The 288358-nt window shown below is 34.9% G+C and overlaps 1 protein-coding gene and 1 pseudogene across 2 annotated transcripts; one reads left to right on the top strand and one right to left on the bottom strand.

Moving 5' to 3' along the window:
- Positions 1-102395: 102395 nt before the first annotated feature.
- On the bottom strand, positions 102396-103370 carry LOC149572809 (3-ketoacyl-CoA synthase 11 pseudogene; annotated as a pseudogene).
- Positions 103371-104818: 1448 nt separating this feature from the next.
- On the top strand, positions 104819-270775 carry ATSYTF (C2 domain-containing protein). Of its 2 annotated transcripts, XM_089813889.1 has the most exons (14): positions 104819-105944; positions 107918-107992; positions 108153-108260; positions 143783-143815; positions 143922-144011; positions 168045-168170; positions 197026-197166; positions 197296-197727; positions 197969-198103; positions 233978-234202; positions 234362-234640; positions 236175-236312; positions 269794-270099; positions 270297-270775. In XM_089813889.1, exons 1-14 carry the CDS (start codon positions 105690-105692, stop codon positions 270483-270485), a joined length of 2532 nt encoding a protein of 843 aa, XP_089670015.1. In that variant the 5' UTR covers positions 104819-105689; the 3' UTR covers positions 270486-270775. The 2 variants fall into 2 exon arrangements, with proteins under 2 accessions (XP_089670015.1, XP_089670016.1); XM_089813890.1 differs by lacking the exon at positions 168045-168170 and having other exon boundaries at positions 105324-105944.
- Positions 270776-288358: the final 17583 nt, after the last annotated feature.

Raw genomic sequence — 288358 nt, 5'->3', positions numbered from 1 at the left:
GGATGGGGAGAGAGTAGGAGATGGGAGAGGGTGGGATAGGGAGAGAGGGAGGGAGAAATGGAGAGAGAGAGAGAGAGAGAGAGAGAGAGAGAGAGAGAGAGAGAGAGAGAGAGAGAGAGAGAGAGAGAGAATGGGATGGGAGAGGGTGGGAAAGGAGGAGAGAGAGAGATATGTGTGTGAGAAATATATAGTAAAAGAGAGGAGTGGGAGAGATTTAGCTAGAGAAATATGGAGATGAAGATCAAGATAGATACATGAATGAATATATATATATGTATGTATGTATGTATGTATGTATGTATATGTATATGTATATGTATATATATATATATATATATATATATATATATATATATATATATATATATATAGAGAGAGAGAGAGAGAGACGAGAGAGAGAGAGAGAGAGAGAGAGAGAGATGGGAGGAGAGAGATATTTTTTACATAGCATGTATGTATTATATAAAAACACCAAAAAATGGTTACAAGGAAAGCTTGGGTCCCTACTGACCCATATTCTCTTTTTTGTTCGTTGTCTATTCTATTGTTCTGACAGAAAATATGAGTTTCATGGTATTGGAAGCTAGAAAATACCACATTCAATCATTGGATACACTATTTGAAGGGTTTTTGAACATTCTTTCTATAGAAAAGGTTAGTGCAATTATTTTTAAATATTCTTTGTTACTATAGAGACAAATTTCATTATAACTTGACAAGTTGTTTAATATATAGTGAATTCATTGAAATTTGTATGTTTGAATGATTTGTTATTTGGAAATGGTTAGAAGTTTTAATGTATGAATAATTCATTATAATTTTACAAGTTGTTTAATGGATATTGTGTATTCATTGAAATAATTTTAATTTGTATATGTATTTGAATGATTTTTCATTTACAAATTATAAGTAATTCAAATGTTTAAATAATTTGACATATAGAAATCATCATTATGCCAAGGAAGAAACCAAAAACTAAAAAAATGAAAGAGAGGGAGAGAGATTTGGAAATTAAAAGAGATAAAATGAAACTACCATGTGAACAAATAAAATTGTAATGCAATAATGAAGAATTGTCTTTCAAAGAAGAACATGAACCACCAATACAAATAAACAAAGAGGAAGCATTGGAAAGACAAAGAGAATAAATGAGACTCTTACGCTCAAGAAGACAATTGAATTGTGAAGCTACACCATCTTCTAATGTTGTAGTCATATCATCATCTCATGTTGAAGAGACACTAATTTCTACATCCGACTATGTACACACTCCACCATGCATCAACATATCAAGTAGGTGATATTCCATCTTTTGCATCTTATTGCCAAGGCACATCATCTTCAATTTAAGATACACAAATCACTCAACCTTATGTTTATGTTCAAAATATTGAAGGAATGAAAGAGATTATAAAACCTTCTATAATTTTTTTTAGAAGACCAAAATATTTGATTGATATTGATACTAACATTTTGAAATCAATGCCTAACAAGATTAGCAAGCATACTTGTCAAAGAAAAGTTAATCATATATGGAAATTATTCTTTGAAGAATTATATATGATAGGTCAATGTCAATTATTTGTTGAAATGATGGGAAATTAAAAATTTAGGCCCATCATGAATATTCTTGGGCTAAGAATGATGGATGATTCAAATGAAAAAAAAACATTGTAAAGAATCTAACGAGTGCATATGACAAAGGGAGTTCTAAATAATGCACCAAAGATAGCAATATCACAAGATGGGTACTTGCATCGACAATACTAAGTACCCAAATAAAGAAAGCTTGACTCATGAGAAAGACAAGCAAAATATTGAAAATCAGTAGAGGTACTCCAAGGAGAGCCATGGTAAGGCGTGAGAGAGTGGAAGATCCAACAACAAATGAGTTATGGAAATTTAGTGGTAGACTATCATGAAAGGATAAAGAAATTAGTGAAGCTTTGAAATCGTTGATTGAATATTTTTGGACAAATAACATGCGTGTTTCCCCTAATCAAAGAGATGTTGTAAGAAGGAGGATTGGTAACCAAAATCACAATCCAAATGCAAAACATTTTTTGGACTCAACACAAATACAATTTTTTGCGAAATTTATTAGTATGTCTCCTCAAATTTGAATAAGTCAAAGATTTTTTGAGATGAGTAAACTTTTTATTTGAAAATAAATCTCACACACATAACTTGTTGTTGTAGGATACATATTGAATATTCTAACCGTTTTGACGTTTTTAGGTAGATATGTGTGTTTTTGCATTCTAAGTTTGTTTTACAAGATTGTGACATGAATGAGCCACCTAGATCTTCAAGGAAATTCATATCCAACATTTTACGTGAAATAGGGGACAATAATTTTTTTTATAGGATGTCATGCTTGGATAGTACATGCTTATTTTGTGGTTCTTTGCAACTTTGTTCAACTTGTGAACATATGGATAGTACACATGCAATTAGAAATGAAATAGTAGATTATGGAAAATATAAGATAGTGACATATGCTCTAAAAGATGGGAAATAGGGTAAAAGATGTAATTTTAGTCATTGAAAAGATTCTAGTGTATAAGTTTATGAAGATTTTTTGTGAAAAAATTATTTATGAGTATGCAAGCCTTGTACATAGAGCTCGATGACTGGAGTTGCAATTCAAGTTGTGCAAGGATATATTTCCACTAGATACCATTATTTTGGTTGTAGTCTTCACGGAGAACTACACACTACAACCACAAAATGAGGAGCAAACAAAGTATTATACTTCTCAATAGGTTTCCATATTTGTTCACATAACATTCATGCATTCACCTACAAGTATAGAGGATGATAGGAAGATATTGAGGGAGTACCATTTTTACATCAATGACGATCGATCACATACTATAGAGTTTGTACATGGTTGTTTTCAACTATTTTATGGAGATTTTGATAACAAAGGCATACCATATCACCAACGAATTATTTGGTCAAACAATTGTGCATCTTAATTCAAGAATGCATAGATGTTCTATTAGTTGAGCAAGATGCACATGTTGTCTAGAATTCAATATATGTGGAATTTTACAGAGGCTGGTCATGAAAAGGGAGAGCACGATGGTGTAGGCACATGCATCAAAAGAGCCTTAGCTCGTGAAGAATTAAAGTACAAAGATGGAGCAATATTAATCGATGTAAAATCCATTATTTAGTGGTGTAACACTACAATGTGTCTAGGTAATGAAGGTGAGTCTATGGTTCATAGTTTTTTTGGTTGATAGATAATACTGACATTGCACCATATGAGGATTGTTACACACTGACATGATCAAGTAAGTTGCACTCTTTTAGAAGCTCTAATGTAGGTTGATGGAGTATCCACACATAAAAAATGGCATTCTTTTGTCTATCATGTGTAGAGGAAATTTGGGATGAGTGTGAGTTGATTGAATGGGTGGACAAATGGGTATATGGGTTTTGGACCCAATTGACACCTATCGTCCCCTACAAGCACTAGAAATGGTAGAGATAGAATCATCCATTAACTCTAACTGCTTGACTGATCTAGTGCAACTTGGTAATATATACATATTTGTAAATTCAATATGTATCTTTATAACTTTTACCTAAGTATTTGCTGAATTAATGACCTTATTATGTATATTTATCACTCCAAGCCATGTTTTTGCTATTATTGCACTCAAAGACAATGAAGAAGAGACAAGTTATTATTTGTGTCATTGTGTCCTGGCCAATTTTTTTTGGATCGCTCAGTTATAGATGGTGAAGGTTTAGATTGCCATATAGGTGTGCTCATTGTTACCAGTACATGGCTTAGACGATATTCTATGAAGAACCCTAACTTGTGGTTATTTGAGGATTGGCAAATAGAGAGGAAGATTCTTCATTATTCAAAACTTGTTGTCATGTCAAATGTCCACTTGATAAAATATGGAGGAAAACCACATAATAAGACTCTTTGGAAGGTTCACGAGTCAGACCACAAAGCAATAGTTAAGACATTAAAATGTAGAGTAGATCTAGTTGGTTCATTAGATTAAATATAATTACAAAAACATTTGATGTAACATTTATATAGTTGATACCTTGAGAGTCACTAAATGCTATAGGGAAGTGAACTTTGATGGGGCATATATTGGAACTTGTGTGAGGTATAGATGCAATGTCAAGTGCTATAGGGTCATATTGTCAACACCTACAATAACCTCTCTCTCTTTTTGTGATGCAAAGTGCACAACTAGGTAGCTTCAAATGGACTTTTCCACTCTTTCACCCAACCAAAAAACTACCAAATCTCCAACCTTCTCACAAGGTTTTAGCAAGTCTCAATCTTCCAATTGATCAGAGAAACAAGGCATCCAACTTCATCAATAATCCAAGGACAAAGAACCAAGTTCACCCAATTTATGGTTTTAGGACCTATTTCCCACAACTAGGTCAATAATAGAAAAGCACCATAAAGGTTTTTACCAAGGGTTCTATGGTATGGAATGGACTTAGGGAACTTAGATAACACAAAATACACCAATGGTTTGATTCCCACACTTGCACAATGTCTCAAACCTCAATTTCACCTAGTAACCCTATGAGCCCCTATTAGCCCTCGTTAAGAGGTTTTTAGGATATAACTTCTCAAAGTCCCAAACAAGACCCAAAAAAATTAGGGTTTTGGATACCCTTTTCAAAGTTGTAACAAATCCTAAATCACCAAGTTCTAGTTCCACTCCAGCACTCCCTTTCCTTCACTAGGCAACACAAACCTAATTGATCAAGTTAGGCTTGGTTTACAAAGCAAAATAGAGGAAATGGGTTCATGGAAACACACACAAAACTTAGGAATGACTAAAAACCTTATTTTAACTTTTTCCAAATGCTTAACCCTCCAACAGGTCTCTAACTCCTGTCATACTCCAAACAACATGTCCAAAAGTTCAAATCCACTTAGGTACTTGACTTAGGGCTAGTTAGGAAAAATAGAAAAACTTCTTCTCTAGTATTGAAACCATGGAATCAATGAAAGGACCAAACTAAATACCATTCCACAGAAGTCCATGAAAATCCAACTATAGAGATTGTAGTTAGGGGCCCATTTATGGAATATGCACAAAATTGTTGTCCTACAAACCCTGGTACACTAAATCTTGAATAACTTGAGAAAAACAACACTTAGAAGGATTAAACCAAAAGAAAAAGAAATGTAATTAAAATATCATCCTTATAAAATTATTAGATCAGACCTTCCAGTCCATACAGTATGAACAACATATAGAAAATAGTAAAAATGGCTTCAAAACTCAAAATCCTTTGTCGCAACTTCTTCCAATCCATACAATATGCCCCTTTAGACCTCAAAAATGAGGTGTTTATCCATCCTAGGCCTATTCCAATGGCTATAACTATTATTTGAATAGTTATAACTCCTTTCCACCCAAGTTACATTTTTGAGCAACTTTTACAACTTTTCAAATTTTCAATTTTGCACAAAAAGTACAACTTTTGCAATTTTCACAAGATTTCACTTCTTGGAATTGAAAAAGGTTCCATATTATTCAAAAGAAACTAAAAATACCGAAACCTAGGCTATCTTGACTAAAAAATTCAAAAGACCCAATTTTTCCTAATTAGCAACTTTTGCTCATATCTTGCACAAAGTGGCTTAGGCATACATATCTTGCTCATATCTCTCTCACCGTTCGTCGTGAGACCAAACTATCTACTCTATTAGCTCTAAGTGGCCAAGTAAACCCTAGTTCCAATCTCTTCCCATCTTGTTGACCACTCAAACATTCTTAGGCATGCTGAACAAAACTGACCTTAAGAGTCATTAAATGCCATAGGGAGACAATCTTTGACGGGGCATATCTCGGAGCTCATGCAAGTTATGGATTTAATTCTAGGTGCTACACATTTTTATTGTCAACACCTATAATAACCTCTCTCTCCTTTTGAAAATTGGATTCTATTTTGATTTTGTAGTCCCATCTCGGGTGATGCTGAAACTTGTAGTGTTGGCCAATATAAAGTCGCCAACTAGTGAATCTCTCTAGCCATTCTTCATGGGATCAAACTATCTAAACTATTAGCTCTAAGTGGCCACGTAAACCCTAGTCCCAATATCATCCCATCCCATTGACCACTTGAACATTCTCAGGCATTCTGAATGAAATTGACCCTGAGTGTCACTAAATGCCATAGGGAAGCGATCTTTGACGAGGCATATCTTAGAGCTTGTGCGAGGTATAGATGTAATTTTGCATGCTACAAGATTGTATTTTCAACACCTACAATAACCTCTCTCTCTTTTTGGAGATTATATTTCATTTTGATTTTGCATCCCCATCTCGTGTGATGCTGAAACTTGTAGTGTTGGCCAGTACAAAGTCACCAATTGGTAAATCTCTCTAGTCATTCCTCTTGGTATTAAAATGTCTACTTTGTTAGCTCTGAGTGTCTAGGTAAACCCTAGTCCCAAGCTCATCCCATCCCATTGATAGCTCCAACATTCTCGGGCATGCCAAACATAATTGACCTTGAGAGTCACTAAATGCCATAGGGCAGTTATCTTTGACGAGGCATACCTTGGAGCTCGTGCAAAGTATGGATGCAATTCTACATGCCACAGGATCATTTTTTTGACACCTACAATAACCTCTCTCTTTTTTTGGATATTGGATTCTATTTTGATATTGTGGCCCCATCTTGGGTGATGTTGAAACTTGTAGTGTTGGTTAGTACAAAGTTTCCAACTATTGAATCTCTCTCACCATTCATTGTGGGATCAATCTGTCTACTCTGTTAGCTCCAAGTGGATGGGTAAACCCTAGTCCCAAGCTTATCCCATCCCATTGACAACTCGAACATTCTTGAGCATGTTGAATAGAATTGACCCTAAGAGTCACTAAATGCCATAGGGCAATGATCTTTGATAGGGTATATCTCGAAGCTCGTGTAAGGTATGGATGCAATTATGGGTGCTATAGGATCCTATTTTTGACACCTACAATAATCTCTCTCTCTCTCTCTTTTGGGGATTGGATTCTATTTTGATTTTTTGGTCCCATCTCGAGTGATGCTGAAACTTGTAGTGTTGGCTAGTACAAAGTCACCAACTGGTGAATCTCTCTAACCATTCATTGTAGGATCAAATTGTCTACTCTATTAGCTTTGAGTGGCTAGTTAAACCCTAGTCCCAAGATTTTCCCATCTTGTTGACCGCTCAAACATTCTTGGGCATGTCAAACAAAATTGACCATGAGAGTCACTAAATGCCTTAGGGAAATGATCTTTGATGAGGCATTTCTCAGAGCTTGTGTGAGGTATTAATGCAATTCTAAGTGTTATAGGATTGTGTTGTTGTCACCTACAATAACCTCTCTCTCTTTTTGGAGATTGGATTCTATTTTGATTTTGCAGCCCCATTTCAGGTGATACTAAAACTTATAGCATTAGCTAGTACAAAGTTGCCAACTGGTGAATCTCTCTAGCCATTCATTGTGGGATCAATTTTTCTATTCTATTAGCTCTGAGTGGTTGTGTAAACCCTAGTCTCAAGCTCGTCCCATCCTATTAACCTATCAAACATTCTCGGGCACATCGAACAAAATTGACCCTAAGAGTCACTAAATGCCACAGGGAAATGATCTTTGACAAGGCATATATTAGAACTCGTGTGAGGTATGGATGAAATTATAGGTGCTATAGGATTGTGTTATTGACACCTAAAATAATCTCTCTCACTCTTTGGAGATTTGATTCCATTTTAATTTTGTGGCCCCATCTTGGGTGATGCTGAAACTTGTAGTATTGGCTAGTACAAAGTTGTCAACTGGTGAATCTCTCTAAACATTTGTCATGGGACCAAACTATCTACTCCATTAGCTCTAAGTTCCTAGGTAAACCCTAGTCCCAAGATTATCTCATCCTATTTACTAATCAAACATTCTCAGGCACGCTGAACAAAATTGACCCTAAGAGTCACTAAATATTGTGTGTTGATACTTGGGAGAATGAAAAAGATACAATAAGTTGAAGATGACATCCTAGAGGCATAAAAAATGTTTTTTGGGAGACCTTCTTTGGAAAAAGGAAGAATTTCTCATCCCTCTACCTTATCCAAATTTGATTTGAACTATCATCTACATTCAAACCCCAAACTCCTCAAATCAACACTGTAATTCACTAGCCAAGTATCCAAACTTGCCTAGGGCATCATTGGAAAATTAGCTAACTCCATTTTTTGGGCCCAATATTTATGATACATTATGTAAAATATTCCCTCTCCCATTTCCCTTAGTTCCATTATGATTCCATGGTGGGAACTCATGGGAGAGTTATTTTTGTGCATGTTGCCTAGGTAAGAACAACACATTTGGTGTTTTCCAAACAATTTATAAAACCTTAATAGATGAACATTTAAAGGAAAGTTTAATGAAGAAAAAAGTATTGTATAAAAATGAACTAACTTAATCCAAGGTAAAAATTCAATGTTCAATCCATTATCTCAAACTTGCTTTGCAAAATCCAAAAACTATTAAAGGAAATGTAACAAAACATTTGTATTCAAATTCAAGAATGAACTCTTCCAACATCCAACCAGTAGATTTGTCTTCTTCTAGGTCTTATAGGACCTCCCAAGGTGTGAATTTAGTTAAATTAACCATATTTTCTTGCTTCCACACCATAACTAAAAATTTGCACAAAATCTTGTGGAGCAACTTTCAAAAGTTGCTGACCACAGTGCAATTTTTGCATTTTTTACTTCTATACCCTTTAAACCTTTTTGAATGGAACTAAAAAGGTACAATAAAGGTTTTTAGACATAATTTGGCCCCATGGTAACCAATATGCCTCTTTTTCCGCCCTAGACCCATTTGAGAAACTTCTTGATAACTTAGCAACTTTTGGCATTTGGGATCCTAATCAACCAACATTACATTTTATGAGTTCTAAACACTTGAAAAAGATGCAAAATCACTACTTATGACCTAGTTGGGTCATTTCCCACTTACCAATGACTTGTATAGACTTTGACTACCTAATGTCCCCCCTAGTGTTTATTAGCTTGCACATACCTAAACAAGGCTTAGTCAAACCAACTTGATCTAACCACACCAACACACCACCCTAACTTGGCTAGAGTCACAACAAGCCTCAAAGCAACAATATAAAACAAGGGTTGTTAGGTTCCCTACACTAGGATAATGATAGATAAAAGATATCCAAGAAAAAATGCAACAACTATAGCTGTAAGAATCATAAGAAGAGCATATATAATGTGTTTCCATGAATGAATCTCTTAAAGAGATGGATAAGCAAGCAATATTGATATCAAATTCCATGAATAAATTAAAAAAATTATTTCAAGTCTTCTTGTGTTTTGAAGTTAAAGCATATATAAACTCTTGACATGTTTATGATGACACTAAGATTCAAACTTAGACATTTACATAATGCAGCCAACTCAAGAGTCAAACTTCAATGTTAATTGTATAACAATAATAAGAATTGAAGTTTTATTGTTTTCATCCCAAAAAAAACTCCAAATAAGTTACTCATAATCAAAAGTACTCATAACTTGTACAATCTAAATACAAATTAATATCATAGCCTTGTTCACATCTAAAAAGATACTATCAAAGCTTATTATAATGATTCCTACCCTTATTTTGGATAAAAATTACATTAAAATAAAATACATGAAATACTTAAAATGTAAACAGGAAAAAAAAGATATACATTATGATAACCAATAATGTCATACATGATCAAAGTTGTAAGTCTAATAATTTCATGCATCAAATATATGTCATACATCAAATATAAAATGTCATATATACATCAAATGTATGTCGAATATGTCCACTAACATAAAATCCAAGATATATGTCCACTAATGCCTATACATGTGTCCATCCCTATATCTTCTCCTTCCCACGAGGGGAAAGAAATAAATCCCTAGAGGTCTTCATTCATTGCATGTAGGGAGATGATGGGGTCTTCCTCACATGCTTTCTCATCCTCTTGTTTAGGCTCCTCTCTAACTGGAGCTGATACCAAAAAAGTATATATGAATCAATAATTAACATACATTGAAATAAAATATATGTACACACAAAATTAATTATTTTCTTACTGTCATCAAATAGTCACTCTGTACATCCACCTCAAAGGCTCACAGATGATCGGGAGTAACAAGGCCCTACAATAATATAATCACTCGATCATACTTATAAATACCATTTAAAATTTCAATACTAACTATTATAAATAACAATTAAAAATATGAAAACTATTCCATACCTCGGTCAATGGCTTTGAACTAGCCATCATGACAAAAACTCCATGAATGATGGGCTGACAAAGATGAGGAGCCTTTGACGTCAAAAACAATAAATCATATAATACAACTTACATGTTTTTTATATAATATAATGACTTAAATTAACATGAAACAAATGTACCTCTATGAATCTCCTATCATGCCTAGGCTCAGAGTCCCTTGTGAATGTCGATGGTCTAGTAGAGAACTAATGCACATGGATAACTTTTTTATCAATCCTTCATACGATTAATTAATAAATATATGTATTATTTAAATGATTAAATTGATACGTACCTATCGACTTGTCAATAGGATGTAAAATGGGGTTGGGGAACCTGTACTAGGGCCATCAACACTCTTACCTTGAATTTTGAGCAACGTCAAGACATGCTAATTTCTTAGTCATTCATTGCAAATACAAAATTTGATCAAATTAGTTTATTATAATTATAATTTACATGTGTGTCAATGCTAAATGTCCCACTCAAGAAGTCGTCAGTAACTAGCTTATCATCCATAGTGTCTCCAATGTGATAGCCAAATGTGCATAAGGATCCACATGATGTGCACATGTGACTACAGCAAAAAGAAGGATCCTCCTTAACTAATGGACTGGCACAATGAATGAGGGTTTGTGTCAAAACATTGATAGTCCCTAGAGTACTAGTCTCTACATTTTCCTTCACAACTGAAGGAATAATGACATGCTCACCATGTGGCTTGACAATAGGTGTCCTAATTGCATTAGGGTCACAATGTGCCCCCGACATCTCAAATGACAACCCCCCACCTCTACCCTAAGAATCTAACATGTTAAAATAATTGGGGATCTCCCCGAGGACAAATTCACAATATAGTTTCTTTAAGAAATATATTGGAACCTCATGATTATTAGAGGGACGGGCATCAAAGATCATCCACCATATATCCCAAAAGTTATTTCTAATATCATCATGGATGCACCAGTGGATGGGGAACCTTTTAGTTGTAGTTTTATCAGTGTCTTGTTCTCTAGGATTTTTAAACAATGCACATATGTTACATTCTATTAATATGTCCTTTTTTTAACATCTTTATAGGATAATTTGTTTGCATAATATCTTCTTTGTTCTTCTCACTTAACATGCCAAATATCCAACTAACCACTAACAAAAGCTACATGACCCATAATTGACTCAAGGGAGGATGCCAATTGTGCTCTTATAGGATTAGTTTTTTTGCAATCTTTTAACCTACCAATGATTGCTTCTAACAAAATTTTCTCTCTTTCTATTTTATTCATTATATTATCTTGGGTGCCAGGAGGAGGTCATTCAATCGGTGGAGGTACTTTTTCTTCCTCACAAGGGTTTTCATTTTGATCTTGTGGAAGATTTTCATTTTAATTTTGTCGATCAGCTTGGAGATTTGGTGGTTGATTATTCACATTTCCCGATAAGAAACCAATTGCATTTTAAATAAATAAATAAACTTGAAGAAAAGAAAAAGAAAAAAAAATAATGATAAAATATACAAAACAAGTAAAAACAAGATTAGAAAACATACTTGACGATCCCGATCTTGATCTCTAGCAATGAAGAGGCATTTTGAGGAGGAGAGTGAGCAAAGATTTCATCTTCTGCAAAATGGATGCGCATTGTTGGGCACAGAGAAGGCAACCAGAAAAAGAAAACCAAAAAATGAGATATACCACGGGTTGCAGCCCATAAATAAGTGTTTTAAAAAGTGCACACAAGCTATGTCTTGGGCTCCACAAGCCATAATGCCTACATGATATTGAAAATTTGAAAAAAAAAGAAGTGTTTCATCTTTTTGGCACCACAACTTGTTGCATTCACTCCCCTATGCTACAAAAGATCTATGATCCAAAAACCTTTACAAATGATCTTGAGTAGAAGAAAGGAACAACTCAATGAGAGATTCAACATGTTGTTGGGACTTTTGATCCACTCACCAGTTCAAAATCACCATATACAATAAAGGCTCACAAAACCATTCACCTAATTAATAGAATAAGGGTTGAACATGACAGAAGAGCTCTTAAGATAGTAGAACTTTAGAAGGTATCATTTAAGAGGATATGAAGGATTCATAAATGTTGTTTTCTAAGTAACCAATCAACAAACTAGATGGGATTGAAGAACACATGGAAAACATTCACAATGATATAATTTCTATCACCGATCTAAAGGAGTCATGGAAGGGACAATTTGAGAGTTCTTGTACTCTTTATAAAGATGTGTTTGGTAGGCTATAAAATAATATTATACCCTTTGTCATTGTTGACAAAAAGTGGGAGAAGAAAAAAATAACTAAGTAAGGCGAAAAGGGAAGAAGAAGAAGCAAAAGTGAAAGGTAAGGTAAGCAAAATGATGAAAGGGAAAGATTAAAAAAGACATGAACAAAAAATTAAGCCAATCCCAATAGGGGAAGAATGTAGAAGGACAAAGAAAGGAAGCAAGGAAGAGGATAATACACTTAGGGGGAGTCTCATCATTTTTTGACAAGTCCACACCAACAACAAGACTTCCACCATTATAGTCAAAGAGAAGAAGGAAAAAGAGCTTAGAAAAGTGTTATTGTCAATGAACATTGAAGATGGTTGAAGGTTTTTCCATCAATGCCAAAGGGGGATATTATTTGAATATTCAAACAAATTGGAATGGTAGCTAGAGAAAGGTAATGCCTAACACTTTGCATCACACACTAAGTGTTAGAATTGATTGGAAATTAGTAGAAAAGAGGGACAAAAGATTTAAAGTCGGTAAGACCACCAGAAGAGTCTTACATTAGTCTAGACAAGTGAGTAGCTATGATAAGTCAAGTAGGAACATAGTTGTAATGAACATTCACAGGTGGAAAGCAAGCATGCCAAGTCATTGTTGATATAACATGTCATTATGACAAATAAGTGTGATGTGGTAGGCTCCCATGATAGTGTTCATTGATAAAAAATGTTGAAAGCTACATAATAGGACTCGAGGTAGACTGGCAGGCCTACCAATCTAGGTGCATATAACTAAATAGTCATGGGTATCTTGTGACTTACCTATACAAGCTATTCAAGATTTGAATACAACCTATGAGTGAGATTTTTGAATATGGTTTTAGTGCTTAGAATATGTACATTGTAAATAGGATGTGTACACTTGTGATACAATGTTGTTAATGTTAGATAACATGGAGCAAGAATTGAAGATAGTTATAGAGAAATTAAGCTAAATAGTAGATAGGTTAATTCATACAGTGAGTAATGAAATAATAGAATCTAGGTTGATACACAACATGTAGCAAAACCTAAATTAGAAATGGGCAAAAATCCTTAAGGAAAAGTACTTAGACAGTCAAAAGAGGCACAAACTACTAACCATTTAGAACCCTCCAAGGGGATCTTCTACTTGGAATTTAATGTTTTCATGTAGACCATTGGTTATTAATCATATATCCTTTCTCATTGTACATGGTAGTAAAACATACTTTTCGCGTGATTCATGGGATAGAGATTATATCATAAGTAAAGATGCTAGATTCAAAGAGGTACAAAAAATTTTAGGTTTAATATTGGGATCTAAGGTAAAATATATTATTGAAGGAGATCAATGAATGGAATGTAGGCTTGGGAGTATAAATTATCTTTCAATTTACCTTTGTCAAAAGTAGATCAAGACTTGTTGGCACCATTCTCTAAAGAAAGGCCAATTATGTTCTCAAGACAACAAGATTAAATAATATGGTGTAAATCTCATAAAGGAGCTACTTAGTGAAAAGTGGTTATAATATTTTAGAAAATGATACTATAAAGGAAAATTATCCCACTAATCTCATTGATAAACACTATTCTCGTAAGGCAAGTTCCTTTTCATGGATGGCTTTAAAGAGTGGGATATTATTAGGAGAAAGGATTATGTGTTTAGGCTTTAAAGGTTCATTTAGGTGTGCATTATGTGATAACCAAGAGGAGACACTAGATCACATGTTTCTCAATCATAATTTTTCTTCTCTATGTTGGAATTTTGGTCAAGAAAAACTAGACTGGATTTTCCAACTACATCAAACTATTAAAGCTTTATTTCCATGTTGGTAAAATGCCACAATGTCCTCCACTCTCAAGCATATGGTAGGCATGTCATGTTAGAAAGTGACTATATATAAGGGCATGAATGTTATAATTAATGGAAAAATATTTGTGTAGTAAGTTCACTTAGAGCAATTTTCCCGATCATGAAAAATGACAAAGTATATAGCAAGAAAACTCTTAGTAGTTAGATTGTTTTGACCAACAAGCTTAGCAGAGTAATTTTTATTGGAGACAATTTTAGATATAGTTAGAATTAATTCTAAACATTACGTCAATGTGATTTCTCGAGTTAATATGGCATTTGGAACATATTTTGGTTAAAAAATTATGAAGATAGGTTTATATCGTAGTATATAGGACAAGTGACAAAGACCATATATTTTGGCCAAAGAATTGAATTACCTTGTCAATTATATTACTTGGAAAGGTAGGGATGATATTGTAGATGTTAATCCCTAGTTAGCAAGTCTTAATATTAAATTTGGAAATGTGCTACACATATTATTATTGAGGCCAACTGAATAAAGTATTTGAAAAGGTATATAAAGGATCAATTTTCACATACGATGTATGGAATGATATGCTAATGATATGCTAATGATATGTGAGATTTATGGTTGATTCTATGATGTTGTTTTGATGATCAAATGCAACTTTTTGATGCATGGTCAGAAGCATATGCAAGATACTCAAAGGAATAATCATATTGTGATATCAATACATTCACTTTTGGCATTGTATAGATTATATATCATTGTAGAGTAGCGAGCTCCCATTGTCATACAACTCCTGAAAAAGTTGAGAACTCTAACAAGGGATATTCCTCTTGTAGTAATTAATGTACTAAATGTATGAAATGACTTGCATTAGGGTAAAAACTATTAATGGATATCTTTCAACTTAGTACATAGTTGTGGGTACCATCCCCACTGGGTTTTTCACTTAGTCAGGGATTCCTCAAAGTGTTATGAGTTTCTTATTATTATGTGTTTTATTGTTTAGTACTATTATTTGTGGATGCATATGGTTAAGTTTTTAAATATATAGTTGGTGTAAAAAAGTTTCAATATAGATTCACCCCCCTTCCCCTCCTCAATATTGCCTATTTCTAACATGTCCTTCTACTATTATTTGGGAACATTGAAAGGAACATAATCAGAGAACATTTCAAACAAGAGAGAGTCTTTGCAGAGGATCTTTAGAAGTATATAAATTTCTATGTCAAAAGTAGTAAATGTGGTTACTAAAAAAAAAGAGAGCAAAAATTCTCTCTCAAGGTTATAGAAGAATTCAAGCTCAAAGGTCATTACTTAAATTCAAGCATGCTAATGACCCTCATGGGTTAGTCATATTGTGATAGTGAACATGGAGGTGAAGTGAGATCCTGTGAAGGATGGATGGACCAAAATCAATTTTATGGAACATCAAAGGAGAATCCATGTCCCTTTGGTTTAGAATTTGTGGAAGGATATTCCAGATGTAATACCATTACAATCATAGATAAAAAGTTACAAGATAGGACAAATAATATAACAAAATAACAAGCTTTCTTTGAGAGAGTTTTAATTGGAAAAAACCTGTCATTGACAAGATCCATTTGTAAGGTGATTTAATTGTAATTATAAATGACCTAAAATAGGAAGAGCATTGGTGTGAAATATTATCAAATTTATTTTATTCACATGTAAAATACTAAGGTCCTTTCAAGATTTTAGAATTACATGTGTATCATTTTGCAAATGATGTGGCAGATAAATTATCCAAGTCAATAGTAGTTATCAATGATAATAATATAACATATTCTAGGTGCACTTTCACGATTAAGTATTGGATCCAATTTTTTTAAAATACAATACTAATTAAAGATTCTCATCATTTTTTGGTAAGGTGGAGTGTGATCACTATGATGTGACATTTGGGGAAGATCTTATTTATTTCAGTATTTACAGTCTTGAGCTTTTGTGCTTTCAAGAAGATGTAGTGGACATTATTCCCTCTAGAGAATTCTACAAAGAAGAATTGTAAGAGACATAAGGGTTCAAAGAAGAATGAAAGATAATTTAAATTGTTCTTACAACAAAGAAAACAATTTTTTTCTTAGGGGAGATTCAAAAAAGAGGTTGAAATTTATCTTTAAAATAGACGATTTGATGTTGTTAGCGATATTGGACTTCATGTTGGTAGCAAAATTCTTGAAAACTCTAATGTCCCCAATTTTTAAGTGATAATTAATTAAGTTATCTTTTACAAGTTGTCAAAAATATATTAAATGATGTCTTGATATTAATTTATTTGATTAACTAATATGATAATATTAGAAGTCACTTTTCTTTAAATTAAGAAGACAAAAAAACACAATGCCACGAGACAAGATGATGAAAGGCCAATAGTTTCTTAGATAATGTCATGAGCCGAGGATGGAATTATTCAAACTATGTTCATATAATTATTGATATTAATGAAAATTGTCTTATTTTTTGCATTGGCTAAATCTCTAAGGATGCAAACCTTAAGGATATTTATCAAGGATTGTACAAACCCTAGCTATTTCTAGAAGTGGATTCACAATGGAGTTCACATTGATCCAAATTTATGAAGTTTCCTATAGACACAAATTTTTATATGAATTTTATCATTGGATTTAATATTGTGTTTGTTTGAGATTGGAAAAGAATAAAGAAATATGTATTTGAAGTAGTTTATATTTGTGTATATTTTTGGCACAAGATTAATTAAGTTAAATATTATTATTGTTTGTAGAATATCTTGAAGAGTCTAAGTAACCTAAACTAGGTATATTGAATATATATTACTCAATTCATTCCACCTAATTCTAAAGGCCATCACACACATTATACTACAAAACTCATTCTTGTAGTAGATCTTGGAAATTTGTCCCAAGGAAACTATAGGGGTTTCTTTATAGTCATTAGAGGATATATTTAAGAGATTATATTAAGTGAAATATGTAGCATGACAACTTAATTTTGGGCCTGTAAATATGTTTGGAATATTAAAATATATGTTTAACATGGTGATTAATATTTTTTGTAAATGAAAGATCATTATCGTGAACCAAGAAAATCAAAGCAAAGCTTGTATTCTCTTGTGATCATTCAAACATTAATGTTTTTAGCCTACATTATTTCAAATATAGGCTCTATATTGATTGTACTATGTAAGGAATAGCCATGGATTTTCTATGTGTTTAGGGTGAGGGGGGGGAATGGAAGCACTCGACAAGAAGTGTATCAAGTAAGGCTTCTACTTTCTAAACATTAAATACAAGAGAAAGAAGGGATTCCAAATACAACTCTCAATATAACCAAAGCTAGATTAGAAAAACCATGCAAATAGATGAAGGGATGTCAATACTAAACCCAAATTATATCAAGTAAGTATGCAAGAAAGTCTTCTTTAATGCAATGTAAATGTAAAATTGAACTAATTTATTTAATGACAAGTGTAACATAGATCTAGGTGTTAAATATATGTAATTATCAAAATTAAGACATGGAAATTGGTTTAGACTAAAAGATGAAATGAATTATAAAATTCTTACCTCAAAATGTTCAAGGGAGTATGCCTTTTCTCTTTGAAAATTGTAGATCTAAACCAGTGATTAAAATTCTGACTGTAAATCTACAACCACTAAAAAGATCCTAGAAAATGTTATTTTTCTCAAATCTCTAGGAACATATCAACTTGGTGGTAAAGTGTTGTGATGTCCCCTTCTAGCTAGAGACATCACTTTAGCTGGTGATTAGCCTATCAGAGACCCTCGTAGGCTAATAAGATTGGATAGAGGGTCACCTTGGTGTGGAGATCCTCCAAGGACCAGAGCAGAGTACTCTTCTGGGTTGCCAAAGTTTGTTTATGATGAGTTTTCCTTTGAGTTTGGCTTGGTCAGGCTATTTTTAGCAATTTTGGAGTTATAAAGATAGACCCCTGCTATTTTTAGAAAAGGGGTATGGTCATATGCAGTTCTATCATGTTAGCTCCCAGTCCAAACGACATTCAAAAATGTTGAGTAATAATGGAGATATTAATGTTTATTTAGTTAAAATAAACATTATTGGTTTTGAGCCTATATTGTTAAGTTATAATAAATAACTTAAGTGAGGGTCATGATATCATAAAAGGGGCCATCGTTTTAATTAATTGTGGGTCCAAGCTTATGGAAAAATTAAAAAGGGTTTTCTAAGTTTTAATGTAATAACATTTTTTATGTTATTATTATATCTTTTATCCCACATTGAGCGTGGAGACTCATTCTGGAATTGAGGAGTCCTTATAAACAAACCTTGTCTTCCTTCAAGAGCAGGTTATGAGAATTGCTTAAAAACTTTGCCTTGTGAAATTTCTTGAAGTTGTGGCAACAAGGGTTTCTACAAGTTTAAGAAGAATTCAGACTGTGGAGAACGTAATATCTTCAGAGTTGATGCAATTTGAGGGTGTGAAATATCACTTGAATTTTGCCTGTGAGTTGACTTCATTCTGGAGTCAATATTGTGTTTAGTAGGAAAGAATTGGATGAATCTGTTACAGGTTGGAAGGGGTTATAACAGCAGCTACAGTGCTGTGAACAGTACATCGCTACCGTGAATTAAAAATTAGAGATTTAATATTGCGATTTTTGATAGGCACTGTCCAAGGAGGAAGCAACCAGCAGCGTGGTTGCGTATCGGAGACAAAAATCAGGTTTTTTTCAACTATTAATGATGATGTTTTTAATGTATGCTTCCAGCAATAAGTATTGTACAAACATTAGGAGCCATCTAAATAAATTAATTTGATTAGAATTATAATAAGATTTGAGTTATAATTTGAGGTAGATTAGTTTTCAATATTTGTATTTTCTTTTCATCAACTCAAAAACCCAAAAACAACTTAAAACATTAAAAAACAAACCAAAAATAATTATTACACCCAGGGAAACAAACAATGATCAGCATAGAGCCTATTTGGGGTTCTTACATTGGTATCAGAGCCTAGTTCCTGCCATCCTGAGGGTTTGGGGAGTCATATGCAGCCACTGGAAATTGGACCACACAGGTACCATACTCGTAGGAGAGCTCTGATTGAAAGAGAACAGTTACAGGAAACATGAAATATGGAAGAGAGGCATGATGGTAGTCCACCTAGAAATAGGAGGAATAATGATGATCAGGATACCAGAGAATTCTACCGTGCTATGGTTATAGGGCAGCAGCAGATGGCACACACATTACAGGCACTCACTACTATGGTAGAAAGGATGAACCCACCTGTTAGACAAAATGGGGAGCCAGGAGAACAGGGAGATAACAGGAGTGCTACAGGTAATCAGAGACCACAACGAACCCATTCCAGAATAGCTGATAGGCCTACACGCCCTACATTTGTTCCAGAGGAGCCAGAAGAAGCTCCGGTAGAGGAGGCGACAGGAGACCCCATATTCGCAGATGCACTCATGGCTGCAAATGATGAATGGAAATTATTAGCTCCGCAGGTTCGGGAGAGGATGACCTTTGAATGCTTTGTAAATCAGAGGAGAGAGCATTACAGGTCACTCAGACAAGATAGGAGGCCTAGAGGTCAAAATAGTGAGCTGAAGAGGGCTACAGGCAAGCTTACTATGCCTACATTTGATGGGAGTGGTAAGATGACAGCTCAAGCTTGGATTCATAAGCTTGACACATTTTTGGCACTGAGGCCAATGACAGAGATTGAAGCTATCAAATATGCCACCTTGCATTTGGAGGGAATAGCACATGATTGGTGGTACCATGGTATGGTAACACTTCAGCATAACCAAGTGACAGAATACCAAGACTTCGTGGATAGGTTGGTTGAAAGATTTGACAAGAAAGATCCAGAGATTTACTTCCGGGACTTAGCACAGCTGAAACAAACAGGCAACTTGGAGTATTTCATTGGTGAATTTCAACGGTTGGCAGTCATGGTGCCAAACATTTCAGAGCATAGATTGATAGTTCTTTTCATTGAGGGCCTATCCGAACCACTGAGAGGTTGGATAAAGGCATTTGATCCTATTTCTTTACAGGAAGCGATGAGAAAGGCAAGAAGTATGGAACATGCAGTCCCAACAAACAAATTTCAGTCCAAAGGAGCATCTTCTAGTAAGGATAACAAACCATTTTATAAAAAACCAGAGAGGACTGATTTTAAAAATGATTCTAAAGATAAAACTCCAGCACCTTTTGATAGGGAAACATTAAACGATTTGAGGAAGAAAAAATTATGTTTCTACTGTAAGGGACCCTATGATGCAAACCATGATTGTCCTCTTAGGCCAAAGGGAAAAGCTAACAGAGTTATGTGGGCATACTATGAGGAATCAGAATCAGATAATTCAGATCAGCAGTCTGATATAGAGGAAATAGATGGTGAAAAAGAGGAAGAGAAGGCTGAAAACTTGTCTAAAATGGAGTCGAGGGATGGGGAAGGAGATGGGCAACTTAGGGAAGCTCGTCTCAATAGTATTAAGCAAGAAGGGTCATTTCGGAAGAGAGGAGTACTTGCTGGACAGCGAGTCATAACCTTGGTTGATACAGGTGCCACTCATAATTTCATTGATGCTAGGATGGTGGAGAAGCGTGGCATACAAATAGAGGAGTTTGGGGAAATTAGAGTGAGGGTAGCGGATGGCTATGTCCTCAAATGTGATCGTAGGATCACTGGACTCCCATTGAAAGTCAATAATTATGATTTTAAGACAGATTTTTATGTTGTACCTATGGGAGATACAGATATAGTTCTTGGGATGAGTTGGTTGCATGATATTGGTGAGTTCACTCTTAACCTCAAGGAGATGGAGATGAGGTTTAAAGTGAATGGGAAGACACATATTCTTAAGGCAATCAGGGACAGTGATCTCAGGATGGTCTCTTTTCATAGAATGGCTAGATTGATTCGACATGATCAGGTAGAGTGGGCAGCAGAGTGCATGTTGATGCCATCACAGGAGGGACAACATAAGATTGAATATCCTCCTGATATTCAGGAGCTTAGAGTTAAACACTCTAAGGTGTTCAGTGACATTCCACCAGGTAGACCACCAGACAGAGGTATTGAGCACATCATTGAGTTAGAGGGGGCTAAGCCCATCATGATTACACCTTACAGGCATCCGAAGAGGTTGAAGGATGAAATTGAGAAAACCATAAAGGAGTTACTTGCTATGGGCCACATTAGACCAAGTAAGTCTCCTTTTGCTTCTTCAGTGGTGTTAGTAAAGAAGAAGGATGGGACATTAAGGATGTGCATTGATTACAGAGTGCTTAATAGGAAGACGATTAAAAACAGATACCCCATTCCCAGGATTGATGAGTTGATAGATGAGCTTCATGGAGCTTGCTTCTTCTCAAAGATAGATTTGAGATCAGGTTATCACCAGATCAGAGTTAGAGAGCAGGATATCGAGAAGACAACCTTTAGATGTCATTGTGGCCATTTTGAGTTTGTAGTTATGCCATTTGGGCTAACTAACGCACCTGCTACTTTTCAGGCAACAATGAATAGGGTTTTCCATCCTCAGTTGAGGAGATTTGTACTTGTCTTCTTCGATGATATCTTGGTATATAGTAGATCTTGGGAGGAGCACTTGGTTCACCTGGACACAGTGTTGGGTATATTGGACAGAGAATCCTTGTATGCAAAGGAGTCGAAGTGTGATTTGGGCATGACAGAGTTGTTGTACTTGGGTCACATCATTAGTGCAGAGGGCGTGTGCATGGATCCTGAAAAGATTCGTGCCATTGTGGAGTGGCCTTCACCGGTGAACCTTACACAGTTGAGGGGCTTTCTAGGACTATGTGGTTTCTACAGAAGGTTTGTGGATGGATATTCCAGGCATGCGGCACCCTTGACAGATTTGATGAGAAAGGGAGCTTTCTTGTGGACTCTTGAAGCACAAGAGTGTTTTGAGAAATTTAAGGAGTTGATGACTTCTTGTCCAGTGTTAGCATTACCAGATTTCAGCAAACCTTTTGAGCTACATTGTGATGCTTTCGGAGAGGGCATTGGAGTGGTGCTTATGCAGGAGAAGCACCCTATTGCTTATGAGAGCAGGAAATTGAGAGGGGCAGAGCGGAGCTTCAGCATATATTAGTCTTTAGAAATTTTTTTGTGAGATATGAGAGAAAACTCTTCCTCTTTGACATCTCATGTCAAAGACAATAGTCAAAGAATATCAATGTACCTTATGTATCAATTCATATGCAATGTGCCTTCTTCAATACTGCATCAATTGACTAATATTCAACATGCTCTGGTTGATGCATCACTAAACTTCATTTAGTGAGCTTCAAATAGGGGAATGATCCCTAACTTACCTCTTAGATACAAAAATGCATCCTTAGGTAATGGCTTAACGAATATGTCTGCAATTTGTTTTTTAGTATTCACATATTCCAATCTTACCTCTTTATCTTGTACCAATTCTCTCAAAAAATGATATTTTATAGCAATATTCTTGGTTTTGGTATGCATCATAGGATTTTTTGATATATTAATTGCACTAGTGTTATCACAAAAGATAACCATTGGATCCTTGATCTGTACCTTCATACCTACCAATAGTTACTTGAACCAAACAACATTGGAACAATTAACTATGGCGCGACATATTTTGCCTCTACTATGGATTGAGAAATAAAATTCTACTTCTTGCTTGTCCAAGACACTAGTCTTTTACCAAGAAAGAATGCTTCACCACTAGTGCTCTTCTTGTCATCAAGACTTCTTGCCCAATCAACATTTGTGAATGCTTTCAAATCAAAATTGCCTCCTTTCTTATACCATAATCCATAGTCTTTAGTACCCTTCACATACCTCATGATTCTCTTGATTACCATCATGTGATTTTCTTTGGGATTCGCTAAGAATCTTGCCACCATACCAACTGCTAATACAATATCAGGCCTTCTGTGCACTATGTATTGCAATTTTTCAATCATTGATCTGTATGTGGTTTGATCTACAACTTTTCAATCATTATTGGAAAGCTTATATCCAAAAGACATAGGTGTTCCAATTGGTCTTGAATCTTCCATTCCAAACTTCTTTAGTATCTCCTTGATATATTTGGATTGAGTAATATAAATACTATCTTCCTTCTGCTAGATCTGCAATCCAACAAAGAATTTTATCTCTCCAAACATTGACATCTCAAATTATTTACTCATTTTTTATAAAAATTCCTTGCACAAGTCATCATTTCCTATAAATAAATTTCCATCCACAAAGATTTTAGCCAACACAATCTTCTTGTCTGGTCCTTTAATGTACAGATTATTGTTGTCATTTGTTCTTTGAAAACCAATCTTTATCAAGTAGTTATAAAGTCTTTCATACCAAGATCTGGGAGCTTGCTTGAGACCATAAAATGCTTTGTACAATTTACAAAAAATATTCTTTTTGCTAGGATCTACAAAACCTTCAAGTTGTTCTATGTAAACTTCTTCTTCAAGAATGCAGATTTCACATCCATTTGATAAACTTTAAATCCTTTATGTGCAACATAAACAAGTAAAGTTCTAACACCTTCCAATCTAGCAATAGGAGCAAAAGTTTCACCATAATCAATACCTTCTTTTTGAGAATAACCTTTACAAACTAACCTTGCTTTGTTTATGGAAACTTCTCCATCTTCATTCAACTTATTTCTAAAAACCCATTTTTTGCCAATTTAATTTTTTATCCTTGGGTCTAAGAACAAGAGTCCAAGTCTTATTCCTCTTTATATTTTCTATTTCTTCATTCATAGCTTCAATCCAGCTTTCATTATCCAAAGCATCTTTCACTGATCTAGGTTCAAATTCAGCAAGAAAACATGTACCTTTCAATTTGCTACTTATCATTGTTCCATCTGACTTTTCTCCAATGATCTGATCAAGTGCATCATGCCTTTTGAAATATCTTGCTAACACAGGTGCTTTGGATTTAGAATTTGTTCTACTAACCTCACCATTATCTTCTGTATTAAGCTTGGATCCCACTATCTATGACTCGAGTCCATCAAACTGGTTTTCTTTGGCAAAAATTTAATAGCTTTTGACTATGACTCGGGTCCTTCAGACTATGACTCAGGTTGCACTGGTTGCAACCTAGGTGCTTTTGGAGATTTTGGGGACTCGGGAGGTGAGGCCTCCTAACTTCTAATTAGATTTGGCAATGTATCAGGTTCATAGTAAACAAACCTTTTGTAATCCTAAGGTTCTTTGATGCTCTCTTCTTCACTCTTTTTTGCAATCTCATCAATTCTCACATTTGCACTTTCTATGATCTTATGAGTGGATAAATTCAAACATTTATATGCTTTACTTCTACAGGAGTATCCTAGGAATATGCCTTCATCACTTTTGACATCAAATTTTGTTAGAAATAGATAATACTAGGGGGGGGGTGTGAATTAGTATTTTCAATCAGTATAAACAACCATGCACAAAGAGAGCTCATGACACCATTTTTTTAAACTAGGGAAACCTTGGCCAAGGGAAAACCCTGGGGGGGATGATACCCATAAAATGATTCACTATATATAAGAATCTGGTTAAGGATATTGACCTTGTTAGGAGTCTATGAAGAATGTATAGTGTCTCGAGTCCTTGTTAGGAAACTAGGCCTTGTTAGAAGCCTCAACCCTATTAGGAGTTGGTAGATCATTTACAAATGTGTGCAAGAAGAGCCCACTTCCCTAAGATGCAACTATACAATTGAATTCTCCAAGAGAATAGATATAAATACAATACTAGATCACTTGTTGTACTTTGCAAATCCTTTGATTGTTAGTTCTTCATAAAAGGGGTAATTGTGCATATATCAATTTGCATCATATCTCACATCACATAACATTACTTTGCATCACATAGTATCTCATCGCATTCACATCTAACTTCACAATTGAATTTCTCTACTTATATCAAACATATTAATAAATTGTTTCTTAGTTAGCTCCCATATCATCCTTAGAATCAACTCATCAAGATTTAATATTCAAAACAATTCTTCAAGCCATTCAACATAGTTTACTGACATGCTCTATTCTGTACTATGAAATAACTGCATCAATATTTCCTCCATAACTTGAACTAGGTTGCTCATACAGACATGCACACTGGTATGCATCATCAAGATGACATCATGCATCTAGGGTTAACTGCACAAGAAAATATTCCAAGGGACTATTCCTCTATCAACAAATCATGTCATGATATTGTAACATTGTCCAATACTTAGACAATTTTTCTTCACAAACTAAATTACAAAACATATACTACCATAAATGACAACTACATATCTCACCTTATTTTATTGATTGATCATATTGCCAACAATCTTCCCCTTTGGAATTGATGATGACATTTTGGGAAAAATTGGCTAAATCCCAAATATGCTATCATACCAATCAAATAAATAATCATAACACAGTAAAAACATTGTATTCATGTTTTGAAAAAGCTTACATCCCTTATAGCTCTGATTATAAGGTTTTCTTGAAGCAAAGCTTACTACTATACTTCAAGATTCAACTATACAACTTACAATTACAATTGCAATTACAATTTTCCTTATTTCTCCCCCTTTGACATCAATGACAAAGGTGTCAACAAAAAGAAAATCCTGTCAAAATCTAAAAGCTACATCAAATCTTGGAGAAACAATCACTAAAGTTGGTTTTCAACTGTGCAAGGTGTTTCTTCCAACTATCTTTTAGTATATCAGATAGAGCATGTGTGGCTAACTCTGTTGCATTCAAATCTGCAGCCACAAACTTGTCATATGAGGTCTTGGCTACCAAGCATTCCTCCAACTAATTTTTTAATAATGTAATCTATGGGGATAAATGGTCCCTCAAAAGAGTAAATATTTTTAGAGCTTTCTCCTTTTCTACTTGTATATCCTGGATGCTATCATGAGTTGCTTGCATTGTATGCTCAAAGGTTTCTAACTTCTTATTCTATTTTAGAAAGTTATTAGTGAGCATTTGAAGCTCAGTTATCTTTTCTTTGATTTGTTCATCAAAACTATGAAGGTGAAGGTATGCCATGTTGCACTTAGCATATATCTGCTTCACTTCCTCCATACTCTTCCTTAATGCCTTAATGCATACATTTAATGTTTCTATATCATTTCTTATATATGTACACATGTTGTTAAGAAGTTTACCATCATGATTAGTGTGTTCTTGAATTGTAGCCACATTGGTAAGCGTTGTAAACTCATTATCAAAGGTTTTGCACAAAATTACTACTCTTTGTTGAATGTCTATAAGTGTATCAATAGAACTTATTTTTTTCTCCAATCTATCCAAAATTGAGGTTAAAGTCTTCTCAATAGACTTGACTGATTTCTTCTTTTCAAGGAGTTTACTTAAAGAATATATAAGGTTTTGTGCCTCATCTTCTTCATCTGAATGTACTGATGTTGTAGTGACCACTACTACTTGTGTAGGTGGTGTAGATGGTTTTACTACTTCTATAGTTGTAGGCACACTTGTAGTAGCTACTTCAGTGCTAGATTCAAATTTCTTTGCAGAAGATGCATCTTCTTCCTTTTGCTCCTATTATTTTTCCTCATCAAATGAGCTGTTGTAATCAACAATATTGCCAACAATACTGGGGCTAAAATCTTTAAATGGTTTTTTAGTTCTATCCACTATCACATTGGTGTTATCTACTTGCATAGATTCACTACCAATGGTAATCTGTGGTGAATCACTTGGGATTGAGGTTTTAGTTGGTTGCTCAGAATTGTGAGGTGGACTAACTGTTACCATAGTAGGGCTTTTCTCCTCTATCTGCACTCTTCTCAGTCCCCTTGGGCATAGTAGACATGTATGTAACTATAGACTTTTGAGTTTCCATATTCACTTCTTTGTAATTTCCTTCTGTAAGAAGGATGGATCTCTTTTTATTCCTCAACAATGGTGTTATTCCTTTCAAAATTTCCATTATCTCTTCCTCATTATTTACTATGCATAACTTTTTCACCATATTCGTCCTTATTTTCTTATCTTCCTCAATTACTCTACTTTTCTTGTTTCTTAGTCTATTGTACAAATCTTCAAGTATTTGACCTCTTATGCTATCATACCTTTTATCTTTTAGGATCATATTTCTAACTATAGCATTCTCTAGCTATCTTCTATCCATATTATATACAAGTCATAATACTTATTCAATTGCAAAAAATTATTGTCATTAATAATTTACATGTTATTATTTTCTACCTTTGGTTTCCATTCTTTTTTTCCTGCCAAAGTCTTCACTTCCTGATTTGCCGATTCTACTAGTCTATCACTAGTCTCTTCTTCAAATTTAGAGGAACTGATTTGCAAGGTTCTTCTCCTCTTACTTGGTCTACTTGTAGTTTTCTTGACTCTCTTCTTAGGAGGGGGTTAGTTTTTCCTAAGCCTTGTGGATTTCCTTGGTGCTAACACTTCCTCAGTTTTCTTTGGATGCCTCAGAGGTTGCTACTACACAACTTCTGCATATGGCACTATAGGTGCTTGTACACTTGTTTGTGCAAATATGACCTCTTTAGTAGGTCTGGCCACTGTAATAGGTGTAGGGGTCAATAGTTTAGATTGACTGTTGGCCTTCTTTTCCAAGGCTATCCCTTTTACCTCTTCAAATTCCTTTCTTGACATCCTCAATTCCTTTAAGATAGAATCAATTACTTTTTCTACCTTCTTCTTGGAGTCCATGACTATTTGATTTGTTTTGACTTCTCACATCTTCTCAGTATATGTCCCCCATCTAGGGCATTCAAAATCAACTTTAGAGTACAAAATTATCTATGCATATCCTTCAATCAGTTCATCACTTATTTAATAACCCATAGGTTCAATGAACTTTACTTGAGGAACTAATACCTCCATGCATGTGAAATCTATTTCTACCATAAAACATAGTTCATCCTTATATTTTTCTACTAGCACAGGAGGTATCATATGCCTTTGCTTCATTTCAATTTGGAATGATTTCATCATTTTGTCAATATCATTATCTCTAACTATTTCTAGTTTAGTTATGTATGCACAAGTTATAGTCTGCATTTGGCACTCACTTCCATCACAATTTGAAATACTAGGAAACTTCTTTGCTATGTAGAAGAATATATGAGTGAGTAGGGATTCAAACCTAAAGACTACACTCCTATATTTCTTGATTTTTGATATGTTATCCAACAAATAAGTTTGAATAATATCACATAGATAACCTTTTCACCCTTTATTGCCATCACATAAGCTGCATGAAGAAATCCGACAGGGACTGAATCTATCCTAGATCCACGGTTGAACTTGTATCCCAAAATATTACTGACAAGTCTCACTCCATCATCTTGAATATAGTTGATCTTCATATTTCTGCCATCAAAAGTTGTGTTCAGATTTGTTTCAACTAACTTGTGCACATTCTTTATGTTCATGGGATTACATCCTTCATTGCTCAAACTTGTGACCTTGTGAATTAGGTCATTATTGATGCATATAATAGAATCTCCTAGCCATAGAAAGTCATCATGAACTCTGCTTAGAATGATTCTTGTCCATTCATGGTTATCAAAGTCCATGTAGAACATGTGCTTAACTAGGTTAAGTTGTTCTAGGTATGCATATTTTGGTTTCAATGACAAATCATTGTTGCACATCTTCTACAATTCCTTGTGAATCTTAGTATCTCCTATGCTTTCTATTTTACAATAAATATAAACTCTTATGTCCTTGACATGAAGAGCATTTTTTGGTACTTACGAAAATGCTCCAATGGGGTCATCAAGCAGATAATCAAATGGGTGTTTCTTGAAGTTATATCTAGCTCTATTATTGATATTAAACACTTTTTGTCTTGCCATTTCTGAAAATATGCTCAAAAAATTGAAAAAAATACCTTAATTTCATGTTTTAGGGTTTTCAATGATCTCACATATCTCCAAACTTCTTCAACACTTCAAATATCTCTTCAATCTTGCACTTAAGATTTTGCATAAGCAAATGATGTTCATAAATCAATTTGCATCCTTTTGATGTAGGAGCATCCTAGGTTGCCTTGTTATCCTATTCATTTTTGTTCATACTACACGTTGATGCCGAGTTACTATAGCTCTACTTGGTGTCGAGTTATTGTAGCTCTAGTTGGTGCTGAGTTACTATAGCTCTAGTTGGTGTTGAGTTACTGTAGCACTTAGTTGATGTTGAGTTACTATAGCACTTAGTTGGTGTCGAGTTACTATAGCACTTAGTTGGTACCAAGTTACTATAGAAATCTAGTGTTGGCTGATTTTTCCTTCATGTGCCGAGTTACCTATTGTATACCAAGTGACTTTTCATGTGCCGAGTTACCCAATGTATGTTGAGTGACCCTTCATGTGCTGAGTTTTCCTATTTATGCTGAGTGTTAGCATTTGGATGTGATTTTTGCGAGCCGACTTGCAAGATTTATTTCAATTGCAATATTTATGTTAAGATCTTTTCTTGGAATGTGTCCAGACCATTATTGGGTCAGCCTTCCTCTTATGTAATGTTCTAGAATGATCTATAAGCCATTTTGGCAAGTATATATAGAGTGTTTAGGCTTAGAGTTAGGCAATTTTTTGGAAGAAAATTGTAGAGTAGAATTGGAAAGTGTGAATTTGTTGTTGGATCTTTGAAGGTGAATGTATTTGTATTTGGTCATAACTCAGAAGGCCTTATAGCCTAGTTGTTGTTCTTTGTGTTTTCTTCTATTGTGTTGATTCTTGTAGGGTGGTTTGGGTAGCTGGGTGAGCCTTTGGCCCTAGTTATTCATCCCCTTCCCTACGTCAGGTTGTATCAGAGCTTGAGGTTCATCCTTCTGGAGATTGGATTGTGTAGAACCCTGATATGATTTTGGTTGTAGGGTGGTAGATCTACAAATTTGACCTATAACTTGCAGAGGGTTATAATCTTATAGGAAACTGATTTGTAAAGATGGTTCATGATAGAGGAAATAATGTTGATAATGTTGTATTGGATCAATTGAGACAAATTGTGGCTAGATTAGATGTTGTGGAGATAGCCCAGAGGAGAGGAGCACATCTTGATGATGTAAGTGATGATGAACCAGCAACACCAAACTTGAATCCAGAACTTGAAGAAGATCAAGATGAGGAAAGATTGTTGAGAGTATTCTCTAGGGAAAATTCAAAACCTGTTGTAGAATTTGTTCCTTATGATGGAAAATTGGATACCAATGTTCTGCTAGACTAGATCTTAGATATGGAGTTCTTTGAGTATAAAAACACTCCTAATAATAGGAAAGTGAAGATTGTAGTTACTAGGCTAAAATGTCATGCTTCGCTATGGTGGGAGCATTTGCAAACTGATAGACAAAGGCAAGGAAAGGAGAAGATCATAACTTGGCCAAAGATGGTGAACAAGGAAAAGAAAAAATTCCTTCCTATTGATTACCAAGTTAGCTTGTTAAGAAAATGTAAAATTTGAGATAAAAGGAAATGAATGTGAAGGAATATACTGAGGAATTCTATAGGTTGGACATCAGATCTGGACATGTGGATGATGATATTGAGAAAATTGCAAGGTACATAAATGGATTGAGATTTGAAATTCAAGATGAAATAATTTTTTATTAAGTTGGAAAGTGTGGAAGTAGCATACCACTATGCCTTGAAAGCTGAAGAGATCTTAGCAAAGAAGCATGAACAAAGACAAAGAGGTAGAGGTGGTAGATTCTAGAGAGGCAAAGGTAGATCTTATGGTGAACATGGTAGATCTAAAAATTTTGTGTAGAAAAAAGGTAAATCTGAATGGAAGAATGATGAAAAAGGTAAGACCGAATGGAAAAGTGGTAATTCTTACTAAGGAGGTACTGGTTCTTACTGGGGAAGAGGTAATTCTTATTCTAGAGGTGGATTTCATGGCAATTGTTTCATATGTGGTAAAGAGGGACATAGATCTTTTGAATGTAGATCCTTTGAAAGTGGGCAAGGTAACATAAACACTATGATTCAAGGAGATGATGAGGGTTCACCAAGTGGACTTAAGGCTGGAGAAAATTTGATGGTTAGAAGAACCTTATGTAATAAGGGAAGTGATGAGGAACCTATTTTAAGGAGAAGTTTTTTCAAGACAAGATGTAAGATGGCTGAAAAATGTTGCAAAGTGATCATTGACAATGGATGTTCTACAAATTTGGCATCAGAAGAGCTGGTTACAAAGTTATAATTATAGAGGCTGAAACATCCTAAACCCTATCATGTTTCATGGTTCAAAGATGAGCATAAGATATTGGCAAGTGAGCAATGCCTTGTGAAGTTCAAAATTGGACATTACTTTGATGAAGTTTTTGTGATATTATGCCTATGGACTATTGTCATATAACCTATTGGGTAGACCTTGGCAATATGATAGATATGCTATGCATGATGGAAGATTGAATCAATATACTCTTTGGGTGAATGGGAAGAAGCAAATATTGTTGCCTTTGATTGAAATTCTAGATGAGGTTAGTTGTACTACAATAAAAGTTTGCATGGTTAATGGGAAACAATTTGAAAAGGAAGTGAAGAAGAATCAAGTTAGTTTTTCCATATTTCCTAAAGGACCGAGTATTCGTAGTAATGACCTAGCAGCAGGAGTTGGTAATGACTGAGTGACAACAGATAGTGATAGCTAAGTACCAGAAGAAATTGTTAAATTTCTAAATAAGTATAAAGAGATTGTTGTAGAGGATATACCTAATGGTTTACCTCCAATAAGAAGTATAAGTCATTGTATGGATCTAATTCCTGGAGCTAGTTTGCCAAACAAAGCACCATATAGATTAACACCTACAGAGAATGAAGAACTTAATTGACAAGTGCATGAGCTGTTGCAAAAGGTTTGATTAGAGAAAGCTTGAGTCCATGTGTTGTACCTATTGTATTAGCACCTAAAAAGAATGGAGAGTGGAGAATGTGTACTGATTCCAGAGCTATTAAAAAAATCATAGTGAAATATAGGTTTCATATGCCGAGGATGGATGACATAATGGATTTTTTGAAAGGAGCAAAGTATTTTAAACAAGATTGATTTGAAGAGTGGCTATCATCAGATAAGAATCAAAGAAGGTGATAAATGGAAGAGTGCTTTCAAGACAAAAGATGGTTTGTATGAATGGTTGGTTATGCCTTTTGGTTTGACTAATGCACCTAGTACTTTCATGAGGTTGATAAATGAAGTTTTGAAAAGCTTTTTGAGTAAGTTTGTGCTTTTTTATTTGGATGATATTCTAATATTCAATAAGACTAAGGAAGAACATCTTGAGCATATTAGACAAGTATTACAAAGGTTGAAAGAGGAAAAGTTGTTGATTAATCTGAAAAAGTGTTCTTTTATGCAAGAGGAGATTGTGTATTTGGGATTTGTCATTTCAGCTGATGGATTGAAGATGGATCCTGAGAAGGTTAAAGCAATTTTGGAGTGGCCTACACCTGAGAATATGGGTGAGGTAACATCATTTCATGGTTTGGCTAGTTTTTATAGAAAGTTTATAAAGAATTTCAGTGTTGTTTGTAATGCTATGGTTAAGACAATGAGAGGAGATAAAAAGGAATTCAAGAGGACACATGGAGCTAACAAGAGTTTTGAGACTTTGAAACAAAAGGTTGTTGAATTACCTGTATTGGCTTTGCCTAATTTCAACAAAGTATTTCAAGTTAAATGTGATGCAAGTGGTAATGCAATAGGAGCTATATTAAGTCAAGAAGGTAAAATCGTTGCTTTCTTTAGTGAAAAATTGAATGATGCCAAAAGGAAGTATTTTATGTATGATCAACAATTTTATGCTATTGTCCAAGCTTTGAAGAAGTGGAGACATTATTTGATCCCTAAGGATTTTGTGTTGTATACTAGTCATAAAGCTTTGCAATACTTGGGAAGTGAACATAAATTGAATCAGAGACATATGAAGTGGGTTGAGTACTTGCAGAATTTTACATTTGTCTCTAAGCACAAGAGTGGCGTTACTAACAAAGTTGCTAATGCATTGAGTAGAAGACATTCTTTATTGACTGAAATGAAGGTTGAAGTTCTTGGTTTTTGATGAAATAAAAGAGTTGTATGATGCTGACCTTGATTATTCTGAGGCATGGAGAGAGTGCAGAGCACAAAATCTGACAAATCACCAAGGTAAACTTTAAGAAACCCACCTCTAGGAAAAGATATAAAATATTGGCGAATATTTCATTATTTTGAAAAACCAAATTATTTTTATTGGCGAATCTCTCAATTTTTTTCTTTTAAATATTATTTACATTGGCGATTATTTTGGAATTATAATTTTTGAGTAGAAAATATTGGTGAATCTCAATAATAATAAGAAGTTTGCTAATCGTCATGGAATATTACAAATCAAAATTGAACATGGTTTATCTCATGCAAATTATGAGGATAATTACATTATATTTTAAATAAATAGTGAGAACTAAATATTGGTAATATATCCCTAAAGTAACTAATAATTATGATAATTATTAGTGAATTAATTTTAGTTTCTTCAATAATATATAATATTTAGGTGAATTAGATCTAATCATGTATCGAATATTGTGGCGAATCTTTGAGTTTAAATATTTTAATAAAATAAATTATTAACCAATTTTATTGATTTTAGAAGTAAATTTAATAAAAATGTGGTGATTTAGGTTGCATTAAATCTTAAATTATTAGCCAAATTACTAGCAAAAAAATCTAAAATTAGCCAATTTACGAATATTAGCCACTAAAAAATACCTTGCAAATCACATAAGTAAGAATAATGAGTATTTCATTCAAGAAGGTATGATGTTCAAAGACATTCAGTTGTGTATTCCTAGAAGTTCTATGAGATTGAATTTGATTAAGGAAAAGCATAGTAGTGGATTGGCTAGACATTTTGGAATTGATAAGACATGGATTTTGTTGAAGGAGAAGTATTATTGGCCACAAATGTATAAGGATGTTCAGAAACTTGTAAAGAGTTATGGAGTTTGTCAAATTGAAAAAGGAGTAAGTCAAAATACTAGTATGTATACACCTATTACTGTTCCTAAGATACCTTGAAGTGACATCAGTATGGATTTTGTTCTTGGATTACCTAAGACAGTGAAGGGGTATGATTCCATATTTGTTGTAGTGGATAGATTTTCTAAGATGGCTCATTTCATACCATGTAAGAAGACATTAGATGTAAAGCATGTTGTTGAACTTTTCTTTAAAGAGATTGTGAGATTGCATGGATTACCAAGAAGCATTATTTCTGATAGAGACAGTAAGCTTGTTGGTTATTTTTGGAAGACTTTGTGGAAAAAGATGGGTACTAAATTGAAGTTTAGTTCTACATTCCATTTGTAGAAAGATGGGAAAACAGAGATTGTGAATTGAAGCTCAATAATTTGCTGAGATGTTTAGTTGGAGATAAGCCAAGTAATTGGTAAGTAGAGTTGGCACAAGCTGAGTTTGCATATCACAATTTTGTGAATAGGAGTACATGAAAGACACCTTTTGATATTGTTACTGGAATGCATCCTAGAGGTATATCAAATTTGAGAGATGTTACTAGTGAAGAAAAGAGAAGCAATGCAGGAGAAGAATTTGCTGATTTTATGGAGTCTTTACATAAGGAAGTAAAGTTGAGGTTGGAACAAAGTAATCAAAAGTATAAGGAGAATGCTGATAAGTCTAGAAGACATCATGATTTTGAAGTTGGTGATGAGGTGATGGTTCATTTAAAGAAAGGAAGATTTCCTGTTGGAACATACAGTAAGATGAAGATGAAGAAATTTGGACCTTGTAAGATCTTGAAGAAGTTTGACAGTGGTAATGCTTATGAAGTTGAGTTACTTGATGACATGGATATATCTCCTATATTCAATATTGTTCATTTGTATAAGTATCATGAGTAAGATGATGAAGTTGTTATATCAAAAGATTATCCTAAGAAGCATATTGAAGAAGTTGAACAGATATTGGATTAGAGGGTTAGCAAGAGCACACGAGGAAAAGATTAATATGAATATTTGGTGAAGTGGAAGAACATACCTATTGAAGACGCTTCATGGATTTCTCAATCTAAGTTGGATTCAACTCAAATTGTGACATCTCAATGATTCAGGAGAATTATTTCTTTCAACCCTAGTTGTCTGATGCAGGAGCATCCTAGGTTGCCTTGCTATCTTGCTCATTTTTGTTCATTCTGCATGTTGATGCCGAGTTATTATAGCTCTAGTTGGTGTTGATTTATTGTAGCACTTAGTTGGTGTTGAGTTACTATAGCAATCTAGTGTTGATTGAGTGTTCCTTCATGTGTCAAGTTACCTAGTGTATGCCAAGTGACTCTTCATGTGTCAAGTTACCCAGTGTATGCTGAGTGACCCTTCATGTGCTGAGTTTTCTTGTTTATGCCAAGTGTCACCATTTGGACATGATTTTTGTGAGCTGACTTGCAGGATTTATTTCAATCAAGATATTTATGTTAAGGTTTTTTCTTGGGATGTGTCCAGACCATTTTTGGGTTGGCCTTCCTCTTATGTAATATTCTAGAATGATCTATAAGCCATTTTGGAAAGTATATATAAAGTGTTTAGGCTTAGAGTTAGGTAGTTTTTTGGAAGAAGATTGCAGAGCAAAAGTAGAAAGTGTGAATTTGTTGTACGATCTTTGAATGTTAATGTATTTGTATTTAGTTGTAACTAAGAAGGCCTTATAGCTGAGCATGTATGAAGATATTTTGATGAATTAATAAAATTATTTCACTCTTCTTCCTTATTTCATTGTTGTTCTTTGTGTTTGCTTCCATTGTGTTAACTCTTGCAGGGTGGTTTGGATAGTTGGGTGAGCCTTTGGCCCTAGTTATTCATCCCCTTCCCTGCGTCACCTTTAAATCTTTCACAATTTGTACTTCACATTAAATGTGTATTTGCCACCAATTTAATATATTGTCTCTTTATAACAGAGAGGTTATTCTTCTTACATATCCTCTTAGTGACCATATTAAGCAATGTGCACTTTACTGTAGACTCCTCTCAATGTCTAGTATATATTGTTAACTACGGAACTTGTGATATTCTCTCTAACATCAGTTATTATTAATTGATGCACTATTTTATTGAGAATGCTTAATTCAGGTAAGATGGGTCATAGACAATAACTATCTTATCAAGTACATTAGGATGTCCTTCTTCCTAAACTATATGAGAACTTCTAGTTTCTTTTGCCTTCACAAATGTTTCCTTAAATTCTTCTATCAGTTCCTTCATTTCTTCCTTCAGACTATCATCATTTCTTCTATTGTTCCTTCTATAATTCTAATTCCTATTAAAGTTTCTTCTATCCATTCTAAAAAACTTTGTTGTGTGTCCAAAGTTATTACATAACTGCCATACAGGTACATTCCTTCTTTGTTCATTATTCTGGTTGTCAAGTGCTCTGCAATTCCTTGCGATGTGTCAAAGATTGTTGAATCTATAACAAACATTTTTTCTTCTTTCTCTACTTTTATTACTGTGAGATCTTCTTATGTTTCCTACATGGTTAGTGTTCCTAAACATTCTACTATTTACATTATCATCATCAAATTTAGGTTTCTTTCAATCTACTACATGATGTCCATATCCATGACAATTATGACAATAAAAAATTGAAATAGGTTTAAAATACTTACCTTTGCAATTGTCTCTAGTATGTTCAAGTTTATTACACCTAGCATGAGATTATTTTCTTCTATTATCCTCATCTTGATCAAATTCTTTAGATTTATCAGAGTGAGTAGCATTCTCCTTGTCTTTAGATGTATCATCTATTTTGCTTATGTTTAGATCATTTTTGACTTTAGGAGTATCAGGTTCTTTTATTTCAATAGATTTCTTGGTGGATTGTCCAAGGAATAATCCAAGTCCAGTCTTATCATAACTAGGTCTTTGTACAAATATTTTTTTTTCAATCTTTTCACTTTTGGTATATAATTTATCAAGTTGTTGTTTGGTTTGCACCAATTCACCATTCACAATAGTGTTGTATTTCTCTAATTTTGCATGCTCCAACTTGATATATTCTAATTCAAATGTTACTTTGCTTAACTGGGATCTTAGATTTGCATTTTTAGCTTTTATTTCAGAGTCATTCTTTCCTCTATTTTTCTTAAGAGTTAGCTTGAGTTCAGCTATTTTTAACTCATGTTTTAGGATCTCATTTTCTTTCTTTAGATCTTCAATATCATCATCACTAGTTCACTCACTAGGTCCTTTTTGCTTCAGGTTATCTATCTTGTCCTTTAGTTCACCAATATAAGCTTTTGCATCTTTATATCTATCTTTTAGGCCATTTGTTTCATCAGTAAGGAGATCAATTTGTTCAAGAGCTTCTTCAAGATTCTTCTTCAACTGTTCCATATCCATAGGGATTTTATTCAACATATTAAGCCTCTTTTAAATAAGTAGGCTCTAACACCAATTGTTAGAAATAGATAATACTGGGAGGGGGGGTGGGTGTGAATTAGTATTTTCAATCTTTTTGCCCACAATTGGATGTTATAAACTACTTTAATAAATGCATAAGGAAGTTAGGAAATACATAAATAACCATGCACAAAGAGAGCTCATAACACCATTTTTTGTTAACTAGGGAAACCCTAGCCAATGGAAAACCCCACTGGGGATGAAACCCACAAGATGATTCACTATACATAAGAATTTGGTTAAGGATATTGACCCTGTTAGGAGTCTATGAAGAATGTATAGTGTCTCAAGTCCATATTAGGAGACTAGGCCTTGTTAGAAGCCTCAACCCTATTAAGAGTTGCTTCAACCATGTTAGGAGTTGGTAGATCATATCTACAAATGTGTGCAAGAAGATCCCACTGCCCTAACATGCAACTATACAATTGAGTTCCTCAAAAGAATAGATATACATACAATATTGGATCACTTGCCATACTTTACAATTCCTTTGATTGTTAGTTCTTCATGCATGGGGTGATTGCACATATATCAATTTGCATCATATCTCACATCACATAGCATTACTTTGCATCACATAGTATCTCATCGCATTCACATCTAACTTTGCAATTGAAATTCTTTACTTATATCAAACATATTAATAATTCTTCTTTAGTCGGCTCCCAGATCATCCTTAGAGTCGTCTCATCAAGATTTAATAATTAAAACAATTCTTCAAGTCATTCAACACAATTTACTAACATGCTATGTTCTGCACTGTGAAATAACTACATTAGTATTTCCACCATAACTTGAACTAGGTTGCTCGTGCGAACATGCACAAAGGTATGCATCATCAAGATGATGTCATGCATTTGGGGTTAACCCAAGGGAATATTCCTCTATCAACAAATCTTGTCATGCTGCTGTAACATTGTCCAATACTTAGACAATTTTTAAAAGATGAACATGTTCATTTTCATTTACAAGGAGTGGTACATCGTGTAGATCCTGACTTGTAGGTGACTAAAACTCCCTCCCTCAACCATCAGGTATGTCAAACATAAATATAAAATAATCATGCACACCATACACATGAAAGTATGGGGTAAGTACCATAAATAAATCATGAGTATAAATAGCATCAAATTTTAATATAAATAACTCATCATCATAAATATATAGTAACCCTCATTTGAAGACATCATATAACATCATCATGAAATTAATTATATTTACTAACTAGGAGCAATTAAAGCATCATTTTTACAAGTTTGTAATCATTACTTACTAATATAATCCATTACTCTACATGTCAAAGTATCAGATTTTAAAGATCACTAAAAGTTAACATATACACCAAAGTACTTGATAGAGTCTAATAGGTAAATATACAATGATAACAAAAGGGATGGGTATTACATTATGCTTTTCCTATTTTGATGGTTGTTTCTACTAGTCGTAACTACTTGTTATGCATTATTTTATTTCTTTTGTTATGTTTTCTTTGGGTCGGTCCTATTTTGGTTTGACGAGACTAAGAGTTTATTGAATATATAATTGTAAAGCTCCTATAAAGGGATTCCAAGGTCCCTTCAAAACCTAATTTTGAATTAATCAAAAATATATTTTCTAAAAGTGACATAAATTCTCAAGTCTCAAAAAATTGATTCTATAGGATTTTGGATGACATACTTGAGTGTGACTTTAGGTCCTTCAAATTAGTTATTTTTGTCATCCAATGGGACTAGCTACGATTGAATGCAAATCATCATAATAGCTTTAATATTGAACATGCTAATGGATTTAGAATGGTTAATACAAGGTTGTTTAAGCAATATGGAAATGTGTCATATGATCTTCCAAACCAATATGATCAAATATTTTACTAAGATGTTCTACATAAATTGGGTTGGTTATTTGTTGTCAGACACAATCCAAGAGGAAGGCCAATAAATCATAATATAACAAAATAAGAAATATTGAAGAAGTAAAAGATGATTTTGATGATGATGATAGTTGCCAATTAGTTAATAATGTTGATGAAGAAGTATAAGAAGAAGATGATGGTGATGATAATGATGGTTATGATGATGATTTGGATGAAGAATAAGGTCAGGGACATGAATGAAATGTATGAAGTATGTGATTACTATACTGTCTATTTCTTGATATAATTTTATTTCAATTATATAGTAACTGCATTAATTCATTATGTTTTAAATTCTAATGTCATTAGATTAATTAATTTGTGATGTACCTTCTAATGTTTTACATTCATGATGTACCTATTAATGTTTTTAATTCATGTTCCACCCTCTAGCGGGGCCTAATTGTACCACCATGCCACCACTAGGACATGGACATAGAGAGAGTGTCGACTAACCCTAATTTTGTATGACATTTTTTGTACTTTGTGTTTATGTATAGAATATGGATTATTTATTAGTTATGTGATATGTGGTGAGTTATGATACATATATGCTAGATTACAGCATGTTTATGATGATACATATGTGATTAATGATACATATAGTTCTATTATTACTCATATGTTTAATGCATTACTTATCAAATTACAAATATAAAGATTATGATGCTCAATTATTGGTGATGATTACATGTATATATTTTGTGTATTTTTTTCACCCTTGGTGAAAATGGGTAATTGAGTATAGATATCCTTAATCTTTTTGTTGAGGACCCTACACAGTTTACATAAAGGAAAGGTAACGAATAAAAAATATTCTATGATTATGATGACTGCATATTGTAAGAAGAAATAAATTTGTTCTATTGTCTACTATATAATCTTTAGCATATGTATCATGTGACTTATGTAGATATGACTATGATTGACCTTCACATCAAATGTAAGCTACCACAAGATAAATAAATTATGTATGTAGGAATGTGAACCTCTTTGACAAGGATCCTACACAATATCATGGATTGATAGGTATAAGTCAATAATCCATGTAGAAAACATATATTACTTTCTTTCTTGCTCTTTACACCCATCTTGGAGTGGTTTAATAAATATCCAAATTTTAGTAACTATATTTTGTGAATTTTTTTTCTCATCAAAACAACCTTGACATCCACATGTTATAGCTCATTCCACTTTCTCAACCCTCCTATATTCTCTAAGTGACAAGGAAGACTATTTTTTCAAACTTTAATTTTTTTTCTCATTAAGACCACCTTGACATCCACATGTTATAGCTTATTCCATTTTCTTGGTCCTCCTATACGTTATAGCTCATTCCACTTTCTCATTTGAAAATTACAAGGAAAATAAAATTGTTCATTTTTTCAAACCTCAACATTAGCAACAAATATAATAAAATTATCAACACTTAAGGCCCCAATTGGTCTTATTTAAATTTTAATATCAATCAACTTTAGAGATGACTTCTTCATCAATATTCATAAAATATCAACAACATATGGTGAACCATCTATTAGAAGATAAATGTGGGAAGGGAAGACGAAAGTGAGATATGTAGGTCTAAAAGAGGGAGATCAACTAGATGTCAAAAGATTAGAAGAAAATTAAATAAACACATGGATTTTTTCTTGCTCAGGGGAGGTCATGTTCTTATGATGATGCAAGAATAGACAACATTGAGGTGCTCATAAAGTAAAAACATTTTCATAAAAAGTGGGTATCCAATAAACTTCCTCAAATAAATATGGATTTTTGTGCTAATGAAAGGATATATCACACTAAATCATCATCATTACATCGTTTGGGCCTAATGTAGGAGCATCCTGAGTGTAAGGGAAATCTTGCATCTCCCCAAAAATATTTCTATTTCCAATTTTCCAATTTTTGTGTTTTTAATAAGAGTTATTCATGTACATAGTTATTATTTGTGGGAACTTGCTAGTTTTAGTAAGTTGGTATTATATGCTTAGATTGTTTTAATTTCATTTATGGAGGTTCATTTTTCACATATCAACCTGCTGGATAAATTTTATTCACATATCATATGTATTGGTGTAGTTATTACAGATTTTTGGTATGAATTTTGGCTATCCAAACTTCAAGTCTAGCAATGAAGGCCTAACTGGCTTTGAAAGGAGGAAAAATGTTGTTTGATGGATGCTTGCATGATTAGTCATTGTAGATCACTAGCTCAAGATTTAAGAATGTAGCTATAATAGCCATCGGGTCAATGGTTTTCTAGTTATGGTCTCCAAAAGTGAACCCATCGGAAAATATAATTGGTAAATTATCATGAGTCAATCTTATGTAATCAAGTGTAATGAAAAGATATAATATGAGGTTGGTTAGCCTCAAGGGTTAGGGCTTAGTGTCTAAAACCTTCTCATGTGGTAAAAAGTGCCTATATAAGGAAGGCACGTAGGTTGTCCATCACAATTTTGAGTGATAGTAGTAGCTTTTTCTTGCAAACTATTGTAAGGAAGGTGCCCATGTGGGTTTGTGTATTATAATTTTGTAATTTTCCATTCATGGCAATAATAAGAAACCCATTTTTTTTCTCTCAATTTGTGTTGTTCTCTTTTTTTCTTATTTTTCATGGTATTAAGGGGAGCACCCTTTATTAAGTGGTATTAGAGGAGGAGTTCTAGGGTGTGTAAAAAAATCACCCATTTGAAGGCAATTTGCACCAAGATTGTGGGTTGGGTTGAGCGGGTGGATAGATCACCAATTGTGAGGTAGTTTGCACTAGGGCTTTAATGGAAGCACAAAAATGCCTCCACAAAGAAAGAATGGTGAAAGAGTTGTAGGTGTTACACTTGAGGGTATTAGAGCCCTCCAAAGACAAATGCAAGCATTGGAAGAGCAAATGCGCAGAGGAATAAATCTTGTCGCAAGAGATAAAAGTGAGGATGAAGAAGAAGAAGAAGAAGAATAAGAAGAAGAAGAAAATGTTGAAGAAGAGGTAGTTCTAAACCTAGAAGAAGAGAGGCTTTTAGGGCCATTTCCAACATTGGAAAAAGACCTAAGTTTGAGGTTCCCATATTTTTGGGAAATCTTAATCTAGAGGAATTGATTGATTGGATTAATAAATCAGAAGAATACTTTGAGTATGAAGGTAATGAAGATCCACATAGGGTCAAATTTTCAAAAGCCAAACTGAAGGATCACATGAAGATCTAGTGGCAGGAGATTCAGTTGGAGTGAAATAGAAGAAGGAAGGACAAAACCACAAGATGGGACCAAATGATAGCTAAATTGAAGCCACAATTCATTCTCATAGAGTATGAGCTTCATCTATTGAAGAAGATGCAAGGATTGAAGCAAGCAGGAAGATCTGTTTAGGAGTATATTGAAGATTTCTATCGATTTATCAATAGAACTTACCATACAAAGGCTAATAAGGAGAAAGTTATCTATTATTTTAATGGGTTGAGGCAAATCATTTTGGAGGAGATAAGTCTAGTTCAAATGAACATTATTGAGGAGGCATACCATTTTTCCCTAAGATTTGAGGAAAAGTTAAATAAGAAGTTTGATAACAAGAATAGTGGAAGAGGTTACGGTGGATGATCTAGAAGATTATATTATGGAGGCTGAAATGATGATCAAAAGAATAAGGATGAGGCTAGTGGTAGAAATAAAAACTAGAGGAGAAATAATTCCAATCATTTCCATGATCAGAAAAATAGAGATAAGAGAGGAAGAGGAAGAGGAAAAGGATCTGGACGAGAGAGTTTCCATGGAAAATGTTTTCACTACGGAGAAGAAGGGCATAGAGCATTTGAGTGTTCCCAACACCAAGGAAGTACTGATAGAAGAATTGAAGGTTAGACCAAAGTAGCGCATGTTGATGAAGATACCAAATCATCACATTCTAAAGATGTTTAAAGAGAAGTTCTAGTTAATAGAAGAGTCTTGTTGAGTGGTGAGAATGAACCTAGTTGAAGGAGGAGTTTGTTTCACACAGGGTGCAAATGTGAAGATAAGCGTTACGATGTGATTATTGATGATGGAAGTACTAACAATCTAGTGTCTAGAAAAGATGGTCATGAAGTTAAAGTTGAAGAGGCATAGATACCCACATCCATATTGTATTTCTTGGGTGTTGGATGACCACAAGGTCATGGTCAATGAGAAGTGCCTAGAAAAGTTCAAGATTGAAAGCTACCAGGATGAGGTGCTTTGTGATATTGTACCTATGGACATATGTCATATGTTTTTGGGTAGGCTATGGTAGTTTGATAGGCATACTATACATAATGGGCATGAAAATACCTACACTATGACTAAGGATGGAATGAAATATAAGTTGAAGTCAATGAAGGAGAAAGAAAAAAAAGTATGTAGTGCTACTAGAATATGTTTTGTTGATGGAAAGTAGTTTCTCAAGGATATGAGGCATGAGCATAAGTATTTTTTTATAATTCCAAAAGATGGTAAAGAAGAAGTAAAGGAGGTACATGTAGAAGTTACAGGTTTGTTAGAAGATTTTCCAAATATTGTGTCACATAATGTACCTAATTGATTATCCCTAGTGATGAAGATTAGTCACTAGATGGACTAGTTTCGAGGAGCCAATTTTCCAAGTTAGGTAGCACATAGAATGACACCAACAGAAAGTGAGGAGTTAAACAAACAAATGCATGAGTAGTTGTAGAAGGGGTTGGTTCGAGAGAGTTAGATTCCATGTGTTGTACCAACAATATTAGCAACTAAGAAGAACAAATAATGGAGGATGTGTAGAGATTCTTGAGCTATCAACAAGATCATAATCAAATACAAATTTCTATTACCACAAATGGATGATATTATGGACTATTTGAGTGGAGCTATGTATTTCACAAAGATATATTTGAAGAGTAGGTAACACTGTATTCACATCAGAGAAAGAAATGAGTGAAATACTACCTTCAAGACAAGGGAAGGATTGTACAAGTGGTTAGCCACGTCTTTTGGGATAACCAATGCACAGAGTACTTTCATGAGGCTCATGAATGAGGTACCAAAGGAGTCTCTAGGTAAGTTTGTCATTGTTTACCTAGATGATATTTTGATCTTTACTAAGACATTGGAGGAGCATTTGATGTACATTCGTAGGGTGTTTGATAAGTTGAGGGAGGAAAATTTGTTGATAAATTTGAAGAAGTGTAGTTTTGTGAAGGAGTTGGTGTAATTGGGATTTGTGGTATTAGAAAAAGGTCTAAAAATATCACTTGAAAAAGTGAAGGCTATCCTCCAATGGCCTACTCCAAGGAGTGCAACAAAGGTAAGATCTTTTCATAGACTGGCTAGTTTTTACAGAAAGTTTATTAAAGATTTTAACAGTATTTGTAAACCTTTGACTGCAACAATGAGAGGAGATAGGAAAGAATTTAAGTGGACTGTAGAGGCAGATAAGATTTTTAACCTGTTGAAACATAAAGTTACACAATAACCTATTTTAGCACTTACTGATTTTAATAAGGTGTTTCAAGTAGATTGTGATGCTAGTGGTACCACAATAGGATTTGTTTTGATCCAAGAAGGTAGACATGTTTCTTATTTCACTAAGAAATTAAATGATGCCAAATGAAAGTATTGTGTTTATGATCAAGAATTTTATGCTATAGTTCAAGCATTGAAGAAGTGGAGACACTATCTTCTTCCTACGGATTTTTTTTTGTATACTAATCATCAAGATTTGCAATATTTGAATAGTCAAGGAAAATTGAATTAAAGACATTTGAAGTGGGTTGAATTTTTGCAGAGTTATACATTTGTTTTGAAACACAAGAGTGGGAATCTTAACAAAGTTGCAAATTCTCTTAGTTGAAGACAACTTTTATTGACACAAATGTAGATTGAGGTGGTTGAGTTCAAGGAACTCAAGAATTTGTATCCAAAAGATCCTAATTTTGGTGCAACTTGTATAGAAACTATTACACTTGACAAGATAAAGTGGTTGGATTTTACTATCCAAGATGGTATGTTGTTCAAGGGAAGTCAGTTGTGCATTCCCAAAAGTTCTATCAAAGAGAATCTCATTAAGGAAAAGCATAGTGGAGGATTGGTTGGACACTTTGGTAGAGATAAAACCATTACTTTGGTTGTTCATGAGAATTATTACTATGTTGTGTAAGAAACAAGGGGAACTTTATTTCTTTGTTCATATTCGTAGTCTAAAGAAAGTCGTGAATAATTTTCTCAATTTTATGGATCGCTGATGTTAGAGCTTTGAGGGCTCTCAAATAATAATTGGGGGTGGTTGCAAGCATTGAATTAACTAGAATTAGCCTACCATAGAATGGGAGTCATGGCACTTTCCAAGCTTGTATTTTTCTTTTTATTCTTTCAATGTTGTACCAATAAGAGATTTTGTAACAGCCCTTGAAAAATAGAATTTTGAGGTACTTTCCTGGAAGTTCCTCTAGCTGGAAGTTTCAGTTACAAAGAATCTTATTTTTTACCCCCTTTTTGGTATTGAAGCCATAGATTTTTCACTTGTGCTAATTGATTTTTTTCCTAGATATGGTCATGTATAGCTTTAAAACTTATTTTATTCCATAGGTTGTAGAGATGTTTGATTTGGAAAAGAGATGGGTATCGACTACAAATAAATGTGCGAGTAACTATAATGGGAGTGTTTGGGATCTAAATGCCTTGCCACTACCAATTTGACTTTGATTTCTAATAGTTCTTCTAAGTGCTTCATCCATGATGATAAAGAGGGATGGAGATAAGGGGTCTCCCTACCATAACCCCTGAGTAGATTGGAAACAAACTAGAAGGAACACCATTCACAATAATTGAAAAAGAACTAGTTGACAAGCATGCACTAATCCATTTACATCACTTGTATGAAAAACCAAATTGTTTAAGAAATTTCCAACTTACCTTTTCATGAGCCTTCATCATATCTAATTTAACGATGAAAGAATGCAACTTATGTTGAAAAATGGAGTGAAACTTACCTCATGCACAAAAATGTCTCCTTCTACAGTCTCTTGACCCAAAAGAAAAATCTCCCTTGCTCCAAGGATATTAACTTGGGTCTAATGTGCAGAAGATGGAAGTAAATAATCTTTGTAATAATTTTGTATATGTTAATGCAAAGTGAGATAGGTCTAAAATCTACAAATGTATTTGGATTCTTCACTTCATGAATGGTAACAATGTTAATAGCATTAAAGGCCTTTAGAATGGTGCCACTTCTCCTATATTCGTTAACCACTTGTAATAAGTACCAATAAGAAAATCCCAACATTTTTTAATAAAATTTCATTGTAAATTCTTCAGGCCCAGGGGATTTATCCGGGGGCATGAAAAAAATGACTTTTTTGTTCTCCTCCAAAGTGAATGGTTTTAAGAGAAAAGAATTATCCTCATTTGAAATCAATGAAAGGATATCATTCAATAAATTTGGTCCATGCTACAAATTGTATTGAGGATTACTTGTTGTCGGGGCCAAGAGATTATAGAAAAATTGCTCATGCTCTTGTTTGATGTTTGCTTCTTTGGTTAATGCCACATTTGTCTTAGCATGTTTAATGGAAAAGGTAGTGTTTGAAACACATTTAATTTTGACTGAGGCACGATAATCTTTGTTGTTTCTATCTCCTTCCCAAAGCCAAAATTCTCTAGATTTATCTCTCCAATAAATTTCTTCCCTCTTGTAAAGTTTTTCCCATCTTTCTTGTAAATATTTTTGTTGCTGATAAGTATTTGAGTCCAATCCAAAATTAATTTCTAATTCATGAATTTGTGGAGGTTGGGAAGCAATTGTATCTTTTTCTAACAAAATGTTTTTGAAAAAATCTTTATTCCATATTTTAATATTGTGCTTCATATATTTTAACTTCTTGTGAGATTCATAATTTTTTTACTTGTGTACTCAGGTGCATTAAAAAACCCCAATATTAAAGTGAAGGGATCAAAGATGGTTGCAGAAACTATGTGGACTAAAATTCAAATGAAGATTTTCTCTTTGAGGTTCTAGGAGTATTCTAAAGTTTTAACAAAACAAAAAAATGACTAGACACAATAAAGGAACAAATTTGTGACTCTAATTGGAATCCCTCAATTCTCTAGTCAACTAAGATTAGGAACCTATCCAAACATTCTGTAATTTTTCCAAAATCCTTCCTCTTGTTGGTCCAAGTGAATAACCCATTGTTCAGATGGATGTCTTGAAATACATTCATCTATGATTTTTTGTAGTTGAAAATACAACCTTTCTTCTCAGTAATATCTACAATAGCATTGATATTGCCTCCCACAATAATATTCCCACAATCAAAATGTGTCAAGAAAGATGTAATTTCATCCAAAACTTTCTTTTTATCTATAGTGGCAGAATGACCATATACATTTAGGAGAATAAATTTAAGGTTGAAGCTCTGCACTTTAAATGCTTGTTAGTTTGTTTCAGATTTTAGTAGTTCAATAGTTGCTACTTTTGGGTTCCATTAGACAGTTAGACCACTAGAGGCACCATTTGTAGCTGAATGAAAAGATTCCTAATTCTTCCATTTGTGTAATGAGGATTCATAAGTTGATGGTGACAATTGTTTTTTCTTGTAACATGAAGATATTGTCTCGTATTAAAGATATAAATAGAATCTCACAAAATCTCCTTGACTAAACTACAACTTCGCAATTAATTTCGTAAACTTGAAGGCTATGATTAACTTTGGTTTATTGAAGTGTATAGTTGTAATTTGATCTCTTGAGGGGTAGTTTAACTTTTATAGAAGATCACTTTTCCCATCAAGACAAACCTACAATTTATTCATATTTTATCTTTTGTTCAATTGATCAATCTTCATTTGCTTTGCTTCTTTGGCTAATTTGAAGATTAGTGCATTAAAAAAACACCTTCAAAGATGATGATGTTATAATGTATGTGTATATGAATGAATGCAATAAAAAATCTTTAAATATTATTACATTTAATAAAAACTCATAAAATGTGTACTTATTGTGTTCAAACATGTCAACAAACAAACATCTAAATTGATATTTAGAAAGACAAAGAGTATATCGACAATTGCACGACCAAATCTATGACCATAAAAATAACCCCTGATGGAAAAATGGTCATATCTTTATATATAACAAATATATTGAGGTAGCTTATAGATGAGTGGTACTTGTGTAAAAGGATGGATGTATTCAAGTGTGTATATAAGAATAAAGTGGAGGCTAAATATTTTTTCATTAAATAGACATGAAACCATTGAAAAGTATCATGGATATACAAAATTCACCATTACAAATGTAAAATTGAATACTTTGTCAAACCTTCTCTTACATTCCTAGTCACTAAGCAGATTCCAAAATTCTTCAAGCGCTTTGCTCCTTTTCTTCGCATTTTCCAATCTTATGCCAACTTGAATTTTTGATTACATAGATGTACAAACTTCCTGAAATGAAGTTCAAACTTATGTCTCCCCCATGGTAATTTAAATTATGAATTTAACATATAGCTTATAATTACATCTATGAGTGATGCATAGTGTATTGTATGACTTCATCAAGTCAAGATAATGGTGTATTGCTTGAAAGATAGAAGCAACACTTGAGACAAAAATAAATAAATAAATCACACCCGATATAACCTTTTTCAATACTAGTCTCATTTCATGCATATTGTGCCATGGTGTAACAATAAAAATGCAACTTGCTTCACTCTACATGTACCAATAGTCTCAACGAGAACATTCTCCATATTTAAAATGATGGGTTCGGTTTGCATCTCTCATAATAATTTCTCTTACAACTATCTTGGAGATAGACTTGGTTGCATTGTGGAAATCACTACATATTCAAAGGTTCTTGACCACTCTAATGGTCATTTTGGAGGATGCTTTTAACAACCCAAATGCAATTTCCAACTAATTACTATGGTGGCAAAGGAATAATTCCTTCTCCTCATCCTCCACATCATTGATTAAAGGCCTTGTATGTGGAATATACCCATTTGTCTTCATCTCACAAGATAATTTCTCCAACATTGAATATATCTCCTGTGCTTGTGGGTGTGATCTATCTCTTACACAAAATACATGTACAGTTTTAAGGATTTGAATCCAACTACACCCTAGTTTTTTCTTAATTCCTTTAGTTGTCATCAACCCTCACATTTTGAAAATCACCCCATTTCCCCATGTTTGTATAAATGTTTGATAGTAGAATGTAAGGTGCAATATTTCTAGGATCAAATTAAAAAAGTACCATTGTCAAAAATTCTTCTAGCATTATATTCTTAGGTGATCTACAAGCAGTAATCAAACATAGCCACATAAACACATCAAGAGTTATTGGCATTTTGAGGATAAAATTAAAGGATTCCTCGAGATAGTTAGTACAACCAAGAAGGTCAATGATGCAAACATAATTCTCCATTGTAGGCATAATGTAGAAGTCACTCATGAGATTGAAGTATTTACAACCCTCATCCACTAGACTTGCATGGCTGCATGCAAATTTAAAAAAAATGAAACTTACATGATTGGGGTTGGCTCAGGAGTGCTTCATTAGTTCAAAAAAAGTTAATCATATCATCATATTTGATGAGTCTTTCTCTGTCTTCTATCTTGCAATTGTAAGGGTTTAATCATATCATCATATGTAATTTATCCAAAAGAGTAACTTTCAAATCATGAGTACATATCACACATATCAGAGTTTGAATAACAACTTCTATGAGAGAAATCACATATCATGGCACTAAAAAGAAAAGGGACATGAGCATATACTAGCATCACATGAGTAAGTGAAATACTAAATGTAAAAGATACATCCATCATATCAATGACACGAGAATCAAAGTAATACTCAAGGATGATCAAATAATTCAATCTAGTATCTCATATATATCATGATAAAACAACATATGTATAATATGAGATCCAAAATTTTGATAAGTGTCTAAAAATCTTGAATGTCAAAATATGGGGAACCATAATACAATCTAAACTAGCTCCTCCCTCTTGTGTGGGTGCTAGAGGTGGAGGATCCTAGGTCCTATTAGGTGGATGCACTACACCCTCTGATATGCTTTCTCTCTGAGAGTAGTGAGGAACCAGCTGCTCTAGGGAAATCACTACTATGTACACTACATAATAATAGGTTTATCTAGCCCCATACCTCTCTGCATCTGTGTGAGCTCTATCTCACTCCTCTCTTAGTTCATGCTCTTGAGTCTAGGCCTTATCTTGTGTGTCTATAAGATTCGAACATCTCATAGATACAATATTCCTTGTCTATTGTATCTCTTCCTACGTTTCCCTCAACTCTATCTCCAACCATACTATCATGTCATCATCATGTGATGCTCTCTTCTTTGGTTGTGATGGATGTCTATCCCCTAATCTATGTCTTGATCTAGAGCCCATATCCACCAATGGCATCCTTGCAAACCTCTCTTCTAGCTCATGCTCTTCCATAGCTACTAAAAATACCCCTAGCCCTAGACTGAGTGGATGGTCTTCTACTAGGAGGGGCACTACCCTTGGTCCTTCTAGTATTAGTGCCTCCTCTTTTTTCCTTCACCCTCATCCTCATCTCCATAATCACTATGATTTTCCTTGTCTCCTTCTCTTAGGGCATCCTTCTAGGTTAGATATGTAAATATTAGGAATCGATTCTCTTGAATCCATCTATGGTACTCTCGAGATATCCCTACATCTATCATGTCTAGTAACAAATCTCAGGTAACCCATTGTAACTATCTAGTCTCACAAAGATGCACATCAAATCTCAACATAGGGGACCATCCTGCACCCTCCTCTATGGGGTATCTTTCATAGTCTATGACCTTTGTACTAACCCCCTACTAGTGCTTGAATTGCTACTACACTCTGCTAATCACAAAGTTCTATGTATATCTCCCCACTAATGGCCAACTGTAGAACATATACACTACTTAATCCCTTGCCTCAACCCACTTCTCATGCTCCACATATGGTGTCTACTCCATTGATGATAAGTCATCTAGCCTCTTTTGTAAATATGTAGTCTCTTTTATGTGTGTCTTCTGCACAAATCCTCAATATCTATAGATGTAGGGTCAACCCCTTGGTCTTAGTTGTTCCCTAGGGTAGATCACTATGATATGCTCTCATGCCTAGATCTACACTAACATTTCTCTTCCCCTCCCTATAGAATATATTGTAGATCCCACAATATATGTTTTCCAAGAGAGATGGTCCTAATGCCATACATCAAGGGTGTCCCAAAAGTTCCATCACAAGGCAACCCCATCTATATTAGAAGCCCTTCTAGTTCCCATCTGTGCCAAGTACATGGAAAATCAATGAACAAAGGATACATGCAACTGGATAGTCATCAACATAATATTCCATCAAACATTCCCATACAATCACATGATCAAGAATAACATCATCTCCAAACATTGTCTGCATGGCTACTATGCCCTCATGAGGAGATTGATCCAAGTATACCTATATTAAAAACCTTTCAAGTATCAGTATTAGATCATATAGTTAAATATATCAAGGAAGGAATCAAGACTATCAAGATACTCACTGGATCACCATGGAAAGGAATATGAAGAATCTAATACACGTCCTCTAGGGTAATAGTGATCTCTCTTATGAGTAAATAGATTATGTCATGCTTAGAATGGAATCTCTCGATCAATATCATTAGTAAACCATGATTTTCCAGTACATGGGGCATATATAAGAGCTCTCTGAAGCCCATAGAGGTTAAAGTTCATCTCTCCTCAACATCTAGACATGGTACAAAGTTCAGTCCAAGGGGATAATGTGCCCTAACTGCCAAATTTGGAAATTATCTTTGCATCACAAACACGAGGGAAACATATTAGAACCCATCAATGATATATCAAAAAGTGAATAAGTACATTAAGGAATCATAAAAAATAATTACATGTATGATTGAGGAAATCCTAAAAGCATTTAGAAATACAATTTGACTTGGACAAAATTTCACTTTTTAACATAGGCTTATATGATACATCACTGTGACCTGGACGACACTTTACTTTTGGACGATACTTCACCTCTTATTGTATGACTTATGGATTGCTTATGTATGACAGACCTTCTTAACCTTAGATGATAATTTAAGGATGACATATGTAATATACGACTTCTCACATAACTAAGAGACTACATTCTAAAATATTGTATGAAATTTGGGGAAAAAAAGTGATCAATACATGAAAAAATGGCAAAGAAAAGGTCAAATCAAGTAAAAAAATTAGTTACTGGTGCAGGATAATGACAATGTCTTTTGTGTACTTGGATAAGCTTGAATTGGTGTTGGTCAATGGGAAATTATCTCTCTAAAATAAAAAATCTCTCTACTAACTTTGAATTCACAAAAGACAAATGCACAAATGAATTGAAAATGACATTTTGGACCCCGTATATGGCATTTTGACTTAATTTTTTAATATCTTGTATTGTTGTGAAAATTGCACCCTAACCTAATTTTGACATCCTAGATCCATTTTTGAGATTGAAATCAAAATCTGAATTCATCTTTCTTGTCAAACCCATGATTTAAATTTATCTCTCTTCCACATAGTTCACAGACCCTTTTCGAGGCTAATCTTTCAAATCTTTTGAGGCAACCTTCTTTTCATCATTTCAACTCTCTTCCTATAATTTTCATCTCATTCTCTTGCTTTGATCTTATTCTCATGCTTTATCTTTCAGGTCACATGTAGTCAAATTGAGGCACATTCTCAATGCTTGATGGTCAAACTTTGGTTCTTCACTCCTTGGATCTCTTATATATCATCATGGACCTTATCTTATCTTAATTTGATCATATTTATCTCATTTTTGTATCTCCTCTACCTCATTTTGATTTCAATCCAGAGGGGGCACGAATAATCTATCTGCAAATTGATTTTGTTATCTATCTGCTTTCTACTTCATCTGAGGCACACTCTTGATCTTATCTATATATTTTGATGTATCAGATCTCATCTTATCATTATTGGTTCTAATTTATCTTGATCTATCTATCTATCTATCTTGAACATATTATTTCTTATCTTATTGTTATGGTTGTTGATCTTGTCTAGACATATCAGTGCTCATCTTATCATTATGGATTTTGATATTGTGTTATCTATTTCTATCATAATTTTTAGTTCCAATACTTATCAACTGTACATTAAGGATCATCTATCTCTTTGCACTTCATTTGATTGGGTTTGAAGTTAGATCTCTATCTAGCTTGACATCATCACTCTTTGACTTAATTTGTTCCCAGATCACTTAGAAATTAGTCAAAGAAGGGCAAATGTAATCACTCAAAAATGTTCTAGTAAAGTATAAGCCCCCTTTTTAGTATTTTTAATCTCTACACTAGACTATATCCAATTCTTAATAACTTTTGCATAATTTATTTAATCTATTATGTTTTATCATTTATTTGATTATAAACTATGGTTTGAACATCTTATCCTAAGTATTTATTTATTAGAAGAGCATGCCCCCTTTTAATTAAATAAATTCCCTTTATCCTATGTGTGCACATGCTACAGGAATTTCCTAATTTAAAAATAAAAGAAAAGGAATTTTTGTCTACACTTTGAATGCATGCTTTCCAAGGCAATGGAATCTCTTTTTCCTTTTATTCTCCTCCGCACATCTTTTGCCTCTTAAACACAACCATTGATTTTGCCTTTTGGAATCTTGGGCACCAAAAGTCAACTTAAGGATAATTCTCCACCAGAGATTTTGCCTCTTAATATCTACTATTCTTTTCTCTTTAAAAGGAGAATCTCTCCTCACTCTTTCATATATCTCATGTTCATGCTAGTGTTATGCTCTCATTTTGTTTTCTTGTATTCTTGAGCGCTTGAGCACTTACTTGCACTTTGTTTACTTGCATACTAGCTTACTTTATTTACACACTAGATTACTTTTTACTTTATTGCAATTAGCTGGGAAAATCTAGATTCTTTTTCTTGTTAGATTAGTTTCATTTTCTTGCATCTTATATTAGCTTGCACTCTCATCTAGTTTCATTCACATTTTTATACTCATTTGATTCTTGGATACTAGAATTCATGCTCTTTTCTTGAAACCTTCCATTCTATGGTGCATCTTGCAAGGGTCTCCTATTGAGGTTCATTTGAGAGCCACACTCATTACTATTATATTACTTATTTTCCCTTGTACATCATAGATAGGAAGCTCTAAGTCATCATTTAGGGTTCCTAAAAAATTGGATCCCTTGGATAGAATATCATAGAGAAATGTGTCACATTTGTGGCATGCAATAGTAAGTATATTTTTAACTATGTGATTCAAATTATAATTTATTAATAGCTCTTCTCCCACACTTATTGATTTTATCACACATATGAATACTAGATTTCCCTCATGCACCTCAAATATGAAATTGAGTTGCTTGTTAGTTGACTTAGGTAGTGTACTATTTATAAAAACTACAATATTCCCTACTAATTTTGGCCTTCCATCAATGTACTTAGTCAATCTTTCACTTTGATCATTGTCTTTCTATTGTATATAATTAGTTGAGAGTGCATGCATGTGCATTTTTTCTTATATCAAACAAGTTGTATCCAATATTTGTAATTGTAACAAGGTCTGACATACTTGATCAATTCAGACACTTTGTTGTAATAGAACTTTATTTCATCTTTGGAAAATATGCCTTGATGAAGGGTGCTCCCCTTAATATTACGACAAAAAATAGAAACATAGAAAAACACAAATTGAGAGAACAAAATATGGGATTTATATTATAACCACAAATGCAGAATTGTAGAATTACGATACACAAACCCGTATGAGCATCTTCCTTACAACAGTTTACAAGATAGAGTTGTGACTATCACCTAGAATTGCACTAGACAACCTATAGGCCTTCCTTTTATAGGCACTTTTTACCTCCTAAAAAGGTTATAAACACTAAGCCCTAACCCTTGAGTTCAAACAACCCCATATTATATTATTTCATTACACTTTATTACATAAGATCAACTCACAAAAATTTACTAATTACATTTTAGGATGGGTCCACTTCTGGAGATCATAACTAGCAAATTGCTTACACGATGGGCTATTATAACCCCTTTTCAAAATTCTTGGCTAGCGATTTACAATGACTGATCATGCTAGTGTTCATCAAGTAAGGTTTGACCTCATTTTGGATTGATAAAATTCATACCAAAAATCTGTAATAACTGCACTAATACATATGATATGACAATAAAACTCATCCCACGGGCTAATATGTCAAAGATGAACCTCCATATATGAGATTAGAACAATCCAAGCACATAATACCAACTTACTAAAATTAAAAAGTTCGCACAAATAAAAACTTTGTACATGAATAGCCCTTATTAAAAGTACAAAAACTAGAAAACTAGAAATAGAAATATTTTTGGGTTATGCAAGATTTCCCTTAAACTTAGGATGCTCTTACATTAGACACCTAGGGTAATTTAAGAAGTGGCCCTGTCATGTCTGAGGTAGTCAAACGAAAACCAAGACGATCAACCTCCTCCCATTCTAGCCATGATGAATCCTCCACTGACCTCCCTTTCCATTTGACTAGATACTCTTCATATGTTATGTTCCTTGCTTCTTCCCTCATGACTATCCAATATCTCCTCAATCTCCTGTACAGCTAAACTAGATGTTGAAATACTCCACTGTACTTCTGAAACTTGATCTCCATCACCTCCCTCATAACATTCTGTCAAATATGAAATGTTAAACACTGGTGAAATATTCAATTCAATGGGCAACTCTACTTTATAGTCATTTCTAGAATCATGCTTTTTCACTATCTTGCACGGTCCAAACTTTTTTCATTTTTAGCTTATTATATATACCCACTGGAAATATCTCCTTCCTCAAATAAATCATGACTTCCTCACCAATCTAAAATTCCTTATGCCTCTTTTTCACATCTTACTTAGCCTTATACTATGCATTCATCTTTTTAATGTGCTTCCTCACCTCCTCATGGATGTTCTTCAAATGTTCAATAGAATCTTCTACTTCAACACTAATTATTTCTCCTTTATCCATCTACCTCAATTTAGAAGCATTTCTGGGATAGCTCCCATAAACAATCTGGAATGGTGATTTACCAGCACTTCTATTGATAGAATTATTGTATACAAATTCTACCTATGGTAAAATCAGATCTGAACCTTTTAGTTTATCTCCAATCAAGCATCTCAGCAAATTTACCAAACTTCGGTTCACAACTTCTATTTTTCCATCAGTCTATGGATGATGGGATGAACTAAAATTCAAGTTTCTCTTTAATATCTTCCATAATGTATGCTAGAAATACTCACACAAACTTGGTATCTCGATCAGAAACTATGCTCTTTGGAAGACCATGTAGGCTTACCACTTCTTGGAAAAATAACTCTGCCACATTAACAAAATCACTAGTCTTCTTTCAAGAAATGAAATGTGCCATTTATGAAAAAATTTCAACTACCACAAATATTGAATCATGCCCTCATTGTGTCCTTGGTAAACCAGAAACAAAATCCATGCAGACATATTCCCATGGCTTCTCAAATACATGTAATGGCTAATATAACCACATATTTTACTTCACTCCTTTCACCATTCAACATACTCTGCAACTTTGTACAAATTTCTTTACATCTTGTTGCAACTGATAGAGAGAAGATTACATGGAGGTTTTAGGCTTCATCAATTATCTAATCAAAATTCTCCTTTTAGAGGGAAGTTGGTGTGGACAATGTTTCAAGGCCACACACTTTTTGGTGTCAAATAATGCAAGCTAAGTACCTTGATAATCCTGATCCATCATGCATTCTCACCATTGCAGATCCTCCTCTAGGTTTTGCCATATGGAATTTTGTTGTTTCATCAAGGAAAGTCATAACCGATTGCATTTCTTAGCGAGTAAATGATGGTCAATGTGTGCTTTTATAGGAAGACTCTTAGAATGGTCACCCCCTCTAAATTCTATTAAAATACTTAGGCCTCTTATTCTATTACTCTCTCTCACACATGCAAAACCAAACTTGTAGATTATGTTGTAGCTATTGACCACCATTCAGGCCTGATTTCTTGGAAAAATATATCTCACTTACAAGTTCTAATTATTCACAAAGAAGTTTTTTTGAGCATTATTAAGGATAGACAAGTTTTTCTTCTCAAGTAAACAAGACTGGATATTTTGGGTTGCTTCAAAATCATGGTCATATAATGTTAAATAGGGATATCAAGCTCTAAGGTATAGTCAAAATCAATTGTCAACTAGCAAAGCTTTTTGTTTTTGTTGGAACAACCCTAATCTCCCCAAGGTAGAGAGATAGTTGTGGTTGGTTCTTCGCAAAATGATATTAACCTGTGACTATTTCTACAAGTTAAATATTTCTACCCTATTTTAGTGTGTCTTGTGTAACCAAGATTTGGAGTCAACTAGTCATCTTTTCATCCAGTGTCCTTTTGCTTCACAATGTTGGCATTATCTTTTGAGAGAACTTCAAATTTCTATTTTTTTATCTAATCATATTTTTTACTGGATTCAAGCATGGCCTACAATGTTTTCATCCTCATTTTTTGCTTGCATTTGGGAAATTGTTCCAACAATCATTGCATCGAGTTTGTGGTGGGAGCGCAACAAGCGCATTTTTAGAAAGGAGACATCTATGCTTCATCAAGTTCAACATATTAAAAACATGTGAAAATAAAAAGGATCATCTCATCTACATTATGGGTGGAAGAACATTTAGTCTTGATGGTATTAAAGAACAACATGTTTTTTGACACTAAAAGCTAGAAAGTGTCATTACTAGATCAAGATCCGAAAAGTAGAAATATAACATCCTATTATTGAAGTCGAGGACTATTGTTATATTTTTTGGGCACTCTCAAAGCACGTTAAAAAATTCAATATTTTTCATTATTTTAAAGGACTTTAGAATTATATTAGTTTTAAGACAAGAATACCAATAAGTACAAATGACATGGATAGATATATAAAGTAAGATTCCTCAAAGAATATGAAAATTGGTTAAAGATATTGATGAAGGCCCTCAAAAGAGTCATCTCCTATTAATATACATTTACCACAAAAATAATAATAATAATAACCATATGTTATTTATACCTATTATAATATTTCATGATAGTAAAAGATATTATTTGTATGTCTCTATAGACGTACCTATACCCATGACATATCTTTTAGTATAAATGCTAGTAATAGTAAATTTATGAAATTAAATAGAAAACACACTGGAACTCAAATAAATGTAATAACATACTCTAAAATCCTAGAAAAATATGTTAACCTCATCGAGGGTTAAAATCTTTTGTTTCTCGTATTTTGTTTGTAACATATGCTGCCACTGCAGCTGGTTTACACGATGTCACTATGAGTATGGGATTTTTCTAAATAAAATGGTCAGCCAAGATTGATAGCTAAGGAGGACTTTTTTGAAGCCATGAAATCATTCACAACATGAAAAATGGGATGAATTAAGATTTAGTGTGTTGGAAAGAAGCAACCCAATCATTTATGTGGTCATATCACCATGATTGAGAAGTGTACCTCTGTATCATTCAATTTCTTCCATTACCAATCTCAAGCTCATATCACTATACATAGGGGTTTTCTTGAAAGAGAGCACATACACCATGTTTACAATACACACTTGTGTATATCTTCAACTTATGCAATCCTACAATGTGCACTTAGAGGGTAAGTTAATGCGGCCTCATACCAACAAAAAATTGTAATGCCCCACTAGGGAACCCAAAAGAAATTAACCTAAAGTTTCACTAAGTTTGTCAAACATTTTTTTTTAAAAGATAATAACAACAAAAAACAATATAGTGGAAGCAATAACCCACATACATACAACCATCGTAAACATATTACATCTCTTAAGGGTCCCATGATGTTAAAGATTAATAAAAATAGAAATTTTAAATTATTTGGAAGTGGCATCTTTTAATTTTAATTTTTTTGTTTTGTTTTATTTGCCTCATTAGTATGCCTTGTCTGTACGAAAGGATACTAATGCCACATAGATTCACTAGGGGGCTGGAGTCGAGAGAGGCTACTAAGGTAACCTTAGAGTTGAGTCATGCGATGACACTTTCCCACTTACATAGTGTCCTTATTGCCTCTTGATTTAGATGTCATTTGTGTCTTGGTACCTTTGAGATATATTGCTATTAGGTTTTCCTTGACCTAGATGTTGGTTTGACTTTTGGGATTGATATCTATAGGGAACTTGAGATTATCTCCTCAGCACGGTGGGAGTGGGCCATTTAGGTTCCACGAGGTCAGGTGGTAGTGTTTCTTATACCATTGAGATCTAATAGTTGGATGATATTGTTGGATGTCCTTGTGCAGTTATTCCTTTCATTCTGATCTTGTGTTTTCTTATGTATGGTTATATTTTGTTGTATTGTATCTAATTTTTAGAGAACTTATGAGATGATGTATATTCTTTGAGCTTTTCATACCCTATGACTTGTACAGTGGATGATTATGCATTCTAATTGTGCCAAGTGGCATCTTATGTAATTGTATATTATTTAACTGGACTGTACTTGAAATAATTCTTTGATGTGGATTTGTTGTGTATCAGATTTAGTATTAATAAAACTTATGTGTGTGTGTGTGTGTGTGTGATTCAATGTCATGGGACCCTCAAGAGATGTAATATTTTTATGACAGTTGTATGTATGTAGGTTATTGCTTCCACTATATTATCTCTCATTGTTATTATCTTTAAAAAAAATGTTTGACAAACTTAGTGAAACTTTAGGTTAATTTCTTTTGGGTTCCTTGGTGGGGCATTATAAAAATACTCTGTTACAAAATACACTCATCAACATGTATGACAAGTGCAAAAGGGTAGAGGATGCTCGCAAAGTGTTTGACCAAATGACTAAACCAAATGTCTTTTCATGGAATAGGATCATTTTTACATAACAAAGGAGTGGGCATCTGAAAGAGGCACAAACGATGTTTCAACAAATGCAACAAAAAAATGTACAACCCAATCATTTCACTTATTCCACCTTCCTCCTCACATGTGCCCAATTTGGAGACTTCCAACAGGGCATGGAAGTCCATCAAAGGATAATTGAAAATGGATTTTTATCGGATGTTTTAGTTGGGAATGCTCTCATAGACATGTATATAAAATGTGGATGCATACATTAGGCATACCAATTGTTTAACAGAATGACTGATACTAATGTGATCTCATGGACTGCAATGATATCTAGTTATGCATAGAATAATGTTCTTGACGAGGCTTTAAGGATTTTCAAAGAAACCCCTCAACAAAATGTGGTGACCTAGAATGCTATGATTGTAGGATTTTCAAAAAATGGTGCTCTTCTTGAGGCTTTAAGTCATTTCAAAGAAATGCCTGACCTGAATGTGGTCTCATGGACTGCAATCATTGTGGGATATGCACATAATGGGTTTTTCAAAATATTATTTGGATTTTTTAAGAAAATGTAATTGACCGGTGTAAAACCAAGATCAAAAACTTTTTATGGAATCCTCCCCATGATTACCAAAATCAAGTTTTTGGAACAAGGTATGGGAATTCGTGAAATGGTCATAGAAGGTGGGGTGTTAGTGTTAAGTTTGTCATTATAGTCAGATTGATATGATCATGAATTTCATTATTGATCATTATATATAATATAGTGTATATATATATATAATAATTTATATATTATACATATGGTTATTTATATTATTAATATACTAACTAATGATGATTCACTATAGAGACACATCTCTTCATGAGACATGTCTCATCCTCTCATATTTATGAGTCCTCAAATCTGCATTTGGAAAATATCTATAACAATGACAATATAATTACATTTGCAGAAACGATCCATGTTACTTAACATGGTATCAGAGCCAAACTGCAGATGTCAAGCAGTTTGAGAGACTATTCTTCAAAAACCATTCTCAATAGTTTATCCAAATAAGAATGAGTTAAAGTGGAGACAAATATTTATGGAAAATGTGAATCACAGAAGGTTCCACATGATCCACATACACCATTCACCAATCAACATCAGTAGTAAGAAAATAATCCGATTAGTAAAAGGCAAGAACAAAGAAAATCATTTGTAGAAATGATCCATGTTATTTAACAGTTATATGTGATGATTGTGAGTGCACTAATAAATGTGTATTCAAAATGTGGAAGTGTATGGAAGGTGAACAAATTGTTTGACAAAAAACCTCAAAAAAATGTTATCTCATGGAAATTTTAGGATACACACAAAATGGTCTTCTTGATGAGGCCTTAAAGATTTTCATAGAAATTATTTGAGTAATAAGATGTTTCCTTATTAATTAAATCATTTTGATTTAAATATCAATTCACTTGTTATCTCTAGTTTACTTAAGCTAAACTTTAGGAATATAATAATTAATTCTTTTATTAATTATTATCATGCAACCTAGGTTTTACCTTGTTATGGTTTTGATCTTCTTTTATAAGGATTGATCTCTTTGTAATTTATTCATTCACTTTTGATTATAGCAATTTCTCTTTTTGTTCATCAAGAATGTCTCATCTGTGGATCTAAGAATTCTAGCCTCCATAGCTTTTGCTTCTCTTTTTTTGTGACAGGTGTTTGCATGTACATGATTCTTGGGAGTTATGGGGTTGATCTTTCATCAACTTCAACATGGTATCAGAGCTTTAGATCTTCATGCTCCTATTCTATTTATGAGAAGTTTGTCTTGGCTTTCAGATTTGTGCTTTTTGTTAACAGAGTTTCATTTTTCAGATTTTTTTTGTATTGAATTTGGGGATCACCATTTTTCAGTGTGCTTTGAGCCCAAATAGACATCACCGTTGAGCTCAAAGCACCCAAAAACCCCTATTTTCATATAAAATTTGTCCAATTTGGACAGAGTTGGAATTTGAGGCTAAAATATATTGCTCCCATATTAGACACGTTTCCTGAGGCAATTTTTTGATCACTTGCACATTTCCCAAGGCAATGTTTTTTCACACACAAGTCAAGATTTTTTTGTTTGAAAATAAAGATTTTTGGCACGCTTCCTGAGGTAGTGATTTTAAAAAATTTGTCACACAAATCACAATTTTTTAAAAATCAAGATTTTTTTGCATGTTTCTTGAGGTGATAATTTTGTGGTTTTTGGCATAAAATTGAGATTTTTGGGCATGCAAATCAAGATAGTTTTGTACAAACTTGACATGCTTCCCAAAGTAATTTCAGATACTGTTTGACACATTTTTTGAGACATTTTGGCATAGATCTCAAGAAGATAATTTTTTTTGCCTTTTCTAATGCTTTTTTAACCTATATGTGGTTTTTTGGCCATAACTTGCTCATCCATACTCCGTTTTTTGATTCGAAAGAAGCATCAGAAAGTTGATCCTAAGCTCATCATGATGGTGTAGTTTATTTGGATTTTTTCTGTTGTTTGGTATCCTATTTTGGCTATTAAAGTTAGAAGTTCTATTTTGCACTCCGAGAGACATATTTTGAGATATTTTATTTTCCAGATTCTACTCTAGGCACATCTCATTTAGTTTTTTGCTTTTTTACATTCTGATGGATATCTTGGTTATTTTAGGTCTATGGATCAATTTTTTTTATTTTAGATGATTTTTCATGGGTTATACTATCTATTGTATCAGCCTTATGTCTCTTTTATCTTTGTTGACATCCTTTTGTAGTATTTTTGCAAACGCATTGAGATAAAGTACCACTCTATTGCATTTTGGGATCTTGCACATCTTTGTGTTTTGTTATACTATAAAGTGCCTTGGGGGGTTCATGTTGTCCATATTCACCATCTTCCTTTGTCAAGTGAGTGTTCCTTACATGACATTAACCTCATGATGTGTTGATGACACATGCCATTATAGGTGTTTGTACTTCTTTTGCGCTCTCAATGTTCCTAGTTCTTCTTTCTGTAGGAGATATTGCATTTAGTTTCAGTATTCATGTCTTACCTCTCACCATTATATGGGGGTATGTTGGTTCTATTTCCTTCTTGGTTCAATGGAGTGAGTTATGTATTCAGTATTTGATCTTATGTACTAGGTGATTGCAGTGGCTGGATATCTATGCATTTCGATGAGATGGATCATTTACCATATAGACATTCTTTCATTCCTATATTTGGAGGCCATGAATATACCTTTCATCTTTGATTGATCAACTCTTTAGACTTGGTCTTCTCTACCTAGTCATGTTCTATATAGTGGAGGTTCTTTAGACCAACAGTTTGGCAATGTTTGTAGTTTCATGCTTTAGTGGTGTTCTTCATGATCATCTTTTGTTCCTATCTTCTGGAACATTATTTTCATATCTTTTTGGAGTAGGGTTTTTCCCATGTGGTTTTCTCTATTTCTCCTCTTTATAGAGGTTTGGTTGTGTTTGGGTATCTCATCAAGCCTTGTTGTCGAGACCTAAATTTGCTTTTAGTAGTAGTTTCTAGGTTTTTAGCTATTCCCTAAGTTTATCTGAAGGGGGTGTGTTAGAGTAATAAGATATTTCCTTATTAATTAAATCATTTTGATTTAATTATTAAGTCACTTATTATCTCTAGTTTACTTAAGCTAAACTTTAGACATATAATAATTAATTCTTTTATTAATTATTATCATGCAACCTAGGTGTTACCCTGTTAAGGTTTTGATCTCCTTTTATAAGGATTGATCTCTTTGTAATTTATTCGTTCACTTTTGATTATAACAATTTCTCTTTTTTCTCATCAAGAATGTCTTATCTATGGATCTGGGAATTCCAACCTCCATACCTTTTGCTTCTCTCTTTTTGTGACAAGTGTTTATATGCAGGTGATTCTTAGGAGTTGTGGGGTTGATCTTTCATCAAATTCAACATACATGCCTCACCTAAATGTAGTCTCATGGAATGTGATATGATTGTAGGATATATACAAAATGGTTTCCTAGAAGAGACTATAAAGCTTTTCATGAAAATGAATGGATAAAATTTGGTCTCATGGACTACAACAATTTATGGATATGTTGTAAAAGCTTTGGAAGTCTTTAACCAAATGCCAATAAAAGGCATAAAGGAAAATTCATCAACCTTTGCCAACATCCTCCCAGCTTGTGCCAAACTTGGAGCTTTGGAAAAGGGTGTAGAGATCCATGAAAATTAATTGAAAATGGATTTTTATGGGATCTTGTAGTTGCGACTACTTTATTAGGCATGTATGCAAAATGTGGGATAATACATAAGGCGTGTGCATTTTTTGAAAAAATGGCACAACGCAATGCAGTCTCATGAAATATAATAATTGTTGGGTATACAAAAAATGGATTCATTGAAAAATATTTGGAGATATTTAAGCAAATGCAATTTATAAGTGTGAAGCCAACATCAATGACCTTTCTTATTAGATTCATATGTAAAGACAGTAGTCTCTCCCTCGGGACACTTGAGATCATTCTTTGGGCTCCCAACCTCATCCAACATCTGATTGAGGGTAACACCCTACTTGTCATTCATCTCCACATCGACCACATACAAGATAGGGAAATCTCCAAGACCCCAAAACTTTGATCTAAAATGCAACAAATTACGAGGGGAGAAAGGGAGAGGGAGCGGGGATATCAACCATAATAGAGAAGCCATTGAGGTTATCCTCCTTGAGAATAATTTTATCTCCAACTTCTTCACACTCACCTTCCCAATCATCTTTTATCAACTCGGAACAATCAACACTTTGGGAATATGCAAGATTAGATCCATATTAGATGGATCAGGCTTGGAGCCCAAGATATATATCTGAAAGGACTTCCATTTATGGGGGGGAGGGGATAGATTTTAGAATCTCTATTTTTTTCTTAATTCTCTTGAGAGAAATTTGCTAGGCATTTAAATTCCCATGCTTTGGTTCAAAAACTGACTTACCAAGCCCAAAGTCAAGATCTTGGGCCTTTGGAAGTTTGTGCCACTCAGTGAGAGTCAAGGTGCTAGTGGGGGGGGGGATAAGAGTGGCATCAAATTGGACCATTAAATTTTCCAAACCATTAATTTTTTTAGAGAGGCACAAACCTCCTCTCATTGGGCATGAAAGGAGGCTTCATGCAAATTAGGGCCTTGTTTATGGGGGAATTTGATATGCTTTGAAGTCAGATCACCTCTAGAATGAATATTGGGGTTCTTGGGATGTCTTTAACATAGGGTAGTCTTGTCTCATGTGACCCTCCCTTCTACACATATTAAAAACATATATAACAAACATTAATCCCACCCAAGAAAATAATGGGGCAACAAATAGGAGAGATGTCCAATTCAAAGAAAATCTTGTATAGGATCTCATTACTAGGATTTAGTGAAACCAAAACTCTCATGCCTATGTTAGGGATGAGGGTATTAGACTAGTCAATCCTGATAACTTTACCAATAGGTTCAAGTGCTTGAGGGATTATATTCCATAGATAGGTCAAGAGATTAACAATGATTAACCATCTTGGTTGGGATAGTGGGATAACTTCACAATTTTTTGCCTTAATAGACCACGGTATGACCCTAAATCTATGAGATCCAACCCTCCAAAACTGCCTATCAACCACAACCTTTTGGGAGATAGAGTTGCATAAGGAAATATTGAAAAGACCCTTTTGGAGCATACATCAAAATTAAAAATATGACCTGATTTCTAGTTCCAAGTCTTTTGAAGCTAATCATTAAGACAATTCTAGGATGGAAGAACAAAAATGTTGAGGGAAACAAAATAATTGCACCACTTTCAAGCTTAGTTTTCTCCTGCTCTATTGCTATAGTCATTTGGGAATTAGGATAAATGACGAGTGTAGGAGAGGCTAGAGCCTTACCTCTCTCCTAGTGTGGTCAACTTCCTTGCGCTTGGAGTAGCTTTCTAGATGAGCTTGGCTCCTTCTGGAAGAGTATGGGCTCCTTGCAACCCCTACTTGAATGAGATTGGTTTAGACACTTCACTCTTCCTCCCTTCATTATTAAATTTTTTTGCATAAACATGCTTCACCACCGCCAAGGAGTTCGATCCAATGACTAGATTAATCACCTTAGAAACTAAACTAAGGTTCAAAGAATTGCCACAACTAAAATAAGCCAAGCAATGACAATGCCATAAAATCCTTATTAGAACAACCTAGAAAAGGGTAGGTTCCATATATAGAGTGTAGAACCTACACCTTAGTTGCAGTGTGCCTTCAACTTCCTTCCTAGTTGATAGGACTATCAAACTATAGTGATACATTAAAAAGAAAAAGAAAAAAGAAAAAAGTTTTTATTGCAAAAATGCATACAAAATTCTTGAGATGACTCAATTGCAATCACATATTTAAAAGCTTGTAACAAATATATGGGGATAAGTTCATATCTATATCCATCTTGTCATGACTAAACAATTATCTCCTAGACATACCCCAAAAAAGCTTTTCCAATTATGATTATAAACAAGGACGCAAAGCATCAAAGTTTCTGCCTAAGTATAGTTTTTGCATATGACAACTACAATTTAGATAGTGTTTTATTAATTGTAAATACAATAGGATAAAGCATGTGATGCAATTTCCCATTGTATTTCAATAATAGTTTACATTAGCAAAGCATCTACTCAATCATGTTATACAACTTGATAGAGCAAGAGTATGTCTCATAGCATATCAATGCATATACATTATTTCATTATACATATATGACACAGAGAGTGTACTTGGATATGAGACTCGTGCATATACATTATTTGATTATATGTCTTATTTATACTGATTGGTATTTTTTGCAACTAACATTAATTATAGCTTGATATGTTATTATAGCTATCCATGATACCTGAAAATTCCATCTTGTGCATGTTACTATATTGTAATTATGTCTCATAATAACTTGATTTTCATATTTTGAATAACTACTAATTTTTGACTAGTCATATTTACCTTTTGTTGTGAGCAATTGTTCAATCTCCATTTATCACGACATGATTGATAGCATTGTTGTGGTTTGGTGTGAATCAACCTTTCACAATGAAATCTTGGAGGATAAAGATGAACTTTGATTTGTCTTGTGTGTCTTTTAGGCTTGGTAGTAGTTGTTCAACAATGGACTTGTCTATTGAACACTGGATGATTTGTTTGTTTTCAGTTGTGATGATAGTCTTAGGTATAGTGAATATTCATGCAAGGATGAATTCAAATGTTGTGTCTTATATGATTATATGGTGTGTAGGTTAAGAGGAATGTGAATAAGTTTGTGCGAAAGAGGGAACATATTCTGCACAAGTATGCAGACCTTGCGGAGTGGCATTTATAACAGCTTGTAGGCTTCGAGACCACTAGGAGAACAAGGTTCCTTCACTTTACAGAGCAAGCCTCAAAGGTGGATGGGCTTGTATCTTGAAAGATCTCTCATGTTCATAGGTGAAGTGAGTTATGTCGGATCTGCATCCTATAAATATAGTTAAACACCCAAAGATGCATTTACACAACACTGAACATCAAAAACCTTAATCACAAACTATACTCAAATTCTCAATATAGTTTTACACAATAATCAAAAGCCATATATCAAGCACATTATATTGTTCTAAATTTTATTCATGCACAAAATTATTGTAATCTAAAATATACACATAGATTTTGGCAAAAAAAACTCAATTCTATTACAACAAAATTGATTTTACACAATAGATCATAGATCTCAAATTTTGAAAAAAAATAAAATCAACTATTGTACAACAAAATCGATTCTAAACAATAGATTTGGACAAGCTTCTATAAATAGATTTCACTTGTATCTTGAAAGATCTCTCATGTTCAAAAGTGAAGTGGGTTATGTCAGATCTGCATCCCATAAATATAGTTAAACACCTAAAGATGCATCTACACAAACAATAAAAAGACAACACATTTGCACAAACAACACTAAACATCAAAAGCCTTAATCACAAACTATACTCAAATTTTCAATATAGTTTTTCACAATAATTAGAAGCCATATATCAAGAACATTATATTGTTCTAAATTTTATCCATGCACAAAATTATTGTGATCTGAAATATACGCATAGATCTTGGCAAAAAAATAATAATTCTTTTATAACAAAATCAATTCTACACAATAGATCATCGATCTCAAATTTTGAAAATTTGATCTTAATTTTTGAAAAAAAAAAATCAACTCTTTTACAACAAAATCAATTCTAAACAATAGATTTGGACAAGCTTCCATAAATAGATTTCATGTAAATATGAAGATCACAAAAAATAATACAACTACAATACAATATGTTATAAACAATAGATTTAGACGAGCTTCCATAAATAGATTTCATGTAAATATGATGATCACAAAAAATAATATAACTACAACACAATATAATATAGAAGAAAAAGAATAGAAAAATCTCAAAAATACCTTGTACTTCAATAGGAAGAGACGAAAGCTTATAGAAATATGAATTAAAAACAATCAACCAATGTTATAAATAGAGAAAAAAACAATTCTAGAGGATTCTATAATCAATGCTCACATAGGACAAATGTTGACCTCAAAATAATTTATAAGCCACAATTATAAAGAGAAATATCCTCCAACATCTATTCCAAGCAAACTTATGCAACACAACAATCATAAAGGACAAGAAAGGTCATCTTTCGAATTGTTTATCGTGTTCTCTTATTTTGTTTGTTTGTGTTGATTTTTTAAAAATGGAATACAACTGTAACTACAATCTATAAATGTTTGACAATATGTATCATTCTTCTTCTTATTATTCTTAGCATTGATATCTAAAGTTTGGCAAAAGATAAAAAATAAATTATTTTGTGTGCAAAAAAAAAGAAAAACTTCCAAACTCATGACTGTAGCACACATAGGCCAATCAAATTACATAAAAATAAGTTTCACTAAACTTGCAAAAATGTAAAAAAAAAAAAAAGATATATCTATAGTGGAAAAAAAAAAAAAGCCTCTGATTGGACAAACTAATAAGATCATTCACTTTTAATGAATGTATAAGTTTCCTGCCATGGCAGGAACTAATAAAGAATTTGATGATATTTTATTTTTCAATTTTTGAGTATATGTATAATTCAAATTTAAATTACTTTTTAAATTTTTTTTAAAGATATATTGTCTAATTAGTCTAGATATAGTAAAAAGATTTTTATTTGTTTATCATACATTTTGTGAAGCCTTGTGTTTTTGTTGTTGTTGTTGTCCTTTTCAATAGTCTTTGATGATTACTCTTTTCCAAAATATCATAATGTATTTTTAGTACTTGTCGGAGTACTATTGTGACACTTTTTGGATTACTCATGTTAACTAGCTATTAAATGTACTCTCCTCTACCAATTAAAATTCACTGTATTTAATTTTTTTTTATAAGTACTATGTTTCTTTAAAACTACTTGTCAATTTTCAACTCTAAAATATGTAGATATTATTTTTTAAGATTTTGATTGGATGAATGATTTGGGCTCCGAATTTGTGAATTCATAAGATATGATTTTTTTAAAAAAATATTTAAATAAGTTCCCCATAGTATAGGGCCTTATTTTGTCTTTAAAAAGTACATTAAAATTCTACTTTTACATTTTAGATTTTTTTACAATAGTTATAATATAGATAATTATTGGAACAATACATTATAATACTATAATTAATAAATTGATCTTGTTGCACAAATATTTTTACAATAGTTTTGAAAATCAATATAGATAACAATTAAAATTAAACATTATTATAATATAATCAATATTTTATTTTAGAACCATTATAAATATGTTGAAATATATTAGAATTAAATTAATTAATAGTTTTCAAAATCAATATAGATAACAATTAAAATTAAACATTATTATAATATAATTAATATTTTATCTTTCTTATATTTCTAGAACCATTATAAATATGTTGAAATATATTATAATTAAATTAATTAATTAAAAAATTATATTAATATTACATATTACATATCAAAGAAGTAATATAATATGGATAAGTGTATTATTTGGATAAAACAATTAATTTAAATTTATCTCTCAAATATGTATGCAAAAAGAATTATTCAATTAAATTATATTGTCAAGGAACACATTACAAAGGTATTATAATATCTATTCACCTTATGTAGATGAATGTTTCTATTATATAAAACTTTATAGTAACATAACCATGGGCAAGCAATTAGCCAATATGTGGCACTTGTTTTTATTATAGTAATTTAAGTTGTTCCTTCCATTAAAAACAAAATTTAAAGCCTTACCTTAAGTAGATCTATTTTCTTTAATTTTTAATGTAAAAGTCTCTATAATAAATATATAGATTAACATATTTTTGATATTTTTTAAATTAAAAAAGATGTATATATTAAATGCTTACAATATTGTCTTGTCATTTAATTCATTCTTTAATATTTTGAGCTAATTTATTTGTTTTTGTACTTATGTCTTAAAGAGAGTGACATTGTATTTTAAAATTTCAGTTAACTTTTGAGGCAAGAGCCTACAACACAATGGTAAATTGTGAGCCTCTTATTGAAAAGGTTTTGGGTTTGAATCTACCTGTGCTTAATAAAATAATAATTAATAATAATACATAATAATTAATCTTGGCTTCGGCCTCTTATCGATCAAAAAAAAAAAATCAATTAACTTTCCATAAATACTAGAATATGTATTTTAATCTAAAAGAAAAATAATTTTAAATATAATAGATATTTCATTTTAAATCAGAAAATTATAAAGAATTTTAAATTAAACTGGTTGGTTATTATCATGAACACAATAGATATTATAAAGAATTAAAACAAATTATTAATATTTTTATTATTGGTCCCTGCCGTTAGGTAGGAGACTAAAGTTTTCATGTCTCTTTTTTCAATTAATATTTTCTTTAAAATTGTGTCAAAAAAATTTAGCCTATGCTTTTGACCATTTCATTATATTAGTCAAATTTTTATTCTGATATTTACATTTTCTAATTGGCTGGAACTATTTTTCTTGGTAGTCTTTTTCTAATCAATTAACAAATTTGGTGAAATATTGCATGTGTTGTGCAAGTGCCATCTATCATCCATATATCCACATTTTGCTTGCATATAAAGACAGGTGTGAGACAATGGCCTCTATGTTTCCACAATTTTTCTTGGTGGCCTTTTTCTAATTAATTAACAAAATTGGTGAAGTGTTGTCTATCATCCATATTTCCACATTTTGCTTGCATATAAAGACAAGTTTGAGACAATGGCTTCTATGTTCTCACAATTTTCTTGCATGTAAAGACAAGTGTTAGGTAATGGCTTTTATGTTTTTGCATTTTCATGTATGTAAAGATTGGTATGGGTTAATGGCTAGTTTCATTTCTTGTAGTTTGTAGTCATTGATGTAAGTTTTTTCTCCCTTTTAACATCAAAATGGTATATGAAAATATCCATTCTTTTTAATTAATACATGATGTATGAAATCCATTTTCATTTCTGAACCATTATTCATACAAAGCCACAGAATGTGTATTCTTTGTTCTTTTACAGTATAGAATGTTTGAGTGAACCCTTTATACTATGCATAAGAATCAGTTTTGTTACTCTATGTTTGCATAGTTTTGTTGCTTCAAATCCAATTAAACTTGACCTATTTTCTATCTTATTCTATTTGTTACTTGGTTGGACAAGATTTGATTTTCAATTTCATTTATGAGCTAGTTTTCTTCAATTTATTTTGATCAAATTGGTTGATTTCTTGTTTTGGTTATAGTTTGTCAATTTAAATAGATCAAGATTATCCAGAATGTCTCACAAGAGATGCTTCAATTATAAACAATTTAAAACTATAGGCAATGCAAAATGATCGACTTCCACTCATGTAAGTCATAATCCACCTTTAGAAATAATGGGGTGCATAAATGAAGACAACTTAATTTTTTTGTTATTTGTGGAATTGTTTAGTATAACACCCTATTTGTACAAATGGAAAATCTTAGTTGTTTATTATTCTAGCTATTTTTACATGAGAAAATTTTATTGCACCCTTTTGAATTGATGCCTGATGCTATATCCATAGAGCAGTAGGAGTTTAAGAGTAATAGAAATTGTTTCCACCGATTATAATGTAAAAGGAAAGCTTGGGAACCGACTGATAGGTGTATGAACATGAAAGTACCCAAATTCATGGATATAACATTGGGGATGAAATAAAAGGAGCGGGATGAAAAAGGTCGGCCAAATAGATTACTAATCTTCTTGGCACTAGTCTCTACTTTGTTTCTTATCTACTTCACATAGAAAGATAAGACTTATTGGTAAGTCATATTCAAGGCTTTAGCATCAAGTAAAAACTCAAAACTAGTATAGTTTTCTCTAGAAAATGAGTTCCTTATAAAGAAAGTGAAGTGGTGCTTCTATGTATTTAAATTGTTTGTACATTTGAGATCTCAATGTCCTTAAGAAATCCCTTTGCAGATTTTTTTTAGCATGATTATGAACAAACAATTTGTTTCATTTGCTTAGAAGTTGTTCAACTATTGTGTAGAATAATAATTGTGAAATTTGTTGTCTTACCCACGAACTATCATTCTTCATTTCATAAAATCATACATTTTCCCCCAAGACAATGGGAGTAGTGTACTTCTTCAAAATCTTCTTGATGACCAATTTCTCTCTCCATGGATGTGTTTGCTTTGGATGACCAATGTTGTATCCTGGATTTCCACCATAACATCCTCCTAACTCAACCCTAGAATACCAAAGGGCAGGTTATATGAGTCATCATTTTCCATTATATCATACACAAACCTAAAATTTTCCAATGCCACTCCCTCTGTGCCAAATGGAGCAACTAAATTAAACAAGTCATTCACGTGTCCATCATCTAATTCAAGGTCTAATTCATAGAAAAAGGAAAAATGTTTCCATATATCTAAATTAAAATTCAAAAGTCTTTGGGAAAAGTATGACAACAAGTATCAATTAAATAATAGAAACACGAATACAAAAATAGAGGAAAGGCTATTGATGAAGAAATAGAAAATAACTTCATCTTTTGACCATATATGCAAAGAGCCTAGCCACATTAAATTAAAAAATTCCTAAATTTATTATTATTATATTATGCAAAGCCCTCTACTATACAGGAAAAAGTTGTAGAATAGCGAGAAAGATGAAACCATTATTAAAGTACACCAAAATAAATAGCTAAATAATGTTTAACTACAGTGATTATTTCCAATTTAGAGGATAGAGATTGTGGAAAAGCAGGTTTATCTTGAGAAGTGTCAAAAAATTTATTGGATCAATAATACCATTTAAGATTATCATCTCATACTCTTTTTTTTCATTTCAACACCTAGAGTGCAGATGTATTTTTTTGTATTTGAACACCTAGAGTGCAAATGGATTTAATAAATCCCCATACTGCTACCATGTATATTGATTTTCTTCCAAAATATTTTTCCATTCTCAATGTCATTAGTTTATTATTCATCAGAGTTTTTGTAGCATTTGTACAATGGGAAAAACATTTTTTGTCATTATTTGTTTATTGGAGAGTATTCCAGAACTCTAATTATTAGTCCCACCTATATAGGTGAAGACTTATGTTTTCACCTCATTTTCTTCTATTAGTTTGCCTCCGTTCCAAAAAAATTAAAAATTACAATTGTAATGTTTTGCACAATTCTTTTTTAATTTTAATTTTAAAAAGACTTTTTCTTTTTTCTAATTGGCTTATCATATTTTTGCTAGTGGTTTTTTAAAGGAATTCAAATTATTGCCCATATAAATATGTGCCTTATTTTGCCTCCATTCTAAAATATTAAATTGCAATTGCAATGCTCTGAAGATTTTTTTTTTTTTTTTGAAGATTGTTTTTTTCTAATTGACTTAGCATATTTTTGCTAGTAGTTTTAAATTTTTCTTTTCAATTTTTTTTTATTAGTTCTACCAATTGAAAAAAACTAAACTTTTTTTTTTTTTCTAATTGACTTAGCATATTTTTGCTAGTAGTGTTTAATTTTACTTTTCAAAATATTTTTTTGTTATATCAATCAGAAAAAAACTAAACAACTTTCATCCAAATTAATAATGTATTTTAAATTTATGACATTGTGAAATAATTTCTAATTGACTTAGCATATTTTTACTAGTAGTGTTTAATTTTACTTTTCAAAATATTTTTTTCATTATACCAATTGAAAAAAAATAAACAACTTTCATCCAAATTAATAATGTATTTTAAAATATGACATTGTGAAATGATAAATTTTATAATACTATATCAAATTCAATAACATTATAAAATAATAAAATTTATCATATATATATATATATATATATATATATATATAATTTTATTATTTTATAATGTTATTGAATTTACATTGTGAAATAATTTCTAATTGACTTAGCATATTTTTACTAGTAGTGTTTAATTTTACTTTTCAAAATATTTTTTTTGTTATACCAATTGAAAAATAAATAAACAACTTTCATCCAAATTAATAATGTATTTTAAAATATGACATTGTGAAATAATAAATTTTATAATACTATATCAAATTCAATAACATTATAAAATAATAAAAGTTATATATATATATATATATATATATATATATTGGTTTTGTTTTGTTTTTTTAATCGGTAAATGGCAAAGGCCATGATAATTTAATTATTAATTGAAATGAAAATTTACAAAGGCTTACAACAACTTAATCCATTCAAATGGGCACTGGTAGGAAAGAACAGAGAAGAAAATCTCCAGTCTTGCCCAAGATAGATGTCCTATATTATTAAAGAATAAAAGGGGCATACCCCGGTGAACTAAATCTATGTATATATTATGTATACAAAGTTACAATCAATAAGGGGTTATACCCCTAATGATAGCATCTGCATTTGAATATCCATCGCAACCTTCAATATAATTTAGTCCATAGATTCTTTGACGAATAGAATCTGAAGGTTGAATGTGGCTGCCAACCAGCTAAACATGTTAAGGGGTTAGAATTAGGGACACAAGCATATGGCATACCATCTAAGTGGAAAGGAAGAAACCTCCCATGAAAATACAAATATAAAATAATATGTTGAATTAGACCAAAGGACACAACGAGAGACTAAGTGAGAACCAAAATGTGATAAGATGCTCCCTACTTTACCATAATTAAAAAGATGTCCCTGCATGCTAAAATTAGCTGAATGAGTTTCAATCTAGATAGAACATTAATGATATGACACATTGCTCAAAACAAAGCAAGAAGAAATCCTATGCACTAAGGCAAGCAATTTAATAATTACCAAAGGGGATAAAGGAAAAACACAACAGAGGACATAGAATAACAAAGGAGATAAAGCCTATAATGCATGAAAGAGAGAATCACGGGAAGGGTTGAAGACAGATAGCTGAGAAGCTCAAAAATAGAGGGATGGCCAAAAATTTGATCCATACCCCTGCTTCCAAGAAAAACACAGCCACATCGCGTGAAGTCATGCCAGGATCGAATGAAACACATGCTAAAGTGGCAAACAACCAAATACAACATAAGAGTCTGAAATGTTATTACTCCTATCCCAGAATCTAGTAGCATTCAAGAATATGAGAGAAGACTAGGGGACCAGACCAAGTATCCACGATATAAACAGAGAACTCTTATTGACAAGAGGAATTCAATTGGACAACCCTCTCCTTTAAGAAAAAAATAATCCATTAAAGGGATCCATACTATCCGTATATACTGAGGAAATACCTATTGAATCACAATCGACAACCAGAGGATACTCTAGCAGCTATCACCATAATAGAACAAAAGAGAATGAATTAAAACTAAAGAGCTAAAAACTACATAAAATATCAGCAAGAAATGAAGACTTTCATCCCCAATTAGAGTCCATGTATTAAATCATAAAATATTGACCTAAACAATATATATATATATATATATATATAGAAACCAGATAAATTAACAAATCTATAACTTGAAAGCTAATGGATTTAAACAAAGAGGGAGATCGCGAACAAAGGGCATACGCCAAAGTCTTAACAACACATTTTCAAAGCAACAAATAAATAAGCAACCCATATTTAGAAAGAGACCTATTTTAAGATATGTAAGCCAACCTGATCATTTCCCAAACAGAATTTTTCAAACTACCCACATTTAGAGTATGCATAAACTGAATCCTCAAAATAAAGTAGAATCTCCACAGCTAAGGATTGAGATTATCCTTGATAGTAGCCATATATTATATATAAAAACTCAGAAGTTCTCATACACAACGAGGAAAAAACTAGGAGAGAGAAGTTGTGCTATAACGACTATACATATGTAACGTACTAAGGTACTAAACTAGAAAGCCGTAAGTGTACTGAAAAAATTGCTTACTTTGTATAAAAACCCTATTAATATGATTCTGGTCCAAAGGGATAATCATATTTCAACTGGACCTCTGCCTTCCTTCCGTAGGACCATGATCACGTTCGCGATGTCACTAAACTGTTCCACTTGGTGATTTGGCGGGAGCTCAAACTCAAATTTCCTTCTCCTCGTTCTTTCTGCATTTAGAGTGCTAAAGTCCAAATCATTCAAATTCTTGAATGTTAGCCCGGGCTGAATGTATGCATTAAAGAGATGGAGATAATTAATTAGCCATTCCACATTATCTTCAAGAATGATGCCCCTCTAGTGAAGAAGAAAATTCAGGCTAGCCTCCATCTTTGTCCACTCACGATAAAATGCCAAGTTCTCTCAAATGACCAGAGATTGGCGGCAGAGAGTTGTGTCTAGATCCGGATGACGAAGTGGAAGATTCATACATTTCTCAAGGAAGGGAATCCAAAATTTGTTATCTATACTATATACCGCTTGTTCAAGCCCCTTTCTCCAAGAAGGGATGAACAGGTCGCGACAAAGCCTTACTATGTTATCCGCTTGAACTTTGGCTCTTATCAGACAACCAATGAATGACCCAATGATATCACTATTTGTTCTCCAAGTGTATTGATAATCAAAAACCCCTTCACCCAGGGCTTTGTTGATTGCAAACCACGTCATGTCATCCACTGGGTGTAAAATTTGATTCCATCTTTCTGGTTTCACTGCTCCACAAAAGGCCATAGTGCACTTCTCTATAACATGAAAGAGAGCTATATTGGATTCCATGCTCAATGATGACAAAGAAGAGTAGAATTTGTCTGATAACACTGGAGGGATGTGCAGGTAAACTTCTGGAAGACAACAGATAAACTACAGGGGTGAATGCATAGATATAGATAAACAATGATAAATAAATGTTGAGCCAGAGCTCGTGATCAACCATGATGGGGAAGATAATTACACAATTCTCCTAATGATCACACATATGAAGCTGGCACCGAGCTGATGTGAATGGTACCACAACCATCCATCTCAACTAATAATTATTAATGCTAAGCTGAAGGGAACCAAATATATAAATAAAATAGATAAAGAAATGAATAAACTAAATTAGATAAAATTATACTTAATATGATTGAACTTAGGCTAAGGTAGATATTAATTATAGTTAAAATGGGTCATATTAGTATTAAATAGGCTAAAAGTTATGACTACCTTATGTAAGGGTATAAATAGAGGAATTTAGGAAATTAAGGAGCCAGAGAGTAACCGTCATTTATAAGAATGGAGTTAACTCCATCTGCTCCTAAGTTAGCTAGATGATTTGCAAGTTGATTACCTTCCTTATAGATATGGCCAATCCTATAGTCATCAAGCTTGTCTATAAGGGACAGAGCCATTTCTAGTTGAGAATTGAGTGCCCAACTGGGAGTGGACCGTTTCCTTATAGCATTCACAATAATTTAACAATCGCCTTCGATAAAAACTTTAGATAAATTAAGCTTAAGACATAACTTGATTCCTTGATGGAGGACCTCAAGTTTAGCTATATTATTGGATGTGGGCAGAATCGACTGAGCTTTTTTGGCAATCCAAAGACCATCCTTGTTATGAATGATGCATCCAATACCGATTGTACCCATGTTTCCCCGAGCTGCTCCATCAAAATTCAGTTTAAGCCATCTAGGGGGAGGTGGATCCCATTTACAATTCTTCCTAGCCTCTTTATTGACCTTAGAGTAGTACAGAGGGGGATTAATCAAATTAGGCCAGGTTTTCTTCATGAGGCCATCCTAGTTGGAGAATGATCCTTCTTCTAGGTTCACCTTCCTTAAGTATGAATTAATAGTTTCTACTATGCAAGCTTCTATTTTGGATGTAAGATTCTCAAGATTGAGATCCAGATTACAAAAGATGCGGCGATTCCTTTCTTTCCAGATTTCCCAAATCATGATAGAAGGCGCGATATTCCAATGTTTACTATAGACACCAATGCCATTAAAAGATGGCCAACTCCGGAGCAAATCAGTAAATGATTTAGGAAAGGGGGATGACCACCCCAACATCCATCTAAGCCATTCCCAACATCTTTGAGAATAGGGGCAAAGATAAAAAAGATGATCCACATTCTCTGAACTTTGGTGACAGAGAGTACATCTAGAAGGGCCTTGAATACCTACAATGTTTAATCTGCCCATAGTGAGGATCCAATTTTGAATAGCAAGCCAAAGAAATAATCTAGCTTTCGGAAGGCAAGAGGGATCCCAACAACACTTAAGTGGGATGTCCACGGATACCCATTTGTTGGCTTCTAGAATGGCCTTGTATCCATCTTTGATATTGTATTTCCCATTATTGGAAGCTACCCAAATAAGTGTGTATCTTTTGTTAGACTGTATAGGTTTCCTACCTTCCACAAACTTCTCAAATTGGTTGATTAATTCTTCATCAAGATCTAAACCTCTAAGAGATTTCTAATTCCAAGTTGGAGAACCTTCAGAGTCCACCAAACTACAATAGTTCCTAACTTTGTTGCCCCAGAGCTCAGTTAACCTATTTTTAAGTGTCAAGGGGACCTTCTATGAGGAGAGTGGAGGCTTACCTTCCTAGGAATCTTCCCAGAATAATGCCTCTTCCCTAGATCCAACATCCCAAGTTAGGCATTTATTGATCAAATGGCGACACTTCATCATAAAATTCCAACATTCGAACCCTTTAGGAGAGAGCTAATTCTAAAAATTGAAAGCAAGTCCTCTGCAATAAGGTATTTATTATAGAGAATCTTAGTCCATTTACGGTTGTATTCGTGGTATAACCTCCAAATGAGTTTTGCCCCTAAGCCTTCATTTTTCCACTGTAGGTTTTTAATCCCTAAACCCCCAAGGGTCTTGGGTTTACAAATATTTTCCCACTTGATAAGAGCTAATTTATCGTCATTGTCCCGATTTTTCCAGAGAAAGTTCCTCATTTTAGAATCAAATTTTTTAACATTTTGTTTAGAAAGAGGGAGGCATGACAGAGGGTAAGATGGGATGGCTAAAAGCACTACACGAATCTTAGTGCATTTTCCAGCCTTGGTGAGCCATCTATCCTTCCAAGAGCATAATTTTGAATCCAATTTTTCGAGAGTATTATCCCAAACCTTTCTTGATTTTGAACCTTTCTCTAAAGCTATACCTAGATATTTACATGGGAAGGTTCCTTTCTTGAAACCCATAATCCTACAAATTTGTGATTCCATATATCTGACAAGGTATTTAAGAAGAAAATTTCATATTTGAGAGCATTGACCTTTTGTCTTGAGGCTTCCATATATAAATCCAAGATACCTTTAAGGGAGCAAGCTTCAAAGATCTTACTCTTTCCTAGGAGAATGGTGTCATCAGCAAATTGTTGATGTGTAATATTAGGCAGGTTTTTCATGATAGTAATACCCGATATTCTCTGCTTATTATAAGCATCCGTCACAGCTCTCCCAAATGCTTCTTCCATGATGATGAAAAGAGAGGGAGAAAGAGGATCCCCTTGCTAGATGCCTCTCGAAATATCAAAATATCCTTCAGGTGTACCATTGACAAGGACTGAGATTTTAAGTGTCGAGATGAATTTTAAAATTAAGTTAACCCATTGACAAGAGAATCCAAATGCTTCTAACATCTTGCACAGGAATCTCCAATCCACCATATCATAGGCTTTTTGGATATCCAGTTTCATGAGTATACATGCTTCCTTATTAAGGCCTGCAGAGTGAATCGTCTCTTGAATGGTGATGATGCCAGCAAGGATGGATCTACCTGGTATGAAACCAGTTTGTTCCTCAGAGATAATCTTGGGGAGAATCTCTTTTAGCCTGTTAGCTAGAACTTTGGAGAAGATTTTATAGACTGTATTGCACAAGGCTATTGGTCTGTAATCACTTGGAGATTCAGGATCACATTTCTTTGGAATCAAAGTAATGAAGGAATGATTGATTTTAGCAAGGATGGAGCCACCATTTCTGGAAGCTTTGATGGCTTTCCAAAGATCCTGTTCTATAATATCCCAGCACTTTTGGAAGAAGAAGGTCTGGGCCCGAAGATTTATCTAGGTTCATGTCAAAAACCACTCTCTTGACTTCTTCTAAAGTGATGGGTCTATTAAGGTTGTTGTTGTCATCTTGGGTAACAATTTTAGGAATCACTTTTAAAAGACTAGATTGCGCAGTATAATTTGAGCATTGTTGGTTATTCAGTAAATCCTGAAAGTAATAAATAAAGGTGTCTACTATTTCTCCAGGATTTTTAGATAATTTACCTAACCAGTCTCTAATGTGTGTGATTCTACTCTTAGCTCTATTATATAAGGTAGAATTGTGAAAAAAATTTGTGTTGCGATCACCCTCAGCCAACCATCTTTCTCTCGATTTCTGTCTCCAAAAGGTTTCCTCTTTGGATAGGATAGACTCTTGCTTTGCTAGCAATTCATTTTCAAGGAAATAGCTACTGTTGTCCATGCCCTTACTGATAACCTCTGAATTTAAATTTTTAAGTTGATTTTCTATATCCAACTTTTCTTTGAATATGTTATTAAATTGTTCTCTATTCCATTTAAGGATGCGCTCCTTTAGCATCTTTAATTTCTGGATAAAGACAAATATTTTAGATCCTATGCAACTGTCTTGGTCCCACCATAATTTGACGTTGTTAAGGAAGTTTGGATCTAGAAACCACATCTTCTCACATTTGAAAGGGTTTCTAGTTGGCTTGTGAGGCTCAATAAATTCAAATTTGATTGGGAAGTGGTTAGATCCAGTAATGGGAAGAATTGAAGACCAAAAATTTAAGTTGTTGATGTCCAATTCACCTTTTATTAGAAATCTATCAAGCTTTTCTGCGATATAGGTAAAGTCCTTTCTCCTATTGTTCCATGTATAGGTCCCATTACTGATAGGAATGTTAATTAAATTGTGCAGTGCGCACCATTCTTTAAAGTCTTTGGATGCTTGTGATAGCACTTTTGAACCTCCTATCTTCTCCTTAATATCTAAGATCATATTAAAGTAACCGCCTAATATACAAAGTCTGTTATCTAGACTTTCCAAGAGTTGACCAATCTCATTCCAAACTAGTAGTTTATTCGTATTGTTAACGGGACCATACACATCAATAATTGTAAAATTTAGATTTGATTTTAAACTTTGTACCTTGCCACTAATCCAATTTTTATTACAGTTACGAATATTAATATTGACCTTCCTAGGGTCCTAGAGGATGCCCAAACCCCCAAAGGCCCCTAGAGATTCTTGAAACACAGAACACCATACTCAAAGCATTTTGCTAAATTTATCTATTTCTACTGAATTTAATTTAGATTTCTGAATAAGAATAATATCAGAATTAAAGGATTTGAGGTTATGTTTAAGTAACCTCTTTTTTCTAGGGGCATTAAGGCCCCTAGCATTCCATGTGGTGAGTTTGATACTTGAGCGAGAAGGCACTTCCCCTTCCCATTGTGAAACAATTGATCTATCTTTTGCTGATCCTTGTTGAGACTCTCTAATTCTCTAAGTTCCTTTAGTGAATTTCTCCCTCTTTTGCCTTTTGTCTTACCACAACAAGGAGACTTAGGCCCAATTTGTGTCATGTGGATCCCAAGCTGTCCAATGTTAATCTCTGCTGTCTGAACTATGTCAATCTTTCTTGCTAGCAATTGTTCTTGATGCTCTGAGTTACTTTCTTCAATAAACTGGTTATCTATTTCGGATTGTTTGGAAAATGCTGAAGCCAATTCTTCCATTTGAATATTCAATATATCTCTTTTGAGATTTTCACTAGAATATTTCTCACCACCCAATTTAAGGACCCTCCGAATGAGTTCCTCCTTCTGTGTTACTGATGACTTATCAAGATTGTCTGGACCAAAAACTTGGACCAATTCCTCAATAAGTTGATCGATCATTACAATGTCATCCTTTTCCATATCAACTTTATCATATGAAGATTTTGAAAGACATTCCTCATTTAAAAATTCTTGGAACTCCAATATTGGTAGATCTTCTGCTTGAGTCTCTCCCTTGTGTGTCTATTGATCCGTGCTATTAGGAGTAAAAGGTGAGCTGTTGCTAGCAACAAGAGTTTGCCAAAATTTACTAAGTATTCCGAGTGGACTCACCATGTTGTCTACAACTAGGGGTATAATTGAAAGAGAGGAGTTTGTGTCCTTTCATGATTCTTTTTCATTGCTTATTCTGCATGAGGTGAACAGCATAAGATTTTCCCTCTCCTCTAAAAGACTTGCTCCATTATCCTCTGGGTGACCTACTTGATATAGAGTGGAGGCTTCTTCCATATCAGGATTTATATTAATTGAATTTCCATAATTCTCTGATCTATTTGATTCTATTCTCGCCCTCTCTTTATCCCATATATTTGGCTGGTCCTTCTTTGGAATGAAGGGAGAAGAAGGGTACTCAGTCGGGGTCTGCCAGAATTTGGATAATCCTTTGTTTCCTTTACTGTTGGGATTCACTGGCTTTGGTTCAACCTCTCTCTGTAAATGCAACCACCCCTGGTCCTGATTTTCTATTGTAATGGAGGTGTTGTTCCTTCCCATCTCTGATGTAATGAATAGAAGAGTGTTTTCTTTTTCTAATATGTCTAGATTAACTTGCTTATTTTTGTCTCTGACAAATCCAATTCCAGAGACCTCTTTGCTTCTATATATTTCTCCTATTTTGCATGATAACACTTTAGAGAGACCTTCTTCTTCTTTGTTTCCTATTTTAGGTATAGTTATTACTAGGCCTTCCTTATCACTCCTTTTCATATCTTTTTGTACATCCTACTCAAAGTGTCTCACGATTATATCTGGTTCAGTGTTAAGCTGATCTAGGCCACCCCAATCTTCCTTGCTGGTACTGACATTCTGATTTTCCAAATTTTCTAAAGTTGTAACTAAGCACTTTCCTTTCTCTTTATCATTCTTAGTATCTTTGATGTGTATAGAAGCAAACTCTTCTCTGATCTTAGCAGTATTCTCCTTATTGTTTTGTTGTTGTTGTTTAGTAGATTCATATCCACTAATTTTAGTATCATTTTTTATTACATTTGTTTCTTTTTTCTTATGTTTTCTTGGTCTCTTTAGGGATCTACCAACCTTCCCCCCTTTAGTTTTGCCATGAAGTTTGATTTTGGAGCTGGTGAGGAATCTTTCACCTTGCTTGTTATGATGTTGTTTAAAGATATCCTTGGCCTTTCTGTGTATTTTGTTCATTCTAATTCTTTGAATGGGAGATCTCCTTACCTTGTTCCTAGTTCCTATTGTTTATTACAAAGCTCAACCTAGGGAATTTGCTTCTAAAATTTAAGGTAAGGGAAAGGATCTTGGGTCTGATTTTGTGTAACTCATCAGATCTCAAGATGTCAATGATTTTCCCTTTATACATTTGAAATTTAATGTCATAAGAAACTTTACCTGTTTCAACTCTCTTTTGGATTTCTGATGGATGTTTAATGTTGACATTAATGAGGATTTTAACATTATTACGGTGGAAAAAAGATTCATCGATAGCTATAACTTCACCAATTGCTGATCCTAATGAATAAATAATGTCTATATCGCACAACTTCGGAGGGAGAGAAATCAAGGTAAACCATTAGGGGATCATGCAATCAACCATTTCGAAGTGAAAATTATGGAACCATTCTACGAATTTGACACAGTAAACTTTAAAAAAAATTCAGAAACATAAATGGGTTCTTTTTTAACAAATTATTCCTCACATTTTAAGAACAATATATTATTTGAATGATGAAAGATACTTACTTGTTCCTGATAGTTGTCTTTTAGCCACTCTGTTAAAAGTGGGATATCTTTTAGCAGACCATTCCAAATAGCAAAAACCCCTTTCTTAAGACAATCATACTAGGTGTCGTCTACTGCTTCAATGGAAATCCTAATAGGCTTATCTTGGGGTTTCTTTGGGGGGGACCCTAAAGTTGTCTTAGGGTTAGATGACTGGTTGGTATTGATTTGTCTACGATGAGGGGGGATATAGGAAGAAGGGGAAATAGGCTTATAAGAAACCTTAACAACTGGGATCGTGGCCACCTGCGATTTGCTCACTGAATGGGATAAAGGGTTAATAAGCTTAGACTGCGCATATCTAGTCAGGTTAAAAACTCGAATTTGGTCATCTAACTATTCAACGGTAAAGAATGGGAGATGGGCAAGGGTTTCAAATCTGCTTGAGGAGTCAGGTTTATAACTAATTTAATTGAATTTCTTTTATTGGAGAATCCAAATAGCCATTGTAAACAAACTCTTTAAAATAGTTATAAAGTTTTGCAATTGCCAAGGACAAGTCTATTTAAAGGGCTCGATGAAATTGAATCCATACCGTCAATTTGGAAAAAAATAGTTAGCCCAAGAGACTGGATAATAGTTGTTTAGAAGTAATCTTGTTCCAATGCAAAAAATTTCTTTCATAATTTTATGAGATTTCAATCTCTCTGTTTCTTTATTGATTTTCTATCACAAACCAATTTCAATTTGTAATCAGGTTCTCTTTCTGAAGACAAAAGTTCTAGTCAAAAATTTGTTGGGTTTGAATTATATTGTTGCACATAAACTACAAACTAAAGCAATGATTGATTACTTGCAAACCTATCATGTCTATCATTTTGTTGATTGTGATTATTAAAAGAAACCAAATTTGAATCATTCATCTATGGTATAAGTTTACTTATGTTTCAATTTGGTTAATGGAATTGGGAACAAACCAACTCTACTTTAAGAGTTTGACCAGCAATATATGTTTCAAGAAATAGTTTGCATTGAGTTGTATTGTCTACATAGAAACCAATCCAAGAATTGGGAGAATGCAAGATTTATTATGATTTGTTGACAGATATTAGTCCATATAATTACAAAACCCTAATTTTAAAAAAAGAATTTTGTACTCTCTTGGTTGAATTAAATCGACTAGAAAATGTATGGGAATTTATTCAAGTTTGGTTATGAATGAATTTGGATGTAGTACGCCATTGGGCTTGAAATCTACCGTTGGTTACATGGTTAGAATTCCTGGGCTAGACAGGTATTGGTTATGACCCAAGGCTTAACTTCTTTGTTATTATTGTGTTTGGATCTAATTTATATTGTAGAAGCCATTGGGTGTAAAATAAGTTTCTAGTTGTATTTGACTTGAAAGAAAAATTTGCATGAGCTTAGATTGAAATGTCACAAAATTCAAGATTTGGTTAATCAAAAGCCATATGACAATATCAAAAATGAAATCGGATCTATTATAAAAATGTGTATGAGCTTTGTCAAATTTTATCTCTATATTATCAGTGTTTTGCTAGTAAAAGGAGTGTTATTATAGTAAAGTGAACTTAGAATATCAAGATTTAGGATTGTTCAATACACATTTGCATCATAAGGAAAGATGTCTTAATATATAATATAGTTTACTATGAATATGAGCTATTTATTATTATCAGTTATAAAATTTGTATATTTATTTTAATCTTAATTCTTTTTATTAGGTGGGACTCTAGCTGTATCACATCTCTTGTTGAATTAGATATCAAGGCTATATTGTAGAACACAACATTGTAGTACAGTAGTATATTTTTAATTAGTAGATAGCAAAAAAAGCACCTATTAATTAGTGAGTAAATTAGCATATCTTTTCACAACGTAATGGGTATATTATAATAGAGTGATGAATAGGAATTTAGTTTGGATATAAATTATTGGTTGGCCTTAAGATTACATATTTTAATTAAATATTAGATTTGATTTATTTTAATATATAAATTTAATCAAAGGTTCATTAATCAATTTTAGCTATTTATTTTTCTTGTACTAGTTATAAATATTTTACTATGATCTACCTATTGACCAAATCTATGTATCATTTTTGAGTGATAACATCACTTAGAACAATTGAAATTTCATGTTGATGTAGAACAAATGTATTTTCTAGTTGGTGTTTTCTCTAAATGAATCTCAACAAAAAATAATTTTTAAATTATTCAAGAAATTATATGTAACGCCTCGCGAAGGGATCCAAAAGAATTAACCTAAAGTTTTACTAAGTTTTCCAAACTTTTTTTTTTGAAGTAAGAAAGGTGAACATACACATCAAACACATAGTAGCGAAAGCAATAGCATACAATCAACTAAAACATACATAACAGGTTACATTCCTTAAGGATCCCATGACATTGAATCACATTTCAATTTAATCTAATACTAAGTCTAACAACTACCACATCCACATGAAAGAATAACTATAAAGTCCAAAGTCCATAATATACATTTGTTTTGAATGCCTCTTGGCAAATGAAATTCAGAATGCTCAATTAGCCACTATACATGTCACAGGGTATGAAAGGCTAAAAGAATATACATATGTAGAAATAGAAATACATCATCCTCTTCAGATCCATGATACAAAGTACAATAAAATAAATAAAACCAATAACTTACATGATAGATCCATCCATCATAAAATACAACTAATCAAGTGTGTGGTTCCTCCCAACCGTCAATAACATCATTAGACCATCGTGGGCCCTAGCCATCCCTTGCGCATAACATCCCAAGTCACCAATAAAATTGTCCGTACTATAGTAACAGGGACGTCACTACTAAACATACTACAACATAATCATAAGAAAATCTAACATACAAGAATACAACATAAGATGATCCTACAAGCAGATAACATCACCTATCACATGCTAATCATCAATATGAGGAAAGGCATCAGTAAATAACATCACCTAACATGATAAATAAGCATCCCAAAAAGATCCAACCACGACGACTACAAACAGATCTCAATGGTAAGAGTAACAAGCACTACCACCCGACTGTGTGGAACCCTAAATGGCCCACTTTCATTGCATTGAGGAGATAGTCTCAAGTCCCAAACAGGATATCAAACATAAAACATTCTTAGACAAGGAATTCCTAATAGCCAAAACTACCTCAAAGGTAACACATGCTACTCAAGAAGATAAGATAATCCAAAAAGAAAGAACACTCAATCCAATGCCAACACCACATAACCAAACATCATACATGAACCAAGTATAAATCGAATACCAAGATCATAAGATAAAGTCAATGAAAGATATTCACCTCAAGTCAAGAACCATGTGTCAAAGTACATCATCCATGAATCCAATCATCATCAATGAAAGTAAATAACCACAATAAACACATCCAATAATAGGTACACCACCATAGGTGCACAAAATTTATAGAGGAGACTCAAGCTACATACTAGGGAGTGTTATTACATGGTCAAACTACTTGAGTTACCCTGGACTAGTCTCTCAATGGACCTCAGACCCTCAAGCATTGAGTTGCCCTGGACTAGTTATTTTGAACCCCGGACCCTCAACGTGACACATGCGAAACCAAAAACTCCTCTCAAGAAGATGAGGCAATCAGTTATACTATCATCCCATTCCCATCCTTAGTCTATACAAGCACTCAAGGCATGGGCAGATCAAATATCTCTAAGTTATCTTTTGAGTGTGTTTTCCCCCGAAAATATTAATTACTAGATTATCACTTATTACATAACTTACAATAGGTTACCCTGACACTAACCACTTTAGGTCTCGGACCCCTACTGCAAGCCACTCCCAAAGACATGTACCTAGACAACCTCTCCTAAGAACATAAAACATAGTTGTGTCTCATACCACAACACCCATAATGATCAAACTCAGTTCCTTAACAGGCAACCCAAAAATAAGCTAGTTCTCCCACCCAAGTACACATAAATGCTCCACAAAGTAATCCTCATAAATATAATTTTCAATTTGAATCACAAGACATATCATGACATCCAACCACATAAATGGTATAAAAGAAATCCCACAAAGCTTCTGGTGTACAACCTAAACTGGTCAACATCTAATCAACCCCAAAAACCCAAAGCGTAGACAATACATAGAAAACATTTAAGTCTCAAAGTTGGGTTTGATTTTTAAAAAATCATAAAGTTTCAGTTTACAATAAGATCTCAGTCTTTGTTTCTATATATATTTTAAGTAAACAAGTCCCAAAGGTCAACCTTACAAATTAACCCGTTCTTAGTTCGAAATTTACCCTTATTGATTTAAAGTTAGTTTCTTAAAAATAATCCAAGGGTAATTATTTAATGATTTAAAAATAATGCTTGTTGTTTTCCAAAGAAAATAATCTACGATTTTCATTTAACTATGTGCATCATTAATTAAATTTAATTAACCCCTTTCTTTTAATTAAATTAATTAATGATTATCAAACAAAGTACTTATATTAATAACTCAACAATTATCTATTATTAATAATTAATAGAATTATCCATTATTTTATTAATTAAAAAATAACTATATCTAATTGCATTATTATTTAAATTAATAATCAGTAACAAAACTTTATTAATAAATATTACTTAAATAATAATAAAGAATTATTAAAATCTTATTAATAATAATTGTTATATAATAATAAGATTATTATAAAACTTATTAATTAAAATATTATTAAACAAATATTAATAAAATATTATCAAATCATGACATATATTAAATAATTTTATAATTTTAAAACTTTATTAAAAAAAAACTCACATCGCTTTATTAACTGCCACAAGGGCTGCCGAGCGGCCTCCTTTAAAAGGGGTGCTGGCTTTAATGTTGTAGTCCTACTGACACAGGGCCTGTGGCAGCAGGGTAATTGCCACTGGTAAGAGGTAAGGGGGTAGGGGGTGGGTAAAACCTGCCCCTCCCCAAATTTATTATTTTTAATATTTTTTTTAAATATTAAAACTTTAAAAAAATGATTTCCCCAATTATAATAAGTTATATATATAATTTTTAAAATAAAGAATTTTGTTTAACAATCCAACTCCCCATACATGTATGTTAAATACTTTATTTTTTATTTTTATTTTTATTTGACATAAATCCCACATGTATTTTGATAGGACAAATACAAAAAACCAATCGAATTTTCAATATAAATCCTTATATTATTCAAACCCTTCTTGAATATAATTCTAATTTTCTTTTACCTAGATGTGCAAATTGAATTTGTTTTCTTCTAAACATATTATACAAATGAGATACAATACACATGTCGTAGATTCAGAATAAGAGAACGAAAGATTCATGCAACGAAATTCAAAGAATCCATTTCAACAATCACGAAGAAGACATGATTATCTAAATAATGAAATTTTAACTAGGTGAACAAAACTCAAGAACCTACCTAGTTCTGATGCTAAAATTGCATCGCCCAAAAGATTTGCGAGAGAATTTGTTTCTATCCAAGATCTTCTCTCTAAACATTTTCCCAAAATTTTCTTCCAAAATTCGCATCCAAATTCCTCTCCCAAATTTGTGTCCGTAAAAATTGAACCTTCAATTGGTGATAAAGAATTCTCTCCTTAAATCAGGGCACTAATTGTGCGTTCACCCCAGAGGACTCCTTGCTCACACCACCTGAACTCTAAATTAAATTTTATTAATCTTTCCTTTTTATCTTTTCATGCACGTTAAATGAATTATTAAATGATTTTATTTAATTTTCCACTTTACTTTGCTTTCAATTAATTTATTAACTTTAATCTCATGCACACTTTATGCAATTAAAATAACATTATTAAATTCACATGTTTAATTTTTTAAATTAATTTCTTTTATTTTAATCTCATGCATGCATCATTGTAAGAAAAAGTGATTGAAATGATAAAATATAATAAAATGAAATAGCATGAAATAATAGATTTAATCCAAGAGAGCAAGAAGAGTTTTACCGTACAAATGATACAAGATCAATGGAGCAATACCAATGAAGAAGCAACACAAGAGACAAGAATTTGATAAGGGGAAAGCAAAGAAAACCCCTTGTGAGTATTATGAATGAGACAAATGCCTAAGAGAGAGAGAGAGAGAGAAGAAATGGAGCAAAATAGCTCATTTACAATAGCATCAAAAATTTGATGTGAATAATGGAGACTAGATGAAAATGAGAGAGAGAAGCACCTCTTTTAAAGAGATGAGAAAGGAGTTGCATGTCTTTGCATGTGTAACTCCCATTTCTATGAATGCTACATTCATAAAAGGTGTGTACAAAGTGTCAAGTTCCTCTTAAGGAAGAATATCTATTTTTCTTATTTAAGAAAATACAAAAATGAGTTGTCCTCACAAGTGGACAATAGGACAAGAATGACATGTCCTTTACATGTGGACTAGAGGACAAATAAATAATACATAAGGGATACTTTGGTTTATCCCAATAAATAAATAAATACAACCAAGGAAAGATTATTAATTCTAACACCCCCCTTTAATCTTTACTTGGAGAGATGTTGTCAAAATCAATTTACAATATTACAACTTGATTTTTTGAAATATCTTTATTGTGCAAGAGGTCTCTTATTATCATGGGTACATCATTAGAGAGCCAAGAGAAGTGGATAATCCTTCAAGTGTGTTACATCTTCAAGTGGATTCATGTGGCATAGGATCTGTACAAAAAATAATGATATCTTGTATGTGCCTTGATGGATTACCTGAAACATAGAAACAAAGGCAACTATCCACAAGGATAATTTCATCTTATATTCAAGTTAGAATTTTTTTATGTATAAGTAAATTCTCATAGAGTAAATATAAGTGTAACTTGGTACCGCAAAGAAATCAAGATAAATCATATCCTGCAAAGAACAAATATGTAATCAAAACTTTCAAGAAAGGACCATAGAAAAGGCTAGCTAATGAATCCAACATTAACAATGCTTCAATCACGTGGATATAGACAGTCCACTAATAAGTCATTTTACTGCAAGTTAATGGGTGATCAATCCATAACCTGCATGACTCATGATTTAAGCAAAGAAGTATACATAACATTATATGGCATGTTTTCAAAGATATCAAAGGGGAGGATTATGAGTATTAACAATTGACTGCCTTCAAATAAGAGTAAAATGCTTTCAAGATGGGTCAAATTAACTAAAATTGGAGGGAAACTCCAAGAATAAATGGTATAAACCATAAAATGCCAATTATGGCAATAAAATGATGCTAGAAAAGCATAAACTGCACTTATGTGCAAATCAATAGAACAAGATAAATGGTGAAGGCAATAGTTTATAATAGCTCATAATCTCAAGAAAAAAAATTTGCATATGTGAAAAAATAAGAATGCACTCATAACTGTCAAGTCACAATAATTTGTATATTTATCAAGATATATATGTGGGCCCCCAATATATATTCATGAATAAATATACCTAAAATATCATGGTATGAGATCATGCAAATAGAATTAAGATCATAAAGTCAATAGTTAATAGAACATAATTTTTAGGCAACATACTAAAGAGAAAAGCCAAAGATGATGAAAGAGAATCATTAACATGAAACAATATTTGCAGTAATTAAACCTCCTAGGTCGAAGTCCACCCTTTCTAGAAATTGATCTCTTTTACTAAGTAATTTCTTAAACCATTTAGTTTTTTTCTTAACAGATTTATCACTAGGGGAAGAGTCATGATGTATGAATGTACCATTTGTATCAACATTAACATTATTACCATTATCAATATTAGCATTATTATCATGATCTATAAATGCATCATTATCATTACCATTGTAAGAAAGAATAGGAGTAATAAAAGTAGATATATGAGGAGTAGGGTTTAGAGAAGGAGGTTCGTCCTCCACTGACACAATTCTACTTCCGCTAAATTGTTCATTTTGAGCATTAGAAGAATCATGCACACCATTTCCTGCAAGACAAACATTTCGTGCTATGTGCACTTTGTTAGTAATAGGATTATAAGCTTGATAACTTTTGGTATTTTGCATGTTTTCATTCATGCACTTTGTACATGCAATCTTAGATAAAGCAATATGAGGTACATTTTCAACTATATTAGATGAGATATGCTCATTTTTCAAATGAACAAGCCTTTCATGCTCCATATTAAAAGCAATATCTTTGTGCAAAGAGTGTTCGGAAGAGGTGAACTCAGAAAATTTAAATAAGTTATCATGGCCTAACTTAGCATTAGCAACAAATTCATTAGTGTTAGGATCAATAATAGAGCACATGTTCCTATGAAACTCAACTTTGTAATTTTGACTTAATTTTACAACAAAAAGAAGATTGTATTTCAACTCAAGAACATAAAGGACATCATGTAATTTTCCATTTGGAATACTAACATTACTAAATCTTTCAACTTTGCAACTATGATTATCAGCTAATTGAACTGAAATATTAGAAAGATCGAGTTTTAAATAATCAAACACTTCTTTATGAAAAGTAACATGTTGAGATTCACCAGTATCAATAATCCATTCTAAATTTTTAGGAACATTGTAACTAATAGTAAAAGCATGACGAGATGGATGAGAGTTTTGATTATTGTTATTGATAGATTGCTTATCTTTTTATTTTTTAAAACAATTATTAGTTACATGACCATCTTTCCCACAATAAGTACAGTGAATTTTTTTATTAGATTGATTAGGATGAGTATTATTACGATGAGTGTTTGGATTATTATTATTAAAATTATGATTATTGTGATTATTATTATTATAAGTATTGAGAGAATCATTATTAGAAAATTTAAAATTCTGATTTTGACTTTTAGACACAAAGGCATGTTCATTAGATCTAAGAGTACCAAGTTGTAACAACTTAGCTTCCTCTTGACGTAACAAATTTTGAAAAATACTATAAGTTAATTGAGTAGACAAAGTAGAAATAACAAGTTGAGAATGAACATTAGTAATAAATTGTTGAAATTGTCTAGGAAGACATTTTTTTAAAATAATGGTAATTAATTTAATATCAGTGAGAGTAACGCCTAATCCAATTAGTTGACTTTTAATATAATCAAATTTAAGTAAAAATTCATCCATGGATTTGAAATCAATATACCTCAAGTCTTCCAAATTGTCTTGCAATTGAATCTTGTGTGATTCAGATGGCCTGTCATATGTTTGCTTTAAAATATTCCAAGCTTCGTGGGCATTAGTGCAATGAAAAATTAGAACATATAAATCTGGGTTAAGAGATATACCAATGAGGCCAAGGGCTTCCTCACTTTTAGTATTCTACGCATTTTTTTCATCTTGTGTAGCTGAGGTACCAGGAACTACAGAAGGGTCAGTAGCAACATCTAGAATATGCTTAAAACAGAATATAAATGAAAGATGAGTTTTTCAAGCATGATAGTTTGAGTTATTTAACTTGATTTCTGGAATTAAAGTCGACATGATTTAAAAATTACGTTTAAAATTTAAATAATAGATTTGAAATAAAAAAAAGTGAGACTTATTATCCACAAGAATGTTAAATAATTATTAAGAGATTTAGAGAGTCAAAATTAAAAATTAAAATGTTCTTTGCAAAGCCAATGGTCAGATTGAAGAAACAGGAAAAATAAAAATTTGAAAATATGAAAAAATGTGTTACACATAAAGAATGATAAATTTTTTTATTTAACTCTATTTTCAATAAAATTTAAAGAATTTTTTCATTTTTATGTCTTCTAAATGTTGTGAAAATTTCAGCCAAACCTAGGTCACGGATTGAGAGATATCATAAAAATACGATCTGCCATCTTAAAACTTGAAAAAACAAATAATATTGCATATATAGTACAATAAATTTTGCAATACTATTCTGATACAAATGAAATTTAAAGAGTTTTTTTATTTTTATATTTTCTAAATGCTGTTAAAATTTCAACCAAACCCAGATCATAGATTATGAGATATAAAAAAAATACGAACTGATGTACTTTCCTTTCTAAAACAAAAAAACAGAAAAAAAATTGAATTTCAAAAACTTAAAAAGCCTGCAACAGAAATAGGGTTAGATACAATAAAAAAAAAAAAAAAAATCTTTTGGCGACAAGCCTTCCAAAGGAGGTTAGAAAAAATAAAAAATAAAGAACTCTTTGGCAGCAAGACTTCCAAAGAGGGTTAGAATGAATAAGAAAGAAGAAAATCTGCAAAAGAATAAGATAAGACTTTGAATATTTCAAACTTCAAGATCTTCACAGTATCAAGCTCTTCTAATGAACCCTTCACACAAGCTCAAAACAAGGATTAGTAGCTCTGATACCATGTAAGAAAAAGTGATTGAGATGATAAAGTATAATAAAATGAAATATCATGAAATAATAGATTTAATCCAAGAGAGCAAGAAAAGTTTTACCATACAAATGATACAAGATCAATGGAGCAATACCAATGAGGAAGCAACACAAGAGACAAGGATTTGATAAGGGGAAAGCAAAGAAAACTTTTTGTGAGTATTATGAATGAAGCAAATGCCTAAGAATGAGAGAGAGAGAGAGAGAGAGAGAGAGAGAGAGAGAGAGAGAGAGAGAAGAAATAGAGCAAAATAGCTCATTTATAATAGCATAAAAAACTTGATGTGAATAATGGAGACTAGATGAAAATGAGAGAGAGAAGCACCTCTTTTAAAGAGATAAGAAAGGAGTTGTATGTCTTTGCATGTGTAACTCCCATTTCTATGAATGCCACATTTATAAAAGGTGTGTGCAAAGTGTCAAATTCCTCTTAAGGAGGAATATCTATTTTCCTTATTAAAGGAAATGCAAAAATGAGTTGTCCTCACAAGTGGACAATAGGACAAGAATGACATGTCCTTTACATGTGGACTAGAGGACAAATAAATAATACATAAGAGATACCTTGGTTTATCCCAATAAATAAATAAATACAACCAAGGAAAGATTATTAATTCTGACAATTACGCGAACTTAAAACTTTTCATAAATTAATATCTTTTCACTTCTTAATTATTTTTGAACGTTTAATTTGATAAAATATTTATTAACTTAAATAACAATAATATTTAGCATTTATTTAAAAATTAACTTTAAATATATTATTATTAAATTAAGTAAATATTATCACGTTCTAAATTTATTCTTAAAACTTTTATCTTCCAATTTAATTCTTTTCATTTAATTAATTAATTTTTTAATTAATTAAATATAATTAAATATTAAAATATCATAATAATTTTCCATTAAATTAAATCTTTAATTTAATTTTTTAATCAAACTTAATTAATAGAAAATTCACCAAAGACTCATAAAGTAAAATACGAAAATTTATCATAGAAAAATACATACCAAATCAAACTAAGAGGTTATCGTCACGAATTAACATCATTCGACGCATTCGGAGGGTACTCGACTCAAATACTTGTCCTAATTTTCAATTAGGACAAATGGCTTAAAAGTTTAAAATTTTGACTTAAGAATTTATCTCCCCTCTCTTACCATTGAGATAATGCGATAAGGTACACTCATCCTAGCAATTCAAGAAAGTCGATACTTGATACCTACAACCTGCATAAAATCTACGCATGTACAAACATAATATTCTAAGCTAAACAAACAATGGTAGGAAGTGGTGCATTGTGTAGATCCCGATTAGCAGGTGACTATGATTCCCTTTCTTAAGCACATTAAAAATTTCATACGTAAAGAAAAAAAACATGCACACCATACACATGCAGTATGGGGTAAGTATCCATAAGAAAATACACATGATAATAAACCATCTAACTAATTATCATCAATAACTGAAATCACTGAACAATCATCATGCATACATGAAGTATAGAGTATCAAATAATCTCATCATATAATAAACAGAATGTAAAACAATATCTGATAATTTGAAAGTAATGTTACTTAACATCAAGCATAAAACTGGCCTAACAGAGTTTGGCAATGATAGCAAAATGCGAACTAGGGGCAGACACTACATTATAAATCTTAATTGTTTTTCTAAATAATAAAAACACATGTAAATCTTTTGGAACATATCCAAAGGTATCTTATGGGGATACTTTATGCATCAATCTTATACATATTTAGGGCATTTAGTAAATTACGATGATCTACTTATTGACCAAATCTACGTATCATTTTTAAGTGATAACATCACTTAAAATAATTAAAATTTCATGTTGATGTGGAACAAATGCATTTTCTAGTTGATGTTTTCTCCAACTTGACTATAGTCTAGATTTTTTCATTACATATGTTGAAACTTAAAAATAGACTTTTGATTCTCTTGATCTACCTGTAAATGGATCTCAACAAAAACATAATTTTAAATTATTCAAGAAATTATAAATCTTTTAGAACATATCCAAAGGTATCTTATGGCGATACTTTATGCATCAATCTCATACATGTTTAGGGCATTTAGTAATTTACTATGATCTACCTATTGACCAAATCTATTTATCATTTTTGAGTGATAACATCACTCAGAATAATTGAAATTTCATGTTGATGTGGAACAAATGCATTTTCTATTTGATGTTTTCTCCAACTTGACTACAGTCTAGATTTTTTCTTGAAACTAGAAAATGGACAGTCGATTTTTTTGATCTACCCTCTAAAAGAATCTCAACAAAAAAATATTTTTAAATTATTCAAGAAATTATAAATCTTAATTGTTTTTCTAAATAAGAAAAACACATATAAATATTTTTGAACATATCTAAAAGTCTCTTATGCGGATACTTGTTTGATTTCTATGATGAAGTACAGACTATATTTTCCCCTCAAATAATTTTGTCTAAGTTTTTTGATATAAGGATTTAATCTAGAGAGGATTTGGACTGGTTAAATTATAAGAAATGCATTGTAACAATGGTCTTATATGTTTTTAAAATATTGTTCAAAGAGTTGAGAAAATATTTATAGAGTGAAAAGCATAATTCTTATAAACTGATGTTAAATTTTTACAAATGATGATGTTAATTTATGAAGATCTTCAATCCACAATTTAATATATTATGAATATTCTATTAATAACCAACAACTATTTTTATCAAATTTTATTCATTTTACAAAATCATATATGCATCTCATTTTTCAATGCTTCCTAATTAAGTCGAGAGGCTTTCTACAATGGCAACAATCTTCAATGTTGTTAGAAATGGAAAAAGAAATATGTAAATAAGCAAAACCAGGAAAGAATCTAAGTGAGTTAATGCATGAAAAGATATTACCATAAGATAGGAGAGAGAAAGCTTCAAGATCCAACACCATGAGACAAGATATTTGGAAAGGGGAAAGCAAAGAAAACCCCTTGTGACATTATGAATGAGGCATGAAAAGCCTAAGAAGGAAGAGAGAAAGAGAGAGAGAGCAAGAGAGAAATTGCTCATAAAATAATTGAGAAGAGGAAGAAACCTTGTTGAAAAATGAGAGAAGAGGGTCATCTCTTAAATAGAGATGAGAGAGAGGAGTTAGAATGTAACTCCCATGTCTATGAATGCCACCATTCATAAGTGTATGAGACCAAGTGTGAGATTCCTCTTAAGGAGGAATAATATAAATTACAAATTACAATATATATTTGTCCTCACATATTCCACTAGATGACAAAATAAGATGTAGTGGAAAAAGGACAAAAAAGAAATATATTAGGATACCTTGGCTTATATCCTAATATATTATAACAATAAATAAAGGAGGTCTAACCTTGGTTTATAAACACACCAAGGAAAGATTACAACTTCTAACACCCCTCTTTAATATTTACTTGGGGTAATTATATCAAGGGGTATTAAACCCATATTTTTACAAAAATCTGCAACTTAGTCTTCAATATGAAGTAAGTTGATTGTCTTCAAGTCATATGGTACATTTGCAGATCCAAGAGAATTACACGAGTCCTTTGAATGTGGTCAAGTGGAAACATAGACACATCTTCATATGTGAAAAATCGAGAAGGTTCCTTGATGGATCACCTGAAAAAAAGAACAACAAGACAACTATCCACAAGTAGAATATTAGTAAAAAAAAGTGAAGTTATAATAATTTAATCAAGGAGGAACTAAGAGAGATGAGAATAAAACAATGTGTTCACCAACATGCAAAGGAGTTAACATGATATCTAAAATGAGTCATAAGCTCAAAATAATCATAATATGGGTCAAAATGACCAATCTTTATCCAATAAATCTCTCATGAAAGAAACATACTAATGCACAAATGACCACAGACAAGGCCAACTAATGAAACTTGTATCAACATTGTGTCAATCACATGGATATAGACAATCCACTTAATGAATCATGCCACTGCAAGTTAATGGGGGCGTCCCTCCATAACATGCATGACTCATGATCTAGGCAATAAAGTATGCAGAACATTATCACATTGTATATTTATCAAAGAAATATAAGAGAGACAATAATAAATAAGTAGAACACATGCCTCAAGCACCAAATAATTCAAGTTACAATTTTTCCAAGAATTATAGCTAAAGTGGACCAAAGGAAGGGTTTATGAGGAGTAACAACATATTGCCTTCAAAATAAGAAATCCATCATGGACAAGCAACATCATTGCCATGAGGAAAAAGATCAACATGGGTCAAAACAACTTTCTCAAATAAAGTCTCCAATATAGGAGTGCTCCAAGATATGGTAGCCTCGTCACCTATACACTCAAAAATGAGCGAAGTGTAGGAAGTCATACCATGACTAAATCAAAACTAGGAGCATACACTAAGGAGATAAAGAGATTGAAATGGGAAATCCCCATAAAATATCATCCTCGAATTGAGGAACAAAGTGGAACAAATGGAGGGAAATTCCATTGAAGTAAGTGCACACCAATTATAGGTTGGAGGGATACTCCACGGGCCAGATAAGGCAACTACGAGTTAGTTTAAAAATTGTCGAGTCCACCATAGTTAACCTTGATAAATTGGCTCTTGATGCAACTTACAAAAAAAATCATATAAATCAATGGTATAAAACCATAAAGTGCCAACATGGGCATGGAACGATGCTATAAAAGCATAAAATTGCAACAATGTGCAGATAGATCAATAGATCATTGTAAAATCAAATCATTAAATAACATCATAAACCTGAATAAGATAACTCATAAACCTGAATAATTTGAGATAAATAAGAAGTATTTGGAAGAGCAATAAGCATAAATGATTAGATATCAGTTAAAAACTCCATGCAAGGTGAACAGAAGTGAGAAGATATAAAGGATGGGCCCACCATCAAAGACAAGAATCTTCCTAGATTATGGCACAAAAGGAATTATAAATGAGGATATTTAAAAAAATCTTAACTTTTTATGTTAAAAATAAAAATAAAACTTTGATTAGATTTAATATTTAATTCTAAGAAAACTTCTCAAAAAGAAAAATTCTCCTTAAATTTCTCCCTTTTCTTACTTAAAACCATGTAAAAGAGAAAGAGAGATTTAAAATAAAATATTGCACTTGTGTTTGCAATTGCATATAGAGTTGTCTGATAATGAATGATTACATGCCAAAAATAGGTTGACAAAAGGCAATGATAAAAGCAAAAGATGCCTCTGTCAAGAGCTCAAAAAAGAAAAAAGAATCTTGCATTAAAAGACAAGAAAATGTTACTAAAAATAATAGATTTCAGGAATAGTAAAGATGAGGAATCCAAATGAAATCATGGCTGGCCAAAAAAAACACCTGCAATAAGTTTACTGATTCAAAAAAACTTGTAAAAAAAATGTTATAATTGTGCCAGAAAATTGGGTTACTGTGGGAGGAAAAGGAGGCAGAAAAAAAATCAGGAAGTGAAGCAGCAACAACAAGTTGTTGGAGGTAAAAATAATGAAGTCAAATCTGAACCTGTCTCAACTGTTGCAAATGCGTCCAATGGCCTTGTAGCTGTTTCAAATAATGCTTCCAAGGGGAGCCTGAGGAAGAAGAAAGAGGAGGCGTAGATTAAAGAGAGCGAGTTTGCTAAGAAAAATGTACCAAACCATGTTGTTGATCTTGCCTCCAATGGGGCTGGGAAGAAGAGGAAAAGGAAACAGAAAAAAAAGCAAGCAGTAGCTAATGAAAATGCCAAAGCCAATCTGGTTGAAAAAGGTTCAAGTGTGACCGAGGATCAAATAAGAGAAGGTTTTGAAGCTGCAACCGATAGTAAGACAATTGTTGTCAGTGGATTGCCCTTTAATATGAAGGAGAAGAAAATATTCGACCACTTTAAGGGTTGTGGTTTTATAACTCAGATCAAAATGTACACATTTTCAAAGGGGGAAGAAACCTCTGGGCTTGTCTACATCGAATTTGAGGCAGAGGATGCTGCTAAACGAGCTTTGGGCTTTGATGGAACAAAATTGAGGGAAATCATAGATCCCCGTGGAGGAAGGAGGAAAAAAACATGGAGTCGATGATGATATAAGATATCATGCATTGCTTGCACATTGAAGAAATTGCATAGATTTGAACCAGCGAGGAGCTCACATAAAGGGCGTGTAATATAGAATGGGAAAGAGAGGAGAGCTGGAGTCATTGAGACGAAAAAGGAATCCTCAGGCAAAAGCTCTGTATCGACTGAGTGCAGATAAAAAATCCCGAGACTCAATTCACTCGGAGACAGTCCACCTTCCGTGTTCCTCTGACTCAAAGACCCGTAGTCCCATTAACACTGGGCCTATAGAAAGACACAACAAAGCAACCCTCAGACAGACATGTGACTTTACGTAACAAGGACACAACGATCTTTATATGATTTGAAAAAATCAAAAAACATTTGAAGGAAGAGATAATTGTCCCAGGGTTCATTCAAAAACCTAATCAAAATGAAAATGAAAAATGGACACACCAAGGAAAACAGATCGAACAAAGAAAATAATAAACAACTGTGCAATGAGTATCCATCTTCATAGAGGATGGAATCAAACAAATACAACTTCAAATCTCGTTTCTCTGAGTATTCCCCTACATTAATTATGTAAGGACGTCCCCAGGAGAAACAACATAAATCTCTGTTCAGTTATTTCTCGAAATCATCAGCATAGAAAACACAAAATATGCTTGATCATAAGCACCTGCTGGTAAGATCACAGACAGGTCGCTTCTTTAGGACATTGCCCATAAAGTTCCCAAGCATTCCAATGTACTTCCCTTATCTAAAAATTGGAAAAGAAGGAATGAAACGGATCTAGGAGGAAACTCAAAGAATCTTCTTATGGTAATTGGCTGATAAACACCTTAATAATGAAATAAAATAAACAGCTCTGCAACATCCTGGAATTCAACACAATGAAAGAGCCAGAAATTTTCTTAGCATTGTGTCATTGCAGTTAGGATATATGGCTTTCACCCAGACCGAAGCATAAAACTGCAACCGAAGTCGAATTCATTTGGCTGCGAGCCTGCTCACAAGCCAGGTACTCATGCGGGGGAAGCTTATCATCCCCTTCGTCTTCTGTGATCTCTTGTTTGACAACAAAATGGCGGCACCTCCCATCCTAAAAATGCAATTAGATACGAATTTGGATCTGTTGTTGCCAAAATACCAGTTCAATGTAATGTTCTCCATGCTAACAACTATTGCATAAGAATTCCTATGAACTTGAAGCAAATCCTTGGCCAGATCAATAGATATCAGGCCTGCGCTACAACCCATTCCCCCTAGATTGTAACTTAAAATATTCCCCCTCAATTTGTAGTGATTTATTACCATTGCAGACAGGGAAGGAGTGGGATTGAATAGGCTATAGTTCACAATAAGTATCCCAATATCCTTCGGCTTGACACCCGTTTTTGCAAATAGCTCATCAATGGCACCAAACATAACCATCTCTGCTTCTTTCCTAGCCTCTGCCATGCATGGATTCGGGGGCACCCTAAGCACTGCTTCAGGCAAGTAAGTCTCCTCCCCTACACCCGAACGCTCAAGGATCTTCCTTTGGAAATCTAAACTTGACTCAGAAAATGTACCAGTCAATTTAGAGCAATTCATGAACAATTCTCGAGTACATTTCCTCTCATCCTCAGGCTTATAACATGCAAAATCCACAAGGAAAACTGACCTTGGCCTTGTCATAAAGTACAACGTGGTCAAAAAAACCAACAATGTTGAACAGAGGATTACACTGACAAGATTAAATCGAAGATGCTCGCATAACTCATACAGATCTTCTGGCTTGAGCGTGCCCAGTTCAGTAGCAATAAGGATTATGATGGGACATAACAAAAGATACATTGCATGGGTTATCACATAGTGGTACCCTAATTTGACATACTTAAGCTTTACGGATTGAAGAAAATCTGGGAGTTTGTGACCTGATTTGATCGAAACCATTGACTGGTTCGGCTTCTTGGACTCCATTCCTTTCCGATCGCTTCCATAGCCAGGCTATAAATGCTTTGGGTCTTGTATTGATCCCCTATTTTCCACCCGCCATGGATCTCTACTACATTTAGTAAACAGGTTCCTTACCATAAGAGCACGATTTATAGTCACAGAGTCATTTCTTAAGCAAAAAGGTTTAGAAAACAAACTGTGAATGCTTTCTCTCACTTTGAGCACGAATTTCAGCCCTCGTAAGTAAATTTTATAACCATAAACAAAATAGATTAGACAAAACAAGAGTAAAAAAAAATTGATATCTAGATAGGAAAACCTTTTGGCGGCAAGCCTTCCAAAGGGGGTTAGAGCAAACAGAAGTTAATCGGATTTGGCGGTAAACCAGCCAAATAAAAAAAAAAACAGTTCAATTTCTTCCAACTTAAGAAGATTAAAAAAGAATTAGTGAAATCTCTCTCAAGAGTCTTCTTCGAATCGTACCTTCATGCAAACACTCAAAACAAAGATTAATCTGCTCTGATACCATGTTAGAAATGGAAAAATAAATATGTAAATAAGCAAAACTAGGAAAGAATCTAAGTGAGTTAATGCATGCAAATATATTACCATAAGATAGGAGAGAGAAAGCTTCAAGATCCAACACTATGAGACAAGATATTTGGAAAGGGGAAAGCAAAGAAAACCCCTTGTGACATTATGAATGAGGCATGAAAAGCCTAAGAAGGAAGAGAGAAAGAGAGAGAGAGCAAGAGAGCAATTGCTCATACAATAATTGAGAAAAGGAAGAAACCTCGTTGAGAAATGAGAGAAGAGGGTCATCTCTTAAATAGAGATGAGAGAGAGGAGTTAGAATGTAACTCCCATGTCTATGAATGCCACCATTCATAAGTGTGTGAGGCCAAGTGTGAGATTTTTCTTAAGGAGGAATAATCTAAATTACAAATTACAATATAAATTTGTCCTCACATATTCCATTAGATGACAAAATAAGATGTAGTGGAAAAAAGACAAAAAAGAAATATATTAGGATACCTTGGCTTATATCCTAATATATTATAACAATAAATAAAGGAGGTCTAACCTTGGTTTATAAACACACCAAAGAAAGATTATAACTTCTAACAAATGTAAACATTTTACATTCATTTACATGTCAGAAAAATAAAATAGAAATAGACTAAATATAATTATAATTAAAATTGTGAAAATTATAAGAAGAAATGAAAGTAAAAATGAAAGAGATCAAGAGTCTCAAATCATTTCCTCACGCCTCTTAGACTCACATGTGATAATGAAAATAATGAGATTATGAAAATAAATATTATATATATATAAAATATATATAAGCTAGTTTTATATTTTTTCCCATTGCATAAGGCAGGGACTGGAGCTCCCTTGTCTCTAAATAAGTCTCTTTCAGTCTCTCTGGGATCCATTATATATAGCCGTACCTACGGTCCGGCAGAGCCAAGGAAATTTCAGCAAAGTGGCCATTTATATTTTTCGTCACGACTGTAATCAATTGGGAGGAGAAAAGCCGCCCTTCAACAATCCCTTTCGCCCGGTTTTCCGTATCCAGATTCCAATAATGTCATTTGTCACCAATCCCTGTGACAGAGCATGCATTTTCTTGCTTTTTAGGACCAGTGGGCTTCTTTCCTTCCTCAAATGCTGGTGGGCGAGGCCAGAGGCACCTTTATTGCTGCTCGTTGTTCGTTCTGTACCGCACGGGAATCGACGACGTCACAAGGAGCGCCACTCGCACGCCCTAAGTATCTGTCCTACAACACGAAAGAAACGGATTTACCCTCATAAGAGTTCGGTCAACATTATAATGCGAAACGCGCGGTTCTACCTGGACGACAAATGATCCGTGGCATCAAAACCGCCGTAAGCGGCCGTCAAATTAACCCCGGATCTCCAAACATGGCACACAGTAACATTAAAAAAAGGGGACAGGCATCCCATCAAAATAATATTCATTGTGGAAATTTTTGGTTTTTTAACTCTTATGAAGGATGTGGAAGTTTGCAGAGTAAACAACGCTTTTAAAGCGAAATGTTGAAACCCACGTCAACATGGATGAATTTAGCTCACCCAAGAGGGAAACCGGAAAAGTAGGTACGATTAATTGGCTTGGACCATTTAACGAGATTGAAACCATGGTCAAAGCCCTTGTATTTGGCAGATGTCTTCGCTTGGTGCCGTTAAATTGGCTGACTAGTTGAAAATGTCAAATAATCTGTTATTTTGTACAGCCGTGTTCTTTAAAGAATTGGGTTTAAAATTTGGGCGTTGAGAACAATTAATGGTGTTTTGGATCTGCTATAGGTGGCAAAAATGTCACTACGTTATGAACAAGATGCGATTGCTGAGCGCAGAGGACCAATTTACAGAGCCCGTAAAAGGTTGGCGCGGAAAATGAAGGACATGTATAGAAAAGAAGGCCAGGAAATATGGAATCGGATTATGGCAGAGAAGCCCATGTGGCCTTTTCTTATTCCTGTGATTCTTTTTGCTTGGATTTTGGAGAGATGGCTTGTTCCCTTCTCCAACTGGGTACCTCTGTTTGTTACCGTCTGGGCAACAATTCAGGTCTGTATAATTGATTCCTTGCTTTCGACACCCGATGCAAACTGTACACGATTTAATATTTTGCTCCAGAAATGAAATCATTTGTTTTTAGTAGCATCTGCGTGCAGAGAGCTAATCAAAGGTCAATTTTGTACTTATGCAGAAGCAAGCTACCCACATTAACATCGTCAAAGTTACAGTTTTAATTTCATGTACCTAAATAACATGAGGAGACGAGACGTGTAATTGATAAAGGACAAAAATTGGCAATATGTAAAGAGGCACTCATGTGTCCAAATTTCCTGGGTTTCACCATTCTACAACTTCCATTACATATTGTATCCGTTTTAAACACGTATACAGGAAAGACAAACTCTGATAAATAGTGCCTTTCAAACTTACATGTCTATATTGCCCTCAATCAAGAAAATTTCTTTAAAGCAATCAATATATCGTAATGAAGCCGAACTCGTGCAATTGATTTTAAGGAGTCGGCGATATATACACTGGAACAAGAACCCAAAGAAATGTGAACGAGACCAAATAAACTCACGGACTATCCTTCTGTAACAAATTACAAGAACTTTCTTGCAACTATTAGCACTTGATCAGGTGTATGCATTCGGGGACAAAATAACAGAAACCTATAGCCTGTCGCTTGATTATGAAAATTACCTTACATTGCGTTTTTCCTTAGACGAGTCTTCTTTGACTGGGTGGATATAATAGAAGGAAAAAAAAATCAATTTGAATTTTGAACAACCAACTCAATTGATCGTAGTTTACTTGAAGCTAACATCGTTAGGAGTTTTTAACAGACTCATGGGCAATTTAGAATAGAACTATACTCACATCTTTAAATATACCATGATTATTAGTGCAAACTTCAAAGTAGCCTTGGATCATGCTCGGCCACCCGGAGCCTGGTTTAGGTTTGAATTTTGATAGTGATGCTTGCACTTTATATTGTTTCATGGTTTTGTATCCAGACGGTGGAAACTTGCTTTTGCATGATGAGTGATGTAACAGAACAATTGAGGGAGCTATGAATATTACCAGTCATTAGCTATTAAAGAAACGACATTCTCACTTAATGTTTGACATATTGTGGTTTGGATTCCCTTGCAAGGTTTCATTTCAACCATGTATGGTTGTTGCTGGGTTCCATGGTTATGTATGCTATTGCACTAAAATCATGATTGTTTATTGCTAGCACTCAGTCATCCAATTGAGCTAGTAAGTGATGGGAGTCTCTTGGCCGAGAGAGGAGCACAATCCTCATGGTAGGCAGGGACTGTGTTTTGAACAAAGGATAGTTTGGATTGTTTGTGGCTCAAGGAGGGTGGGAAGACTGTGCGACTATTGATCTCGTCAACCAAACTTGCTAGTCTTTGATTATATTATGGATGTGCAGCCAATTATTTCTGAGATAGCAGTAGAGTGTCAAAGATATTTTTAGTTTAGTCACTATGTAAGTTTTATGCTTTAGACCACTTTGTGGATGAAGATCTTGCTGGCTTCAAATCATTGAAAGGAGACATGTCCAGTAACAGTGAAATCTCCTACATTCAGCTCTATTGTTTCATAACATGGTTCTATATAATGTACATGATGAATGCTTTATTTGTGAAAATGGAAATCTCCTACCTTTTTTAATTGTCGTCTCTTGGCGTTATCTGAAACAAAGGCTTCTTGTAATGGAAACTTGGTGTATCATATTTTCTATTTTCTTGACACATAAATATACTTCTTTCCAAAATATGTTATATTCAAACAGTTATTGATCTTTTTTAGTTTTTTTGCTATTGCATATTATGTCGTAGTTTGTAAGGTCAATTGTTTTTCCTTGAATGTTTCCAGAATAGAATGCATTTTCATATTCAATGCTCATATTTTAAGTGAACTAACTTTTAATTGTTCTTGTATTCAACTTTTATAATATGGTCAACAAATTTGAATTGTTCTGCTTCAAATATTGTTTTACACCTTTACAGTATGGAAGGTACCAGCGTCAAATACTAGTAGAACAGCTGAATAACAAGTGGAAGCGTCATATACTCAACACCTTGGTATGCTATCTTCTCCAAGTTGGTTGTAATGATAAAGCATTTTTTAATTGTTTCCCTGCATGAGCTGGAACATCTAAGATGATCACCACAACTTAGTGTTGTAGTAGGTTGTTATATAATATGGATGTATTCACTTTCTGATTTTACATTGATGTGGCAGCCAACTACTCCTTTAGAGCCATGTGAGTGGTTTAACAAGCTTTTAATGGCGGTTTGGCCCAACTTTATCGAGCCTAAGCTTTCAGACAGATTTGTGAGAATTATGCTGGTTAGTTATCTTTACCCTGATAATGATTTTCCAAAAAAATAATGCATTTTGGGAGGACATAAATTAACAATTGTGACAATAAATTCAGTGAACCCATCTTGCATGCTTATAATTCTTTTAAATTTCCGAACTGTGAAGAGACATTGAATATAAAGAAGGATTCCTAACTAGTGTCCAATTCTGAGTTCTTATAGTCATTTATTTCTGGCAATGCATCTGTTTATAGAATTTGATACAGAATTTCATTTCCTGTTTTACAATGAAGGTAAGCTTTCTGACTTGTGAAAGGTGATTATCAATTAAGGACGGACAACCTCATATTTTCTATTCATTATTCATAACCTTTTGAAAATTAATACTCATTCTTCTCAGTGCTTAGTGTTCAATGTTGTTGGTAGATAACATGAGCACTATAACATAATTAGGTGATCCCATTGATCATTGTCCTGAGTTCCATACGCATGCCCGTAGTGCTTGGTCTTGCAAAGGTATTCTTACGGGGGGACTCTTTTCTATATCGTTGGAGCATATGTTCTCTAGCACAGCGCAGGTTGTTTCTCTAACACAGCGCAGGCAGGTTCTCTAGCAACAGCATCATACTCTGTCGGATTCCTGGGTTGATACGCTGTTGTTTTTGGACAAAACATTTAGTGCACCAAGGAGAACTTTGATCTGCATCCAGCAGACACCTACAAGGCACAGGGTCAGGACAGGAAATAAGGACGCGGTCTCTATCAACTGATCAGTGTAGGGGCAGATTTAAGGGTTTGGTCGGTAGTCTTGGCAACCGGTGGGACCACCCAGTGCTAAAGGCTTTGCTATTACTAGTGGGTCCATATTTGCGGGCTTCTAGATGATGACTTTGTTTGCTATGGTGTCTCTCTCTTTCAGTGGGCTCCAGTTCGGTTCCATTTGAAGACAACATTATGTGCCTCCAATAGGCAGACAGGCAGATCCCAGGTACGCCTTTTCCCTTTTTCTTACATCTGATTTTGCACCTGTTCAGGCTTCCTTTGTTACTTCTCCTGGCATTGGTAAATTTACAACGGTAAAACAATAAAAAATCTATAACAAGACACCAGTGGGAACGATATGGTCCTCATGGAAGGAACAAACGGGGAAATCACAGAAACATCTGCAGAGAAGATACTTGTACAAGTATCATTGATTGATCAACTTAAGATAAGAGAGGCACAGTCAGAACTTGATTGGTCCACCTTGCAAAACATAGGATCTGATAGTAACAGGGTGGCAGAGAATCAGATAGTCAGGGCACCCGTAACAGCAGAACAGCAAACAAGTCTGGAAGAAGCTACGAAACACAATGACATCTCTGGCAATAGTGGCTTGGTCCTGACATACGGGGATAGTTTAATGCACAGCAGCATCATCAAGTGGAATCAAGGGAGCTTCCTCATTCTTCCAGGACCCTCAGCCGGACACACGAGTTCATTCAATCTTGGAGGGACAAATGGTAATTTATCCACAAACACTTTGAGCTTATCACAAGCCAGCGGACCACCCATAGGAGGGAACTACATCTATGTGAATGCCAAACAATATAAAAGAATAATTAGGCGGAGAAAGATACGAAAGTTAAAAAATGCAAAAAGAGGGAAGTTAGTAGCTTTACTTCCGAAACCAATTTCACAAACCCCAGACAGCGCAAGGGAGGGAGAACAAAGTCTGAGGCCGATTGAAATCTCTAAAACAATTAAGCGGTTTGATAATATCAAAGATATTAACGGTAAAGGGAAGATGGATAATTCTCAGGTGATAGACACAGTGGAGGATGGGCTACCAAATAATTACAGTCCCACAAGGACACCTATGACGTGGTATCTAGACATCTTTGTGAACGATTTAGTAGCTATGAAGGAAAGGGTGTGGGCACTTAAAGAGAGAAGCCAAATAGAAAGTATCACAATGAAAAGAGTTACTGAGGATAACTAGAAGCTGGCAGCGGAGGTCAAGTCACTTAGAGAACAAATTCAAAAAATATGGAAAAATGAGAGTATGAATTAATATTGCTAAAGAAAGAAGTAGGGGAAAAGAGGACAGCAGCAAGTACTACGGGAGAAGGAGAGGCTACGGAAGCAGACAAAAACCCGCAAATGAAAAATATACAAGATGCCATGGCCAATATGGAAATAAAAGAGAATCAACTTAGAGAACAAATCAAAGAAGTTAGATCATGGGCTAACATAGTAAAGGGGCTAGCAAACACTCCTATTGACAACATAGAAAAACAAGTTTGGAGACAGATTAGAGAGGAAAAAGAAAGAAATGAGAAAGCAACAAATATCGTCATCAAAGGGCTACGAGACTATGGAGAATAGGAGAAAACAACGGATTTAGTTAAAGACTTCTTTGATGACCTCACCGTAACTCAGCAAGAAGAAAGGAGGAAGGAATGGGAAAAAGTGAAAACAACAAGAGAAAACGACAAGTGGGCGTGGCTGCAAAATGGCAAAGCCCAAATCAGCGACAAAATCACACGCAATAAATAGGAACTCGGGCCCACCCAGGAACATTTAACTATAGTTAGCTGGAACTGTAGAGGTTATCCTTGGAGAAGAGGACCTGGATTAGGGCCGATAGCTAAAGATAATGACATCATTATACTTATCGAGACTCATGAACATGATGGATGTAGGGTTCCAGATTTTGAAGGGTATAAGAAGGTATCACTGTGGAATCAGAAGATAGATAATGGCAAGGGGCATGGAGGCATCACCGTTTTAATAAAAGAAACTTGGAGCAGATTTGTAAACTTAGAGAATGAAGATGTAAACAAGCAGTATATTTGGATAAAAATAACAGAGAATCAGATTTCTACAAGGGTGGCTGTCTGTTACTTTGCTCTAAAAGGCTCAAAAAAATATAAAAAACATAGATTGGATCGAGAAGACCCGTTCGTTGCACTCAAAAAAGACACAGCAGCCTTTAGCTCTTTAGGGGAAATAATGATAATAGGGGATTTTAGTGCTAGAACAACAAACAACCAAACTCTCAATCTTAAGGAGAGTTACAATGAAAGCAGAGACCCAGTTTGGCTCGAAGAAGAAGGGATACAAAAATGGGAAAGATCTTCACAGGATAGCATAGGAAAGATTAATCATTTTGGTGCTGAATTACTAGGCTTATGCTGCCTATATAACATGGTCATATGCAATGGTATGGAAAAGTGGCCTAAATCAGGTGGAATCACATGCAAAAGATACAATGGACAAAGTGTTGTTGATTATGTTATATGCTCGCAAGACTATGTCGCAAAGATAATTAACTTTGAGATAGAGGATTGCCCCATGGAGTTAAAATCTGATCATAACCCCATCTTGATAAGGGTGGCCACTCACTTTAAAAATCAACATATTGTCCCAAAACCTTTACAGAAGAGGAAGATGATTACGATCGGCAAAGTTTTAATGACACAAGAAAACCCTGATACTTTCCAAGACTCTCTTTTGTGGCTGTCTAGGGTTCCGGGAAACCATCTCGAGTCTGAAAAACAACATTTCATGGACAAGGATAATCTTGTTCTTACTATCATTAAAGCATTGGAGGAGTGTAAAAGATCTAGGGCCACAAGAGAAGCCAAGAACACTTTTCCGGCCAATCCTTGGTTTGATGAGGAGTGCAAAATGGCAAAAAGGAATTGGAAAAAGAACATGAACAAAGAAAGTAGAAAGGAGTATGATCAGCTGATTAAAAAGAAGAAAGAAGAGTATGTGAACAAGAGAAGAATCGAGTTGATTAATCTTGGTAAGAATAACCCCAAAAATTTTTGGAAAGAGCTTCAGCAGAGAAAAACTCAGATAGAGAATAACATAACAGGAACCAAATGGCTGGAATATGCCAAGACTCTCTACGAATGTGATCTAGGAGAACGGAGAACCATGGAAACAAAGACTACAGGGGAGTTATTCAACGAAAAGGATATTATTCAAGGCATAAGGAGGTTAGCTGTTGGTAAAGCGCAAGATATAGATGGGCTACAAGTGGAATACTTAAAATAGGGTGCTGAAACCCTCACACCACACATCACTAAGATTTTCAATAGTGTCAATAGAGAAGGTTTCCCTGTAAAATGGGCAACAAGTGTGGTGATCCCACTCCACAAAAGTGGAGATATAAACAATCCTTCTAATTACCGAACCATCATGATCAATCCACTATTTGGCAAGTTATTTGGCAGCTTGGTAGAACAAAAAATCAGCAACTGGGCTTAAACAGAAGGCAAACGTGCAAAAGGGCAAGCAGGCTTTAGACCGAAACACTCTACTATAGATCACGGCATCACTCTCAGACATTTGATAGAGAAAGTTTGGGACACTCTGAGGAACGAGGCTTTTTGTTGTTTCGTGGACTTTAAAAAAGCATTTGACATAGTGCCACGTAATAAACTATGGGATAGAATGGTAGAGTTGGAAGTTCCTAAAGAACTTAGGTCAGCGGTTTACAGATTATATGAGCAGGTCAAAGCTAAAATCAAAATGGCAGAAGGGCTATCTGAAGATTTTGACAGCAACATCGGGGTTAAGCAAGGGTGTCTGCTTTCGCCAACATTATTCGGGCTCTATATTGACAAGTTAGAAGAGTGGATAAACAAGACCAATGGTGAGGGGGTGTAGCTAGCCCACTTCGTGATAAGATTGCTCTTATATGCAGATGATCTCATAATTCTTGCTAGAACAGCTAAAGGTTTGAAAGAGCACTTGAAAGCACTAGAATTTTTTTGTCATGAAGTAGGAATGCAAGTTAACACTAGCAAAACCAAAATTATGATCTTCTCACTAAAGAAGAATAGGGGCATACAAGACAAGTTTCTATTTGAAAATAGCCTCCTTGAGATTGTAAAAGAGTACAAATACTTGGGTATCGATTTTCATAACAAACTCAATTGGGATACTTGCAGATTGAAAAGGATCCAAGGGGGCTGGAAGGCGTTATACTCTTTACAAAACAAGTGCAGGAATGCAGAATTATGGGGTTGGACGACCATGAAAACTCTTTTTGGTTTGCTGGTCACTCCGGTTATTCTATACGGATGTGAAGTGTGGGGCGGTAGTATGTCCGAATAGAAATGGCGACAAGTAGAAAGAATTCAAAAACACTTAATCACATGCAATCTTAAAGTCAAGACCACAGTTCCGTATGAAATCCTTTTGGCGGAGGTGGTTCCTTTCCATTAGAAGTCGTTGCATTGATCCGGATGCTAAGCTATTTAAAGAAAACCCAAGGTCTGGAAACACATCGTTGGCCCAAGTTGGTCATAGAGGAAAAACTTGTGAGGCGGAAAAGCACATGGATGAAGCAAAATGACAAATGGATGCGAAAATGGGATATCAACATCCAAACTTGCTCGGATAACATTAAAGAAATTAAGAAGTTTGTCAATGAAAAATTTCGCAATATTCTGTGGACAAGACACATAGGGCGGAAAAAATCTTATTACATTAAAGAATTTAATCCCACTTCTAGTCATGATGAAAAGGCCTATATAAGGGCACCTATTAACTGGAAAGCAAAAATGTTGATGGCACAACTTAGAACTAGTTCACATTAGCTGCGATGTGAAACTGGTAGATGGCAAGTTCCAAAGGAAGAGTGGGTAGACAAAACATGTTTATTCTGTAATATGGGAACAGTTGAGACAGAGCAGCACTTTGTCAAGGAGTGCTTGGCTTACAACGACATCAGATCTGATTATACAAAAATACTGCAGGACAAGGACTTCAACTATTTATTCGAGGAAGATCAAGTGAAGAGAACAGCGGATTTGATTATCAAACTTCAGAGAAGGAGAGACAAGTTAACCAAAACTTTGCAACTGACTAGTTTCGCTCCTGACTGGGGAGGGTGATTGCATGGGTCCCATAGACTACTTTAGTCTCGTGGACGTCATTAAAATCTATCATATCATATCATATCAATGCAATTGTATATGTTCCTCTAAATCCCGGGTTATAATTACTATTTGTTTGATGGTTATAAATAGATTTTTTTTTACAAATCTATTGTTATGTAAAGTCTCTTGATTAATAGCTTCGAGAATTTGTATCTTTACTTTCTATTGATCTTTGATATGGCTTTGAACTATCCATGAGACAACCTCGTATTGACATTTTCTCAAGTGCTTTATTTAACCTCAAGAAATGGTGTCATTTTTCAGCACAGATCCTCACAGTTTCCCTAGACTTGGAATGCTTGTTTTAGCTTTTCTTCTGTAAAATCTATTTTGGTTTGTCACCAAATTCTCACTAATATGGTATATCATGTAAAGGTTCATAGTTTTATATCGTGATAGGGCTGATTGTTGTAGTTAATTATTTACCTAGTTACACTTTACTTAAGCTTACTTAGGATAATGCATATGTGACACTTAAAGAAGATACACATTTGGTTGCACGCGTATGGGAGAAATTCCACTTTCGGTGGTGATATTAGTTATCACATTCCAGTTTATTAGTTGTCTACATCTCTGGTGCACTTTATCACTTTATCATCCTCCACATTGTTGCACATATTTGCACATACATAATTGCACATACATAATTGCACAATGGAGGATGTTTCACTTTTGTGGCATGTGGTTCCACCTTGTGTGGGCGATAAGTTATCTATTAATTTTCACGTTTTCTTTTATTGCCTTGCCTATATAAGCAAACACATCTAAATTGTAATTAGTTCAATTATTACATCATTGACGAGAATATGATTTATTCTTGTCTATGTTGTTTTCTCTTGATTTTGTGTTATTCATTGGCCTCTAGATCTTGGGTTGTTGCTATAGGAAACTTCTTACATGGTATTGGAACTATTATAGCGTGCCTTCGCATAGTTGTCTTGGAGAGATCATTGTGCATTCCAAAGAGAGCAGATTGGTAGGTTTTAGGACAAACGATCTTTAGGAATGTCTTAGACCAAATCAAAGCTCACCTTTGCATCTGAGAGGGTGTTTTGGTGAACTTTCACTATAAACTTGCCCATATTAGGTGAAAATGGTTTTGGGGCAATTTTGTTCACGTAGGCAATTTGTAGGGTTTGGCGTACACTGTACGATTTGTGGAATATATATATATATATATATATATATATATATATTCATGCAATCTACATTTTATTTGCAATTTTATTTTATGTAAAAGTTTTAAAATAAAAGAATCATTATTGGGGGGTTTGCATGCCCCCCTTGTCAATGTTGTCTTTTTTTGTAGAAACCATTACCCTTGTCTTTTTTTGTAGAAACCATTAATTGTTGTAGGGCTTTTTGTACGTTGTCATGAAAGATTCCCAACACTCCTCCCATCAACCTCCATCAATATTTCTCTTGACACACCCTCTCACCAGCAACAAAACCATGCGGCCAATGATCGAACGTGGATATCTATATAGTAAAACTAGTCCATGACACCGCCACCCACTTTTACCTATGAGCTTGTGGGCTCGCCCACGACAAACATGAGACTAACCATCCACAGTCTCCTCCTAACCACACGATGCAAGTTCACGCTGCTATGTGTAGACTACAATACATGTGAAAGTGAAATACATAACACTATCAACCTTTCAATGTCATCCACTATTAAGCTATGCAAAATTGTTACTTAGGTGGCACGCCACATGCCTAATTAGATTGTAGGAACAATTTGACATTTGCCACATGGCATATGGTCTTTTTTGTGGTGACTTTCATTAGGATGTCCAATTTAGTCTTGTGGCTTGATTGTAATGGTCATATGACATCAAATTTAATGTAGTGTTTTGCTAATGTCAATGTGTGTTGATATTTTTTTTAACCCTTGATGATTGAACTTTTCAATTTTACAGTTTAACTTTGAAGGCTCATATTTTGGACGTTTTGAAGCCTTTTTTCGTGCAATTTTTTTAAATTTGGGATAAAATCTTGACCTTTTCGCACCAGTGCATGTATTTTCTGATTTTGGTGGACAAGTTTCTCAAAACTGTCAATTTTTGGCAATCGTATTTGTCCAATCCTCAATTCTACAACTTCTACGGCTTTGTTTAGGCTTATACATAGACATTTTTTATTGCAAATTTTTTGGAAGTGCACGAGTGTTTGTCTATTCTCATTTTTGCTATCAGATTGTTGCCATTGTGAGTTGACATATTACTTTCGGACCTTAGTCTATTTTGGCACTTGTATTTGCTTGGATCTTTCAATGATCTTTTGCATTGTTCATTTGAATTTGCTATAGCCTATTTGATGCAGTTGTAAACATTGAAAATTCTATTTTGCTTTGTTTGCAAGTGGCAATTGCACATGCACTAAGTATGAAGTGCCAAAATCATATTGTTCTAGGGGAGGGGAGGGGGGGAGTCGTTCTTTGATTAAGTGAATTGGGGGGTGTCTTTTGTGCTTTTGCCTCTTTCTCCACTGTGCTCTTTTCATTTTTTTAGTCTTGGTTTCTCATAAGTTTCCTCCTTTTGGTCCACATAAGTATGCATCATGAAAATATTTCCTTGGAGTAAATAAATGGAGAAAGGACTAACTCAATATATTGGTGGAACTTCTGATGCACCATTTGACACATATTCCAATACATATTTTGTACGAGTCCACCAATTGTCATCTAAGACCAATGAGCCCTTTTGAATGTGGAGCCTTCCCTATACCCCATTAGTTGCAAATAACTATTTGACTCAATTCCCCCCTTGCACTTTGAAAACTCGTCTCACAACAATAGTATGAGATGAAAATTGGGTCTCAAAAACCTAAGTTTATAACAATATTAATATGTAAATAATACATTCAAAAATAATAAATACTAAGCAAATTTATATACAAATTGATAAATGAACTTGACATAAATAAAGTTAGATAAATAAATTAAATTTAGTGTTTAACTTCTCGAGAAAGATTTGAATGCCGATCGTGACATTTGGTGGTTTGTCACAAATATTTGGATCTCCTCGCCCTCTTCCTATATTTGTTTCACCCACTCTATTTAAGAGCCAATTTGTTCCATTACCAAGTTGAGGGAGCATATGGTGCATGGTGTCTACAAAATGTGCTCATATCAACCCCCAACCAAAGCACTTGCATGCCTACACTGTGATTACTTGGACCACATTCTCACTACCCACCATCTTTATGGACTCAATGAAAATTTAGGAAATCAAATGTGTCACTTCCACTTCCACTTCCACTTTATAATTAACTGCCTAAAAAAATTGCTCCTTTGGGGTATTTTGCAATAACATTATCAATGGACAGTTTCTAGCAAAGTTGAAAAACTCAAAGTAGGCAATATCTCGATTGGTCCAAAAAAATTGAAATTAGTGGAATCGCCAAAAACCTGGCAAAAAATTCAACACTAAATCAACACTTTTATCAAACATTTGAAAATATACAATTTCTTAAAATATTCTTAAACCACACACGTACAACAGATTTTAGAGATACTCACCATATGCTAATCAAAGTTTTAAGTTAAATACATAGCAATTAAAGCTTAGTAGATTAACATAGAATCATATACCAAAAACTAGTACAACATTTGAATTAAAATAAGTTCAATACATATAGAAGTTAAACTCCATATATCTACAACTTCTAAATACATATTAAGTTCAAGTTTCAGTATCAATGAAATCTGGAAGTAGAAATCATAAATTGCATCCAAAAGTAAAGCTCAAAAGATATCGCTGCTGCTGCATGGGTGGTGCTGAAGTAGTTGCAGAATCTTTAATAGGTGCCTCAGGGTCAACAAAAGGCTTTGATGGATGACCAAGCTCATGTTCCTCCCCACGTGTTGTCACTTTTGTATCCCAATTGTTTGCTGCTGTCTCAAACTTAGCTAGCTGCTCATTAGTCAATGAAGGATCCACATACTCAAATACATTATCACCATGAAGTGGAGCAACCCAACTTGCTGAATATGGATCAAACTCATCAAAGTCAAGTGCTTCATATGAAGCTTACCCTTGCACCTTCTTTCGTGCAATCGAAGGTTGTACTGCACAAAAACCAAGTCATTCAATTTGCATTCCTTTGTGTGTATGTTCTCAAAAGTACTCCAGTTTTGCTCGTAACCAAAAGCACTACAGGCCTGCAATAATATTCAGATGGCAAGTTTTTGAAGATTAGGTGTAGTGGTGTCATAATCTTCCCACCACAGATCTGCAAAGATACAAAAATCCATTTATAATGTGGTAAAGATTTCAATAAACTTAATGAATGAAATAAATGGTATAATAAAATTAAACACATGTTCTTTTTTACCTATATCCAACGTGCATCTCCTACGTTTGCAATCAGGTGAAGAAAACAATGACCCCTCTTCCCTCTTGTAGTTCTGTAACTCATCAAGTATGAGGCCTTGAAGGTCCAAATAGGCAATCAATCTCCGATTACATTTGTCAAGACCAACTTGAATGTCTACATCTGCTCTGAAAGTGTCATAGAAATATAACTTGGGGTTCAAGTAGTAGGCAAATGCATGAATATGTTGGTGGAGTTGTCGGTTCCACCTACGATCGATTATGTTCCATATGGGTCTATATTTGGTCTTATTTGACCTATACAAGTTTTGAATGACCTCTTTGGTCCTATCTATGACCTTATTTAGATACCCCATGGGGTTTTTATCCCCATCCACTATTCGTAGAACCCTCAATAATGGTTCTGATGCCTGAAGATAAAAAAACTTATACAAAAATCAGTGAATAGCAACATTTGATTATTAAATAATAAATCATCAATCAAGACTTGAAAATTTACGTTGATGATCTCCATTAGCTTTCCAAATCTAACACCAAACACAACCTTCACAACCTTCTCAGCTTTAGGCTTCTCTTGGCATAAGGACTCTCCAACCAGTTCTCACTCACAAACATTTTCCTCAAGTTGGGCAATGTGGTTAATATGCTCTACAAGGTGAGAAATTTAGTAGCAAAGCATGTGACCCTCAATCGTATAAGATCCTTAGCATTAGTGTGCTATCTTATAAGACTTAGGACCCATGTGTGGTTGTAAACACACTTTGTGATATTCCTCCCATCTTTAACAATCTTCCTCACCCTACTTAGTTTTCCTAGTTTCTCAAGGAACAAATCAAGACAATGGGTAGCATAAGGGCTCCAAAATAATGTGGGATGCCTATCCATTAGAAGTCTACTGACTACTATATATGCAACTGCATTATTAGTCACAATCTGGATGACATTACTTACTTCCACTTCCACCAACACCTCATCTAACATGTTGCACAAAGTCTCTACATTTCTCACTTGTTCAAAGACATATATTGATTTTAGAAGTACTAACTGTCCCCGTAAAACAACTAGAAAGTTGATGAGCGTCCTATTCTTACCATTTGTCCACCCATTAGATATAGTAGTGTAGCCTTTCTGTTCCCAAACTCTTCTTTGCTCTTCCACAAGTTGATGAATGCTTTCGACCTCATCGTGTAATAATGGTCCACTCACCTCATAATGAGTTGGGGGCTTGAACCCCTTACTAGATATGGAAATCATAGTGACCAATTGATCCCAATATGTTCTGCATAAAGCATTGAAGGGAATATTGTTATACTACCAAAATCTTGCAATTGCTACCCTTGTCTTTACATGCATCTCTTTGTTCCATATAATGCCTAGAAATTTAGGTCGAGCACCTAGAGTGTTACTTGGAATCAAAAAGTCTGATATATAGCTGCCCACATTTCCCAATCCTCATATCTGTGGCCCAATGGAAGAAGAAGCTTGTGCACCTGTTTGTAACCCTGTAGAAGTAAAATCCCCCAATGGGGCTTCTATGACCTCTAATGTCCTCTTTTTTGCTGCCCTCTTTTGTGCATATGTTGAAGGCTTGCTAGAGCCTCCCTTGTAGCCTCTTACGGACATTTATCACACAATGTAATATCATTGCATGGAATCTGCACAAGGTAATATTTAAATCAGCTTATGCTTTTACTTATCTCCTCAAGGCAATTGATGCATTTGCCATCTTGATTTGGTCTTGGGGTCCCATGTTTCCATAAAGGGTCCCTCTTTCTGTCACCAACGATTTTCTATAGGTATTGATATTGGATGTTAGAGAATGTAGCTGTGATAGAGATCTTTATCTTTAGAAATATGGATGTTATTATTGTTATGGTCACCTTCAGCTGAAAAGGACATTAATGATAAATTGTAATATTAAATGTAAAGGCGTGTAATACAACATGCATTGAGGTATGAAAATACAAACATTTGTATTTGAAAATCAAGAGTCATCTTTTGAGAAATTGAAGAGACCTTCAGTTGTAATGTGGAGTCTCTCTATGTGTTATACATATCACATCAAGTGAAAGGCATTGTACACTTGAATATTTTATTATCAATAAAGTGATCTTTTGTTGTGTGGTTGGATTTTCTTCTTCATAGTGGAAGGGTTTTCCCAGGGTAATTTCAGATGTTTATTGTATCTATTTTGTCTCTTCCTTATTGCTGTTTATCTTTATTTTTTGGGCTCAAAACTTAACATGGTATCAGAGCCAGGTTGATAACAACAATATAGAAATGTTGAAATATGGTAGCTGTGAGAGAGATCACGTTGCTCTCAGCTCTGCAATTTTGTTGATCCCTTCTGGTGCTGGAGTAGATTATTATTATTATTTTCAGTATGTTCCAGCTAGTGTCGTTCTGCTCTTTTCTTTCAGTGGATATGGTGGACTTTCCTTTTGTTCCTCAGTGTATGTGGAGGCTTTTAGTATGGGTGGAACCATTTTTTTTCAGTTTCTCTGACCATTCACATCCTTATTATAATTCAAGCTCTTCATTATGACTTGTTGGTTATGAGAGAGACACTTATCTTCGTATCTCTCTTCTTGAAGATGTTATTCCGTTTTCCTATTTTGTTTTTCGAAAGGCATCTTGGTATTGTGATCTTTTCATGATGATAATCAGCAGTGACAAGTGACATATACAAAAAAAGCATTTTTCTGAGCTTTTGGTAATATTATACATTGGAGGATTTTATCAGGCCAGATTTTGTCTCTAGTCTATTTTGTTCTTTTGTGAAATCAATAGTATGAGGCTGTCAATTTCTTCGAAGGTTCTGATTTATTTTGAGCAATGCTTTTTGGTAATTTGCCCATGGGTCTTCGAGTTGGGTCTCTTTCTATATGCTCGTGTACGTTTTGTATTGTTTTTTTGTCCCATGTGTAGGAGGGAGTTTATTGTCTATCTCACCACGTCTTTTAAAAGTATGCTCAGCTTTGATCGCCATGAGGATAAATTAATCTAGTCTCCAATGCTGGCTTCCACATCACAAGCTTCTTCCACATCGTTTGATTTGCACAGAGGGATCTGTTAGTATGCAATGTCAGCTTGGCTTGGTAAGTGCTCCACCGCAAAGATTATAGATGCATGTATGATAAAGAATCATTTGTCTTTTGTTTAGAATACGATTCTATAGTATCATTAAATATGAATGCCAACAGAAGTCGTCGGGATTTTCTATTCCTTCTCTTCTATTCCGTTTGTAATAAAATAATGTTTTTTGTATGTTAAAGGACGACTCTTAAAAGGCATAGGTGATCACGTACTTAAGTGTTTTTTTTGGTGCCCTGTCTTGTAATTGATATTACAGTTCGTGTCTGTTATTAGGGTTAAGCTTCTCATAGCTATCAAATTTCAGTAGAATGTGGAGAATCTTTTGTTATCTGTGCTATGTAGAAGTTGTTAGCTTTTATCTGTATCTTCCATGTGAGTTTTGTCCAATATTTCTTGTTGCAAAGGTGATGATCTCTTGTGGCAAAAAGGGGTATAAGCATGCAGATTTAGATATATTGGACAATGCTTCATTCTAATGACCATTTGCTAAGGGACTTTGATGATGTTCGTAATGCTGTAGGATACACTGATGCCAAGATGTCAGTTTAGCTCTTAGGGATACGTCCTGGGTGTCGATGTTTATTGACAACTTTCATCAGCCTATGTTTCTCTGGAGATGAATATTAAAATACACACAATTAAAAAAACATAAAATCTGCAGAAAGTTAGAGATAAGTATACCAAGATTATATCTTGGAACTGTATTAAAATTTCTGACAATGCCATCAAAGGTATTGTTCATCAGGTGAAGTAAAGTTTCAACAATTGGGTGGAAAGATAATGGAGATCAAATCTGATAAGACAATCAGACATAAGTTTTTTCATATTCTTGAATCTTGAATATTGATCATGAATTTTATGTATGAATATAATTGTAAATAATATGCTTTTCCATTGATGTTTTTGATAGGTTGATCTCTCTTGATTGTTGGATGCATCAAGAAATAATAAGATTATTAGAGACTATATGCAAAGGAACAATTTCTTACAGTCATGGTAGCAAACTCACGATGCATATTTGCACATGAGATTCAGAGGTTGCCTTGATTTTCAGAGGGAGATGTTTAGTCTCAGAGGAAGGTTACATCCACTATCTTATTGTAATCAAAATAGCTCTTGATTGAGAGGGAGCATTTGTATATTTTGATTGAGAGGGAGCGTTTTTATACATGCTGTTAATGTTTTGGTATTTGAGACTTGTTGAAAATTCTCAGCTTTGATTTCCTTGTTGATTACGAGTTCTTATTCATGCAAAATTAATGATAGTTATATGGTCAACGTGATAACTCTTTCACTTATGAGAGGTTCATAGTAAGCATCATGTAGAGAGGGTCCACTATGTTATCACGTTGAGAGATTCCGTGATGGGAGTTGGAAGTCATGTTGAGGGAGTCCATGAGTGTATCATGTTGAGCTAATCTGTGATAAAATGCTAGTTGTAAACCTTCTAACTTCTCATGTTCACATTGAGAGAGTCCGTGATAAAATGCTGGTTGTAACCTTGAGTGGTTTTTCATGTTGAGAGATTCCATGACAACATGATGGTGAGTGAGTTCGTGATGAAAGCTGATTGTGATTCTTGTAGGTTTGTCATGTTGAAAGATTTCATGACAACATCACTTTGAGTGAGTCTATGATGAAAGCTGATTGTGATTCTTGTAGGTTTGTCATGTTGAGAGATTCCATGACAACATTATGTTGAGCAAGTCCGTGATGAAAGTTGATTGTGATTCTTGCAGGTTTGTCATGTTGAGAAATTCCATGACAACATCACGTTGAGCAAGTCCATGATGAAAAGCTGATTTTGATTCTTGCAAGTTTTTCATGTTGAGTGATTTCATGAATTATGTTTTGGATCTATGTGATCAGAATTTATCGTTGACATTTTTGTTGCAGCCTTGTCTAGCTGGTCAGGTAAAGATCTCTCTCTCTCTCTCTCTCTCTCTCTCTCTCTCTCTCTCTCTCTCTCTAAGAAGGAGTGTTAGAGATTGTAGCTGCGATAGAGATCTTTGTCTCCAGAAATATGGACGTTATTATCCTTATGGCCACCTTCAGCTAAAAAGAACATTATGACAAATTGTAATATAAATATAAAGACGTGTCATAAAACATGCGTTAGAGGCATGGAAACACGAAGAGTTGTATTTGAAAATAAAGAGTCATGTTTTGGAAAATTGAAGAGACCTTTGGTTGTAATGTGAAGAGTCTCTCTATGTGTTATATATGTAATGGATCGTTACATGACATTCTCAATGAATTCCCTCCACCAAGATATACTTGGATCATTCTCAAGTGCACTTGGATCATAATATGACATTCATAGTAAACATCCTCCACCAAACATAGTTTGGATCATATTATATGACATTCATAAGGAATGTCCTCCACCACGTATAACTTGGATTGTGCTATGACACTCTTGACGAATTTTCTCCACCGAGTTTGCTTGGATCAAACAAATTATAACCATTCAATGTTCCACACTTGTATTGTGATCTAAAACAATATATTAATTATCTATTCCATGAATCTGTCTAAAACAACATATCAATAATTTGTTCATACGAATTATATATATAACCATTCAATGTTCCATATGTCTATTCTGATCTAAAACAATAGATTAATTATCTATTCCATGAATCTATCTAAAAAATATATATCAATTACTTTTTCATATGAATTATATGTTTCACACACACATATATAGAGATATATATAATCTTTGATTTAGATAATATAACTCATAATAATGTGAGAGGAACTTCGAATACTATATCATAAAACTTACCTCAATACATTGTGCACACACCCTCTTAGTATTGCCTTGGGGTCTCTCGTCAACGAGTGGACAACGTTTATATGCCTTCCCTTTAACCTTACTGGGTCCCACAATATAAACCTTTCATGCAAATAGGCTTGAATCAATAGTGAATTACAATAGGGAGTGTAGTCTTGTTGATGTCACCTTATGTGCCTTCCAATTGCTTCGCTGTCGTATCGTGATCCAATCTCATGTCATAGTATAAGTTCGATGCTTTCCCTTATTTAATCTTTCTCCTCATTCGTTGAGGTCTCCTTTGCTATACACGTGCCTCCCTCGTATTTGGTTCAATGACCCTGGATGTTGACTTTTGCAGGTGGTAATTACAATGTTTTTAGATTCCACATCATGCATTCATGTACTCATAGTTGTACACAAATGTTCATTGTTGCCATTGCTTGGGTTTCACAAGCGGATAGGGTGATTATGTTTTGGAATCCTTTGTGAATATCCTCCCTCATTCGATCTAACCCCTTACTTATATGTCGTCCATTCTATTGTCGCAGTTTGTGACCCCTCAACCCATGACTCATTAACTATTTACTTACTAAGCATGTTAGTTTATAGGTATAAAGTATAATTATTATGTCATCCAATATTATTATAATTGTCAATGGGCCCTTGGTCTATTGGTGAAGGTGAATGGTTCACAAAGAGCCCATCAAGAATCAAGTCTTGTTGAGTGCAAGGCTTCGACACCATAAGGGATGAGGCCGGGATCGTGCCCTAGGTGATTTTGACGGCGTGGATGCCCCTCAGTCCTTGGCTCTAAATTGAAGAGGTTTTAGGCACGAGTGGGCCCGTATCGGGTCCCTAAAATGCCCGTGGTGGCCTTCGCTGGTTGGTAGATCGGAGGCTTCGTGCCTTGCTGGGTTGCCTCACAGGTCTGAACGCTCCATAAAAAAATAAATTATTATAATTATGGACATTTATCAAAGGCAATATATTATTATTACTTTAATCAGTTATTTTTTTCCTATCATTAAGTATTGGTAGTAATTCAATATAGTATATTGAGTAATTTTATGAATTTATATTATGTCAATGTAAATTGTCAATATTAAAATGATCAAGGGGGAACAATAGTTTATTAAGAATGAATTGAATTTATATATTTGTATTAAAGTAAGACTTATATTTACAATAGTCATATGCTATTATGGGGTTATGACAATTTTCCCAAGGTAATTTTTGGTGTTTATTGTATTTGTTTTGACTCTTCCTTATTCTTGTTTAACTTTATTTTCTGGGCTCAAAACTTAACGCTGGAGGTCTACAAGTATAAGAATAAACAATCAAATATAGGTAAGTTTGAGATCAGACATGATTTATAACAATTTTTAAAACAATATGAATATATTTAATTTAACGACTAAATAAATTTAAAAAAAAATTTCCATTAATTTAATAAATTTTCATATTTTATTTATTAATTTAAAAATTTATTAAATACAATTATAAAATTTATATTGTTTATTAAATATTCAATAATATAGATTAAATTCATTAATTTATTAAAATATTTAAACTGTGTTTATTAATTTAATAAATTCAATTTTCAAACATTATACTGTATATTAAATATTTAGCAATATACACGAGGATAAAGAAAATTAATTGTGAGAAAAAAACCACAAATAAAGAGGACAACATGCAATCACAAGTCTATGTAATGACAGTGAAAAAAAATGAACAGTATGCAAAAGAAATTAGCCAAGTTTGTAGTGATTAAAAAAATCAGAAATACATTGTAATATTTAGTACTTATTTTTAACTACAGGGAAGCTGATTCTTACTCATCTCGGAATGACCTATCAGTTGGATTAAACAATCCTTCACTATTTCTTGTTATTCTAATTCAGAATTATAATGAGTATGATGATTATGCATCAAATTATTATTAATGATAGAGGGTGAGCGGGACACTGGCCTCAATATTTCTAAGTCAAATTGGTGAATTAGAGCATCTGCTATGTATACTTATGTTCTTACGTTCGTCCGGTTATACCAGACGAAGATAATTGTTGGAATGGGAATTCCCTTAAAATCTTTTGATGGCAAACTCACCAAACTACATCACAACAATTCCACTCGAATTCTACAGAATAATTTCAGTCGCTTCTTAACTGTGGTTTATCTCTGTTTGTTACTGTTTGACGCCTTGATATGGAATGCCCCTTTTTATAGTTTGTATATGATCATTCTCATATGCATAGTTTACGCTCAATAATGTTTTGGACATGTCTTTATTGTTCTCCCTCGGTCTATATCCGCTGCCAATGGACAATCAGAAGGTTATGCCATGAAAATTGATTGTTGCTAAAAAGGATTCCAATCCTGTTCCAACAATGGTAGGGACCAAAATTCAGAAGAATTTCTAAATATTTTGGACTTAGGCTATAGAGTCATCCCCAACACATAATATATTAAAACATTTGATTAAGAGATGGCAGATTTTCAAGCGGCTTATGACTTACTTTGTATATTATGGCCAACATATTATTTCTGCACCATATTTGTTGTCAAAACAAGGCCCAATAATATTTGGAATCCAATAATATGTTATCAAGGGAGTCCAAAACATTAATTCATGACAATTATAAATATTTTTGTGCAATCAAATGTGCGGCTTCATTGACTCATGACAGCCACGACGTTACTTTGATTCAGGACTATCATGAGAAATATTAATCCTGCCACTAATATATTCGCCACATAATACTTGAAGCTCTCTGTACATTTAACAATGTGGCTTTATTTATTTATTTATTTTTGTGCCTATTTCCCACTGCAGTGTCCGATATGGTCTTCATGCCTCCCTGTAGTGTTGACTAAACAAGATTTGCTTGCTATATATCTGGGTTAAGTCTTTGACCAAGATTACTCCACACACGCTTGTAAACTAGAGATTGCAACCAACTCCACAATCTTGGCATGAACTCAAAGTCGTCTAACTCTGTCTTGGACGGGTATACACTTAAGTCTTCCTGGCCTGATGCAGTGAATATCACTCCAGCTACTGAGACAAGGTATTGCGGGTAGAAAATGTTTCTTGAATCTCCAACTTTGCCCCTGCTTCCACGGTAATATAGTAGTAAAAAACATAAAACCCTGACTAAATATTTTAAGATATTAAATTAAAGCCTTCTGTGTTGTGTCTATAGGTTGCTGCGTATGAATATTAAAAACACAGTTAAACCTTCATTGCCTTTTGGATGAATTCTATTACTTCTTTTATTTGTACTTTTGTTAGCATCGCATTACATAGTTCCAAGGAATTAAATATTGCTGCCTTAGGAAATATATTAGTCATCCTTCATATGCAATGGATATTTGTTAAGTTTCATTGCTGTTTTGAATATGACTGTGCCTTGTGTTTATCGTGCCTCATCACTGGTTTGACACTCTTGCTTGGTTCCGTCAGTGCTTCATAGTTCATAACAGGTTCTTGTAGCTTTAATGATGATATCACAGGTTGGCAGAATCGGAGCTTCAATACCATTTGTTATGTCTCTAATTGGGAGCTTCAGTAATTTATTTTATGTTATTTTTCCAATTATAGACTAAATACATATATTTTTTTGTATATTTTTTGATATCTCCATGATGATTTCTCAAACTTCTATTGTTTTGTATGTATATTTTTTCATTCTAAGAGTCACGCCTTTAAATAATTATATTATATTGATAATATAAGTATGTTAATTGCTATATTAATAACAAATATTATATTAATAATATAGATCATATCAAATATATTAATATTAATATTATTACTTATAATGTGGAATATATTTATTTTATATATTTAGATTATTAATCTTGTAAGAATTTGGCTTAGGCCAGAATTCACCCAAGATCAAGGAACTCAAACACAAGCACAATAGTAGACCAATAGAGAGAGAGTATGATTAGAATGACGATATTCATTCAATATGTCATATATGCCATTACAGCCATTTCAGAGAGTACACTAGGAGTGCCTGTATATAAAGGCCTTTGGAGAGCTTCTAGAATGCATAGAAGTCAGCACTATGATAAGTCATACAACTAGGCACATGTCCACCAGATATGGGTTATCCTCCATTAAGCACGGAATTAAGTGCGATGATGTGAGGATAAGCTTACAATGGTGTATCACGCAAATTAATGGTGTAGACAACATGTGCTAAATTAAGAGTGCAGATAACTGTGTTGTCAACTTGACAACTCAGTGAATGATGCAAACTCCTGTGTTGTAGACACCATGTGCATAATTAGAGTTGCGTAACTCATGAGAGTACACAAACTCCTAAGTGTCTCACCTAAAATAATAATAAAATAATGCAATAACCTAAGTAAAGTTAAGTGTAAATAGTAAATACCTATTTACACCAACACCCCCCTTTAAGTGCAACTTAGGGGAATGCCCTTAAGCTTACGAAATCTAGGTGCAATGCAAGATGGGTCCTAGCTACTAGGCCATGTTAGGTACCCATGTACATAATGATATGCAATTTCTCATAAAGCGGAGAAAGAGGGAAAACCTCATGGGAAAAACCCTTCCCCAAAAAGAGAGATAAATAGGGATGCATGGATGGATGGAGTAATCAAGAGCCCCCCATTACGACATACATCTAGTATATACATAAGAGAATGATGAGAAGAGGAAGAGAGACAGGATAGGCATCCTCTGATTTGTTCTTCCATTTCTTCTTCTTACCCTTCCCTTTATTTGAAGACTGTCTAGCTGAATTTTGAGAACCCTCATTGTTGGCTACCAATGCTTTAGACTGAGGTGATTTGAGAATCCCCATTGATTTCAATTTATTTTCTTCAGCATCCAACAAATCAGCATATTCATCAAAAGTGACTTTCTTATAGGCAGACCCTAAGGTAGTCTTAGAGGTGTTAAAAGAAGATACAAATGTGGAATACTCCGATGGCAGCTTGTTATGTATGAGATAGATCAGTCTGTCATTTTTGATAGAACTCCCACAATCAGTAAGCTTCGTCCTTAGTTCATTCACCTTGATGATGAGATCTTGTATTGAATCATATGACTTAGGATCTAAGGATACAAGCTCATCTTCAATTTTGAACACATCCTCTTTAGGCACTTTACCATATAGGCTTTTGAGGGTATCCCAAGCTTCCTTGGATGTAGAACACTTCTTGATTTGATACATGATCTTATTATCTACCCCCAAGCAGATATCACCCAGGGCTTTCCTATCCATTGCTACCCATGCTGAAATATCACTTGTTGATACATTATCACCTGCTGGTTTAGGAAGAGTACCATTTACATATTGTGAAACTCCATTATGCATTAAGTGATACCACATTTTTATGGACCATGTAGCATAGTTATGAGGAGTTAATTTGGGAAACTTAAAGTTGCCCATAATGTAGAAAATGAAAGAAAAGTGCAGAAACGAGAGAATACAACACTAAGAACACCCCCCCTTTTCACTAAATCAAGAAACCCCCCCCAAAATAGATGCTTTGGGCACTTTATCAGTAGTGCGATTACAATGGGCCACTTGCCAATTTTGGCCTTCGTGGACTTTTGATTTTGCTTGTTACAACCTCTTAATAGATTACAAATTTGGAATTTTACAATGTGCTACAATTTTGAAACAATACAAAGCAAAGAAATGCCTTTTTGCTGAAAGTGACACTTTTGTCCACACAACCCTACAATCTGATAGAGGATTTGGAAAGTAGACGAAAAATAATGCACTGTAAAAAAAATGGAACTTGTTTTTGAATCCAGATGTGCCCATACGGAGCGTTTGAAGTTGCAAAATGCAGGTACAATCGCCAAAAAATGCAATTTCTGAACAATCCGTGCACCAAAACCAGAAAAAAGATACACCACTGAAAAGTTTAGGAAATTCTACCCAATTTTTTAAAAAATTGCACTTGATTTGGACTCTGGATGTCTGAGTTATAGCCTCTTGAAGTCGGATTGCAAAAACCAAAATCAATCTGGAGAGGGGTTGAATTAGCGAATAACGGGGTAAAATTTGACGGTCAGACAACCATCACAGTAGTTCAAATTTGGCTAGGAATGACGGTCAGACGACCGTCAAATTTAGGCTTGTGAACTGTATGACGTTAGCGACTCCAAGCCCAGTGATGATGTTAGCGACTGATGTGGCGGTACGGTCCGTACGGATTGTACAGACAGTTGAGGAAAAAAATGATGTGTCAGCCAATTTGAATGTTGACTGGAGCTGTTGTCAGCGCTGACGTGCGCAGAGGGCTGAGTTGGTGTAGAAGTTTGCTGACTTGGCCCTGTTTGGATAGGCTGTATAGCTTTCTTGCGTGGACAAATTAGAAATTGTTGTGTGGCGGCTGTTGAACCCGCGTGTGATTGCGTAGAATCGACGTATCATGGTTGCCGAGTTTTCTTTGCCGCCGGTAAGCTTTGGCGGGCGCCGGAGACTGCAGACGTGCCGAATTTCATGATCGTAGCGGCCGGATTGCTTTACCCATTGCGGATGTTGGAATCGCGTGGCCATAATGGTAAAGTAGTTGTCGTATTTATGCTGAGCCAGCCGGATTTTTTCAAGGTTTAATCCCATATTTGTGGGGCAACAAACTGCGATGCAGTTTAAAAGTTACATGCCGCGAATGGGAAATAAAACGGCCGTGAAACAAAGCCCGTTGGATTTGGTGGCTCCCTACCTGGTGTTATGTGGTTGTCGAGGGTTTTCTTCGTCATAAAATATGCGAAGGCCGCGGCCAAAAATTGTCCTTGGTCTATTGTTTGAAATTTGCAGTGTGGCCTGCTTGCGAAATTAATAATATCCTTGCGACAATAATAAAAATTCCAAAATTCCACCAAAATTATAGAACCGAGCCAGGGTGTCACTACTCGGTTCGACTAAATTTTTTTTCTTTGCTTGAACGCCCTACTGGGCAAAATATTCGAAAAATAATTTTGAAAATTCAGAGAAATTAAATTCAATCAGATCTGAAAATAAATGTGTAGATCAATAAAACGACCATACCCAAACTGCAAATCGGGGCCTCCGGGTTCCGATTTGCAAAATTGTTTTGCCTCACGATCAACTTTCACCTAGCATAGACAAATTTGTAGTCGATCTTCACCGAATCGACGCTCCGGATGCAATGGTGAGGTTAGATTTGGCTTTGGACGCTCCCAATTTCTGCGGATCCTCCGGATTCGGGTCGAGGTGCTGAAGCATGAACGGTCTCGAATGGCTATGTGTAGAGAATCTCCCTCAACTCTGATACCATGTAAGAATTTGGCTTAGGCCAGAATTCACCCAAGACCAAGGAACTCAAACACAAGCACAACAGTAGACCAATAGAGAGAGAGTATGATCAGAATGACGATATTCATTCAATATGCCATATATGCCATTACAGCCATTTCAGAGAGTACACTAGGAGTGCCTGTATATAAAGGCCTTTGGAGAGCTTCTAGAATGCATAGAAATCAGCACTATGATAAGTCAATACAACTAGGCACATGTCCACCAGATATGGGTTATCCTCCATTAAGCACGGAATTAAGTGCGATGATGTGAGGATAAGCCTACAATGGTGTATCACGCAAATCAGTGGTGTAGATAACATGTGCTAAATTAGGAGTGCGGATAATTGTGTTGTCAATATGACAACTTAGTGAATGATGCAAACTCCTGTGTTGTAGATACCATGTGCATAATTAGAGTTGCGTAACTCATGAGGGTACACAAACTCCTAAACGTCTCACCTAAAATAATAATAAAATAATGCAATAACCTAAGTAAACTTAAGTAAGTGTAAATAGTAAATACCTATTTACACCAACAAATCTAAATATTCTATTTTATCATTTAGTATAATAATTTTAATTCTCATATTTAATGTTAATATATTATGCAATGATTATGGTTAATTATAACTATAGCATTATCAAAATTTTATTTATTTATTATTTATCTATATTTTAATTAAATGGAATTTAGGGATATCACAATGCGAACCACACAAAGGACCCAGCCTTTGGGAGACGATTTTTATTCCAACAAAAATAGAAGCTTCAAACCTATGTACCACCTCCTTGGAGAAAAGACAAAAACCTAGCTTCACCGAGTAGAGACCAACAGAGTAAGCACACCAAAAAACTTTATCGTCCTTATTCACTACACAAACCTCTTTGTGTAAAAATATCCTATAAATATTCCTGTTGCACTAAAAGCCAGTCCACATTACAACTCTTCCATTGCCAAATTCTTCCTAAAGGGCCATCTACACTTTCCACATAATCTACCACTCTCTCTCCCCATCTAGCACACAAAATCTCCTTGAGTTCTTGATATTGTGGAAAATTTGACAAGACACAATATCCATTCCAAAAATCGACCCAATATTTAGTCTTCTACCCATTACCCACCTTCCAAGAAATATGATTAGTAACCAAATGCCTAAAGACATCATAAAATTCCAAATGGCTGATCCAATCGAGGGGTTTCTAGTAGTCAGAATTCTCTCACCCTCTATTGAATCCAAATACTTGGCTCTTAAAATTTTCAGCCACAATTGATTTGAGCAATTATAAAGATTCTATATAAGCTTAGCTCTCAAAGCCTCATTCGTCAAATTCCAATCCCTTAAACTTGCACCTCCTTGGTCCTTCACTTTGCAAATTTTTTCCCATGCCAATAAGGGTAAATTTTTTTTATCCTCACTTGCTTTTATTCATAGTTACAGTGCCCTTGGGGACGGGGGGACAAATGTAATGTCTCTTTTTGGGGACATTAGAAATATTAAAGGGGACATCGTTATAATATTAAAATTGACTATGAGAGCTAAGACTTTTAAAGGTCAAATTAATATTCCAAGTTGGCAAAAGATGACAAAGAAAGATAAGACGAAAGGCTAGAAAAGGAAGTCGAAGAGTCACAACTGCAAGAATAAAAGGAGAAGAGACCCTTTCTTTTGGTATTGCTTGATTTACTATTCAGATTTCTAGTTCTCTCTTGTGAGAGTTTTCAGAAAGCTTCAGCTTTCAGCCAATGTGAGGACGTAGCCCCTCGTGTAGGCAAGTAGTGGACGAAAACCCATTGTCAGAGGAGATATTATTTCAGGTGTCTCGGTTGTGCTAATAAGTTCTTCTCTTTAGTTTTCCAATCTGACTGTAGAACTGTGTTTAAGATTGGATTTATAGTTTGTTGGTTATTGTATTGTTGTTGTATACTACAATAACGCTTTAGAAGTTATTTGGAAGTTGCTGGTTATTTTATTGCTAGTGAATAAGATAACGACATGCTTTCGAATTGGTTGGAAGGTTGTTGGTTTAGTACTTCGATTTGTACTGCATTTTCCTCATGCTTGAGTCTTTAATATCACTGTGAAAAGACAGATTTATTGAAGAGATTTTTGGGTTTATTTGCTGTTTGCATTTTTATCTGCATGTGAATGTACTGCTGAGTGTGTTATTTAAAAGTGAGTTTGAGTAAATACCTATCTCAAATTTCATCTGTGATCCATATTGATGGTTATTTGTTAGGTTTGTACTTCGAGATTTACATTTAAAAGGGAAAATGGAAAAATTGGATTCAGGACCGTACAATACTGGTTGAATTAATTACATAATTGGTACGGGTCATTATAGTGGTATTAGAGCTGGTTTTCTTACCAGGCTGTGATATTGCATGAGTAACATAACTCAAGGTATTTGCAGCTCTGAAAATTCTTATTTGGTAGAAACAATGAAATAACTGTTTTGCTTAATCATTGAGGACGAAGCAGGTTTCTGCAAATTAGTAACTTCAAAAAGAAAGTGTGTAGTCGTTGAAATATTATTAGTGGTTGAAGGCAAAACAGGTGTTAAAATATCAAATTGAAAGAAATATTTAATTTAAATCAACAGAACCCGATTGGCAATCATATTAGAGATCAAGATTGTATTATTTCTGCTACACATTCTGGAAGGCAACTTGAGGTTGATTTAAAAATATTGGTGCAGTAGTATCAAAGGGTTTTCATTGAGGTTGGATGACATTGTATCAAGCTTTCAGTCTATTACATACTATTGTTCAAAGACAAACTAAATCCTTGCACTTAGGCATTGCAATCTGCAATTTTCTGTGAGTTGGCACGACATATTGGAAGCTGAAATTGTCTGCAGTTCATGGAAGCAGGCGTCATTGTGAAACGCTAACATATTCTGGAAATTGTGTGGATTTAATTCTGCAAATTTCTAGTTAAAGGGTGTCACTAAGAGACACCAATTACAGGTTGTGATTTCATTGTGGGGCAATGTTGGAAGTGTGTAAACAGTGACTTATTGTTATGGGCAGAGTGGGTTGTGAAGTCAATTTTCATAGTGAACAACAAAGCGGTCATTGGAGTTTGGCATTGAGTTGGCCGACTGGGGTTTTAAGGATGTCGGAACCAACTTGCATCCATTTTCGAAGGTGCTTTTGGCACGTGATTGAACCTATTCACGTGGCCTTTTATCCTGCACGTAAGTTTGGAAGTCTTTGCCAGGCGTTAGTTTCACTTGCAACAGTTATATTCTTTCCACAGGGTCAGGCTTTGGCTCACGATAATCCACTGCACAACAGAGTGTGAATGCGCTAACACAGTTTTGGTGGCGTAAAGAGTTGTTAAGGAAGCCGCTCGGGCCTCATTCAGTCAACATTCTTATCACCCGCAGCCAAATATCAGTATCACGCAGGAGTATAAGGGGCGGCTAGGTAGCGGTTACTAAAGTGGTCATGATAGTTGTCTAACGCGATTGGGACACTCTCACTCTAGTCTTTCAGCGGTTCCATTGTGAGCTTCACTTACAGTTGGGTTCGATAGATAACCATACATGTGTGAAGTAGTAGTAACACTTTTTCTTTGCTGCAAATAACTCCCTCTTGGCATTCGGATACGTGTTTGATGAATATTTGGAATTATCTTCAAAAAAGGAAGTATTGCAATAGCAGAGAAAGGACGCGTAACTCTTTACTAGACTTGGCCGTTCCAATAATCATCGAATGTATTAAGTTATTCCTTGTAACGCCATTTGTAACGCCCATTTGAGAATAGTTTGAGAAAGATTGTTTAACGGAAATGAAATGACAAATGCTATCAAGCACCTGAGACGTGTCGGTGAGAAATTTTTGACAAGGCAGGTGTAATCGCAAGCTTGGTGATCCAAATTGCAAGACAAGTGTCATGTGGTTAAGTGTGGCAACTTGATGGCAATTTAGCATGCCTAAGGTCTATGAAGTGCAGAGGATATTATCGAAGCTGGGGTCGCTTCTTTAATTGACTTGTTTTCCAAAAGGTTCTGTGCGCATTCTTATTGCCATGTCCGGCCATGTACCTTACAGAGCAATTCTAGCGAGCATGGTGGCATGAAGAGAAATTCCTGTATTAGAAATGATATTCAACAGTTCCAAAATGGGGTGTGTGATAGAGGGAATTCCTCTAGGATAGGTGGTAGCAGGGTGAGCCCACATCGTGGTAGATGGATAGAAGCTATAGAATCTTATCCAAAATGAAAAACTGAATCCTCTTGTTTTAACTTAGAGCAAGCGGATGGAAGATTGAAAATTGGATCTCCCATGACACATTTTCCTCCAAATAGGATATTTAACCATGGGCCTTCCAGGTTTCGGAAGGATGTTGGAGGAGGTGCAAGGTTGTAGGCAGCTGCACTAGTCTGCAAGAATTTTGATTGTATCGTCGATAGTAAAAATCATATGGAAGGACATATTAAATGCCACGTCAAATGCGATGAGGAAAATTGTTCATCTGAGGCCACCTTAAAGGAGCATAAGTTGGTTAATCATGGGAACGAGAGTTCAAAAAGGGCTGCTCCGCCAAAGTCTAACGAGTCTATTATTGAAATCCAGCAGTGGTGTGATGAGCGCAAAAGAAATTATCCAATAGAAGCAAATATAAAGCACAAGGCTCAGGAGATGCAAGAAAGAAGGGCGAGGGGTGAGCTTATAGATGATGATTCAAAGATACGTCGTAAGCGCATGAAGGAGATTCTTGCTAGACAAGCAGAGTTAGGTTTTCCAGTAGCTGAAGTTCCATTTCATTATCTCTTAGATGCCCCGCAAAGAGGTGGCACAGGGGTAAATCGTAACAATTTCTGTAAGCCAAACAAATCAGAAAAATCATCCATGAAGATACCCCAAATAAATGATTTGAGATTCCCAAGGTCGATTCTAAATGATGTAAGAAGCTTCAAGACAGACCGAACTCAAGAAGGAGGTAATACAGATAACCATAGTCCTGAAGTTTGAGGTAATATAGATAACCATAGTCCTGAAGTTTTGTTCTCGGAAGAAAATTCCTTCTCTTATTCCAGCCAGAGCTGATGAGAATTGCAAGACCAAAGACAATGCTTCACAGGTAAATATTAAAACAGAGGACATATTAGTTGATGAGGTTCACAAGGTTGAGAAATGCCAAAAAGTTTGTATATCCTTCCAATGGAGACGTTGCTTGAAAGGTAAATGTTGTACATACCTTCATGTTCGTGGATCAAATGCCACTCGTAAAGGAACTACTATGGCTTTTGAGCCTCCAACGAGAACTACTATAACTTCAAAGCTTCCAAAAAGGAAACCTACACTTCTTGAGAAACTGCTTAGTGGAGAAATTAAGAAGGAAAAAAGCCACCTGTTGCAGGTATTTAGGTTTATGGTTAACAACAAGTTTTTCACTGAATGGTCAAATGAGCCCTTGAAATTCTTTCAGTGGACTCGGGAAGCACCAGAGGCCAATCTAGAACAGCAAGGTAGGAATACTAAAGAAATGGGAATTTTAACTCCTTCCAAGAGTAGGGGAAAAGGAGGGATGGCATCTCTTTACAAAGATAAATCTCATTCAGAAGACGACATAATGAAAAATGCGAAGTCACAGAGTTCTGTACTTGAAATTGTAAAGCTTCATGCAGACACAACTACACAGCCAGTTTTGGACCACTCAAGGACAGTACATGAAAAGGGAATCAATGAACCGATGCATTGTCAAGTGAATGTCAAAGATGCTGCAAATATCTCACTAAAAGAAGCAAAATTGATTATTAATTATTCCAAAAAATTACTCATTGAAGAAACTGAACATGGGTCATCAGTAGATAATCAGATTCTGGATGCACCACTTCAAAGATAGATACAAAGTATGACTACAAAGATACTCGATATGTATGCTGAATACCAAAAACCTCTTTCAAAGATTCAAAAAGAGTTACCCTTCATTGATTACATGGATTTCCATCCAAAGCTACAAAACAAGAATGATTCAGCAAAAAAAGAAGTATAATGAATTGAGTCAAGATCTTCTTACAAAAGAGCAGTTATGTTTAACTCATAAGCATGTTTGGTCTCTTGATCACATTTGGGACAAGAACAGGGAAGAAGAGACAACTCAAGAAGTGTAGACCAACATTGAGGGAGTTGGGAAATACACATTTCAGCCTAAACCTGATGAAAAACATAAGCGAAAACCCACTTTGATTAATGGTAAGGATTATTCTAACAGCTTGTCTGGTGATTTAGAGATTATTCTTGACAAATAATTTGATGAGGTTAGTCCTATTCAAAATAAGAGCAACTTAGAATCTTCACATGATGAGTTTTTGCATGGGAAAGATGACATTGCAACAGTTTTGCCTTTGCATGCAAATCAAATGAACAAGAAAATTGAAACCTACGATGATGTTATTACTTCTAGTATGCATAGTGTTGATTGGGTGAAACATGGTAATTCACTTTTTGAGATGGATGTGATCGGATAATGGAGAATCCGCTATTTGAGTTTGATAGTGAGGAGCCGCAGATTGATACTTGTTGCAGCCAAGAGGTTGCTCCCTTGAGAGGACATAACGCTGATTGCAAATCAGCCTTGGATAGAGATATGGTGAGCAGTATAGCAAGAGAGCATTCAGTTAGCAAAACAACACTGTGGCAGTTGAGCAGCTTGGACACACCACCCATTATGGGCACTGAGAAGCAGGATATTGCAGACATTTGGGAGGGTGGATGGCCCTTTTGTTTGTATCCAGGAGGAACTTCCCTGTGGTTAGTAAGGTTTCCAGGAGTTGGTTGGCAAATGGTTGAGTTCCCACAGGCAAGTGACCACAGTGGTGCTAGTGATCTCAGTTGGAGTGAGATTCTCAATTGGGTTGAGGATCTCCCTGTATATGTTAGTAGTACATGGCAGGTTGTAACTTCTGACTGATCATGCACGTGGTGTGATTTGGGATCCAGGTGTTGGTAGTATGTATCTATGGTTAAATGAGGATTTTATAGTAGTTCTTCTTAGTTTGAGGTTGGATGTGGTGACGATCAGAGTTGTATAGTTTATAGGTGCAACATTTCTTCAGAGAGTAATATGGGATCCAAGGATCCGGTTGACAGGTGATTTGTGGAGTGGCACCTTGCTTCATAGTTTGGCCGGAATTGTTTTTAGTTTTGGCTTCAAGGTAAACTGCAAATTCATATGGGATCTTGGTACTAATTGCTTGAGGGCAAGCAATCTCAAGGAGGGGAGATTTGTAATGTCCCTTTTTGGGGAGATTAGAAATATTAAAGGGGACATCGTTATAATATTAAAATTGACTATGAGAGGTAAGACTTTAATTATTAAAGGTCAAATTAATATTCCAAGTTGGCAAAAGATGACAAGGAAAGATAAGACGAAAGGCCAGAAAAGGAAGTCGAAGAGTCACAATTGCAAGAATAAAAGGAGAAGAGACCCTTTCTTTTGGTATGCTTGATTTACTATTCAGATTTCCAGTTCTCTCTTGTGAGAGTTTTTAGAAAGCTTCAGCTTTCAACCAGTGTGAGGACGTAGCCCCTTGTGCACGCAAGCAGTGGATGAAAACCCATTGTCAGGGGATATATCATTTCAGGTGTCTCGGTTGTGCTTACAGGTTCTTCTCTTTAGTTTTCCAATCTGATTGTAGAACTGTGTTTAAGATTGGATTTATAGTTTGCTAGTTATTGTATTGCTGTTGTATAATACAATAATGCTTTAGAAGTTATTTGGAAGTTGCTGGTTATTTTACTGCTGATGAATAAGCTAACGGCATGCTTCCGAATTGGTTGGAAGGTTGATTTGTACTGCATTTTCCTTACGCTTGAGTCTTTAATATCACTGTGAAAAGACAAATTTATTGGAGAGATTTTTGGGTTTATTTGCTGTTCGCATTTTTATATGCATGTGAATGTACTGCTGAGTGTGTTATTTAAAAGTGAGTTTGAGTATATACCTATCTCGAATTTCATCTGTGATCCATGTTGATGGTTATTTGTTACATAGGTTTGTATTCTAAGATTTACATTTAAAAGGGAAAACGGAAAAATTGGATTCAGGACGGTACAACACTAGTTGAATTAATTAGAGAATTGGTACGGGTCATTACAACAAAGGGGCCTTAATTTGGGGATTGTAGGGGGAGGACGTGGGACGGTGGTAGGGGACCAGGGAGGGTTGTATATACTATACATTTGGTACTTAAAATGCTAGTTATGAAAAGATGTATTGCAATATAAGATATAAAGATGGAAAAGAGTAAATACTTGAACATTGCATTGAATTGGGACATTGAACATTAAACATAAATAGTCAAATCAGAAAATTGTTAACACCAAGACGTCTCCCCATCCTTGGTGGAGGTGGTGGAATCTGGTGGCATCGTTGGGGATGGGGGACCATAGTCCTCGATTTCCTAGTGTGTCCCTGTCCTCGATGCATGGGGCAAAAAGGGGGGGGAAATGCATCCCCATGTTACTATGCTTTTATTTCATTATATTAATATTTAATATTTATTATTTTTAAAATGTAAAACATATTTTAATATTATATTATCGTTTAGTGTTTACAATGCATTTTATAATTTATAATATTATATATTTAAATCTTAATCTACATTTAAAATGTAAAATGTAAAAATTAAAATATATGATAAATATAAAACACAATCTAATTCAAAATTTAACTGCAAATGACTTTAAAACAACACAAATTTGGAAGATTGCAATTTTGAGTGTAGACAATGGCAATCCAGATGATTCAAGTCCAGTGACAATCAATGCTAGTTGGAGTCCAATGGATGCTTATGGTTCCCGTCGAACTTTGACATAGTCAGTGGCAGTCGAGTCTTCTCAGCGAAACAAGATTCTTGGTCTTAGTTCTTCAATGATAGTCGATAGTGGAACACGGTTCTCAATCGTCTAGTTGTCTAGTTCCCACCTTTACTGATGATGCTTCTAGTTCCCATCTTTAATGCTTTTTGCTTGAGGAGTTGTCCAATGACTAGTCAAACTTAGAAAGGAAGCCAATGCCAGAAAGGAATGCAAAAAGATTTCTTGGGTCGTCGCAACCAAAATGAACCAACCTAAAAAATGACAACCTAAGCGACCCAAATAAAGTTGACATTAGTCACCACAAATTGCAACCCTAAAACCTATTTTAACTATTTTGTTTTTTAGCAGTGATATTGAATAATATATCCTGCAATTTTAGGTGATTTAAACGGGAAGAAATTACAATGAAATTTTTTATTATCTCATTGCTGAATTATTCAACATTAATATTGCAAGTCATTTTCCTTGTTGATATACCATGATATTGGCGATATGACGCCAATATTTGCAACTATGGTTTTTGGTATCTTTCCATCCAATGGAAACAATAGAAACATTTGATTCAATCTAGGAATTTCTGATTGGTTTAAGGGAGGTCTCTACAAAAATTCTCTTTCTTTGCAACAAGGTGTTACACACTTTTTCAAACCTAGAATTGTTGACCGACAACAATTTTCCACCAATATGGTGATCTCACCAAGTTGAAAGGAAGACGATTAGCATAGAGGCAACATTCAATTTTTTGTTCAACAATGTTGCTTGCCTCCATTTTAAATGCCTTGTCCATTGGACCTCTTTTGTAGTTGGTAATTTGTAATTCCATCCTTATCTTCCACTTTTGGTGGAGGCAAGAAAGGATGTTTGGAGGCTGCAACTAATTCAGTGGGTAAATGCATTTTTTTCTGGATCCAACAGTATATCTTCCACTTTTGGTGGAGGCAAGAAAGGATGTTTGGAGGCTGCAACTAATTCAGTGGGTAAATGCATTTTTTTCTGGATCCAACAGTATAAGCACTTCTTTTTGATATTAGAACCAATATATCAACCTTTTCTTGTTCTTTTGCAAATCCTACTATTTGTGCGGGAGGTTACCCCTTATTTGGGTCTCGACACATTCCCATCCCTTTACTAGTAGGGCCCATAAAGTGAAAGTTCAACTCGAGAACATAAGCTATTTTTTAGTTTAGTATTGCAATAATTACATTTCCAAATACATGCCCTTCCTTCTAGGACTTGCAAAATTCTTGTGGTATGTCTCCGTAAAGGAGATGCTATATCAAATTGGATTTATTAGTTCCTTCTCCACCCGTTGAACTTTTACTAGTGGCCATTCTTGCAATCTGATTTCTTGCTGTTATAAGAAATTAAGTTAATTTAAATCAGGAAAAAAAAGCATACAAGTGCAAAATAAAGATACAAAACATTAGGTCAAAGAGGTAGTATCTTTATTTCTTAAAATAAACTCTGGAAAAAAATTGAAAAATTTCATCAAAATAAAATTTTATTAATATTAAAAGACTCAAGAGTAAGGTCAAATGCTTATCTTAGACATTTAGATCAGCTTTGTGGAAGCTATCTAGAACACCACGAATGATGGTCTTTCAAATTAATCACCTGCCCTTCAAAATGCCAAAATGGAGACCAAATTAGAAGAGAGAAAAATAGGAAACAAAATGATATTTTTTAACAATATTCAAATGTCCTCAAAAAAAGCTGTTTTAGGGTTTTGGGGAAAAAATAAATTAAAAACTCCATTTTGCTGGACATTTTATAAGTGAAATTCCAACTTTTCAAATTGTTTTCGTAAAAATGGGGCACTAGCATCTGGATGCTCTCTAGATGCCCCCAAATGCTTATAGAGAGCAAATCCACCCACTGTGGGTGCATTTGGATGCGCTTGGTAGTTCATCCGCTGGCATCCACAAGGGGTGGATGCACTTCCTTTGAGCATCTGGGCACATCCCACCTCCTTATTCGCATCTTGACGCACCCCCATCCAGAGGTCGGGTGGATGCACAAATCCCACAAGGTAGGTTATTTGAAATTTAAAATTCTATCTTCAACATTAATTATAATTCTTCAAAACATCTATTCACCTTCAAACAATATTTTGTATTAGTGATTCATCTGTTGGCTTAGAAAGGTTTTTGATCATTCTGTTGCGCTTTGGTCTCCTCCTGGATACTCCTGCATCAACTCAGTTTAGAGGGACAAACTTATTTTCTGTGAGACCAATGTAATTTGTTGCAGTGAATAATTGATGATGCCTGATAATGCCTGATTTCTGTCAGAGGCACCAAGGACACAGTTTGATAGTGAACTGGAGGACGAGATATACATAGATATGAAGGAGGGTACTGAGATATGACGGGGATTGATCGGGATGTCATTCACCATCTTTTAGGAGATAGAAGATAGCATCTGCTATTTAATAATTTATTGATTTATTGTTTATGCCCAACTCATTGCATGTTTCATTTTCTTAAATTGTGTTGTATGGGTTAGATCATAACACATTCACACTGCACTGGATAAAAATAAAATTTGATCTTGTTTTGATTGAGAACCTAGTATAGTTGTATAAGGAGCATAATTATTCACCTCTTTGAAATTTGAACTTTAAATTGTAGAACTAGCTAAATGTGCACTCAGTTCATAATTTGTAAATTCGCAACAAAACATAAATTTTAATCATTTACGTAAAGTCATTGCTCATTTATAGCAGATTTGATGACCAATTCATCCTGGCTTTTTTGGGTTTTAGCTTTGGTTACAGGACTTGTTTTTAATCCAGTTTTTTTGTAATATATTTGTATTATTCATCCTGTTCTTGGGGTGGACAGTCTATTGGGAAAATTAGTTTTGTGACACAATCCTCTGTGAAGGCCCCCTTTTACCCTCTGAATATTTAAATAATGTATTTTTTTAGGCCACTAAGGAAGCTCATTTTAAATATGTACTGGATTTATATGAGGTCCAATTTAATATACCCATTCTGAGTAATAGTGTGCTGCTTATTGATAGGGTTCTATGCTTTTCTGTATTAACGGTTGGAAGACTTACTAGTATTTACTGAAGCTCCTTATGTCCCACTAAACATTTCCAATCACAATTTTTCCAAACTCTGAAGCACACCTTGTAACCTTAATAAATTCCATTTGTGTATTTTGTTGCATACGTAGATTATGTAAAGAAATTTTCTATTGCTAGCCGAACCCTTTTCTTAATTTGGGTTTTAATTTTTGCAGAAAAGGCTACGAGAACGGAAGCCTAAGCCTATTGTGAGTATGTTTTTGATTCTTTGATGTTTTGAAGCCATTATGATGTACTCTGGACTTTAGAAATATATTTGTATCTTAAATTCTAGTTGACCTTTGTTCATTGTAGCAAAGTATCGAACTACAGGAGTTCTCATTAGGATTAGCCCCTCCAATCTTAGGTCTTCAACGAACGTACTGGTCAATGACAGGAAATCAGGTGAGATTTCTTTTTGCATTGAAGATTGATATGTATTGTTAAAGCCTGCAAGTGACTACATGTATTTGTTGTAAATTTTTAATGGAAAGTTTTGGAAAGAGTATTATTTAATCCTCTCACTTGAAACCAAAATTGCGTTGTTCTTTTGTAGTCAATATAAATTACCCTCAGTGCAGGGACAAGATGGATGATATCTGGGCACACCTTATTATACACAATTGGAGCACAAGAAGTTTTATATCTTGCTACCCTTGCAGTCTTTATTACCCAAAAATACAAGGTCACCGGGAGACGGGGAGACTTTGAGGTCTCCGGTACTGGTACTGGTACCGGTACGGCAATTTTTCAAATAGGAGACGGGGGTACTTGGAGACGGCAATTTTTTTTTTTTTTTTTAAAATAAATTTTTAATAGTTTAAACTTAAAGAGTCTAATACTAAAAGTAAATACAAAATTTCAAAATTTCAAAATAGTAATACCGTAAGACTAAAAGACTAAAGTAAATAATAAATTAATAATACTAGTGTTGTCACATTAAAAATTAAAATAGATTCATAGAGTCAAACTGTCAAAGATTATAATAATAATAAGCGGTCAGATACATAAGTACATTACTGAAATAGATTTTAAAACCTGACAAATTGGCATTGCTACAAAAAATTTGTGAAAATTATTGAATTATTCAACATTGATGCATGCATAGAGACACACTTAGGATTTCTATTTTCTAACTAAGAGTTAGGATTGCTTAGTTTAAAAGGGAGTAAATCATTTTGTAATAGTGTTTTTTTTCCAGTTACACAAATTCAACTAACAAAGATTCCTATATTGGTACTAGGATATTGCCAACAGCAGATAAACAGGTACGAATAACAAATACGACTTATACATCAAACTGAAACATGATATCCTCTTGAAAAAACAGAAATATGGGACCAAATACATTCATGTTAACATACATAAAACCTCTAGTCTATCACTGTTATCGCTGAGTCTTTATCAGCAAATAGATGCTTGGTTTTCATGAGGAATAATACTATTATCAAGCATTTGCATATCAGATTTTTGTAACATACGTAATACTATCTTCTAATGCACTAACAACAGTTTTTGCACCCTAATTTCTCAGCCGCATAAATTTATGTGATTTGGGATCTTTACTGCAATCCTGTACAGCTTCCAATATGTTGTCTTAGACTTGTATCGTGTTCCTGTAGGTGACGTACATCACCAAGCAGTTGTTACGGAATTCATATAGTACCTTAGATTTTTGCACTAAAACATTTAAATGAGGGCTAAAATATATAAAATTATTTAATATTATATTTTACATTTATATTTTATCAGGAGACTTCGAGGGGACTTCACTTTTTGGATTAGGAGACGGGGAGACTTCAGGAGACTTCGTCATGAAGTCTCCAACCTTTTTTGAGGTCTCCGGAGACGCGAAAAGTCTCCGAGACGCGTCTCGGTCTCCGAGACGCCACTTTTAGGGGGGAGACGGGTCTCCTGGTAACCATGCAAAAATAGGATGGTTCTTACACATGGCATGATTACTGAAAGAAAGCACATCCAGATGCATGTACTAGAGCATATTAATGATTCCATTTGTTGTAAAAGGCTATATAGTTGAATAATTTATTTCCAAGCGCTATTAGAATCTCTGACCTGAAACACATTAAGGTATAAGAAAAAAATACCATATAGCCCTAAAGAAAAAAGGTGTTGTGGTAAGAAAATAAAGAGAACCTCTAAGAATGCTTAAGGATGTAGACAGATTCCAGGAGCTCACACGAACATGCACAAAGTTTTGAATGTAAGAAAGGTAAACAGAAATTTGTATTGATATATGGCATAGCAAGATTACAATTGCAGAGCAAGTCACTGCAAAGAACAAAAGAGAACCACCAGAATTATGCACACATTGCCTTTATAGATCGTGCATAACTTTGATTACAACATGTAGTTCAAACCCAGATTTAACTTGAGTTATGCTGCAGGACAGCAAGTAGGATAAATCAGATAAAAAAATTGATCTCTGTGTGTGTATCTGGATCACGAAGTGATAGAAAATGACCAAAAGAATACATCTGGTAGATAAAAAAGACAACCCATACCATGCGATTAGTAAATAGGCACGGGGATGCACTAGCCTCATGTTTATAGAGCCAAAGAAGTCGTTCAATATTGAATTTATAGTCATGGCATTGTATCCTGGCTGCTAACAGTCAAATCTGGTCACTAGCAAAAGAAAACATTGGGATGACAAACATGACGTGTTCAGTGAAACAAAAGAAAACACTCGAGCCATTGAGTGCATCAAAACACAAGCCACATTAACACAATTGAAGGAACGTGGAAGCTCAACAAGGCAAAAAGGAAGCTTTACCAAACCATCGAGCGGCCAAAACAGGGGAATAGGAGTTGATGTGGACACCACAAAAGAAACTTGGAAGCTCAGCAAGGCAAAAAGGAAGCTTGAACAAGCCAGCGAGCGAATGCGAAGGGTACTTGCTGGTAAGGAGGATCTGGATAACACAACTTGTTAGCCACAAATGTTGAGAAACACAACATGTTGGCTCTGGCAGAGTTTTGGCCCATGATGAGGATGTTTCACATCAGTTATCTATGATAGGCCAATGGTGCCATGCCATGTCCCCTTTCCTAGGGCATTGAATTTTGTTGTATCTGTCATGTCCCCACTCTAGCTCAGTTTAGCAAAGACATGTCAGTCAGCTTATTATGGGGTCTTGTAGGCTGACAGGGTTGGATAGAGACCCAGTATGGTTATTCAGTGTTGGGGACTTGGTGTTCTGGCGGTTATTGATTAGTTGGGAGACGTTCCTTGTTTTTAGGAGACAGTTCCTATATTTATGGGGTTCATTCCTACTTTTTAGGAGGTATGATCATGCACAGGGTTGGGTTTCCATGAGTTTGCTCTTTGGGTTTAGTTTGAGAGGGATAGAGCTTGTTTCCTAAAATTTAGGAGCATCTCTAGATTTTAGGGATGAGACTGCTAGTGGATCCTTGATTTCTAACTTCAGTCACAAACAGGTGACAGGATGATTTCATGGTTTGTGATGTCAGTTGGGCATTTTGTAGCTATTTGGGTTATATTTTTAATATTTCCTAAGTTAGCGTTTAATAATTAAATAAGGCTAAGTTAATAGCCATTTTGGAGTAATAAGGGGAATTTTGACCTCATTTGGATGCGTACCCCTTGGTGTGATAGCTTGTTGGAAAGGTCTTGAACTTTTCTAAATCTTTCTCTTTGGTCTCAGGGCGATTCGGTGAACGGATTTATGTCTATGGAGAAAAAGGGTCATTTTTAATAACATTGCCACTTTAAAATAAGACTTAAATCACTTTTGTAACCCAACGCCTTTTGGAGTCTCTTTAGGGTTCGATTTGCTTTGGAAGGGGTTATAAGGAGATGGAGGCGCCATTCCTCATTCATATTATGCATTTTAAACTTGTTTACAAATTTTCTCTGCTTGGGCGATTTTATTCTGGGACGCAAACCCCAGGGTATTTACTAGCTGGGACGTAACCCTCAGTAGTATTTGGTCTTGGAATTTTCAATGGTATCAGCTGTTATCAGGGAAGGAGGACGCCATTTCAGCTTGGGTCTGCAGTATTGTTTAGCTGGGCACGATTATTGGTACATGGGAAAGTGAGCCTTGCAGCAGTAGCCGTCATTTGCAGCACTTTGAAATATAGAGAGTCGGATAATCAGCAGCAGACGTTTGCATGTTCACAGTCCTTTTCCATCAGCCAGTTTGGCGTCATTGTTAGGGAAACTGTATTGGATCCTTTATTTGGCTCTATAATTCAGAGATCTGCCTGGTACAATTTGTATCAATTCTGATTTTGCTGCATATTGTTATTTATTTTCAGACTCTTTTCATATTGTTTGCTCCTTCTCATTTCTATGTTGAATAATCATCAAAAACGCAAAAACAAACAAACTCTTTTGCATTTCTGTCTAGTTTTGCAAGAAAACTTTAATAAACAGGAAAAAGAAAATTAAAAAGAAAAAATATAATTAAGCTACAGCAGATTAGCAGCAGAAATCCGTTAGGGATCTTTCAGTATCGTTAGCTCATTTTTCTCATGGGCTAACCGAGTATTCTCTGGGATTGGTTCAATTTTTGGCCTAGTTAGTTTTAGTTGTTGGCGAATTGGGGTTTTTTCAGTGGGGTTCCTAGACACTTACTATTTGTAGCAAGTCAACAGGCTCAATATTCTTGGCTTTTAAGTGCTGGACTAGAAGTGTATTGTGAAGACCTTTTCAATGACTATTGTACATGCTTGTCTAAGTCCATTTGATTAGTGATTTTAATGCTTGACAATTTAATTTATTTATTAATAAAGTGACTTTATAAAATGATTTCATAATAGTAAATGCCACTTTATTAATATGGGCACTTTATTTCCTGAGTGGGAAAAAAAATATTATGAAAAGGAAATTAAGAGACAGAGGAGGGAATGTGAAGAGTCACCAGGTTATGTTTAAAAGAAGGAAGAGGAGCTCATTTTAGTTTCCTTGGTTTATTATTTTGGATTTCATTTTTCTCTCTTGGAGAGTTTACGAAAGCTACAACTTTAAGTAGTCGAGAGGACGGAAACCTTCGATCTTGGATAGTAGACGAAAACCCAATGTTAGTTGGAGACATCATGTAGGTGTTTCACTTTGTGCCTCAAGTTCTTATTTTTCATATCCAATCTTGCTATATTTTCTGTAACTACAATTTGATTTCTTGGCCATTTTGCCGAAAGACCTCAATTAAATATTATTTTTGAAAATTTATTTATTCTAGAGATTTATTGCAATAACATTTTGAGATTTCTTTTTATCTGGTTATTTAATGGGGTTTTGCTGGTGAAATCTGAAATGCATTGCATAAAATTATTTGATAAAAATTTCTGAGATTGGTTATGAGATTTGGGGCAAATGTTCGGTTTGGGATATTACATGGCAAAAATAGTTGGCATTTCTGGCAACTAAGAGGGCATGCTTGCCTACTGAACATGTGATCAGTGGCCTCAAGCAACCCATTGGGCATGGAGTCACCAATGTTGAAAACACGATGTGTTAGCCACCTGTAAAGACATGAAATCTGCAACTTCCGTAACATGAATAAAATACCAAACTTGGAAAGAAAAACATTTAAGATTATAACCTACTATGTACAAATATTTACAAACAAAGAATTAAACATAGCCATTGATTGACTTGTTGAAGTAGCAGCCCTTTCTAACCAATTTTTGGTTTCTTTCATGCACATGGACAACCAAGCAGGGAAACAAGCATGATAGGCATGCAACAACTTGCTGGAATGCCTTCCCAACGTTGAGAACAAGAAGCCCTCCAACATTAGAAAAATCTCATTTTGAGCAAGACAATCTTGCTCCTTGTGATACTCACCCTTATGCTTAGAAACAGCAATTGCAAATTTATTGCAGAGTTAGATGCCTTATCTGCATCCTCATGATGGTGTTGTCAAAAAGATCATCCTTGACCTCTTTGTTGTGCTGTGCAACATTTGTATCGTGTTGGCTTGGAAATGGCTCTGATGGCATGGTTGGTGCTGTGTGGATCTCCACTTGTTGCTATGACTCATAGTTTTCAATTGAAGGAGATAATGGCTCAAAAGAAATGGAAGAGCTGTCATGTCCCATATTAAAAACTTCTTAAAGAAAGACTTGAATAATAAACAACAGAGATAAATAAATAAATGATATAAAATAATTTCAATTTAACTGGATATATATAAATGCAAAATATATGATAATAATAATTTATTATATTATCTATCAATAGAATAAAAACAATCAACAGTATATTAGATAAATAAATAAAAATATTCTAATAAATAATATATATATATCCAATATAATATGTTATTGATCTATTATAAAACAATAAATGTTAATAGATTAATGCAAAAACAAAATGAAATATTATCATTAATACAACATGTATGAAATAATAAAATACACAATATAATATTATATTAATGTCGACTAACGAAAGGTCACGATTCTTACCTCAGCCCTCCTCGCACTCATATAAGATGAATATGACATCAAAACAGAAAAACCATGGGATGTATATGACATAGTATTGGTCCAGTCAGCATCAGCAAGGAATCAACGTTTAGGAGAAGTCCAGTCAGCATCCTAATCATTCCAACAGTTGGTGACTGGAATATTATAACCGAGTCTGCAATAATCATTGAATACACAGAAAGGTAGTAGATCTTTAGAAAGATAGGAAGACAACAAGCATAGGATTAATTGAATTAAAATAGATAGCAAGTCCCAGCCAAGCGGTGAAACATAGATGCATAACAGAGAACTACGACCAGCAGAAAATACTATAGGGAGACAAATCAAATATCATACAGAAATATAACAGCCGATTGGAGAACTGCAGAAGAGAAAACATGTACTCAGCAGAGATATGGATTAGGGGCAGAAGTAAATAAGACCAGTAATTACAACATTCATTGATTGGAAGAAGGTCATACAGAGATCCAAATCTAGCATTAAGCCAGGGCAAATTAATTGGATCATCAAAAAAGTGACATTTATTACATTTTTGCGGACTATATTTATAATCAGATTCATCTAGAATCATAACTATATCAGAACTTCTACATTAGGTATCACCTCAGCAATCCAAAAGTGTCATTCCCAGAATATTATCAATCTGGAGTTATAGAATAAACAGTTATAGATTGTTACCATTTATGTCCATCAAGTTATGTATTCATGATTAGAGACATCATCAGTTCTTACCTAAGGAGTAATTAATCAATTGATTCTATCTTCAAACACATTGGTTGATTTACCAAGCACTTGACATAACCATTTGTTGGCCCTCAATCAATTAAATCATATTGAAATCAGTCCAGAAATCATTAGTACCAATGATAGTAGCAAATTAAGGGAGTAAATAAATAGAAATCTCTTGCAATCCAAAAAAATAGGGTACAAATTAAGGTTTCCCAATTTGGGGACATTACAAGAGCAGATGGCATCAAGCTCGTCTGGGAGAAAACCATTCCTAGAAGGAGAAATGATAAGCTGAAGAAAGATTTAAAAAAAATAGGGAAGTTAAGTATTCCTAACTTTGATGGATCAGGGAAGGATACAGCACAAGTGGTTACAAAAACTGGAAACATACCTCCATCTCTGCCCCATGACAGAGCAAGGTGCCATCACATTTGCTATATTGCACTTGGGAGGAGTGGTACATGACTGGTGGTACCATGGCTCAATTGCCCAAGACCACAAAAGTACTAAAACCTATGATGTTTTCGAAAGAAGACTTATTGAAAGAATTGATAAAATCCACCCCCAAAGTCACTTTAGGATTTAACAAAGACAAGGTAAAGAGGAACTCTTGGAGACTATGTTGCAGAATTCCAGAGGTTATCTGTTATGGTCCCTGAAATATGTAATGAAAGGCTCACATCCATATTTGTGGAAGGATTATGAGATAACATATGACGATTGGTGATTGCCATGGACCTCCTACACTCAAAGATGTGATTCTCAAGGGCACTCATCTTGATGTGGCCCAACCAAGTGAAATGGGGAATTGCAAACACATGACATCTAAAGATTGAACTTTTTACAATAAAGAAAGCCATAAAGATAGACTTGATGCAAGTAGGGAGAATTTGTGTTTTGCTTGTAGAGAAAAGTGGAAGTCTGGACACATTTGTGAGCACGATAAGAATCAAGGAGAAAAAGCATGTTATGAGTGAAGAGATGAATGGAGGCATGGACACATATGTAATCCAAGGGACCTCAAGCAGAAAAAATTGTGTTTCAGATATAAAGAAAGATGGGAGCCTAGGCATAAATGTGGGAAAAGAAGCAAAGCAGATAGAATAGAAGTAATGAAGGAAGATAGAAAAGAAAAACCAAATGAGAAACTGAGGTATGGTGAGGGAAGTATTAACATCTCCCAATCAAAGGAAGAGGAGACAACAAACAAATGGAGCTTTATGTAGGAGCAAATCTAGGGGTATTATGGCTCCCTTACAGTAATGTGTTAAATTGAAATTTTCCATAAGGACATTATATAAAATGCGGAATTGGATACATCAAATGATTAAGTTCTAACTAGTTGGTTAGATTACTCCAAGGGATGGTTTTGGTCTTGGCTGGATGCTCCTACCCCTGTGGATTGATTACTCCAAGAGATGGTTCTTGTCCTGGTTGGATGCTCCTACCTCTTGTGGATTGATTACTCCAAGGAATGGTGCCAGTCTTGTTTGTATGCTCCTACCTCTTGTGGATTGATTCCTCCAAGAGATGATTCTTGTCTTAATTCGACGGTCCTACCTCTTGTGGACTGATTACTCCAAGAGATGGTTCTAGTCTTGGCTGTAAGGTCTTGCCTCTTGTGGATTGGTTACTCCAAAGGATGATCCGGTTCAGATGCTCCTACATTCATGTGTTCGCTCTATGTTTTGTGTGTCCACTTTGTGTATGCTCTGTGTTCCCATGCCCTGTATCTGTGTGCATTAATGTGTATAATCTGTGTATGCTTCGTATCACCGTGCATTAATATGTATATTCCATACTTTTTCTACATCCAAGTGTATACTTCGTATTTTCATTGTATATGTTGGCTTTCTATGAAAAAAATTGTAGAACTGTCATTGCTTGAGGGCTAGCAATTTTGGCAGGGGAGGACTGTCATTTCCCCCATTAAAACCTTCTCAAAGAAAGACTTAATAATAAAAAATAGAGTTAAATAAATAAATGATATAAAATAATGTCAATATAATTGGATATATATAAATTCAAAATATATAACAATAATATATTGTTATAAGAGAACATTACAAGCTACACCAACATATACTTCATGTTAATTCACCTCACAAGATTCTTATATTTCAAATCACTAGCCATTAATCAGAATTCCATATAATTGAGTTCTTACTGGCAAACAATCCAAGGCAATGATAAGACAGGACTCAGTTTGGCTTCCTCCCAAACAAAGATTTGTAAAATTGAATTTTGATGGGCCTCAAAGGGTCACCCAGGTGCATCAGGTGTGGGAGCCGTTCTAAGAGATTCTGATGGCAAGATAATTGGAGCAGTAGAAAAAAAAGTTACCGATAGGTTCAAATAATGTTACTGAGACAAATGGTCTATTAATTGGTATCCAACTAGCCCTGAGATCAAACATTAATTATCTTCAAATAGAGGGGATTCTCAGATAATCATCTCAGGATTCATGGTAAAAAAGGTTTGCAACTAGCAGATTGGCTATGTACTTTCAGAAGTATGGAATTTATTGCCCAGATTCAACTCATACATAATCAACCATTGCTACAGGGAATCAAATGGGCAGAAAACTGGCTAGCTAACAAAGGTCACTTATTGAGTGATTCAAAAGATTTCTCTGTCCACGAGCTTAGTGAGGATTTAGAGGTATCACTAACTCCAAAAAGAAAAGCCAAATTAGCAATGGCGTTAATGCTATCATATCTCCATTCTAATTCAGCAAGTTTAACACAACATTATTCCACCAAAGTACATACAAGGATAATATGCCATCATCACAGCATCAGGCTTTAAATTCTTACAGGGGGAGAAATGTCACCAATTCCAAGCTTACGGTATTCAAAGCACATCTGGCACTTTTGTTCATACCAATAGCCAGCCAGGTTTGTTATATTTGAGAACAAAGATCAAGCCTGACAGGACATCTTACTTTCAAGAAAATATTATTCTCCTTCAGTTTCAGCTCGTAAAGCCAGCCACACTTCTGGGAACTAGGAACAAAATTGGACCATATCTTTAACTCCAATCTTTGACAAGTTATTAAATGGCCATCTCCTCTGTTTAACATCTGCTCTATATAATAGTGTTAATCAAAAGGCCCAAATCATCATTAGCAAGAATAGCAGTGCTGTGACAAAGAGAAATTACAGTCCAGAAGTATTTGTTCTGTGAAAAAAGGTTAGGGGAGATGGTGCTAAACCAGGGAGAAGACTATCGCTCTCTTAATCTGTGGATCCTCATCCCAAACAAGCCACGGGAGAAACTAATTTCAGGGTCTATTCTAGGCAAAGAATATCAGATGTTTTTCAAGTGGTGCCCACTCCAGGTAGAGAGGTCTCTGAGAACTGTGGTGGGAGAAGGGCGTCCTTATTCCAAGAGCTCCCTGGAGCATTTAGTTATCTCAGTTTGCTTCAATTTCCTTATCAAATTTCTACGACATTGTCCCAGAATATGACAAACTGGCTGATGTTACCAACTTGTTTCTCCTGGAACGGGTTGTTTATGTTGAAGAAGTGGATTTCGCAGTTTGAATGTATTCACTGATGGATTCAGATGCATGGGTTGCCAGTCTCTTTCACCCTGCATGATTACAAGGGAGGGCTGAAATGATCAGGGTATTTGATGTTATGAAACTTGCCCTAGCCCAGGAAGATAAGAGGTATTATAGGAGGGAAATGAAGCCCCTTTCAGAAGTATTACCAGCAGATTTCCTCTCAAATGCTTCAGTTCTGTTTGAAGCGGCCTTTCTCTTGCTGAAAGTCAGTTCAGGTGTGGCTTCACCTGGACTGCAAGGGTTCCTCACCTTCCCCAAGCTCCACCAGTCATTTAGGTACTGCTGACCATGTTGAATGAGACTCATATCAAGCAGCTGATAGCCAGGATTAATTGTTGATGCAAAGCCAACTTTTGTGGAAATTTTTGATAAAATTTTCTTATTCCCATTTTGTAGAAATCGATAGGTTATATATGCCAAAGTTCAGTTTCTGATATAGATGTGCTCCACTATGTTACCAAGTCCTTGTACAGTTGCAGAAAAGTATGTCATAAAAATATGGTTATATGTATATTTATCAATAATAGTTGATGTTCAAAGTCTGTAGAATAGCAAGGATCATTAGACAATCGAATAGTAACAGCCAATGCCCATTGCAGATCATTATTGTTGATTCTGGTCACTTTTGTAAAGCTATGTAAAATCTAAAGTGAAAATTACAATCGATGTCCTTTGATGCTGATACAAAACATTATGTATTTTTTGATTCCAAAATTAATGAAATTCAGGTCTAGACCTTTTACTGAAAAAAATAAAAAATAAATATTATTATATTATTTATTAATAGAGTAATGATAATTAACAATATATTAGATAAATAAATAATAATATTCTAATAAATAATATATATATCCAATGTAATATATTATTAATCTATTATATAAATAAATATCAATATATTCATCCAATACTAACAAAACAAAATTTTATCATTAATATTACATGTATGAAATAATAAAATACACAATGTAATATTATATTAATGGCAACTAAGGAAGTCACAACCAAGGAAAGTTCATGATCGTTTCCTCAGCCCTCCTCACAAACATACAGGATGAATATGGCATCAAAGCAGGAAAAACACAGGATATACTCATCGTCCAAATCAGGGGATTTAAACAGAACAGACATAGTATTGGTCCTATCAGCATCAGCAAGGAATCAAAGTTAGAAGTCCAGTCAGCATCCTAATCATTCCAACAGTTGGTGACAGGAATATTATAACTGAGTCAGCGATAATCAGAGAATACAGAGAGAAAGGTAGCAGATCGCAAGGGAGATAGGAAGACAACAAGAAGAGGGTTAATTGAATTAAAACAGACAGCAAGTCCCAGCCAAGTGGTGAAACGGAGATGCATAACAGAGAAATACATCCAGCAGAAAATACTACAAGGAGACAAATCGAATAACCCTGTAATGACATATGACTAATAAAAAAAAAAGATCTTTTAATACAAATATATGTAATCAATCCATTCTTAATGAATCATTAATCATTTATTATCAATCATTTACATTGACAAAATATAAATCCATAAAATTGCTCAATATATCATATTGATTTATTACCAATACATAATGATAGAAAAATTAATAAATGATTATAATAATATATTACCTTTGATTCATAATAATATTGAATGATATAATAATTCTATTTTTATACTAAATGAATCAAGGGTCGAAGAGTCATGACCCATAACTATAGAATGGACCTACATATGAGGGGTCAGATTGGCTAAGGGGCATGTGAACATTTATAAAAGTACTTACACAGGACAAGGCAAGGAGAGTAAACAAATCTCTCCAACACATCCTGTCAAAGGTACAGTCAGATAGAATATTATCACAGTGAAGAAGGCATCGGTCTTGAGAAGACAAGCATGACATATCTCCACCAATCACTCTATACACATCCTGCATGTAGACGTGGCATAACGTGAAGTACATAAGAGTGGGTATGATTTCCAGGTGGCACGTGAGACAGTTTCCTTCACTGTGTACAATCAACATCATATGTAGATAAGAGGTCACACATCACAGATAAGAAGTCGGTTCCTTCGACTAGATTGCTGACGTGGCCCAGGGGGGCCCGCACTAATAAAGATCGTCAGACTCACACAGAGGTAATATAGTGTGAACAACTAGAATTGGAAGGTCATCAGGCACCATAATAACCTCTGAGGTATTATCATTAATATAATGAATCTTCTCTGTATGAAACATATAATAAGATTATACTAATATAAATATATGATATAAATATATTATATAAATATATATGTATATATATAATAATAGAATCAGAGATTAATTCAATAAATAATTATTTCTCTTATCAATGGTATAATGAAATAAGGCTTCGTGATCCAAGTAAAACTTGGTGGAGGACATTAATTATGAATGTCAGGATATGATCCAGGCATAGCTTGGTGGAGGATGTTCGTTATGAATGTCATGATATGATCCAAGTGCACTTGTTGGAGGGCATTCATTACGAATGTCATGGAATGATCCAAGTATAATTTGGTGGAGGGCATTCATTGTGAATATTGTGATATGATCTAATAACTTGGTGGAGAACATTCATTATGAATGTTAATGATTTCAAATTAAACAACTTATTAAAGATATGAAATATTCAAGTAAATTAATTATGAACTTATCAAATTCTTTGTAGTCATTATGGTCCCAAACTAACCCTAATGGTGGGGACATTACAGTCGTATCAGAGCATAATCTTGCCATCTTGTGAAATTTTGGTTAATTTACACATTGAAAGATCCTTGATGGATCTCTTCTGCTGATTTCCTGTAATTTTATTATTTTAAAATTTGTTTTCCTTGTTTATTAAAATTTTCTTGCAGAACTAGATGGAAGTTGCACAAGAGTTTGATTGTTTTATGTTTTTGATGATTTTTCAATAAGTAATAACAAAAGTACCATAACATGAACTAGTTCTGAAAATATATTCCAAATACAATCAAAGCAATTTCGCTTCAAGCAGATTTTTGAATATAAAACCGAATTTGTAACTAGATGAAGATTTGCAATAATATCTAGATGATTACAACCAAGGATAAACCCAACCTGAAGGCATGAAGGAGAAATACGAGCCCAGAAGGAAGCTACGGCTAGGTTCTAGCTCTCTAGGTGTTGCCCACGTGGGAAGAAATATGGCTGCTAGGTTTTGCCGTACAGTTGCAAAGTGCCCACACGTGGATAGAATGCCCAAACCTAGCTAAAACTCTGACTCAATATTGCGTTCTCTAGAAGAAACAATGCACAATCTCCAAGATGCTTCTGACTGCAACAAATCCAAACCACTGTTTTGGGGGCTATGTCCCAAATAGGCAAAGCAAGTGGGGTTGGCATCCCAAGCATTGAAAGCTCAATCAGAGCCCAAATCACAAATCCAAGATGTAGTACGTCAATAATGCCTTCGAACTTTGTCTTTACCTCCTTATAACCCACCAAGCTTAGCTCGAACCCTAAAAGTGTCCCCATGTGGCGTTGGATTATAAAATAATATATTTCTCATTTTTAAAGTGGTCAAGTATGCAGAAAATGACCTTTTTCCCAATAGAAGGAAATTCGTTCACCGAAATGCTCTGAGTCAAAAGAGAAATATTTAGAAAAGTTCAAGACCTTTCCAATGAGCTATTACACCAAGGGATATTCACCCAAATGAGGCCAAAAAACCCCTTATTACTCCAAAATGGCTATAACTTAGCCTTATTTAAATTATTAAAATGCTAACTTAGGAGAATATTTAAATATATTAAAATATTTCCCAAATAGCGAATTGATAGCCAAAACACCTCTACAAGGTGAAATTGAACTCATCACCTCCTGTGACTGATGCCGGATAATCTGAAATAACTGATAGTCTCATCCCTCAAAATTAGGGATACTCCTAAAAAATAGGAACGTCTTCGAATCTTCCGAAATTGAAACCATAGAATGATCTCGTAGAGACTCAAGACTATAACCCATCTCCACCTCCTAAAATGTAGGAAACTCCTCCTACAATTAAGGAACTGCTCTCAACTGCCCTCCTACTGTCAGAAACTTCAGATCCGAACATTGTATACCCTAATTGAGTCTCTAAACACCACTGCCAGCCTACGAGACTCCCTGATAGGCTAACTCTATCGTCTCTGATGTCCACTCTAGAAAGGGGACATGACACATATCTAAGGAACAATGGCCGAACAACTAGCCTAAGAATTAAGAATTTTTATGGAACAAACTAATGAAATAATTGAAAACTCCAGTAAAATACTACTTGAAGCTATACATGTTTATCGTACAGGGTAAAGATACTTAATGCATGTAGTATAGCACAATACGACACAGAATAAATACTTTATTCATATATGCAATATGCACTCAATGCTTACAATCTGAATACAACGATTACAACGATTCTCCTAATGTTTTCAAAGTCCCTTCCAGACGGTACATACTTTCCCGAAGGGGTGACTCAATCGTCATGCGCCCGTTCAGATACAATTCTACTCATCGGCTACAATATAGATTTTATCGACAACATCATCCCCCCAAAAGAAAAGTCGTCTCCAGACAACAATTACCTAATATCTGAGACAAATTAATAAAATAGAATACACTAACTGTGACTAATAGGATTGATCTTTTTCTGTCACATCACATTCACATTTCTCCCATGCCTGCACCAAACTGGTCTCCAAAAAACGTTGCATTTGTAACCTCCGCTAACACAATACTGTCACCTTAGCCATGTTGACCTTGATAGCAACCCGTGCCGCCTTCTCTGCCTCCAACTCCTGGGTACACTGAGCCAAGTGTCGCTCTACTGCCTTCAACTAGATGATCAGCTCCTCCCAAGCTCTCTATGCATCCACCAAAACAGCCTCAAAGCGTAGCGTCCTTCTCAAAAGGCTTGTTCTAGTGCTCTCTCCACCTCTAAGGCACAAACACTCCATGCCTACAGCAGCTCCAGGTCTCATCAACTGGTCACACTTCCCACGACTAATAACTGAACTGACTGGGGGTCTAGGGGGCAACGCCCTCGGCGGGGTTGAGGGGTAGTGCCCCTGTAGGGTCTTGGGGCAGAGCCCTAGTCACGCTCCCTATCGTGATAGAGGGCGGGGTCGAGGGGTTGTGCCCGCGCCACCAAGACCAAATTAGCACCCTCAAATGCACAGAAAAATGAACACACCTTTTTTGTGATTTTCTTCCGATTCCATACTCTTTTTGTAAACGGCTTATGTTTTACTACCTTTCTATGTCTTTCCCTTTCCTTCGGTATCATAAGTTACTCATTCTGAACTGTTTTGATTTGTTGTCATTTTTTTTTTTAGAACCTCTTGCTTCTTGAAGAGTACGGTTCCTTCCTCTTGAATGCTTTGGTATGGCCTCCGAAGGGTAACTTTATTATTGTACCTCTGTCCTTCTTTGATCCCTTTTATTATATCACCACTTAACCCCATACAATATTGTTTTGAAATTCCTCTCTTGCCTTGGTGTTCGTACGACTCCTCTTCCCCTCTTGCCTTGGTGTTCGTACGACTCCTCTTCCCCTGCCAAGTACGGTCCTTACTTCTTGTGGCTCCTACTGGCTGATATAGCTCGTCCTTCACCAACTATACTTGTCCGTACAGCTGTACTTTCACATCTTGCTACCTCTATGCCTCTAGGCCATACATTGTTTTAGGAAGCTGTATAGTTTCCAGTTTCCTCTTTATGAAGGCTGTACGAACTTAACTTATTATTACTGGCCGTACGAACTTCACTTATTATTAGTGCTTTACATATTGGCCATACGGTATTGGCTCTGTTTGTTGGCAACCACACTTTCTTTTGTCGTATGATCTAATCTCGTTTTGTACTCCTCTGTCTAGCCGTACGGTGTTACTCCTCGACGGGTAAAGATACTTAACGCATGTAGTATAGCACGATACAACATAGAATAGATACTTTATTCATCTATGCAATATGCACTGAATGCTTACAATCTGAATGCAACGATTACAACGATTCTCCTAATGCTTTCAAAGTCCCTTCTGGACAGTGTACATATACTTTCCCAAAGGGGTGTAGTATAGCATGATATAGCACAAAATAGATACTTTATTCATTTATGCAATATGCACTCAATGCTTACAATTTGAATACAATGATTACAATGATTCTCCTAATGTTTTCAAAGTCCCTTCCGAACGGTGTACATATACTTTCCCAAAGGGGTGACTCAACTGTCACGCGCCCGTTCGGATACAATTCTACCCGTCGGCTACAATATAGATTTTATCGACAACAATGCAAAGATTAAGCAACAATAATATTCAAAGTGAAAGACCTAAACCACAAAGGGATTGTGATTCTAACCATGAGGAAAATGAGTCCTCATCACAGAGTTTAGCTCCACTAGATACCTTTCTTTCATTCATTCCAAGCGGAGAATTTATTGTAGAAGAAGAAACAACCGCAAACAGTGTGGAAGAAATTGCACAAATGTATGCAAAATTGGATCCAAATATTCGATGACTTATTTCCTTTAAAGAATACTACAAAACCAAAATTATGGAAAATAAAAATAAAAATCATGTAAATGAAGACCTTCAGGAGAAAGTTAATATAGTAACTACCATGTTTTGATGGGTCAGGAGAGGAAATTGCTTAATCATGGGTACAAAAGTTAGATACATATCTACCATATAGTCCTATGACAAAAAAAGGTGCTATTAAGTTTGCCATACTTCATTTAAGGGTATCAACCCACAAGTGGTGGCACTATGGCCAAAACTCCTTAGGGCTCAAAAAAATTACCACCTATGATGAGTTTACTCAAAGGCTAATGAATAGGTTTGACCAAAGAAATGCCGAATGGTACTTCCAAGAGCTAACTCACCTTAAACAATTAGGGACAGTGGAAGAATTTGCAAATAGTTTTAAGAACTATCTGTAATGGTTCCGAATCTCTCCCAAGGAAAACTCACTCATCTAGTTATAGAAGGACTTAAAGACTCCCTCAAAATCCATGTAAAACCCCTTGAACCCAAGAGTTTAAAGGAAGCCATTAGGAAAGTGAAGAAGGTTGAATCTAATAAGATAGAGGAAAGACCCATAAATCTTAAAACATCTTTCGAACATAAAGAGACAAGAAAGGAAGACCAAGAAATGAAATGTTGCTTGTGCCATGAACCATGGAACATTGGTCAAAGGTGCCAAAAAAGAGATGATCTACTAAAGAAAGGATTATGTTTCAAATGTAAAGAACCTTGGTTGAGTAATCATTGATGTCAAAGAGGACAAATGAATAAAATAACAAATATTGAAGGAAACTTGAACAAAAAGGCAAGATCTGATGAACAAGAACATGCAACATTAGCAGTTATAACTCAAGAGGATGAGGATAATCCTTTTCAAATCAGAGGTTCACATTAGAAGAAACTTTATTGTTGGAGGACAAGAAAATTTGAGAGGTGTGGACTGTCATAACCCTATAATGACATATGACTAATAAAAAAAGATCTTATTTTAATACAAATATATGTAATTGATCCATTCTTAATAAACCATTCATCATTATTTATCAACCATTTTCATTGACACAATATAAATCCATAAAATTGCTCAATATAACATATTGATTTATTACCTATACATAATTATAGAAAAAATAATAAATGATTATAATAATATATTACCTTTGATTTATTATAATATCGAATGATAGTAATTCTATTTTTATACTAAATGAATCAAGGGTCAAAGAGTCATGACCCATAACTATAGAATGGACCTATATATGAGGGGTTAGATCGGCTAAGGGGCATGTGAACATTCATAAAAATATTTACACAAGACGAGGCAAGAAGAGTAAACAAATCCCTCCAACATGTCTTGTCAAAGCGACAGTTAGATAGAATATTATCGCAGTGAGGAAGGCATCGGTCTTGAGAAGACAGGAGCACGACATATCTCCACCAATCACTGTATACATATCCTTCACACAGACGTGGCATAACGAGAAGTACGTAAGAGTGGGTATGATTTCTATGAAGCACGTGAGACAGGTTCCTTCACTGTGTACAATCAACATCATACATAGATAAGAGGTCACACATTGTAGATAAGATGTCGGTTCTTTTGACCAGACTGCTGATGCAGCCAAGGGTGGCCCACACTAATAAAGATCATTGCACTCACATACAGGTAATAGAGTGTGAATGGCTAGAATTGGAAGGTTATTGGGCACCCTAAGAACTGCTAAGGTATTGTTATTAATATAATGAATCTTCTTTGTATGAAACATCTAATAAGATTATACCAACATTATTTATATTATAATAATAATAATAATAATAGAATCAGAGGAGATTGACAAGTTGTTTGCAAGTAGGTGCGAAATTGATTGCACTGTACTGCAGACTACTTGCGTGGTGGCTTTTCTTTCCCTCCCATGGCCTGTACTTCTATGTGTTGTGTTGCTTTGCTTTGAGTGCTTGTATTCATTGTGGAGAGTGTTTGTGCTTATAGCTTTTTGTTTTCTGATTGCCCTTGCATAGTCATGGTTTAGGGTTTGAATGTATCCCTGGTTGCGCATGTGTGAGCCTTGATTGTTTTAGATTTTGCATTGTTTAGTCTGTGCTTCTTCATGGGCAAATGATGGTAGAGAGAGGCCGAAGGATGGCTATTATGACCCTGGTGATATTAATGGTTTAAAAACCCAAAAACTGTCTTATTGGGAGGTGGTTGTTGAGTCTTCACTTCCTTCGATACTGGAATCGGCTGCCTTCAATGGAACGGTCACTAGAAGAGAACTAGACCCAGGAGGAAGAAGAACTGGTTCCAATGGAGATAGACCTGAAGGAGGAGGGAATGTAGGAGGGGGGGAGCCGGTGGACGACAAGGAAGGTAAGGTCCCTTACTCTGGAGTCAAGCAATGACATGGTAAAGGCTATAAAATGTGAACAAGATAGATTGATAGATGTTGCTTATTTTTTCTTGTGCATGGATGTTAAATTTTTACCTGCTCGTAAATTTCTAGATGACTGGTTTAATAATGTGTGGGGCAAAGAGCTTGGAATTGTTGTTAATTTCAGTAGAATGGTGCAAAAAGGTTTTTGTTGTGTTTTTGAAGAATCATTCTATGTAGGAGAAAGTATTGAAAAAGGGTCTTTGGAATGTTTGGCAAACATTATTTAGGGCTTTTCCTTGGGCACCCAAGAGTAATCCCGAATGCACTCAGCCATCCTTGTCCCCATTTTGGGTGGAGATTCATGGGGTTCAATCAAAATTTTGGTCTTTTATATCCCATATGCTGAAACCCCTAGGAACTGTTCTACAGGTTGAGGAATCTAAAATTACTTTACCTCATCTGAATGCTAGGGCTTTAATTTCCATCAATCCTGATATTGTGTTTCTCGAGGAAATTTCACTGAAAATTGAAGACGAAAGCTTTTGTTGAAAAATCTTCAAACTAGGGATGTGGGTGCATGTTTCCATTGTAAGATTAATGGTCATAACTGAAAAAATTGCCCTTTACTTCAAAATATTCAGAAGTAGTTTTCCCATAATAATATAGGGGGTAAGAATGATAATAGTAATATGATTGGTAAGAAAGATGCAAATAATGGTAAACAAAAAGAGAATCTTGTTTCTGGGGGAGATATTCTTGATAGTCTTGTGGGGAAATTTGTTACTTTGATCAACCCCTTATATGAAGAAGTGTAAGTTGTTGTTCAAGCTTCCCATAATGTTGACAGTATATTCGTATTAATAGGGAGAAACTTAATGAAGATAATGCCCCTATTTTAAATGCTCAGCAGCTAACCATCAGAAAACTACACCACATGAAGGAATCCGGACCTAATTGCTCCTCCCTAGATCTTGATAAGGTTTGCCCTAACTCCAAGCCTCCATGAAGGAATCCAGACCTAATTGCTCCTCCCTAGGTCTTGATAAGGTTTGCCTTAACTCCAAGCCTCCTGATATAGAGATTGTGAATGGTAAGGACTCCACTCCAAATAATGACTTAACTCTGGCTCTTGGGGATGGAGGTTTCAAAGAAGTCATCAATAAGAAAAAGAAGAGAAAAACTTATGAAAGAACTAATAGTGCCAAAAACTGTGAAAGGAGTAACAAACTTCAAAATAATGCTATCCTAGAATGTTTTAATAGACTACGTATGTCTAGCAACACCCCTAACATTTAATCATGAATGTCCATATGCATAGTTGGAGTATCAGGGGTCTTGAAATGCCAGGCAGGAAATATATTGTGAGAAGTTGGTGTAATAAGTTGCATAAGAAATACATTATTTGCCTCTAAGAGATTAAGGTCTCAGGTCACCATGCCTTCAACACTCTCAAGTTTGTGTGGGATAAAGTAAAATGTCTTTACTCTGGACGTCAGAGAGGTAAAGGGGGGTTTGCCATGCTCATTGGTCCTCATATTGTTGACAAATTGATCTCTCACAACTGTTCGCCCTGCTATAGAGCTATTTGGGCTACTTTTCAGAATAAAGAAAGTACAGTCAGTATTTGTAATATTTATGCTCCAAATGACTATAGAGACATGGCTAGATTATGGAATTGGTTAGCAGTTAACCTTCCTAATAGTAATTGGATTTTCACAGGTGATTTTAATATGATTGAGGATAAGCAAGATAAGAAAGGAGGGACTATGCATGAGTGGAAAGGTAATGAATTTTTCTTTTGGTCCAAATTCAAAAGAAGATTTAAAATTAAAGACCCTCTTGAGAGTAGTATACAAGAATTTGATGGCATATGGTTTACATGGTGTAATAATCAAGGCAACAAAAGGAGAATTTATTGTAGACTAGACAGAGTGTATATTTATTATGAATCCTTGCATCTTTGCCTGTCAACACCTACCAGGAACTTCTCCTATTAAGGTAATGCCCGCCAGTTTATCTGATAATTCCCCAATTTCTGTGAACATTCATTTCGGTGAAGAAACTGACAACAAGCCCTCTAATAGAAAAGGCTCTTTCAAGTTGAATACTTCTTTATTACTTGGTGAGAATACCATTTTTTCTATTAGGCAAGCTTCTATCCTCTCCAAGTTTTGCAATGGCAAGTAATCTGTCAGGAAGAATTGGGAGACTATGATAGAAACTTGGAAAAATCTTTTTCAGATCATAGGGACTAAGGAAGCCATAGATAAAAGAATGAATGAGAATCTTCTTCAGAAAAGACTCAATGAGATTAAAAGTGATCTTCAAGATAAGGGGAATGTTTTTAATATTGAAATTGATCTAATTAACACTAAAGCTCAATTAAGAAATATTCAGAATTATAAAATCCAGGGTCAAAAAGTCAGAGCCAAAGCCAGTTGGCTTAAGGATGGAGATAGAGGGTCTAAATACTTTTTTAATCTGATTAGAAATAAGCAGGCCAGAGAATCTATAGAGGCTATTCAAACTGACAATGGCTTAAGCACTGATAATAAGGAGATGTTAAAGGCTTTTCATAAGTACTACAAAGAACTTTTTACTTTAGAGATGGACCAAAGCAATATGGAAGGCCTTCAAAACTGTCTGAGTTTTAACCCTCGCAAGGTCACCAATAAGCAAGCCAAGACTCTGAATCAGACCATAAGCATTCAAGAAATTGAAGACACTATTAACTCTCTTGCCAATGTGAAGTCTCCTGGTCCAGATGACATCCCTGCTGAATTCTATAAGAAGAATGTAGAATGGATTTCTCTTGAACTCCTCCAGCTCTGTGATGAGGCCTATGAATTTGGTTCCCTTGGAAGCAGTATTAATAAAGGGGTGATTAAGCGCTTTCCCAAAGGAGGGGATAAACTCAAATTAAAAACTGGAGACCTATCTAAACCTGTCCAACAAAATTATTGCCAAACTAATTGTGAGAAGGGTTGCCAATATGCTCAATGACATTGTTTCTGTTTCTCAGAATGGCTTCATTAAAGGGAGATTTATTGTAGAAAATCTGATAACTAGTTGGGAGGCTATGAAGTGGGCCAAAGACACTGGTCAAAATGCGGGTATGATTCTTCTTGACTTTGAGAAAACATATGATAGGATAGAGTGGCAGTTTGTGAGCAGTGTTCTTCAGGCATTGGGTTTTCCTTCTTTTTCTGCAATTGGGTCAACGTCATATTTAAAGATGCCTCTACAGTCATTGATGTTAAATGGGGAATATTCTGACACTATTAATCTTGGTAGATCCATTAGACAGGGTTGCCCCCTTGCACCCTCTCTGTTTGTCTTGGTTGCAGATGCTATGTTCTACATTCTTAAAGCCAATGAACTGGGCCCCCCTCTCAAAGGTATTAAACTTCCTAATGATGAAGATTTGATTCTTGAACAGTTTGCTGGTGACACTGCATTGTTTATCATGCTTGAGGAAGATAATTTTGACAACATGCTTAATAGGCTTCTTCTCTTTTTGTAAAGCTTCTGGGTCTAAAATATCTCAAATGAAGTCTTCCATTATTGGGTGGGACGATTGTCCTCCTAATTGGGTTCTTAACAAATCTTGGCAATGGGTAGGCCCTCACAAGATTGTGAGATACCTTGGCATTCCCTTTTCTATGGACCCTTCTCTTGAGGATATGTGGAACTAGATTTCTAGTAAGATTGAGAACAAACATAGTAGGTGGCAATTTCATATGCTTTCTCTTGCTGGTAGAGCTCAAGTGGTTCAAAAGGTTCTTTCTTCTCATGCAGTGTACTTTGCCCCATCTTGGTTGTTTGTTAATTATCAATTCAATATGCTGCAAAAAATTCTAAGGGATTTTTTTGTGGTCTGATGGTGTTGGTAATATAAGAAGGCATTGTGATAAATGGGAGTGGTGTTGTATTGCCAAACACTTGGAAGGTCTTGGAATGAAAGACATTAGACTCCAGGGCATAGCTTTGGCAACCAAGTGGATCATTAAAGCTTTGGAGGGTAATCAGCCTTGGAAAGTGCTGGTCAGAAACAACATTTCTAGAGCCAAAATTTTAAAAGGAAAACAGTGGGCTGATGTTCCTATCATAGATATTGTCTTGGGTGACTTTGAAGTTAAGGTGGCTGGGTCTGTTATCTTTCAATCTTTATGGAAGGCTTGGAGCCAGGTCAGACACTTATTGAATTCTAGGGAGGCTGTTGGCAAGTACCCTTGGTACACTGTGATTGATAGGTCCTTGTGGTGGCAAGTACCAATAACTATAACATGTGGGAGACAAATTGAGTGACTATGAAAGCATTTGATTCCTGTTGCATGTATAATGTCATAATGTTTGAGAACCATGTTTAGTAATGTTTTAAAAATGATTTCAAGTGTGCTGCAAACTGCTTCTTAATTTTCTTATACTTGAACCGTCATGATGAATCATAACTTTTGAATCATCTTAATTTTATAGGGTGATGGTAGGAAATAACCGTTCCTTTCTAAACTATCCATTAATATAATATGGTTAACTATTTAAAACCTTACAGATTATTTAACATTGCAGTACTGAGTTAATTCTGTGCATGAAATCTTGGTTTATTTTCCCTGTGTGTGTGGATTAGCTGAGTATAATCTTCCTGAAGCTACTTTACTTTGATCATATATTAATGACTATTTGAGTAGTCATTTTTCTGCTCTTTGGTATCCTATTAAAAATATATCTGATCAAAAGCTCAATATTCCATTTGCAGCCAATCATGCACATGGGATTTGAATGGGACACAAATGAAATGAGTGTTCTTTTGGCAGCAAAGTTAGCAAAGCCATTACCTGCATTGGCTCGCATTGTGATATATAGCATTCATTTGAAGGGCGATGTATGTATACTGTTCTCTTTTTTCATCAGAGAACGGCTTTAATTACTCTCCACTTATTTTGAATATTGTCCAAATCTTGATACCTTTTAATTTCAACTGTAGTAGATCTCTTTTGCTGTCTGCTATTATTCTAGATTTGCAGACCACAACTCTCTCTTACTCAATTCTAACAAGTTTTGCACATAAAACAATACAATTTAAGCTCTGTTTACAGCAATCAAGATCATTTACTCTAGAAGATGGTAGTGTGGACATGGTAATGAAATAGAAAATCTTGTTTGCCCCCTGTTAATTTTAACATGCTTGTCCAGAAATAATCAATTATCATGCATTCTCCATCGTGCTTAACATGGAAGAAGTCCTGAGAGACTCTGTTGCAAGCAAAGCACACAGGGCTTTGCATTAAAACAACTAAACAGTAAATATTATCTAATTCCTTGTCATGTTAGCAGCAATTCAAGGTATGGTTATGTGAATTTCTTGATAAAATTAGTTATGGCTTTCTGCATATGGCTATAGACCCATTATTGTGCACAAATGTCAGTTAGACATTTATGAGATGTTTCCTGATCCATCTATAGTCTTCTTCATTTGAGAAATTATTCCTTAATCCTATTGCATTTGCTTTGCATTTTTTTACCAGAGTGGATCTGTGTCGTCATTAGCGTGCTGAATTATTGGAGGTGCGTCAGTAAAAATGCTAAGGCTTTACATGAATGCACAGAATAACAGGATGATCATATTTAAAACCTATTGAAAATTGATCATTGAGGACTACTAAACTATATGACTGTCAATTTAAGTATTAGAATATAATAAGTGGAACCAGAAACTCAGTAAATTATGATAGGTTAAAAGATAGGAAAGACAGTATTGAGGATTTGAGAATCATTATGAAGAAAGAAAGAAATTGTATTTATGGCTACAAATGACTAAAATAGATCGGTGGGATCTGTCAGCCAAAAGTACCAAAAGTAGACATAATTCAAGGGAGCAAGAAAAAGATCTAAATGTAATATGCAAGATTAAATATAGGCATCTCCCAATCAATCGTGGGCCCTTCCGAATTCTCCTCAAGCTTCTAAGCAGACATCAAGGGTTCTTACAAACCCACCAATATGATCTTCAATCATTATTTTGTCCTCGATCAGTGTGCTAGTTTTCATTCCAATCACTGATATTTTAGGCTCCAAAAGTAGAATTTCTTTCCTCGTGTTAAAACAAATGAATGTCTTCCAGGGTTGAGGAGATGATTTTAAGTCTATGCTTTATTTTATTTTATTTTAATTATTTTTAACTTAAAATTATCCCTATTGCAGCCGCCTATATTCTTTGGGACTTTCCAAGTGTGGCAAGACTCCAAGACTTGCTGGGTATTGGGGTCTTGAGTCTTTAGCACCCAGTTGCAACCACTTGCCTCAAAACTCGTTGAGTCTTGGTGGTTCTAGGCAAGTTTTGTAAATATTGTTGTTGGATTCCTTTTGTCAAGAAAATGTTTTTGTGCAAGGCAAAACTAGAACCCCTCATATTCCAAAAAAATTTGAAGGGAAGAAGATAACAATATTTTTTTGATGAATTAGAAAAAATGTAGAGGATTTATATAATTAACAAGTATAAACATAAGTTTAATAAGGAATATCTAGTTGTTTTTTTTGGTTAGGTTTATAAAATGTCAATTATTTTTTTCAGGTTTTTCGGTGACAAAATATTTGGTGGACAAGGATGACATGTCCATGGGTTATTGGATTCATTGATCATTTCATATATTAATCATATCATTCCTCCGACCCTAGATAAACAAAAAAATAACTACTATGAACATTTTTCTCAATTGTAGCAATAAGGAAACTATTATATGAGGTTATTTATATGAGGTGGTGGATAAGGCTAAAGAGTCCATTTTGCATTACTGTAGTGGAAACACAATATATCAAACCATTTGGTGCATCGTCGACTGTAGAAACATGAAACAACTCCACTAGCCGATGCAGGCCTCAACCTACTTCTTGAAACCAATACACCAGATTTTTGATACATTTAAGGTTGATGAAAGGTCATGGTAGGCATTGCTTCATGGATTGATACAAATGCCAAAAAATGACATGAAAGACAAAGTTGTTGATGAGTTGGAGATTTAAATGGGTACAATGAGGAGGCTCTTTTTTCATCTCAAGCAATTCAAAGGAGGTGAAAATAGCAGCCATGTAAAAAAAAACCTTAGCTTTTAGCTTAATACTAGTAGTAGAAATTAGATACTTGAAAGTTGAACAATTTTCAAAATGTTACTTAATTCTTATGTTTTCTAAAATGTGTTTTTATTCGTTTTGTGGGGAGAGAACTGCAGCACTGGCACACCGGATTTCCAAAGGCTAGCTTTATCCCATCCTTGTAGTGCTTCTAGGTGTGAACACTATTGAGAGGTCCACACAAAAAGGAGAAATAGGTTGACCTAGGAACACCCAAGTGACCTTGTCTTCATTTAATATAAACTTCATCTTCTAACCAAAATGGTGGAGAGTCTTCACAATACCATCAACTTGGTTGACATTGATTCTTTTGTCAATTAACTTCCAAAGAGGATAGCAATGTTTCCCTTACTGAGTAAGATAGAGTTGAATTGGAAAGAGGAGTAGTGAAAATAGCAGGGTTTGATGCGAAGGAGAAAAATGAATACACTTTTGAGACAACAATTCATCATCATTTTGATACCTACTTACCTTCTAGTTCGAGGCCCAAATGAATTACAATAGGAGTGGAAAAAAGGAAGATCTGTATTGTGTTTGGTCATTTTCTGACACATCATCATATTTCTGGGGTAATAGCGTTGCTATACATTTATTATTTATAATTTTGTAGTGTTATGGTGCATTTTTTGACTTTGAAACTTTGGAAATCTGGGATTTGAAATTTTTGGAGTTTGAGGGTCATACCAAATTTAATATTTGATAATAACAAATTGATAATCAGATTAGACTTTGGTGTTCTGAAAATGCACTGAGCTCTTTTTTCTGTGTGTAAAATTATGACTCTTTTGGGGGCCACATTTTATTGAGTATGAATTCTTTGAACTGTTGAGTCTGCATTTTCAAACTTCAGTTATTGCACTACTGTCACGTCACATGGTATTTGAACAGCACATAATATAAGTGTGAAACCAGATAATCTTTATTAATTGACATTTAGGCTAGGTGCCTTGTGTAGGGAGCATGCCAATGAATAGGTAGAGGCTACGAAACATTGAGAAGATCATTCTATGTTCATCTCACATATTTTAGATCTAGAGAGGGCAGCTACATCAAATAGCATTCATCTAACAATATTGAGATGAAAAACCTTGGATGTAGAGATTAGAGGACAAAAGAATTTGGGTTTCTTTGAGCAATCTCATTTAGTTATTGCATTGAATTGAAAGCATTCTTATCATCAATATACTGATCAATGAGGAGACAGAGCCATCAGTTTTTATCCAGGGTAAGATCTTCTATGACATGCTCAAGTTCTAATTTGTTTCGTATTTTTGTTATTATTCTATTGATGTAATCCAATAGAATTTATTATTATTACTCTATTGATGTACACCAATTAATTCTATTAATATAATATAGCTCCAAGGTTTGGTTAGTATATTAGAGTGATACATCATTCTCTTTGGCATCGTTTTAGTTCTATAAATTATATAAAGAAAAGAAAAAAATACATATAGTACATCACACTTTGGAGATCCTCTAAGGAAGTTTCAACTTCGAGCTTTGTCCTAGATTGGTCTATGTTATTTTGAATATCACGATTTCTTTTAAAACCATGCATATGAGAGCATTTGATGCTTGATCTTCAAGAAATTTCAGCTTGGGTTCACTTACTGTTTGCTCCATTTTTTTTTTGTCTTTTGGTGGCTAGCAATGAGCAACACGTTTCTTAAATCAATTTCAATACCAATATAATAGTACTATTAAAGGTGTAGTTTACAAAGACTGGGCAAATGACACATGCTTAGACATTGTAGAATGGAATATTCGTAGGCCTTCAACAAAATGACGAGCAGCTCAAGGTCAATGTTCTAGAACTACAAAAACTTAGGAATATGTGTTGTTTGACTCTTCGTCTACAAGTACGTCAATCTATTTCATTTTGGGCTCTTAAAGGTGCAAATGAGCAAGATGTGGCTAGCTAAGGTTTTGAAGTGTTTTTTCTGTTTATTTGAGTTACGCCTTTGGCTTTTGAACCCAATGCTCCTACTTTTTTTGTGGGATCTTGCATGAGTCATTGAAATTAATAATCTCATTGTATGATGGAGTGCTCTTAGTAATAGTATCTTGCAATCTTCTTGATATTGTGGTCATTTAGGATAACATTTTTGTGAGAGAAGCAAACATTGAAAAATTCAGATTTTTTATGAGGGCATTTACAGTTGTGGAGCCATAGACCTAACACAGAAGGAATCCTCAAAGTGGAATAATGCTCAAAGGTGAGACAAAGTTAGATAGTAATCTCTTGCTCTAAATATGGAAGAACAAAAAATCTTAACCTACTTGCTTCTGAATTAATAAATAAAATTTTCACATGGACAATTTGAAGATGAAAACTAAGCTAGCATGCTATAATTCTAAGCACTTCTGCATAGGACATTTCCTGATTAGTTCATAGAGTAAAGGTTGGTGAAGCTCAAATTCATAGTCTGAGAATTGGCCTAGAATCGCCGGTTTGGTGATTTGATTCATGCTTGGCAATTTTTTTGGAGCCGGTGAATCAAATAACTGATTTTTTGTCATGAATTGCATGAATTGCCAATTCATGCGATTCATGCAAAAGATTGCATGAATTGGTTTGATGAATTGGCACGGGCAGCCAAAAGTGAAGACATTTTTTAATAAGAACACATGTTTTTTTAATATTTTTTTTGCCTTTCCTCTTTGTTTTAACCCTAAAGAGCCTTCTAATTGTTTAACATGAGTAGAAGAGAGGATCTTCATCTTAGACTCTTACATTTATGATTTGATGTCTTCTAGATCTTCTTGGATCTTCATCTTACATACATACGTTTCATGGATCTTCATCTTAGATTCTTACGTACATTTATGATTTGATGTCTTATGGATCTTCATCTTACATACATTCTATGATTTGAATTATTATGATCCTATGATTTCTACTTGCTTCAGCTACAGCCTACAATTTACATTTTATGTGTAACATAGTTACGCATGTGATGGATTTATCATTTATGCTCCATGTTTATGTATGTTAACTTCTATTTGATGATGTTATAGTGTGTTTAAGTTATTCAATAAAGGGTGCATGAAATAAGCTTTAAATTGTTAAAATCTTTAAATGTCAAGGGTTTTTTAAATTTGCCGATTTGTGGCCTATTTGATTCCGATTCATGGCCGATTCGCGATTTGATTCGGCCTTTGCGGATTCCGATCCAATTTCAATTCTCGTTACTTTGCTCAAATTAATATAAATGTGGACATAAATATACCATTTTGGAGGACATTAACTACTGAAAATTGTGAAAATTAATCTAGAGACGGAAGAACATCCATAATCAATTGATTTGGGGAGTGATTGGGATATAGTCTTCAAAGCAACATAAGAAGGGCTCATTATTCTAATGGATAGAATATCAGAGTTGTATGACAATAGAGGGAGCAATTATACAAGATTCCATGGCAGAATAGGAGAAGCTACAAATATTTAAATTATATATTATTGCAATACATTTATTATTCATGCAATAATAATATTTAAATCAAATTTCAAACATATTTATGTTGTACTATTTTATACTTTATTCAAGTTTAATGTAATGTTGTTTCAGTTTTGGATATTATTTATAGGTTTAAAAAATTAAATATATTGCTTATATGCATGTAAAACCAACGTTGGGTACATTGGGACACCGATACACATTTCAAGATGGGGGGACAAAGGGCCTCAATTTTAGGATGGCAGGGGGACGACAACGGGGCAAAACTTGAAATGTTAGTTATTATTATTATGAAATGACGTTTCAGTATAACATACCAATTGAAATACTTGAACATAACAAAATTGCAACACAAATCCGAACCATTGAACATGCAACATAGTAACATAGTGCATACCCAATACTAACATTCAAAAATCAAAATTCAAATAGAAATTCAAGTACCCATCCCAATGGAAACATGTTTGCGGAATGATAGAGGTGGTGTTACTTAGGTACTCCAAGTATTCTGTGCTGGGACAGCTACTTTGAGTTTGGGGGGGAGGGGGGTGCGAGTCCTCGGGTTTCATTGCTTACATGTCAAAAAATCAAATATTTTTTCCTGCATTGGCATGTTGTGATGGTTAATTGTGTTGTTCTTGTCATTGATGTTCAAATCTCTTTGGAGATGAGGTCCCTTGTTTGTGGCCTCACCGGTTCATAGCTTCGGGTCAAAGCGTTTACCTCCTAAAAAATCAAATTTATATAAGGAAAATTTATTGTCATTTTTTTTTCAAATGTATTACCTTGCGAAAGTTAGTGTAATTGAATTCCAACTCGAACATGAACTCCAAATTTTTATTGCTGAAATCGAACTCAGATTGTTTTTGAATATTTTACCTTTTTGAGGAATAATAATAATTTCTCATGAATAAAGTTACTTTTTTCAAGGTGCTCATTAGAAATGATTTTTCAACACCTTAAAAAGAACTATTACCCTTAATTGTCCCTTTAAATAATTCCAACATTACTTAAGTGAAATAATAATTACATAACTTAATAATATAACCAAGTTGCAAAAAGCACTCAGAAGATATAATTTTGCAATTCTGATCATATTAAAGTAATATTTAAGACTAGGGATGATGTTGGAGGCAATTGTTTCTAAAAAGAGCGTGCTCCTCCAAGATGTTTGCAGAGCAACAAAAGATCTGAAATAATTCCTTTTAGCATCAAATGGTTCCATCTAACCAACTGAACTGAACACCAAGAACAATTTCTTTGTGCGATTGATCAAATGTGTTTGCAAGACCACCCAGATGAGAGGCACACAACTTACTGTTGTGTTGTAGGTTGTTGTTTAACACTATGGACAGTTTTAGTTATGAGAATGTTCTAGAAAATGATGGAAGAGAATGAATAATTGAAAGGGAACAATTTTGCAGTATTATCATTTATGTCTACTTTGTTTCATCCCCATGTTCTGTCAACTTTTTCATCCCGACCTGTATTTTTTGTCTATTCCATTTTAGATAGCTTCATCATATCCTTCGCACACTTCCACTGGTCAAACTTGTCAAGGATGATAATGAGCTGCAGGAGAGGAAAGATTTAGAACATATTTTGATTACTATAAATGAATAAAATAGTGTCACCTTATGGTAATTAAGTTGCGTACGATGTGGTGCCCTTGCGCTATAGCAGTCAAATGTTTTGTTATATGGGTTGTCAACATTATAGTTCCTTTTTATTGTTTCTTTTTAGGAAGAAAAAAAAATGCTTGTTTTGTATATGTGGATTATAAGAAAATTGAAATAATCTCTGAACTTTAAAATAAAACCTTACACTAGTAATGATAATTAATATGTAAATATTTCAGAATTCAAATGGAAGACTGAAAACATGCAATTTGTAGCTTCCGGTTGTATAAACTGAAAATGAAATTGGTAAACTAGAACTAACCCCTAGCCTAAAGTTTAATTTAAACAACTTTTAAATTATTAATTAAATAATTATAAGTTAATCAGTCATAATTACTTTTGAATTTAGTTAGCAACAGATTAATGTGACAATGTGAACCAAATCCTATATGTATTGAACAACACTTTTTAAAAACCCTTAAAACTAATGTAATATTGAAATTTCAAATTAACTGCCATCTAATTGTTTATAAATCCTGATATGAAATGCATGAAACAACCAATAACTCTATGGAAGCATGTAAAATATTAAGAAGAACCAAACACTTTACAGATAACCCAAAACCAACTACTGATTAGCAAAGCAGTAAATATTAGTTAAACCATGAATACTATGTAGAAGGCTGTGATGAATATTGTTTTCCGAAATATGGCCTCTAGGACAAGGTAATGTGGTATGATAATCCTTTGGATCTTGCAATCTCCTCTTCAGTTGGTGTGGCAGAACCTTACTTCTGTGGTTTATTTAGTGTAGCGAATATTATATCATATCCACCAAATAAATATAGCAATGTTATGGAAGAATTTCTGCTGATATGATAAGTGAAACAGAAAATAATATTATATTCAGAAAATGAAAATCTTACACAAATAACTTGTATAATAAGTCAAACTAAAAACTTGCAATTTATGAATATTTTCTCTAACTATGAAATACAAATTGTCGAACTCTCAATAATGTCACTAATATAATTTGCTTGCAAATCATTCTCTAGCTGGAGCACAATTGTGATTCTTGTATAGAATTCGCTTGCAAATCATTCACTAGCTGAAGCACAATTGTGATTCTTGTATAGAATCACCCAATTGGGGATGGGGCTTTTCCTTCTCAAATTCGAAAAGATATTCATTAGAGAGGCTTTCCATTAATTGAGGTTTTTTATCCATTGAAGTCAAAATTGAAATCTGAATATAAAACGATGATAACGGATAACAAATGATGTGATGTGAACCTTCACTTCTCATTTATGGACACTTTATTTTAGGGTCCCCTATTTTAATTTACTTTTCCTTAAACAATTTGAGGACACTTTCAAATTACATCTAAAATTCACTTTTGATTACATTTCAAATCAAGGGTGAAAACTTATTAAGAATACATCATTAGCATTCTAATAATGTTTAAGTTGTTCATTTGCAAATAAAGTGATTTGAGTGCAACCTTTTTTTTTCCTCGGTAATAATTTTTTATTATATTGAAATTAAGGTAGCATTACAATCTGCATCATAAGCCCTAACCAAATGTCAAAATCGAACAACCTTCGACAGTTTCTGTACAAAAAAATCACCGAGACCCTACATGGTCATTACAGTAGCACATCAAATTTACAGCTCCCGGTAGCACATTAAAATTCGCAGCCACAGCAACATCGATACATTTTGGCATCCAACCATGCCAACCAACAAAACCATAACTACAAAATTACAAAGTTCAACCAACATCATCAAAACATTAACTAACCCTACACATGGAGAACAAAGCTGCATTCTGCTTCCTCAGTTGAGAGTTGAATCCTAGTGCTCGTTCCCTACTCTAATACACTCTCGGAGCCATTCATTCAACTTGGCCTCTGTGAGTTCAGCTTCAGCTTCACCACCTGCCTCTCTATGCCTCTGGAGCCTCTCATTCAGCCTTGCCTCAGCCTCCTCAAATCATCCAGAAACTCACTTCATCACCTCAATGTCCTTGTCCAAGAAAAAGAGCATCACCACCATTTTCAGTGCTAATCATTCCTTGCATGCTTCCTTAAATCTTCTTCTTTTTTGACTCTCACCAAATCTACACACGAAGGGAGTGTACTTTGTCCCCTCAATTTTTTTCCAAATCACCTTGCTTGTAACAACCACTTTTTTCCGAGCCTTAGCTAACAACCAAGAAATCAATGAAATACAGATACTACTTCAGGTTCACGAGAAGGTAGTTATAATAATTATGTTCATGTGAAAGAGAATAGCGGTTACAATCAGTTTAATTGAATTATGATAACTAACAATTGAAGGCACCATCAATAAATATAAATAGAGGATTTAACATTTCCAAACCTCTAAATTCCAAAACCGGAATCCGCCTAGGGCAGCTTCTACAAAACCCAGGTTAGTCCACATATACCACTTAGGGCACAAATAGTTATACCACTATCAAAATGTCAATTACCATTTAGGGCATCAAATACCACTGCCTCATAATGACAAATACCATCTAGGGCGTCAAATACCACTGTATCATCCTTTTTCTTTCCTATTGCTAAATATTGCAATAACATATAGTTAAAAGATACGTTCATTTTCATTATTCACATGAATGAAGGACAGTTATAACATCCATCAAGTAGGCTCATCTCAAGCATATAGATATAATTCATGTCCTATTGGAAGATCTAACCAGTCACCATTTACAGTGACAAGAAAAGTTGATTTCATTCAAGGAAATAACTAATTCAATGATATAAATGAATCTAACATATCTTCAACTTGTAATTTCAAATATCATAAAATTAAAATACCTGTTACCAACATTGAATGCATAACTTATCTCTGTCTTGTGCATGTCTTGGCATTTGATTGAGAGGGGAAGCACTGTCTGGGGCTTAACCTCCCAATCGCGGACCTCCCCACACAATCTCATCAGAGAAGGCCCTCCCTACCTAGAAATAGACATGGTACACCTTGTCTAGCAACTGAGCATCTTGGTACTAGAGAATCAATCCCACTGCTCGATTAGGCATCAAGATCTAAACATTGGATTACCATGAGATGACTTGGACTTATACAATCTCTTTCTTTAATTGATCATATATTGAAGACACTGAATAATAGTTTTATTTTCTTTTCCCTTGCAGGATTCCTCTCCTCTTCACCCATTATATGCTTGGCTCTATTTGGCCTTGGGTGCTTCCTAGGAGATTGTTGATAGTCATGAGATTCTGTTAAATTAGAAGATTGTTTGTGGTGTTATGTTGAAACATATAGAACTGGTACATATCAAAAAGAAAAGAAATAGAGGATATTGCAATGCAGTTTTGCACATCATAAAGCATTATATAATTCCATCGGCTGGGCATTCCTTGCCCCAATCTTATAGCAGTCGATGCTTAAGTAAGCAACTGATCCCAAAGAAAGGTGTGAAAGAAAAGAACAGGCTGTAGCCTCTCAACACTAATTGGAGTCAATACTCAATACTAATGCTACATTTAAAAGGAAAAATAATCTTTCTTGAATGCAAATGCATTTCACATGATATAGATAACATGATGGAAGTTACGTGACTAATCGATATTGCATCATTCACAATGCTAATGACATGATAGGAAAATACATGACCTGGTTATGTAAGAAGATATAAGACCAGGTGTTGGTGCGGATCAATCATTGTGAAATCTATAGCTCCACACAAACAGCTCGTTTATGAATTTCTGTGATATGCTTGGATGTAAACAGAGAATAAGGAGAATGAAGAGAGGTGTGAGAATGAAGAGAGAGCTCTCTCTACCATGGGGATGAAAATATAGTCCCCTTGCTGCAGTTACAAGAAAAGTGCTTGATTTGCAGTTACACGAATATTTGAATTCAAATCTTTAAAAGGAATGCGCTGCTAAGGGTGGCAATGCTCATGTTTTGGAGTCATTATAAAATATTAAGATAAATATAAGGGTCTTGCCCTTCGACATGATATAAAAAATATTTTTGCGTCATGGTATCGTGCCATCTCTAATTGTACATACATGTTTATGCACATGTGCATGTATTTTAATTATATATCTATTTTATATCAGCATATCGATATACACACATATACGTATACATGTAAACGCAAGTATGGATGTCATAATAACATGGTTTCAATATACTTAGGAGACTCCACAACGTTCAAAGGTAACAATTTAAATTATTTTTCAATTTATGCTTAGTGATTTTTTTAATTATTTAGTGATATATAATTTAACTGGCTAGCTTATGGTCGTCCGACATACGCTCTTGCTTGCCTAGCCTTTTACCCTTAATCATGGTGGTTCAAGACTCATACTATTTGCCCAGTGATAGGTGGTGCCCCCGTGCCTGGTTCCTTTTTGGCAATGCTTTCCACCTGTTCGATACACTCCTCCTGCAAGGAAAGGAAATTTTTTATGATTATATCATAACCCTCAACAAAATCAAAATTACCATAATAAGTTATTATTCATAACCTTCATAACGGCTAACCACATATTCATTTCCCAAGATGAATAACCAACTTCCCAATATTTCAAGATAACAATATAATAGCATCATAATGCTTAACTAACATGTTGTCTTCATATGAAAATTATAACGACTAACCATCTTACCATTTCACATAACTAATTTTACCTGTCAACTGACTTTGTGTGAAACCTCAATGACTATATGGACATTTTTAAATTGAGTTGAAAATTGGGATGTAACATTGGTTTTCTCCCAAATTTATTCACAAGTTATTATTTTAATCGTGATTATATCATAACCCTTAACAAAATCAAAATTACCATAACAAATTATTATTCATAACCTTCATAACGGCTAACCACCATTTCATATCCCAAGATGAATAACCAACTTCCCAATATTTCAAGATAACAATATAATAGCATCATAATGATTAACTAACATGTCTTCATATGAAAATTATAACAACTGACCATCTTTCTATTTCACATAACTAATTTTACCTGTCAACTGACTTCGTGTGAAACCTCAACGACTATATGGACATTTTTAAATTGAGTCGAAAATTGGGATGTAACATTGCTTTTCTCCCAAATTTATTCACAATCTTGAAATTAATTTCTCCAGGATTTCCTCCATTCCTCTAAGGAATACTTTCTGCACAATGGTTTCCATAACCAATTTGATAATGTCTTTATCTTCTCCAAGTTGTAGTCCCCACGCCATAATCATAGGGAACACCTCTGTGTTCGTTCAATGTCTATTTTCCACCCTGTTAAATATGTCACCATAATTATCAGTACACTCTCTGAGATTCTTCTGTCTTTAAATCTGAGCATCTTATCAATTTTTTTCTTGGTAATCTGTCCATGGAAAGGAATTTGTTGTTTGGGGCAAGTGAATGTAAATGTAGTCTCCATCCTTCCGAGTCACACCAGAGCGCTTTTCCAAGTAACAAAAAAATTTGTGAATGAAATTTCTCCTTGCCATGTTTAAAGTTCAAAACTCGACCTCTCTTCGCAATTAATGCCTTGTCCATCAACGATGTTTGGCATTGGCTTCTTCATCCATAGTACTTACCAACCAACATACACCATCGCCAAAGCATGTAGCCTTCAATGTCTTTACTTATTGCTTATGAATGCAAGGAGAATTATAATCATTTCATTTGGTTATTTTCATCCATCCCTATGTATCCGAAATCCTCAAGGACAATCTCTTGCAAATTTAGGTTAATGCCCTATTTGAAAGTTTCTTAGCCACTTTATTACCTTGTCTGCGAACATGTGTAATTCTGAAATCATCTAAGGGTGCCAACTCTTCATTTATCTGATCTATATAATTCTGCAAATGTCAAGTGTGTATGCCTCCTTTAATTATTGCATTTACAATGATTTGTGAATCCCCTTCTACATGAAGTTTGTGTAATAACTCCTGCCTGGTTATAACTTAATAACTTTAATTTCTTGACAAATTTAGGAAATTTCGCATTTTGACAAATATTCTGCAGGCAACTTCGGAATCCACAATAAGGTTCTATCCAGTCTTGATCCTCTATCGCTAATGGATATGGTAAACTTTTCTTGTTTTAGTGTGTGTTATTGTTCAAATTGATATTGATGCATTAACCAAAGTAAGCATGGATTCTGAAATAGAAAGTATTCTTAACATAATCAACATTGTAATTTTATTGAATCATAATGAAGCTGCAATTATTGATTTCAAAATAACTTGGAAATTGATTGAATACTCCCAAGTACTTAGTGGACCATAGATAAGATAATAATATTAATGTCCAACAAAAAATCACAAGGGTTTATGGGACTGAGCATACAAACAAAAGAACTGACCAAAGTAGGAGCACCAAATGACACCTGAGAAGAAACAAAACAAGACATGAAACCAAAAAAACCAAGGTAAGGACTAAGTATCCTTCCTTGGTACAAAGAAATCAATCACATAAGGGTATAACTGTGGACGATTCAGAGTCTTAGATCGTTGCCGAGAACCGCTGGAGGAGTGTCGCTGCTTGGAAAGACTGGTGCAATGTCTGACCGATTTGGAGTGAGTGATACTGGATGGCCTTTTCGCGCCTTGTGATGGAGACAGGGGGAGAAAAAGGTGGTGATGAGCTGGTCTGAGATATGGCCCTGAGGTATGAGTGACTGTAGGGTATGCTCACGAACCTTGGTGGCCTCCCGTAGGTAAAGTGCAAGGCACTGTTGGTCAATATAGTTGAAGAACGTTGAAAGAGAAAAACAATCTCTGAATAGGCAGTAAAATCTCCCTCTGATCTCATAGTAGATAGGACATCGAAATATAAAGTGAGTCTCAGTCTCAACCTCTGCCAAAGTACACAGTCAACAAATCCAGTCCTCTCTATCCATGTGGTGATATGTCTGAACCCGAAGACGGTGGGAGCCAACTCTAAAGGAGCCCAAAGAGAATTGTAGGGCATGACTCCATTGCCGATAAAGATAAGCAAAGTGGACAATAATACCATTCTGGATCTCAAGAAAATGCTCACCATAAAAGGCCATCTTCGGATGTAATCCACTAGGAGGATTACACTAGGTAGCGATAATGTACTGTCTATAGATATCCTGTCTGACATGCTCTTCAGCTCCTTTCATGAGGGAAGGAGGTGAGCAGGAGCATCCAGTGACAACTGGTAAGGGGGAAAATGATCAATCTCAATCCCGATCGAACTCAATAGAGAGGTGGCCTGGGCGTACCAGCAACGAGATCTAGTGCTAGTGTCGGATCTCATAATCTCAATAGAAGAATAGTATGCCAGATGAGAGTATCTGTGTCGGTTGACATCCAAATCCATAAAGCCTCGAAGTCAATGGAGAAACCAGATCAAGTAAAAAATGGCGGCAAGTTTGAAAGGATGAGCTCCAAACTCGGCCAAGACAATGTTGTGGGGGGTGAGTATGCCACATCTAATGATATGCTGTAAAAGCAACTTTTGAACACGCTCTATAGAGGCCCAATCTGAAACAAGAAAGAGGTCCCCAAACCACCAAGCCATATAGAACGGTTAGTCGAACCAAGGAGTCCAAGAGGGACAACTTGGAGGAAATTTCTTGAAAATGATGTCTGAAGCATCATCTTTCGAGCATGGCCAGGGAACCCATGCCCTTACTAACTCTGGATTGAATATCTGGTCTCAGACTGAAGCAGGGTCCCGAAAACTTCACCTCGAGATACATATAAGAAGAACTAATCTCAACCTCCTGCCCCTAAAAGAAGAAATGAAGATGATGGATCTTTAAACAATAAAGATCATAACCCAAGTCTTTGTCAGATTGACTACGAGCTGACATTGATCACAAAAAAGAAGTCAAATCATCAAGGAGTCTTTGTAAACTGTCGGGAGAAGAGGTCAAGAGAACAACATCATCTGCAAAAAGGAGAATGGAGATCAAAACTTGATGTAAATAGCACCCATCACCAAGTTGTGAGGAGTTCACAAGGAAATCCTCAAGCTCGTTGATATACAACTCGAATAGGGTGGGAGAAAGAGGGCGACCATGCTTCACCCCAATGGTTCTTTGAATCGGAACCAAAAAACCCTTCGGAGTCCTGAACCTACTAATCACCTTCTTGTATAGTCTCATAATAGTAGTCAACAACATATATGAGATCCCAATCTCGCTAAGTCTCTGAAATAAGGCCATCCTAAGAACAAAATCAAAAGGCTTGCAGAAGTCCACAAAACAGTAGTAGACTTTCTCAGACCGGTGGCTAGCCTCAATAATAGCCCGTAGTGTGAAGATATGATCCATAGTTTGGTAGTTCGCTCAAAAACCGACCTGACCTTTTGCTCTACATCCTTGTCTGCCAAGCTCTCTAGATATGATAGTGTTCAGAGTAGTGGCATAAAGCTTGGCAAATGTATGCCTGATCATGATGGTCCTGTAGTTACCAGGGTTGGAAGCAGGACGAGACTTATGAATAGGGTAAATTATATGTCACGACCAAGACTCAGGAAACCCAGTACAGACCACTCCTTTAAAGGGTGTAGGAAGGTAGGATTCGAGGATCGAAGCACCAAATTTGAAAAGTCTTGCATGAAAACCTTCCTTGTTTGCCGCTCTACTGCATCTCATGGATCTAATGGCCTCATAAATACTGGAGGGGGTGAACAAATGGTAGTAAGGAGGTGGAGTGGAATGAAGAGGTGGCTGCTCTGGAATGTCATAAAGCGTAATGGTGTGGTAGGTCAAAGAGTGAAAGTTGAGGATGGAGGGTGGCGGTGGGGGGGGACACCAAGGGAAAAGGGTATGCCAGAAGATCTAGGGATTTTGAATAAGCGTGGAGCAAAGGGATCTGCACTGAGAAGAGGCAAAAAAATGTTTCTTGTGGCGAAAAAAACGAAGGTAAGAGAAACACAGACGGGAGAAAGCAGGAGAATGAGTCTCAAAAGCAGAGCAAACAGAGCGATGGAAAGCTTTACATTCAACATCAAACCATTGATTCATAGGACATGTATTTCGACGTTTAGATTTGAGAGAGAGAGGGGAGCAGTGAGGGATAGAAAGGAGAGCGGACACCCAAATGGTAGAAGCAAGTAAATCAAACATGGTGGAGGTTGCATACAAATCATTGAAACTAGTTGGTGTCAAAAGTCTCCTAAGATGGTAGGCAAAGAGCTCGCCATCTCCCTCAGGGCGGAAGCGAGTAGCTGTGTAGACAGTGTCAGATGGGGTGCGAAAGGGCTAGGGAGAAGGCAACAAATGGGGTGAAACGCGGATAGCAATGCTAAGAAGAGCATGGTCAGCAAAGGGGAGACGAGAAATGGTGAAACTGTGAATGGAGGGAATGAAGGAAGAAGAGGTGATGACATAGTGCACAACTCTGTCCTAACACCTCAGATTTGAAAATTTAGATTGTATTTACTTGCATAAACAACGAATAAGAACCGGGTTATTGTGCAGAACCATCTCTTCAAAGTCACGTAGGCAGTCAAGACCATAAACTGCCACCCTAAACTAATCACAGACCCTCAGAGACTCCAAATGCAGATCTGCTAATTCAATTGCAGACCACCAACAACTTCCTACAATGCCCAGAGTTCTTGTACAACAGCCACATTAGAGCCTTGTGGGTCTATTTCATCAAACACAGCCTCCAGATGTTGAATGTAGGCCTCTTTATTCAGTTCACAGGTGTATTAAAAGAGATGCTAACCAAATAATAGCATGCTCCAGATTTAAATCACCATTGAATAATGAATTCCACAAGAAACATCATCTTCCTAGCCGCATGATGTACATTAGGGAAGTCACAACATAACTTCGAATTCTCCAATGAACAATAAGCTCCTCAACCATAGTAGAAATAGTAAAGGAAGCTCTAGAATCAAACACTCAAATCAAACCCTTATACTTCAGCAAGGACACAAAAATTCATAACTCAGAAAAGCCACAAAGGCAACAAAAGAAAATAAATATTTGAGCGTGATTTTCCTAGTGAAATGAGCTGGTATTTATAATGCCATGTTGACAAAAGTTTCCAAAAGAACTCAACTTCAGAAACTGTGAATAGTTCCCTAAAGAACTCAGCTCTTGAAACTTTCCAACATAATATCAGTTTAAATATTTAATACTTGGCTTAGGCATATAATAAATGACCCCTTCCAATGATGACTCAACCTTGAACTTAAGTGAAATTATAGCTTTATAATAAGCCATTAAATGATTAATAATAATTTTGCCACAAACCAACTCCCAAAATAATCATTAGTTAAATATGCCGTCTAAAATAGGAGTCACACCTATTATTTCTCGATGTGACCAAATGCACTTTCCAAAAATAGAAGGGTCCATCTCAATCAATACCCAACTTAATACAAATAGTAAGTACAAAAAACTAAGCCCAAACAAAGTCCAATCTGAGCCAAACAAAGACCAACCTGTAGCTTACTGAATTGTGGAGAAGATAAGACCCTCCCAAGCCAATCAACTACCTCAGAAGACCCTCTATTCACAATAATTAACCTACAAGGATCACAATAATAGGCTAATCTCTCAAACTTCGATGTTGGCAAAAATGGGGACATTACAGTTTGTTAACTTCCAATCTTTTAGTTGCCTTTATTACTAACAAAGTCGCCTTCACTTCAGCAATATTATTTGAACCTTGATTGTAGGCACTACAAGCAAGAAGCCCATTGTTTTACCAAAGGGTCGCCCCCAATTTTATGCTAGGGATGTACTCCCTAGGTGGAATGCAAATGCCCCACTCCACATCCCATAGATAAATCAAGATACAAGATCTTGGGAGCTTTTAAATTGTTGACATAGTAGAGAGTAAGCCTACGAGGTTTAAACCTTGGTTGTAGTGCCTACGTGCAAGAAGCGCCACCATTTCACCAAAGGGTCGCCCTCGGTTGAGTGCAACTTTAATTTTTTTTTTTTAATAATTCTAAAAAGAGGATGTGACATCCTTTAGGTCTATCATCACACATGAATGTATTTGTAACCATAAGTTGATCAACAATTTTCATAAGTCTATTTCTAGATTCTATTCATGTCAGGCATTCATTGGAGACTGCATAATATGCATAATTCACATTGAAGATATTCCATTCCCTGTTTTTGTTTTTAGTATTTTTATATATTGTGATAATAATTTCTGCGTTATTATAGACATTCCTTTAAATTGTTTGCATCATGTATATTTGCACAAGAGGTACAATTGACAGAATAAATGTAACAATCTCCTAATTCCTATTATTATATACAAGAAAATATGTATACACATCCGTACCAAACCCATTATGTTTGCTACATAATATTGTTATCAACTTATCACCAATCATATAAGGCAAACATGGCTTCGATTTTCAATCTCCTCTGAAACTGTAACTCATTAATATATTGTTTGAAACAACCAATTTCTCTTACTTCTACCATCTTTCCAACAATGTTCATTCAATTCCAGATATGTAGTACTTTGTGTTTAAGATTGTAGCTGTGATAGAGATATTTATCTTTGGGCGTTAATACTTTTATGGTCACCTTCAACTAAAAAGGAAATTTATGATAGACTGTAATCTTAAATATTAAGACGTGTGTCATACAACATGTGTTGAAGCATGGAAATGTGAAGAGTCATATTTGAAAATAAAAAGTTATGTTTTCGGAAAGTGAAGAGACCTTTGGTTGTAATGTGAAGAGTCTCTCTATATGTTATATATGTTGATGTTTGGTAGCTTCTATTAGATAAACCTATATATAATTATATATGAAATATAATTTATATATATAAGCTCATTGCTATATATATATATATATATATAAAATAATGATTAAATGTTTATTAAATTAATTATCAAATTAACAAATAGACATGTCCCTTCTCTTCTTATCCTTTTCTCACTATAAATAACAGGTTGCTGCCATTTGGTACAGACATACCAAATATTATGGCGGTGATTAATACATTTGCAGCGATCCTCGAAAAACTAACATGGTATTAGAGCCAGTTTGCCAATGTAAGGAAGGATAGAAAAGACTAAAGAATAGCCATTGAGCAATAAGCAAGGGTATCAAAGTTGCATGAATTTTTTTTTTATCAACTGGCTTTATTATTATGATTGCCATCTCTTTGCTTCAGCATTGTGATTTTAATGAATCAAGTATTAAATTGTTAACGATCAGTGTTTGTTTGAAGTAAATGACTATATAATTGTCACGGACATCAATAGAGAAGCAATTCAAATAAATTGATCAGATTCAAAAAAAATTGTTGTTGAGAGTTGCCTTCTTGTCTAGTATTAGCCTTGATGATTTAAAGTGCTTGATTATAATACATTGCATTTTGCAGAGGATGTAGCTTGGAAACTCTAATTTGGGTTGGAACGATAGACTAAGCCACAAATTTATATAAACGTGGTTTCAACATATTGTGATTGAAGGACGCTAAGAAGGAATCAACAACAATAGATAAATGACAGAAAAGAGAACCAATAGATGGATTATAGAGACCCAAACCCCACATCTCTCTCACTCACTTAAGCTGTGGCAATTCAGGGCACCATTTTATGTTCATCCAGCATTCAAATCCCACCACTTACAAAGAAAAGTATAAAATGATAGTCGGATGAATTGTAAGCACGGGCACTGAAGAATATACAGAAAAAAGCGCACCAAAACAATTGTAATACCCTCGATGGGCATTTGGAAATAAGATAGAGTCATATTTAAAGAGAAGTATTATCGGGTACTCTCCAAATAGAAAAATATAATAAGAAGAGGCGAATAAAAATTGATATAAAACACCCCTCAATCAGCAGCAAAACACAAATAGCTCATAACGGTAGAAATAAGGAAGACCCCTGATTGACCCAACACATGTTTACTTGCAAGCATGGTGACGTGCGAACAAAGGATAAAGACAAATACCACATAAACTAAATACAAAGGGAAGAATATGCGGAACACAAATTTGCTGTTGTAGTCAAAGCGAGAGTTATATGGAGCGGATAAGGTAAGATGAATAAATAACTAAGAGTATACAAATGATGAGACTCTCTTCGACGGGATCACATGCTACGTGAGTGGAGATAGACACAAAACCAAGGTATGTAGGAATATGTTAAATAATACATAAAAAATGATTTAAATAAGATTGTTGTCCAAAGTTCATAGTATCTACAATATGAAGAATAAAGTGATCAAGCACCCAGTGACCCTAAAGGAAAAAGAGGGAGATTGAGATGTAGAGAAAGCCTGACATTTCATTAGAGGGAACCTTGAAAGGGAGGGAGTAGACAAAGGAGATGATTTAGTCAACCTTTGGCGATCTCGATCATGTTGATTTAGAGGAATTAAACCATGTTGAGATGGATTCTCCAGTGATCAATAAATTGTAGTAGTCAAGAGGATTGCGATTCATAAATATACCCCGTGATTGTGATTTTAATGTGCCTACCCCCCTTTGTACATCATGAGGAAGTGACGACTTCCAAATGATGTCACTTGTATTTGTATTAGTTATTGAAAGGTGATGATCTTACAATAACTTAATTTTCTATTATGAAAAATATCTTACAATGTCTATGTAGATCATAATAGATTATACTTTGCATGGTGAGTGTTTATATGGTAAGCATTATGAGAATGCGTGTGCACATACCTTATAAACATTTATTGAGTACATGGTGAATGTTATGCATATTGATATTTTGGAAGGCCATCACATAGAGTACTTGGTGAATATCATGCGTCTTGATGTTTTGGAAGGCCATTACTCATAGAGTACTTGGTGAATATCATGCAACTTGATGTTCATATTTGTTGATTATCATTGATATTGAGGGAGGCCAATACTCATGATATGAGATGCAATTGCAAACACTTTTGAGTAATTGGTGAATATTATGTATTCTGTGAGACCAATACTCATGATATCATATGTGATATCAAACTTTATTGAGTATTTGGTGAATATCTAGTTGATATTCTAGTAGACCAATACTCTTGATATCAAATTTGATATCAAAATGATGGATATCTTCTGATCTTGCTAACTTGATATTGCTTTGAGGTAATATGTGTGTTTATCCTCCCTAGCTAAGAGGGAATGTTGATGTTTGGTAGCTTCTGTCAGATAAACTTATATATAATTATATATGAGTTATAATATATATATATATATATATATATAACAATGGTTAAATGTTTATTATATTAATTATCAAATTAACGAATAGACATGTCCCATGAAAGGACATGTCTCTTATCCTTTTCTCAATATAAATAAGAGATCGTTGCCATTTGGAACAAACATACCAAATATTATGGTAGTGCTTAATACATTTGCAGCGATCCTTGGAAACCTAACAATATGTATCACATCAAATGAATGGCAGTGTACACTTGAACTTTTATGATCAATAAAATAATATTTTTGTTGTGTGGGTGGGTTTTCCCTTCAATCTAGAAGGGTATTCCCAAGATAATTCTGGTTTTTATTGTTTTAGTTTTACCTCTTTCTTATTGCTGTTTATCTTCATAGATATCTGGGCTCAAAACTTAACATGGTATCAAAGCTGTTATGGAAGTAATTGGTAAAATTCTTGCTTGTTATTAACAGTGATCAAGAGATCATACAAGAGACTTGAACGATGTTTCCTTAAGAAACAATCATAAAGAATAGAAACATAAAACTAAATATTAGAAATATTTTAATAGATATATAATTATATATGAGATTATATATATAACAATGATTAAATGCTTATTATATGAATTATCAAATTAATGAATAGACATGTACCATGAAAGGACACGTCTCTTATCCTTTTCTCAATATAAATAAGAGATCGTTGCCATTTGGATCAAACATACCAAATATTATGGCAGTGCTTAATACATTTGCAGCGATCCTTGGAAAACTAGCAATATATATCGCATCAAATGAATAGTAGTGTGCACTTGAACTTTTATGATCAATAAAATAATATTTTTGTTGTGTGGGTGGGTTTTCCCTTCATTCTAGAAGGGTATCCCCAGAATAATTCTGGTTTTTATTGTTTCAGTTTTGCCTCTTTCTTATTGTTGTTTATCTTCATAGATTTCTAGGCTCAAAACTTAAAATGTTATCAAAGTTGTTATGCAAGTAATTGGTAAAATACTTGCTTGCAAGAGATCATACAAGAGACCCGAACAATGTTTCCTTAATAAACAATCATAAAGAATAGAAACATTTTATTCTAGCTAAGAGAAAACTAACAGTTATCTACAGCTAATTAAAGAATATAAACATTCTATTCTAGAAATATAAAACTAAATATTAGAAATATTCTAATTTTTATAGAAGATTACAATAGATAACCATTAGATACTAAACACAGATAATAGAAAATATCTATTCTTGTAATACTCTCCCTTAATGGTTAATCTGTCAAGAGCACGAAGTTGTCAAAAAACGTAAAAGACAGATTCTGTTTGCTCAGAGTGTTCCGCACTATTTGCTGTAGGCTGCGAACCAGATTGCTTAGATAAGATAGCTAAGTGCTTCCAATATTGAACCTTCATGTGCCCATACTTGTGGCAATAGTTGCATTGAATGTTTTTCTTCTGAGAGCCTTTTGAATTTGGAGTAGAGGATGTCTGCTGAGAAGATTGTTGATGGTACTTTGGATAATGCTTCAAAGTTTATAGATGAGCATAATGCTCCAAAACAAACCGCAAAAAGCCATAATTTTTTAGGTGAAAAATCAATCAAAACCCAACATGATTTTTGAGGTGAAAATCAATCAAAACCCAACATGATTTTTTGAGGTGAAAAATTAATCAAAACCCAACATTACAGAGCTTCATTTTTAGGAAAAACGGTAAAACCCAATAGATAATTTTTGAGGGAAAAATTACAAATCCACAAAGGAATCCCACACAACTTTGCGAATTACAGAATCATATATTTTAAGGGAAAACTTATAGAAACCCATAAGAATTTTTTTTAGGGAAAAAATATGAAAACTCATCAGAAATTTTTTTTGAGATTTTTTTTAATGAAAACCCACCAGAATTTTTAAGGGAGGCAAAATATGAGACTTTGCATGGCAAAGCAGCACATGCAAACAACATGCAAGTACATGCAACCCTCAAAAAGTAGAGACAAAAAAATTGAAAGATGGCTCAAAAGAGAGCTCGAAAAACCCAAAAAGAATATGTTGTCAGTTTCTAGATCAGCTGGCTCAAAAATCGAGGTACCAGAAAAAAAAAACAACCCAATTGATCTCTCAAAAAGCCCACCAAGAATCTGATTTTTTTAATCTGGTACAGAAAATTAGGGTTTCGAGCAAAAACGACCCTGGCTGCAAGAAACCCAAAATGAATGTCATAAATGTGCAGAAAAAATAGAGGGATCAGGATAGAAATGGGTTGTTGAACTAAAGTAGAAGTCGGCGGATTCTAATCTCTCAGAATGGAAACCCTAGTCGGATTATAGAGAGAGTTGGTAACAAATATGCATGTAAATAATTTCGAAAATAAAAGGTAGAAAATTTCAAACAAGAAATTATAATTATTTTTGAAAAAAATTAGAGTATTGGCTCTAATACGATATTACAAAAGTTATTGGTAAAATACTTGATTGTTATTAACAGTGATCAAGAGATCAATTTATACAAGAGACTGAATGATGTTTCCTTAAGAAACAATCGTAAAGAATAGAACCATTCTATTCTAGCTAAGAGAAAACTAACAATTATCTACAATTAACTAAAGAATAGAAACATTCTATTATAGACACAGAAAACTAAATATTAGAAATATTCTAATATTTACAGAAGATTACAATAGATAACCATTAGATACTAAACAAAGATAATAGAAACTATCTATTATCGTAATAAAAACCAGGTTTAGATTTCAGCAATTTAAGGAAGTTTCATTTATGCATACGTCATTTTTTGTAGATTGCATTTATGTATTTTGTAGACAATCTGTTTCTATTGAGTGTTAGTAGCAACTTTAGATCTTTATCTCCAAGTCTCGGCTATGCTCTCCTTGTATGCTTCCTTAGCTCTAGCAAGCTTTCTTTATGTTCATACTTTCTGTTTCTTTCGATTGCCATCATCGAGCCTTTATCTTTCTATTGGGAATGATTCTACTTTGTTTGTGCGCTATTTTGATGTGTGATGGTGGTTCTCTTTCCTCCCCCGTCAGTTTCATCATTTCTATTCAATGCATTCACTCAGATGTAAGTGTTGTCTTGTTGCATGATGTGTATGTTGGTCGTAATCTTATGGAAATGATTGAATATTGTATTGTAATTTTGTCTTTGGAAAGAGAAACATCAGTGTTTTGTGTTGCAATTGTAATGTTTCAAGTTGCCCCTTTGGTGTTCGAGCTATGGCTATGCTTATATCTGTTCTTCTTGGCTTATCTTATTGTCTTCTTCATTTTTTGGCTTTTAGTGGCTTATGTCTTAGCTGCTGAGTCGACATCATATGTGTATGTGCTTTTTAGAGATATTGATGTGGAGTCTTTCGGTTGTTGTGGGAGGTTATGTGGTTCATTTGTTTGTGTCATTTTGTATCCAACAACATTGATATTGTTCATAGCGCCAACGGTTCTTATCATGACATCTCACTACACTCTTATGTGGGTGTCGTTTAAATTATATAGGAGCTTGTTCATATTTGTAACGTCATCTTCTTTTGTCTTGGTTCACTCATACCGTGTCATTCAGCCGACACCTTTATGAAATTCATTTTTCATGAATTTATGGATACTCTTTTCTTAATCGTTTGTTTCTTTTCCAGAGAGCATTCCATTTGTGTTCAGAGCGATTATTCTATCACCAACCAATGGAGGAAGTCAAGAGTAGAGCGATACGATGGATAAATTCCTTCTCAAATTATTTTCTTAAACTATGAGTTGTGTATCGTATGTGATTTGCGTCCGTCTTGAATATAGTAGATCTCACCACTAAATGTTGTCTTACGTCTTCATCTTCAGGGGGTCTCTATTGTCATTCCTTATGCTCAAATATTATTTTCTATTGATATTTCCCTCTGATAGCACCAAGCGTGTGTCTCCTTCATGCTAGGGTTTTTTAAAATTTAGATCTTGATTTTTACCCGACCTCTAGAGGTGTGTGCGTGTTTGTATGGTAGTTTTGCCAATGCGTTTGCTATGTTGTCACTTATTTTCATTTAGTCCTTCTGTTTAAGCTTGATGGTCATCGGTTTTTCCCAAATATCGTTTCCTTCTTTAACTTCTATCTCTAGGTTATGAAAGATTAGTATCTTCATATGTTTTGCCTAAGCTTGATGGAGTTAGCGTAGTTTTGGAAATTATCGATCTCTGATGTTGAGTGTTTTGGGTGTGCTAGTAAACTGTTTAGAGTCACTTTAATGAGAAGTGGCATTCTATGTGAAATTCATTTTGTTCTGTTTAGTACTAAAATATTCTATATGTACAATATTGAGAGGAAGAGCATCTACATCATTACGATGGTAGAGAGGCAGAATTGCATTTAGTGCAACTATCACATTGCTTTTGCTTGAGACATTTCGAATAGCAATTGAGGATGGCTTTCCAGAATTTGGTGCATTCATCAATTACGGAGATAAGTTTTATATGATTGATGCATCTAAATTGTACATATAGTAAACTTTGAAAGTCGAGCTTTATCTCAGTGTCATCATCTCTTGTTGGGCTCAAATCTCCAAAGAGATAAGTATTTTATATTGAGTATTGATCATATTGTATGGTTATCGATCTCTATTATAGTTGATGTTATGAGTTATTAATATTTCTATTTGTTGCAGGATGCAACAAGATATGAATTATAGCTCCAGAGGGAGATGTTGACCTTTAGAGAGAGATTTAAGCTTCAGAGAGAGGCTCACATAATTAAGAGGGAGTGCTTATGGAATCCCCATCATTCTCATATATGCTTGTGATGCTTGTGGTATTTGTAAAATTTGAGATTTAAATGGAACTAAGTCTTAGTTTGTTATGCCTATTTCTATTCTTGTGCGAATAAATTAGATTGTAAGATCAGCTATGATAACTCTTTCACTATGTGATAATGAACATCATGTTGAGAGAGTCTATGATGTCATTACATTGAGAGTCCATGATGTCATCACATTGAGAGATTCCATGATGGGAGTTGGATGTCATGTTGAGAGATTCCATGACAGTTCACGTTGAGGGAGTCCGCGCTTAAAGGCGTAGCGGCGAGTCTTACAAATTTGTCATGTCGAGTGATTCCATGATCATTAACAATGAACAAATTGTTCTCTTAGTGTCATGATGAGAACTGTTTGTGTTTTTGATAGGATTTTCATGTTGAGTGATTGCATGATTATTAACACTGAGTAAATTATTCTCTTAGTGTCATGTTGAGAGATTCCATGAAAACTGTTTGTGTTTTTTGCAAGGTTTTTATGTTGAGTGATTCCATGAAATTTTATAGGATCCATGTGATTAGATTTTATCATTGACATTTTGGTTTTAGCCTTGTGTGATTGAAAAGCTAAAGATCTCTCTCTGGCTAAGTGGGAGTGTTGAAGATTGTAGTTGTGATAGAGATCTTTATCTCTTGGCGTTAATACCATTATGGTCACCTTCAACTAAAATGGACATTTATGATAGATTGTAATATTAAATTTTAAGATGTGTCCCATACAACATGTGTTGAGGCATGAAAATGTGAAGAGTCGTATTTGAAAATAAAGAGTCTTGTATTGGGGAAGTGAAGAGACCTTCGGGTGTAATGTGAAGAGTCTCTCTATACATTATATATATCGCATCAAGCGAATGACATTGTACACTTGAACTTTTATGATCAATAAAATAATATTTTTGTTGTGTGGCTGGGTTTTTCCCTTCATTCTAGAAGGGTTTTCCTAGGATATTTCTGTTTTTTATTGTTTCAGTTTTGACTCTTCTTATTGCTGTTTATCTTCATTGATTTCTGGGCTCAAAACTTAACACTTTGTAGGACTTACTCAGCACAAAAGATTATGGACCTTCTTGCTGGATATCTTCCATCAATATTAACAGTAGAAAACACACACAAATATACATATCTCTATGTGTGTTTGTGTGTGTGTTATACACATACACATACACATATAGATAGACACACACATTGTATTAGTACATACTACATTCTATGAAATCCACCAAAATATATATGATACAGCTGCCATTGCTAGGAGATATGAATATCTCTAACTTATTTCTGACTTATCTCATGTACAATAGGTTTCTCCTGACTTGATTCTAGCATGAAAACTTATCATCACATATGACATGTACATATGCATCCACTGTTCGACCAAATTCAATATGTGCTAACTGAATTTTAGAAGTTCTTGTGAAAATAGACATTGAAGCTCAATTCAAACAACACATAAATTATACTTCCTTGTGGGTATGTTCCAGCAAAAACATAATGGAAATATTGAAAATGATGGGAGGATGACATATATGTCCTTCATTGACAAAACATCTTTGGTTCCCACAACAGTCTTTTTGATAACTAAAACCTATTCATCTCCTAGATTTTTGATTTTAAAGCATATTTTGGACAGACTTATAGTGTGGCAAAAAGCTAAGTCACAAGATTCGTCGAATTTCATTCATGAGATTCAGATTTCAGTGAATTCTCTCTCTTTCCGAACTTCACCCGAATTTTATGATATTTAATATAATATTGTTATTTAATATAATAGTATTTATTTTAAACTGATATTGACTATTTTAGTTAAATTGTTTAGCAGTGTTAAACTATTTGACAATTTTGTGGTTATAGTACTAATATTTAAAAATACATAAATATAAATAACTAAAATTGAAGGTCGATTTTTTTTCTGAATTTTTACTCTTGCCAAATATCATTTGAATTTATGATTGACAAACTCGAATTCGAATTCGAGCCTTGTGACTTAGGCAAAAAGTACACCTTGTTGCAACTTACACTTCATGTGGATGATGTACATGCCCTTTGCTTACACTCTTTACCTCCATCAAGATTCTTGTAGATGCTATCTTTTCTTCGATTCTGGTTATCATTACATTAATCTGTTTGATCTTGTTAAGTGCTTGGGTGGGGCTATCAATTATCACCAACTTGCAAAACAAAATATGTGATAAATAATGTTTGCAAAATCCTTCTTGTGGATTTGGAGAGTATTAGAAACCAAACTCTCTCTAGTTTCTGTTTTAAAATTCTAAATTTACATGTTGATTAGTGCATGATAAGTTGGTTCTCTTTTGCTAGGACATCATCTTTGTTTTCTGTATTTTATATTCACTCGTTTCCTTAGACTTAATAAAATTAGATTAGCTGGTCACTCCATTGGTATTAATGATGGGCATAGATGCCAATATGTTGTTCATTATTGTGCTGTCTAATGTATAGCTTTTCTGGTTTTCATAGAAGTTATATTCAATTTAACATGAAATTATTCATAGGAATATGAAGAGGTAACTCCATTTGACAGAGCAGTTATTCCTGATGTTCACAGCTTCAATTTATGCCAATCCTGGATGGACAAGCCCTTCTTTATTCATTTGAATCAATTCCAGAAGTTAAAATTGGCGTTGCCTTTGGAAGTGGAAGCCAGACAATCCCTGCAACAGAGCTGCCTGGTGTTTCACCCTGGCTGGTTGGTTCTGTCTGTTAAATATTAATTTGATGTCTGAAAAAGATATTGAACAGACATGTTATTTAGTAGATGTATATTTTAAAAACAGCTGTTTGTCATGGTTTGAATAGATCATTTCACCTGTGACAGGAAAAAGTTTTTATTGAGACCTTGACGAGGACAATGGTTGAACCACGGCGCAAATGCCTTTCTTTACCAGCTGTAAATTTGAAGAAAAGTGCCATTGGTGGGATTCTTTCAGTGACCGTTGTTTCAGCAAACAATATTGTCAAACTAAATACAAAAGGAGCTCTTCCAGACAGACGGGTGAGTTCCCATGGAAGCAGTTATTCACATGGAAATGGTAGCAGTGGTGGCAGTGGCAGAAACATGAACACATTTGTTGAAGTAGAGCTTGGGCATCTAACACGAAGAACTACATCTTGCTCAGGTTCAAGTCCAAAATGGAATGATACATTCAACATGGTTTTGCATGAAAACATAGGCACACTGAAACTGAATCTTTATGAACAGGGTTCAGGCCATGTGAAATATGACTTTTTGGCTAGCTGTGAAATCAAGGTAAGAATTTTAATTTGAATAAATTCCACATTGGAAATTACTATTCAGATGGAAAACAACACTTGGAACTGTTATAAATTTTGTCTGTGAATGTAAATTATGAGCATTTCAATATCTCTTATCCGCTTTTGTTGCAATCCATACTGTGCTGTATTCTGGTAAAGATTTTAGAAATGGCATTTTCTTCTGTATCAAAATTCAACACAGTTCCACCAAGTGCTTTAAAATCGCTTTTGCATAGGTGAAATATGTGGACGATGACTCCACCACATTCTGGGCAATAGGACGGGACTCAAGTGTGTGTGCTGCACGTGCTGAACATTGTGGCAAGGATGTGACAATGGTTGTACCCTTTGAAGGGGTAGAATCAGCAGAGGTTTATTTCTTGCCTCACTTAGACACAACCTTTAACTCTTACTCTTTTTTGTGTTATTTTTATTTCATTTTTATTCGAGCATACTAAAAATTCTTATGGAAAAGGACCTTGGTTCCAGGGTTCCATATTTAGGCCCTCCTGGCTTTATTTTGGCTGCTATGCACCTTCTTAAAGCATAGTGTAATCATATGAAAGGGATCACTGGCATATCAAGATATTTAAAATTTGTGAACTAATAGTCATAATGTTAATCTATGCGTTGAAATGCATTAACAATTCTACTTCATTCAAACATGCTTAGATAAAATTTTCATGTCTCTCAATGATTGAAAGATGACTTTAACATTCTGAAGAAATGTTATTCTTTTCTCTCTATGAGTGTGTGTACTTTAATTTGATTCTATGCTTAGGAGGTTTTGATTCTTTTAATTGAAAATGCAATCCAAGTGCAACAGCGCTCAATAGAATATTTTTGACCTGACGAATCCTGTCATAGAAGAATCCTCCTTATCTTTGGTAGATGAGACTTTTTCATCGCCTTGTGCTGTGTTACAAGTCCTTGGCTATTGATATGGTTTCTATAGAAGGTGACCATAACTGAAAATTGTACTCATAGAGCACCAAAATCCTCGAATAGACTCCTACATTTTGAAAGATATTCACAAGTTAGAAGACTAAAAGAATGCTCGATAGATAACAAAGTATCTATCATCATGTAGAACTTGTTAAAGAATTCTGGAATAGAAATGATCCTTCTTATCTTCGGTAGATGAGACTTTTTCATCTCCGCATCCCACTTCTATAAGCCCTTGGATATTTTGATATAGTTTCTGTAGAAAGTAACCATTAATGAAAATTGTACCCATAAAGCACCAAAATCCCTAGAATAGACTCCTACATTTTCAAAGATGCCCAGAAATCGGAACACTAAAGAATACATTGATAGTTAACAAAGTATTTAGCTCTATGTAAATCTTTATTATTGTTCTAATTTCCATCTTTCAGTAATAACTGAAGAAATGTGTAGTAGAACTACTTTCTGAATTAGAAGGGGAAGCTTCCTATAAAACAAAAGCTTATCTAAAATACTTGCAATTTACAATCTTTGTAGTGATATTTTTGGTGGTTCCTGTTCATGTCAAGTATACTTTAAATGTGTATCTTTTTGGGTTTGCATAGCGTAGAAGATTGAAATGCTCTTTTTAACATGAGGCAAAGGATTCTATTATTTTGACTCGATATATAGATATTGAACAATGCAAATACATGCATGGAGTTGATTAGGCTAACACATAAATGCAATTGTAATGGTAGAATTAAATGTAAGACTTGGGACAAATCCACAAGTTTCATCTATAATACAAAGCTTGTATATTCGCCAAAGCAATTTTAGTACAATAACAAAACATATCTATAAACATTTTTGAGAGAGATAGACTTAATAAATGCCATTGAGTAACTAGCAAATTTACGATAAAATTGAATGCTCAATGAATATCAATTTTAGCATATTGCAGGCTGCACCTTTTTTAAAAGAACATAATGTTGATGAGAACAGTGTGTGATTTTAAATTGAAGTGGGTGCACTTTTCTAAGACTATGGCTTTCTAAAAGAAGACAGCCTTCCTTTGAGCACCTGATTTTATTCTTTGACGCTTTTCTGCACTGCAGCTTGTATGCTGAGCTTGACATTGTTAAAATGCTCAATCAGTATTGAAAAATACTGATTATAAATTCACAGGCCTGAATCAGAATTAGAGGTATTTGATCCCCAAGAGGCAGAATATTTATTGATTTCAATGGTCATTTCTCTTGTTTGGATGCTTATCTAATATTTGCTCCAGGACACAATCATAGATGGTCAAGTCTATTCACCACGTGTCTCTTCATGAAGAGACACGATTAGATATTAATGAGCTTTTTAAAAAGGAGCTGATCCTTCTCGGGTGTGATTAGGTTAAATTAATCATCTGCAAACTTTGATCTGGAATAAACAATCATAAGCACGATTTGTTTGCTTGATCAAACATAATCCAAGAGAATGCATTCTTCAAAATTTATACTTAGTTTGATGATGATAATTTGGTCAATTTCAAGAGCTATTTCATTGATGGCAGTAATAGTTCTGATTATGCATGTATGTGTATGCATGTATACCAGTTTATATGATGAACTGGTGCACATATGTATACAGATTTATCAGACCAATTTGTGAATTCTGACAGACACTACCATATCTTTAACACTCCCTCTTAGTGAACTGGTGCACATATGTATATAGATTTATCATATCAATTGTGAATTCTGACAGATGCTACCATATCGTGAATACTCCCTCTTATATACTCCCTCTTATCTAGGGTAGATGACTGAGTATGAATTGGTTTAGACATCACCTAACACATGATATCAAGGAGTATACATAATATCATGTCACATGATATTTGTATATCCTAGTTATGGTATGTGCACTGACACCATGTCACATGATGCCTACTATAACTTATCATGGCATGTCCACTGATATTACCTCACATAATATCCACCAAGATTATCTCATAAACAACATATTGATACACAATTGATATCAAGTCAGCATGATATCTATCAATAAGTCTAAGAGATATTAACTATCAAGACATTTCCATGAATACCAAGTCAGCATGATATTCTTCATGATAGTGAACATTGTAAAGTTGTCATCTTACAATGTTGTATACAAGTGTATATTAGCAGAAAGATCATCATCTTCCAGTAATGTACACAGGGGCCCCATAAATTCATAGTCACATATGATCAAGGAGTTTACATAGAGTCACCACGGATTCTCTCACGTGGTGTTGTCATGGCATCACACACATGACATCCACCATGAACCATATCAGAGGGTGGATCCAACACAACTACTCCTAGAGAGTAGAACACGGGTGCTGCATTAAGCTTCGCTCTCATAGAGAATAATCCAATAAGGCATATTTCAAGAAATCATCAAGGCTAAGTCTACATCTCAACAATGACTTCATTCTTTACAACTCCAAATGCACAAACTTTATTTTGGCATGAGACTTGGTGAGAATATCAGCCAAATGTTCTTTAGTGATAATGGACCTCAATTGAAAGTTAGAGAGACCATCTTGACATGGTCTACTCCCTTTGAATGAATATCATTGGATGTTAACAAATGTAAATCCATAAGTTGTTCCCTCTGGCACGGAGGCATGTCCTATTCATATACTCCAATCATGGAAAATATCTTGTTCTAAGGGACTCATCATTTGTTACTTGATTTATTATTTTAATAAGAGCAATTTCCCAAAACACACATGTACTTGTCTAATTCCATAGTGACCTGAGTGAATGTAAAAAATTGTGGATTTATCCTCAGATTTGGCTGCATTAGGCATTTATGCCAATTTGACTTCCTTCTAAAGCTCCAAGTACATTTGTCAACTTCTTGACCTCCTTGCCCGAAGTTGCATTTTAATGTAATGCTATCGTCTTAGTCCCATTATTGTAAGCATTTAAGTATTGATCTATCCTCAAAGATCAATTGAATTAGATCCTCTAGTTGCTCCCTCTTGTCATAGAATGATAAATTTCTTTAATAGACTCACATCTTCTAGCATGATCAACATAGCACTAATATCCAAAAAACACCTTGGAGCTACAATCCTAAGATTGAGTCCTCTACAATGCCTCAGTAGCATATGTAATGCACCATTCTTCTTTTCCTGTAAGAACATCCTTGGATACAAAGGAAAAGATCAAGGCAAATTGCTCTTTATAGTACATATATAAATACAAAAACGAGAGACTACAATAAGTAAATAAATATAATATTCAATGATAATAAGTACTTATCTGCAGATCAATATCTTTGATACAAGTTCCGCCAATGATGGTTTATCTAAACAGAAAATACCTCCATATTTGTCAAACAATTTACATACATCATTCTCAGACATTTTGAGATACATCTCACCTTCAAGGATGGTTCAAATGGGAATGTAACACTGGTTATTAATTCCCCCCACAATGTAAAATTCCTACTTATTCCATTATTCAGAGTTTTCTTGGCATCCTTGAGACCATAATATGCCCATTACCATTTGAACCATCAGGTGTGTGAATTTGAACAAGTCTCCAATCATGGCATTCTCTATAATAATACAACTCTAACTTGAAAGTATATTTGCTCTTGATGAAAATGAATCCCTTCTACTTATGATTGTAATGGACTCCAAATTCAATCCAGACTTTGCTCCATTGGTCAGAAATGACAAAGGTATTGTACTCCATGATATCTCAACCCTTCTACATGTTCAAACGCCTCTTACAATTGTCAAGAATGCAAAGTTCTAACAAAACACTTTGTATAGTTCGCTAGAGTATACTCAGGGATCTGCGGTGCTTTTGGATTGGTATGTTTGGATAGGAAATTAAAACTTTGCATAACTAGCACACAACCAAGTCACGATAGATGCAGGGGACCATTTTTGTCAAGTAATCGATACTCAAGAACAAAATACACAAAGTGATAGTGATTAACAACGGTCCAAGCTGCCCATGGGAATATTTATATAGAGGGAGCAATGTATGCCTCGACCAAATTCTTCGTCAAATAATCTTGGAGTCTCCAAGATTTGCGGGAGCATGATTGCTTTAGTCAATGGGGTTTCTTGATTTATAGAAAATGCTCATGCAATCATAAGCACAACATGCTACATCCTCCCTAGGTAAGACTGGAATATAATCCAAGCTCCAACTGTCTTGCATTCAACTCAGATATGAATAAATTTTATCCTTACAAATTGTGATGAGTCAATGATATAGCAGATATGACATTGGAAGTCACCGGTAATTTAATCCCTATCTTCAGCAATATCTTTTGCTTGGAAGGATCATCAAAGTACTAACCTGAATATCCTTAGAAACAATATATTGGTCATCAATTGTAGCAATTTCTTAATCTGTATGCTGGGGTAAACAAATAAATTGCTCCAAATAATCATACAAGTGTGACATTCTTTCACATTGTTTATCTTTGGCAACATGGCCGACCATTAATTTCCATATAACCTTTGAAAGATGGACGCATTAAGAGTTATGTTTGGTGCACGCTTTGACTGACAGGAAATTTTCTGACCTTGTTTTAAGTGTGTGACAACATAGATGGAAATAAGCAACAATCTGACTGTGATTCCATCTCAACAAACATAGCTACTGAAATTTGCAGAATAGTTTTCATTAATCCATTATTCAAGATCTACTAAAATTTCTGAATCATCCTTATCAACCACAATATGGCTAAGAAATGTATTGCACTAATCTCTGTCGAGGTCCTTCCACTTATAAGAATAACTCGTTCCGTTTTTGAAGAGATAACTATATAGTTGCGGAATTTCAGCTCTGTTTTTCTTCATCAGAAACACAATTGGCTATTAAGCTAAGATTGAAAGGGCAATTGTATAAGGAACCTAGCTTTGGGCAATCCTTAACTAGCAAAATATTTTGAGTTGTGAGAACATAATGGTCCTGGAACTCACAGAGATTGGTCATGGGACCGAAATCCATGACTAATGCATAATCCATTGCTCATGATATTTTCCACTCGGAATCCTTTCACAGTAATATCACTCTCACCAAAACAATTGGGAATGTTAGGGCATTTGCCTCCAAAACTGAAAGGATACGACACCATTTTTGGACCGCATTGTCGGTTGCAGACCTCTTGAACCCTCAGATATGAGAATATGAAAGCTTGCGATGACCAGACATATCATGAAACCTTTACTAATTAATGTGCCTCTGAATACAAATGTGATGATTCACTTGATATGATATTGATCCATCTCTGTAAATGTTCAACCCAATAAATATATAGTGATCTATTATGAAACCTCTGTATATATTTATCTTCTATTATAAAGATCTTTATATATCTATACATTTTGATTTGTTATATGACTTTCTGTAAATATATATCTCTACATACGTATCAACCTTTACTCTTACACTGTATACATACGTTGATCTGTCCTTGAATATATCGATATCACTCTGCATATATTAATCTGCTTGTAGCCTTGTATGTATCAGTTGAGCTGACTTTGATTACCGCTCTGACTTCAATCACATATCTCTTCATATATGTTGATCTGCTATTTTATTGATCTGAATGTAATCTCTGAGCAGAATATGCACAGGACCAGATCTCCATCTAGTGCACTGTTTAACATTCACCCTGATAATCCCAATCACAACATTCTTTGTTACCAGATCGCTATATCAAACCGATAAGTCACATGAACTGCTCTGATACCATGTTAATATGCTCAATCAGTATTGAAAAATACTGATTTTAAATTCATAGGTCTGAATCAAAATGAGAGGTATTCGATCCCAAAGAGGCAGAGCATTTATTGATTTCGATGGTCATATCTCTTGTTTGGATCCTTATCTTATATTTGCTCCAAGGGACACAATCATAGACGGTCGAGACATTCACTATATGTCTTTTCATAAAGAGACACGATTAGATATTAGAGAGCATTTATTTAAGAGACCTGATCCTAATCGGGTGTGATTAGGTTAAACTAATCATCTGCAAACTTCGATCTGGATAAACAATCATAACCACGATTTGTTTTCCTGATTGAACATGATCCAAGAGAATGAATGCTTCAGAATTTATACTTAGTTTGATGATGATAATTTGGTCAATTTCAAGAGCTATTTCGCTGATGGCACTAACAATTCTGATTATGTATGTATGTGTATGCATGTATACCAGTTCATATGATGAATTGGTGCACATATGTATATAGATTTACCAGATCAATCCTTGAATTCTGACTGGTGCTACCATATCTTTAACATACATTTTCTTTTTTCGTTTTTGTCTTCCTCGACAACCCTTGGCTCCAACTTTTCTAAAAAAAATATTTTTGAATTTTAATTTAAACCTTGAAGCATTTAGAAAGGTCGTCTTTTATTTGTGCTTTTTGACATTTACTTCTTTTAATTAATCAACAATTTATCTTTTGCTAGGTGAACTACAATATTGAGGATTGCCTCTATACGCTTTCAATTCAGACACAATGAGGTCTCTCCCTTAACCTTCGGTGCCAACCTTTGCATGCATTCTGTGAGGCCTTCCATGACCTCTCCATTGGGATCAGAGTAGGATGGAGAAAAAAAAAAATGAGGGTTGAGGAAGTACCCCACTGCGTGAATGGGTTGGAGTTGATTATTCCACCTCCTATCAATAATTTCCCATATGGGGTCAAATTTGAGGCTGCACCCCTTGTAATTTTTGATAGTCTCTTTGGCCCTATTCATGGCCTCATAAAGATAGTTCATTGGGGTTTGATCTTCATCTACTAAGCGGAGAATTCTAACCAAGGACTCCAACACCTACAATTGAAAAGTTAAAAAAGATTACCATTAATCATTTGAGACTAGAGTTACAAATTAATAATAAAAGTCTTATTCTTGAATACAAACTAAATATTGAACTTTTAAAGTTTCCAAGTTACCTTCACAATTTCTGTAACACTTAGTGCAAATTGGTTGTTGAAGACAATATATGCAAGACTTTCTCCATCAGTTTTCTTAAAATAACTTGAATCTTGCCATGCTTCGCTTCAAAGTCATCAAAAAAGTAATAATACTTTGCAACATTGAGAAAATTGTTGCAAACCTTTGGCTTCTGTTTTAACCAGCTCCTTCCCTTGGGTGGGTTCTCTCATCAAGAGAAGATCACAAGGGTGATTGTAGATGTATTTTGTCATCTTTCTTGCATCCTCTACAATTGGTTTCACCCAATCTAGCTTTCCGACGTCCTTCAAAAGAAGGTCAAGGACAAACACTACAAAAGGAGACCAAAAAAGTGTACTATATTTATCTTGGAGGATCGTATCTGCTGCCACATATGCTTCTGCATTGTCAGTTATATTTTGCAACACATTATCAATCCCCACATCCATTACAACTTGCTCTAACATGACAGCCAAAGTTTCAGTTGTTTTTACCATGTTGGATGTAATATCCCCAACAAGTTCTAACCCCAACTTGTACTTCGATTCAACACATTTACTTAAATAATTGTCGTACAGGCAATTCTCTGATATCACTGTAAGAATCCCTACGGGTTCTAACTTCACCAACCCACTGACTTGTTTAGTAAATGATATGTTGTCTTGAAATTTGATAGTTATTTGTGAGAGCCCTTTTGTCAATCTGGTTAGTATCTTTCAATTTTTGATGTTTGACATTTTATCAAACACTTTGCATGCAAGCTCTGAATTCACTCTAATAACCTGCTCTAGAATTAAGCCAAAAGTTGCAGATTATAAACACTCTTGCAAGGTATTTTGTCTAACACTTAAGCTGCTGAAGTGAGATGAGTTAGCTTCTACAGTGCTCAAGAAATGAATCAAACATATAGCATAAATAGTTCATACTTTTTTTCCCAACACTCCAATTGCACTCAGAGACAAAATTACAAACTTATGGAAAACATATTATTCTTAAAATGCATGAGTCTCTATTGAAACATTTCATCATACAATTGGCAACAATAATCTGATCTGTTTTCCCTTTGTTACCACTGTAGGAGTAAAGACAAACAGTTTGTAAACAACTAACAAGCAAAACTTAAGCATCAAAGACTCTTTGAAATGAAACTATGTAAAGTAACCAAGCTCTCGTGAAGTTCTGGAACATACAGAGAATCTAACCATATTTTTGTGCTTTTCAAAGCCTTTATCGAATCTACTAAAATCAAGAGTTTCAGCTTGCTAACCAAGGCACAATTAAAGATGTCATGTAGTACGAGTCTCTTTAAACATCTAGGAGACCAAATGGCCCATCGGCTGCCCAGAATATCGACACGTACTGCTGTAGCTGAGTGAAATAACTGTCTGGCTGTGCTTTAAACCTCTGGTAACTGAAGCTATATTTCTGAACTGTCCATCCAATTCGAGAGAAAACAACAATTAAGCCTCAACAATGGATATCTTGAACAATTACTTTAACTCATCCTACTTACACCAATAAGCTCTGCTGTGAATTCTGATCTGAATCAACCAAACTCAGAGGATATGTGTTTTTGTCTAGCTTTTACTAATTGCAAGGGTTTTTGTTCTTAGAATATCGAGTTATTGATTTCCAGCAACAATGGAGAAATAGTTTCAATATCCAATTCTTATAACATCTCTCAAATGAAAGAATTGCCTTGCCCATATAGCTTTTTAGTTTGCGAATGCTTGTTCTTTGAGCAATGTGGGATAAAACATTCTTTACTTTTAATTCCTCCTTATTAAGCAGCTTCTCGAACAAGCTAGAATAACTAAAGTGACTTTATATTATAACTTTATTATAGTCACTCTTAATTCAACTAATGATATCCATGTAATAATTAACTATTATTAAAGTATAATTTTAGTAATAAGTATAATATTATAATATTATAACTCCATCATTAATCATTGTAAATCAATTCTGAATTCACTAGGAGTTATCCCACTGTGTTCATTGCTAATTGAGGCGCCTTGCTAAAAATAGTAAGGGTCCATCTCTATTGCCCTTGATTTATTATAAATAAATTACTGAATAAATTACTGAATACCTAAGCAAAACAAAGATGCCAGTGGTCATCACTACTAAGGCTTGTCTAAATGGCTTGCCAAATATAAAAATGTTGGATAAATGACTTACTATAAACATTAAGTGTAGCAAACTGACCCAAATGAAGAGCAATATGGAACGCTTCCAACCTACAAAAGAGAAAGAGCCTCCTATTTTGCCAATTGGGAACTCTCTAACCATCTGACTTAGCCTACAAGGGCCAAAAATAGGCTACTCCAAACAAACGGTGGTACTCACAAAAATGGGGATATTACATTGGAGGCATCCAAATATTTCAAAAAAGCCACTTCATCCTCACAAGAAACCAAAAAATTGATGATGGTGCAATTTTTTCCATCCATCCATGCATTTGAAAGAATGGTGCTGCCAAATTGTTCTCATTGTAATTTTTGGTCTTCTACCACATCTTTGGCCCTAAAAACTGCATCTATGAGTAACTTAGAAGTACAGAGTAAAATAAACTCTTTAAGTATACAATTTTGAAAAAAAAAACTTACATTCAACAAAAATAAGTAAAAGTATAAAACATTTAAAACTAAAACAAGTGAACTAACTTATCGCTCAAGTCTGCGAAAGAAGGTACCTTGTAGCTCTTTCCCTGCACAGTAATTTTGGTAACAAAGTTCAGCCAATATGGACTTGTTGCAACATTAAAGGGGATGTTGTTGAAGTACCAGAAATTGACACATTGAATGTCAACTTGCTATTGCACACCACTATTCCACCTAGTACCCTCTAATGATGGGTGTGCTCTAGGTATATTTTTGTGCACAAAAAATCTATCTATAGAAGATTACTGTGGCTCTGATGGTGGTGGTCTACTAGAAGCAGCAAAAGTGATGGCTGAGGGGACAAAGGAATTATGGATACATGGGCCACAAAGAGAGGCCACTATGCCTTCAAGTGCTGCTTCTTCAAGGTTGACTGGGATACTTTGTCACAGCCCACATTAGTTGATTTTGATCCTTTATATTTTGAGTTGAATCTGAACTGTTTTAGCTAAATCCAAATTAATAATGGTGATGAGAAAATAATAAATGATTCTTGAAAATCAGACATATCGGGATACCTTAAGATTCAGAAATGGCTGCCCTCATGGCGATTTTCGCCCCTTCTCTTTGCTTTCTTTTTTTCGTTTTCGTGGCAGTGAGCAAGGAATTCATTTCTTTTTATTTCTTCAGTGGTGTTGTTGCAAACCCTTGTGTCATGCTTTGTGCTCCATCCAAGGTCGTATTTCAAACAAGATACCTGGACTAATTACTTTTTCACATTATATGTCATGTCCCTACTCTAGCTTAGTCTAGCAGAGATATGTGAGTCAGCTTATTATGGGGTCTTGTAGGCTGACAGGGTTGGATAGAGACCCAGTATGGTTATTCAGTGTTGGGGACTTGGTGTTCTGGCGGTTATTGATCAGTTGGGAGACGTTCCTTGTTTTTAGGAGACAATTCCTATATTTATGGGGTTCATTCCTACTTTTTAGGAGTTATGATCATGCACAGGGTTGGGTTTCCATGAGTTTACTCTTTGGGTTCAGTTTCAGAGGGATAGAGCTTGTTTCCTAAAATTTAGGAGCATCCCTAGATTTTAGGGATGAGACTGCCAGTGGATCCTTGATTTCCGACTTCAGTCACAGACAGGTGACAAGATGATTTTATGATTTGTGATGTCAGTTGGGCATTTTGTAGCTATTTGGGTTATATTTTTAATATTTCCTAAGTTAGCGTTTAATAATTAAATAAGGTTAAGTTAATAGCCATTTTGGAGTAATAAGGGGAATTTTGACCTCATCTGGATGCGTACCCCTTGGTGTGATAGCTCGTTGGAAAGGTCTTGAACTTTTCTAAATCTTTCTCTTTGGTCTCAGGGCGATTCAGTGAACGGATTTATGTCTATCGAGAAAAAGGGTCATTTTTAGTAACATTGCCACTTTAAGACTTAAATCACTTTTGTAACCCCATGCCTTTTGGAGTCACTTTAGGGTTTGATTTTCTTTGGAAGGGGTTATAAGGAGATGGAGGCGCCATTCCTCATTCATATTATGCATTTTAAACTTGTTTACAAATTTGCTCTGCTTGGGCGATTTTATTCTGGGACGCAAACCCCAGGGTATTTACTGGCTGGGACGTAACCCTCAATAGTATTTGGTCTTGGAATTTTCAGTGGTATCAACTGTTATCAGGGAAGGAGGACACCATTTCAGCTTGGGTCTGTAGTATTGTTTAGCTGGGCACGATTATTGGTACATGGGAAAGTGAGCCTTGCAGCAGTAGCCGCCATTTGCAGCACTTTGAAATATAGAGACTCGGATAATCAGCAGCAGACGTTTGCATGTTCACAGTCCTTTTCCATCAGCGAGTTTGGCGTCATTGTTAGGGAAAATGTACTGGATCCTTTATTTGGCTCTATAATTCAGAGATCTGACTGGTACGATTTGTATCAACTCTGACTTTACTGCATATTGTTATTTATTTTCAGACTCTTTTCTTGCCATTTGCTACTTCTCATTTCTATGTTGAATAATCATCAAAAACACAAAAACAAACAAACTCTTCTGCATTTCCGTCTAGTTCTACAAGAAAACATTAATAAATAGGAAAAAACAAAATAAAATAAATCTACAGCAGATTTGCAGCAGAGATCCATCAGGGATCTTTCAGTGGTATCAGAGCTTACATCCTGCCAGCCTGTAGGGTTTGTGAGAAATTGTTACAACAGTTTTTGGCATCTGAGTATTGGATAAAAAGTTTTGATAATTCATTTCAGCATCTGGGTACTGGCTAAAAAGTTTTGATAATTCATATTGGCATCTGGGTATTCGATAAAAAGTTTTGATAATTCATTTCAGCATCTGGGTACTGGCTAAAAAGTTTTGATAATTCATATTGGCATCTGGGTAGTCACTAGTTGGTGGATTGAATACAAATCTATGCATCTTGGTGGAAATACACAAGTTCTACGAGCGCAGGAGAAACCAGTGGCAAGTAGAGGCCACCAGAGACACACAGATACCAACTATGGGTGAGGCACAGGGTGCTGTTGGCGACGGCATGCGTACAGAGGCAGAAGAAAGAGATGGTGCGGACCCTATTCACTACTCAGCTTAGGATTGCTCAGGCATTAGACAGATTACAAGATACCTTGGAGCGTTTGGAGATGGGTGGACACAGAGGCAGGCAAGGTAGATTAGTTTCAGTGGCGGGTAGTCAGCGCAACCATCAGTCCCATTCTTCAGTTGGGAGCTCCCTTCATTCCAGTAGGAGGCATCGTCATCATACACCTACTACAAATAGGCCATTGCTTCCCCAATTCATACCAGGTGAACGGCTAGCACAGGTGGAACCACCAGAAGTGGGGTTTCAGGAGTCAGTTTTGGCGGCCATAGCTGAGTGGAGAGCTCTACCTCTTGAGGTTAGGGACGTCTTCCCTCTTCCCCAGTATTGTGCACAACGTAGAGATACAAACAGGTTCAGGGGAGATCGTGGTAATAGACTACCACAGCAGCAGCAGAATTATGACCTCAACAAAGCTACTGGGAAGATTACATTGGCCCCATATAATGGCTCAGGAGACACTAGCGCAAGATCTTGGGTCCACAACCTAGACATATATCTTTCATTAAGGCCCATGCCTGAGCGTGAGGCTATTCAGTTTGCTGTGTTGCATTTAGAGGGGATTGCCTATGATTGGTGGCACCATGGATTGGTCACCCAAGATCATGCCTTAGTTCACTCCTATGCTGAGTTCACCAAGCGACTCATTGCACGGTTTGACCGTAAGGATACAAAACTTTATTACAGAGAGTTGGCTCACCTTAAACAAACCGGTCATGCAAAAGCCTATATTAATGAGTTCCAGCATATTGTAGTTATGGTACCTGATATGCCCCAGAAACGCAGTGTGATGTTGTTCATTGAGGGTTTGCAAGATAGGTTAAAGGTGTTGGTACGTGCTTTCCAACCAGCTACTCTTAAGGAGGCTATTGATGTGACATTGAGACTGGATACTGTTCCCACTTCTTATCAGGCAGATAAGAAACCATTTAGAGATTCACAGCCTGTACAAAAGGCCAATACGTCACAGAACAAAGGAGGGACCTCATCTAAAACTCCTTGGATGAATCAGGAGACGAGGAATGAATTGAGGAGGAAAAAGTTGTGTTTTTCTTGCAAAGAACCATGGGAACCAGGACACCGTTGTATGGGTAAAGGAAAGGTTCATTTGATTGAGGTGACTTCTGAGTTAGGGGATGAGGAGGTTCCTGATACTGATATTGAGGATAATACAGAGGATGTTGAGCAGTTTTAGACACAGTTGGAGTTAGACACCCTTGAGCCTGTGGCATTAGCTAAAGTAGCTATGGCTTCCCTCTCCAGTTATCCTAAGTTTCATGCCTTTCGGTTGAAAGGTACACTTAAGGGTAAGCAGATCACCAGTTTGGTAGACACAGGTGCTACGCATAACTTTATTGATCAGAAATTAGTTGAGAGGCGTGGCTTACAGTACGAGGAGTTTGGTGGTTTTGGAGTGAAGGTGGCTGATGGTGCTATCTTGGGTTGTACCAAGTGGATTCCACAACTTAGTATTCAGATGGGAGATTATACTTTGACTGATGACTTCAATGTGCTTCCCATAGAAGATTATGATGTGGTTTTGGGCATGCAGTGGTTACAAGGTATTGGGCGTTACATCATTGATCACCACCGTATGCAATTAGAGTTTCTTTCTAGTGGGCAGAAGGTGATTTTGAGGGCAGCGTCAGATGGTGGACCTAGAGAGGTGACTTCTCGCAGGATGGAGACCATCCTTAGGCATAATGATGTGCTTTGGGCTACACATTGTTTGGTTAAATCCAAAACACCCATATCTCACGATGATCGTGTATTTCATGTGGACATTCAGTCAGTGATGGGTCGTCACGGTAGAGTGTTTGGTGATATACCTCCTGGAGTACCACCAGATAGAGGGTTTGAGCATGGTATAGAGTTGGAGGATGGAGCGAAGCCAGTGATTACTACCCCATACCATCATCCTAGAGCCTATAAGGATGAAATTGAGAAGACTAATCATGAGCTATTGGACATGGGTTTCATTCGGCCTAGTTCCAGCCCCTTTGCTTCTTCTATAGTGCTGGTTAAGAAGAAGGATGGGACTCTAAGGATGTGTGTAGACTATAGAGCTTTGAACAAGAAGACAATAAAAAACAGATATCCCATTCCGCGCATTGATGAGTTGTTAGATGAGTTACATGGGGCTGTTTACTTTTCTAAGGTTGATCTTCGTTCAAGCTATCATCAAATACGGGTACGGGCAGAGGATGTACACAAGACTGCCTTCTGTTGTCACTACGGGCACTATGAGTTTCTGGTAATGCCTTTTGGCCTTACCAATGAACCAGCGACTGTCCAGTCCTGTATGAATCATATCTTCAACAAGTAGTTGAGGAAATCGGTTCTAGTATTTTTTGACGACATATTGATTTACAACAGTACTTGGGAGGACTACCTCAGACATCTCGAGGAGGTACTTAGCATAATGGAGAGTCAGTCTCTATTTGCTAAGCTCTCCAAATGTGAGTTTGGATTGAGGGAGGTGTTATATTTGGGTCATGTGATTAGTGCATGAAGAGAAGATTCAGACGATTTAGAATTGGCCTGTTCCTCGAAACATTACTGAGTTACAAGGATTCTTTGGATTGTGTGCTTATTATAGAAGATTTGTGAAGGGTTTCTCACAGTTGGCAGCACCTTTGACAGATCTCACTAAGAAAGGGGCTTTTAGATGGACAGAACAAGCACAGGGGGTCTTTGATAGACTCAAGGAGGTTACGAGTACTTGCCCCGTTTTGGCACTACCTGATTTCTCGCAGCCATTTGTCCTCGAGTTTGATGCTTCGGGTTTGGGTATAGGAGCAGTGTTGATGCAGAATAGACACCCCATTGCCTATGAGAGTAGGAAGTTGCAAAACAATGAAAAGTTGTACTCTACCTATGATAAGGAAATGTTGGCTATTATGCATGCGTTAGCTAAGTTCAGACAGTATCTTGTTGGCAGCAAATTTGTGGTGAGAACAGACCATAACAGTCTGAAGTATTTCCTAAATCAAATAGAGCTCAATGATCGACAACAAAAATGGGTTAGCAAAATTCAGGCTTATGACTTTGACATCGAATTCATAAAGGGGAAGAATAATACTATGGCTGATGCACTCTCTAGGAAACCTTCATTGGCTGCCCTATGTTCATTGAGTGAGATTTCAGCGGATTGGAAGGCTCAACTTTTAGTTGAGTACTCCAAGGATCAGTATGCTTGTGAGATCTTGGAAGGGTTGATAGTGGATGACAGATATAGTGTGGTAGATGATATTATCTACTACAAAGGCAGGTTTTACCTTGTTCCAGGTTCTCAGTTGAAGAAACAAATTTTGCATGCTCTCCATGATACTCCTACAGCAGGACACCCAGGATATGGTAAGACTTACAGGGCGGTTCGTAAGAGATTCTCTTGGAAGGGTCTCAAAGATGATGTTTTATGCCATGTCCGTGAGTGTATGACTTGTCAGCAGATTAAGTCGGAGCATACCTACCCAGCAGGATTATTGCAGCCATTACCTATACCGGAACAGAAGTGGATAGGGATCTCAATGGATTTCATTACAGGTCTTCCTAGGGTTCAGGGGAAAGATTGCATTTACGTTGTTGTGGATAGGCTAACAAAGTATGCCCACTTCTTTTCGATTACGTTAGATTTTAGAACATCTCAGGTGGCTGAGTTATTCTTCAAAGAGGTGTTTAGACTTCATGGTCTTCCCAAGACCATTGTGAGTGATAGGGACAGCAGATTCATGAGTTCTTTCTGGCAGGAACTTTTTAGGCTAGTAGGTACTTTGTTGACACCTAGTACTAGTTACCACCCTCAAACTGATGGGCAGATAGAAATAGTCAACAAGTGGGTTGAGGGATATTTGCGTAACTATGTGTCAGGACAGCAAAAAGCATGGGTGCGTTGGTTGCATTTGGGCGAGTATTGTTATAATACTACGCATCATATGTCCATTGGCATGATGCCTTTCAGAGCTCTCTATGGATATGAGGCATTATCTTTCACTGATTTGGCATTTAGTGATAGTAGAGTACCCTTGGCTCAAGATTGGTTACAGGAAAACCAGGATGTCATGAGATCTCTTAGGGAGAATTTACAGCAGGCCCAGTATCAACAAAAGATGTACGCTGACAGGCATAGGATTGAGAGAGCATTTGAGGTGGATGATATGGTCTTTCTGCGCTTACAACCATATCGACAGAGCACCCTAAAAAGGGGGGGAGCTGAGAAGCTCAAACCACGTTTTTATGGTCCATACAGGATACTTAGGCGAGTGGGAGAGGTTGCATATGAGGTTGAGTTACCACTTGGCAGCAGAGTTCATAATGTATTTCATGTATCTTGCCTGAAAAAGGCCCTTGGACAACATATTACGGTTTCACCCGAGTTACCTCCTATGGATGAGGAAGGTAAATTGATTTTGGTCCCTGATGAGATTCTTGAGGTGAGGGAATGACGGCTAAGAAGCCGGGTGATTCGAGAGTATTTGGTTCGATGGAGAGATCTTCCCATAGAGGATGCCACCTGGGAGGGTGAGAGCATTTTACAGCATCCAGCATTACAGTTGCTTGTGGGCAAGCATCTCCGAGAGGGGAGGACTGTCATGTCCCCACTCTAGCTCAGTCTAGCAGAGACATGTGAGTCAACTTATTATGGGGTCTTGTAGGCTGACAGGGTTGGATAGAGGCCTAGTATGGTTATTCAGTGTTGGGGACTTGGTGTTTTGGCGGTTATTGATCAGTTGGGAGACGTTCCTTGTTTTTAGGAGACAGTTCCTATATTTATGGGTTCATTCCTACTTTTTAGGAGGTATGATCATGCACAGGGTTGGGTTTCCATGAGTTTACTCTTTGGGTTCAGTTTCAGAGGGATAGAGCTTGTTTCCTAAAATTTAGGAGCATCCCTAGATTTTAGGGATGAGACTGCCAGTGGATCCTTGATTTCCGACTTCAGTCACAGACAGGTGACAAGATGATTTTATGGTTTGTGATGTCAATTGGGCATTTTGTAGCTATTTGGGTTATATTTTTAATATTTCCTAAGTTAGCGTTTAATAATTAAATAAGGTTAAGTTAATAGCCATTTTGGAGTAATAAGGGGAATTTTGACCTCATCTGGATGCGTACCCCTTGGTGTGATAGCTTGTTGGAAAAGTCTTGAACTTTTCTAAATCTTTCTCTTTGGTCTCAGGGCGATTCAGTGAACGGATTTATGTCTATGGAGAAAAAGGGTCATTTTTAGTAACATTGCCACTTTAAAATAAGACTTAAATCACTTTTGTAACCCAACGCCTTTTGGAGTCACTTTAGGGTTCGATTTGCTTTGGAAGGGGTTATAAGGAGATGGAGGCGCCATTCCTCATTCATATTATGCATTTTAAACTTGTTTACAAATTTTCTCTGCTTGGGCGATTTTATTCTGGGATGCAAACCCCAGGGTATTTACTAGCTGGGACATAACCCTCAGCAGTATTTGGTCTTGGAATTTTCAGTGGTATCAGTTGTTATCAGGGAAGGAGGACACCATTTCAGCTTGGGTCTGCAGTATTGTTTAGCTGGGCACGATTATTGGTACATGGGAAAGTGAGCCTTGCAGCAGTAGCCGCCATTTGCAGCACTTTGAAATATAGAGAGTCGGATAATCAGCAGCAGACGTTTGCATGTTCACAGTCCTTTTCCATCAGCCAGTTTGGCATCATTGTTAGGGAAAATGTACTGGATCCTTTATTTGGCTCTATAATTCAGAGATCTGCCTGGTACGATTTGTATCAACTCTGACTTTACTGCATATTGTTATTTATTTTCAAACTCTTCTCTTGCCATTTGCTACTTCTCATTTCTATGTTGAATAATCATCAAAAACACAAAAACAAACAAACTCTTTTGCATTTCCGTCTAGTTCTACAAGAAAACATTAATAAACAGGAAAAAACAAAATAAAATAAATCTACAGCAGATTTGCAGCAGAGATCCATCAGGGATCTTTCATTATATGCAAATTGTAGTATTAAATTTATTGTCCTTCAAAGCAAATACTAACCAGCCTTATATCTAGCTCTTTTAGGACGCGTGACAACATATCTAGACGGAAATGCATCTATTGAGGCGCTGACAGATGCTACAACTGATCCATTTATGGATGTATCTCTGTTTGCCATTTTAATCATATTTCAATCCATACATACAAATGAAACCACAAATTAATATATTATATTATAATTAAAAAAATTAGCAAACAAACTAAATTAGTCTAAAGCTGTAAATAATGTTAAACATAGTTGAGAAAAGCAAAAAGAAAGTGTTAGGGTTTGAAATTTCTAACAAAATATGAAATTCTTGAAAAAACTATGAAAACATTTACATTCTTTTGCTAACAATCGGTGTTAAATCCTGTTCATTAGGCTCAAACAATCTAGGGTACGTTGGAAATGTTATTATAGAGTTTCTATAAACTTAGAAGCAACAAAGACGAGACAAAAAAAGAAAACTTGGGAATCTGATTTTGTTTAAAAAATTTCTTCAAATCCACAACAAATTGCTCTAAAATGCTGCAAATCATGGTTTTTCTTCTTCAACCCCATTTTCTGTCACTCAAACACTAGTTGGCAACTTCAAAGAAGTGAAATGTCTCATTTGGGTCCACAGTCCCTATGAGCAAATTGCGGCCAATATTTTAACATCTTATCCCTGATTAATTGGTGATGTATCTCTGTTTGCCATTTTAATCATATTTCAATCCATACATACAAATGAAACCACAAATTAATATATTATATTATAATTAAAAAAATTAGCAAACAAACTAAATTAGTCTAAACCTGTAAATAATGTTAAACATAGTTGAGAAAAGCAAAAAGAAAGTGTTAGGGTTTGAAATTTCTAACAAAATATGAAATTCTTGAAAAAACTATGAAAACATTTACATTCTTTTGCTAACAATCGGTGTTAAATCCTGTTCATTAGGCTCAAACAATCTAGGGTACGTTGGAAATGTTATTATAGAGTTTCTATAAACTTAGAAGCAACAAAGACGAGACAAAAAAAGAAAAACTTCGGAATCTGATTTTGTTTAAAAAATTTCTTCAAATCCTCTTCAAATCCACAACAAATTGCTCTAAAATGCTGCAAATCATGGTTTTTCTTCTTCAACCCCGTTTTCTGTCACTCAAACACTAGTTGGCAACTTCAAAGAAGTGAAATGTCTCATTTGGGTCCACAGTCCCTATGAGCAAATTGCGGCCAATATTTTAACATCTTATCCCTGATTAATTGGTGATAAGTTGTGATTTTATTGGTGGTAAAATCACAACTTATTGGTGATAAATTTGCGTATTTTATCACCCAGTCAAACTTATCATGATAAAACTACTTGTTGCCAATATTTATGCAATATTTTAATCTATGCACCAAACAACTAGTTCCTTGTTGATTTTATGTTTGCCTTGTGTTTCTGACTGAAATATTTATGAGCTTTACTTCGAGTATTGCTTGCACATTGATATGCATCGTATGATGTGGCAATTGCTAAGTAGGACATGGTTAATGGAATGATAATAGTTTGAACAACTTACATCTACCTTAGGAGGTCGCACTAGCTTGGTTGATGTTGATGGCTAAAATAAGTCTAATAGAGTTGCAAAGACATTCATAATTTTTTGCATTCTAGGAGTAGAATAGCTTTTTAGATCCTTTTCCCTTTGCAATTTGTTTGGCTAGAAAATGTTGATGTAGTTGATACCCATTGAATGAACAATTTAAGTCCCTCTGTCATACCAGCATATCGCATCATTATAATTGAGTGAAGGTCCACATTAAGAAGGAACCTTTGGGTTTCTGATTTGACAACACAATTTGTATACATTGTTTAACATATGAGCATCCTTATTCAAGAAAGTGTTTGAGATTTGGTGTTTTATCTAGAATACTAAGTATTCGATTCTGCATGTTGTAATGGCATAAAACTCACATCAACATGCATGTTGGTGTTGGATGGTAATAGCCAATGTTGATTGCAATTGGAAAAAGAATATAATCCCCATTGAAAATAAGGGTTGGACGTATGTATTTGATTTAACAAATCAATTCCTCAATGAGGAATAAGGGTTGGAAGTATGTATTTGGTAATAGCCAATGTCGATTGCAATCAGAAAAAGAATATAATCCCCATTGAAAATAAGGGTTGGAAGTATGTATTTGATTTAACAAATCAAGTTGTCAATGAGGAATCAGATTCTATAGAAGAATGGATGGATAGTTTAGGTTAGATAGAACTGAACAATGAGGACATTTTAGAGTCATAGTCATGCTCAGAGGATGAAACATTCTTTTTGTGGCCTATTTCACTAGCAAATGGAGGACTATGAGGCATTGTCAACATGTACTTTTCTTGAAGCTATAACTTGATGAAGAGAAATTGATGAGATCATGTAAATTTGTAGATGATATATCTAACAGTACAAAAAGCGCAGAATATTTAATGCGGAGTATACAAAGCATATTATATAATTTGGAGCATTCAAATATTTGTCAAGGGAATTTAATTCCATTGAAAGTTTATAGAAAATGAAGAGAAAATTAGGAGAGATGGAAAATGGTGAGAAAAAGCAAAAAATAATGAAGTAAAAACAAATCAAGAAATTTAAAATGAGAGCCATGGAGTCAAATAGGAGATGTTAAAATATTAAATCCAAGGAATAGTAAATTAAAAGGAAAAAATTGTCAAAAGAGTAGCAAAAATATTTTTCTTATTTAAGTGATAGAGTTAAAAAATATAATGATATGTAAAGGGAATGTTATGAAGTTGATGAATTTTTTTTATAATAAACTATAAGGTCAACCACATATTTTGAGGACCTAAAATATTTGAGGTGGTCAGTGATAAAATATTATTTTACAGTTACAAAAGTAGAACATTTATTTTTAATAACAAGGCCTTGGCTTTTTTCAAAGTTGCTATTTCTTTCAAAAAGTATATGATATCCAAAAAAATTTCACAAAGCATGGCAAAGCCAACAACTCTTTTTTGTATGAGTTTTTGCATAGAGCCCTCCCTGTATTACACAAGTTTCTTTCCCTTGCATTGCAGGACCATAGTCAATGTGTAACTTTTTCAAATTACGACCTTGATGGAGAGTGGATTTTTTAGTGCTACAACCCCCTAATTTGCCACTCATAATAAAACTTTTGTACTCGTTAATTGTACAACCTTTAAAGGGATTCATCATACACCTTTCATTATATTGTGTATGGTAGTGTGCTCTTGTCATATGAGCTTCTCATACTATATAACCAGCCTCCAACATTCAACAAGGAAGTCATATATTTAGTTTGTGCAAAAGCATATTCATTCACTAAAAGTATGACTCTCCCTAAGCATCGTATAACCCTTCCCTCATTGCATTGTATGACAACCTCTCTACAACATTAGGTGACAACATGTCTACCTTGTACATCAATCCTCTTGCTCACGGACACAATGCTCAATCTGTCATATGGTATGATAAGTTTCCTTTGGAATCATTTAATGATAAAGCTATTATTGGTATGATGACATATCACTTCCATCCACATTCATTTTATTGTTTGGTAAAAGATAAATTCCCTCAACGCTTTGCATCATCTTTATTCATAGTAGCACAAAAATAATTCTTAATGAAACATTAAAATTTATGCATACATTGTTGAAACACGACAAAATCTTCAACTTCAAGCTTTGCTAGTAATGCTTTTTGCCTCTTAAGAAATCTTGAAAATGATGTGCACCATGACAATCTATGTGGTTTTGAAGGTCTTAAGTTGGGCTTGGTGATGTGGGTTCCCTCTCTTGACTATGCCTTGTATTGTGGCAAGGAGTGCATTAAGGATGTTGCCCTTTGACCTTTGTGGGGTTGCTATCCTCCAAACTCCCACAAGGGACACTGACTCTTGACCTTGTTGGGGGCATTGCACCCTGATCCCTACTGCCTTTATTTGATTTTCCAAGTACACTACACATCCGAGTTTGTATGATACACCTGAAAGTTCATGAACAAGTTTTTGTCTACAAATGTTGTCATTAGTCTTCCCAAATATTACTAGATTATTTTTCATTTGGAAGATGACTTTTTCCTTTGACCTTTGTGGGGTTGCTATCTTCCAAACTCCCACAAGGGACATTGACTCTTGACCTTGTTGGGGCATTGCACCCTGATCCCTACTGCCTTTATTTGATTTTCCAAGTACACTACACATCCGAGTTTGTATGATACACCTGAAAGTTCATGAACAAGTTTTTGTCTACAAATGTTGTCATTAGTCTTCCCAAATATTACTAGATTATTTTTCATTTGGAAGATGACTTTTTCTTTTAGAGGGGATGATGTAGTTAGCATACAATGTCTTTTGTTTCATAATATTTGTTTCTCTGACTATTTTAATTGTTTGTATTAAATGTTTGTCAACATCAAATAGTTATATGTGTTGGTTGGTTGATGGTTGTGTTCTTGTTGGTAGCCATCAAATTCTTTAACTAATTGTGTATTGTCAAGGAAAGTGGTATTATCTAGTTGGATCAAATCCAATCCTTGGCTCATCATCTTTGGTCTTCTTTTATAATATTTTCATGTGTAAATAAAGATAAATTTTACTCCTATAGTTGCCATGTATTGCCATTTTTGTTATGACACCATGTATTTAATTTATCAGATATAGCTACCCTATGGGATTCATGCATCCCCCTTGTTTGTTCCCAAAACCACAGATTGGAAATCCAAGAGTTATGCCAATTCTCTAATAGGATTACTCAATCAGTTTTGGCCAACGAATGGGAATAACTTCTTGATTCAATCCCCCCGCACTTCAGGCTTTGCTAAACCTAGGTAGGTAACCTTCACCTTAAACCATGATCACTTGGATCAAAGCTTTTCTATAGTGATTTTAAACCCTGATCCTTAAACTTGATTAAAATAAAAGTTATATGAATGGTTTGGTATACTTAATTGTAAAATGAATATTATTTAAATGAAAGAATAGTGTTTATGAGTTATGGATATGGTAAAATATTGAACTTCAAGGCTTCAGACATCAACCCACTTTAACAAAATGAATTGCAGACCAATCCCTTATCCAACCTTGGGTAAATACAGTCAAACTTTCTCCAGGTACTTATATACAACCCTAAGAGATAGTGCTATACCATCCACTGCTTCATTTACTGAAGCTTCAATTGGCAACACAACCCCTAGTCTAATTGAATTTAAATTTTTTGGGAAAACTAATTAGACAAAATTCACCGAGACAACATTTCATATGGAAATTCTGATAATCAAAAACTTCTATTGAAATCAACTTCTTCACCGTTAGTAGTAATTAATTTTAAAATCAATAGTCTCAGGAGATAAATCTGAATAAAATACTTTGAACTTCGATTTTCAAGATGAATAAGAAAAACAGGGCTCTTGCATTAATTTCGAAAAATGAGTACAAATAGTCTGTGCTACATTTATTTCTTCTTATCTCTCTATCGCCATATTTCTTTTCTTTATTAGCTGCTGTCTTCTTTCAGTCTTGACCATTATTTATATATGTGTGCTGCTTATGAAAAGAGACATCTTTAAAAGACACGACTTTTTTTGAAGTAAATTATCACTTAATAAACAAATAGTCATCGAGATTGATTTTTGTTATCATTATTTATTAACAATATCACTGGCCCCTTTTTAATCCATTTGTTTAATTCTTTGGCTACTCCTTATGGTATTCATTCGACAGGTATTGCTGCCTTGTTGTCTCTTCTTTTAACCACCGATGTTTGTTGCTACTTTTACCCATGTGACAACTCTGAAATATTTGTCTTTTTTAATAATCGCTGCACTGTAATATGATTGACTCACAGAATGCTGTTAATTTTATATTCTAAATGATAGCATACTGTCCATATAGCGTCGGTTTCCACAATCAGGAAGGATGATAGCCGCTTGTCTCTTTGCATCACTTTAATGTTGCTGTTTATTACACTGTGCATATGCATATAATATTTTCTTGTGCGGCTCCTATATTCTGGCTGGGACCACCTTTTTTAATGTCTCAACATTCACTAAATTAATATACAATTGGAATTACTTCTTTCCTCTGTTGCTGTATACATTGTGATTAATTTTCCTTCTGTTATTTAGCAACAACTATCTATTTCTTCCATTTTATATTCTAAATGATAGCATAACTGTTCATATAGCATCGGTTTCCACAATCAATTAGGATTGATAGCCGCTTGTCTCTTTGCATTACTTTAATGTTGCTGTCCAGTAAGCTGTGCATATGCATATAATTTTTTTCTTGTGCAGCTCCTATACTCTGGCGGGGACCGCCATTTTTAATGTCTCACTATTCACTAATTTAATATACAATTGTGACCGTTTCTTTCCTCTGTTGCTGTATTCATTGTAATTAATTTTCCTTCTGTTATTTAGCAACAACTGTAATTTTCTTCCATCAACTTCAGTCGTGTTCTTTATCTGATTTTAAACTCTTTATTTGTGTATGCATAGACATCTAACTTTGTTGTGCTTTCCTAATCCAAGGTGATTAAGGTGTATTGTTGTTTCTATATCACTGAAGATGTTGCTTCCACATTCAATCTGCTGCCATGTACTTCTTCATATAGGATATTGTATTTTTTATGTTAGGATTAACGAGACATAAATAACAATTACATGCAAAATATAACCAATATCAGAAAATAATAAAGCACACAGAAGAGAACACCAGACACAAAGATTTAACGTGGTTCACCCAATCCGTGGGCTACGTCCTCCAACAATGAGCCCAATATTCTTATTATCCAATGATTACAACCATATTACAATTTGCAATCCCTTACAACTCAATACTTCCGTAAGAAGCTACTCGATCATACATTATGAAATCCCCAATCCTAAGCCATTTTATACAAGTTTTTTGTTGCTTCTAAAATTAGGGCTAGAATAATTACAACATGTCGGCCTGTGAATCCCGGTGGAGATACATGGTAAGTGTATAGTACTTTCCTGATCAGTCACCATAAGCTAACAATCTCCCACTTGGTGATTGATCAGGCTCCACACTAGCAACAACCTCCCACTTGGAGACTAATCCTGTAGCAATACCGTTACCGCATGAGACTCCCACTGGATTGAACCACCCTAGACTTGGCTCTTCCTTTATTTGCTTCAGTCTAGAAGATGAACCGAAGCTAAAGAGGAGTTCAACTTCTCCTTTGTCACTACCTTTGTAAACATATCTGCTGGATTATCATGTGTATGTATCTTGTCCAACTTTAACTATCCATCATCCAAAATTGACCAAATGAAATGGTATCGCAACTGTATGTGTTGTGTCTTTGAATGCGAAGTTGAATTTTTGGCAAGATGAATGACACTCTGACTATTTGTATAAAGATAATTATCCCTTTTGGAATGTCCTGTCCCAATTCTTCCATGAAGAATTGAAGCCATATCATCTCCTTGGCTACCTTTGTAGCAGCAACATACTCTGCCTTTGTAGTGGATAAAACATTCACCTTTAAGTAATTGAGAAACCCAACTCACTATTGTCCCACCAACAAAAAATACATAACCTGTAGTACTTCGCTTGGTTTCAAGATCCCCTGTAAATCAGTAGTAGAGCCCCCAAAATGTAAACATTTACTGGATGTTCCTCTCAGATATCTAAGAATCCATTTAATTGCATTCTAATACTTAATCCCAGGATGCCTCATATACTTGCCAACGACTCCCATTACATGTGGAATATTTGGTAAATACCATAACAAACATTAAACTTCCTATAACTGAAGCATAACATACTGTTGGCTATTTTTTCTCCCATTCAATCCATCATAGATAATCGATTTGAGAGATCTTCAATGGGATGGATTTGTTGCAAGGGTTTAACACGTCAAAATTTGCGGTTAACATCTCATCGAGTGGCTTAGTTACTATCTTGGTGCTCTTTTGTCGAGTGACTTGGTTATCTGCTTTGGGGTTATCGGGGAAGTGTTCTTGTTCTTTTACTAAGTAGCTTGGTAGTGGCGAAAGGTTAACCTTCGAGCTAACCCATTTTGCTATTTCATAGAGGTCATTTTTGGCAGCTTGCAAAAATAATAAAATGTTTTGTTGTTTCTTCTACTGTTCATTGGGAAATGTACCAACCATCAGATTTTAAAGTTTCTTCATCAACGGTTGTGTTTTACTTATTCATTGGGAAATTTTTGCAGCATCTAGGCTGTCTACTTCAAATGGAAAGATCTACATTGATAGTCCACTTTTTGGGGCATATCGAATCTTTTCCACGCAGGTAACTATACAGGTGTACACGGGTGGGTTAACACTGCATGTTATCCTTTCCCACATTTTTAGACAGCAGCGCGATTTGATCTCTTGCATCCAACACACGTCTTCAAGGCTAGTTCTTTAATGCTAGGCAACTTTTTGGGCCTTGTTGCACAACATCAATGTATCTCCATGCCTCTTTATTACTTGTAAGGATATGATTTGTCAGATTTATCTTTCCAACGAGTGGGTACACTATTTTGGGCTTTTCCAGTCACTTCCATAAGCAAGTTGCATTTCATGATCAAATTTCTTTCTGATTTTTATTTATTGCTCCTCTGTAATCTAACTTCACCGTGGTTGGAGTTTGAACTTAAAGTTACATTTGAGTTATGCTTGAACTCTTTAAAAAGAACAGTTGTAAATATTTTCTAGGTTCTTCTCTTGTTCATTGCAGCAACATTATGCTCTACAACCATATTCCTTTGCCTTCCATTAATGAAATTTCATGTTTTACCTGTTCTTCCATTTAGCCGGCTTGTGCAAATTTATGCCTTGTGTTAGATGATCTTTTCTATTTTCTTAGTTTGCATGTTGTGTTTAATCTGCTGGTAGTTGTTGCATAGTGAAAATTCATTTCCTTTCAGCATTTGATTAGTTTCAAACTTGCATGTGATATCTTAGAAGATAGATTTGAGTTTGAATTGTGTAGTTTGGTGTTTCATTGATGTGAGTGTATCTATAGGCAGAGGTAGTAACCATGTTTCAGTCTAGGGCATCACCCCCTTTTCCTTTCAGCATTTTAATTCATGTAATCCTTCAACCTTTTCCCTCAAGTTTTACTTTAGGTGCATCCTGATTGCAAGAGAGCTGACCCTCTCTAGAGATTCAACTTGAAAGCACAAGTGCCACTCTTGGAGGTTGTTTCCATGTTACATGAGGTCTCTTGAGGGTCATACCTCAAGCATGGGTGCAGACTTTTGTGTCAATAGGTACCTTAGACACTTTATCCTCATCTTCTTGTGTCTTTGGACACATCTCCTTAGTCAATTTCAAATGACTAGGCAAAGGTGTGTTGACAAATTTCACATTTTCCGTAGAGATACGTTGCAACACCTTCTTAATATAATCAACGTGAGATAGAGTCAATTTCCTATTTTTCCTATCTTGCAAATTTTCAGACCAAGGATTTGTTTTGCTGCCCCCGAATCCTTCATAGCAAATGAATGTGCTAACTGTTGTTTCAATCTTTTAATGTGATTCATTTTAAACCCAACTACAAGCATACCATCAACATATAAACATAAAATAATGTAGCTATCAGCATCCAACCTCTTAAAATAAATATAATGGTCAGAATGACACTGAATAGAACCATGCTCATTCATAAAACTGTCAAATTTAAGATACCATTGCTAAGGTGTTTTCTTCAAGCCATAAATTTTTTTCTTCAATTTGCACACTAAATTCTCCTTACCTTTGATCTCAAATTTCTGTGGTTGTTCCATGCATATTTCTTCATCCAGATCACCATGAAGAAATGTTGTTTTAACATCAAGCTACTCCAAATGAAAATCTTCAGTAGCCACAATACTCAAAACCATACGAATAGAAGTCATTTTAACAATTGGAGAGAATATCTCATGAAATTCAATGCCCTTATTCTGTGCAAATTTTTTTACAACTAACTTGCCTTTAAATCTTTTCTTACCTCCATCCTCTTCATTCAACCTTATAGAGTGGAAATATGACTCAAGTTCACAGAGATATGCAAATGATACAGAACAATGCAATTGAGATACACATAAAGTAAAACATAGAATGTACCTTTAATACCACAATACCAGTAGGCGAGGAAATGGTTTCTTTATTAATACCAAAAACATCATGAGTACGTTGACAATATTCCAAGTACTTATAGAAGGGTCGGTTGGTTGGGAAAACCAACCGACACATTCCCTCACCTCCTAACTACCTAGCCCAACTAAGCTTTAACAAGTACTAAGCACAATAGTTACTTTATTCTATGGCCCCCAAAAAAGAAGTCGTCTTCCAGATGACTGCTAAACATGAAAACAACAAAAAAAACTTTGATTTTAAGAAGAGGGATGGGAGGACATCCCTGTACTCGGAGCTCCCCGTAGCCATTGCAGGCCACATTCAGCTGTCTTTTGGTTTGTCCAAACACCTTGTAGTACCCTTAAGGCGTCCATCTTCTTTGCTTCTGCTATGGCGATCTTGCTTTCTAATTCAGCTTTCTCCATCTTGCAGGCTTCTACCATGGCAACTTTTTCTACTTCCCACTGATTTTGAAGATTTTCCTTTTCCAGACCCCATACCTTAGCCAAGCTTTTTTCCTGCTGAAGTTCCAACAAGGTCCCCCAAAAGAAAACTTCCATCATTGCAAGGGCCTCCATGAGAGGCGGCGATTGTTCCTGTCCACTGGAAATGATAGAACTAATTGTCCATGTAGCGGCCATGTTCTCTTGTGAATATTCACTTTGCTCTAATAGTCCCCACTCTGTATGGCAGCTAGTCTGGATAAATGCGGCCAATGCTTCTGCTGTTGTTATGATAGCTTCCAGATTTAGAGACCTAGCCTATTGCATGAGTTGCCTGGTAGAATGCTCCATGGCATGCAACTTGGGGGTGCAAGATAGCTTCCAAAAAGTAGATATAAGTGTTTAAGGTAAGCATTTGACCCTATCCTTGAGTCTTGTAATGACTATTTTCTTTTTAGATTTTGATATTCTTTTGCAAGTTTGGATTGATATTTTCCAAGTTTTTTAAAGAAATAAAGAAATTGGTTTAGCTCTTTGCTCTAATGTTTTCATGTCTTTATTTTGCACTTGTATGTTTGTATTTCTTAGTTTTTTTTCTAATTCAAATTTATATAATTTCATATGGTAGCAAGAAATCAGATTACAAGAAGAAAGTTCAATGGTTGGGCAAGGAACTAATAAATTCAAAATTGATATAGCATCTCCTTTATGGAGACATATTGCAAGAATCTCACAGGTTCAAGTATGTGTGGCATATATTTGGGAGTGTAATCATTGTAATACTAAACCAAAAACAACTCATATTCTCAAGTGAAACTTCATTTTAAAGGGCATGTTGGCAAAGTGATGGGAATGTGTTAAGGCCCAAGTAAGAAGAGGTTGTCTCTCGCAAAATAGAAGGATTTGTAAAAGAACTAGAGGTTGATAACTTGGATCTAAGATAAAAAAAAAAGTGCTTACGTAGGCGGAGTCAGAAAAAAGTGCATTCACCCACTGATTCAATTGCAACCTCCAACATCCATTTTTGCCTATAGTGGAAGTGGAAGATGAGGATGAGTTAAAAAAAACTACTTGCAAAAGAGGTCCCCAAGAAAAGACATTTAAAATGGAGGGAAGAGACATCGCTGAACACGAAATTGCATCTTGCCTCTATGCCCAACAGTCCTTTCAACTTGGCAAGATTACTGTATTCGCAGGAAATGGTGTCAATCAATCAAATAGTGTGCCAACTGGTTTCACAAGTCTTGAGTTTGAAAAGGTGCTTTCAACCTTGTTGCAACAACAAAGGAATGCTATAGAGACCTCCCTTCAACCAATTAAAGATTCTTGGATTAGTTTAGGTGTTTCTATTGTTTCTGATGGATAGAAAGATACCAAAAGTTGTCCATTGATTAATGTTATTGCAGCGTCCCTAGAAGGGTCAATGTTTATTTAGGGCAAATGATAATGAAGGGGAAGTGAAAGATGCATAGTTCATTTCATAAATTCTCATTGAGTCCATAGAGATGGTGGGTAGTGAGAGTTTGGTATAGGTAATCATGGACAATGCAAAAAATTGTAGGGGTGCAGGTGCTTTGGTTGAGGGCCGATAGAGCACATTTTTTGGATGCCATGCATCATACACTCCCCCAACTTGGTGATGCAACAAATTGGCATTCAAATAGAGTGGGTGAAACAAATATACAAAGAGGGCGTGGAGATCCAGATGTCTGTGATGAACCACCAAATGTCATAATCAATATTTAGATCTTTCTCTAGATTGGAGTTGTTGATGGTACACACTAAACTTAATTTATTTGTATAATTTTATTTGTCATGTTAATTTATCAATTTGTCAAAAAATTTGCTTTCTTTTTTTAAAAATGTGTTATTTACTTATTGATATTGTTATTAACTTAGTTTGATGAGACCTAAATTGCATATTGTTATGAGACGTCTTTTTCAAGGTGTGAGAGGCATTGAGTCAAATGATTATTTTCAACCAATGGGGTGTATGGAAGGCTTCACATGTAGAAGGGGCCCAAAAGCTCAAGTTATTTGTCTTGGATGACAATTGGTGGGTTTGTGCGGTTCGTGTATTGGTATTCACATAACCTATAATGACTATGCTCCAATTTGGTGATATAGATGCACCCTTTTTGGGGAAGTTTATGATTGCTTGGATACAATGGTAGAGAAAGTAAAATTCGCAATACAAAACATGAGGATGACAGGTTGCTTGTGAAAAGATGACCACCCCATTCCACCTCTGCTTATTATGCTCTATCTTCGAGGTACTCTAGTAAGAAAGTACCCTCTATGCTAAGGAGATTATCACCATATGGAGAGGAAGAAGTCGCTAATGGGTAAATGCGGGCATCTACTAGACTCTTCCAAAATGAAATGGATTAATGAGTTAGGTAAGAATTTGGCAGGTTTGCCTCAGTAAGAAGTCATACTCCAACAACTTTTATTATGAATAACCCTTGGAAGTTGTTACATGGTGGTACGTCCATTGTCAAAAGTTTGGGTAACTCCAAACTATTGCCATCAAGATCCTCTTTGTAATGTCGCCTTCTCCATGCTAGACCTATTGGCGCCTAGTTGGTCTATCTTTCCATCTGGATAGGCTAACGACATTTGTTATAGGATGCCAGCCAGTCATAGAAGTCTTTTGGTTTCAGTACAGGAGATATTTAAGTGGGAAATGCTAAGGTTAAAGTCATGTTGCTTTTGTCAAAAGTTTGGGTACCTCCAAACTATTGCCATCAAGATCCTCTCTGTAATGTCACCTTCTCCGTGCTAGACCTATTGGCGCCTAGTTGGTCTATCTTTCCATCTGGATAGGCTAATGACATTTGTTATAGGATGCCAACCAGTCACAGAAGTCTTTTGGTTTTAGTACAGGAGATATTTAAGTGGGAAATGCTAAGGTTAAAGTCATGTTACTTTATTAAGTTGTTTTATAAGTGACTTTATTATTTAAAGTCACTTTATGACAAAAGTGACTAAAAGACAAAATAGTCTTTTATCCCACATTGCTAAGTTGTAGGCATCTCCCCTCACTTCAAGGTTATATAAGAAAGCAGTTGCATTGGGATTGTCACCACGAATATATGTTATTTTACAAGATCCTAAAGGTTGCTTAAATGTGACTGGATATTTCCTAAGGATGAAACCCTTTAAGGAAAATCGTGAGGCTGGACACAAACCTGGCACTCACATTGCACTTTTAGAACTAAGAGTTGAACTGATACATTGATTTCAGGAGGTTATAGCTCCACGGCAGATAGGAAGAAAGGTGATTGAAATCAGTATAGTCTCAGGTCATTGTTTGGCAGTTGGAGCTTGGATGGCAGACAAGTGTGCATGTCATTCCATAGCCATAGCTGAGGAAGGAGAGGTTAACGTGGGCTGTGAAACCTACAGACTGGACTTACTGGAAGTCGGGTCACCTACAGCAAGGCACATTACAGTCAGCGGCCATATACCATAGCCCGCAGGGAGTTTAATAGGCAGCAGGGTTATCAGATAGTGGATTGAACACGGCAGCTGCTCCTTCATCACAGAGAGATCACAGGTCCAGGCATCACACTAAGTCTGCATTCAGTAGACAGGATGAACGTAGAATGTTTGGGTGTTGGCAATTCCGGAGTTGAGATTGTTGGAGGCATGCTGTGAACAGCAGTACAGATTTCCAGCTCTATGTGATTTGACCAGGTTCCAATTATTACTCATTGTGTTTGTAATCTTGCGCTGGTAATATAAACATAAGTAGTACTTTGGAAATTCATTCAGTAGTTATTCTTCTATGATTCAAGATTGTTAGAATATTGTATAAGGTCTGCTGTAGTGGAGAATAATATACTTTCAGAAGTGTTATTTCTTGAGTTTTCATATTGTTTGCACATTCCTTTGGTCTGGTTACTATATTCCAATGAGTCAGATTTCTTGCAGCAGTATCCAAGCTTAAGACCCGAGTTTACTTGCCAACTGTTTGGTAAAATACTTCTAACCCCAAACTTGATTTCCTTGATCAGAACAAGCAGGGATTATTACACTCTTACAATTAAGTTTTTTTCATACCACTTATATTCTACAATTTAGTACTTACATTCTTTAATTTACTTTGCATTTTTATATTTAATTTTGTGAAAACTGTCTGGGTTGCAATTTCTTCTGCCACTGAACGAATTGGAGTACATACTCTATCCACTCAATGAAGTGTGAACATAGACTTTTATGATATGACTTATTTGAATATTTGTGAATTATCAGTTGACATTTAGGATTTAATAATTAACTTTGGCTTGATCAATAATGAAGTATCATGTTATCAAATGATTTAATTTTGTATAATTCTTTATTTTTTTTGTGTTGAATATGTAATATTTCCCAAATACCTGCAATAGTTGATTCACGGGTTTCTCAAATGACCTTATAATATCATCTTGGTATGGTCACCAAATACGGTCAAGCACTTTGGCAAATCCAATCCAGAAATGTTGAAACTGACATTCAATGAATGCAAACCCTTTCACTATGCTGATTACTAACTAGAACTGCTGAAGCTAATTACAAAGAAGTGTTGTTTACTTATTGGAAGCAATCTAAAAATGATCTTTTCAGTGGCATCCCCACAGGCTGGCAGGATGCACTACTGTGAAACTACTTTTAGATCCTGACTAAGAATCTCCGTACCAAACTTGCATTATTATTGTTTTTACCTTGCAAACATTTCATCAAACACTTTGCATACAGGCTGTTATGAAGAACTACTAATTTTAAACATTTAGAAATTAGAGTAATTGTATCTGAAATTCTAGATCATTAATTCATCATAAATGGTAAACCATACCAATGTTCATAGTATAGCTAAAGCATTTTGTCCATCAGTTGGCAAACATTCAAGAGTGTTAGAAACAATAGAAAATGAATAATATAGCTTGGCAAATGTGCAAATGCTTTTTAGCTGACCTCTGAATGATGCCAAATACAAGTGCAGCAATGGATATAGGATGCTAGACTGAGTCTAGATTGAACACCACGTGGGAAAGTTAAAGCAAACAAGTGACAACTTTAATTCAGCATTCATAAACAAAGATTGCTGTTACTAAGTTTGATATTACATCCGCTAATGAGTTTGCAATAAAACTGAATCAACCTCTGATCTCAAGGACTGTAGCTGCAATTAGTGATAGATAATGTTGAAATTAAGTTTCCAGCCAAAGTGAAGTGCTGTGATGATTTATTTTTTCAGAAATCTGCTCTATCTTGTATGTCAATTAATTTTGTTGTTGGAGACTCACCAAACTGGTATAAGCTTACCCCAAACCTACTTGTTCCATGGAGTGGCTGATTGGAAATCCTTAAGAGGGAGGCAACCAACATTTTACTTGCACATAATTTCCAAGAATGGTGGTCAAAAAATTCAACATGCAAACCCCACAATAATGGTGTGTAAACAAAAAATACTTGTCTTAGAAATTTATGGTTTGCCTAGAAATCACCAAATAATCTTTCAATCAACAATTTGAGGAGAAAACTCCAATAGGAAGAAAATAATAAATCTTTCTTACAAAATCTCTTTGAAATTTGCATCAATTTGCAAATCTATGAACTTTGCATGAATCCACCATGGATTGGCTTGGTGGGTGTTGTCCATGAAATGAATATTGGGCTAGGGATCTTGTCCCAGGCTGAATAACTGAAAAATAGCTTGTACTCCCAATGAGGGTTTCACCAAAATGAATAACAAAGAAGTAATTCAAATGAATTTTCTTATCCTTATTTTATAACCATTTCTTAAACTTCTGGAAAATTATAGTACTAAATTAACTTTTTTTTTGATAAACTTCTAGTTCCAAATAAGCAACTTTATCGTATGGTTAACTTATTTAAATTGCAGCTCTTCAGAATTTTTGATGATGTGTAACAGTTTAATTTTACTATTAACATTTATTACTTTTTTTCTTTTAATATCATTTATGCAGAATTTGCTCCAGCCTCCATCCAACTCATCACCATCCTCAATTTTGTGGAGATTTTTTTTGTCCTATAGAGATGTCCCCCCTAAAACGTAGTCTGCTGTGACATGGTTCTTTCCTACAAATGTTAGAGCCACAGCTTAAAGACTGGCAAGTTTTTGTCAATCATATTTGTCCTGTAGTTATTTGCATGAGAGGTATCACAAAATGTTTGAGTATAGTAATGACCATGCTATGTGGTGAGCATGAGGAAACATTGAATAATGGTGGGTTAATATTTTCATGGTTTCAATAAATGATACCATTTTTTAGATGCATACAATTGAATTGTTACACGAGCTAGCTGGACATTCATGCTGTGAATTCCACCTGGTGACAAATAACAAGATTACAATTTACTGATGCTTTCTGTTCGGGATTTCAATATAATCTATCATCAAAGTAATGTGATCAAGTGATAGTTCTAAGTTGTTTTGACTCAATTTCACTCTATTCATGTAACATTTGTGTTATCTATAGTTGTATACTAAGATGAAAAGTTAACAGAAGCTTTGTAGTTCTTAGATTGAGGTGTCTCTGGCTATTGCAGATTACTGTAAAACTTGTGCTTATAGAATGGAATTTCGCTGTTGATTCAAGGGACCTTCACAGTCGCAGTCAAGTGAATTCTCAACAAGCTACACTGGGAAGCTGGTCAAGTCATCAGCCACCAACTGGCAGAAAGCTTAAGGTAACAGTAGTAGAAGGAAGGAACCTCACAGGAAAGGACAGATCTGGAAAGAGTGACCCTTACATCAAGCTGCAGTATGGGAAGGTGGGTCCTGTATATAATATATTAATTATAGTTTTCCTTTGGGTCTTTTTGTTATCTTGAATTCGAACCATCTAAATCTTTTTATATGATACGATGCATTTTGTAGCTGTACTTCACAGTAGGCTAGCATTAACTTTTGTTCTTTTAACATTATCACAGCTCATACAAAAAACCAAGTCAATTTCTCGAGAGCTCAACCCTGTATGGAACCAAGAATTTGAGTTTAACGAGATTGCAGATCGTGAGTGCTTGAAAGTAAAGTGCTATAATGAAGAATTCCTTGGGGATGAAAGCATGGGAAGTGCTCGTGTAAATTTGGAAGGACTGGAAGGAGGAGTGAGGAAAGATGTTTGGGTCCCTCTGGAAAAAGTTCCTACAGGTGAAGTAAGGCTCAAAATTGAGCTGCAGAAGCCAGATCAAGACACTGATGGGTATCAGGTTTGCTCCTTTTTTCCCCCTGCAATTAGATATTTACAAGCTAGGTCACAGAATTCAGAAGAGGATTCTTCTCAAGGATCCCCAGAATTGAAGAATATACAATCTCCCTATATATTATCAAAATAAGTCATACCCCTGTAGCGTTTTATATGCATTTTCACCAGCCTATTTTCTTGCTGATTTTCTAGCCAAGAAATTTCTTCCATAAGCCAGAGAAAATTCTTCAGGACCTTTCTAACTTCAGTAACAAGGTTTGTGACTTGCAAACCTCAGATCAAGATCTTGTTTCTTGTTTGTTGTCTTGCTCTTCACCAAATTTGCCTTTGAAGAGGCAATCAATTAATTCATTTTCCTAGAGTCAAATTATTCAGGTTTAGCAAAGTTTTCAAATGGAAGATAAGCTATTACCCTCTAAGCCATAGGAGCAAATTTTCTGATGGAACAATTAATGGGATTATATAGTAATGCTTAGCCTAAACATTAAAGCCCATTGTGGAAGTAGAATTAATTGCTTTTCAATCTAAATATTTTCATCATTAAGGATTCTGATGGCTTCCTTTCTATTTAGGTTACCCAAAGAAGGTACACACAGATAAATAATTTCACACTGACTTCCTCCATTAAGCTCTAAAATAGTGGTCTTTAAAGCCCTAGAGACATGCGTGTTTAGAGTCTTCAACAAAGATCACATAGAAGCTGGAAACTAGCATCTCCCAAAGATTGCTGACACAATGAGTATCCCACTAAATTAAAAAAGAAAATTAGCAGGAGGTTTGTTAAAGTAGGTACATCCCTCAACATCGACGAAGTAGAACGTCCCAAACTACTCTGTTTAGCATATATTCAGGGCATCATCAAGGAAATGGCTAGAATCCTTTAAAAGTAAACAAACAAAAAATACCACCTTTAAAACCCTAGGAAACAAGATTAAATCCACCATTGGACATCTGGATCTACTCGGAGCCCTTGATTTTTTAGACATTGATAGATAGGTTAAACAAGTGGTTTGATTTTGCGTTGGCTGAGCACTTGTTTCAAAACTTAAGAGAATCCTGTTTCATAACAAAATATTGGAATCCTTATCCTTGTTAGAGAATCTCCACAACGGGCTCTTGAGAAAGCCTTTGCAATTGAGAAAATTGTAGTCAATAGAGGAGGTTGGCATCAATTCCTAATATTTTGGGCCCAGAAGTTATTGTCAAATAATCTAAGCTACTTTTTTTTCAGCCTATAGTTCCTTTTTCTCTTATTTTCCACAATTAATGTGCACCAGCATAATATGTTTTTTTCTGTAACTTGTCTATAATCAGAGATGCTCCAGACTATCTTCTTCTCATCTCTAGTAAGTTGAGAAGCTACAACCTCAAAATTGTAAGAGTGACACCACCCTTATACACATTACATCTCAAATACCATATGCAAACCACAGTTATATAGTAACTTTCTGGTTGAAATACAATGCAGTATTTAATTGTCAGGTTTAGTTCTGATTTTGTAGTTAATTTGATCTATTCTTGGTTCTGTTTTCATGCAGAATTCCTCTACAGAAACTGGGAATGGCTGGATTGAGCTTGTACTCATAGAAGCAAAGGATCTGGTTGCAGCAGATTGGAGGGGGACTAGTGATCCATATGTCAGAGTACAGTATGGTAATATTAAAAAGAGAACAAAGGTCAGTGAGCATGATATATACAAGATAATTCTAATTTCTTTCTGTTGGATGTTTGATATACATTTTTGAAAACAATAAATGGGTTACCACAAGTCATAACAATCGATAATGTTGATGAAGGGTACTTCCCTTATTAACAAAAATACACATGATAGAATAGAGAAATAACAATGAATTGCAAGAACAGGAAATATACTTATTATTTTCAATAAAATGGAATTACAATATTCAGCAAAATGACATGCAAAGCCACATAAGCAATTTCACTAATATTTTGCAAGCTAGAGCCACCATACACATCCCCAAAACTACCATAGATAATCCTATGGGCCTTATATATATAGACAATCTTTTTTAACAGGCCAAGAATGTAGTAGAAATTTTGACCCTAAACATTTAGGCTGATCAACAATATATATAATTATTTGTATTTTATCACATTAGAGTAAGCCCCAAGCAACTTCGGAACTCAATTTTCCTTCGAAGGAAATTCATTTTCATCCATCTCAGTTAACACAACTTCCAGAGACTATAACTCATCGCCACTTGCTCCGGTTGACTATTATGACCCTATTTTAGAAATGTCACAAATTGACCCACACCACCTAATTGACACAAGCTCTGTTTAGTCGAGGTTTGATCCCCTTTTGAGTCTCTAAAGCCTTCAAAATCGAGTTTAACGATTTTGTATCATATTGCCAATACCAAAAAATTCCAACATCTTCAAAACTAGACTTGATCTTACAATGAAACTTTATTGGCAGGATGATATATCTAAAATGAATCTCTAGGGAAGAAATTAGAACATTCTGAACTCCAACGACCAACATAAGAAAAATAGTAAGCTTCTAAAAATAGCAACTCTGCACTGAGATAACCCTTATTGACAAGACAAGCTAGAAGTATTTATGGGTGATGCAAGATTGCCCTTACACCCAAGATTTGTTAAGTTTTTGAACCACAAATTTAAGATTGCTTCAATGAAATATAAAATTCAAAATAACAGATAATACAAGAAGATATCCTGGGAAAAATCCCTCTCTTTGAGGGAAATGACCCAGCCCATCAAAGATAATGCCTAGCAGCTGGTTGCCATCAGAAATGTTAGTCACCATTAGAATCCTTGTAGATAAAAGATAACACTTGGCGTGGGTCCAAAAATAAATAAATAAAAATAAAATAAGATTAAAATAATGAATGCAGGAGTATGTGAACCTTATTAATGGAATAATTATTGAATTCATGCCTTTTTCTGCTGTGAGATTATCGTGAATATATTTTCAAGACAATCAAATGATACTTTGCGGGAGGAACTGCTAATTTTAAAATCAAACTTACAATACACATGATTGTTGAAGTGTTGTGAATATAGTAGGAAAACTAATTTTCTGGCATATATTATAATTACTAAGCATTTCCATGAATTTGTGTTTAAGGTAGTCTATTTGTACAGGGCTTGAAATTTTTCAACTGCCATTATTATTGCCGAGAAGATTGTATTTGTTTTCGTGGGATTTTATCATGGATGATACCATCTACATGGGAATAACCATTGAGCATCTTGAACTGTTAAAATCAATTACTTGGGGATAGTCATCGATTGTCTTGAATAGATGACAAGGGAGTCATTGATAAAATTGAGGGTGCCCTGCAATAACTAACGGGATCTAGAAGATAATGACGTGATGAGAAATGGATTCTCAAAAATCAGGCGATAATCCATTTATGAGAGTGCATGTTATGGCAGCAAGTGAAAGGAAACTTTTGAGTCTTCAACAACAACACATTATACAGTGACTACAGTTAGACCGTTTATCAATTAAACATTGCCGAGAATCCCACAGATAGATTATAAAAATGGTATCGGGTATTACTGAAGATGAAAGATCATAATAACATTGGTGAATCAACAAACACAAAAGAGATCGATTGACACTAATTTTAATCTACTTTTGGAAGGGCATTGCCAATATTCTAATTTTACCAAACTAATGAATATATATATATATATATATATATATATATATATATATATATATATATAATCAGCAGTGTGAAAGGCAACACAACTAAATAATATCATCATGTATACAAGAGGTAAATTGCTTCACCTAGAAGAAGATTTAGGATTGAGAATGCTGGAAAGGAAAGTTATCTTATAAAGAGACCAAGACCGATAATAAGGAAAGGTTCAAATCTGGAATTAAGTGTTTCTTTGGAATATAGACTGCAGTTATGTTGTCACAAAGGATTTGAAATATTGGACAATATTCAGATTGACTTCGAAATTAAATGGATATTCAGAAGAAAGAAACGGATGATGATTAAAATATACAAGGCAGCATCATTTATTTGTATGATGAGAAGGCAGGAAAAACAGTCAGAATGTTACAGAGAATACACAACACACATAATCTAAATGGCATATATAACCAACAGACATCTTATTGCACACAAAACCCGGGAAGGGTATAAACAAACAAGGATTGTTCTGCAATCTACATCTGATACAGTCAGGCTTAAAAAACATAAATTACACTACCAAAACAGGAGGAAAGATTTTGTTAAGACATATGCATATTTGACTTAAGTATGCTATTTATTAATCAATTTCATTTCAATAATATCCATGCTCAATCCCATTATAGAATCTAGGCTAAAAGGAATAGATAGGGATACAATATGGGAAAGGTCTGTATAAATCCAGCCAACAAGTTATCTCAAGATGGGTAAAGGGTCAGTGTCCCCAAAGATGTCTTGAGGACATGTCCAAGATGGGTTTAAGGGCTTCAATCCACATAAACCTTGAGGAAGACCGTTGAGTTTGGTGTCAAAGCGACCTATTGCATCTTAGCATTCTTTCTAGACTAGAGTTATAACCAGAATAGCATGAACTTTTCAACTCATATATAGTTAATTCCTTACCTATAAGGCTAACCTAAGGAGAGAGAACAAAGGTGTATTCAGGGAGAGGCTAGTGTAAATCTAGCCAATCAATTTTTCTGAGATGGGTAAGGATTAGAGTCCCAAAGATGCCTTGAGGACACGTCCAAGATGGGATTAAGGGCTTGGATCCACATAAACCTTGAGGGCCCATTTGGTTGCAAGAACCGCTGAATGCCACATTCATCTATGCTGCAATAAGCTCTCTTAAAATAAGTTCAGGAATATCATTTGGACCTGTTTGGTTGACCTGGAAGAGGAATCCAAAAATGTATATTTTGTGTTTGGTTGCAACAAGTGAAATAGGAATTCAAATAAGCTTTTTTTTATTTTAAAATTTTAAATAAACAAGATTTTATATTTATAAATTTGGATTTTTTTATGAATTTTTTAAAAGTCAAATTATTTTAAGTAGACTATTTTTATCAGTGAAAGGTATACCACAATCTTTGAAATTCAAAGGACATATTATATTGTAAATTATAATGTTAATTCTAAATTAAATCAAATTATTTTAAAATAATATTCAATATTGTTTATAGCTACTTAAATTCTAAGTGAGATTTTTAAATATTTATGTTTATTATTTAAAAAATGAAAATGTTTATTTTTTAAATTATAAATATTTGATATCATTTTCTAAAAATTTGAACATTAAATATAATTATAAATTTGAGTATAAGATCAAACTATATTAAAATATATTAAAGAAAATAAAAAATAGAAATAAGTGGAGGTCATTAGTATGATATTTAAATAATCTTTGAATATAGTTTTAATAATGAGACTAAACACATGATTTATTTATAAAGATAATTTTATAAAAAGTTTATAAAAAATATTGAATCTGAAATAAGTGTTTTTTTCTATTTAAATTAAAAAATCACATATTATGATATTAAGCTTTAAATAATGTTGACCCATATCTTATGATGAATAGAAGAAATAGTCAAAAAATGTATTCGAGCAGCAAAATGTAATGAGTGGCGAAGTCACGGACCCGACAACCCATGAAATTGGGTTTATAAAATTCTGGAATAAGAATAAGCTATTCTTATTCCACCTTTTTTAAGGAATTCCGCTATGCTCATTTTGGGGTTAAATTAGGATAGATGAATTCTAATTCTGATTTTGTATTTTGTAAACAAACGTCAGATTTGTGAATGCGGGTATTTAGATTTTCCTATTCCTGTCTAATTCCTACAACCAAATGGGACTTGAGGGAAATCGTTGAGTTTGGTCCCTATGCAGAAGAATCAATAGAATCTATAGAATTAATTGGTTCAGCCAAATCATCTAAATCTACACTCTCCTTTAGAATCTCAGAAGATGGATCAAGATAAGTCACCAATGAATCTTGGCAATATACAAAATTTTTCCCATCATTTTCAATGTTACTCATTGGATATCTTGCAAACTGCATCTTCAGTAAAAGTAACACCTTTGCTTATTTCAATTTGATTTCGACGTGGAACATAATTCTCGAAAGCTTTTTAAGAATCACTATATCCAACAAAGATACCTTTCTTTCTTGGAGGTTCAAATTTTGACTTTTTCTCTTTTGGAATGTGAATATAAATTGCACATCCAAGAATTTTTAAGTAACTAACTTCTGGTTTGATACCTGAAAAAGCTTCTTCAGGCGTCATATTGTCAAGAAACTGATGAGGACTACAATTCTAAATATGAACTGTGGTCCTGCATGCCTCAGCCCATAGAAAAGTTCGAAGGCTTTGATCATGAATCATTGCCTTAGTTGTCTCAATTGTTTTGTTATTTCTTTCAGCTACCCCATTTTGTTGAGGATTATATGGGACACAAAACTCCCCCTTAATCCCAACTTCAACACAGTAAATATGGAATATACTAGAGACATTCTCCTCTATTATTAGACCTTAAAAATTTAATCTTTATGTTAGACAAGTTTTGAACATCTCATCAGATTCCTTAGATTGAAGCAAAACAAATCCAACACTTACAAGAATAATCATCTATAAATGTAACACAATACCAAAAACCATAGTTTAAAATATTGGCGAAATAACACCAAAATTGCGAGTTATTGCAAGTTAGCAGGAAAAAAGATTTAAACGCCGAAAAACTCGGCAACGATATTTCCAATAAATTGCGGCGTGTATTTTTTATTAAAATCGCGAGTAACTAGAAAAGGTGGCAGTTTAAATCATTGGTCAACACAAAATGACAAAAAAAAAGTGGCTTAGAATGTGGTGTGCACATCATTGCATGAAAAACTGGTTTTAGGTATATGGTCAAGATAGGTTAATGAAGGCGGATTGCAACCTTAGTGTCGATGAAGACGGAGCTTCACAGACCATTTGCAAATCCTCCCACGTTGCACTATGTTGTGACATAAGCTATGATCGATGATGCCTTTTATTTCATTTTTATTTTGGTTTCGTAGGTGTTTTCTAAAATTCGATATGGTTTAGAACTTTATTAATATGTTTTTATAAAATTTATGAAACATAAATCATATTCCAATAAAAATTGTTATATTAAATTTTTAATAATATAAATTTAAAATGTTACATTTAATTAGTATAAATTATTAGATTAAAATTTAATCATATTATAGAATATTATATTGTAATTTTATTAATTAAACCTTATTAATATATATTAAATATTTAATAATAAATATTTATAAAATTATTATTTACAAATTACATGTTAATTATTTAATATTTATTATTATTTTATTAAAATTTTGAAATTATTATATATTCTACAAATTTGGTGTATGTGTTTTAAAGAATATTTTAAGAAATTTCATATTTTCAAATGTTCGATAAAAGTGCCAATTTATTGCCGAATTTTTCGCTGAGTTTTTTCCGATTCCGAGTTTTTCAGAAAATTTGGGTTGGCCGAGATACTGCGGATACTGAGTTTTTAAACTATGCCAAAAACCACTAAGAGAAGCAATTGACATTGGAACATATAAATTTGAATGAATTTAGTATATCTTTAGTTTTACTTTCACTGCTATGAATTGTGCTCTTAATATTCTTACCTAGAGAGCATCCCTTGTAGGCTCATACATGGTTTTTGTTCAGCTTTGGGAGACCGATTACAACCTTCTCCATAGTGGCTGAAGTTCTGAAATTTAAATACCATTTGTCTTCTAATGCTGATATAGAAATCAGATTCCTCTTTATGCTAGGTACAAATAGACATCACTTAAATGAAGAGAAATTCCAAAATCCAATTTGAAGAGGTAGAACTAGTACCCTTCATCACCTATTATAACTTGTAGATTAGAATCTTTTTCCTTCAAATTAAGATGGTGTTCTTTGTAATATGACGAGATGCACCACTGGCAATCAACCATGTATCATTGTTTGTAGGAATATTGCTCGAGAGTGTAGATATAATTAAGAATCCCTCTTAACTTTCACTTGACTCCTTTTGAGGGGATGAATTTTCTACTTTTGCAGTAGTGGCTTGATTCTTTGGTCTAGAATAACACTTTGTAGCAAGGTGCCCATACTTGTGACATTTGAAACACTGAACTCTAGAAAGATCCCTATTTCGTTTCTTGGATTTAGGAGTTGATTCAAGCTTTATCTCTGAACCTCTTGAAGTTTCTTTTCCCTTTTCCTTTTGAAGTGCGAGCTGCACAAACATGATCATCTTCATGATGATTTCTATGAACATTTTCTCTTCCTTCTAATCTGCACTCTTCTTGAATGCAATCTGCCCTTACCCACTCATATTTTGGAAGCTCATCTCGTCCATGAATGCCTTGAATTGATCCTGTAGTTCTGCAATTTTGATAAATTATGTAACTACTTATTCACCCCTTGCTATTTTTACATGTAGTAGTTGATGCCTCAACGGAAGGACCCTACTGGTATTATTAAACTCATACAAATCCTTAAGAGTCTTGAACATTTCCTTGGCTGATTCCAATTTTGATTTACAGGAATCAAATGATCCTTGATAGAGTTGATCATGATCTTTTTAGCCATAATCTTGTCCTTATTCCACTGGGTTCTTTCAACTTCATCAGATGGCTCTGCAACATCAGAATTTACATAATCCAAAAGATCATTCTCTTCAAGAGCAATCAAAACCCTGGGCTTCCATGAAGCAAAATTTGAAGAGCTATCTAACCTATCTTCAACTTTCTAACCATTCACCTTTTTCACACATTGAGGATGACTAACACAAGGACAAACAAACGACACAAATTTAAGAATACTTCTTGTTCTGATCGAATTTATTCAGACCTGCTCTGATACCAAGTTAAATTTTTGAACCAGAAATATAAGATTTCATCTATGAAATATAAAATTCAAAACAACTGATAACATAAGAAGATATCTTGGGAAAAACCCTCTTTTTTGAAGGAAACAACCCAACCCACCAAAGATAATGTCTTTATTTATATTATTATTCACATACACAAAATGTTCCTCTTTGTGATTGACATCAACTCACAGTCAATCAAAAAATTTCAGAGATACTAGTTGAAATAGACTGCAAGCGAAATTTTGAGAATCATATACAAAAGACCGATTATTTGTTGATAGATGAACACTTAGATACACACATAGATAAAATAGACATATGACAGACTTTCAGAAGAGAAATGCTCACACATAGCAAACTTATTCTCAGAAAATTTCAAGAAGGAAGATCTCAATGCTAATCAAATACTTTAGGCTGAAAAATACAATCATTTCTTCTGTGTATACATCAAGAATAATCTTCAAAACTTTTAATCATTACTCGCTGAAAAATGAAGCACAATATGCTATAATAATATATGAACTATTAATTATCTTCAATACACAATAGATGACGGCCAGAGATCACAAGACTTTTTTGCCGTGGCAATATGAACCAGACTTACCAATGAATGAAGTGATGCCACTATGAAATAATGTACATAGTTGAAAATATCGTGAGAACATCGCGCATAACTCGATATATTGTGATTCAATAAGGTGAATGATATTATCAGTCAAAATATTGGCAATGATGTATCCAAAATCGCAAGCCGAAATAATTTCAAAATATCTGCAAGAAATTTGGTCAACACAAAACATGTCAACAGTAAGACATTGTTTAGGATTTTTTAAACTTTAATGCGGTTCTATTACTAACGACATAAACATTATTCATGGTCATTTTTTCTTGCCATTTTTAACAAAATTGACTCCAGTCCACGGTTACCATTTCAGACTTCAATCTGCAGTTGCCTCAGCCTTTAGGTCATTTGTTTTTTTGGGGTGCCATTAGGATTCATCTACACAGGTAATGATGTGTATGTTTCTCGTTGTTACCTTGTTAATCTCTCAAATAGTGAATAGGCATTTAGAGATGTACATCTTTTTTCACATATTGAATCGCATATTAATCTTATCAATCTCTCAAATAGCGACACTATTGGGTTTGGAAAACTAGTCTTATTAGAGATTATAGGTCACATAATGAATCACACCTGACTTGTTCTTTCTAGTTTCATCATTTACAAACTTGGGACACATATAGTGATTGGGCCTATTCCCTTTGCAAACTATCTTCTTGTCATTTCTTTAGTGGTATTTGAAGAGGCAATTGCCATATCAACCCTGTTGAACCTTTTAGTAGATTTTATGATTCATTCTCATTAAATTAGGGTCATAAGTGAACTGCAAAACATAGTCAAGTAAAGTTTGTTTTAGCTAGTTTTTTTAATAGTAAAGTTGTTGAGATTAGCTTATTTGGAAGTTTTAGCATGATCTTCAACTTATTTGGAATTTGTTCCAAATCATTCTTAATCAATAATTTGTATTAAAAACATTTTACCTTCCATGTGATTGATAGTCTGATAGTATTTTTATAATGCAAAGTGATTTTTCATATTGTACTTGCTGTTTTCTACAACTTTTGGCATTATTACTGCCTTCATTTGCATAGCATGTCACACCTTTAAAGCTAAGAATTCTGAATGGTAAACACAACATATTTTTATTTGTGTATAAATGGCAATTTCCACCAAATTATAAATCCTTTAGAGTCTATAGATTTTAAACCCAAACAGTTCAATAGTAGTCTTCGTCCTCTTTTTGTAATTTATTATTAACACAACTTTACATTGTGGTTTGCTGCATATATGGTCAAATAAACATTACAAAGTTTAATTTCAATGTTTATAAATTATAATCTAATGGTTAACTATTGATCCTTGTTGGACTAAATGCCAACGTTCCCCTTCGGGATACGTGACATGGTTTAACCACCTCTTGTTTTGTATAGGTCTAATGGTTGTATTGGGCATTGACTGGTCAATCTTTTGGTGCAACGAAAATCCTAGCTTGTAACAAGTGATATCAAAGCTTGGTCACAAGCTCGAATCTCCTCGGGTAGCACAAAAGGGGGGGATTGTTGGAGTAACTCCCAAAGTTCCTCTTCGGGATTCGTGACATGGCTTAATTGCCTTGCGTGTTCTATAATCTAGTGGTTGTATTAGGTATTGACAGGTAGATCTTTTGGCGCAACGATAACCCTAGCTTGTAACAAGTGGTACCGTAGCTTGTTCATAGGTTCGAATCTCCTTGGGTAATTCTGAGGGGGGATTGTTGGACTAATTGCCAACATTCCCCTTTGGGATTTGTGTCATGCCTAAATGGCCTCCTGTGTTGTATAAGTCTGGTGGTTGTATCAAGTATTGATAGGTTGATCTTTTGGTGCATTGGCAACCTTAGCTTGTAACAATTCTTGTATTTGCAAAATTATAGATAATAGGGTCACAAAACTAGTATCTATAGAAAATGGTCGGTGGCAGAGGTAGGGATGAGTTTTGGAAACATGGGACATCAAGAGCAAAAAGAGTAGGTGTGAAATTTAAGCTTTGTCCTAAGTCGATGAGTGGGGGCATAACTTAACTAAAATATCACATTGGAAGGATAGAAGACCATGATGGTTGTCTTAAAGAGGCTATCGGGGAGGCTATAACAAGCCTTAACACATATGAGTAAAAGAAGATAGAAAAAAATAGGATAGAAAATGCCATTGTTGCCTTAATGAGAGATTTTAGTTTTACAAGGCCGCTAATCAATGCAAAAAGTCTTTTTCCTTTGGGCCACAAATACAAGGATCATCATCTAGCAATGTGAGTGGCCATATTTCAAATTTTTGGTTCCACGTAACACTCTTGGTGCTCAACCTCAATTGAAAGGCACTGAATGAAATAAAGAGATGCATGAGAAGACAAGGGTGGCAGTTGCAAGATTTTGGTTCTACAATGATATTCCCTTCAATGCTTTATGTAGTCCATATTGGAATCAAATGGTCACTTTGATTTTTGTGTCTGGCAAGTGGTTCAAGCCCCTAACTCATTAGAGGTGAGTGGGTTGTTGTTAGACAATGAGGTAAAACCATTGATCAACTTGTGGAAGAGTAAAAAAAGTCTATGAACAAAGAGGCTTTACTATTATATCCAATGGGTGGACTAATGGTAGGAATAGGATGCTCATCAACTTTGTAGTTGCTTCAGGGGGACAACTATTATTTCTAAAATCAGTTGATGCCTCTGATCAAGTGAAGAATGTAGAAAATTTGTGCAACATGTCGGATGAGGTGGTAGTGGAAGTGGGAGTGGCTAATGTCATCCAGACTTTGACTGATAATGCAACTGCGTATGTGGTAGCCGGTAGACTTTTGATGGAGAGGCATCCCACATTAGTTTAGAGCCCTTGTGTTGCCTATTGTCTTGACTTGCTTCTTGAGGACCTAGGAAAACCAAGTCGGGTCGAGAAGGTGGTTTAAGATGGAAGGAATATTGCAAAGTACATCTACAATCACACGAGTCATGAGTCTTATGAGAGAGCACATTGGTGATAAGGATTTTGTGTGAGTAGGGGTTATACGCTTTGCTATATTGGAAACATTAAACAACCTGAGGCATATGTTTGTGAGTTTGAAATTGTTATATAGTCCTTATGCCAAGAAGCCTAAAGAAGATAAAGTTGTGAAGGTTGTGTTTAATGTTGGATTTGACAAGGTAATGGGGGAGACCATCAACGTAAGTTTTGTAGTCTTGATTGATGATTTATTATTTAATTTTAAAATATTAGAATTCATTGATTTTTGTATAATTGTTTTATGTCTAGATGTTAGCAAATTTTTGTGAAGGTTCTACGAAAAGTGGATGGGGATAAAAACCCATGGGGTATCCATATGAGGCCATGGATAGGGCCAAAGAGGCCATAGAACACTTGTATAGGTCAAATAAGACCAAATATAGACTTATATGGAACATAACCAATCGTGGGTAAAACTAACAACTCTAGCAACATATTCATGTAGTTGCCTAATATTTGAACCCCGAGTTCTATTTCTCTCACATTTTTCGAGCAGATGCAGAGGTTCAAGTTGGCCTGGACACATGTATTTAGGGATTGGTTACTGATTTGGATCTTTGAGACCTCGTACTATATGAGTTACAGAGCTATATAAGGGAAGAGGGGATATTGTTTTCTTCTCTTGATTGTAAACGTAGGAGATACACCTACAATTAGGTAAAAAAGTACAATGTGTTTTGTTTTATTATACTATTTATTTCGATCATAAGTTAATTGGAATCTTGACCACATTATAAATGGCTTTTTTATCCTTGCAAAGTTATTGTAGAAGATAATGGTGCCACTATATCAAATCTTCAAAAGCTTGTCATTTGAATATTATCACATCCTTGTAGTGCTTATGGTTGTGAGTGAAATTAGAGTACTTTTGAGAATATTCACAGAAAGAAGCACAATAGGTTGACTCAAAAGCACTTGAATGACTTGGTTTATGTGCGGTACAACCTTCAATTGCACAAAAAGAGGGTGTGAGGGCAGGCTTCACAGGAAGCATTTGACTTGGATGACATTGACCTATATGCAACGGATTGGATTGTTCTTCCCAATGGTGATGATGTGGATGTGCATGAGGATCCTTTATTAACCGATGAACAACTAGATGAGTTTGAGATGGAGGTAGATGATTGGGATGTAGAAGTGATAGCATGTAAGGAGGAGAAATATGAGCATAGCCATCCATTAGAGACTTCCATTGAGGCACTTATTTAGTGACTTGTTGAAAATGTTGCAACTACTTTAGCAACACCCAACACCCACCTAGCAACAATGATCTCTTTTGAGCTTTACCCGTAGACGCAATTTCTGATTTCTACTTCTAGTTTTGATTGATACTGAAACTTAATATGTTTTCAGAAGTTGTAGTTTCCTAGAGTTTGACATGCATTGAACTTATGTTTATTAATTGTTGCACTTGTTTTTTGGTAAATGATTCTATGTTAATATGCAAAGTTCTAATTATTATGTATTTATGTCAAAACTTTGATTAATATATGGTGGATATCTCAAATCACTATATGTTGTACAAAATTGGTGTATATGTGTGTTTTTAAGATTATTTTAAGAAATTATATATTTTTAAATTGTCGATAAAAGTGTCGATTTGTTGTCAGTTTTATTTTACTGAGTTTTTGGTGATTCTAAGCTTTTGAATTTTTTTGGGTTGACAAAGACATTGTTGAGACCGACTTTTTCAACTATGATATATATTGATGAAATGTGAACCAGTGAAGGCAGGGAAAAATTGTTCACTTCATAATTGTGAGCGTTAACCAAAATGAATTCAAAGCCAAACGGTGAATAGAGAAATTTGTCAATGGCAATGGTGCCATGTTATCATGGTGCCAAGTAATCATGACGCCATGTAAGCTCAATACCACATTAACAAGAAACATGATGCTAAGAGATCACTATGCCTCATACACAAATTGGAAACCACAAAAGTCACAAGAGAGACTTTAGCTCACCAAAAGTGAGGAACAAAGACTACACAGAAAAGGAGCAACGAAGACATAGGCCCAACAAGATGAAGGAGAAGAATGCATGATGTATATGAGCAATAGGAACAATTAGACGATCAACAAAAAGAGTAAAATCTATCTCATAGCTATCAAACTTTGACAAGATGCTCTTGCATCAGACACCTGGGGTAATTTGAGAAGTGATGTCACATCTCAGGTGTGTAGAGCTAAAGTAGTTGGAATACCCCATTGTGCTTCTATGACCTCGTCTTTAACACCTCCATCATGATACTTTGTCAAATTTAAAATGTTAAATACTGGCAAAATATTCAGTTGACTATACAATTCTACTTCATAGGCATTTCCTAAATGATTCTTCTTTAGTATTCTACATGGTCCAAACTTCTTAATCTTCAACTTATTATATGTTCCGAGTGGAAATATCTCCTTTCTCAAATGAGCTATGACCTCATCTCCAATATGAAATTCTTTGTCTCCTTTTCCGATTTGCCTTAGCTTTATATTGTGCATTTGTTTTAGTAATGTGCTTCCTCACTTCTTCATTCAAGTTCTTCAATTGTTCTGCAAAATCTTTGGCTTCGTTACTACTTGTCTCCACTTTGTCCAACTTCCTTAATTCGGAAGCATTTTTGGAACTACTTCTAGATACTATCTAGAATGGTGATTTATGTAATGCTCCTATTGACATAATTATTGTATACAAATTCTGCATGTGGTAAAATCAAATCCCATCCGTTTGGTTTATCTCCAACCAAGCATCTGAATAGGTTTTCCAAACTATTTCTGTCTATTCATCAGTTTGTGGATTATGTGCTGAGCTGATCTTGAAATATGTCTTTGACTTCTTCTACAATGTTAACCAAATGTACCCAACAAATTTGGTGTCTCAATTTAAAACTATGCTCTTTGGCAGACAGTAGTCTCACCACTTCTCTGAAAAACATTTTGCCATATGAACAACATCATTAATCTTCTTGCAAGGGATGAACTGTGCAATCTCTAAAAACTTGTTAACCACCACAAAAATTGAATCATGCCCTTTTTGAGTCCTTGGGAAACCCAAAACAAAATCTATAATAATATCCTCCCGCGGCTTCCCTAGGACATGCAATGACTGATATAACCCTGTATTCTGCTTGGCTCCTTTTGTCATTTGACATTTTCAAGAACTCAGTACAAACTTCTTAACATCTTGTGTAAACTATGGCCAATAATAATTCTTACCAACCATAAAAATTGTTTTATCTCAACCAAAATATTACGATAATAGATAGTTTCTATTATCTCAGTTTAGTATCTAATTGTTATCTATTGTAATCTTTTGTAAATATTAGAATGTTTCTCATATTTAGTTTTCGGTTTCTAGAATAGTATGTTTCTATTCTTTACGATTATTTCTTAAGGAAACATCATTCAATCTCTTGTATAAATTGATCTCTTGCTCATCATTAATAACAAACAAATATTTTTAATTACTTCGCAATATGGTATCAAAGCCAATATTTTAAATTTTTTCAAAAATAATTATAATTTCTTGGTTGAAATTATCTTCCTTTTATTTTTTGAAATTATTTTATATGCATATTTTCTTTTAACTCTTTCTATAATCCGACTAGGTTTTCCGTTCTAAGAGATCTGAATCCGTTGACCTTTGATTCTTAGTGGGTTTTTTGAGATCTCAAGTGGGTTGTCGTCTATTTTTTTTGGGTGCCTCGATTTTTGAGCCAACCTATCTAGAAACCGACAACATATTCTTTTTGGGTTTTTCGAGCTCTCTTCTAGGTTATCCTTCAATTTTCTGGGTCTCTACTTTTTGAGGGTTGCATGTGTTGCTTTACCATGCAAAGTCTCGTGTTTTGCCTCCCTTAAAAATTCTGGCGGGTTTTCAATTTTTTTTTTTCCTCAAAACAAAAATCTGTGATGGGTTTTCATATTTTTTTCCCTAAATTTATTTTATGGGTCTATAATTTTTCTCTTAAATATTACTGATTCTGTAATTCGCAAAGTTTGTCCAACCAACCCTCCACTGTGCTTCTTTTTGATGAGATTCTCCCTTATAGAACTCTTTGGAATGCACAATTGACTACCTCTGAGTAACATACCATCTTGGATTATGAAGTCCAACCATCTAGTTTGTTTAGAGTAATAGGTTTTGTACAAGCTTTCTGTTGCATCCCAAATTTTTGACCTAATTTTTTTAACTTGTTCATAACCGTTGGATTTAACGAATTATTCTTTCATGATCATTTGAAATAGGTAGTTATTTATATGCGTTGTATTAAACGTTAATGAAGATGGTCCTTAACCATTAACTATTATTAGATGATTAGTAGTTGCTTGATTTAAAATAATGATTATTATGTTTGTATGAATTATTATGGAATTATTATTATGGCAGAAGTGTTTTTATGGGTGATTGCAGCAGAAGATGAAGAGGGGGAAGCATTGCTAAATGGGATCATCGGAATGGGATGTTCGCTTAGTTCAGTTATCAGGATTGACAGGTATGACCTTAAACTTCTTTGGAAAGCACGCAACGACTTGATCACAGGATACATTTTTGGGACCGCGTGAGCTATTAAGAAAATAATCTAAGAAAACATAAAATAATCTAATTTAAAATATAAAACATACCTCAAGAGATTTTTAATTGATCTTCATCATATTATTATAATAAATACTTACATATAAATATAAAAATGAAATGGCACCGATAAATTATAATAATGTAATTTAATGATGTCACCCCATTGATATACTTACATAAATGTATATAAGTATATAATATAATAAGAAATGAAAATTATAATCTTTCCAACTCCTCTTTTCAACTTTTTATTTTATTTTTTCTTTCCTTCTCTTTTCATAATCAAATTAACACTTGGAAATTCAAATTGACACTTCATCTTTAAAAATGCTGGAAGCCAAGAAGTCATGGCTTGGTTCTTTATTTGAAAGCTGTGAGAGGGGTCGGGAATCATCCGTTTTTCATTCGGCCACATATCATATTGTCTTTGCCACCTTTAACACCCGCTTGCACCCATTTCCAAGAGCCAAAAATCCCCTTCTTTTATCAATCTATCGTCTATTATAAGCAACAGTCCTGCCAAATACCCCCAAACATTGAGGATTAAGTTTTCTGCAATAGATACATCTGCAATATCTTAAGGAGAGTAGACTTCCAATTGGATGCCAAGTTCTCAAACTTCTTTACCACCACACACCCATATCAAGCCTTGTCAAGCGGTTTGAACTTCTACTCCTTCACGTGCAATAATTCAGGCTAAAGATCTGTGATCAAACGTTCTGCAACTAACATCTCAACGCAATAAGAGAGGACTAGACAGAGTTTGAATCCTTCAGTACAATATCAAATACTTAATAGGTCATGAGTTTATCTTTCCAAGTTTCTAAATGCAATTCTATAGCAGTCGGCTAGTATCAAAACTTTCTCTCGTGTCTATATTCATGTTACTTTAACTTGCTGAATGAACCTTGAACAATTATAAAGAACTTCTTAATTTCTTTTGTCCAGTTGAATAGTAATCCATATCCAAGAGAGTTTCTAAATACAATAAGAACTTGTATGAATATTGCTGATCTCAGAAATAATGTCACAAATCTTGGTGAAGGAAATCAAGGGCGGGATGCTCATAATCTTTTTATACACCTAGGATTCACTGGCATTGTAGCCAAGAAAAGGGTGAAGAGGTGTAAAAAGGGCAGAAAGCTCATATTCTATAGTACACCTGGGAATCACCGGCTGTGAAGCCAAGAATGGTGAAGAGGTGGAATAAATCTAGAAGAAAACAAAAGAGAATCAGACTTGAATAACTTAAATGAAATATACTTAATAGCTTATGCTCATCCCTGAATTGAATCCTGTTGACAAGTTGAGCGGTGGTGATTGGGTCATTGAACCCATCAGAAATCCTTGACCAAGGTAGTTTATAGGTATGTTTTCCATCTAATGATCACTTGATGTCAGTAGCGCCAGTTATGTAAGCATGTCCATTTCATAACCAAGCAAACATTCAAAACACTAGGATGCTCAGGTGGCTGGACCAAAGAACATCCCAAGCCCGATCCCAAGGTAGGGAAGGCCTTTCTAAATTAATAAGAATGTGTGGGGATAAATATGGTCTGAGGTTGGGAGGTTAAGCTTATGTTAATGCTTCTCCTCTCATCAAAGCCGAGGCTTGTACAACTAGCTAAAGATCCTCCAATGATACTTGTATGTTCCATTCCTTCTTTTCTTGTTAGCATTTACTTTACTTGTATGTTTTGTAAATCAGTTGATTATTTATGCTAGTTAGACGTTACTCTAGATTTTTCAGCGAAATATGAATACAGTTGTGAATAGTTAATCATTGATCTAGTTATTATAGTTGATCATGAATACAGTTATGCTAATTAATCATTAACCTATCTATTTCAATTGATCATGAATACAGTTGTGAATAGTCAATCGTTGATTTAGTTATTTCAATTGAATATGATTACAGTACTTTTTGTTAATTGATAAAAGCAGTTAATGACATGTGAAAAGGATTCAATTATCTATTTTGTGAATGATGGGAGTTTTTAGTGTAAAACGTCTTTGTTTTAGATATGAAAATCCGTTCGTTGCACTTTCCAAGCTTCAACAAAATTAGGATCCTCTAGATATAAACTCTTGAGTTCCTTGAACCTAACAACTTCAATCTACGTCTTTGTCAGCAAAATCTGTCTCCTACTAAGAGCATTTGCAACCTTGTTAGACTTCTCACTCCTTTGTTTCAAAGCAAATGTGTAACTCTAGAAAAACTCAACCCATTATAAACTCCTTTGACTCAACTTTCTTGACTATCTAAATATTGCAAAGCTTGATGATCAGTAAATAAAAAAAACTCTTTAGGTAAAAGGTAATGCCTCCATTTCTTTAATGCTTGAACTATAGCATAGAAATCCTGATCATAAACAAAATATTTTCTCTTAGCATCATTCAACTTCTAATTGAAATAAGCAATGGGTCTACCTTCTTGACTCAAAACAGTTCCAATGGAATTATCACTAGCAACACAGTCTAGAAGTGCTAAAATAGGTTGTTCTTTAACTTTGTATTTGAACAATCAAAATTCTTGTCTGCTCTTGTAGTCCACATAAACTATTTCCTATCCCCTTTCATAGTTTTAGTCAAGGGTCTATAGACACTTTTGAAATTTTTGATAAACTTTCTGTGTAAGCCTACAAGCCATGAAAAGATCTTACTTGCGTGACACTCCTTAGTGTAGGCCATTTGATGATAGCCTTCACCTTCTCTAGGTCCACTTTTCGACGTTTTGCTGAAACCACAAATCTTAGATACACCAACTCCACAAAACTACACTTCTTCAAATTAATCAACAATTTCTCTACTCTTAATCTCTTAAAGACCTCACATATGTGCATTATATGCTCTTCCAATGTCTTACTAAAGATCAAAATATCATCGAACTAAACAATGAAAAACTTACCCAGAAATTCTTTCAATGCCTTGTTCATGATGTGCATCAATGTGCTCGTTGCATTGGTTAGGCCAAAATGCATGACTTACCATTTATACAAGCCTTCCTTGTCTTGAAGGTTGTCTTCCACTCATCTCTTTCTCTGATCTGGATTTGGTGATATCCACTCTTTAGATCTATTTTTATGCAATATGTTGATCTACTTAAACAATCCATAATATCATCAATATCCTTAGCAAGGAAAAAAAATAGTTGATAGTGATCTTATTGGTATCTTGAGAGTATGTACATATCTTTCATTCCCCATTTTTCTTTGGTGCTAGTAATGCTGGTGCAACACATGGACTCAAACTCTGGAATCAACCCCCTCTGTAACAACTCCAATATTTGTTTGTTCAACTCTTCACTTTCTGCTGGTGTCATTCTACGTGTTTCCTTGTTTGGAAAATTGACCCCTAGAATCAAGTCCATCCGTTGATTTATCTTTCTTACTGGTGGCAATCTATTAGGTATATTATCAGATACAAATTCTGAAACTATCCAACAAATTTGCAACTTTTGTAGGTACATCTTTTACTTTCTCTTTTGTAGTTTTTTGAATTGAAGAAAAAAGCATATGCTCATGCCTCTTTTCTTCTAGGAACTTCCTTCTATCAACTAAACATATTCTAGTGTTGCTACATACCTTTTCCTTTGTTTCCTTCAAGGGCTTCAGCTTGAGCTGAACTCCATCCTTTGTCTAAGAATAGGTATTTGGATGCCCATCATGTATTGCATGACGATCAAACTGCAAGGGCCTCTCTTACAATAAATGACAAACATCCATAGGCATAATATCACACAACTCCTCATCATGATAGTTCTCAATCTTGAACTTATCATACATTGTTCATTAACCAAGCCCATATGATCCTTTAGCAACCAAGTAATCCAATAGACATTCAGATGCTTCTTTCTCTCTAACTTCAACTTATTAACCATTTCATCAGAAACAAGATTATCTATGCTACCACTATCAATAATGACATTGCATACTTTACAATTGCATTTCCACAGTGCAGATCAAATTCTTCCTTTGTTCAAGTTCATTCTCATCGTTTATGTTAATGTTATAATTCTGTCGGATAAATTATATTTTATATATATGAGATATATAATATATGACAATGTTATATAGGGAATAATTAACTTATATTAAGAGTGATATATATTAATATATTGAGAATATATTAATTGTGTCATAACTATAACTAATGTAAGTTAATATATTAAAGAGACATGTCTCTTTAAGAGGCATGCCTCTTTATATCGTATATATATTCATTGGAATAGTAACTTGGAAAACACATAAAATATCCACAAGTGCTTTTACAAGTTACAGATCTTATTTCACTAACATGGTATCAGAGCAGGTTCAAACTCTTGGGATAAGAGACTTCAAGACTGGAAAGACCAATATTCATGCAAAGATCATTATATATGAGCTTGAAGGAATAATCAACACGAATGACTGTAACACCAGATTGAGCATCTGCAGTTTTGGTGCTTGAAAGTAAAAGAAAACTAGCAGGCAAGTGGAACTAGGCCAATGTACAATCAACATTCAGACAAAGTGTGTCAATGCATAGTTGCATAAGAGGGCGTCATTCCACAATTATGTACCAGGATGTGGTTCACTATTACCGGCCATTATGGATTCCATTGAAGGTGTGACTACAACAGTGATCAGATCTTCTATCCCAGCCCCTGTGCATGATTTGACCCAATCCTCAAGCATTCACAATAATCGTGAATCAAAATTCACAATGCCATTAGTAGCATTGGTGCAAGTCAAGCAAGACAATAATCAAGCTTCCATTCACAAAAGGTTGCACAAAAGATAAGAATCACATTTCCGTTGACTGGTGATGTGGATTCCACGAGGGTATAAAAGAATTCTAAGGAGCTAGTTATCTCTATCATGTTGTTATTATATTTTTCAGTGAACAAACACTTTCAACTTAATAACGCTCAACAACGATTTAAAACGTTGGTGACCTTTTAAGAAATATGGCTAAAATAGCTCGGAATGCAGCAGAGTAGTATATCTCCTCCATGGGGAGATGAGTAGCCACGTAGTATATATCCATTCAAACCAGTGAATAAGGAAGAAAATAAAGGCCTGAATTCATAGGGACTTGTCCGAAGTTAACTCCAATGTGGACCCACATATTTTAAAAAGGGGACGACAACAGACTGCCTTTATCTGAATATCACTACATGTGTTAAGATGGAAACCTTTGCTGGCTTGATCTGGATGATGCAGATCTCGTACCTATGTGCTTTCTTACTAGCTATCTTTAATTGATTTATAAGTCACTATATATGAAAATAAGAGGCAAAGTCCATAAAGTAAAATTGCTTGACTTTTGGAGTTGCAATGAAAAAATCATGATGGCAGTGTCGACTCAATGCGTTGCCAGTGTTGATCTGGCCAGGAATGTCGATGCAGATTGCACTCAATGATGATGTGTTGGCAAATGTGACCACATTTCTCGATAATGTCGTAATGACATTCGACATAGATAGACGAAATGTCATATTTTATTTTTTCCTCCTGCGCACATTTTTTTGTTGGGTTTGATACCTTAATTGATCCCTCTTATACAAAAGCAAGTCTTTATTCTGCACTTCCCATTTCCAGTGTTTACGTGGAAAATGAAAGCATGCAACATATTTTACTTAGTGAAAAGGAAAGTGATTCATAACGGACATTACGTTACAAGATCCATTGGGGCATTACTTGCAATAATGTTGTGCTAGAATCCTCCATGGAATCTTGCATTTCTAACTTCAGTACAACTGAACTTCTCAACATTGACTCTTCCACAAACAAGTCTGTGTATTCCATCTTGTTAGCAATTTTTCATGGACTTTCGCATCCAAACCATACATCTGAAATGATAATATCTCTGTGGTTTGGCTATTCGTCACAAGCATCACAAGAGCCTATTTTCAAAGTGAGGGATAGTCAATATATACATTACCTCACTCAATTTACAACTCTTTTAATCCATAGCTTCTATTGTGGAAATATAAAGACTCTCCATCAACCTTGAAGAATTATCATGTACCAACAATGTATTGCATGAATAGTATCTTGATTTGCACTGTCAGTCCGGATGATTATTATTGCTTCATAAATTGTTGCAACCATTATAATAGTGTTCATCTTATTCCAGTGATTTAAAGAGTCTACTAAGTATAAGGCTTGGGTTGTATCAATATGATTTGGTAATCTATTAAGACTTACTAATTTGGATCTCTGCATGGATTATCGGATTTCGGGAGATTTATGACTATTGTATGATCCATGAAAATTATTACTTCAATCTGCTTGTAAGGTGGTCGGACCTTCATTGGAGCAGCTTAAGTGTGCCATATTTAATGTGATACAAAATTGTTCGGTGATATAAAAGTGGGAATTTTACATTGTGGGGGAGAAATAATAAACAATATTTCGTTCCCACTTGAACCATCCTTAGTGAGGAGCTGATTCAAAGAGGATCTAAGAAGACATTTTCAGATATGGACCTTCATGTATCAAGGATGCGTAAATATGAAAAGAAGATTGGTACATTAGGCATGCTACCAAATATTGTGCAAACACAATCCTATGATACTAGCTTCAAAGAAGTTTTGATTAGGATTCATGAATCATCTGATGATTAGGTTGGATAATGTGAGTTCCTTGAAGCAAATATCCTTGTTGATTGAAATTATGAGAGGGACTCTGACAATTCATTAGAGGCAACTTTGGAGAAAGAGAGACAGAAAATAAAATTTCTTAAATCAAACTTTTGATGATATTGGTTTAGAAGGAGTAGACCTTGTTGATGGATTCAACACTAGTCAAAAAACTATAATAGCTGAAAGACTATGATTCATGGGATAAAGTCTCATGTAGGTAGGCTGGAAGGCTTTATGCTATCAGGATACCCATTGAACTAGGGAAGCATGACATGACTTGCTACCAAGAGGTTAGAAGGATGATAACAGATTCAGAGGAAGTTTGATACTTCATCGAACAAAACCTTGCTAAGAGGTTAGAAAAGTTGATATCAAACTAAGAGGGAGAAACCTTATTCTCTGATATATTTTATGGTGAATGTTGTGACAACACCAATGATAGTATCCATGGAGACTTCGTGCGAACTTTTGATGTCATACATGTATGAGTCTGTCCCTTGTGTACATCATGAAGAAGTGACGACTTCTAAATGATTATCACTTGTATTAGGAGAAGTTGTTGTAAAGTGGCGTCCTTACAATAACTTGTAGCATGACTCATTTTTGCTAAATTGATTCATGCAAAGGCTTTATCTTATAAATCAACAACTAGGTGGTTGATATCATTAATTTGATTATCTACAAGTTGCTTGTATAGATATGTTTTCGGTACTTGGTGTATATCTTGCCTTGATATTTTGATAGGCCATTACCACATTGAGTACTTGGTGGATATCATTTAGTTGATGTTCTGATAGGCCATTACTCAGAGTATTGGTGAATATCATTTGGTTGATATTCTGATAGGCCAATGCTCATGTTATCAAATAGTAATTGGTGAATGTCATATGTTGATATTCTAATAGGCCAATACTTACATGATATCATATTCTAGAAATCTTCTGATCAAAGATTTCTTATATGTATTATTTTTTGAAATATTACCTATGGTGTAATATCTATGTGTTTTATCCTTCTTCGTTAAGAGGGAGTGTTAATGTTATAATTCTGTCGGATAAATTATATTATATATATATTAGATATATAATATATGACAATGTTATTGTTACTTAATTTTAACACATGTTAAAATTCAGTTATGAGAATTCAAATTTTATTTGCTGAAAATATTTTTCATTTGTTATTTGAAAGAATATAAATGTCCTTGTATCATTCATTTCATGAATATACAATCGATATTTTACACAATAATGAAATACTTAAGGCAAAGTATCTCACACAAATCGAGAATACAATTGCTATCTTTCGTACTTTCTAAGAACAAGGAAAATAAAACATATGGGAGAAAGTCAGAGATAACCAATCATTGCCTTTCAGACTTTGACTGGTTAGATGTTCTCTGTCATTGCATTGTCGTCCATGGTTCAGTTTTTGATCCGGTAAGCTTTTGGTTCTTCGTTCCCCTGCAAGAGAAAAGAGGTGGGGTTAGATCTTTATGATCTAAGCAAAGACTGGTTATCTATAACCACGTACTCGCACATATCATATTCTTCTTATTTTTGAATACGTACAAAAAATAGCAAGTGCATTCTAAGTATTCAGATGCAAATCTCTCAGAGGTAGTTTATGAGTGTCATGAGCCCGTGCTCGAATCTCATAAAAGACCATTTCAAATATCAGAAAATTGAAAAGAGTGAATTGCTGGAAAATAGAGCACTGTGAGAAGGAACAAGTAGAGATGAGAACAAAAAAAATAAAAATTTGTTGTTAACAGTACAACAGATCAGTCAAGAAACATGGAAGTATTTTAAAAGCATGATGCAGTAGGAAGAAGCAATATACAGATGTAGAGAGATATCTTTTCAAAACAATACAGTGAGTATAAAGTTTTAAAAGTACAGAAAGGACAGAAATGTGTATATAAAAGTTTGAAACCTTTTCCAAACAGTTGTAAATAGCATCATATTGCATGCATTTTCAGAAAATATCATGCCTGGGAACTGAAGCAATATATTGAAAAGTTCTATTGGGGTTCAGGAAAGCGTGTCATGCTACTGGGCCATAGTAAAGGAGGAGTGGATGCAGCAGCAGAACTGGTTATGTACTGGCCTGACCTGAAGGAGAAGGTTGCTGGATTAGCACTTGTGCAGAGCTCATATGGTGGCAGCCTAGTTGCTTCTGATATTTTAAGGGAAGGTCAAATTGGAAATTTTGAAACACGGCATTTAATGGAGCTTTTAATTTGTAAAGTGGTCAAGGGTGATATTCGAGCATTAGAGCACTCAGTTACGTCACAGAGGCAAGGAATTTATTTCTGCACATATCCTTCCCACAGATGTGCCATTGGTATCATTTCACACAGAAGTCACAATAGCTCCAGGAGTCTCGGCTACCATGTCCTATATTGCCCATGCGAAACTTCCATGGTTGCCTCTACGAGGTTCAAGTGCCAATGTTGAGGAGGATGCCAGTCAAATCACGAAAGTTCCAGTTGCTGTACCTATTGCAGCAGCTATGGCTATATGTGCATTGCATCTTCAACTTAGATATAAAAGGATAAAAATAAAAACGTGCCCAAGCAACAAAGAAAGAAGTAAAACGCCCAGAAATCCTTTTTTGTTGTTACAATAATACTGATGTGTGCATTCAAAGTTGTGCTTCCAGCATTAGTTCAAAATGGCGACATAAACATCAATATGTTCAATCTTTTCCAATCATGGCAGAACGAACAAAATATTTAATATTCAACCAAAGCAACTACAGAAGAGAAGTCGTGTTTTTATTCAAGAAATTAAAAACCTTGCAAAACCAAATGTTACCTGCAAATAACGTATTCTCTCATGATGGCTGCATGAAGAGAGTACATAATGGTGACTCCAAATGATGGCTACCAGTTACAATATGATGAGAGCAATTAAGACGTGCTTCCAACACTCAGTTACGTCACAGAGGCAGCAGTAGCAATGTGATTCGAATGCTACAGCTAGCAAGAATCATGGCGAAACAATAAAACCTACAATCCAGCAAACCCTAGCCGACTTCTTCAAAATTCATGCAATGAAAGAAAATGCAAAATGAAGTCGTTTTTAGGGTATTCAAACCGACATACCTCCTTTTCTCCATTTTATGAGTTTTGAAGTCCGTGGGGACTTAAGAGGGTTTGTTTCTCATTTTTAATTTTTCCACAATGTTTGTATGGGCCATGGGTTAGAAGTGTTTATAAACACTTAATTGTTTTTGCAAACTCATTTGAAAATGAAAATATTTAATAGTGACCTTATAAACTATTCTATATTTTTGTTTTAAATGGCAAATCTTTACAAACATGTTTCCCTTGTTTTCTATCTTTAGTATTGAGGACAAGTGGATAAGTGTGACCTATTTTTAAGAGAGGAGAAAGATTCATTGAAGACGTAGTATTTCAAATCCTTTGGATTATGAAGAGAGATTGTAGAGATTTCTATTTTGGTCGAATTTATACTTTGACCAAGCTTTTTGGAGATCTTTATGGTCAGTTAGAACATTTTAGGGATTTTTTAACATGAGTCATAGGTTCTGTTATGACTTAGGGCAGTTGTTAGGAAGTGAGTCATGTTTTTTGATAAGTTTTGACTCCCTTTTTGTAGCCTAGATTCCTGAATTCGACCCAAATGCTGGGATTGTACTTAGGGAGTTTTTTGATTTCATAATGGGTGGTTGGAATTATGCAAAGAAGATTTATGTGACAACTTTTTGTCCTTAATATTTTTGTGTAGAAATTTGTAACCCGTTTTTGGAAAGATCAAATATAAGTGACAGTGGCTGAGTCTATGATTTTTTGAATCCATTTTGGAGCCTTCCCTTCTTTCTGTAATTCTGTGTATGTTCAAGTGATTCGATAAAGACAACTAGTGAATCATTATTTTTCCATGTTGTTTTGTCTCACCCAAACACCTAGTTGCAGAAAAGTATGTTTGTTTGCAGGTTGTAGTTCACAATTTGAAAGGTGAAGCTGATAAGAGAAATATCCATTTTCTTCCTTATACTGGTTCATTTTCAGACTTTATTACAAAATATTTATGCAAGCCTATACAGAAAGGAAGTGTTTTTGTATTCATTCAGATATGCTAGTGATCCCTCCTAGTTATTAGTGTTTGAACTTTCATATCATTTTGGTGCATCACCTGATTAGTTGCAGAAAAGTATGTTTGTTTGCAGGTTGTAGTTCACAATTTGAAAGGTGAAGCTGATAAGAGAAATATCCATTTTCTTCCTTATACTGGTTCATTTTCAGACTTTATTACAAAATATTTATGCAAGCCTATACAGAAAGGAAGTGTTTTTGTATTCATTCAGATATGCTAGTGATCCCTCCTAGTTATTAGTGTTTGAACTTTCATATCATTTTGGTGCATCACCTGATTCTCTAGTTTAGGGTTTAAGATTTTAAGTTTATTTCAGTAACTTCTATCCCTTTCTCTCATAATTTCATCTTAGTTTTTTGGAGTTATCAGTGATTATCCAATAGGAACTGGCCTAGAATCCGGAGGTTTCATTTCTAGTTGCGTATTTCCCATATGCAGAAATGAATCCCATGTTAGGCAAGATTGTTAAACTTGTTTAGTTTAACAGGGTGCAAAATTTTAGCCTTAACAGTTATATAGGGAATAATTAACTTATATTAAGAGTGATATATATTAATATATTGAGAATTTATTAACTGTGTCATAACTATAACTAATGTAAGTTAATATATTAAAGAGACATGTCTCTTTAAGAGGCATGCCTCTTTATATTGTATATATATTCATTGGAATAGTAACTTGGAAAACACACAAAATATCCACAAGTGCTATTACAAGTTACAGATCTTATTTCACTAACAGTTTAGCAATTTGGTAACTAGGACTTCTTCTCTTTCAGCATCTCTAGAATGTGATGATTTGGCATCTTTGTCTACATGTGCAACTCGTGCATTGCATTTTGGTCTTCTATTGGTTCTCCTCTATGACCTTTGCAATGGAAACATTTCCCACAAAAATCTCCCGCTGTAGGTCCTTGCTCTCTTCCTCTTCCTCTCTGATCCCAGCTATTTTGATCACGAGAATGATTGAAATTATTTCCCCTTCGATTCTAGCTGCTACTTGCCTCATCATTTCTTTTATGATCTCCATTTCAACCTCCATAAGACTATCCGTTGGATCTTCCACCACGACCTTTTCCACCTTGCTTGCTTTCAAACTTCTTGTTTAGCTTCTCTTCCACCCTTAAAACAAATTGGTATGCATCTTCAATAGTGGTCATTCTAACCAGAGTCAATTCCTCTGGAATACTTGGAGTTAACCCATTAAGGTAACGGGAAACTTATTTCTTATGAGCTTCTGAATGATGTGTTTTGGCGAGAACTTGATAGAACTCTTCTATATATTCCTAAATAGATCTTCCTGCTTGCATCAACCCTTGCATTTTCTTCAACAGGTCAAACTCATAATCAATAGGAATGTATTGTCTCTTCAATTTCTCCACCATCTGATCCCATCTTGTGATTTTCTCCTTTCCTCTTCTATTTTTCTGCAACTGAATCTCATGCCACCAAATTCTTGCATGACTGTTCAGTTTGGCTTTCACAAATTTGACCCTCAAGATCTTCAATATCTTCATAGTCAAAATATTCTTCCATTGGTCCAATCGATCAGTTCCTCTGGGTTATGGTTTTCCAAAAATATGGGGATTTCAATTTGGAGTCTTTTTCCAATCATGAAAGTGGCCCTTATAAACCTTGTACTCCTCAAGATCCCTAGCCACTTTGGCTTCTTCATGTTCAACATGCCCTTCTTTAAATTTTCCCTCATTTTCGTCTCTTTCCTCTATATTCATTCCTCTATGTAGCTCTCTTGCAATGCTTGCACTTGTCTCTGGAGGGCTCCAAAACCCTCTACTATCACACCTCTAGCTCTTCCACCACGGTTCTTTAGCGGAGGCATTTTCACACTTATCACTAAAACCCACAACCACAGTCTTGGTGCAAACTATCTCACATTCGACAATTTGTCTACACACTCAAGAACTTATGCTTTGATACCACTTGATAAAGGGTACTCCCTTTATTAACTCAAATACACAACAAAATCAAGAAAGAACGACAAATTGCAAGAACGTGAAATTGGCTTCTTATTATCTTAAATAAAATCGTATTACAATATTCAGCAAAATGACATGCAAAGCCAGATTGACAATTCCCTTACCATATTTTGCAAGCTAGGGCCACCATATACATCTCTAGAACCATTGTGGATAACCCTATGGGTCTTGCACCTCCCTCCCAAATCTCCAAATACTCATCCCTGAGACGTCCCTACACCGGGTACTTGAGTACCCAAGTACCCTCACCTCTGTCATTCCACAACCATGCGACCGCTGAGATGGGTACTTGAATTTCTATTTGAATTTTGATTTCTGAATGTTACTATTGGGTATGTAATATGATACTATGCTGAATATTCAATGGTTCTAGTTCATGTTGCAATTTTGCTATGTTCAAGTATTTTAGTTTGGCATGCTCTACAAAAACATCATTTCATAACTAGCATTTCAAGTTCTATATGCATACTATATAGCATCCCTTCCTGCTCCATCCTCCTCCCTTTGCCGCCGTCCCCCTTGTCATCCCAAAAGCAAGTCCCATTTTCCTGGTATCCTGGAAGCTTGTCCTGACGTACCCCAGTACCAGTGTTACATTGTTATATAGAGAAATTTTTCAACCGCCTAAGGAGGTTTCAAAAAATTTAACCCTAAATTTTGAGGCTGACCAATCCTAAGATATTATTTATATTTTCTTATATTATAGTAGACCTCAAACAACTTAAGAACTCAAAAGAAATTTTGAAGGAAAATCATTTTCGTCCATTTCAAGTAGCACAACTTCTAGAGACCATAACTCATCGTGAGTTGCTCCAATTGGCTTTTATGACCTCATTTCGAAAATGCCACGAACTACTTTACAATGTTAAATTGGGGCAAGCTCTAGTCAGCCAAGGTTTGACCCCCTTTTCAAAGCTTCTATAGCATTCAAAATTGAGTTCAAAGTTTTTTATCCTACTGCCAATATAAAAATTTCTCAATAGCTTCAAAACTAGACTTGATCTTGCAATGGAACTTTATTTGCAAGATGCTATCTCTAAAATGAATGTCCAGGGAAGAAATTAGAACATTTTGAGCTCCAACGACCAACTTACTAAAAATTTAAGGAGGTTTCAAAAAAATTTAACCCTAAATTTTGAGGTTGACCAACCCTAAGATATTATTTATATTTTCTTATATTATAGTAGACCTCAAACAACTTCAGAACTCAAAAGAAATTATAAAGGAAAATCATTTTCGTCCATTTCAAGTAGCGCAACTTCTAGAGACCATAACTCATCATGAGTTGCTCCGATTGGCTTTTATGACCTCATTTCGAAAATGCCACGAACTACTTTACAATGTTAAATTGGCGCAAGCTCTAGTCAGCCAAGGTTTGACCCCCTTTTCAAAGCTTCTATAGCATTCAAAATTGAGTTCAAAGTTTTTTATCCTACTGCCAATATAAAAAATTCTCAATATCTTCAAAACTAGACTTGATCTTGCAAGATGCTATCTCTAAAATGAACCTTCAAGGAAGAAATTAGAACATTTTGAGCTCCAACGACCAACTTACTAAAAATTTAAGGAGGTTTCAAAAAAATTTAACCCTAAATTTTGAGGCTGACCAACCCTAAGATATTATTTATATTTTCTTATATTATAGTAGACCTCAAACAACGTCAGAACTCAAAAGAAATTTTGAAGGAAAATCATTTTCGTCCATTTCAAGTAGCGCAACTTCTAGAGACCATAACTCATTGTGAGTTGCTCCGATTGGCTTTTATGACCTCATTTCGAAAATGCCACGAACTACTTTACAACGTTAAATTGGCACAAGCTCTAGTCAGCCAAGGTTTGACCCCTTTTTCAAAGCTTCTATAGCATTCAAAATTGAGTTCAAAGTTTTTTATTCTACTGCCAATATCAAAAATTCTCAATATCTTCAAAACTAGACTTGATCTTGCAATGGAACTTTATTTGCAAGATGCTATCTCTAAAATGAACCTCCAGGGAAGAAATTAGAACATTTTGAGCTCCAACGACCAACTGACTAAAAATTGAAGCTTCTAGAAATAACAACTTTGCATTGAGGTAGCCCTTATTGACAAGACAGACCATAATTTTTTTTGGATGATACAAGATTTCCCTTACATAGAGGATGCTCCTGCATCAAATGCCTTTTAACTAGTCATAGATAATATCACTGTATTGGACGGTTGCAGCTTGTGGTGGACTATGTGATGCTTTGTATTTCACTTAATTTCAACCTTATACCATCTTTGTTTGTTGTGGTGGAATGAGGACTGACAGTAAGATTTCGACAATGTTGGAAATAGCTAGAAATTTCAAGTTGTATTTAATTATCTAAATTCACTGTAAGCACAGAATCCCTAAGTTGCTGCATCAGGTATAGGTATGGCTATGTTGGTATTGTATGGTGGTATAGCATTTTCTTTCGTGGGCTCAGTATTTTTGGATTTGGATATGCCCATACAAAAAAAAAACATATTAAACTTCTAAATATAAACAAACTAGCAGCCTTAATGGAAGAATTAAATCAAGAATACAACATATTATGCATGTGCTAAACAAAACTACCATAATTTTTACAAATTTGAAATTGATATCAATTTATCAAAACTCGAATGTCATGATAGATATTTTGATTTCACTATTCATTAGTTGAGTATTAAAATAACACATCTAGTTGCTAGGGTCATATGGCTCATCATAAAGATGTGATGAAGATGTGATGCCCTGCTTGAGATTAGGGCCGTATATCATAAATTATAGTACAAAACATAAGGGATGTCTCAAATCAAGACAAATTGATCCAGGGCCAACTAGGGCCAAATAAGAAGCAGAATATAAAATATCAGCTGCCAAAAAAGCTAATCAGACATCCTCACATGTTAGTGTAATTAATAAACCTTGATAAGGCTGACTTGAGAATGACATACTCATCAGCATCAGATTGGTATAAGAAAAACAGCTCTTCGGTTAGAACAAGAATGGTGTGGATTATGATTCATGAATAAAAAGGGCAGATAGTTTTCCACTTAATAAATAAGCACTTACATGGTAATTTCTAGAACAAGAGATAATTAAAATATAATTTAATTTAAGACTTTTTAAGAAGATGAGCTGTGACTCTTTGAAAAGGGGTAGAAATATTGAAGAAATATGTTCTGCCTCATAATGGAGGGTATAATAAGAAAAAGAAAAATTGTAGAGGCATCAAACAAAAATCAAGAAACATGAATCCAAAAGCATCAGCACTCATACGAGCAGTCTAATACATTATATATCAACAATGAAGACTAGAACATTGAAAAAGCATTAGCAATTTCATACTAGTGAGAAGGATCAGATGAGAATCTGTTTTTGATTAACAGGCAGTGACATTTTTGTTTATTATGTTATGCATGAATACATGTTTAAATATGTATACCTGATTTATGCAACACTATAATGCACAATTCTTTACATATTAATGTAGGATAATATATTTAGCACAGCATCATATATATTATACATAATTAATAATATAGTTTTTAAATAACAACAATCAATCTTGGCAAGTTGAGGAAGGGAATAGGAGGAAGAATAGCAATAGGATTCCTCACTAGATGCTGGAAGGTCCAAGGCCGAGAGGGATGGTATATCTGCTCTTGGGCCTAGGGTAGAGGATCACTTTGGGAACCCTATTGTAGTTTCTCCAACCTCTACATTGATTGATTGTTGGAATGGATTCAAGGGAGTCTCAATCATAGGAGGGTGAATAAGGATGGCATGAGGAGAGAGAATAGTCATATGATTCCTCACTAGGTACACCACCTCATATGGATGGCGGAAGGCCATGAGGCTACGACGGATGGTGTATCTGCTCTTGGGCCTAGGGTATAGGATCGCTTCAAAAACCCTATTATGACTGAGCTCCTTTCTGATTGAATCCAAACAATACATTAGATATGTTATATGACTAAGACGATAATGAATATATGTTCTTCAGCCATAGTAATGGTTGATCTTGTGAAGTACACCTTCAATATTTGTCTAATGTGATTGTAGGGTCTCATCAAGGATCAATCTTGTTTTATCGAATTTGTGATTCTAGGGAAAAATATAGGGTAATCTAAAATGGTCTCATTGCAATCGGTATCAAAGCTTAGTTCCTTTGAGCATGCAGAGTAAAGATAAAATAATGGATGCATTCTAGTCAAAGAGGCGTAAAGGCCTAAGAAAGGATCTATTGACCCAGTTTCACAATGATAGATCAAATTCTATAATGATCATATGGTATGCTAGTAAATGACAGTGGCAAGACACTAGTAACATCAATATAGGCGATTGTTGAATACTTCATCTTGTAATGTCCTATATACTATGAGATCAGAGGGAGGTTCTATTGCCTCTTTAGAGGGGTTCAGTCTCTCTTCACTTTTTTCAGGTTCATGGATTAGAGATGCCTTGCCCTCTATCTTCAAGAAGTCATTAGACTTTGTGACCACTTGCTCTGCCTTGAGCATCCTACTAGCACACTGCCTTTCTAACTTGTCTCCTTTTTCTCCAGGCTTCAATCAGCACTTGGTACCAAGCATCAGCTCGGTCCCCCTCCTTCCAGTCATTCCAGATCCATGAAACGCCAGAGGTATCATTTTCAACGGCAACTTTCCTCTTCTTCCTCTTCTAGGAAGTCTCAGAGATACTCTGGGCATCCTACCAGCCCCTTGGCTTATCCTTCTGTTTTGGGGTTTGTTTCTGCTGGTCCGGTTCACAGTGGGGATTCAGAGTTCTTGTGGCCCTCTCTCCTATCACTCTTTTCCTGTTTTTCCTTGTGTTCTCTCATTGTTGAGGTTGTTTTCCATGAAGTGCCATATGGTGTCCCTGCTATGGGCTAGCTTTTGGCCTTTTGTTTGGCAGTCCCTTTGACCCTTTGTGGTCTTTTGATAGACACCAATACAATTATCTTATGATATGTATGGTTTGCATCTTGAATGTATTGTTTAAATGCCTGATGTGATTCCAGCCTGTCTATGCTATGAGATTTCATTATTCATAATTGAGTGATTAATGGAGATGAAATATTCTTATATAGAGAAACAACTCAGAGAAACAAAACTTTCTAAATAACTAACAAGAAAGATAAATGTATATTATGCAAGCCCTTTATTAATGTATTTTGCATTTTAGTGTTACTGCACAGTATTTGCATAAAATGTGAATATTGGTTGTGCTGATAACCAATATGTCAAATAGTACCAAAAATTGCAAGAGTTATTAATGGAAACTGTAAAGGCAAAAGAAGAATGCATTTACTGACTTGTAAGTGCTAACCTACACAATTTACTTATTCCTCAATTCTGTGCAGGTTATGTATAAGACTCTCAATCCTCAGTGGAATCAAACCTTGGAATTCCCAGACACAGGTAGTCCATTAGTGCTGCATGTGAGGGATCATAATGCTGTATTGCCAACATCAAACATAGGGGACTGTAAGGTTGAGTATGAAAGGCTCCCTCCAAACCAGACAGTAGACAAATGGATTCCTTTACAAGGAGTTAAGAAGGGAGAAATACGTGTGCAAGTGACTAGGAGAGTGCCAGAAAAATTGAAGAAATCAGGATCATCATCCAGTAGTTCTGGCATTACGGCAGTGCATATGATATCCGGAAAGGTAAAAGCCAATCTATTAAAGCTTTCTCAGTTGAGAGCTCTGAAATATAACCAAGCCACATAAGCAGATTTCTTGTTTTTAGCATTTAGATTCCTCTTGCTTTTTCCTGTAGAGACTTGTCATAATTCATGTAAGTTATTTAGTAAAACCATACATGGTTTAAAAATATCACAACATGAATGCTTTTATCTTTGCAGGTCCGTGCAATTCTTAAGAAAGTTCAATCATTGGCAGAAGATGGGGACCCTGAAAAGATATGTTTAACTTTGGATGAACTAGAGAGTGTTGAAGATGAGCAGGAAGCATATATGTTGCAATTGATACGGGAAAAGAATCTGTTGCTCACAAAAATTAATGAGCTTGACCAAGTGATGAATGGCTTATAGAAAATTTTCAGTAAAACTTAATTCTCACAGTAGCTTCTTGAAATCATGTGATATGCATTCATCCTCTGTATTTGTAACATGGCTTTGAAATGATGCCTGGTCAATACTGAATCTCTTAGCATGACATAGAATTTTCATTCTTTCATGGTGTCTCCCCTAATGCTTCACAGTTCTAGTATAGTTAACATCAGATCATATCAATTTGTAAGAACAATTATATGATTTGTAGCCATATTTTTGTATTATAAAATTTCAATTGAGGATAACAAGAAGTTATCTGAATTCAAGAAGACCATTTTTTGTTAATGTTTGTATTTGAATCACCCAATCTTGAGACCTTTTGTTAGCAGGTTGCGACAGACCAAGATTGTGACATGCACTGATTCCACACCATATTCTCATAAAACATGACTTTGGGTACAACCTTAAAACTTATTGATTCAAGCCCAAGAAGGCAACCTGATAAAGGTCAGCCCGTTAAGCACCTTCTACTTCTAGATTACTCCTGTTGAAAACACCATGACCTCTGGTAGGGCACATTGCTATAGCTATATAATTGTCATACATACACATGGCTATGGTAGTCCCAGTTGGTCCATAACCACTAAAATCACGTTCTCCATAAAAGTGAACATCATACAGAAACTTTAACTAATTAAATTATTTCCATCCTTATTAGTTTTTCACTAGGTTGTGAGAAAATTGAAAAATGAGTTTTCATGCAGTGTCTCTGTTTGTTTATTGTCAAATACTCTTTCTGTAAGGATTGCTAAAGTGACAGTCAATTGCTATTTGTTTGGGTTATTACTGTCCAGGGTGTCAAACATAATGAAACGAGTGCCAAGAGTTGAACTGCGCGGGAATCAAAATAAGTTGCTTGACAATCAGAAAATTTATGTAGGACAAAATTCTTGCAAAAATGTTTGGAGACAAATAGATTTTCTAGTGTCTCTATCATCGGCTCTGCACCATGTAGCATTTTGATTTGTCAAATAACAGTTTTCTTTTATAAAAAATCGCTCTAATGACCTCTTAAATTACTCAGGATGGGTTTGAGATTGGGTATAAAGTTGTCAATTTTTAAGGTGGTGATAGAGAACATCAGTATTAGAGCAATTTTCTTGCAAGTTTTGATATTGTTTTTTCCTTACTCCATATTGATAAAGATTTGTAGAATCTTATAAAGAATTTGCATGGCGTGATTGATACAGGTTTCTGGAATCTTATTGCAATAATTTTACTGTTTATGAAAATGAAAAGATATATATATATATCTTCTAGTTTAGAAGATATTCAGAAGCTCTTATCTGCTAGCAGAAACCAGAATCATTTCACTGAGCCTGAGTTACAAAGCTTGATATTATCATGGGAAAAGCTAAGTATTTGCAACTTCTTTGTTGATTTCAGGAAGTGTGTTTGTCCAATTTCTAGTTCATCTCTTCAAGATAAACTGATTGTGGTTGCTCAATTGCTTTTAGTTACCGTAGTTCATCTTAAATAAAAGCAATGGAGCAACTATAATCAGTTTATCTTAAAGAGATAAGCTACAAATTGGACAAACACACTTCTTGAAATTGACAAAGAAGTTGCAAATACTTAGCTTTTCCCTTTGATAATATCAGCCTTTGTAACTCAGGCTCAGTGAATCGATTCTGGTTTCTGCTAGCAGATAAGAGGTGCTGAATATATTTTAAACTAGAAGATTACTTGCACCTGGTTAAAGCTCAATACCTACACAAAGTGATCCCCATAATTGTGGATTTGAGCTTTTCTTGCATTTTTTAATCTGTGCAAAGTTTGTCTGTGTCTATTATGCAGACTTGGTGGTGCCCAGAGACTTGTAGAGATTGTTATTGCAGGAATGGAAGGAGACTGGCTCCTTTCCTTTTGCCTTAGTTGAACTCTTCAATTTATTTAGCAATTTGAACATGTTAGAAGATGCATTGAACAGAAATGTGGATGAGTATATCATCCTCGTAATATAGATGACATTACAATGGCTCTTAGATTAGCACTTGCACCCAAAGGTGTTAGGGGTATGTAGATAAGAGGAAAAAGTGCAAGTTTATATAAGATGGTTGTATATTTTTTTTGTGATTAAAATTGTGCCTAATATCATGAAGATTCATTTTACTGTAGACATTCTAAAGCCTCTAAAGAATTGAAATCAAACAAGCCATGATTCTCCTTCTCAAAAACTATAGTCACAAATGTGTACAAATGAAGGATAAATGTCATTGACTATGTCAATTATTCAAATGCAAGTGGGAAAAGAGAACCATTTTGATTTCATGCAACAGCCAAATGCCTTCTTTTAGGTTGGTCTGTGAAGATGAAAGTCATCAATTTGAGGATAGATATATTGCAACTATATATTAGAAGGGAGTTTCAAGAATATTAAAAGAAGGATGTCTTCTTGAAGGATGCATTCAACATTCTACACACAAAACCCTAATTGGAAACACTATTTTGAGCACTCATGGTTGAATCCCCAAACACAACATAATCTAGAACCTTAGGATGTAACAAATGTTCTTTGTGTTTAGGCATGATTTCTTTAGTCAAGCCAAATTATATTAAATATGCTGTTGCAAGTGCAAACATGGTAAGATTGGTGTTATGCACTACTTGCCCACTCAAAATAATAAATATAGGTACCACATCATGTTTAAAGTACAATTCTAATATAACAAATTTCAATTTTTAGATATACACAATGTAGACTGAATAAAAAGGCTAAGTGTTTCCTCAGCTCGTGAGAGTTCTATATAGAAGGATTTAGTATGTTGTGCAATTATTGGAATGATCATTATTGAATATTTTTGTATGTAGGTACTTATGGTATTGCTTTGAGGATGAGTGATTATTTGGTATAATATAAATTATTGTAGTTGGACAATGTTTGTTTTTGAAATAAAAAGCGACCAAAACAAGGGGGTTGACCCTTACTACCATAAAGCTGGCAACTAGCACACTGCCAGCAGAAACAAGCAGAGATCAACCACTACTATAGAAAACAACAACTAATAGTAAAAAAACAACACACGATCATTCACAACTACTAGATTATCATCTATACTAATTCTAAAAACTAAAGTACTAAACATACTATGATTGTTCAGAACATAATAATTGTTGGCATAAACAAGCCAACCCAAGTCTTAAAATAAGTTGTAAACCAACAAACAAGACAATTGCAAAAACATATAAACAAACTAGGGCTAAAAAACCCCTAGAGACCACATTATTTCTCATCCTTATCTTTTCCTTTCTCAGCAATAAGCACCCTAGCCCAATCCCCAGCAAGAAACTTATACAGGAGTTTGGTGTCCTCTATGTCAAGCCCCGTCTCGTCCTTCTCCTGTGCCAATAATTGGAGGGTAGTTGTAGTAGCATGGGTAACCTTCAAGGCAAATTTAGAGGAGTAAAACCCATCCTCTAAAAATTTGATCCTTTTCTCCATTTGTGTGTTCTTCTTGTTTTGTTCCTCCTCCTCCTTGTTTCCTTTTTCCACATTCTTAGACGCCTCTGTAATAACCCCAACATGTTATAATTTTTTCAAACACCAAAATCTTCTTTAGTTTAGTTGTTCGACATTTTTTCAAACACTTTTCAAGCAAGCTCTAATACCAATGTAATATCCTCTTACAAGGAACTAATATGCAAGTGCAATTCTTTTGGTATTTTTAATGCACATACATGAAAACTAGATATGAAATGCATACTTACAACCAACTGAAATTTTGACAAACAATTGAAATACAATAATGACTACAGTAATGCCAAAATTTGATTATGAATTATCACAGCAAAATCATATGCTTATGAAGTACAATGATAACTACTAATAGTTACAAGAGGAATCTAATAATAGTGATGCCCAAGAATGGAAATGAATCAAATATAGATACTGCAGCATGACATCGTGCATGCGTACAGTAGCAACCAAAATCTATTCTCCAATTTAAGCACAAATAGAACTCCTAAATTGAAGCTCTCCTGAATACCATATTCAATAGATATTTCACCACTTCAAATGGTTGCAACACTGAAGAGTCGATGTTCTCCAATGGCTGACTGAAATTAGAAACCTTAGTTTCTTCTCCCAATTTAATATCAAATGCAATTCATAATAATTGGATGATAAACAATGAAGCTCTCACCTCTATTTATACTTTTCCTTCACCTTTCTAAAATGAAATAAAATATTTAATAATTGCATTCTCTAGAAGTTTCTCCCTTTCCAATAATTAATGTGCTTTTAGGAAATTAAATTACTAGAAGTTTCTCCCTTCCAATAATTAATGCACTCGCTAGAAGCTTCTCTCTTGCAATATAATAATTAATAAAATATTTAATAATTGCAATTACTAGAAGTTTCCCCTTTCCAATAATTAATACACTCTTAGTTAATTAAATTAATTAAATATAAAGTCACCTTTTTATTTTAATTTATTTAATGACTTTATAAGAAATTAATTTAATCAATCTTTTCTTATTTCTCCACTTAGCCTTCAAAGAATGTCAAGGCTAAGAACTCCACTGAGATGCTAAAAAGATGGGGACATTATAGTCTGCCCTCCCTGAAATTGTTTGTCCTCAAGCACTTTCAAGTCTAGATGCTACAAAATCTCCTCATTCTCCCATGTTGCATCCTCTACTGGTATGTCTTTCCATTTCACCAAGTACTCCCTTATAGTGTGCTGCCTCATGTTCCTTTCCTTGAAATCAGTGATAGCCTCTGGCACCAATATCAATTTTCCTCATCATCCAAGGGTGGGAGCACTGTAGAAGGAACAATATGATGTCCTAGCACCTTCTTGAGGTGTGACACATGAAAAATGTTGTGCACCTTGCTCTCTGCTGGCAAATCTAACTCATAAGCCACCTCTCCCACTTTCCTAATAATCTTGAATGGACTAGAGTATTGTGGCTTAAGTTTCTTGGCACCACTCTTCTTGAGAGTGGATTGACAGTAAGGTTGCAACATAAGATACACCATATCTCCAACCTCAAAAGTCCGCTCTATCCTCTTTTGGTCTGCATACTGCTTTTGCTAATTTTGTGCCTTGGTTATATTATCCTTGAGAGTCTTAACAAGTCTTAACTCTCTTGTAACAAATCACTTGCACTAGGCACTCTATTGTCACTCAAAAGATTCATAAAATTGGGTGCCTCATACCAATACAGGGTCATAAAGGGTGACATCTGAATAGACATGTGATAAGTGGTATTCTACTAATATTCACAGAGATAAATCCACTTTACCCATGCCTTCTATGTCCTTGCTATATAATTTTTGAGATATCCCTCCACCCATTTATTCACTATCTTTGTCTGACCATCTGTCTGAGGGTGGTAGTTAGTACTCAGAGTGAGCTTTGTCGCACACAACCTGAATAGCTCCTACCAAAAATGACTCATAAACCTATTGTCTTTGTCACTCACAATGCTTTGAGGTAAGCCATGCAGTCTGAATATTTCCTTAAAGAACAACTTTGCCACTTGTGTAGTAGTGTACGTAGCAGTGATTGGAAAGAAGTGTGCAAATTTCGTAAGGCGATCCACAACCACATATATGTAGTCCCTGCCTTGGGCTCTAGGAAATCTAGTGATCAAGTCTATAGATAAACACTCCGACTTCCTATCAGGAATCGGAAGTGGCTGAAGTAAATCGCCTAGATAGAAGTGTTCCTACTTATTCTACTAGCAAGTGGGACACTCCCTAATATACTGAAGTACTTCTGCTTTGAGCCCTTTCCATGTTAAATGCTCTCTAATTTGTCAGTATGTCTTGTAGAAACTAGGATGTCCTACCATAGGTGAATCATGAAAAGATTTGAGAAACATCCTCCTCATTGTTGAGCCTAGAACAAAAAATATTTGCCCTTTGTAAATGATGAGCTCATTCACAATGGTGTATTTGCTGTCTTGAATAGTTCCATCTATGAATCCGGTGGTCCACACATCCTTTGCATATTCTGCAAGGATCAAGTGTCTCCAATCCTCCAATATATCTGTCAATAAGCTCAAATGGGGCCTACGTGATAAAGCATCGGCAACTACATTTTGTGTCCCCTTAAAATATGTAATATCAAAGTCATAGGACTGTAACTTGCTCACCCACTTTTTCTGCCTATCATTGAGATCTTGCTACCCCAAAAAGTATTTTAGGCTATTATGGTTGGTTTTGATACAAAATTTGCTACCTACCAAATATTGCCTGAATTTAGCCAAAGCATGCATAATGGCTAACATCTCCTTATTATATATGTTGAAGCTCCGCTTTGGCCCACTTAGTTTCCTGCTCTCAAAAGCAATAGGGTGCTTCTCTTGCATAAGCACCACTCCAATGCCCTCTCCAGAAGCATCACAGTGTAGCTCAAAAGGTTTGCTGAAATTTAGTAACACTAACAGTGGACAGGAAGTCATCAACTCCTTAAATTTCTCAAAACACTCCTGTGCCTCATCAAATCTATCAAGGGTGCTGCATGCTTGGAATATCCATCCACAAACCTCCTGTGGAAACCACATAATCCAAAAAAGCCCCTCAACTGTGTAAGGTTCACTGGTGAAGGCCACTCCACAATGACATGAATCTTTTCAGGATCCATGTGTACACCTTCTGCATTGATGATGTGACCCAAATACAACAACTTTGTCATACCCAAATCACATTTCTACTCCTTTGCATATAAGGACTCTTTGCCCAATATATCCAACACCGTGTCAAGGTGAACCAAGTGCTCCTCCCAAGATCTATTGTACACCAAGATATCATCAAAGAAGACAAGTACAAATTTTCTCAACTGAGGATGGAAAACCTTATTCATTGTTGCTCGAAAAGTAGTAGGTGCGTTAGTTAGCCCAAATGTCATAACTACAAACTCAGAATGGCCACAATGACATCTAAAGGTTGTCTTCTCGATGTCTTGCTCTCTAGCTTTGATCTGGTGATAACTTGATCTCAAATCTATTTTTGAGAAGAAGCAAGCTCCATGAAGCTCATCTTAATTGTCTTCCTATTAAGCATCCTGTAATCAATGCACATCCTTAATTTATCATACTTCTTCTTCACCAACACCATTGAAGAAGCGAAAGGAGACTTACTTGGTCTAATGTGGCCCATAGCAAGTAACTCTTTTATGGTTTTTTCAATTTCATCCTTCAACCTCTTTGGATGCTTGTAAGGTGTAATCGTGATGGGCTTAGCCCGCTCCTCTAACTCAATGATGTGCTCAATACCCCTGTTTAGTGGTCTACTTGGTGGAATGTCACTGAACACCTTAGAGTGTATAACTCTAAGCTTCTGAATATCAGGAGGATATTCAGTCTTCTCCTATCCCTCCTGTGATGGCATTAACATGCACTCTGTTGTCCACTCTACCTGATCATGTCAAATCAATCTAAACATCCTCTAGAAAGAGACCATTCTGAAATCATTATTCATGATTGCCTTAAGAATCTATGTCTTCCCATTTACTTTAAACCTCATCTCCATCTCCTTGAGATTAAGAGTGAACTCACCAATATCGTGCAACCAACTCATTCCAAGGACTATATTTGTATCTCCCATAGGCACACCATAGAAATCTGCCTTAAAGGCATAATTATTAACTTACAATGGGAGTCCAATGATCTTACAATCACAATTGAGGGCATAGCCATCAACTACCCTCACTTTAATTCCCCCAAACTCTTATGTTTGTATGCCACACCTTTCCACCAACCTAGCATCAATGAAATTATGAGTAGCACGAGTATCCACCAAAGTTATAACTCGTTGTCTAGCAAGTACTCCTCTCATTCGAAATGATCCTTCTTGCTTAATAGTAGTGAGATGAGCTTCCCTAAGTTGCTCATCTCCTTTTCCATCCTCGAACTCCATTTTAAACAAGTTTTCAACATTGTCTTCCTTTTTTTCACCATCTATTTCCTCTATATTAGATTGCTGGTATGAATTATCCGATTCTGATTCCTCATAGTATGCCAACATAGCTCTGTTAGCTTTTCCCTTTGGTCTAAGAGGACAGTCATGGTTTGCATCATAGGGCCCTTTACAATAGAAACACAATTTTTTCTTCTTGAAATCATTTAATGTTTCCATGTCAAAAGGTGGAGTTTTATGTTTAGAATCATTTTTAAAATCAGTCCTCTCTGGTTTTTTTATAAAATGGTTTGTTATCCTTACTAGAAGATGCTCCTTTGGACTAAAATTTGTTTTTCGGGACTGCATGTTCCATACTTCTTGCCTTTTTCATAGCTTCCTGTAAACAAATAAGATCAAATTCTTTTAACCAACCTCTCAGTGGTTTTGATAGGCCTTCAATGAAAAGAACTATCAATCTACGCTCTGAAATGTTTGGCACCATGACTACCAACCACTAAAATTCACCAATGAAATACTCCAAGTTGCCTGTTTGTTTCAGCTATGCTAATTCTTAGAAGTAAACCTCTAGATTTTTCTTGTCAAATCTTTCAACCAACCTATCCACAAAGTCCTAGTACTCTGTCACCTGATTATGCTGAAGTGTCACCATACCATGTGTCATGTCCCCAATTTTTGGTGACAGTTCAATTTAATTAATTTAATTAATGGTTGTCCAAGGACGACTAATTAATTATTTTAATTAAATAAATAGTTATTAAAAGATAACCTTGTATTTAATAAAGTGACTTGGAAAATATTTAATAAAGGCACTTGAGGGATAAGATCAAAATTGTTCTAGAAGTCTCTGGAGAGGATGGAGGGAAAAGAATAAATAGGCACCCCAGGACTCCATTCGAATCGGGCAGTTGATTATCTCTCTTTGTTTTCAGATTGTGATTCAATCACGAGTGCATTGTGGAACCTAGGGTTTCTACAATTGTCACAGTTGGCCATTGAGAACGATAACTCTCAATAGGTGCGCAATTTTGAGGGTGTGAAATATCATCTGAATTATTGCAGATTGGAGGTGACAATCAGTCATTTCATCAAGGTAGTAATCGGAGGTCTAAGGCCAGCATTTGAGGTTCATGCATCATTAATCATTGGAGGATTAGCTAGAGTGGAAATTATTGCCATCTCCACAAATTATTGCAGGAAATTGTTTGACATCAGATTTAAGGATTCAGTTTAATAGAGACCGTTAGCAATTAAAAAATTGCATGAAGGAAGAGAACCAGGTTTGTAAGAACTTTCTTCATATCAGAGCCAAGGCAACGGCTAAGTCGCAGAAGGGGAACCAAGGTTTACATGAAACAAATCCCAAGCCAATTAGTAGCCGCAGAGACTCGGAATCATTTGTGGAAATTGTAGAAGCAGTTTGAAGTATATGTTTCGTGGAATGCATCAGCTCAGGGAGTCGGATGGAAGGGTTTAGCGTGGCCAGATTTTATCAGCTCTAGGGCCCGGTCTGAGGAATTTCAGCAAGAGCACTTTCAGAAGACTGTCTGCTACAAAGATTTTGCACCCCCTTGCCACAGTTGGTAACAGCACGAATTGCGGAATTAGGGCATCCGCTAAGGTTTTTCCCCGACTGTTACAGACCACTTACGGGTCGGGCTGAAGGTGTCACCTAAGTGACGCTTTAAGAGCTAACAGACTTGGCGATAGCAAACTCTGTCTTCCGTTCCAGCAAGCAATCAAGACCAACATTCGCCATTGCATCAGGAGTCTGGGAAATTAATCGCAGACCAGTATAGTTCACCGCCAGAGATGGAAATGATCATTAATCCAACCGCAATTCGATTATCTGAAGCGATTGCGGAATCAACTATGGGGAACTCGTGCACACAGACTTGAATAGCAGATGACTCAGGGATTGGCGGCAGCAACAATCTTCTTCAGGACAAATTTAGACAGACAACAGATTCGTTCCACGGGTGTGATTTGAAGAGGGGCATCTAGGCAACTTTCTGATCTGTCACCAGTTGTCAAAGGGACCACATCCTGTCCATTGGGTGATGACTCTGAATCAAATCCTGTTATCCAATTACCATGTTCTTCATTTCTCAGTTGTAATTCTTTTAGACTTTGTTATTCTTCAATTTGATTGTTAAAAAAACAAGGGTGCTATATCTCTTGCAAATTCGTCATTCATAAGGGTTAGCCTTGTCTCATGTATTTGATGAGTAACTACTCTCTAGTATTGTTACTTTAGTGTCTTATTAGTAAGGTTCACTCAATGGTATCTAAGTTTGACTACAAACTGCTTGACAAAATGTCGGAATCCTGAAGTAATAAGTTTATTCTGAAGAATAAAGAGTTATTTTTGGTGCTTAAAGAGTTGATAATCCGTTGGGGTTATTTCAGTGGTATCAGAGCCTGTTTGCAAACTATTTGACGAATTACCACAGTACATTGTTGGGATTTAGTGACCTTATAGCTAGGGTCATTTCAGTGGTATCAGAGCGGTTTTCTTGCCATCCTGTGGGGTGAGAACCGAATTACATGAGTGATCAGCACTCTACTTCAACCAAGATGGACAGGTACAGCACAAAGTCTCCAAGGACACAATCTCGGACAAGTAATAGACGCAGTATTCAGAGTCGGAAGTGTGGAAAGGAGGACTATTCTGGTATTCAGGATGAGCTCAGAAAAATCAAACATAACATGTCTGAACTGTTGGTTAAGCACCACCGTATGCTTGACAGGTTGTCCGTCCCAGCTAAGGTGAGTAAATCAACTGGATTTCGTTTTGACAAATCTTCTCACGAAGAGTTGATAGATACAATGAGAGATGTTACGAGGAACCTTAATGAGGAGTTCGAGAAACAAGTGTGCAACCAGTCAGAGGCTTCAGTTCAGTCACAGGAAGAAGCGGTGAAGGACATTACGCTGATGGATAGTAACTGTCAACTTGACACTCAAGTTGAGACAATTGAATACGAGCTTTCCGAAGGTGATGTCTCATGTACTCAAGGTAGTTTGGTTCAGACAAGCAATGATTACAGTGAAATGAGTTCAGATGATGATGAAGATGTCATTGTGCATGGTGATGAGATACCTGGTGAAAATGAGCAGACATCGAGCATTTATGATTTTGCTGACAGAGAATACCAGACTCAGTTAGATGCTTCGTCACATGAGGATGAAATTGGTGGTACTTCACATGATTGGTCCAGCTAGCTGAAGGTAAGCAAAGATAGTATTGTGGCTTCTTTATCTCATCATGACAGGATGCGGGAGATGTTAGAAGAGCACATCCAGATGATCCAGTTAGAAGGAAGACATAAGGGAGTTCAGGAAAATTCCTCTTGTTGTGACTTACATGCAATTGGTGAAGGAATAGGAACGACGAAGTTGAGCTATTTACATCTTCTATCAGATCGTGACCATCTTCTAAGCCTCGCCAAAGACTATTCAGATGCCTTGAGGAGGAAGGAGGAGGAAGTTGTCAAGCTTTCTTGTGAGCTTGAGGACACTCGAGCAACTTTGGCATTACAAGACTGGGAGAGGCATGAGCATGGCATGAAGTTGGGCTTAGTTTCATCTTACATGCCTGACATTCAGCTTCCTGCAGCAGAAGGATCATATATGGTAGCTGATAATGTTACGAGTTCATCTTGCATTCACATCCAGGATACAAGGACCATGGCAGACAGGTATGTGAAGTTAGCTAGTATTGGTCACATTACTCAGGTAAGTAGTTTGCTTGAGTTACCAGTTGTTTCTTGCATATGGATTCGGGAATGTTTCAGCAGCATTTGGGATTCAGTCAACCGAAGATCTTTAGCACTTTATGATAGCCATGATTGTTTGAGTACTATCATGGATTTGATTAGCAGAATATACGGTGTTATCTTTCCTTGTGCCAGCAGAACATCCGATGTTGGTATTAGTTTTTATGCACCGTTGTTGGGTTTGGTTCATATTTCCAGTCGACCATCCTTGCTGAAAGGTGTTGAAGATTTTTCATATTTGCTAGTGTGTACGGATAAGTCCCTGGATCATTTTGGCCTTGATGACATCCAGGAGGATGAAATGGACAGTTTTGAAGACACAACTTCTTTGACAGTTTCTTTGGGTACAGAAGAGCTTGACAACAGTACTACAATTTTTGACAATTTGGATATTGATATGGACTTTGGAGATGATTCGCGAGATATGGATGTTAATATTGAGGATACTCCTTTAAGAGCTCCAGAAGAAGCTTGTTGGAGACAGTTCAACCAGAGCCATCATGTGGTTAGCCAGTTGAAAGTTAGTGAGCGAGACATTGCTATCGCTTGTGAGCATTTTGATACTGCTCGTCAGTTGTTGGCTGTTACTGGTTGGGGTTCTTCTATGACAGATGAGTCCAGCGGTGGTTACTTTTCTTTGGCAGAGATTCATGCCTTGCGTGAAGTTGTTCGGATATTGAAGCAGGATTATTTATGATTGGTAGCCGACCGTGATCACTTGGTTGAGTGGGGGAGTACAACATATGAGGCACTCTTGGATTGTGAAGAGGAGTTGAGTGAGCTTTCCCAAGAGCTCATAGCGACTACTGAGGCGTTAGAGGAAACACAGCGGGATCTACAGAAGTCGCAGTTCCAGTTGAAGGAGGTGACCATGGAGTTGGAGCATTTACAGTCAAACCCAGCCCCACACTCAGTTCATTTGTCTGTTGAGATGGTTGATGGTAAGTACATTTCCGCAGTTGCTTTTGAGGAGCTTATTGTTGAGGCTGACACACATATTCAGAATTTGGTAGTAGCTGGTTCTAATGAATTTGGGATACCAGTAGAGTCAAGTCTCCAGATTGATTCTTCTCTGATAAACGACAGTGTGGTACAACTGAGTATGCCACCCTTTCAGGAGGACCAGATGTGGTGTAAAGGGGAGTATGTAAATGTTTCCTCATATAATTTTTACTGCACTGAATCGTTTATGGAGTATTTGCTGGACAATGCATGTGTTCATTTGGACTCGCATGAAGTGACAGAAGGTGTTCTCATCCATGATACTAGTGTTATTTGCAGATTGGTTGAGAAGATTATAGGGGTCCTTTCTACTATGCTACCTCACAGGGATCTCGAGAAAGGGTTTGTTGAGTAGAGTGCACAAGGACCTATCCGACCTACAGTCACTCGGAGTCAGAAAATGGAGCCATATGTTGATTACCAGTTCAGTGATGATGAGCTAGCAGCAGAATTTGGAGGTTCTTACCGGCATTATACGGTAGGGTACGCTCATCATTTCTCTTTTGACACAGAGATAGAAGATTTTATTTCACGCAGATGTAGATTGGCTCCAGTTTCTTACCATCCATTAGGGGATAGATTGGCACCATCTTTTGAAAATAAAATTGGTAGTAGCAAGTTACTCAGCCTGCAGCATCGACACACCTGGAGTAGTTTTTCAGAGATTGGATTTGATGGCAATGATTCAGGTACCTATAGCTGTTGTCATATCTACAGTGCAGTTGGGTGCAAGTGTCATTCTGATGGGGGCTTGAGTTTTGATAGAGTTGATGTTTCAGTTGGCTTGAGTTTCGCAGAATGGTTTCTTCTACTGACATCTACAGTTGGTTTTCAGATGATTTCATCAGAGTTGTCAGTTGTTTGGATGTTGAGTACAGTTTCTCAGCTATTGGTATTGATGATTTCTCCAAGGGAGTATGATGAGGATTGGGATGATACACAGATTTACATTTGGGATCCAGGAAGACTGATTGGTTCATGGTTCAGCCATTGCTTGGGGACAAGCAATTTCAGGAAGGGCGGACTGTCATGTCCCCAATTTTTGGTGACAGTTCAATTTAATTAATTTAATTAATGGTTGTCCAAGGACGACTAATTAATTATTTTAATTAAATAAATAGTTATTAAAAGATAACCTTGTATTTAATAAAGTGACTTGGAAAATATTTAATAAAGGCACTTGAGGGATAAGATCAAAATTGTTCTAGAAGTCTCTGGAGAGGATGGAGGGAAAAGAATAAATAGGCACCCCGGGACTCCATTCGAATCGGGCAGTTGATTATCTCTCTTTGTTTTCAGATTGTGATTCAATCACGGGTGCATTGTGGAACCTAGGGTTTCTACAATTGTCACAGTTGGCCATTGAGAACAATAACTCTCAATAGGTGCGCAATTTTGAGGGTGTGAAATATCATCTGAATTATTGCAGATTGGAGGTGACAATCAGTCATTTCATCAAGGTAGTAATCGGAGGTCTAAGGCCAGCATTTGAGGTTCATGCATCATTAATCATTGGAGGATTAGCTAGAGTGGAAATTATCGCCATCTCCACAAATTATTGCAGGAAATTGTTTGACATCAGATTTAAGGATTCAGTTTAATAGAGACCGTTAGCAATTAAAAAATTGCATGAAGGAAGAGAACCAGGTTTGTAAGAACTTTCTTCATATCAAAGCCAAGGCAACGGCTAAGTCGCAGAAGGGGAACCAAGGTTTACATGAAACAAATCCCAAGCCAATTAGTAGCCGTAGAGACTCGGAATCATTTGTGGAAATTGTAGAAGCAGTTTGAAGTATATGTTTCGTGGAATGCATCAGCTCAGGGAGTCGGATGGAAGGGTTTAGCGTGGCCAGATTTTATCAGCTCTAGGGCCCGGTCTGAGGAATTTCAGCAAGAGCACTTTCGGAAGACTGTCTGCTACAAAGATTTTGCACCCCCTTGCCACAGTTGGTAACAGCACGAACTGCGGAATTAGGGCATCCGCTAAGGTTTTTCCCCGACTGTTACAGACCACTTACGGGTCGGGCTGAAGGTGTCACCTAAGTGACGCTTTAAGAGCTAACAGACTTGGCGATAGCAAACTCTGTCTTCCGTTCCAGCAAGCAATCAAGACCAACATTCGCCATTGCATCAAGAGTCTGGGAAATTAATCGCAGACCAGTATAGTTCGCCACCAGAGATGGAAATGATCATTAATCCAACCGCAATTCGATTATCTGAAGCGATTGCGGAATCAACTATGGGGAACTCGTGCACACAGACTTGAATAGCAGATGACTTAGGGATTGGCGGCAGCAACAATCTTCTTCAGGACAAATTTAGACAGACAACAGATTCGTTCCACGGGTGTGATTTGAAGAGGGGGCGTCTAGGAAACTTTCTGATTTGTCACCAGTTGTCAAAGGGACCACATCCTGTCCATTGGGTGATGACTCTGAATCAAATCCTGTTATCCGATTACCAGGTTCTTCATTGCTCAGTTGTAATTCTTTTAGACTTTGTTATTCTTCAATTTGATTGTTAAAAAAACAAGGGTGCTATATCTCTTGCAAATTCGTCATTCATAAGGGTTAGCCTTGTCTCATGTATTTGATGAGTAACTACTCTCTAGTATTGTTACTTTAGTGTCTTATTAGTAAGGTTCACTCAATGGTATCTAAGTTTGACTGCAAACTGCTTGACAAAATGTCGGAATCCTGAAGTAATAAGTTTATTCTGAAGAATAAAGAGTTATTTTTGGTGCTTAAAGAGTCGATAATCCGTTGGGGTTATTTCAGTGGTATCAGAGCCTGTTTGCAAACTATTTGACGAATTACCATAGTACATTGTTGGGATTTAGTGACCTTATAGCTAGGGTCATTTGACCATGGTACCACCGATCATGTCCTACTCCCTCCAAATGCAAAGTGGCATATTTGATAGCTTCAATCTCTATCATTGGCCTTAGTGCCAAAAATGTGTCAAGCTTATAAATCTAAGCTTGAGCTTTCATCTTACCACTCACATCAAATGTAGGCATAGTAAGCTTGCATGTAGCCCTCTTCAACTCACTATTTTAACCCCTAGGCCTCCTATCTTGTCTGAGTGACCTGTAATGTTCTCTTCTCTGGTGCCAATAATTCTCATTCATCATTTGCAACCATAAGGATATCTGCAAATGTCTCATCCTCAACTTCCTCCATTGGTTCATGTACTAGTTCTCTAACAAAGGTAGGATGTGTGGGCATGTCTGCTATTCTGGAAAGAGTTCTATGAGCTCTAGGTGATCCCACTGCACTCCTATTATCCTCTTGTTCCTGATTCCTTCTATCATGTGGATTCATGCACTCAACCATGGTGGTGAGTGTCTACAAAGCCTAAGCCATCCACTCTTGTCCTATAACCATTGCTCTGTAAAATTCCCTTGTTCCCTAATCCTCATTCCTATTGTCTTTTGGTGGGCTACACTCTTGCCCGTTACCCATGGTGTTTGTCTTCTTGTAAAGAATCTTGTTCCCTATCAAATAAAGCTTTCTTGTGAGTGGAAAATCAATGAGAGCCAACCCTAGGTGGCTGCATGTGATTGCTAAACCCTTAGGATGACAGGAATTAGGCTCTGATAGCAATGTAGTAACCCCAATAGGTTATAACTTCTTCAAACACCAAAATCTTCTCTAGTTCAATTGCTTGACATTTTGTTAAACACTTTTCAAGAAAGCTCTGATACCAATGTAATACCCTCTTACAAGAAACTAATATACAAGTGGAATTCTTTTGGTATTTTCAATGCAAATACATGGAAACTAGATATGAAATTCATACCTATAACCAATTGACATTTTGACAAACAATTGCTATACAATAATGACTATAGTAATGCCAAAATTTGATTCTGAATTATCACAATCATATGCTTATGAAGTACAATGATAACTACTAATAGTTATAAGAGGAACCTGATAATAGTGATGCCCAAGAATGGAAATGAATCAAACATAGATACTGCAGTGCGGCATTGTGCATGCACACAGTAGCAGCGAAAATCTATTCTCCAATTTAAGCACAAATAGAACTCTTGAATTGAAGGTCTCCTGAATACCAAATTCAATGGATATTTCACCACCTCAAATGGTTGCAACACTAAAGAGTTGATGTTCTCCAATGATTGACTGAAATCGGAAACCTTAATTTCTTCTCCCAATTTAATATCAAATGCAATTCATAATAATCAGATGATAAACAATGAAGCTCTCACCTCTATTTATACTTTTCCTTCACCCTTCTAGAAGGAAATAAAACACTTAATAATCACATTCTCTATAAGTTTCTCCCTTTCCAATAATTAATGTGCTTTTAGGAAATTAAATTACTAGAAGTTTCTCCCTTCCAATAATTAATGCACTCACTAGAAGCTTCTCTCTTGCAATACAATAATTAATAAAATATTTAATAATTGCAATTACTAGAAGTTCCCCCCTTCCAATAATTAATGCACTCTCAATTAATTAAATTAATTAAATATAAATTCATCTTTTTATTTTAATTTATTCAATGACTTTATAAGAAATTAATTTAATCAATTTCTCCTTATTTCTCCATTTAGCCTTCGAAGAATGTGAAGGATAAAAACTCCATTGAGATGCTAAAAAGATGGGAAAATTACAACCTCCTTAATCTTTGTCAATGGTTGGTTCTCATCCTACAAAACTAGGCTGTTAGCACAAAAAAATTAGTTTTTTCCTTAGCCGAATAGGAGATGGTGATAGGGGAGGTATCCACTTTATTGTTGTCCTCACAGAAGGTGATAGGCTACAAGGTAAAACTAGCCGACACATGAGTAGTCTCAATGGTTTTGACATTGCCAGGAGACACCCATGTGTTATCAACAGAGTTTTCACTTTTTTCTTTCTCCTCATTCATCTTTTCTCTCTTGGAGTTAGAATGTTTCTCCTCCTCCAACTCTCTCCCATTATTTTCAGAATTCTCCTCCTCCTTGTCCTTGACCCTAAATCTATTGGCCTTTTGTTTATACCTTGCTTGTGACTTGGCTAGCCTCCTCGATCTTCTCCTACCATTTCCTCCCTCCTCCTCCTCCTATGAATCCCTAATATCCACCTCCACAGGCTTTTCAATTTTGATCTTTTTACCACCCTTATGTTCAATTACGAGGTCTGGGTTTTTCTTTTTCTTATTATCCTTACTAGGAGAAGGGTACGACATGTGAA

Source organism: Cupressus sempervirens, chromosome 2 (assembly GCF_028749045.1).
Source record: "Cupressus sempervirens isolate cs-2001-9-10 chromosome 2, ASM2874904v1, whole genome shotgun sequence".
NCBI classification, from domain to species: Eukaryota; Viridiplantae; Streptophyta; class Pinopsida; order Cupressales; family Cupressaceae; genus Cupressus; species Cupressus sempervirens.
The sequence above is the reverse complement of the archived record's forward strand: the minus strand, read 5'-3'. Positions and strand labels throughout refer to the sequence as shown.

Bases quoted from the DNA above. Each gene is read 5' to 3' on its own strand.
- ATSYTF (XM_089813889.1), top strand. From the start codon at position 105,690: ATGTCACTACGTTATGAACAAGATGCGATTGCTGAGCGCAGAGGACCA. The intron at 234,641-236,174 runs GTTTGCTCCTTT...GTTTTCATGCAG, and splicing joins AAGACACTGATGGGTATCAG to AATTCCTCTACAGAAACTGG. The intron at 270,100-270,296 runs GTAAAAGCCAAT...TTATCTTTGCAG, and splicing joins TGCATATGATATCCGGAAAG to GTCCGTGCAATTCTTAAGAA.